A 287,999-nucleotide genomic window follows, 5' to 3' on the forward strand; every position below is an offset into this window, starting at 1 on the left:
AAATACACTTAGAAGTGAGATAACTGGGTCCTTCTTTGTCTCTTGTTATAGCCTTTGTTTTAAAGTCTCTTTTGCCTGGTATAAGTATTACTACCCCAGATTTTTTTTTCCTTTTTTGTTTCCATTTTCATGAAATATCTTTTCCCTATCCTTTTACTTTCAGTATGTGTGTGCTTTTCAATCTGAAGTGATTCTCTTATAGGCAGCATAAGTAAGGGTCTTGTTTTCTTATCCATTCAGCTACCCTATCTTTTGATTAGAGCATTTACTCCATTTACATTGAAAGTAATTGTTTATAGATACGTAGTTATTGCCATTTTAGTATTCATATATTTTTTTTAATTTCCTTAACCTTAAATCCCCCTAAGTTTCCTTGTAATACTGGTTTTGTGGTGGTGAATTCCTTTAGCTTTTTCTTGTCTGGGAAGATCTTTAGCTCTCCTTCTATTCTAAATGATAGCTTGGCTGGATAGAATAATCTTGGTTGTAGGTGCTTGCTTTTCATCACTTTTAATATTTCCTGCCACTCCTTTCTGGCCTGCAAAGTTCCCATTAACAAATCAGCGCATAGTCTTAAGGGAACACATTGTAGGTAACTAACTGATTTTCTCTTGATGCTTTCAAGATTATTTCTTTAACTTTAGGCATTTTAATAATGTATCTTGGTGTGGGCCTCTTGGGTTTATTTTGTTTGGGATTCTCTGCACTTCCTGGGTTTGAATATTCATTTTCTTCACCAGGTTAGGGAAGTTTTCTGTCATTATTTCTTCAAATATTTCTTCAAATATTCCTTGATATCTCTCTCCTCCTTCTGAAACCCCTATGATGTGAATGTTGGTTTGCTTGATGTTGTCCCAGAAGGCCCTTAAACTGTCCTGATTTTTGCTGTTTTGTTCGAATGCTTTCTGCTACTTCATCTTGTGAATCGCTGATTCAATCCTCTGTTTCATCTAATCTACCATTGATTCCCTGTAATGTATTCTTCATTTCCATTATTGTATTCTTTATTTCTGACTGGTTCTTTTTCACATTTTTGATCTCCACTTTTATGTTTCCTATCTCTTTGTTGAGTTCTTTTGAACTCTACATCTGGTAGATTGTGAGTCTCCATTTTGTTTAGTTCTTTTTCTGGAGATTTGTTCTGGTATTTTATTTGGGACATGTTTCTTTGTCTCCCCATTTTGGCTGTTTCCCTGTGTTTCTTTGTATGTATTAGGTAGTGCTGCTGTGTCTCCTGGTCTTAGTAGAGTGGACTTATGTAGTAGGTATCCTGTGGGGTTTAGTGGTGGAGTCTCCCTGATTACCTGAGTCAGGTGCTCCTGGCGTGTCCTTTGTGTGGGTTATGTGTACCCTCCTGTTGTAGTTGAGCCTCAGTTGCTGTTTGCATGTCAGTGGGAGGGATTGACCCTCAGGTTGGTTGCTTCTGAGGACTGGCTGTGACTACAGTGGAGGAGCTGTGGTGCAGGGGCTGACCCTACAGAGCAGGATTCACTTTAGCTGGTCTCTGGTGCCTGCCCAGTCTACTTTTTGGATGTGTCATCTTTGAGGTGGCTGAGTGATGCTCAGGATTGGTCCAAAGCTGGCCATCAAGCTTGCCAGCCTTGGGTCATCCTGGCAGGGAACCCACTGCAGTCCAAGTTCAGCCGCAGCCTGTGCCCTTCCTGGGGCCACCTGGCATAAGTCACAAAGCAATCCAGAGATGGCCACCACCTGTGCTGGGCTTGGAGGTGCAGACTGAGACCAGCTGCCACTAGTGCCAGGCTTAGGGCTGTTCAGCCAGAGGCACAGGACATACTGAAGCCAGATGGTGTTTGTTTGGGTTTTGTGACCATTTAAGAGATTTTGGGAAAGTCCACAGCATGAGCCAAGATGGGCTGTTTTTGTAGAAAAGCTACTGGAAGAGGCTTGGGTGGGCCCAAATGTTGGGTGGGGCAGGATTTCAGGGAATCACCAGGGTGAAGCAAACGGTGTTACCTAGTGTCATGCAGGGTGTCATGCAGGGTCTCTGGTCCCGCTCCCCACATAAGAATGCAGGACATGGTGAGGCCAAAAAGGAACACCCACAGAGCCATAGGAAGGGGAGTCATACCACTATATTCTCGCTGGCAGCTGGGTTGGAGACAGAGGAAGCAGGAGCCACACGATCCACAGTCCACACTCCGTCACTGGCTAGGTTAGTCACAGCAGTTATATCAGTGGCTAATGGCTAACCGGTAACAGCTGATAGCCAAGAGTCACAGTTGATGACCATCTACTACCTGAGCCAGCACCTTTGTATGTGAGGCCGAGAGCCTGGAAACTACTCTCTGGGGCTCTGTCCCCACAGCTAGGTTGATGGAGACTCAAATATGGCACATGCCTGCATCTGTCTGCCAGGAATGGGGGGAGATCAATAAAGAAACAATGGCTTCTGCCAGCTCCTCCACCTGGAGAAAATTTCCTCTCCAGTCCTCACCCTAAGCCAGACAATTCAGTTCCTCTCTGTATGCCCCCGATGACTTTTGATTGCTGCCCCAGAGCTGGAACTCAGAGTGAGCAGAGTGAGTCCATCAGCAAGTAAGCCCATGCATAACCCCTTTAAGTGACACCTGGGTTTGCAGCTGCCATTCATCTCACTCAGCGACAATCTCCACTATTTTTTACAGCCAGAAGTTGTGAGAACTTCTCTTCCTGGTACTGGAACCCTGGGCTAGGGAGCCTGGTGTGGGGCTAGGATCCCTGGCTCTTCCAGGGGGGAGGGGACCTCCACAGTCTAGATGTCCCTCCTGATTTTTAATAGTCACACACAGGTGTGGGGTCAGCTCATTCCACATCTCCACCCCTCCTACCAGACTCAAGGTGGCTTTTTCTGCATATCCACAGATATAGGGCTTCAGTTCAGCTAGACTTCAGATGATTCTCAATGATGGTTTTCCTGTAATTTAGTTGTAGTTTTGATGTGGTCATGAGAGGAGGCCAGCACTGCGTTTACCTACTCCACCATAATGACTGGAATCTTAATTTATCTTTCTGATTGTTAATTATTGGTGTATAAAAATGCAACCAATATCTGAATATTAACTATGTATCCTGCTACTTTACTAAATTCATTTATGTGTTCTAATAATTTTTGGTGGAATCTTTAGGGTTCTCTCTATATAATATGTCATCTGCAATGATGAAGTTTTACTTCTTCCATTTCAATTTGGATACCTTTTATTTCTTTCTCTTGTCTGATTGCTATAGGTAGGACTTCTAATACTGTGTTGAATAAAAGTGGTGAAAGTGGATATCCTTGTCTTGTTCCTGATAATAAGGAAAATGCTTATAGCTTTCACATGAAATATGATGTTAGCTGTGGGTTTGTCCCATATGGCCTTTATTATGTTGGGGTATGTTCCCTCCTTCCCCACATTACTGAAAACTTTTATCATAAATGCATGTTGAATTCTGTCAAATGACTTTTCTGCATCTATTGATTTAATCATATAATTGTATCCTTCTTTTTGTTTTGTTTTTTGTATCCCTCACACACAGTGACAACCCCCATCCCCCATCCACTACCCCTCTGACATTGCACACAGCCATTACATCTACACTATCTCTATTCCTAATGCTGTACTCCGCTTCTTGTAATCATATATATATATATATATATATATATATATATATATATATATATATATATATATATTTGTAGTTGATATTCACTATTGTTCAGCTTCAGCTTCAGGTGTACAGTGCAGTGGTCAGGCATCTACATCATCCCTGAGGTGGTCTCCCTAATGAGACAAATGTCCATCAGATACCCTACATAATCTTTACAACATTATTGATTACATTCCCCAAATTGACTTTTGTATCCCCGTGGCCATCTTGTGGTTACCAACTGTGCTTTCTAATGCCCTCACCTTCCCTCTTATCTGCAACACCCCTCCCATATAGCAACCCTCAGTTTTTCCTCTATGTCTCCAAAACTGTTTCTGATTAGTTCATTCATTTATTCTTTCTTTAGATTCCACATACAAGTTAAATCACATGGTATTTGTTTCTCTGTCGGACTTATTTCACTTAACATAGTATTCTCTAGGTCCATCCATATTGTTGCAAATGGTAAGATTTCATTCTTCTTTATGGCTGCGTAATACTCCATTGTATAAATATACCACAATTTCTTTTTTTTCTTTTTTTTTTTTTTTATTTAATTAGTTTCAGGTGCACAAGACAAAGCAAAACTTAGACATTTATCATTTATATCCCTCACACTGTGTGAACCCCCCTCCCCCCATCCACTATCCCTCTGTACGTTCCCAAAACCTCTCACCTTCCCCTTATCCCCACCCCCCCGCCCCTCTAGCAACCCTCTGTTTTTCCTCCATGTTTCCAAAACTGTTTCTGATTAGTTCATTCACTTATTCTTTTCTTTAGATTCCGCATATAAGTGAGATCATATGGTATTTGTCTTTCTCTTTCTGACTTATTTCACTTAACATAATGTTCTCTAGGTCCATCCATGTTGTTGCAAATGGTAAGATTTCTTTCTTCTTTATGGCTGCGTAATACTCCATTGTATAAATGTACCACAGTTTCTTAATCCAGTCATCTACTGATGGGCATTTCGGTTGTTTCCAGGTCTTGGCTATTGTATATAGTGCTGCAATAAACATAGGAGTGCATAAAGATTTTTGAATTGGAGTTTTGGATTTCTCCGGATAGATACCTAGGAGTGGGATTGCTGGATCATAAGGTAGTTCCATTTTCATGATTTTGAGATATCTCCAAACTGTTTTCCATAGTGGCTGCACCAATCTGCATTCCCACCAACAGTGCACCAGCGTTCCCTTTTCTCCGCATCCACGCCAGCACTTGTTGTTTGTTGATTTATTGATGATAGCCATTTTGACTGGGGTGAGGTGGTAGCTCATTGTGGTTTTTATTTGCATTTCTCTAATGGTTAGTGAGGTTGAACATTTCTTCATATGTCTGTTTGCCATCTGTGTGTCCTTTTAGAAAAATGTCTCTTCATGTCCTCTGCCCATTTTTTAATTGGGTTGTTTGTTTTTTGGAGTTGAGTTGAGTGAGTTTTTTTTATAAATTTGTGATATTAACCCCTTATCAGATATATCATTGGCAAATATCTTTTCCCAATCAGTAGGATCCCTTTTTGTTTTATTGATGGTTTCCTTTGCTGTGAAAAAGCTTTTTAGTTTGATGTAATCCCACATGTTTATTTTCCTCTTACTTCCCTCGCGCGAGGGGATATATCAGTAAAAATCTTACTCCGGGTAATGTCTGTGAAGTTTCTTCCTATATTTTCTTCTAGGAATTTTATGGTTTCAGATCTTACATTTAAATCTTTAAGCCATTTTGAATTTATTTTTGTATGTGGTGTAAGGAGGTGATCCAGCTTCATCTTTTTGCATGAAATATACCACAATTTCTTAATACAGTCAACTACCAATGGGCATTTCGGTGTTTCCATGTCTTGGCTATTGTGTATAGTGCTGCAATAAACATAGGGGTGCGTAAATTTTTTTTGAATTAGAGTTTTGGATTTCTCCAGATAGATACCTAGGAGTGGGATGGCTGGATCATAAGGTACTTCCATTTTCAGATTTTTGAGATACCTCCATACTGTTTTCCATAGTGGCTGCACCAATCTGCAATCCCACCAACAGTGCACAAGGGTTCCCTTTTCTCCACATCCTCACCAGCACTTGTTTGTTGATTTATTGATGATAGCCATTTTGACTGGGGTGAAGTGGTATCTCATTGTGGTTTTTATTTGCATTTCTCTAATGATTAGTGAGGTTGAGCATTTTTTCATATGTCAATTTGCCATCTGTATGTCCTCTTTAGAAAAATGTCTCTTCATGTCCTCTGCCCATTTTTTAATTGGGTTGTTTTGTTTTTTTGGAGTTGAGTTGAGTGAGTTTGTTATAAATTTGGGATATTAACCCCTTATCGGATATATTATTGGCAAATATCTTCTCCCATTCAGTAGGATCCCTGTTTGTTTTATTGATGGTTTCCTTTGCTGTGAAAAAACTTTTTAGTTTCATGTAGTCCCACATGTTTATTTTTTCTCTTACTTCCCATGCCTGAGGGGATATATCAGTAAAAATCTTACTCCAGGCAATGTCATAAAATTTTTTCCTATATTTTATTTTAAGAATTTTATGGTTTCAGATCTTACATTTGAGTCTTTAATCCATTTTGAATTTATTCTTGTATATGGTGTAAGGAGGGGGTCCAGCTTCGTTTTTTTGTTTGTTTGTTTGTTTGTTTTTGCATGTGTCTGTCCAGGTTTCTCAGCACAATTTATTGAATAGACTGTCTTTACCCCACTGTAAATTCTTGCTTCCACTGTCATAGATTAAATGACCATATAGGCATGAATTTATTTCTGGGCTCTCTATTCTGTTCCATTAATCTATGTGTCTGTTTTTATGCCAGGTCCATGCTGTTTTTAATACTGTAACCTTGTAGTATAATTTGATATCAGGTATCGTTGTACCTCCCACTTTGTTCTTATTTCTCAAGATTGCCAAGGCTATCTGGGGTCATTTATGTTTCCATATAAATTTTAGGATTATATGTTCTATTTCTGTGAAAAATGTCCTTCGTAGTTTGAAGGGAATTGCGTTGAATCTGTATATTGCCTTAGGCAGTATGGACATTTTAAATATATTAATTCTTCCTATCCATGAGCATGGTATGTGTTTCCATCTACTTGTCTCCTCTTTAATTTCTCTCTTCAGTGTCTTATAATTTTCTGAGTATGGATCTTTTACTTCTTTGGTTAAATTTATTCCCAGTTATTTTATAGTCTTTGAAACAATTGTAAATGGGATTGATTTCTTAATTTATCCTTCTGATATTTTATTACTGGTATATACAAATGCAACTGATTTCTGAATATTAGTTTTGCATCCTGCTACTTTACTAAATTCATTTATCAGTTCTAATTTTTTTTGGTGGAGTCTTTAGGGTTCTCTCTATATAGTATCATGTCATCTGCATATAATGACAATTTTACTTCCTCCTTACCAATATGGATGCCTTTTACTTCTTTTTCTTGTCTGATTGCTGTGGCTAGAACTTCCAGCACTATGTTGGATAGAAGTGGAGAAAGTGGGGAACCTTGCCTTGTTTCTGATTTTAAGGGGAATGGTTTTAGCTTTTCCCCATTGAGTATGACGTTAGCTGTAGGTATATCATATATGGCCTTTATCATGTTGAGATATGGTCCCTTTATTCCCACTTTCTGAAGAGTATTTATCATAAATTGCTGCTAGATTTTGTCAAATGCTTTTTCTGCATCTATTGATATGATCAGATGATTTTTATTTTTCATTTTATTAATGTGGTGTATCACATTAATTGATTTGCAGATGTTGAACCACCCCTTGCATTCCAGGAATGAATCCCACTTGATCATGGTGTATGATCTTTTTAATGTATTGCTGAATTCTGTTCACTAATATTTTGTTAAGGATTTTTGCATCTGTGTTCATTAGAGATATTGGCCTGTAGTTTTCTTTCTTTTTTTCTTTTTTTTTTTTTCTTCTTTTTGTAGTATCTTTGTCTGATTTTGGGATCAGGGTGATAGTGGCCATGTAAAATGTATTTGGTAGCCATCCTTTCTTCCTGAATTTTTTGGAATAGCTTGAGGCGAATAGGTGATAATTCTTTTTTGAATGTTATGTAAAATTCACCTGTAAAGCCATCTGGTCCAGGGCTTTTGTTTGCTGGCAGTTTATTGATTACTGATTCAATTTCCCTGGTGGTAATCACTCTATTCAGGTTTTCTGTTTCTTCTTGAGTTAGCTTTGGAAGGTTGTATGCTTCTAGAAAATTGTCCATTTCTTCCAGGTTGTCTAATTTGTTGGCATATAGTTGCTCATAGTAATTTCTTAAAATTTTTTGTATTTCTGTGGTGTCTGTTGTCACTTCTCCTCTTTCATTTCTGATTTTATTAATTTGGGTCCTCTCTCTCTCTCTTTTTGATGAGTCTGGCTAAAGGTTTGTTGATTTTGTTTAATTTCTCTAAAAACCAACTCTTGGATTCATTGATCTTTTGTGTTATTTTTCTGGTTTCTATTTCATTTATTTCTGCTCTGATCTTTATTATCTCCTTCCTTGTACTCCCTTTGGGCTTATTTTGCTGTTCTTTTCCTAGATCCCTTAAGTGTGAAGATAAACTGTTGATTAGTGATTTTTCTTGTCTCTTCAGGTAGGCCTGCATTGCTATGAATTTCCCTCTTAGGACCACTTTCACTGCATCCCATAGATTTTGGGTCATTGTGTTTTTATTTTCGTTTGTCTCGAGATATCTTTTGATTTCTTCCTTGATCTCATGGTTGACCCATTCATTATTTAGTAACATGTTATTCAGCCTCCATGAATTTGTGTGTCTTCCATTTTTTTCCCTGTAGTTGATTTCTAATTTCATAGCACTGTGGTCAGAGAAGACAATTGGTATGATTTCAATTTTCTTAAATTTATCAAGACTTGTTTTGTGGCCTAACATGTGGTCTATCTTGGAAAATGTTCCATGTGTGCTTGAGAAGAACGTGTATTCTGCAGCTTCGGGGTAAAATGCTCTGAAAATATCGATTAAATCCAAGTGGTCCAATGTATCATTTAAGGCTGTTGTTTCCATATTGATTTTCTGTCTGGAAAACCTGTCCCTTGTTGTCAGAGGTGTGTTGAAGTCCCCTACTATGATAGTGTTACTGTTGATCTCTGTCTTTATGTCAGTCAATATCTGTTTTATATATTTAGGTGCTCCTATGATGGGTGCATAAATGTTTACTAGGGTTATGTCCTCTTGTTGGGTCGATCCCTTTATTATTGTATAGTGCCCATCGTTGTCTTTTAATATGTTCTTCATTTTAAAGTCTATTTTGTCAGACATAAGTATTGCAGCTCCAGCGTTTTTCTCATTTCCATTTGCATGACATATCTTACTCCAACCTTTTACTTTCAGCCTGTGTGTGTCTTTTGATCTGAGGTGAGTCTCTTGTATACAGCATATACAAGGGTGTTGCTTTCTTATCCACTCACCATCCTATGTCTTTTGATTGAAGCATTTAATCCATTTACATTTATAGTGATTATTAATAGGTACATAGTTAGTGCCATCTTTTTATTTGTAGTTAGGTCGGTTTCATCTTCTGTTTACAGAAGCCCTTCTAATATTTCCTGCAGTGCTGGCTTGGTGGTAATAAATTCCTTTAGCTTATTCTTTTCTGGGAAGCTCTTTATCTCTCCTTCAATTTTAAATGTAGCCTTGCTGGATAAAGCAATCTAGGTTGTAGGCCTTTGTTTTCCATCACTTTGAATACCTCCTGGCCTTCAATGTTTCTGCAGAAAAGTCATTTGATAGTCTTATGGGAGTTCCCTTGTATGTAACTCGCTGTCTTTCTCTTGCTGCTTTTAGGATTCTCTCTTTGACTTTAACCTTTGCCATTTTAACTATAATGTGTCTTGGTGTGAACCTGTTTGGGTATATCCTGGTTGGAACTCTCTGCACTTCCTGGGCTTGTATGTCAGTTTCCTTCACCAGATTAGGGAAGTTTTCGGACATTATTACTTCAAGTATGTTTTTGATCCATTGGTCCCTCTCTTCACCTTCTGGTATTCCTATGATGCGCATGTTGTTGCACTTGATGTTATCCCAGAAGTCTCTTAAACCATTTTCATCGTTTTTTATTCTTTTTTCTTTTTGTTGTTCTGTTTGGGTGATCTCTGCTAAGTTGTCTTCTAAGTCGCTGATATGATCCTCTGCTTCATCTAACCTGATGTTAATTCCTTCAAGTGAGTTCTTTATTTCGGTAATTGTGTTCTTTAGTTCTAACTGCTTGTTCATTATGATTTCTCTGTCCTTTATGTCATCACCAAGCTCCTTAAACATTCTTATCATCAGTGTTCTGAACTCTGTCTTTGATAGGTTGGTTACCTCTATTTCATTTTGTTCCAATTCTGGAGGTTTCTTCTGTTCTTTTATTTGTGACATGTTTCTTTGTTTCCCCATTCTGGCTTACTCTCTGTGTTTGCTTTGATATATTAGGTAGATCCCCTAGGGTTCTTGGTTTTTGCTGGGTTATCTTATGTAGTATGCAACCTTTATATTTGACTTGCACTACTTCGTTATTCTCTTGTGCGTGTGCTCCAAAGGTCACTCTTGTGTTGTGTATATTGTCCTGTTAAAGTTGATCTTTAATTGCTTTTGGCTTGTCAATATGTGGGATTGATTCCTAGGCTGACTAGTTGTGAGACTTGACTCTGCCCACAGTGGTTGTTCTGCTGCATGAGGGTTGACCGCTCAAGTGAGGCTTGGCCCCTATGGGCTCTTGTGCCTGTAGAGAATTCCTTCTGGGTGTGTTACTTGTAGGTCAAACCCGGTAGTACTCTGGTTTAGTCTGGAGTTGGCCTCTGGGTGTGTTGAATCTTGTGCCCCTTAAGCTGGACCCTGGTAGGGCAATTTCAGAACAAAGCAAATCACCAAGAAGAACAACAACAATAACAAAGAAAAAACCAAATACACTTACATGTAAAAACAACTAATAACCCACACTCAGCACAGGTAGTGGGGGTAGTATTGGGAGAGTGCGAAGAGGGGCCCAGGTATGGTGTTTACTTCTTTTGTCCGACCTAGAGCCCAGCTAAAAGTCTCAGCTGAGGTTACTGCATCAAATGCTGGATATGCTGCTCTCTCAGCTGTGGGACACAGGGAAAGAGCCCACCTCCTGGCTCTTGTGGTCTATATTCTGTCCTGGGACCCCCTGTGTCTCTGCAACTGCAGATGCAGCCACCTCTCCACTCCGCTCCCTTCCCTCTTCCCCTGCTCACCCAATTTGCCCACCTTCAAGTAATCCTTGTACGAGTCTCTTAGCTGTTCTGTGTGATGAGCAGAGAGTTCTTTGATGGGTTATAGATGTTCAATTTGTTGTAAGTTCTGGAGGAGAACTCAAGAAGACCACCTCGCTGCCACTATTCCTATGATGTCACTCCCTTATCCTTCATTTGTTAATGTGCTGTATCATATTAATTGATTTCTTGATATTGAACTAAACCTACATCACAGGAATAAATCCCACATGATCATTTTAATGTGTTTGTGAATATTTTGTTAAGGATTTTTCCATGTATATTGTTCAGAAATATTGACTTGTAATATTCATTTTTGTAGTGTCTTTGGTTTTCATATTGGAGTAATGTTAGCCTCATAAAATAAGTTTGAGAACTTTCCCTCCTCTTCAGTTTTTTGTAATAGTTTGAGAAGAGTAGAGATTAACTCTTCTTTGAATGTATGCTAAAATTCACCTTTGAAGCCACCTGATCCTCTACTTTGTTGGGAGTTTTTTGATAACTGTTGAATTTTGTTACTAGTTATAAGTCTGTTCAGATTTTCTGTTTGTTCCTGATACAGTCTTGAAATTTTACGTTTCTATGAATTTATCCATTTCTTCCAGTTTGTTCAATTTGTTGGCATATATTTGTTTGTAGTATTTTCTCACAAGATTTTGTATTTCTGTGGTGTTGGATGTCACTTTTTTTTCATTTCTGATTTTATTTATTGTTGACCTCCTTTTTTTTTCTGGATGAGTCTGGATAAAAGTTTATCAATTTTGTTTATCTTTTCAAAGAACCAGCTCCTGTTTTATTGATCTTTTTAATTGTGTGTGTTTTTTTGTGTGTTTTTTTTTTTGTCTCTGTGTATTTTCACTCTGAAATTTACTTATTTCCTTTTGTTTCTTCTTCTTTGTAACTACTTTACATGTAAGGTGAGATTGTTTACTTGAGATTTTTGTTTGTTTGTTTTTTGAGTTAGGACTATGTTCTATGAATTTCCCTGATTAGAGCTAGTTTAGGTATGTCCCATGGACTTTGGGTCGTGTTCTCATTTTCATTTGTCTCATAGTATCTTTTGATTCCCTCCTTTATCTCATTATTAACTCATTCTTTGTTTAGTAGTATGTTGTTTAGCCTCCACATATTTGTATGTTTTTCAGTTTTCCCATGTAATTGATTCTAGTTTCATACATTTATGATCAGAGCAGATGCTTAATATGGTAAACCTTCTTAAATGTAATGAAACTTGTTTTGTGGCCTAGAATGTTATCTCTTCTGAAAAACATTCCATGTGACCTCAAAAAGAACATATATTATGCTATGTGGGGGTGAAATAATCAGTAAAGATTTATTAAGTCCTTTCTTACGGCATAGTAGTATACCATTGTGTATATATACTACATCTTTTATCCAATCATCTATCAAAGGACACTTTGGTTGTTTCCATGTCTTGGCTACCATAAAAAATGCTGCAATGAACATCAGAGTACATATATATTTACAGGTAAATGTTTTCAGATTTTTTGGTAGATACCCAAGAGAGGGATTGCTGGGTCATATGGTAATACTGTTCTTAATATTTTGAGAAATCTTCACATTGCCTTCCCTAGTGGCTTTAACAATCTACATTCCCACCAACAGTGCATGAAGGTTCCTTTTCCCCCACAGCCTCTCCAACACTTATTATTATTTGTCTTGTTGATGGTAGCCATTCAAATTGGTGTGAGGTGATAGCTCATTGTAGTTTTGATTTTCATTCTATAATAGCTAGTGAAGTTGAACATTTTGTCATATAGCTCTTGGTCATTTGTATGTCTTGTTGGGAGAAGTTTCTGTTCATGTCCTCTGCCCATTTTTTAATAGGATTGTTTGTCTTTTTTGTTGTCAAGTTGTATTTGTGACAACATGGATGGCTCTTGAGATTATTATGCTAAGTAAAATAAGTCAGACAGAAAAAGTCAAGAACCATATGACTTCACTCATATGTATATAAAACTTAAGGCAACAAAGGAACAAGACAAACAAATAAAGAAACAAAATCTACTTCCGGAAAAATGGCGGCATGAGGTGAGCCTCTGTAAAGCTCCCCTGGAATTTACAAACAATTGAACAACAAAAGCTCCACGGGGGACTCCCTGCACAGCGGACAGGCGGGACAAGGAGGCCCACTGCCGACTGGGGTCACCTACAGGTGGGAGGTTCGCGCAGGTGGAGGCAGGAGGAAAGGGAGAAGTGCGCAGAGACGGAGCTCCGCGGGCGCAAGACGCAGACCTCGCTCAGTGCGCCGAGCTCGCTGCTTCCCGGAACTACCGCAGCTGCGGGAGATCGGACTGCTAGGGCTCCATCAGGGCTCCACAGGGCTGAGGGGACAGCATATAACACGGCTGAACCCAACGCTCACGGCAGAGACCTCGGAGAAAAGACTGAGGAAAAAGGCTGAAAATGGTGGTTTAAGCCCGCACTGCCGAGCAGAGAACCGAGCCTTAGGCACTGAGACTAGCCGCCCCCTCCCTCCCCTCCCAGAGCTCGCCCCGCCCCCACCTGCCCGGTGCTAGAAGCGAAACAGTAGCAGTGTCAGATCAAAACAACAGAAAATTTGCTGTTTTGAGATCTGTGGACCGCAAACACAAATTCACAGCCCAACTAGTTCCAGCAAAGGGGAGAGAGCTGTGGAAGCAGGACCAGCTGTGGTGGTGGTCGCCGCCATTGCTCTGGGCCACCTCTCACAACTCACCCCGCCCCTGACCCCACCTATCTGGGCGGATCCCTGCAGGAGTAAACAGAACTGCTGAAATATACGAGCTCTGAATCAGGAGCTGGAAGAGCTTTGGAACATCAAAAGCTCTCCGCATACCTACCGGGACACTGCGCCCTGTGACCTAGACGAACTATTAATAGAAGAGAAGCCCGTCTCCCAGGGAATCCCCCCATTGCGTGAGAAGTTGGAATAGTACAGAGAAAACATAGCACTACTGTGTGGGAGAAGGAAAATAAGTTGCAGTTGGAGAAATAATAAAACATTCTACCAACAAGTACTGGCAAACAAAAGAAAGACCGCTTTCTATCAACCTGTTGCAGAAGTCACTCCTGTAGATGTCTAGGAAGAGAAATAGTAAACCAGTAATGGCCATGAATAACCAAGGCAACAAGATAGCTCAGAAAGAAAGTGAAAAATCTCCAGAGAAGGCACTTAAAGATACAGAAATATGTGACTTAAATGACAGACAATTCAAGATTGCAGTTCTGAAAAAACTCAACGAGATACAAGAAAACACAGATAGGCAGTTAAATGAACTCAGAAACTCAATCAAAGAACAGTATGAGCATTTTACGAAAGAGATTGAAATCTTAAAAAAGAACCAAATAGAATTTCTGGAGATTAAGAACACAATAGAAGAAATTAAGAATGAAATAACCAGCTTACGTAGTAGAGTTGACCAGATGGAGCAAAGAATCAGTGACATCGAAGATAGAAACCTGGAAATGACACAAATAGAAGAAGAAAGAGACTTGAGACTTAAAAGAAATGAAAGAACTCTACAAGAACTTTCTGACTCCATCAGAAAGAGCAATATAAGAATAATGGGCATACCAGAAGGAGAAGAAAGAGAGAAGGGAACAGAGAATATATTCAAACAAATTGTCGATGAGAACTTCCCAAATTTGTGGACAGAACTGGACCCTCGAATCCAAGAAGCAAATAGAACACCTAGTTACCTCAATCCCAACAGACCTTCTCCAAGGCACATTGTATTGAAGCTGTCTAAAATCAACGACAAAGAAAGAATCCTCAAGGCAGCCAGGGAAAAGAAGACGGTAACTTACAAAGGAAAGCCCATTAGATTATCATCAGATTTTTCAGCAGAAACTCTACAAGCCAGGAGGGAGTGGAACCAAATATTCAAACTATTGAAAGAGAGAAACCATGAGCCAAGAATAATATATCCAGCAAAGATATCCTTCAGATATGAAGGAGGAATAAAGACCTTTCCAGACATACAAAAGCTGAGGGAATTTTCTAATACACGACCTGCACTACAAGAAATACTAAAGGAGGCTATTCGACCACCATCAACAGGGTCAATTTGTGGCAACCTAAACTCAAAAAGGGGGAGAGTAAAGGCCTGAACCGGAATATGGGAATGGAGAGAGTAAGCGTGCTGAAGAAAATGGAATACTCTAAATATCAAACTTTCTTTTACATAAACTTAAGGGTAACCACTCAAAATAAATCCAGAATTGAAATATATACTGAAATAAAAGAAGAAACAGAGGGAAACATCATAGAATACCACCACACAGAAATAATAGACAACAACAAAAAGGCAAAGAAACAATGGAGACACAGCCTTACCAGAAAACTAAAGATAGAATGACAGGAAATCCTCACATATCAATAATCACCCTAAATGTAAATGGACTGAACTCACCAATAAAAAGGCACAGAGTAGCAGATTGGATCAAAAAACTAAACCCAACCATATGCTGTCTCCAAGAGACACATCTCAGCTACAAGGACAAGCATAGACTCAAAGTGAAAGGGTGGAAATTGACACTCCAAGCAAATGGTACCCAGAGAAAATCAGGTGTAGCCATAATGATATCAGATGAAACAGACTTCAAGGTGAAAAAGATAACAAGAGACAAAGATGGACATTTCATAATGGTGAAGGGCACTGTACAACAAGAAGACATAACAGTCATCAATATTTATGCCCCCAATCAGGGAGCACCGAAATACACCAAGCAACTACTAACAGAACTAAAGGGAGAAATTGACCAAAACACAATTATACTAGGGGACTTAAATACATCATTGACAGCTATGGATAGATCATCCAAACAGAAAATAAATAACGAAATAGTAGCCCTAAATGACACATTAGATGAAATGGACATAATTGACATTTATAGAGCACTTCATCCTAAAACATCAGACTATACATTCTTTTCTAGTGTACATGGAACATTCTCAAGGATAGACCATATATTGGGACATAAAATCAGTCTCAACAAATTTAAGAAGATTGAAATCATACCATGCATATTCTCTGATCACAAGGCTTTGAAATTGGATATCAACTGTAAAAAGAAAGCGGGAAAAAACACAAATACATGGAGACTAAACAACATACTTTTAAAGAAGGACTGGGTCAAAGAAGAAATTAGAGGAGAGATCAAAAGATACATAGAAACAAATGACAATGAAAATACATCCTACCAAAATTTTGGGATGCAGCGAAAGCAGTTTTAAGAGGGAAATTTATCTCATTACAGGCCTATCTCAAGAAACAAGAAAACTCCCAAATAAATAACCTCATGTTACACCTTAAAGAACTAGAAAAAGAAGAACAAGTAAAACCCAAGGTCAGCAGAAGAAAGGAAATAACAAAAATTAGAGCAGAACTAAATGAAATAGAGAACAAAAAGACAATAGAAAAATTAATATGACAAAGAGCTGGTTCTTTGAAAAGATTAACAAAATTGACAAACGTTTGGCTAGACTTACTAAGATAAAAGAGAGAAGACACTGATTAACAAAATCAGAAACGTAAAAGGGGAAGTTATCACGGACACCACAGAAATACAAAGGATCATCCAAGAATACTATGAAGGACTATATGCCACCAAATTCAACAACCTAGAAGAAATGGACAAGTTCTTAGAAACATATAGCCTTCCAAGGCTGAACCATGAAGAACTGGAAAATCTAAACAGACCGATCACCAGTAACGAAATTGAATCAGTCATCCAAAACCTTCCCAAAAGCAAACGTCCAGGACCACATGGCTTCACTAGTGAATTCTACCAAACCTTCAAAGAGGATCTAATACCAATTCTGCACAAACTCTTCCAAAAAATTGAAGAAGAGACAGTACTCCCTAACTCATTTTATGAGGCCAACATTACCCTGATACCAAAACCTGGTAAGGACAGCACAAAAAAAGAAAACTACAGACCAATATCTCTAATGAATACAGATGCAAAAATCCTAAATAAAATTCTAGCAAATCGAATACAACAATGCATTAAAAAGATTATTCATCACGACCAAGTGGGGTTCATCCCCGGGCACAAAGATGGTTCAACATACGAAAATCCATCAATGTGATACATCACATAAACAAAATAAAGGACAAAAATCATATGATTATATCAATTGATGCAGAAAAAGCATTTAACAAGATACAACATCCATTTATGATTAAAACACTTAATAAAATGGGTATAGAAGGAAAATATCTTAACATAATAAAGGCCATATATGACAAGCCCTCTGCTAATCTCATAATTAATGGAGAAAAACTGAAGCCCTTTGCTCTACGTTCAGGAACACGACAGGGATGTCCCCTATCACCTCTGCTTTTCAACATAGTGTTGGAAGTCCTTGCCAGAGCAATCAGGCAAGAGAAAGAAATAAAAGGCATCCAAATTGGGAATGAAGAAGTTAAATTATCACTCTTTGCAGATGACATGATGCTATATATAGAAAACCCTAAAGACTCCACCAAAAAGCTATTAGAAACAATCAACGAATACAGTAAAGTTGCCGGCTACAAAATCAACGCACAAAAGTCCATTGCCTTCCTATATACTAACAATGAAATCTCAGAAAAGAAATACAAAAACAATTCCTTTTGCAATTGCAGCAAAAAGAATAAAATACCTAGGAATAAACTTAACCAAGGATGTGAAAGACCTATATGCTGAAAACTATAAGACATTTTTGAAAGAAATTGAAGAAGACACAAAGAAATGGAAAGACATTCCGTGCTCATGGATTGGAAGAATCAACATAGTTAAAATGGCCATATTACCCAAAGCAATATACAGATTCAATGCAATCCCCATCAAAATCCCAATGGCATATTTTAAAGAAATAGAACAAAAAATCATCAGATTTGTTTGGAACCAAAAAAGACCCCGAATAGCCAAAGCAATCTTAAGGAAAAAGAACAATAATGGAGGTATCACACTTCCTGACTTTGGCTTGTACTACAGGGCTACAATAATCAAAACGGCATGGTATTGGCAGAAAAACAGACACATAAACCAATGAGATAGAACTGAAAACCCAGAAATAAAACCACATAAATATGGACAGATAATTTTTGACAAAGAAGCTAAAAACATACAATGGACGAAAGACAGCCTCTTCAATAAATGGTGCTGGGAGAATTGGATAGCCACGTGCAAAAGAATGAAACTGGACTGCTATTTGTCACCATGTACCAAAGTTAATTCAAAATGGATCAAAGACTTAAGCATAAGACCTGACACAATAAACTGCATAGAAGAAAACATAGGTACTAAACTTATGGACCTTGGGTTCAAAGAGCATTTTATGAACTTGACTCCAAAGGCAATGGAAGTAAAAGCTAAAATAAACAAATGGGACTATATGAAACTTAAAAGCTTCTGCACAGCAAAAGAAACCATTGACAAAATAAAGAGGCCACCAACTGAATGGGAGAAGATTTTTGCAAACAGTGCCTCCGATAAGGGGCTAGTATCCAGAATATACAAGGAACTCATGCAACTCAACAACAAAAAAACAAACAACCCAATTGAAAAATGGGCAGAGGACTTGAAGAGACATTTCTCCAAAGAGGACATACAAATGGCAAATAGACATATGAAAAAATGCTCAACATCACTAATCATCAGAGAAATGCAAATCAAAACCACAATGAGATATCACCTCACCCCAGTCAGAATGGCTATCATCAACAAGACAAATAATAACAAATGTTGGAGAGGCTGTGGAGAAAAAGGAACCCTCATACACTGTTGGTGGGAAAGCCTACTGGTACAGCCGTTATGGAAGGCAGTGTGGAGGTTTCTCAAAGAATTACGAATAGAATTGCCATATGACCCAGCAATCCCTCTTCTGGGTATCTACCCAAAAAATCTGAAAACATTTAGAGATAAAGACATGTGTGCTCCAATGTTCATTGCAGCTTTGTTTACGGTGGCCAAGACATGGAAACAACCAAAATGTCCTTCGATAGATGAATGGATAAAGAAGTTGTGGTATATATACACAATGGAATACTATTCGGCAGTAAGAAAAGATGATATAGGAACATTTGTGACAACATGGATGGATCTTGAGAGAGTAATGCTGAGCAAAACAAGTCAGACAGAAAAAGCAGAGAACCATGGGATTTCACTGATATGTGGTATATAAACCAAAAACAACAAAAGAACAAGACAAACAAATGAGAAACAGAAACTCATAGACACAGACAATAGTTTAGTGGTTGCCAGAGGGTAAGGGGGGCGGGGGTTGGGGGGTGGGAGATGAGGGTAAGGGGGATCGAATATATGGTGATGGAAGGAGAACTGACTCTGGGTGATGAACACACAATGGGATTTATAGATGATGTAATACAGAATTGTACACCTGAAATCTATGTAATTTTACTAACAATTGTCACCCCAATAAATTTAATAAAAAAATAAATAAAAAAAAGAGGAAAGGAGATTTAACAGACATTTCCTATATCCCTTCTCACAGTTAAATGCCATTTGAAAAGGGAGGTGTTAAGAAGTGGAAAATTTCATTAGTTTTATAAAAGTTTACAGAGGATAATTAACTTTTATTCCATGAAAGAGTCAGAAATGTGAACAATGCAGGGAGAAGTAGGGTAAATCCAAACACACAGGATGGATTTTGGATAAGAAACCATACCTTCCTTAGTGAATTTTGAAAGGAATTTGTAATCTCCTTTTCTTTCTTTAAATAATCTGTATTTATTTTTCTTGTTGGAGAAAATAGTTTTGTGGAGGTGAAACGTGCAGGAGAGTATCTGGGATTCCAGAGCTAAGGGACTGGCAGGAAAAGGAAGATGTGAGAGAAAATGAGAAAAGGGGGAAAGGAAGTAAGAAACAAAGAAGAAGCTTTCCCAGAAGAGATTACTAGGTCAAGATCAAAGGTCATTTAGTTTGGTGGCTAATACTTCAAACTACAAATGATTGTATTAGGTAGAAATTTTAGTCATTTTTCCTTCTCTTTCTCCTTTTCTTTCTTGTCATCACTACCTTCATGTTATGAAAGTAAAAATACCCCAAAAAACTTACATATGAAGAACTTGCATGCAACATAATGTAAATTTCATAGACTTGTTCAATAAATGTTTGCTATTATTACAAACAAAAAGAACAGTGATTGACTGGAGAATTACTGTATTTTGCCACGTATAATGGGCATTTTATGCCCACATTTGTGAGGGAAAAATAAGGATGTTCATTATACGTGGATAGTACTAATTCCATATCTATATAAATGTTTTTAATTCTTTTATTTATGTTTAAGATTTAAAAGTGTAACTCTAGAAATAAATAATGACATCCATATGCAAAATAATACACTGGAATACAATAATAGGTTTTGTTGAACTTATGATGAACTTGCAATGATGAAGAGTTCTTGGTCTTTTATAATGCGTAAATGCCATAAATTTGTTACAGGCACATACAATTTCTTGTACCTTGTATTTGTTCTCGTATTTTGTAATTATTTGTTACATAAAATTTCTTGTACCATAATATGTTAAAAAATAAATGCTAAAATTCCTTTATAATACAAAAAATAAGTACCTAAATGTAGACAAGTAAAATTTTGAATTAAAAAATTAAAATGAAAGATTTTTTTCTCTGAAAGTCTGGGCCAAAAACCTGGGTGCACATTATACACGAGAGCGTGTTATACACGGCAAAATATGGTATTTCAAATTGGAAAGTTCTTGCTGAGATGTGGTGAGATAGATGCCTAAATTCTCCACTTTTTAATAAATTCAACTCTAAATCCGAATTCTATGTGATTTTATTAGCTAAGTAGGGAATGTTAAACTAAAAAATCTTAACTTCCATGGCTAAAAGTCTTTTTGTAAGTAATGGTTTGTTGAGCCAAAAATGCTAGCCAAAAGACCAGTCTTGGGCATGGAGTCTAAACCACCAGCAGCATGGCTGTGTAGGAAAGCCAACCTGTCCATCATCCCAGAGTTTTACAAGCATTTTTTATACATCAAGTAAGGAGAAGGAGGAAGAAGGAGGTAGTCTGAAAGAATTTACATGAGATATTGGTAAAAGGGTGGGGGGAGCTGCAGCAGGGCCAGCTCTAAGCTAGCAGAGTTCACATAATGTCTGCTCCTGTGGGTTAGCTGAGGCAGCAGTCCTGAAAGCCCACGTATAAACACGTGGAGCCTCCTGGAATTAGATGGGGCCTGGCGAAAATAATCTGCAGAAATAGCCACCTGGAAATTAATCCAAAATTCCAACAGGCAAAAAGGGATGTGAGAAATCTTTTGTTAACTGGTCAGCAGGCATTAACAGGCTAGCAGTGCTGTCTCTTTCTCTCATTCTCTGGCTTTTGTAATTCAATTTAGAACATCTCAGAATTTTCTCCTTGTCAGGAAGAAGAATGTGTTTAGTTTTGAAAGCCATAATCCCATCCTTCTCCCATGTGAGTTTTGTCAGAAAAAATTGTGAGTTCAAGATGGGGGTGGGGGGGAATCCCACTGTCTAAGGTAACAGTCCTAGTCAAATACTGCGTGTCTTAAAAAACGTGTTTATTTCTTATAGTTCTGGAAATTGGAAAGTCCTGACTTGGTTCTTGTGAGGAAGAAAGAGGCTGGTTGCAGAAGGCTGTGTTTGTTGTGTCCTCAAATGACAGAAGTAGAATGAGGAGGCAAGCTCTCTCAGTATTCCTATAAGGACACTAATCCCATTCAGGAAGGTTTTATCCTCACAACCTCATCTAATCCTAATTACCTTCCAAAGAACTCATCTCCTAATGACATTACATTAAGGGGTAAGGTTTCAACACATGAATTTGGGAGGGGACACAAACACTCAGTCTATAAGAGCAAATTTCATTGATTTTGAGCTATCTTACAACTCTTTCACATGTAGAAAACTGATAATAGTGCAAATCATTTTCATCCACAGAAGTACAAATGGTGTCCAATGGAATGGAATTGATCATTACTGTGGAAATTGAAAGTTTAAAGAAAATCTGTTTCTAAATTTATTTCAGCATTCCAGATTGTCTATAAATATGTGGTACTTTGAATTTTCTTTTGAACCAATGGCAACACCTCACTGGTTGCTACATTACTTCATGAATTAAATAATCTTTGACACATATTCATTTCTGTTTGTACAAAAGTCATAATTTTACCTTTTTTAAAGTATCTTTTATCAATTTGGTAACAATTGAGGCATATACACCAGTGGCAGAAACAAAATGTCAGCTTTGTGGCTGATAAATGTAAATTGCAGGACATGGTTTGGATCTGAAGTTGGCATGGATGGGCTTTCTCTACACCTTTTCCCCACATCTAGGCCTGGAACCAAGTAAACACACTCACCTGGCAGCTCTGTGAAGGCACAGGTGCTCCCAAAAACCGTCAATGCAAAGGGCTAAGGGAGATCACAGAAGCTGAGCATTAATGCCACCCAAAAGAGAAACATGGGTCAAAGAAGGTAAACTCTTACTGACTTACTCAAATGGCAAAGAAAAGAGTGAATGAGGGCTGGATAATTCCCAATAATTCCAAGAGGCACTTGTGAGTAAAACAGGAAGAGGAAATGTCCTCTTAAAAAGTAGTGTTATAAAAATTTTGTACTCGTATTTCTTTTTTTTTTAACTAAAATTAACCTTTTAAATTCCAACATGACAGTTATATGAAAAATCATTTATGATAGCATCCTTGCTTCCTTTTCTTCTAGAAATTTCTGGGGAAACAGCTGCTATCTCCTCTCCCTCATACTATCTTCCTCTCTTTTTCTAAGTCTCCCAGTTCTCCAGAAGAAACTACAAATACTTCCAGAGTCTTCAGAGACACACTTGTCCGCTACACTGAAAATGATTTTATGAGGGCATGCATGTGTCATATTGCTCTGTACACTTATGTATTTAATAGTATAATAGAAATCTTGTGAGAATTAGTTTCACTTCCCCTCCCTAAGCTTTTATATTTCGTTTCATATTTCACCTACCCACAGTTAATTTAAGGACTGCAGGGAGCTGAGGCTATTTGGTAGTAGTTGAAACCATTTGGTTCCAGCCACCTGAATTCAGAAAGTGGCTTCTCAAATGGAACAATTGGATCTTGTCCATGATGCATGTTTCCTGAAAATTTTATTGTTGAATAAACCAACTTTCTTTTCACCTGTCCAGTCTCTCACATTTTGACTATTAGGATAAAATTAATAATAAAATGAGTACAGTCATGAGTGGTTATAATGATGGAGAAATATATGGTCATGCAGATATGAATCTTCAACAGCTGTCATTAAACACTTAGTCTCAAGATACAAGATTTATATTCTTCTCCTGACATATAAAGAAATCTTGGAATGTGGTGCTCCTGAGGCACAACCAAAGTCATTTAACTGGAATATAAGCAACATAATGGCAGAAACTTATTTTATTATTTTTAAAATTTAGTTTAATTTTGTATTCTATTCTATCCTATCCCATCATATTGTATCCTATCTCCTATTTTTACTGCCACAGCCCCAGGGCTGTATCCCTGGCACATGAACACACCTTAAATATTTACTGGATGAATGATATTAGAAATAACTTAAATGTTCCCACTGCCCCCTCCAAAAAAGTGGACAAATGAAGTAGGATATATCTATCCTGTGGAATGATTTGTGGTATTTCCTTTGCAAGGTTCTGGAAAGAACCTAAGATATATTAAGTGAAAATTTTGTCAGAGAATGGTTGTGTTGGTATGACCGCATTACTGTAAAAAACAAAATATTTCTGAATACATACATGCAAATGCAGACAGAACAGTAAGACACACAATAAAATATTGACGGCTACATTTGGAGGAGGAAGGTATAGCTTTCATATTTTGTAGTCAGTTTTGACTGAGGAGACAAAGCAATAATTATCAGATGCCACCCTGAGTGTGAATATGAATAATTTACAAAGGAAATGTTTGAGAACTAGTTTCATGATTTTTGAAAATACCGTGTTTCCCTGAAAATAAGACCTAGCCGGCCAGTCAGCTCTAATGCATCTTTTGGAGCAAAAATTAATATAAGACCTGGTATTATATATATTATATTATATTATATTATATTATATTATATTATATTATATTATATTATATTATATTATATTATATTATATTATATTATTATATTATATAATATACCTGGTCAGGTCTATAATATACCAAGTTGTGAATATAAAATACAATAGACCCAGCTGTGAATATAACATAACATAATATAATGTAACAAACATAATACAACACAATAGAATATAATACTGGGTCTTGTATTAATTTTTGCTCCAAAAGACGCATTAGAACTGATTGTCGAGCTAGGTCTTAGTTTCGGGGAAACACGGTAGAGAGGAGAGCAGTGGATCAGTGCAGGATATCTTTACAGAAAGGACTGGGATTCGCGAGTAAGCGCAACCGGAAATATTCAGGGGAGAGCCTGGGTCTGAAACAAACTGGGCGGGTCAGGTGGAGAGGCAGAGATAACATGAGACCATCACCCCCTTTCTCCTTCAGCATCACAAGGGGTATCCGGCTCTAATTCTCGCGGTTTCCAGGTTATCTCGCGATGCTTCAGTGAAGTCACCCTCTAGTAATTTGCTTATCAAGCGTCTTTGCTCCAAATCTCGCGGGTTCCAAGATGTCGCGATGCTTCCGCTTTTAATACTTAAGTAACAGTGAGAAGATTTTTAGTCAATTTTTAACTCTATGGGTCAGTAAGTTATAAATGCGTATTGCCCCGTTCAATATACGTATTTATTTTGAAAAATAAAGGGGGAAAATAGTGTGTCAGAAGTGGGATTCGAACCCACGCCTCCATTCGGAGACCAGAATCCCCAGCTGGGGAAGCAGAGCTTGAGTCTGGCGCCTTAGACCACTCGGCCATCCTGACACTCCGTCATGGCGTGCAGATTTTTCACCAAAATACATATCCACCGAGCAGTGCTTCTGTAAGGTATGTTAAGGTGTTGATGTCAGTGTTGTTAGGTAACAGACCTGAATGGAAAAAGGCCACCTGTAGGTTAAAAAGAAGACTGCAGGGAGTAGAAAAATGTTAATACATAAAACGACACAACTGTCTCGTGGGCCTTACAACTGTCATCCCTATCTCGAGAACGGAGTGCAAACACTTCCTGTGCCCAGACAGCCCTTATTTCGGGAAGGAAGGAAGAGCATCAATCTGTCTAGATCGTTTGGTCGGCTTTCCAGCCGCCAGTCCTCATTGAAACCTTGAGCGTTAGCCTCGCCCTACGGTTTCTTTGTATTGAAGGAAAAAAGAAAAAAATTAACAAAACGACCCTGATTCTGTGGCATGGCCCTCTTTTCTCTCCTCTATTTAGGTTCCCTTTGTCCCCAGAACTGCCTTACCACTATTTGAGAAGAGTTTGTTTTGGGCGTGGCAAGTGACATGGAGAAACAGCCTGGGAAAGGCGGCGTGGGACAAGACGTCTCCCGCAGGTGTAGGTGCGACGAGGCCAGTCTCTGCCCCAGGGGCTGACCTGTCCCCAGTCCAGAGAAACTTCCGAGGCGTTAGGCTCGCCCCCTGACCTCCCTGGTCACTCTGACATAGTCCAGATTTAAAGTTTTAATGGCATCCATTGCCAGGTCTGGGATAACAATGGCGGTGTTTAGGGGATATGGCGGGGCGAGAATAACGAGAACGTGCCATATCTCTTTACCCAGCCTTTCCAGCTGTCCTTCAGCTTTGCGCTAAGTAATCTGAGCGCTAGGTCTGGAAGGTGTGAGGTCACATATTTTAATGGAGTCTTGAAACTAAACAATCAGAAATGATTCCTCCAATACTGACAGCCCTTAGGGATCAGGTAAGCAGTGCTAAAATAAACTCTGTAGGCCCAACGCCCGCGCAGGACGGCGCCTGGCATACATGGTAGGGGCTCAATAAATATATTTGACTCACTTGCTTCAACTGCTGTATTTTGGACCCTGAAGTTCAGAGTAGAAACATATAGATTTGAGAATTTTAAGTAGGTTTTGTCCCGATGGATTAGTTTCTGTTGTTTATTAACACACAAAGGTTTTCCTTTCTTTTTTAGTAATGTAAAGGTTAGGTATCTTCTGCTTATCCAAGAAATAATTAATTTACTATGTTTTCTTTCATAAACTATAGTTCTACTGGAAGGAAGTTGTTCCATAAGTGATTCCCAACATGGCAATTGTAACCTCTTCAAATTGTATAATTTTTTTTTTTTCCCTAATAGCAAAGTATTGCACATAACCCAGATTGCAGTGGTATTGAACACTGGATTATTTCTAACTTTTCATTTTCATGAGCAATATTCTAAAGAACATCCTTGTTTAAATATTTTCAAATACCCATAGTTATTTAAATTTTCAGAAGTGGAATTGCTACATCAAAGTTTATCCAGTTTTAAAAGCTTTTCATACATAATGTCCAACTGCTTACCAAAAGAAATGAAGCAATTGAGATATTCCAAACCTGATCAATATAGAATACTATAATAAAGCAACAAAATGGGTGAAAAATGGTAAGGCATTGTTATATGACTTTATTAGTGAGGTTCACATTCATGTTAAAAGGATTTTTGTTTCTTCCGCCATAAATTACTTACCAAATGTTTACTGAGGTGTTCATCTTTCCTTATTGATTTGAAACTCATTATATGAAAGATAAACCTTGTGATAGTTTCTATTTACAAGAACCCAGGTAGAAATTCCTTTTACTAACAAAGATCCCATTAAGTCCCGTAATCATTTAGTCAATTTCCATGTCATAGAAACTATAAGCTATAAAATTAAAAAGGTTCCCATGTCAATCTTTAAAAACCAAAGTGTGGCACACACATTTAGTGTCCTGATAATATTATCACGCTATACATTTACTTATATTCCAGGTCATTTTTTGTTCCATCCTTATTCCTTTCTTCCTTTATGTATGTTAAATTCCTGCTACCTCGATTTAGCTTTATGTTTTAAATGCCTTGAAGTTCTTTCTGGAATAAGATGAGATACGAGGTGTGATCAAACAATACAGTGAATGTTTAAAAAAAAAACTTTTACTACAGTAAGACACATTGCCATTAATCCCCCTCAAAATACTCCCCCTTGCTTCAAACACACTTATCCCATCATTCTTGCCACTTTCTGAAGCAGTTCTGGAAGTCCTCTTTCGTGTCTTTAGCTGCGCTGTCATGGCTGCCTCAATGTCCTGAATCATTTTGACTTTGGGGAAGAGCCATAAGTTGCATGGTGCCAGATCCAGTGAATAAGGTGGTTGAGGACACACCGTAATGTTTCTATTTGATAGAAATTGCCACATACCAGAAGCAATGTGTGACATGGAGCATTGTCATGATGGAGGATGATTTACTGCACACTTTAAAACACACCTTCTCTCAACCATAGCTCACACCTGACTAACTGAACTGAACAAGTTGAAACTTATCACACAGTTACTGAGGTTCCACATGCCAATGTTAAGATCTCTGCCTTTCCATTGGATGGCACTCAGCAGCAGCATTCATCGTATTTTGTGATCACATGGAAAGTCTCTGTGTCACACATCACTTCTGGTATATGGCAATTTCTGTCAAATAAAAACATTACACTGTGTCCTCATCCACCTTATTCACCAGCTCTGGCACCATGAGGCTTCTGGCTCATCCCCAAAATTAAAATGACCATGAAAGGTAAATGTTTTGAATCAATTCAGGACATTAAGGCAGGCAGGACAGCACAACTAAAGACACACAAGAAAGAGGACTTCCAAACTGCTTCAAAAAGTAGCAAGAATGATGGGATAAGTTTGTTTGAAGCAAGGGGGAGTATTTTGAGGGGAATTAATGGCAATGTGTCTTTTACTGTAATAAATTTTTTAATTTAAACATTCACTATATTTTTTTCATCACACCTAATAAATATTTTTACATTTACTAACAATATTTATTGTGCCACAGGACTTACCAGAGGGCATCCTACATTTTTATGGAAATATCTTCCATAAGGGAATTATTTTTAAGTAATAGGGATGGGGGTGAAAATTGAGATGAGGCTATATTCAAATTGGTATTGACCATATATTGAAGTTGTTGAAGTTGGGAGATGGTATGGAGGATTCACTGTATATTTTCTCCATTTTTTGTGTTTGTTTAAAGGTTTTCATAGCAAAGAGTTCAATAAGGCGTGAGGGTGGGGGGAATCACCAAAAGCATGTTAATATTTTGATATATTTTAGTGCTGTTTTTTTATGTGTAGGTTGAAAAATATAAAATCTCTCTAAACTAAAAGAAGTTAATATCTTTTTTCTATTGCATTCTTCTGTGTATCACAAATCCCAGAATGGGTTTGGCAATTATATCCCATACTATTATCCAGATACATTCTGTATGTGCTGTGAATGAGGAATCTTAGAAATAGAGGAGTATACCTCAAAATGTTACCCTCAAATGCCCTGGTTACATTTCAAACTTCAAATGCAAAATTAAGCCAACAAACCAGATCTGAGAAATTTGTAACTAAGCTGAAAATAAAAGGCCTTTCAAAATGAGAGGCAACAAGCATCTTTGATATCAAAGAGAATAGCTACTCTGGAAGGACTGATTCAGTCAGAAACTCAAACAATGTTCCCATTAGGAGACAAAGGCAAAAGGTATTTAACAGAAAGGGAAGGGGAGTAATTACAATAGAAGAAAGGCATGTCCATCTTGCAGAAAAGCTTACATAGTGATGCGAATTCTAAACAATGTTCATTTTCAGTCCAGTAGTCGTAGCTGCTTTCTTTTTAGCTTTGCACAGTCATTTGGGCCTAAAGATTGCTTTAGGCCCAGAGCAAAGGTTATTTTGCTGTTTTAACATTTTGGAGGTTTTAGGCATAAGACATGCAAGGCAGTTCCTCTGGGATGGCAGCTCCAACTCCATTTATTATTTTCTAACACTCTCCAAAAAGAAAAGGGAAATATAACTGGGAATTACTGTCAAATTCAAGTACAGCGGATCCTCAAATAATGTCATTTCATTATGTTTATGAGATGCCATAGGGAACTTAACTCATTTATATCTTAAACCTATGGTTAAAACTGGCTTCATTATATGTCGTTTTTCTTACACTCAACCACATTAAGTGAGGATTTAGTGTATCATTTGCAGTTTGAAATCTAAGCTATTTCATTAACATCCTAGCAAAGCCAATGTCCCAATGACAATCTACACCGGTTTTGTTGGGTTTCTCATTGTTCTTCAGAGACTTCACATAGCAGGAATTTCTGGGTTAAAGGAGAGGCAGGGGATTTTAGTGATATAATACATAAACAAGTACATTTATTGCAGGACTGATACTGACCTCTCAGTCTCAAAAAAAAAGGGTACTGATGAAGAAATGTAGACGTAGGATTTCGGCTTCTTCTCAGACCCGTGGTCCATGTTGTCTCCAGCAGTACACAATGTTCCACTCAACTACAAACCATCTTTTGTTGCTCTCTCTAGTTTTCATGTTATTTTTTTTTCCTCTTAATTGACTTTAACTTTGCCATAAACAAGCCATGTTCTCTCTATTCTCGTCAAGTTCAGCTGGGGCATCAACATTGCTTAACTGTATATTTAGAGAGTCAAAGAACCATTCTTTCATTTGTGAAGAGGCAACCCACCTACCACTGATACACTAAGTACTTTATGAGTTTTGTTTTTTATTTTGCTGGGAGATCAGTGCTTTCCATTTCCTGATCTAAGAATCACTGTTATAGTATATCCCCATTCACACTGGAAGTAGCTTTGTTGGAAGTATTTGGGATCACAGATAACTGAAGGCATTAACAAATGGCTCTCATTTACCATGTAATAGCTATTTTGCTCTTCATTTCAGAATGCCTTTAAGTGGTAGGCAGTTATCACATGTATTGTCTCATCTTCTTAATTGCACAATATGGAGGGCCGGGGCCATGTTGTATTTCCTCTTACTCTCTGAACCTGTCCCTGCTAGGTCTCATCTACTCTTGGGGAAGATGCTCTTCTCTGCCTGCCGGGCCAGTATCAGAAGTTTAAAACAAGAGCAGCTGGAGACACAATATTCCTGGGGCAGCAAAATAACTATAGAGAGAGGAATTTTTGATGTCCTAATGCATAATTAAAAACTTCAGATGTTTTGAGGAAAGAACCCAAAGAGGAGCCTAAAGAATACTACTGGGACCCATGTCTGCCTTAAGGGCCCAAATCCTGATTTAATGAATTCAAATGTTGCTTACCTTTCTGCTAATGAGTAAATTTAGAATCATTTACAGGTTCATATAGATTCATCCAAAATGGCAGGGTTTTAAAATATTAAACATTTATATGCCTATGAATCCATCAAAAGAACCAAAAGATGACCAACACTGTAACCTGCCCTCCCTTTCTCCCCATCAGTAACCACAATCCTTCTGTCCATATAGAAAGGGTCTCGTAAGGTATGTAGTCTGAGACTTTTCACTATTTTTAGGAAGAATCACTGTTATAGTATAGCCCCATTCACACTGGAAGTCGCTTTGTTGACTCCAACAAGGTAGCATATCCCTGCCCCAGCTACTAATAAAAACGCAGGAAGACGCCGTTCCTGACGCACTGGGGACAAAGCACGTGATCCTCTAAGTTAGCCTCGGCAGCTCCATCACTCCCGCCACGGCCAAGTCCATCCAAAGGGCACCTTTTCTTGGACTGTTACAAGTAAGGTGCCCTCTTTGTGGGTCCTAATTCTTCCTCCCTGTCCCAATGGACTAAATTAAGTCAAAGTGCAATGCAATTTTGATTGGTACTCCACCCTATTTTCCAGTTGCAGACCCTTTAGAGTAGAGGGACTCACTGTTAAAGGCATGTATCCCATGTACCAGCACTCCAAGGTTCCCAGTCTCTGCTCTGCCTTCCATGCAGAGAAGCGTACCCATATATCATGTAGGAACCCAATCCTACCAAGACCCAGAAAACAATGTAAACAACATCCATGTTCACTTTATTTTCACCCAGAATAGAACTAAGAACCCGTGTGGGAGCTTGCTCTGTGATCTGCCTCAGCCTTCTGATGCCAGGATGCCTTGTGATACAATGCCACGGGGGTGGAATTGCCCTTTGATGGTACACATTAGAAAGATCACTCTCCAACCCCCTAAGAGGACGGAAGAGACAAGTCAATAGTCGTAACTGCTTTCTTTTTATCTTTGCACAGTCCTTTGGGCCTAAAGATTGCTTTAGGCCCAGTGCAAAGGTTATTTTGCTGTTTTAACATTTTGGAGGTTTTAGGCATAAGACATGCAAGGCAGTTCCTCTGGAATGGCAGCTCCAACTCCATTTATTATTTTCTAACACTCTCCAAAAAGAAAAGGGAAATATAACTGGGAATTACTGTCAAATTCAAGTACAGCGGATCCTCAAATAATGTCATTTCATTATGTTGAATCCCTAGAATACTGCCCCAAAATCCTTCCAGGGATGATATATGACTGACCATTAAAACACAAATGTGACTGGGAGGGGATCTAGGAACAATGGATGGTGTCAGGCAGAAAATTATCCTGGGTGATGTCCATCAGCACCAGGATACACTTTTCATTAGAATGAAGTGAACAGACAAAGCCCTCAGAAAAGATATGGGCAAAGAGAAAATTGATTAGAACATTTTATCATAACAGAGGTGGGGCCATTTCCCACCATTATTGTAAAATAATTGTTAATGAATCAAAACACACATAGGCCTCTTTCATGAAGACTGTGAATCAGGAATAGAGGAACCTCTCCCAGAAAGAAAAACTGAGATAAAGAGGGCCATGCTGACAGGGCTTTGTAGTTCCACTTTAGGTCCTTAGAAAGGAGCACCAGTCCAGAAATGATAGCAAATACTCACGATCGCTGGGGGACTGAATCAGAGGAAGCCAGGCTGAGCCAAGGGATTAAGTATCTGAATGGCCTTCCAAATCCAATTATCCGTATTTTTTATCCCGTCCAGTAATGTACAAAACTAAAAAATGTGATACACTCGAGATGGACACCTGGTTTTTATTTCTGAACAATCTTAATGCTTCTCATACATCTCATAATTTTCACAGGAAGGGAAAGGATGACAGAGAGAACATGGACGTCTCATCTCCCACTGCTGGGGCATGGAGAGTGGTAAGGATATCCAGCTATAATGGACAGGAAGTGGCAAGGCAACAAGATGCCTTATGCCTGGGTTAGGACTATGGCCGGCAGCCATTCTGGCCTGTGTTCACCTCAAGGGGAGGTCTCCATGGAATGACCATGATTCCCAACGTGGCCAGAAAACCCATCAATCCCACTCATGGGGCAGATGATGAGAGGAGCTGCGCTCTTCCCTCCCGAGTAACTCAGACTGAAGTAGGGCCGGACAGGCCCACAGAAGGTAGCATGAGAGAACGTGAAGGTGTGACACCTCTCTGTCACATTGTAGAAGGAGACCTCGCCAGCATCATAGTCCAAGAAAATTCCCACCCGCTGCAGAGGGGTCCGCAGGGGGAGGGCAGTCATTGGGGAGGTAAGAGCCCAGTATTCTTTCCCATACCACAAGGACACTGCCCAGAATCCATTCTGGGGGGCCGAGGTTACTCCTCCTTTTCTGCACACTGAGTCTTCACAGACACCTATGGTCCACTTGGCTTTGTCTCCCACCTCTACCTCCCAATAATGTCTCCCAGCGATGAAGCATGGAGAGCCCAAGACACAGGGAAACAGATTGAACCGCTCAGGGTTGTCGGGCAGGTCCTGCTGGAGGTAACTGTACCGCACTTGCCGCAGGTTATCGGAGAGGATCAGGCTGGGGTAGGCTGTGTCCGGGTCTAGAGTCACATCCACTGCAGAGACAGAGGGAACAGGAGGGTCAGTCAGCTGAGGGCAGGGAGCCCACTCCAGATCACTCAGCTTTTCTCCTACCTGCCTGAGAAGACGATAAAAGCTCCCCACTATAGGCTGCAATCATCTCATGAATATGTCCTGAATTTAACATTCAAAAGAATGACTATTTGGATTAGCTGGTGACCTTTTTAAACTAATATATATAAAAACACTGAGACTTTATCTCCATTCCCTTTCTTTCACATCTTATGCCACAACATCCATTATAAACTGAATTTCCCAAATTGTCTTGGAATTGTGGATAAGGGACTGGGAACCTGAAAAATGTGTCCACCTTTCAATTCACTTTTATAGCCTCCATTCCATGAGATCTTTATTGAGCACATCCAAACCCCATTCATCTTCTTCTAATATCCAATGCATGAACCACTTCTTCCTCAGAAAGTTGTTGTTCACCAGCCCATGCCATTTACACTTTCCCTTTCTTAAATCTAAAGCTGTATCACCCACGCCACATACTCTGGTATTTGATATTACAGCTTCTTGGAATCATATGGATCTTCCCTGCTTAAAAGTGTTCATAAACATTCTCTCGTTTGCTCTTCACATTTTGTTCAGGAGGAAGATTGCCAAACATATATCCCTCCAATCAAATGCTCAGGTGGGTTACATTCATCCCACAAAAAGTTCATGACAGGCAACTGGTAGAAGTGACCAAGAACCTCAGATGGTCAGCTCTTGGTTCAACAGTCACCCATTGCTTTCTCGTGTCATGGGTACACCTCACACCTCCAATCAGACACTCAACTCCAAAGGTTAGACAGTGTCTTGTGTTCTTTTGTTCCCTCTATAGTACCCTACACAGCGTTAGACAGTGTAGGACATAAACAAAGTATTCAATTAATATTTGTTGAAAAAAATTAAATATGGATCATCACCGGTGAGCACCAATAAAAGAAGATTTGCTGTGTGTAGAGTCCCTCCCTTCATGAAAAGGAGCCCACACCACAGAAGATGGCATGTGACTATGAAAAGGACATACCTCAGATGTGAGCACCTCTGGGAACACAGATTTGCCCAGTCTCTCTGAACCTTAGGTGAAGGTGATGGTCAAGGGGAGGGGGAGTTTCGACTCTTGCCCCAGGGCACAGAGATGGGATGACACAAGATTCCTAGTCTCTCACTAGCACCCAGAATGAGTGGAACTCAGTCCGTTGTTGCATGTTGCCCCGAGGCTGGGCAGGCTGGGCAGTGTAAGAGTGTACTAACAGTGCTCTGCTTATTGGGAAATTGCAGTTTCTGCTCTAGAACTCTTCACAGCACCTGAGCTTGACTTCTGATTTCAAAGGTCCATGGCTTCAGCTCTGAAGCATTTTAGGAGGCAGAAATATTGTAAACACACAGAAACAAGCAATGTTTTTTTTTTTTGTTTTTTTTTTAATGGTTATCACTTTTACACATGTAACCTAAAGGATCCAAAATTAGGCAATTTCTAAAATCATTCACAGTAGTAGTTAGGTTCATAAGGATTCTTACTTCCTTTCCTATATGGTTCTTTGCCTATCACCTACCTGAGTATAACTGAGCCTCTCTTAATTCTGAAACAACAAAAGAGAAAAGAAGTTACGAAAGTCATATAAGTATTTTCAGGAAATCCCGACTGAGGGAGCTTTGGTCAGAGTCATGGTAAAGCAGTGGTCTCCATCAGAAACCCCAGGACCCCTGCTGTCAGTCATGCACTGATGTCTTCATACAATACATGACTCCATTATCTAGCCAAGAGATTTAAGGGAAGAGGGACTGGGAACTTTGGGTAGAAGAATAACCACATGCCTGGCACTGGTAGCCTATTGGGTCAAACCGAGCCAAGATCAAGGATTCCACCCTCCAGTGTGCAAGCTGGCTCTGCAAGGGGAAACACGGTTCTAAGTCCACATCACACACAACTGTTGGCTTTCATAAGCCACCTCTGTTCTAGGGGCTGGGTGGCTTGAGTGACACCCACTACCACGCTGGAGCAAACAAGACCATTCACTTAAAAGGCACTTTAAAGATGACAAAGTATTTATGCATATATGTTCACAGTTAGCCTTTTAAATGGCAGGAGAAGAGTAGAAGTAAATGAGAGCCAAATCAAGGAAGGTCATGTCTGAACTAATGGCTTCTGGCATTATCCACTGTACTAAGTGGAATTTCTCCCTATTTGTTTTGCTTATGCACATGTGAGTGTCCCCTGAATCTATGTAGGTAGATACCCACAAAGTATGTATCTGGAAAGATACAATGCAAACAGGGATTCAGGATACAATAACATAGGAAATCATCAAAGATTATGGGGAATTGTAATTTGCAATAAATAAGGGATTACCTACATATAAAGATTTCAGATTCCACCAGACCGCCTAGGAATTTTAGCATTTAGTATGTAGCCAGTTCCTAACTGAATGTATGAGCAGAAAATTTTATATTTGTAGAAGTTTTCCTAAATACCTAGAATACTTTATTTAATAAACGTAAGTATAGGATTTATTATGAGTCAGGCTCTATTCTACAGGCTTTAGAAATTGAACGTAATTTAATGAAATCTTACAACCTTGTGAGGTAAGAACTATTATTTTCCTCATTTTACAGATGAAGAAATTACAGACATACCTCGTTTTATTGCGCTTCACAGATATTGTGGTTTTTTACAAATTGAAGCCAAGACCCTCCACCAGCAAAAAGATTACGACTCGCTGAAGGCTCAGATGATGGTTAGCACTTTTTAGCAAGCAAGTATTTTTAAATTAAGGTATGTACATTGTTTTCTTAGACATAATGCTATTGCATACTTAACAGACTACAATAGAGTGTAAACACAGCTTTTATACGACTGGGAAACTAAAACAATCATGTGACTTGCTTTATTGCAAAATTCACTTTACTGCGGTGGTCTGTACCCGAACCTGCAATAGTCCAAACTATGCCTGTAAGGTGCAGAATCCTTACTAAGGCAAAGCTGGGTCGGGACCCCAGCAGCCTCACTCCTGAATCCCACTCCCAACCACTTCCCTCAAGGCTCTGCCTCAGTCAGTGCTGCTCACATCCTCCTGCACTGGTTTGCACCTGTGCCCATGAGCAGGAGGAACTCGGCAGATTATAGCTACAAACACTGGCTCAAATGAAATACAACTAGGATAGTTTCTGTCTATTCTCTTTTCCAATTAAAAAATCAAAATCAAAACAATCACACTAATTCTGTATCAATTTTGGATTGCCTATTTTTATCCTCATCAATGTAGATTGAGAACTGAGTGCATTTGTTAGAAGACTTCAAAGTGAAACAAGAGGCTATTAACTGAAAAAAATTAACAAAGCAAAAAGGAAGGTGTCAAATACCAGTGAAGGCTGGCCTGAGCATATCCCCCTTTTTCCTTTCCCCACTTTGAATACAGATGTTAGTTTTCCCGAGAAACTTCAACATAAAAAGCCCATTAAGTAGATAAATTTACCTTGGATTTTCTCCATATCTGACTGCATTTTTTCTAAGGGGAGAAAAAAAGATATTCAGTTTGCATCCCACTATGTGGCTGGAAAACGTATCCTGTCTGGTAATACACAGATATTCACAGCATAAATCCATTTCACATCATAGATCCCTCTTCACATTACCTGTAAACTGCTTCAGACTCTCAGTCATGAACAGACATTTTTGGGCAAAAATATGTATTTTCTCTTGCAGATCTGGAGGTGTGATCCAAGGTTCAGGGATCCTAATTCTTTCAGCCCTAAGTTTAAAAGAGAAAAAGAGAGTGAGTCCCTCCCCCAACTTTATGAGCTTCCAGGGGCTAGGACAGGTCCTGAGCCAAACTGGCTACAGAGGTCAAGTCTTTAAAAGCAATAACTAGGCCTCTTCCACATGCTCCTCCTAGACTATGATCCTCTAGACCAGAGAAGGGGAGACGTCTTACTCATTTTTTTCATCCCCCAAAGCACATAGCTCATGGCTTTTCAAATGGCATGTCCTCAAAAAGGTTTACTGAATTAAATTGAATTTAAGGCCAGAAAGCACTAGATTCCATGACAAAGCCCTTGGTATTCATGGTGGGCAATGACCCAGAATCCTCAGGTTCCCGAATATGGCGAGAATGGTACCTTTAGACAGATGGGTACTGTCTGGACAACATCCAACTACCCACACCAGCAAGGAGTTTATGGCAAAGTCTGCTAGTTGCCTATCCACACTGTTCCTTCTCCCATCTTCCAAACTTTACTGAGTTCATGGTTGCCCAGTCTAGATGTGACCCTGGGACAACAGAGTTCTGGCCAATGAGAGGTAAGAAGTATCTTGAGGTAATTTAAGAAGTCTGCTTAAAAAGAAATGTGATGTGACGAACATTCTTCTTGAGGTTGGCATCCTAGCAACTATCGTGGACTCGAAGAATGAGGACTATACCTTGGGGATGGCAGAAGAGGGAATGGAAAGAAACCCAAGAGTCTGATGATCACTGGAGCCACCAGACCAGCCCCGGGCACCATTCTTATATGGTGACAAAACTTTTGTTTAAACCTTAAGCCAATGAAATTTTTGGTTTCCTGTCTCATATGGCCAAACCCAAACTTCAATGTCACAAAGTGCCGGGATCTAAGGGACCTATGTCCCTCCATTAGGTCAGAATTAGATTGGTATCAAAAAGTAATAAGGTAGTATTTTTGCTGGGGTCAACTGGCTGGGACAGTTACAAGTACCAACTCATCTCCATCCAAGTGGCCTTCAAGAAACTCAATTCTATCACCATGCCTCTATCCACATAGCCCTCCGAAGCAACCTACTGTATCCATGAGACCCTCCCCCATCTCCTTAGAGGCTCCCACATAATCAAGCTGCATTTCCTCTGGAGGGTTTTCACCATTGAGGATTTTCATCAGCTTCAAAGGTCAGCTCTCTCAGTCAGTTTCCACACCTGTAGGTACTCCACTAAACATTATGTCCCCAAGGCCTTTCTGACTTGTCGCCATCTGTCTGCCGACACAACTTCGCCAAGAATTGGGCTTCTTGCCCACTTTGAGCTCTCCCTGCTCAGTCATGTCCCAACCCTGGGAGTTCTTTCTTCCTCACTTCCCATCTGATGATACAGTAGAGAAATAAGGACAATAAGAGCCCAAATCCAGGTAGCTATCACTAATTATGTAACTAAGCTGGTCAAAGGCCATATTTTCCCCATTACAGGAAGTAGGCGGAGAAAACGAAAGAAAAAGGATTCTGAAATGCTTAGGAAGCAATAATCAACGGTACTTTGCCCAAGTACCTGTAAGTCCCCTCCCTCCTCATGGAAGTGTCCTCACAAACCACTAGCACCCTCCCAAGTGAGCCCCTACTCCACTCCCTCACCCCCACAATCTGTCAGTAATCGCTGAGTTTTAATGAGAAGATCTGTGGTCCATCTAATTTCTTTGCACACTAGTGACTCTTCAGGGACAGCAGGGTATGGTGTCCATTTGGCAAGCTGTCCATCTCAGGCTCTGGGCTCCTTTCAGGATTTGTAAATATGAGGGAGACAGTCTTGATTTAACCCTGGGGAGAGAGAAAACCGTACCTGCTCAATGTATCCCCAATGTCCTGTAAGAGAAAGGAAAAGGATAACCATGAGAAGTCGTTTATAACTTCAGTTTTCTTTCACAGAAGTTTGTTGAAAACCCAACTACAGGCTGGGGTCCTCCTCCTGCAACACTGGTCAAGGACCTCAAGACTCTAATTTACTAACTCAAGCATCCCACCCATGGACCACAGTTGTCCAACTTGCTTCTTTTGACTTCCTATTATGAAATAATTTCAAATACACAGAAAAGCTCCCAGTGTATTCTTTTTCCCAGATTTACCCAATTATTATAACCATATTTATTCTCAGGACCAATTGCGAGATCACTGTTTACATTATATCCCTTTGCTCCTTTATACTTCTTTATTTCCTAAGTATATTTTCTTATATAACTACAGTATAGTTATCAATGTTCAGGAAACTGAACATTTATACAATATGTTTATCTAATCCATAGTCCATATTCTAATTTAACCTACTGTTTTAATAATGTTCTTTACAGCTATTCCTCTTCCCACTCAATTAATACAGGATTGTTCATTGCCATTTAGTTATCATGACATGTGTCTTTCATCTGGAACAGTTCTTTAGGATGGATTTGTCTTCCATGACACTGGCACTGGTTTAATACAGGATAGTTAATTTATAGAATGTCCCTCCATTTGAGGGTTTCTCAGATACTCCCCTCATGACAAAATTCAGGTTGTTCCATTGTTGACTAGCATATGTTGTGTCCTTCTAAAAATTCACAATATTTGCTTGACCCTTATTGTGGCATTTTTGATCAGTGTATAGCTATTTTTCCTTTTGTAATTAACAAGTAACCTATAAGTGATACTTAAAAATTATGTTAATATTTCAAGTCTTAATAAACTTTCCCTCCTTAGATTTAGCACCCATCAATAATTATTGTCTGAATTATGATTGTTTCCAATTGGTTATTTGCTAGTTTCAAAATTCCTTCTATATTACTTAGTCGACATTCTACTGGAAAGAATTTTCCTTTCTTATTTATTAGTATGGACTCATAGATTCTTACATTATTCAATGGGTTATAATCCATCACTGTTTTTATTTTGGTGCTCAAATTATCTGTGACTTGGTTGGAGAGAGTTTATGTCACTCATTCTTCTATCCCCTCCCATTCCATTCTCCCCATCCTCATATTTTCTGGTGTATCCTTCTAGTGTTTCCTTTGCAAAAACAAGCCAGATACATGTATTTTCTAATTATTTCTTTCTTTCTTGCTCTATGTATTTCGCACTTTGATTTTTTTCATTTAAGACCATAACCTGGAAACCACTTTGTATCAGTTCATAGGTATCTTTCTTATTCTTTTTTAGTTGCATAGTATTTGTGTGTGTGTGTCTGTGTGTGTCTGCACAAATAACTGACTCAACCAATCTAGGTTTGAAAGTTTGGTTCTTTCCAATATTTTGTAATTGCAAACTATTTTATATTATAGTCTCCAAATAAGAGATTCTTTAATTTACAATTATATATTATAGCATCTCCTCTTTCCCAATTCTTGTACTTGTAATTGTTTTATCTAACTAAACTGGTTAAAACCTCCATTACCATATTAAACAGAGGTAGACAACACGTGGGTTCCTGGTCCTATTCCTGACCTCAGTGGGACTACCTCTAATATTTCCCCAGTAAGCAAGGTATAGCTTGCTTTTCCAGTGACTTACACCACAACCTTCTTTGGTAATCAAGACCCTCTTCCCCATGGAGTCCATGATTCCTCTTTTTTTCTCTACTTTCCTCATCATCTGTTTTGATATCATGGTTCATCTGTTCAAAAACATTCTCACAAATACCTTCTACCTTAAAAAAAATGTTTTAAGATCTCCAGGGCTCACTTTGGGAGTATATATTCTCAAATTGGAACTGTGCACAGAAGTTTAGCATCGTCCCTGCACAGAAATGATGCTGAAATTTGTGAAGCATTTCACGTTTTTCATGTTTCAGCAGCACTATTCACAATAGCTACATGGTGGTAACAAACCAAATGTCCATCAGCTCATGAATGCATAAGCAAAATTTGGTATGTGTCCATACATACAAAATTTGGTAGTAATCCAAATGGCTCACTCAGCCACAAAAAGATGAAGTACTTATGAGTGCTACAATATGGATGAACCTTGAAAAAAGTATGCCAACTGAAAGAGAACAGACACAAAAGGCCACAGATTTCAGGATCCCCTTACAGGCACATCCACAGACACACAGCAGGACTAGTGGTTGCCAGTGGGTAAAAATGGATCAGAGATAGGCACAGGTTTCCTTTTGTGGTGATAAAAAGTGCTCTGGAACTAAACAGTTGTGATGACTGTTGTTTAGTTTACTAAATGCTAGTGAGCTATACAATTTGAACTGGTTGAAGCAGTGGATTTATGTTAAGTACATTTTATCACAATAAAACAAACAAACAAACAAACACCCTCAAGTCCATCTTGTAAAGCCGGAATCCTGGGTCAGTCCAAATACCTGCCTCCCTGTGCCTGTATCGAGCAGTCATGGTCTAAGACGGCAAAGCAGACAACAGAGCAGACTGTTCCCAGTATAAACCAAAGTTCAACAACCAAGTACTATGTCTTACAAACCAACTGGCTTTCCTATGCTCTGAAACAATAATTTCAGAACTTTCCAACACTCTTCAAAGCCCTTATCTTCCCTAAGTCCTGCTTAGCAGATGATCTTGCTGTCCAACTTCAAAACTGAATAAAAGTCTCCAGGTTTTATACCACACTTTACAACCTGCCTGCATCTCTCTCCCACTTCCCCCTTTCTTCCCCTACAACAGAGGCTCTTCCAAAACAAACTCCCACACACACGCTCCAGTTCCCATTTCCCCTGCCTTCTCAGGAACCACACACTGGTGATTAGTCCATCAGTTTTACAGCTTCGATGATTTTCCCCCTTGTTCCTTACAACATAGGCTCTCCTCCCTGCATTCTTCCAAAACGTTCCACTAGCTTCTTTAAGCATCCCTTCCCATGAAGCCACACAATCCTATCTCATCTTCAAGTATTTTCTTACATCTCCTTCAGTCTTAACATCATCCCTCTTGCAGTCTCCATTCACCCTACCCAGTCACTGCAACTCTTCCTGACACGGTTCCTGCCCAACTTGCTCCATGGTGGTGGTTTTACATGAGGTCAGCAATGGCCGTGTTTCCAAAGCGAGTGTCTATCAGCACGCATATTATTTGACCTCAACTCTGTTGTCTATTCCCATCTTCCTGAAACATTCTTCCTTCCTGATTACTGTGCCTCTCTGGTCACTTGTTCCCTTTGCAAGCCCCTTCTTCTCCCATTGACAATGAAATGCTGGGGTTCATTAAGGCTCAAAGCTAGGCCCTCTCTTCTCACTATTCTAAAGGAGTTGGTGAACTCTTTTGAAGAGGCCAGACAGTAAACATTTTAGGCTTTGTGAGCCATACAGTCTCTGTCACAACTACTCAGCTCTGCTGTTGTAGTGGAAAAGTAACAACAGACACGACATAATGAATAAACATGGGTAGGTTCCAATAAAATGTGAGGATAATGAACTTTGAATGATTTCACATACATAAAATAACAGGCTTCTGATTTTTTCCAACCACTTAAACACGTAAAAACCCTACTTAGCTCACAGGACATACAAAAACAGGCGATGGGCCATAATTTTTAATGGCATTTATCAACACCTATGATACTTGCTTGTCCGCTTCTTTGTCTGATCTCAACATTAGAATATAAATCTCAGGAGAACTTGTTCACCACTTAACCCCAGTACCTAGAACAGTGCCTGATCCAGAGCAGACAATTCATATGCATTGAATGAACACATGACAGACAGGCATTAGCTCACTTCCTAGGATCTTGCTGGATTTCCTCAACTGCAGCTTTGTCACCTGCACTATAAAGGTTAAATCACAGGACTCCTCGGCCTGACCACTCCTGGTTAAGTGCTCGTCGTTTTGTGGTCGTGGTACTGCACCTGTGTATGCTAAAATTACAGGACATCGGAGAGTGGAGGGTCTTTAAATGGCACGTGGGCCAAACCCCTCATGATATAATGAGCAGATGAGGTCACTGAGGCTCAGGCTGGTCAAGAGCCTTGCCTATGATCAGACCACTTGTCAGTGCAAGGCAAGCCAGGGTTTTAATCTTCCTCCCCGCCCTTTCTGTGAGACAGTGTGACTGACTGGTCCATGTTGTCAACCAGAGCTTCTGTGATTGCACACGTTCTCCTTCCGACACGCCCAACAGAGAGACTGGTGTGAGCCCTTGCTGCTCCCACAGAATTGACAGGTGAGCAGGGGCCTGGATGCTGCCTAGAGAGGAGCTAGCATTTCGGCAGGGGCTCTATGCCTTCCCTACCTGCAGGAGCTCCCTTGTGGGCTGCTGCTGCTTCTCCTCCAGCTGCGCGATCAGGCTGCTGAGGTGCGAGATGTTGCACGAGAACTGGGTGATGGCACCATTGATGCTGTTGTAGATAGCCAAGTCTAGCTCCTCCAGGCGGGCAAGGAGGCGGTACTCATGCTCCTTCAAGGAGTGATACAACTGTTCAAACTCCCAGATGATCTTCTCCCTCTCCATCTGGGTAAGGCTCTGTGCAGGCACAGGGCAGGGCAGTGAAGAGAAGAAAAGTTAGCTTCCAGAGCCCTTCACATTTCTGCCCCCACTACCTACCCCAAGACCTCATCACTTCATCCAGTATATTAAAACAAGCATCTCGTTCACTCACTTGTTTTTTCCATTCTTTACTGACTGGTTGTATAATGGCCGAGGACTGAATTACCCCAGTGATAATCCAGACACAGTCCCTGCCCTCAAGGTACTGAGTCATGTGAGCTGGGTTCATGAGATATATGTAATCACGAATGGATAAGCCAGACAGGGTGACAGCCTATGGTGGGAGAAGTTGGTACAGTCTTCACACAGTCTTGTAGAATGAATGGAGTTCACCATGTGGTCAAAGACCAGGAGAGCTTTTCAGGCAGAAGAAACGACCCAGGCAAAGGAGTGGGGAGAGGAGGCATCGGTTCTGTCTGGCTGGAACAACTGAATGCTGATGGAAGAGGCCAGAAAGGGTAACAGACCAGAACATTCCTTGCCTGGCAGGCTACGGGGGCCAAGGACTTTACTGCAACTGGGAGCCATGAAAGACTGTCAGGGAAGTGACATGGTCAGATATGTGACCTGAGGAGGATGCTTTGGGACACTCAAACACAATTTGTACAACAAACCTTGTATAATAACCTTGATGGCTTCCTTAGGCCCTTCACATGTAATCTGTACCCTCCATCTGGCCTTCAAGGGTGTTCATTAGTGCAGATTTATTTGCCAAAGTTTCTCTGCCCTCCCATCTCTACCCCACCACCCACTGACAGGGCTCTATTAACACTTTGTTCTAAACAAAGGATTAGCAAACTCCCCTTGTTTACTCCCTTGCAGTGAAGTTTTATTGGAACACAGCGACACCTACCATTTACATACTGTCTTTAGCTGCTTTTGAGCTGCAACAGCAGAGTTGAATAGTTATAACAGAGATGACACGGCCCACAAAGCCAAAAAAATTTACTATCTGATGGTGCTTTACAGAAAGCTTGCTGACCTATCTAAACTCAACTCCTGAGAACCTTCCCTTGCTAACCAGCCCTCTAACAACCCTTCTTAAGCACTCACAACACCTTTGCTTACAGATCATTTTTATAGGCTCATACCTCTCCTTAGCTGGGGTAAGTCTTTCAAAGACATAAATGATACAATATCTTACAAACGGAAATCTTACGCTGGAAGAGACCTTGAAGATCAACTAATACAGTGCTTCTCCAAGGGCATGCTATTGGCCCCCAGGTGGGGGGACAATTCTGCTGGCATGGGATTGTTTCTTTTTTTTTTTTAATTGTGTAATATTGGGGAACAGTGTGGCTTTTTTTTGTAGAGGGTACAGCCCAGCTCCAAGTCAAGGCATTGTTTTCAATCTAGTTGTGAAGGGCGCAGCTCACTAGCCCATGTGGGACTCGAACTGGCGACCTTGGTGTTTTGAGCACCACGCCCCAACAGCTGCGCCAACCAGCCACCCACCTGCGGTTCAGCTCCAAGCCATTGTTTTCAATCTACTTGTGGAGGGTGCAGTTCACCCGCCCATATGGGAATTGAACCAGCAACCTTATTGTTAAGAGTTTGTGCTCTAACCAACTGAGCCATCTGGCTGCCAATGGGATTGTTTCTTGATTGCAGGACAAGTAACCTCCCTGCCCTACTCTCCCTAATCACTTGATTCTTCAAGTAACAACCAAAGAAACCCACACACCACTGAAGAGAGGGTAGTACTAGCCTTGCTGAAGAACAAGTCTAATCCAACCTATCCATTTCACAGATGAGGAAACTGAAGGCCTACAGAGGTTATATTCCTAAGTCCAGGTGCCCTGATGATCAGAGAAGGGCTATCTCCCCTCGTTGACAATCCTCCCACAGAGGAGAGGCCATGTGCATGATTTGACTCCACTCAAGCTCACTAGAAGATTCTCCATCCATCAGACCTACTTTCAAGCAAGGAAAGCTGAGGTCTCAGCTTGTGTGGGCAGAACAAGTGGTGGCATTTAAGGGCATCATGGGAATAAGTTCCCTGTCCACAAGTTCTCTGCTATACCCTGGCCAGGCTGACAAAATTTCTTACAAAATAGTGTTATATACTACTGGTCTAACAGTTTGCTTTTCACATGCAAATACTCCTAATGGGTAGAAATTTTTACTATTTTATTTATTGTTCAAAAAAATGCTTAAAAACCTAGATGGTGGATATGTAAGTGTTTACTATAAAAGTCTCTACTTTTTGTTTTGGTTTTCAAAACAAAATCCCCAAATATCCCTGTCATAAATTAGCAGATCAGCCATTCGCTAAGGCTTTAGGAGACTAAAAGAAGGAAACAAAGTGAAAAGCTCAGAATTGAAGTGTCGTCAAGAAAGGGAACACTCCAGGGGCTTATGCAAAGCCACTGTCAGCGTGTGTCTGCAGAAGGGTACCAAAGGAGGCTGGCTGTGCCCAAGAATTTCACCTATGTCAGCTCTGTCAAGGATCACCCGTGATCTAAACAAAGCTAGCAGTTTAAACTTTTGATAGGTCAGCTCTCCAGGATTCCCAACCTTAGCTCTTCCATCTTTTCCCCAAAAAATATGGGAATGCTCGGTTCTCCAGGTTAGTTCCCAACTGCCATATGGACTTCCCCACCTTCACCTAGAAGTCTGGAAGACTTGTCTGGACAACGTTAAGCCTTACAAAAGAAGGAGTAACCAGCAGAAGTGATATTATCTGTGAATCCCAAAGACGCTTACTCACCAAGAGCTCAGCTCGTGCCTGCTCCCCCTGTGCCCGACGCCTCTTCTTTAAGTCTTTCACTCTTTTTAGGTGGTCCAGCTGGTTCTGGATTTGCTCCTAAGAAAAGCAAAAACAGTTGGGAAGTTCAGGATTAGGCAAATCTTAGCATCAGCATGGCTCTTCTGCTATCACACATGCAACTCACATTCCTGAAGCCAAGTCGGGGATTAGAGCCTGTCCTTGGACAATGTTGCCATCATGAGGGCACAGGGGGTCGCCACACCTCTCCTTTGGCAGGTTGTGTGTAAATTAAACTGAGTCAACTACCTGCCCCTGGAAGGATACCTACTGCCTGGCCTAATGGAAAGGTGACAGGACTAGGAGGCTTGGAGTTAAATTGCAGCTCTTCCACAGTAGCACACTGAGGAAATGTCTTCCTTTCCATGTTACTGTTTAGCTGTGCTAGTCTGTTGGTTCAAGAGTTCACAAGGGGCTCCATCCACATTTTAACTTAATCTTCATAATAACTGTGTTACCTCCTATGAGTTTCAAAGTGGTTAAATAACTTAAGCAGTAAAGAGTTGTGTTCTTTTCCATGAGTTTCTGGAACAGAACGGAGCACAGGAAGTGCTGGGGAAATGCTTCTAGAGTAGGTGGTGGGCATCTACCTGCTAGGCGGGTATACAGCCAGTTAATGTGTCTGAGTCTGAGATCAACTAGAAGGCGACAGGAGTACGAGCGTCTCTGAGGCTTGCCGATGTGCACGTGGTTTTACACGCATCTTTTATACGGGGGTGGGGAGGGCTCCGTGGGCTGTCTTTATTTGCCCGTGAGCCGGTAAACAGAGGCAAATAAGGAAAGGAGAGTGGGGGCGGAGGGGGGGCTTCTGGCTTCCTCAATCTACAGGTTTTCCTCCCAAATCTGAATGCCGAGGCTCTGCAGCGGACAGAGAGGAAATGACGGCTGTGAACCACACAACCTGCTCAGCCATTTTCTAGGCGGAAAAAAGGAAGCGTCTTTGGATCTCTCCTCCCTTTGTCCGACACGCGCTCCCGCCCCTTCCCGCGGGGCGCGCCGGGCCCTCACCTTGAAGCCCTCCACCGCCTCCTCCAACGGCAGCACACTGTGGCCGCGGTGCTCACGGGAGCGATCGCACACCACGCAGATGGGCATCTGGTCCTCCTCGCAGTACAGCTTCAAGGGCTCGCGGTGTTTCTCGCACACACCCATCTCGCCTCCGGGCCCCGACGGCCGCTCGGTGCGCAACTGCTTCACCAGCTGGGTCACGTTGGCCAGGTGCCGGTTGGGCCGCATGTGCCGCTGCGGGAAGGTCTCCCGGCACTGCGGGCAGGACACGTTGATCTCCGCCGCGCCCCAGCAGCGGGTGAGGCACGCGCAACAGATGTTGTGGCCGCAGTCGAGCATCATGGGCTCGGCAAAGTACTGCAGGCACACGGGGCAGGTGGTCTCCTGCTGTAAGCACTCGGCCACGCTCGCGGAGGCCATAGCGCGGGCCCGCGGGGGCGCACGGGCATGGGCCCCAGAGCCCAGCTCTGCGCGGCGCCCAACTCTATAGCGCGCCCTCCGCTTCGCTGCCTCTGGGCGGCGTGGGGCAGAGAGCGTGGCGGGTGGAGGGCGGCGCCTCGCGGGCCCAGATCCCAGACGCGCCTGTGCACTGGCCCGCAGAGTGGTGGGGCGTCCCCCAGCGCCGCGGTGCCCGGCACGGGTAGCTCGCCAAGGCTGTGGCTCCGCTGAGCCCAGCCGCTAAGCGATCCGGGCGTCCCCGTGGGACTCGAGCGCCAGAGGCAGGACAACGTGGCCGCGTCGGAGCGGATCCCGGCGGCCGTGCAGACCCCACCCAGCAAGAGCGGAAGAGGCGGCCCCGAGGGCGGGGCTTGCCCGGGCCTCTCGCCACCGACGTGATTTCGTGGCCTCTGGGCCTGGACTCTTTCCTCCGGGAGAGGGCGGAGGAGGCCTGGCCGCCCGCCCTAGGGCGGAACGCGCAGGTGCACTAGCCTCGGTGACCCGTTAACAGGCATTCGGTGTCTGCGGGGCGCGGCGGTGACAGTAGCCCCTGTGTGCAAGCTCCGGGCCCACCGCCGAGTTTCCGCGGCCACGGGCCTGGACCCCTAGTCTTTGGCTAGATTTCCTCTCTGTGCTCAGGACTCAGCTCCGGCGAGAGCAAACTGGCTCTGCGTTGGTGTGGGAAGGACAGGCACCTGGCTTCCCCTGGAGGGACAGGGTTAGCCGACCGAGTCCCAGCCGGTTTGTGAGTCGCTTTATTAAACAACTCCATATACAGGCACTCGCTATTTTGTTTCAAAAAAGAAAGGCTTAATCAGACGGCAACATTCCTGTGGGACAAAGAGTCAAATAAGCCCAGTTCAACTACTTCCTAAGCAGATTGTTGACTATTCTGAGCCTGTTTCCTCTGGTGAAATGGGAATAACTGCACCGCACCAAGGAGGGAGACTTCATTATGTCTTTGCTTGTTTAACCCTAAGGACGTTTACCCGCTGCATAGAGTTGTGGTGACTAGGACTTAAACATGCTTGTTCCTTCCCAAAGTATTGGGAGCTTCGCAATCCTGCGATAACCTGGGCTCTTTTCATTGTCCAGTAGATTTACAAATTTTTTTGGTTTCTCCTTCATCCCTACCTTGGTATTTCTTAGTTTCCTTTGCTGTTTTCTCTGTATTGTCCTTCATCCTCTAGATTTGATTGAATTTGGACAGCCTTGCTTTGCTTTACCTTTCAACTTGCCTCTGTTCCTTTTCATTTCCATTACTACACTTTGACCTAAATTATTTCAAATGTCAGTTTGCAAATGTTTGTTAAGTGAATTAGTAACTGAATGAATGCATAACAACCGCAAGGGAGAGAATCATCCTTAACAGCCCCCTTTCATTTAGTCACTTCTCACACAGAAATCTTCAAAGCTTTTTTGCTTCCAGGACATTGTCCAAACCTTTGAGCGTGGGGTTCAGTCTGAGCACTTCCCGCCTCCAACATCGGCTGCCATTCATAGTCTTCATACAATGCTACCAGCCCAGCTCTGGCTCAGGCTGTGCTCACCATGGTCCTCTCCAGGGCCTACTCATGAGTCCTTCCTTGGAGTTTAACCTAAACAAGTGGGTCTCATTAATCTCTCTCTCTCTCATCAGCCTCCGAGGCTCACATAACACCTCAGATTCTGATACTTGGTTATTTTCCATCTTAAGATTTTCTTTGACTTTGCTTTGGAATTCTTACCTATTGTTAAGGTTAGTTTAGAACAGTAAATAATGTGTGCTCTCACATTGTCTAATGTACTTTACGAATAAGGAAACTGAGGTCAGGTCCTTAAGTGACTCTGAGGACAGAAGCTCCTCTCCAGCCCTTCTATGTTTTCCATTACACCTTGTCCATAGTTTTACTCATATTGGCAGTACTTAAATGCTTGTTGAATTATTAGACTAATAATTAATGATTCTACTGTCACATTTTATGCATACTTCTTTGTAACCGTTATTTATTCATTCATAAAATGACAGGTACAAACACAAATGCCTGCTGGAGACAAGAAGGTAATTTAAATGAGGAGGTCAAATCAATAGGGAAAGATGGGGACTGTGACTAACTGGGGGACAAATGTCCCTCCTGAGAGGCAGCTCATTTCTATTTAGCTAAAGATGACCATTGAGAATATAGGCCCAGCATATTGCCAATTTTCAGATTTTCAAGAGAAGACAAAAATCTTATATGAAAATTTTATATGAAATTTATTAACTAAAAATTATAAAAATCATCTATGCAAGATGAAAATTGGCCTTCTGCCCTCCAGTTTGGGACTTCTGGTACAGCTATTTATTTTAATAAGTGTCTATTAATCTTAACACAACATGAAAGGGAGTATTGGTGACTGTTTTATAGCCAGTCTCCACTCTTTACTTCAAGTTTTGTTCCAGGTAGCAATATGTCCAGCTGAAAGATACTTCCCAGGCCCCTTTGCTGCCAGTATTGTAGTAAATTCAAAAAGGCAATGCTACAATATGAAACCTTGTTTGGCTGGTTATGGATATTCCTAGGAACACCCTTACCTCACCCAGAGCTTCTTTCACATTTTAACAGTCTTGAGATTGTGGGTAGCCAATGATATCTACGTGGTAGTTTTTGGATGGGAATTTTGAGAAAACTTCTTAAAGAAAGTCTACTCAGCTGAGAAGTATGCCCTTTTTAAACTTACCCTTTCCAAGTTCTTCCAGCCTAGAATGTGCACATGATGGCAGGAGTTCAGGCAGCTGTCCTGGACCATGAGGCAATCTTGAAAATGGAAGGCAGCACTAACACGATGTAGTGAAAGGTAAAGAAGCCTGGGTCCTTACTCACTACAGAGTGACTGCATCCAAATTTCATCTATGTGAGTGAGACTAAAGCCACTGTCTTGTTTAAGCCACTTATTTGGATTGTCTGTATATGCAACAGAAACTAAACCTATCTGATAAAATACAATTTTTATTAATAAAATGTTTTATTTTAAAATGAATTCCTACCTACCCCCTCTACACAACCTATCTGCCCTAAGAATACCAGTGATTTCTAAGAGTATGGGCTAAATTCAGAGGACACTATTCAGTCTGCATCTTATTGTTTCTGAGGCATTTGATACTGTTGACCCCTCTCTCCTTGGATTGGTTTTACTTCCTGGCACCAAACTGAGTAGGACCTAATGAGGCCCAAGGTATTTCTGCTTACTCTTACCATCTTTTCTCTTACCTGCCTTTACCACATGTTACTAAAGTTAATCTGGGAAAACAAAAAGAATGGTCAGGAGAAACACAAAGCTACAATAATTAAAGTAACAATAAGCTAGTAGAGCAAAGGGACAGAATAGTAACTAAGAAGGCCTAAATGTGAATAAGAATTTAGTAAAAGATGAAGGAGAATTGCAGGTTGGTGTTACACACTCAGTAAATGATCTGAACAATTGGCTAGCTGGGGGAAAAGATAAAAAGATCTCATCTTCTTATACCAAAATATATTCTAGGTCAATGTAAGATTTGAATTAAAAACAATGAATCCATAAAAGCTCTTTAAAAAGAAAACTGATTGATTAAAAATAACAAATCTTGGGCCGGCCGGGTGGCTCAGGCAGTTGGAGCTCCTTGCTCCTGACTCCGAAGGCTGCCCGTTGAATTCTCACATGGGCCAGTGGGCTCTCAACCACAAGGTTGCCGGTTCGATTCCTCGAATCGTGCAAGGGATGGTGGGCAGCGCCCCCTGCAACTAGCAACAGCGACTGGACCTGGAGCTGGGCTGTGCCCTCCACAACTAAGACTGAAGGGACAGCAACTTGAAGCTGAACTAATATTAAAAGGACAACAACTTGACTTGGAAAAAAAAAAAAAAAGTCCTGGAAGTACACACTGTTCCCCAATAAAGTCCTGTTCTCCTTCCCCAATAAAATCTTTAAAAAAAAAATAAATAAATAATAATAATAATAATAATAATAAGTCTTGTCTGGAAGTTCTTTCCAAACATGATCCCAAACCCAGAAGCTACAAATGGATACATTTGATTATGTACAAGTAAAAATCAAATGACTTCTATACAAAAAAAAGTAGCTCTAAACAGTCAAGTAATAAAGGAAAATTGGGAAAAGTTATTTTTAGCAAATAAGACAGGATGAATTTCCTTGAGAGACAAAATACTTTCACAAAGCTAAGTAAAAAGCAGGCATGAGGAAGCACAAAGGATATGAACAGATGGTACAGGGAAAAAGAACAAGTGGTTAATAAATGTGAAAAGTGGTCCAACTCACTATTAATGAGATAAAATTATGTGGTGTTGCTTTTTAATTAATGAGATTAGTAAAGATCAAAAAGCTCAATAATAGTATTGGTGAGAATGTGAGGAAATGGGCATTCCAGTCCACTATGGGGATGTTAATTGGGAGAACATTATTGAGAGTAATTTGGCTCATGTTTTTAAATGCACAAACTTTTTGAACCATTTGCTCTACTTCTCTCCCATCTGCACAAAAGTGCTTGATTATATAAGGATGTCATTACAGCATTGTTTGAATTTGTGAAATACTGAAACCAACATAAATATGCTTTAGTAGGGGACAAGTTAAGGAAACTACTATGCAGGGTGCTTTTAATAATTATACAAGGACAGCAGGTAGAAATAGGAAATGTTCCAGATAAATTGGGAAAAATCACTCTTTCTTTGAAGACCCCACTCAAAAGGCTCTTCTACTGCACAGCTTCCACGTAAGTATCATTGGCTACTGCAAAAGACATTGGGGAGTGTAGTCTTCCGCTGAGCACGTTGCTAACCAAGATAAAAATCAGGGTTTGTAAGCAAGGAAGGAAGAAGGCGAGAATGACTACTGATAAGTCATTAGCAGTTTGTGTCACAGGCCCTGAATTAGCCCTACTTGTGACCTGAATTTCACAGAGTTTTCTGAAACAACTCCTCTTGGCTTTCATACTTCTCTCCAAAGGCACTCAAAATAGTATGTGAAGCCTGGCTAGGGCCAAACCCTCTTCGGTCCTCATCTTTTCCTAACATCTTCCCTCAGCCAAAAATCAAGTCTCCAAAAAACAGACCTGAGAAGTGGGTACCCCACCCTGAGCCCTCCATTAGCATAAACTGTCAGGTGTGCTGAGGGACCCACCAGGAATAGCAGACATTTCTATAACTGGTGAGATCCCAAGTTTTTAGAGGTTTCCTTCCAGGAAACAAAGGCCAGAACTCTTTAGTTGAAGCTAATTCCTTGCTGTACAAATACCATGAATACAAGATGAGAAAACCTTCACAAACATATTGGAAATCTCTCACACTTAGTCTAGGTAAAAAGCCTACTCTTTGGTCATTAATTTTATCCCAACTTGAAAGAGCATTTCAGGGTAGCTTGTAAAAGGACACAAAGGGAAAGACGACAGTGCCTTCCTTTTCAGCTTCTTGCCTTTGCTCTCTAATTGGTAATGGAGGTGATGGATGGCTGGGGAGGGGGTGCAGAAAGCAACGTGGAGGGGACCACTAGGTCCACAGCGAAAGAAACTTGGAGAGAAGTGATCAAAGGACTCCCACGAACCTGGAGGCTTTTCTGCTTTGGGGTGAGAAGTTAGTGGACTTTTTGTATCTTTTGAAGTTTGTATCATGTGCATGCCTTACTTATGCAAAAACAAATGAATTTTCAAGTATTTAAATAAATTTTCAAGTATTTAAAGCACTCCTGTGCAGGGAAATGGATGTTCTAGTTTAAATTTCAAACTTTAAAAATAGTTTTGCTTGAGTAAAGGAATTAGTTTTGCTTGAGAAATTAGCTTTTTAATTTTGAGAAATATTGATCCACTTACAAATAAGCTCTGAATTTTTTTCTAATAGTAAAAGAAGCATGAGGCATCTCATTTTGACATAGTGGTCTGTCCATCCTAAATCCTCTGAAATTTTCCATTATAAGACAGCATTTATCTTGCTGTTTTCAAATGTATTGACTATTTAAATCTAGATTTTGGTCTAGTTGAGACTGCATGAGAAAAACAAGGAGAACCAAAGTAAAAAAGAAAACAGCAAAGAAAAAAATAATGAAACATGTATTTAAAAATTATGGTACATACTACACTGTTTTGTCATTAAAAAGAATATATGTAATGATGTGAAAAGACATCCCACTTATGTTAAAAACAGATTGCAACACATTATATAGAATTAATTAATCCTTGTAAAGTAATATACTAATGTACATACTCTAAAAAATATCTGGAGGAAATCAACCAAATGAATAAAATGTGTTGCAAGGGCTGGGAGGAGGAGATAGAGTACGAGTGACTTTTACTTTTACTTTCTAGGTTATATATTTCTGCAACATAAATTTTATTTTTACTACAAGTGTGTGTTATTCTATAAACAAAATAAGCACAGATAATTTAAAAGTTACGAAAGACAGGGGTAGTTAGAGTCAGGTAAGAGACTGCAAAGGGTTACAAACAAGAACTCAAGACATACGCTATCCTGAGACGTTTTGTTTTTTCAAAATTGAAAGTGCTTATGTTTTATTTATTGTATGGTTATACTCCTTCAAACACCTCAAATCCTTTGTGGATTTCGGTAAAAGCAATAATAAATAATCTATTGGTAGGATATTGGTAAACCACGAGAGAATCTGACTTGCAATAAGTTTAGCAGTGGATATGTGGAAGAAAATTTAGACAGGAAATACTGATAAATTTGGCCAAATAAATTCATGAGAAAAAGCAATAGTGATAAAATTGGCTATGGAAGACAGACTCTGAGTCCTGAATCCTTGTAAGAGGAAGGGCCATTGAAGCTTTGTGAGCATAGCAGTAACCTATTGATAGTCTGGGTCATAGTAAAGGCAATATAAGTCAGGAGGATTGATTTGGAGGTTATTGCAATAGTGGTACAAGCAAGAGGACATTGGTGTGTGTGGAAAGCGCTAATAGAAACAGAAGAATAGGCAGATAGGCAGGACAAAAATCAAGATAGTCAGTGCCATTCTCCTGAGCTATTTCTAAGTAGAATGAAGCTGAAACAGACAAGGAGAGAAACATCTTAAAGTAGGGAAATCTAGATTTTGGCATGCAATAATGAAGTGAGGTAGAAAAGGAGAAAGAGGAAGAGATAGAGGGAGATGGGGAGAGAGGGAGGAGAGAAGAACATCTGATAAAGGAAAGTGATTTGCCTGCACTTTGGGAAAGAGAAGTTCTTTTGTACAGGTGTGGCTTTGTAATTTTCTGACCATCACCCAGCAAGCCCACCAAAACAGAACCCAGATGGCAGCCTCTCAGAATGCACTGCTATGGATCCAGAGGACTGAACATAAGTAGGAGGAAAAAAAATCAGCATACTTAAGAATAATTGATTTGCACCAATCATTTTCTCATTCTGGAGAAGGAGATATGAGCTCTTTACATAATAGATACCTATTTAGAAGCTATTATATATTGGGTTCTGTCAGTTAAGGCACAAAATCCTTCTAGATTCTGGCTGGAGAAATTGTTAAGTGAATTGTCTCAGGTCACATAGTCAGTGAATGACTGCCAGGACTGGGATCTGGGTAGACTGGCTCCAGGGTCAAAACTAACCAGTACACACATGGCCTCTCTTGATCTAACCCAGGTTTCTGTCAAACACTTTTTTTTACTCAGGTAATACTGTCATTGAAAAATGTGATTATCTTTAGTCATTTAAATATTTCTTTTTGAATTGGTAAGTTGCTTTCCAACATTTAACTGTATTCAGTTTCCTGAGGATCAAATCTTTGGAGACAGTGGAGGAAAAGCTAATCTGACCCCTCCTTTCAAACAGCAAGGGACCCCTAGAAAAGATTCCTGCCCTTATGGAGCTCACTGGAGGCTGGGTGGGGGCAGGAATGGTCACTATCTCCAAGATAGTCACCATTAGTTTCTTCCCTCCTTGTATGCACATGACATTGCATCATGGAGAGGTGCAGTCTACTCCCTTGAATCTGGGCAGCCCTGTCACTGCTCTGACCAATAAAGAATGGCAGTGATTCTACACCAGTAATGGTCCTGGCCTGTGAGCGGGCTGACCTTCTCTGCCTTGGTCTCTTAGTCTGCTTGGGCTACCATAACAAAATACTAGATTGTGTGGCTTAAACAGCAGAAAATTTATTTTCTCAGTTTATTTTCTGGAGGCTGGAAGTCCAAGGTTCAGGTGTCAGCAGTATTGGTTTCTCCTGAGGCCTCTCTTCTTGGATTGCAGAGAGCCACCTTCTCTCTGTGTCCTCACATGGCCTTTCCTCTGTGCACATTCAACCGTGGTATCTCTTCCTCTTCTTATAAGGACACCAATCCTATTGGATTAGGGCCCCACACTTATGACCTCATTTAACCTTAATTATCTCCATAAAGGCCCTGTCTCCAAATGCAGTCACATTGTGGGTTAGAGCTTCAACATGAATTTTGAGGAGACACAATTCAGTCCACAACAGTGTTCCACCACCCTACCATGGGACTCTATAGAGGGGGAGGGGCTCAACTGAGCCCATCTTTACAGCCACTCCCTCACAAGCATCAGATATGTGAATGAGGAATAGCCCAACTGTCAGCCGGATGCATTCTGAGTGGCTGGTCAATGCCACACAGAGCAGAAGAATCACACCAATGACCCATAAGTTTGGGAGCGTTTGTCACCTAGTATGAAATAATTAGAATAAGGAGTGGCATTAAGTTATTAAACAAACAAATATATGGTTACTAATTGGTGTTAGTGCTATGAAGGAAGAGACAGGATCCTATGAAAAAGAGTAACAGAGTGGGAAGGAATGGCATCCTGAACCGCAAGGGAGAAATTATCGAAGGACTGGAGTATGTTGGACCTAAGGGAGATTACAATGCCTTTGTGAACTCAGGAACCATTTCTCTTCCCTTCCTCAGCTGAACTTCAACAAGTAGGTACCTCTGTTTTCCTTGCAGGCAACCCACTTCCTCCAGAATCAGCTTCTTATAAAACTTTCCCTGTCTTCCCAAGAGTACAACAATTTCTTTCTTCTTTTGATATCTTCAGAGCTTACAAATATATAGCATTGAATTGACATTGAATAAGAAATTGTCTTATAATTTTAACATTTTCAAGGTAAAAAATGCATAAAGTGCACAGGTTTTCAGTGTAGAGCTTAATGAATTGTTAATAAAAATGAAGAACGTTTTCAGCATCCCAGAAAGCTCCCTCGTCCTTCTTCCCCATTAATACCCACCCCTCAGAGGTCACTCAGAAAAAAATCGCTATTCCAAATTTCTAGAAACATTGATTAATGTTGCCTGTTCTTGAACTTTATATAAATAGTCATGCAGTAAGCACCTCTTTGTGTCTGACATTTTTTTACTCATTATGTCTGTAAGAATCATTCCTACTTACAGCAGTCATTCAATTTTTTTTCTGCTGTGTAGTGTGATTCACTGTATATCACTATTTAATAATTTTGCCATTGTGGGTATTGAGTTACCTTCAGTTCTTGTCTGTTATGAATAAAGCTGCTCTGAACATTCTTCTCTATGTCCATAAATAGACAAGTGCACTCAGTTCTTAGAGTGGAAGTGATGGATCACAGGATAGTATATGTTTAATTTTTTAGATACTGCCAAACAGTTTTCCTAAGTAATTGCATTCTGTGTCTTTGCTTACTTTTCTAAACGTTTATTCCTAATTCAACACCAGCTTTTCGACACTCTTTTTATGGTCAAACACATGAGGCAAATACGTCAGTTCCATTTTCCTCCTTGGAAACATTCTTCTGTTAGTCTTCCTTCTGCTCCACTCTAGACTGACTGCTTTCTAAGCAGTAGGCATCCTGGAGCTCATTCATCTTCACCGTTTTTCCTGTATTAGGTGCCCTATTACTAGACTTCATGTCTTCCTTTTTCTTTTTAATTCACTGATGAAACAATTCCTCAGAAGCTTTCCAAGAAAGGGGTCATGGGAGGGAAATTTTTTGAGAGATTGTAGGACTAAAAATGTCCACTCACATTTGATTGGTAGTTTGGCTGGGTTCAGAAATCTAGTGTGAAAATAATTGACCTCTATGGAAATTATTTAGAAGGCATCGTTTCACTGTCTTCCAGCTTTCAGTGTTGCTGTGAAGAAAGATTCCATTCTGAATCCTAACCCTGTTTATACAAGCTTTTTGTTTTCTCTGTGGAAGCTTTTAGGATCTTCACTTTATCTCTAAGATTCTGATATTTCATGATGATATGCTTTGATGTGCGTCTCTTGTCACACATACAGGGTATTTGGTGGGCCTTTTTAAATCTGGAGATTTACGGTCTTCAGTTCTGGAAAATAATCTTGTGTTCTAGCTTCATCTGCTTTCCTTCATTTTCTCCTTTTCTCTTCCTGGAAGCCTTGGTAATTTGATGGTATACCTTTCACTATACACCCGTTTATTTTCTTATCGAGTCTCTCCTACTTTCCATGTCGATCCTACACTTTCTAGGAGATTTCTACTTTATTTTGAAATTCTTTCTAAAAAATGTCTGCCATCAAAATATTAATTTTAAGAACTACCCATTTGTTTCCTTTCACGAATGCAACATATTTTCTCACCTCACTGAGGATTTCTTTTTTTTAAATCCAGTTTCTTGCATTGTATTTGTTGCCGCTTAGTTCCTTTTCCCACCTCTTGTCTATATTAGCCCTTTTCTTTATTGTAGAAATATTTTCATAAACATCTGGTGATTCTTGGTTGTCGTTTATATTTAAATTAAGGAACTAAACTCCCGACGTGGAAGCTCTGTGGGGGTGGACCAAGCTTGTAGACTGAAGAGTCTTGCGGACCGCGTGGAGATCCGGCCATTTCTTTGGGAGACCTTCCAACGTCAGTGTCTACGGTTCTTTATCTCTGGGATAAAATTCCACTGATAGACCTTAAATCTCCTGCCGAATGCAGACAGAGCGGCGGTGAACTGGGAGTCTGGCGGGGCCAGGGACTGGGGACCTGGGCTCAGTGCCAACATCCCCTTCACGCCTCTCTGCTTTTCACTCTGGCGCTTCTTTCTTTTTCAACTCCGGAGCGGGCCAGGCCTGCTCCTCACACTAGCATCCACTCTTCACGGTCACGACCTCCAGACCCCATCCACCTGGCACCTCTCCCGCGGATACTAACTCGCCGGTTTTTTCCCTGCGTCTACACTGGCTCGCTCACTCCTCTCCGCGGAGCTCCCACCAATTCGGCTGGTTTGCCGGCGTCTTCTCTGGAACAGAGCCCTCGCTAAGTGTGCTCTGGTCACGGATAATAGGGGTTCTCTCTGGTCCAGTCGGAAGTCGGTTGCGCGTTCTTAGAAGTCTCTGCTCGGGTGCCCCGGGGCGTGCTGGTCGGGAGAGAAGGAAACGCCCAACTGGGGCCCACTGAGGCAGGCCACGCCGCGTGCAAAGTTCCCGACTCCAGTGAGAAAGGAGATTTACACGCCCATTTCTTGGAGAAATTCTAAACTGAAAAACATTAAGTGGCTTACAGTGAGAACACATTTGAAGCAACTGAGGGGGTCAGTGATTGAGCCACTGTCTCGTAGTGTCAGGATGGCCGAGTGGTCTAAGGCGCCAGACTCAAGCTGTGCTTCCCCTGCCGGAGGATTCTGGTCTCCGAATGGAGGCGTGGGTTCGAATCCCACTTCTGACACAAAGGTTTTGCCTCCGTTTTAACCTCGAATCACTTTCTCAGCTGTTTATTTTGTTTTCATTTTTCTCTCTACCTTTTCCTTTTCGATCCTAATGACTGACGGTCAGTGACGTCTGTCCCCTTCCTTGTCAGTTTTGGTTGCTACTTAATCACAGATCACGTTTTGCCCTGTATACTGATTTATTCAATTGAAGGCCCGTTTACTGAAAGCTCATTATCCCGGGGGTGTCCTGGGAGAAAAATTACACTGGTTAAAACAGAAGGACCCGTACACAGACTCGGTGATTTACAGGCTTGTCCCGAGCTTATTGACACAATGGACCGGAATCTCCTGTTTCATCTCGCTGCGAGAGCCCTTCAGAAATCTAAACGCTAGAATTGAAAGCAGCTTGGCTGATACTCTCGCGTGATGGTAAATAAGGTGAGAAAGGAAAACGGAAGGTTCCACCGAGATTTGAACTCGGATCGCTGGATTCAGAGTCCAGAGTGCTAACCATTACACCATGGAACCTCTTTTGGTAAGCTGTTTCCTACTATCGTCCTAATACTGCTTTACGCCTGCTTTTTTTTTTTTTTTCTGAAGGAGACGTTGGTTTAAAAGAAAGTTCTGCCTCTTTTTCTTAATTAATTTAAAAGCATTTTTTTTTTTAAAAGATGGATCTCTGCATTTTTCAGCCTTAGGGCGAAGGAAAAGTCCAACACAAGGATGGGAACTGGGCAGGAGAAGGTTTTCACTGAGTGCTTTCACCGAGCCTCCTTCCACAGTTCTTTCCTTGGATGTCAGGGACAGGGCAGGATCCTGATTCGAGAATACTGTCACCGCTGGTGATTTTGATTTTGCCATTATTTCCAACCCAAGCAAGGGCAAGTTAGATTTTAATCTCACCGTTCAAAAGGGAGATCTTACCAAAATAAAAATATAACATCTTTCTACAGTTTCACTTATTCATTCTAGGACACTTGCAGAATCAACTTTTAAAAAATAAATGAATGTATTAAATGAAGGTCTGTTATATGTTGGGTACTTCTGAGTGGTGAAAATACAATGATGAAGTCAGTAAATGTCACATGCAGGTAGGTGCTCATTAACCTTTTGTTAACCGAAATAATGAATTGAAGGGCTATCAGGCGTTGGTGACCTTTTTGGAGAGGGTGCGCACGGGTGTTATCCCTAACCTTTTGGAAAACAGAAGTGGTAGGAGTTGACGAACCCGACCTGAAGCCTGTGAGAGCTGTCCACGTTGGACATAATAAAGGAATGTAGACTGCGCCAGAGAAACTGCCCTTAGCAGGCGTGCGCTTCAAACCCAAGACTCCGAGAATACCGGAGCCTTAAGCCAGCGCCTTAGACCGTTCGGCCACTCTACCGTCCGCTGGTCGCCCCCTGACTTGCACTTCTCGCGTCGCTCCTTCCCGGTCCTTTCTCTCTTCCGGTTCCAACGCTTCTCGGTGCCTCGCCCACCCACCACGCCTCCAGCGAATGGGGGAGGCCTCGCCCCCCGGGCATGCCGAGAACCCCCTGACCTGCCTGACACCCGCCGATTCGCTTTCTCGCGGCTGCCAGCTTGATTCTACAGACCGAGAGTTCCAGGGGACTTTGTGGATTCTAGATCCGCTTGGACCGCAGAAAGTAACCCTTCGGACTTCAGGACTGAGCAAGTCCGGGCGTTTGGTTTTAGCCCGGGAACTGCTAAGTAAGGAAAGAATCTTGAGGTCCCCTTGCCCCCACCTCCATCCATTTTAGGGGACCGAGCGCCTCAAGAGAACTTCACGAGGGAGCAAAAGAGTGCAGCCCCAGCTATTTGTCTTGGGTGCCGTTCAGAAGGCGGACTGTGCCCGCAGGCCCGGGGCATACCCGAACAGAACTTCCTCAAAGGCCGGGCTCAGTCGCGCTCCAAGCACTTGAAATCTCCGCAGAAAAGTCCGCGGGGGAAACAGGGTTGGGCTGGTAGTCGGCGCTCGTCTTGTTCTGCATGGCTTTGTCGTCTAAACTTTGGCTATTTTAGATGCAAAATAAATCAGTTCCATTTTATTTTGAAATACTATGGTTCAGAATTTAAAACGATTCGCATATAATAATGTTGGTAGAGCATCAGGGAGCAGCGGTTAGCTAGTTGCCTCCTTAGCGCAGTAGGCAGCGCGTCAGTCTCATAATCTGAAGGTCCTGAGTTCGAACCTCAGAGGGGGCAGTGTTTGTTTTTTTTTTTTTTTTCCTTTAACCTAAAAGATCCAGACAATGAAAGGAGTAAACAAATCTTTGTTCTTCCTCTATTTTTTCGGTAGAAAGAGTACACTAAGATTTAAAAAAAAAAAAAAAAACGAGGAAATTGCTTCGATGAGACTGAACGGGTAATTTTCTCTTTAGCCCAACCATGTAATGTTTCGTACAAAATAGTGATTTTCGTTAAGAATTAAATATTCCAAAATTCTTCCTTTTTAAAAATACCAATTATAGATAAAGCTAGGAGATTTTTTCAAATGCCTTTGAGATCTGCTTGGCAATTGTTTTTGTTACAAAAACATCAGCGTCAAGAAATTCACTGGTTGGGAGGGAGGAGGGGATGGAGGCTTGTACTGGGGATGTGGAATGTGTAGTACGATGTGCAATAATTTTCATTAATTACTGATTGTTTATCTTTTGCCATTATTCTGGAATTGCTTACCACCAGATCACTAGTGGCATCCTACATAAAAAAGAGAAAAAGTTTCCCCCTTGTCTCGTTGCATTGGACGTCTTTTCCTACTTCAGTGCTGTTGACTGGATCTCTTAAGTCATGCAAACCAGAAGATGAAGGAAGCAGCAAAAAGAGAAACAAGAAGTGAAGAAACAAGAAGTGATAGAGAGTCAAGATAACCACCTGACTCAAATAAAAATGAACAAGATTGATACTTAATAACCTGCTCTTAACATCTGTGTTTATCAAGTGGGAAGTAGTCAACAGTTATTTGTTGAGCACCTACTGTGTGCCACACACTGTTCAAAGCTGTGTCTCTCCCTATTAATCTGTTCCCTCTCGGCTTCAAATCCATCCTAAATAGACTCTTTAAGCAGCACTTTAGATTACAAGACCTTGTGCCAGAATCACATTATTTGCCTGTTAATCCCATTTAACTAAAAAAATAAAGCCAAAGTGAAGATACTACATCTGCTTTATAAAGGATGTGGTTGGCCATTTATAGAAGCGATCTACTCAAGAGTTGGTTGGTAAATGTGCGGCTGAGGAATCTTTTCTGGATATCCAAACCAAGAAATGTACCAAGGACGAAAATTAAATAGAACTAAAAATTCTCATCTAACCAATGGGATTGAAACCTTGTTTAGGAAAATAGAATGCTATGATTAGACTCCGTGTTTCCATCTCTGCCTGAGGCAATTACATAAGCCAACACAATTTTCAGTGAGCTTGGGTTGGCTTGGCACCAGACCACCATTGCTTGATATCACAGCCATTAATATTTTGTTACTTCTGTTGCTGTTATTACCGTTTCACAGAGCAACCATCTAATGTTATTTGCTTTCCAATGTAGAGTTTATTTTACATGAGAGACAATATGCTGATCAACCACCAATATGGCTATAATATGTTCACTCTGGCTTGGATGCCTCAGACATTTGGTTATTGTGAGTCAGTCCTGCAAGCCTGTATAATTCTGGGTGAACTTAGAAATACTTTCTGATTCTACATAGGAGACGAATAGATTTTTGAATGGTAATAGCTCCAATGAGGATCAAGTATTCCTAAGGGGCTGCCTGAACAGCCAGGCCACCTATGTTTTTGGCCTCTCCCAAATCCTTAACTGTGTCAGACGCAGACTACTGGAACCAGAGGCCGAGGGTCCAAAAGACACTGTTAAGATGTTCCCTATTGTATGTCTCTTTAAGTCTGCACCAGAATGACCTGTTGAAGGAGCTGTCCTAAAATACAGACTCTCCAGACGTCGAGACATTTTGCAGGAGCAGTCCAAATATTGCCCTCTCTTTTTCCAGCACAGACAGAACCAAAGAGGTATGGCCTGCAAAAAGAATGCCGATAGGTGTCTCCTGAGGGAATTACTGCAAAAATTCAAGTTTGAGCTGTTGATTGCCTAGAATAAGATAGTGATAAGGAACATGGAAGGAAAAGAATAACATTTAATATGCTAATTAATTCATTGATTTATCTGTTTTGTTTGTCAGATACTGTGCTAGGCACTGGAAATACAGGAGTGGATAAAACAGACCCAGAGATGACTCTCATGGAATTTACAATTTAAGGGGGTGGGTCGGAAATAGACAATAAAGGTGTTAACACGTTGCATACGGATCACGAGAATCTTCATTTTTTCTGAGCCCTGCGTTAAGGATGGATAACGAGAATTCTCGTTTTTACTGTTGACTCTTTTTACTTTGCATATTTTATTGAATTATTTGTGTTTCGTTAATATCTAACGGGCAAATGTCGTTAATGAATAAAGTCTGCATCATATGTACACTTTTTAGAATTCATATTATTTTTTTTCTAAAAAAATAGTGATTTTGAATTGGATACATTTTTTCACCCATGAGTCATTTCACGTGTTACATTCACAACAGTGGATGTACGAATAAACAGAGTTTTCCAGAACTGTAGTGATTTGTTTATAACATTTGGAAACTTAGTATCCCTTAGGTGATTTTGAATTATGTTATTTTTGGGAAAACACCGAATTATTTTATTTAAAGTGGGAAGAGAACAGAAAAAATATCACACACGATTGTGTAAAGTGTGCGCATCAAAAAAAGTGAGAAGTGAAACTCGGTACATATGCAATTTTTGCCGTGTCCCACTGCACAAAGGAAGCTGCTTTCTGCAGTATCACACCAGGAGGGATTACTAACATCATAGGTGAGTAAATCCTAAAAAATTCCATAGAAAAATAATAAATGACATAGAAGCATTTACGCTTTAAAGAGAAGAGTGCATTTTAAAGTAGTTTCTTTTAAAAACCTGCCGGAACAGAGGGGTATGAGGGATTTAAACCCCGCCGTACGCAACATGTTAAACAAATAAAAGGACAAGTCAACTTCATATAGAAATAAGTGCTATGAAGAAAATAAAACAAGTTGAGGTGATGTGATGGAAGACTGGGGAGTGAGAGATGGAAAGGTGTGTTAGTTTCCTAAGATGACCAATACAAATTATAACAAACTAGGTGGCTTAAAACAACAGAAATTAATTTCCTCACAGTTTTGGAGGCTAGAAGTCCAAAATCAAGGTATTGACAGGGCTCTGCTCCCTCTGAAACCTCTCAGGAAGAATTCTTCCTTGCCTATTCCCAGGTTCTGGTGGTTGCTAGCAATCCTTGGTACTCACTGGCTTGTGACAGCATAACTTCAGTCTCTGCCTCCATCTTCACGTGGCCTTCTCATAAGGACACCAGTCACTGGATTTAGGACTAACCCAAATCTAGTATGATCTCATCTTAATTTAACTAAGCCCATCTGCAAAGACTCTATTTCCAAATAAGGTCACATTCTGAGGTTCCTGGTGGACTCATGTTTTTGCAGAACAGTATTTAGCCAGTACAGATGGGAAACCAATTAGGACCAGATTACGTATGGAGGCCCAGGCAAAGAGGTCGCATGTATATATGATGAGGAAACAACAAGACTTGCTGGGAAGATTGCATAAATCAGGTGTTCATGTATCTGTCCATTTTTTTTCAATAAATAAAGTTGCACCAATAGAAGGATACTGTCCCAAGAAGGAATAGAAATCAGAGGAACTTGGACAAAAGAGCTTGTCCATTGGAAAAAGATGACTATAACAAGTATATTACACATAAAGAACTAAAGAAAAATATCTATATTGTTAACCTAAATATAGGAAGGCCTTTCAAAGTAAGAGGTTACAAGTGTTTATTTGAGATAAACAAGAATAGCTATTTGGGAATCATTAATTCAGGCAGAAACCTAAACAATGTACTGATTAGGAGACAAAGGCCATGGGAACTTATGAGAAAAGGAAGGAGAGCAACATCAATAGAAGAAAGATATTTCTATTGCAGGTAACATAATAACAGTGACATTAATTCTAAACAATGTTTTAAATTTTCAGTCCAGTAGTCACGAGTCCAGGAGTCATAATAACTGCTTTCCTGATACCTTTGTAAGCAATTCTTTGGGGCACAAGGTTGTTCTAGGCGCAGGGCAAAGGTTATTTTTCCCTGTTTTAGCATTTCAAAGGTTTGAGGTATAAGACATGCAAAGCAGTTCCTTGGGGGTGGCAGCTCCCACTCCATTTTAAAGTGCCTCCTTTATTCATTCCTAAGGATATATGTACCCTGATGTTCATTGCAGCATTATTCACAGTGGCCAAGACATGGAAACAACCAAAGTGTCCTTTGATAGATGATTGGATAAAGAAAATGTGGTATATATACACAATGAATATTACTCTGCCATAAGAAAAGATGAAATAGAGCCATTTATAACAACATGGATAGATCCTCAGAGTATCATGCTAAGTGAAACAAGTCAGATGGAAAAGGACAAGAACCATGATTTCACTCATGTGTGGGATATAAAACAGCAACAAGCAAACTCATAGACACAGACAACAGAAGGGTGCTTATCAGAGGGGCAAGGGGAAAGGGGGAGAATGAAGAGGGTAAAGGGGGTCAAATTCATGGTGAGGGAGGGAGACTAGACTTGGGGTGGTGATTATCCAATGCAATATACAGATGATGTATTATAGAATTGTACATTTGAAATTTACGTAGTTATTAACTAGTGTCACCCAAAAAACAATTAAAAATACCAAAAAAAATCTTTATGTTATTGTTTACAATATCTGTACATCTACTAATCAGGAGGAAGAAAGTTTAGCCTTAATCTTTTTGGCAACTTACAAACATCTATTCAGTCCAAAGACCAAGAAGTAGACTTTATGCTGAACGAGGAGCCAAAAGCCTTACTGCCCCCTCTGAGGTTCGAACTCAGGACCTTCAGATTATGAGACTGACGCGCTGCCTACTGCGCTAAGGAGGCAGGTGAGCAAACGCTCCCACCGTACATTTTTAATACTACATTCTGCTTTGCTTAAAGTTTCTATCGGTTATTTTCACCTTAAATTTTGAAAGTGAAATGCTGTCCTGCAACGTCTTAAAAGTACAACAACTTCTCGAACTTCATTCAGATGAAGAAAGTCGCTGTTGATCCTACTGCCTTCGCGACCTTTAATCTGAACTGATGACCACCTTTCAAATCAGAAGAAAAATCTGCTAACCTTCCTACCCCAAACCTGCACGTTTACTCACACCGGCCCCTTTTTGTCTCCATGTGAGAGGAAACCCGCCTCCTTCCTCTCTCACCTTGCCCACTTTCCTTCCATACGTGATCTCTCCCATCAGTATTTAAATGCACTCAAGTGTTCACTCTCTGAAGCAGTTCTCGTGGACTTGGCGCCCGGACCTGTAGCCGTCACCCTGTCTCCTTTGCTCCCTCTCAGATGGATTTCTCCTAAAGCCGTCTGTTCCCATTTAAAGAAAACACCTCCGCAAGTCCCATTACATTTTCAACAGACTGCAGTCTTCCCCGACCTCTAAGGGGGGTCCTGCACACAGCGACTCGTTGGTTTAAAGAACACAATGTTCTTGGTGCAGACTCTCGAGGATCGGCTCGCAGGGGAGAGCGGCAGTCACCGGAACAGGGACGCGGAAAGGCCGCTTCACCTACTGCCTCGGTTCGCCGGGAACGTCCGGGGGTCAGCACTGAAGTCCCACCTCCCGGGAACCCCCCCCTCCAGGTGTGAAAAGAGCTGTTTTTCGGAGGTCCGCGATGGGGGCGGGGGCCTGGGGAAAGCACGGAACACCCTGAGGGCGGCAGGGGGTATGACCCGCCCGCCCCGCGCGGGGCTGAAACCCGACCGGCGTTGCTGTCACAGGCCACGCCTTACCCGTCTTCTGTACTTTCAGTCGCTGTTGTGTCCCTGGCAGCTGACCATGACAACTATTATTTTCGGTTCCCAACAATGGGCCATCCAGTATTACATCACTCTGAGTGATGCAACTTGAATGTGCGAAGAATTTTGTAGTCGTGAGCGTTAACCGCTTTGCTCAGACTGTAGATTAACTATTGGGCTTTATATCGAAATAGCTCTGGTTTAATTTTTACCATTGCGAATATTAGGACCATGTTTTCTGAATTTAGTTAATGAAAATGAGAACAATTACCCCGTGAACGCCAGCTCCACTCAGGCATCACTGAAAAAGTATAAATGACTTTGTTATTTTAATGACAGATGGAAAGACACATATAACAGGATTAGGGAGATAAATAACCAAAACAGAGAGTCCTGCACAATACGTGGAAAAGGATTTGGAATTGGGCATGGAGGTGTGACAGTAGAGAGGGACACTGAATCTCACAAGTCCTAGATGAGACAGGCAAAAAGTTGTGAATCAAAGGTTTCGTCTCCGTAAATGACACCAATGCTCACACTAGAAAATAGTAGCCTACATAATACAAGAAAAGAGCACGCATGCTCTTTGTGATTGTTCTATTCCGTGATTTAGGGGGTACAGCCTGCTGGCAAACAAAAGGGGATATTTCTGGCACCAGGTACTGGCCCCTTGCAGTGTGGAGCTGATTCTGTCAGTTGACCTTGCTCTCTACAATACATCAACTTCAAGTGATGCGTCAAATGACTGCAACCAAAATGCTTCCCCCAGCTCTTCCTTACTTTAATTTGAAACATGGCATTGAAAATCCTCTTCTCAATTTGTATAAAGAGTTAATGAAACCGCCAGATACATAAAACAAACTATTGTGGATATTTTATTCAAATACAAACTGGACCTTGTTCTTCTGCATATTTGGCAGACAGTGCAAATGTAAATTTTGGCAAATTCCATTTCTTACCAAAGAAAATTAAAAGATCTTATCTGCAAAATTTCCTGCAGACTGTATACACAGCACTGCTAAACAACATTGTGGTTTGCACAATTGTGATATGGAGGCTTTCATGCTTTATTCAGGTTTATGATCACTTTTTAGTTTCTTCAAAATGGGCAGAAGCACTTACTGAGATTTTTCGACTTTATGGAAATGAGAGGAGACAGCACCTTAGGCATGTGCCTACACCATGGCTATCATTGTGCTGGCCACAGGAAAAAAAAAAAGTTAAAATATTGTCCTACTGTAAAACCTTTATTTTCAAAGTGTGGAATTAGAAGACTGTTCCTAATTTGGAAATACTTTAAGAATGTGAATGGAGAAAAGAACTGCAGTAAAATGGAAATGTATCTGCTCTTTCTCCAATATTTTTTGATGTCATGTTATGTAGATTGTGACAAAAACTCATACACTGGAAAAAAGATTCATGGGGGGAAGGGGTAGGGGAGGAATAAGACTGCTTCTGAATGAAACAATAATTTAAAAAAAAAAGATTACGAGAAAAGGGCAGCCAAGTAGTCAAGTTAAACAGGATCCTCTCAGTTTCTTTACTAAGAAATTTGGAATCAAAGTTTTATTTCAAGAGTTCAATTTACTGCTGTGCTTTTTATCTAGATGAGGAGAACTAGAGAAGAAGCAGATTTGGAGGGTGAAGAGGAAATCAGGAAATCTTCGAACATGTTAGTTTGAGATGCCTTTTAGACATTCAGTGGAGATATCAGTTGTATAACTGGGTATGCTCAATGGAGAGGTGGAGTTGGAAGTATCAGTTTGGGAATCATCGGGGGAATAGATAGATGATCAGGGGAGCCCATGTAGGGAGAGAGTATACACAGAGAATGTATGAGGACTCAGGTATGGACCCAACAGAACTCCAACATTCAGAGATTGGGAAGAAGAAGAGATAAAGAAGGAACTACATTTAAGTAGAAACAAAACCAAGAGTGTGATGTTCCAGGAGGCAAGTGAAGAATGTGTCTCCATAAAGAGGGAATGTCAACTGGGCCAATGCTACTGAAAAACTGAGCAAATTGAAGAGTGGGAATTCACCAACTGGGAATTGACCACCGGCTTTCACAAGATGGCAGCTGCTAGGGTTTGACAAGGACATTTCAGCAGAGTGGATGGATAAAAGTTTGGTTTAGAGGGGGTTAAATAGAGGAACACAGTTAGGAGTATTCTCTATCCATTTAGCTATTCAGATTCAGGTTTGGAGAAAGTGGTGGTGTGTTTGATTTGACCAAAGGTTGGGAGTGGGGCAAAGGAGATGAAGGTTATGCAAGCTAGTAATGCTGGAAATCAATCATGAAATCTAAGTTGTAAAAATAGGGAAGTAAAGATGTGAGGAGGAAAGGGATGCATTAAGTAACTTGCCAGTGGGCAAGAGAAAATGAGCTAAAAAGACGAGACGTGGTGGTCAGTATGAGATACGACTGAAATTTACATCTAGGGTTAGTACCTGCAATTTAGGTTAATCGCAAGGTCAAAGGTAGCATGTTTTTCTTTCTTATTTTTTAAAGTTTATTGGGGTGACAATTGTTAGTAAAGTTGCATAGATTTCAGGTGTACAATTTTGTATTACATCATCTATAACTCAAATTATGTGTTCACCGCCCAGAGTCAGTTCTCCTTCCATCACCATATATTTGATCCCCCTTACCCTCAACTACCACCCCTCTCCCCCCTTACGCTCTGGTAACGACTAAACTATTGTCTCTGTCTATGAGTTTTTGTTTCTCATATGTTTGTCTTGTTCTTTTTGGTTTATATACCACATATCAGTGAAATCATATGGTTCTCTGCTTTTTCTGTCTGATGTATTTTGCTTAGCATTATAATCTCAAGATCCATGCATATTTTCACAAATGGTCCTATTTCACCTTTTCTTACCACCGAATAGTATTCCATTGTGTATATATACCAAAACTTCTTTATCCATTCATTTATCGAAGGACATTTTGGTTGTTTCCATGTCTTGGCCACTGTAAACAAAGCTGCAATGAACATTGGAGCACACGTGTCTTTAGGTATAAATGTTTTCAGAGTTTTTGGGTACATACCCAGGAGAGGGATTGCTGGGTCATATGGTAATTCTATTCATAAATTTTGAGGAATCTCCACACTGCCTTCCATAGCGGCTGCACCAATATGCATTCCCACCAACATTGTATGAGGCTTCCTTTTTCCCTCCGCAGCCTCTCCAACACTTGTTACAATTTGTCTTGTTGATGATAGCCCTTCCAACTGGGGTGAGGTGATATCTCACTGTGGTTTTTATTTGCATTTCTCTGATGATTAGTGATGTTGAGCATTTTTTCATATGTCTATTTGCCATTTGTATGTCCTCTTTGGAGAAATATCTCTTCAGGTCCTCTGCCTATTTTTCAATTGGGTTGTTTGTTTTTTTGTTGTTGAGTTGCATGAGTTCCTTGTATATTTTGGATATTAGCCCCTTATCGGAGGCACTGTTTGCAAAAATCTCCTCCCATTCAGTTGGTTGCCTCTTTATTTTGTTGATTGTTTCTTTTGCTGTGCAGAAGCTTTTAAGTTTCATATAGTCCCATTCATTTATTTTAGCTTTTACTTCCCTTGTCTTTGGAGTCAAATTCATAAAATGCTCCTTGAACCCACGGTCCATAAGTTTAGTACCTATGTTTTCTTCGATGCAGTTTATTGTATCAGGCCTTATGCTTAAGTCTTTGATCCATTTTGAATTAATTTTGGTACATGGTGACAGATAGAAGTCCAGTTTCATTCTTTTGCACATGGCTTTACAATTTTCCCAGCACCATGTATTGAAGAGGCTGTCTTTTCTCCATTGTATGTTTTTTGCTTCTTTATCAAAAATTATCTGTCCATATTTATGTGGTTTTATTTCTGAATTCTCAATTCTATTTCATTGGTCTACGTGTCTGTGTTTCTGCCAATACCATGCTGTTTCGATTATTGTTGTCCTGTAGTACAAGCTAAAGTCAGGGAGTGTGGTACCTCCAGCATTGTTCTTCTTTCTTAAGAGTACTTTGGCTATTTGGGGTCTTTTGTGGTTCCAAACAAATCTGATGATTTTTTGTTCTATTTCTTTAAAAAATGTCATTGGGATTTTGATGGGGATTGCATTAAATCTGTATATTGCTTTGGGTAATATGGCCATTTTAACTATGTTGATTCTTCCAATCCATGAGCACGGAATGTCTTTCCATTTCTTGGTGTCTTCTTCAATTTCTTTCAAAAATGTCTTATAGTTTTCAGCATATAGGTCTTTCACATCCTTGGTTAAGTTTATTCCTAGTTATTTTATTCTTTTTGCTGCAATTGCAAAAGGGATTGTGCTTTTTTTTATTTCTTTTCCCGAGATTTCATTGTTAATATATAGGAATGCAATGGACTTTTGTACATTGATTTGGTAGCCAGCAACTTTACTGTATTCGCTGATTGTTTCTAATAGCTTTTTGGTGGAGTCCTTGGTAGCATGTTTTTCAAACTGTAGGTTGTGATGCCTTTTGTGGGTCATAAAATCAGTTCAGTGCATCATGACTAGAAATTTTATTTTAATGAAAAGAATAGAATGCAAAATGTCAGAGTGCATTGCAAGTATGTAAGGGTTTTGATGTAAACTATATCGTTCTTTTTTTTTAATTTTATTAAATTTATTGGGGTGACAATTGTTAGTAAAATTACATAGATGTCAGGTGTACAATTCTGTATTACATCATCTATAAATCCCATTGTGTGTTCATCACCCAGAGTCAGTTCTCCTTCCATCACCATATATTCCATCCCCCTTACCCTCATCTCCCACCCCCCTCCCCTCACCCCCCTTACCCTCTGGCAACCACCAAACCATTGTCTGTGTCTATCAGTTTCTGTTTCTCATTTGTTTGTCTTGTTCTTTTGTTGCTTTTGGTTTATATACCACATATCAGTGAAATCACATGGTTCTCTGCTTTTTCTGTCTGACTTATTTCACTCAGCATTACACTCTCAAGATCCATCCATGTTGTCACAAATGTTCCTATATCATCTTTTCTTACTGCCGAATAGTATTCCATTGTGTATATATACCACAACTTCTTCATCCATTCATCTATCGAAGGACATTTTGGTTGTTTCCATGTCTTGGCCACTGTAAACAAAGCTGCAATGAACATTGGAGCACACGTGTCTTTATCTCTAAATGTTTTCAGATTTTTTGAGTAGATACCCAGGAGCGGGATTGCTGGGTCATATGGCAATTCTATTCATAATTTTTTGAAGAACCTCTACACCGCCTTCCATAACGGCTGCACCAGTCTGCATTCCCACCAACAGTGTATGAGGGTTCCTTTTTCTCCACAGCCTCTCCAACATTTGTTACTATTTGTCTTGTTGATGATCGCCATTCTGACTGGGGTGAGGTGATATCTCATTGTGGTTTTGATTTGCATTTCTCTAATGATTAGTGATGTTGAGCATTTTTTCATATGTCTATTTGCCATTTGTATGTCCTCTTTGGAGAAATGTCTCTTCAAGTCCTCTGCCCATTTTTCAATTGGGTTGTTTGTTTTTTTGTTGTTGAGTTGCATGAGTTCCTTGTATATTCTGGATACTAGCCCCTTATCGGAGGCACTGTTTGCAAAAATCTTCTCCCATTCAGTTGGTTGCCTCTTTATTTTGTCAATGGTTTCTTTTGCTGTGCAGAAGCTTTTAAGTTTCATATAGTCCCATTCGTTTATTTTAGCTTTTACTTCCATTGCCTTTGGAGTCAAATTCATAAAATGCTCTTTGAACCCAAGGTCCATAAGTTTAGTACCTATGTTTTCTTCTATGCAGTTTATTGTGTCAGGTCTTATGCTTAAGTCTTTGATCCATTTTGAATTAACTTTGGTACATGGTGACAAATAGCAGTCCAGTTTCATTCTTTTGCACGTGGCTATCCAATTCTCCCAGCACCATTTATTGAAGAGGCTGTCTTTGCTCCATTGTATTAAACTATATAGTTCTTATCATGAATCCCACTAGAAAAAGTTTTTAAAATAGTGTAGGAGTAAAGAAAAACATCTTCAAAAATGAAAAGTCTAGGGCTTGGAGGAGGTGTGGTGGGATGGGAGTCAAGGGCAGAGGGAATCCACAGCTCCCTTGCATACCTGAAACCCATTTGCTAGACAAGGTTTGAGAAGCTTTGCCGTGTATCCTATGCAGAGAAAGGAAAAGAAAACACCATAGGATTTCTCCTTATGACTTTAGGAGGGTGAAAAGTCCTAGAAGTTGGCTTCCGACAGAACAATGTGGGCAAATTTACTGAAACTGTGATTTTTTAATTAGTTTCAGGTGTGCAAAGCAACATAATAGACGTTTAAACCCCTCATAAAGTGATAACCCACCCCCCAAGCTATTACCCCTCTGACATCTTATATAGCTGTTACAATACCATCGACTATCTTCCTTATGTTGTCCTCCACATCCTGTGACTATATATATGAAACTGTGATTGTTAAGCATAAAGAAACCACAGTTCTCAAGTTAAGCAAAGCATACATATTTATTTCCCAATTTGACAAGAAGACTGTCCTAGATTTGATCCTGAAATATTGTTTCTGTTACTATCCTACCATTCTTTTTTTAATCCTCCTTTCTTTCCTCATTCTCCTACCCGCTTCCTCCTCAGTTTCTGACATCCCCAAATTCTGAATCAATTCTCATCAAGTATGTTAATAATTCCCATCACAACATCCTCATCATCTCTTTAGCCTTCCTTTCATTCAGCTTCAAATCCAGCTTTGCTGACTTCAAAACATTTTAGCATGTGCACAGACAACTGTGTTAAGGGTCCAGATTCAAGAACTGTCATAGTCTTTAGGGTTTTCTATATATAGCATCATGTAATCTGCAGAGAGTGACAATTTAACTTCTTCATTCCCAATTTGTATGCCTTTTATTTCTTTCTCTTGCCTGATTGCTCTGGCAACGACTTCCAACACTATGTTGAAAAGCAGAGGTGATAGGGGACGGCCCTGTCGTGTTCCTGAACGTAGAGAGCAAAGGGCTTCAGTTTTGACCATTAATTATGAGATTAGCTGAGGGCTTGTCATATAAGGCCTTTATTATGTTAAGGTATTTTCCTTCTATACCTATTTTATTAAGTGTTTTAATCATAAATGGATGTTGTATCTTGTCAAATGCTTTTTCTGCTTCAATTGATATAATCATATGATTTTTGTCCTTTATTTTGTTTATGTGATGTATCACCTTGATGGATTTCAGGATGTTGAACCATCCTTGTGCCCATGGGATGAACCCCACTTGGTCGTGATGAATAATCTTTTTAATGCATTGTTGTATTCGATTTGCTAGAATTTTATTTAGGATTTTTGCATCTGTATTCATCAGAGATATTGGTCTGTAGTTTTCTTTTTTGTGTGCTGTCCTTATCAGGTTTCGGTATCAGAGTAATGTTGGCGTCATAAAATGAGTTAGGGAGTACTGTCTCTTCTTCAATTTTTTGGAAGAGTTTGAGCAGGATTGGTATTAGATCCTCTTTGAAGGTTTGGTAGAGTTCACTAGTGAAGCCATCTGGTCCCGGACTTTTGCTTTTGGGAAGGTTTTCGATGACTGATTCAATTACGTTACTGGTGATCGGTCTGTTTAGATTTTCCAGTTCTTGATGGTTCAGCCTTGGAAGGCTATATGTTTCTAAGAACTTGTCCATTTCTTCTAGGTTGTTGAATTTGGTGGCATATAGTCCTTCATAGCATTCTTGGATGATCCTTTGTATTTCTGTGGTGTCCGTGATAACTTCCCCTTTTTTATCTGATTTTGTTAATTAGTGTCTTCTCTCTTTTTATCTTAGTGAGTCTAGCCAAGGGTTTTCAACTTTGTTAATCTTTTCAAAGAACCAGCTCTTTGTCACATTAATTTTTTCTATTGTCTTTTTGTTCTCTATTTCATTTAGTTCTGCTCTGATTTTTGTTATTTCCTTTTTTCTGATGACCTTGGGTTTTACTTGTTCTTCTTTTTCTAGTTCTTTAAGGTGTGACATGAGGTTATTTATTTGGGAGTTTTCTTGTTTCTTGAGATAGGCCTGTAATGAGATAAATTTCGCTCTTAAAACTGTTTTCGCTGCATCCCAGAAATTTTGGTAGGATGTATTTTCATTTTCATTTGTTTCTATGTATCTTTTGATCTCTCCTCTAACTTCTTCTTTGACCCAGTCGTTCTTTAAAAGCATGTTGTTTAATCTCCATGTATTTATGTTTTTTCCTGCTTTCTTTTTGCAGTCGATATCCAATTTCAAAGCCTTGTGATCAGAGAATATGCATGGTATGATTTCAATCTTCTTAAATTTGCTGAGGCTGATTTTATGTCCCAGTATATTGTCTATCCTTGAGAATGTTCCATGTACACTAGAAAAGAATGTATAGTCTGATGTTTTAGGATGAAGTGCTCTATATATGTCAATTATGTCCATTTCATATAATGTGTCATTTAGCGCTGCTATTTTGTTATTTATTTTCTGTTTAGATGATCTATCCATAGCTGTTAATGATGTATTTAAGTCCCCTAGTATAATTGTGTTTTGGTCAATTTCTCCCTTTAGTTCTGTTAGTAGTTGCTTGGTATATTTCGGTGCTCCCTGATTGGGGGCGTAAATATTGATGACTGTTATGTCTTGTTGTATAGTCCCTTTTACCATTATGAAATGTCCATCTTTGTCTCTTGTTATCTTTTTCACCCTGAAGTCTGTTTCATCTGAATCATTATGGCTATACCTGATTTTCTCTGGGTACCGTTTGCTTGGAGTGTCAATTTCCACCTTTCACTTTGAGTCTATGCTTGTCCTTGTAGCTGAGATGTGTCTCTTGGAGACAACATATGGTTGGGTTTAGTTTTTTGATCCAATCTGCTACTCTGTGCCTTTTTATTGGTGAGTCCAGTCCATTTACATTTATGGTGATTATTGATATGTGAGGATTTCCTGTCATTCTATCTTTAGTTTTCTGGTAAGGCTGTGTCTCCATTGTTTCTTTGCCTTTTTGTTGTTGTCTATTATTTCCATGTGGTGGTATTCTATGATATTTCCCTCTGTTCCTTCTTTATTACAGTATATATTTCAGCTCTGGATTTTTTTTTTTTGATTGGTTACCCTTAAGTTTATGTAAAAGAAAATTTGATATTTAGAGTATTCCATTTTCTTCAGCACGCTTACTTTCTCCATTCCCGTATTCCAGTTCAGGCCTTTACTCTCCCCCCTTTTATGTTTTGGTTGCCACAAATTGTCCCACTGTTGGTGGTGGTAGAATAACCTCCTTTAGTATTTCTTGTAGTGTAGGTCGTGTATTAGAAAATTCCCTCAGCTTCTGTATGTCTGGAAAGGTCTTTATTCCTCCTTCATATCTAAAGGATATCTTTGCTGGATATATTATTCTTGGCTCATAATTTCTCTCTTTCAATAGTTTGAATATTTGGTTCCACTCCCTCCTGGCTTGTAGAGTTTCTGCTGAAAAATCTGATGATAATCTAATGGGCTATCCTTTGTAAGTTACCGTCATCTTTTCCTTGGCTGCCTTGAGGGTTCTTTCTTTGTCGTTGATTTTAGACATCTTCAATACAATGTGCCTTGGAGAAGGTCTGTTGGAATTGAGGTAACTAGGTGTTCTATTTGCTTCTTGGATTCGAGGGTCCAGTTCTGTCCACAAATTTGGGAAGTTCTCATCGACAATTTGTTTGAATATATTCTCTGTTCCCTTCTCTCTTTCTTCTCCTTCTGGTATGCCCATTATTCTTATATTGCTCTTTCTGATGGAGTCAGAAAGTTCTTATAGAGTTCTTTCATTTCTCTGAAGTCTCAAGTCTCTTTCTTCTTCCATCTGTGTCATTTCCAGGTTTCTATCTTTGATGTCACTGATTCTTTCCTCAATCTGGTCAAATCTACTACCTAACCTGGTTATTTCATTCTTAATTTCTTCTATTGAGTTCTTAATCTCCAGAAATTCTATTTGGTTCTTTTTTTAAAATTTCAATCTCTTTTGTAAAATGCTCATGCTGTTCTTTGATTGTGTTTCTGAGTTCATTTAACTGCCTATCTGTGTTTTCTTGCACCTTGTTGAGTTTTTTCAGAACTGCAATCTTTAATTCTGTCATTTAAGTCACATATTTCCGTATCTTTAAATTCCTTTTCTGAAGACTTTTCACTTTCTTTCTGAGCTGTCTTGTTTCCTTGGTTATTCATGGCAATTACTGACTTATTATTTCTCTTCCTAGACATCTACAGGAGTGGGTTCTGCAACAGGTTGATAGGAAAAGGTCTTTCTTTTGTTTGTCAGTACTTGTTGGTATAATGTTTTATTTTTTTCTCTGACTATAGACTTTTTTTTCTCTCTCCCACGGTAGTGCTATGTTTTCTCTGCACTATTCCAGCTTCTCACATGATGGGGGATTCCCTGTGAGACAGGTTTCTCCTCTGTTAATAGTTCGCCTAGGTCACAGGGTGCAGTGTTCCAGTGGGTATGCAGAGAACTTTTGAAGTTCCAAAGCTCTTCCTGCACCAGATTCAGAACCCCTATGTTTCAGCAGTTCTGTTTACTCCTGTAGGGATCTGCCCAGATAGGTGGGGCCAGGGGCAGGGTGAGTTGTGAGAAGTGGCCCAGAGCAATGGCATCGACCACCACCACAGCCGGTCCTGCTTCCACAGCTCCCTCCCTTTGCCGGAACTAGTTGGGCTGCGAATCTGTGTCTGCAGTCCACAGTTCTCAGAACAGCAAATATTCTATTCTTTTGATCTGACACTGCTACTGTTCCGCTTTTAGCACTGGTCAGGGGGGGCAGGGCGAGCTCTGGGAGGGTAGGGAGGGGGCGGCTAGTCTCAGTGCCTAAGGCTTCCGTTCTGTGCTCGGCAGTGATGGTTTAAAGCTTCTTCAGTGAAGGCTTTCAGCCTTCTTCCCTCAGTCTTTTCTCCGAGGTCTCTGCCGTGATCGTTGGGTTCAGCCATGTTATATGCTGTCCCCTTCAGCCCTGTGGGCCATAAGCGGAGCCCTAGCAGTCCGAGTTCTTCCCTCTCCCACAGCTGTGGTAGCTCTGGGATGTAGCGAGCTAGGATCACTGAGCTATGTCGGTGTCCTGCACCCGCAGGGCTCCGTCTCCGCACTTCTCCCTTTCCCTCCTCCTCCACTCACGCGATTCGTCCACCTGTAGGTGAATTCAGTAGTGGGCCTCTTTGTGCTGCCTGTTTGCTATGCAGGGAGTCCTTTGTGGAGTTATTGTTGTTCAATTAGTTGTAAATTCCAGGGGAGCTTTACAGAGGCTCACCTCACACCGCCATTTTGATAACGTATATTCAATCTGGTGTCATCACTTCTAGCTTTGCTCTCCTCCCATGTTACTGTACACAAGCTGTCACACACAGGTGCAAAAGACATGTGTGGAGAAGGTTGAAGTCTGACCTGAGCTCTGAGAGCCAAGCCATGAGTCCTTCAGGAGAGGTGACATTTTCCTTTTTGTGTACTTCATCAGCCCTGAGGATTGCCTTGGTATAATTCATCCACGAAAGTGGGTCATTATTACATATTTTTCACAAAGGCATTCTGTGTGATAACCTTGGCCCTACTTCTGCAGTACTAGAAGGACAAGCTTGCAAAAATACCCATTACACTAACTTCTGTGTTTAGAAGGACACTTCTCTGTCTTCCTATAGCCCTTGAGATAAAGTTCAAAGTTCTTCACATTGTCAAGATAAAGCCCACAATATGTTCTCATTATCTACTAATATGTAACAAGGACTTTCAAAACATAGTGGCTTGTGGTACACAGAATGATGGCCCTTCTACTAAACCCTGGAACCTGAGAATGTTACCTTACATGGTAAAAAGGACTTTGCAGATATGATTAAGGTTAAGGAGTTTGAGATGAGCAGATGACCCTAATCACAAGAGTCTTTAAAAGTGGCAAAGGGAACCAGAAGAGTAGGTCACAGATGTGATTTGAGAAGGACTCGACCCACCATTGATGGCTTTGAAGAGCCAAGGAATGCAGCAGCCTTTAGAAGCTGGGAATGGCCACTAGCTTGTAGCCAGTAAGAAAACTGAGACCTCAGTTCTGCAACTGCAAAGAACCAAACTGTCAACAATCTGAGTGTGGAGGAAACATATTCTGCCCTAGAGCCTTCAGAGAGGAATGCAGCCTGCTAACACCTTGATCTCAGTGTGACAGACCATACCTGACTTCTGACTTACAGAATTCTAAGATACCAATAGTTTACCAATACCAATGGTTTAAAGCCAATAGTTTGTGGTAATGTGTTATGATAGCAATACTATCTGAAAATAAGACCTCGCTGGATTATCAGCTGTAATGCGTCTTTTGGAGCAAAAATTAACATTGTAAAATAAGACTGGGTCTTATATAATATAAAATAAGACCGGGTCTTATATTAATTTTTGCTCCAAAAGACGCATTACAGCTGATTATCCGGCTAGGTCTAATTTTCAGGGAAAGAGGGTAGAAGAACGTTTGATTGTCTTGCTTGATTCTGTGATTGACTGGGCTCCCCTGGGCAATCTACTCCATGTGATGTCGGCAAGAGCTCCAGTCCTCGGAGGGTTTGATTGGGCTGAGATGTCCACGGTGGCTCACTCACAGGACTGACCATGGCAGCTGGTGTTTGTGATCTGCTGGGGGCTCTGAGGCTGTTGCCCAGAGTCCTCACCATGGCCTTTCCATGTGGACACAGTACAGTGACTGGGTTCTGAGAGAGAGCTTTCCAAGACTGAGCATTCCAAGATACCAAGTTAGAAGCTGCAAGTGTTCTTATGACTCTGGCCTGGAACTGTCCCAGTGTCAGATCAATTACATTTTATTAGGTCAGGGAAGATTCACTATGGCAATGTGCTACACAAGGGTGTGATTACTGACAGACATGCTACACTGGGATCAGTTTTTGGAGACTAACTACCACACAAAGTAACTCTTCTTTCCTTTGCAGCCTCATCTTCACCTTATTCCTCTTGGCCCAGGCACCTTTGGTTCTCTCTGCTCAGGTCTAATTGATAGGGTAGGTAGATAGATAGGAATGAGCAGGAGGAGAAATTTAGCCCCAGTTTGAAAGCCCCTCACTGCAGTTCCTACTTGGAGTCAAGACCCCTGGCAGCTGCCCAGCAGGATACCAGGCTTACACATACCCCAAAGGGGTGTGTTTGCACATGCCCCTAAATCAAAGAAATGCATTGCTAAATGCCAGAGAAGGGAGGACTAGTCACCTCCGGGGGAGGAGAGATAAGAGAAGGGAGGGGGAGGCAATTCTACCCCTAGAAATAAAAGCCCTCATGCAATGTAAGGCAAGGCTGCTTCCCTCTCTTGGGTCAGCCTGCTCCATGTCGTGGGGTGTACTCTCTTTTACTAATAAACTTCTGCTGTTCATGCTGCACAAAATTCTGTCTCTTGATTGAAGTCTTTCCTTCAAGAAGAGGAAGAGCCAAGGTACAGCATCATTTCCCGGTAACATAATGGAAATAGGAACTAGTGATTTTCCCAGAGAAAGCATCAGCTTCCACAAATTAACAGCTCAGTCCCACAAGCCTGCCCTTCTTCAGATGCCAATCAAAGTCCAGGTTCCCACCTGGGTTTCTGATGGACCAGCCCATCCCTTGGTTTTAGCCATACAAAAAAATTAAGTATGCATAAGCATAAGACCTAAAAAAGAAGATAGGAAATGTTCATAATCAGTTATGTGCCTGGAACTATTGATAGCTTTTGTTTGTTTATTTTTATGTTAATATTCTAATATCAGAATGCTGGCCGTGACTGCTAAAATTAATGAAAAAGTGTAGAACCATTAGGTTCCAAAGTGTCAACACCCTTGTCACTTGCAGCATGAGCCGCCGATCAGCAGCATTGGCTTAACATGGGAGTTTCCTAGAAATGCAGAATCTCAGACCACATCCCAGACACAGAGTATTGGAGCCTACATTTTAGCAAGATCCGCGCGTGGTTTCCTAAGGCATTGAACTTTGCAAAGCACTCTCAACAGTCTTTTACGTATTAAGTTTAAGGTTATTTGTTTAATCGACTTTTTTTTTTTTATTAAATTTATTGGGGTGACAACTGTTAGTAAAATTTAACAGATTTCAGGTGTACAATTCTGTATTACATCATCTATAAATCCCATTGTGTGTTCATCACCCAGAGTCAGTTCTTCTTCCATCACCATATATTCGGTCCCCCTTACCCTCATCTCCCACCCCCCACCCCCCGCCCCCGTTACCCTCTGGCAACCACTAAACTATTGTCTGTGTCTATGAGTTTCTGTTTCTCATTTGTTTGTCTTGTTCTTTTGTTGTTTTTGGTTTATATACCACATATCAGTGAAATCACATGGTTCTCTGCTTTTTCTGTCTGACTTGTTTTGCTCAGCATTACTCTCTCAAGATCCATCCATGTTGTCACAAATGTTCCTATATCATCGTTTCTTACTGCCGAATAGTATTCCATTGTGTATATATACCACAATTTCTTTATCCATTCATCTATCGAAGGACATTTTGGTTGTTTCCATGTCTTGGCCACTGTAAACAAAGCTGCAATGAACATTGGAGCACACGTGTCTTTATCTCTAAATATTTTCAGATTTTTTGGGTACATACCCAGAAGAGGGATTGCTGGGTCATATGGCAATTCTATTCGTAATTCTTTGAGAAACCTCCACACTGCCTTCCATAACGGCTGCACCAGTCTGCATTCCCACCAACAGTGTATGAGGGTTCCTTTATCTCCACAGCCTCTCCAACATTTGTTATTATTTGTCTTGTTGATGATAGCCATTCTGACTGGGGTGAGGTGATATCTCATTGTGGTTTTGATTTGCATTTCTCTGATGATTAGTGATGTTGAGCATTTTTTCATATGTCTATTTGCCATTTGTATGTCCTCTTTGGAGAAATGTCTCTTCAAGTCCTCTGCCCATTTTCAATTGGGTTGTTTGTTTTTTGTTGTTGAGTTGCATGAGTTCCTTGTATATTCTGGATACTAGCCCCTTATCGGAGGCACTGTTTGCAAAAATCTTCTCCCATTCAGTTGGTGGCCTCTTTATTTTGTCAATGGTTTCTTTTGCTGTGCAGAAGCTTTTAAGGTTCATATAGTCCCATTCGTTTATTTAAGCTTTTACTTCCATTGCCTTTTGAGTCAAATTCATAAAATGCTCTTTGAACCCAAGGTCCATAAGTTTAGTACCTATGTTTTCTTCTATGAAGTTTATTGTGTCAGGTCTTATGCTTAAGTCTTTGATCCATTTTGAATTAACTTTGGTACATGGTGACAAATAGCAGTCCAGTTTCATTCTTTTGCACGTGGCTATCCAATTCTCCCAGCACCATTTATTGAAGAGGCTGTCGTTGCTCCATTGTATGTTTTCAGCTTCTTTGTCAAAAATTATCTGTCCATATTTATGTGGTTTTATTTCTGGGTTCTCAATTCTATTCCATTGGTCTATGTGTCTGTTTTTCTGCCAATACCATGCTGTTTTGATTATTGTAGCCCTGTAGTACAAGCCAAAGTCAGGAAGTGTGATACCTCCATTATTGTTCTTTTTCCTTAAGATTGCTTTGGCTATTCAGGGTCTTTTGTGGTTCCAAACAAATCTGATGATTTTTTGTTCTATTTCTTTAAAATATGCCATTGGGATTTTGATGGGGATTGCATTGAATCTGTATATTGCTTTGGGTAATATGGCCATTTTAACTATGTTGATTCTTCCAATCCATGAGCACGGAATGTCTTTCCATTTCTTTGTGTCTTCTTCAATTTCTTTCAAAAATGTCTTATAGTTTTCAGCATATAGGTCTTTCACATCCTTGGTTAAGTTTATTCCTAGGTATTTTATTCTTTTTGCTGCAATTGCAAAAGGAATTGTTTTTTGTATTTCTTTTTCTGAGATTTCATTGTTAGTATATAGGAAGGCAATGGACTTTTGTGCGTTGATTTTGTAGCCGGGAACTTTACTGTATTCGTTGATTGTTTCTAATAGCTTTTTGGTGGAGTCTTTAGGGTTTTCTATATATAGCATCATGTCATCTGCAAAGAGTGATAATTTAACTTCTTCATTCCCAATTTGGATGCCTTTTATTTCTTTCTCTTGCCTGATTGCTCTGGCAAGGACTTCCAACACTATGTTGAAAAGCAGAGGTGATAGGGGACAGCCCTGTCGTGTTCCTGAACGTAGAGCAAAGGACTTCAGGTTTCACCATTAATTATGAGATTAGCAGAGGGCTTGTCATATATGGCCTTTATTATGTTAAGGTATTTTCCTTCTATACCCATTTTATTAAGTGTTTTAATCATAAATGGATGTTGTATCTTGTCAAATGCTTTTTCTGCATCAATTGATATAATCATATGATTTTTGTCCTTTATTTTGTTTATGTGATGTATCACATTGATGGATTTGCATATGTTGAACCATCCTTGTGCCCCGGGGATGAACCCCACTTGGTCGTGATGAATAATCTTTTTAATGCATTGTTGTATTCGATTTGCTAGAATTTTATTTAGGATTTTTGCATCGGTATTCATTAGAGATATTGGTCTGTAGTTTTCTTTTTTTGTGCTGTCCTTACCAGGTTTTGGTATCAGGGTAATGTTGGCCTCATAAAATGAGTTAGGGAGTACTGTCTCTTCTTCAATTTTTTGGAAGAGTTTGTGCAGAATTGGTATTAGATCCTCTTTGAAGGTTTGGTAGAATTCACTAGTGAAGCCATCTGGTCCCGGACTTTTGCTTTTGGGAAGGTTTTGGATGACTGATTCAATTTCGTTACTGGTGATCGGTCTGTTTAGATTTTCCAGTTCTTCATGGTTCAGCCTTGGAAGGCTATATGTTTCTAAGAACTTGTCCATTTCTTCTAGGTTGTTGAATTTGGTGGCATATAGTCCTTCATAGTATTCTTGGATGATCCTTTGTATTTCTGTGGTGTCCGTGATAACTTCCCCTTTTACGTTTCTGATTTTGTTAATCAGTGTCTTCTCTCTTTTATCTTAGTAAGTCTAGCCAAGGGTTTGTCAATTTTGTTAATCTTTTCAAAGAACCAGCTCTTTGTCACATTAATTTTTTCTATTGTCTTTTTGTTCTCTATTTCATTTAGTTCTGCTCTAATTTTTGTTATTTCCTTTCTTCTGCTGACCTTGGGTTTTACTTGTTCTTCTTTTTCTAGTTCTTTAAGGTGTAACATGAGGTTATTTATTTGGGAGTTTTCTTGTTTCTTGAGATAGGCCTGTAATGAGATAAATTTCCCTCTTAAAACTGCTTTCGCTGCATCCCAAAATTTTGGTAGGATGTATTTTCATTGTCATTTGTTTCTATGTATCTTTTGATCTCTCCTCTAATTTCTTCTTTGACCCAGTCCTTCTTTAAAAGTATGTTGTTTAGTCTCCATGTATCTGTGTTTTTTGCCGCTTTCTTTTTACAGTTGATATCCAATTTCAAAGCCTTGTGATCAGAGAATATGCACGGTATGATTTCAATCTTCTTAAATTTGTTGAGACTGATTTTATGTCCCAATATATGGTCTATCCTTGAGAATGTTCCATGTACACTAGAAAAGAATGTATAGTCTGATGTTTTAGGATGAAGTGCTCTATAAATGTCAATTATGTCCATTTCATCTAATGTGTCATTTAGGGCTACTATTTCGTTATTTATTTTCTGTTTGGATGATCTATCCATAGCTGTCAATGATGTATTTAAGTCCCCTAGTATAATTGTGTTTTGGTCAATTTCTCCCTTTAGTTCTGTTAGTAGTTGCTTGGTGTATTTCGGTGCTCCCTGATTGGGGGCATAAATATTGATGACTGTTATGTCTTCTTGTTGTACAGTCCCCTTCACCATTATGAAATGTCCATCTTTGTCTCTTGTTATCTTTTTCACCTTGAAGTCTGTTTCATCTGATATCATTATGGCTACACCTGATTTTCTCTGGGTACCATTTGCTTGGAGTGTCAATTTCCACCCTTTCACTTTGAGTCTATGCTTGTCCTTGTAGCTGAGATGTGTCTCTTGGAGACAGCATATGGTTGGGTTTAGTTTTTTGATCCAATCTGCTACTCTGTGCCTTTTTATTGGTGAGTTCAGTCCATTTACATTTAGGGTGATTATTGATATGTGAGGATTTCCTGTCATTCTATCCTTAGTTTTCTGGTAAGGTTGTGTCTCCATTGTTTCTTTGCCTTTCTGTTGTTGTCTATTATTTCTGTGTGGTGGTATTCTATGATGTTTCCCTCTGTTTCTTCTTTTATTTCAGTATATATTTCAATTCTGGATTTATTTTGAGTGGTTACCCTTAAGTTTATGTAAAAGAAAGTTTGATATTTAGAGTATTCCATTTTCTTCAGCACGCTTACTTTCTCCATTCCCATATTCCGGTTCAGGCCTTTACTCTCCCCTTTTGAGTTGTGCTTGCCACAAATTGTCCCTGTTGATGGTGGTCGAATAGCCTCCTTTAGTATTTCTTGTAGTGCAGGTCGTATTAGAAAATTCCCTCAGCTTCTGTATGTCTGGAAAGGTCTTTATTCCTCCTTCATATCTAAAGGATATCTTTGCTGGATATATTATTCTTGGCTCATGGTTTCTCTCTTTCAATAGTTTGAATATTTGGTTCCACTCCCTCCTGGCTTGTAGAGTTTCTGCTGAAAAATCTGATGATAATCTAATGGGCTTTCCTTTGTAAGTTACCGTCTTCTTTTCCCTGGCTGCCTTGAGGATTCTTTCTTTGTCGTTGATTTTAGACAGCTTCAATACAATGTGCCTTGGAGAAGGTCTGTTGGGATTGAGGTAACTAGGTGTTCTATTTGCTTCTTGGATTCGAGGGTCCAGTTCTGTCCACAAATTTGGGAAGTTCTCATCGACAATTTGTTTGAATATATTCTCTGTTCCCTTCTCTTTCTTCTCCTTCTGGTATGCCCATTATTCTTATATTGCTCTTTCTGATGGAGTCAGAAAGTTCTTGTAGAGTTCTTTCATTTCTTTTAAGTCTCAAGTCTCTTTCTTCTTCAATTTGTGTCATTTCCAGGTTTCTATCTTCGATGTCACTGATTCTTTGCTCCATCTGGTCAACTCTACTACCTAAGCTGGTTATTTCATTCTTAATTTCTTCTATTGAGTTCTTAATCTCCAGAAATTCTATTTGGTTCTTTTTTAAAATTTCAATCTCTTTCGTAAAATGCTCATGCTGTTCTTTGATTGAGTTTCTGAGTTCCTTTAACTGCCTATCTGTGTTTTCTTGTATCTCGTTGAGTTTTTTCAGAACTGCAATCTTGAATTCTCTGTCATTTAAGTCACATATTTCTGTATCTTTAAGTGCCTTCTCTGGAGATTTTTCACTTTCTTTCTGAGCTATCTTGTTGCCTTGGTTATTCATGGCGATTACTGGTTTACTATTTCTCTTCCTAGACATCTACAGGAGTGACTTCTGCAACAGGTTGATAGAAAGCGGTCTTTCTTTTGTTTGCCAGTACTTGTTGGTAGAATGTTTTATTATTTCTCCAACTGCAACTTATTTTTCTTCTCCCACACAGTAGTGCTATGTTTTCTCTGCACTATTCCAACTTCTCACACAATGGGGGGATTCCCTGGGAGATGGGCTTCTCCTCTGTTAATAGTTCGTCTAGGTCACAGGGCGCAGTGTCCCGGTGGGTATGCGGAGAGCTTTTGATGTTCCAAAGCTCTTCCAGCTCCTGATTCAGAGCCCGTATGTTTCAGCAGTTCTGTTTACTCCTGCAGGGATCCGCCCAGATAGGTGGGGTCAGGGGCGGGGTGAGTTGTGGGAGGTGGCCCAGAGCAATGGTGGCAACCACCACCACAGCCGGTCCTGCTTCCACGGCTCCCTCCCCTTTGCCGGAACTAGTTGGGCTGTAAATTTGTGTTTGCGGTCCGCAGTTCTCAAAAAAGCAAATTTTCTGTTGTTTTGATCTGACACTGCTACTGTTTCGCTTCTAGCACCGGGCTGTGGGGGCGGGGCGAGCTCTGGGAGGGCAGGGACGGGGCGGCTAGTCTCAGTGCCTAAGGCTCCGTTCTCTGCTCGGCAGTGCGGGCTTAAACCACCGTTTTCGGCCTTTTTCCCTCAGTCTTTACTCCGAGGTCTCTGCCGTGAGCGTTGGGTTCATCCGTGGTATATGCTGTCCCCTCAGCCCTGTGGAGCCCTGGCAGAGCCCTAGCAGTCCGAGTTCTTCCCTCACTCGCAGCTGCGGTAGTTCCGGGAAGCAGCGAGCTCGGCGCACTGAGCTAGGTCTGTGTCCTGCACCCGCGCGGCTCTGTCTCCGCGCGCTTCTCCCTTTCCTCCTCCCTCCACTCGCACGAATCTCCCACCTGTAGGTGATTTCAGTCGGTAGTGGGCCTCTTCGTGTTGCCTGTCTGCTGTGCAGGGAGTCCTTTGTGGAGTTTTTGTTGTTCGATTCTTTGTAAATTCCAGGGGAGCTTTACAGAGGCTCACCTCACGCCGCCATTTTTCCGGAAGTCTCTTAATCGACTTTTTGCAAAGATCCGGAAGACAACATGATAAAGGTTACTTATTCACTTATCTTCCAGTGCTTTCTGCGTCTCTTTAGTTCGTTCCTACCAGCCACTTCAGAAATCTGCAGTGGGCAGTGGGCTGGGGAGACCGGTATCGCAGCCCCGGCAGTGCTGCGTACCGCAGTTTCCAGGCCCCCTGGCAGCGCCACCAAGCCTCGCACCCGCTCGGTGGCACGCCCTTGTAACCCCAGCTCCGGGTGAGCCTGGGGCCGGCGATTCTTGGTTGTGCCGGGATTCGGAATACAGCTTTGGGTAGAGCGGGCACCCATAGCACCAGCGTGGGGCTTCCGCGGGAGCCAGTGGTATCAGGTGATGTAAGGAGGGGCAGACCTGGCCCAGGACGGACACTGAGCCGGTCAGACTTCCCAGGATGGCCTGCAGTGGGACGGGGCCTGCGAGCGACACCTGCGGTTAACTCGGGCATCCTCCAAGATTGCGTCTTTTTAACTTCCCCTTTCAGGATTTTCTGTTTTAAAAGTGTTATTCCCCAGGACTATTTTGGCGCACAGCAGACCACCTGACTTCACCAGTGGGGCAGTGTGCATACTGCTGTTAAAAGGTTGTGGGGACAGAGCCCCAGAGAGCACGTGGAAAGGTGCTGGCTCGGCTAGTAGATGGCCCTGAGTTGTGGCTAGTTGGCTGTCAGCTGTAGATGGTTAGCCAGTTGGCCACTGATATAATTGCAGCAGCTGTGCTAGTTGGTGAGTCGAGTAGAGTTGGTCGGTGGGCAGAAAAGCGGACAGCAGGTTGCTCATCCTGTGAATCCAGCCTCCAGTGAGACTACAGTGGTATGATTCCCCTACCATTGTTTCCCTGGGTGTTCCTTTTTGGCCTCACCATATCCTGTGTTCTTGTGTGGGGAGCGGGAGCAGAGACTTGGCATGACAACCCGCACAACAAAGATAAACTGATGCATAGTAAAAAATTAAGAGTTTATTGGAGCAAAACTGGATTTCAATCAGGCAGCATCTAATCTAGTACATTGAAAGAAGCTCCCGAGGAGGAGATGTAAAAAATGAAACGTTTAGAGGCAGAAGGGAGCGGGATAAAGGAATTTATTGCAGGCAAAAAATGTGGTGGTTATTGTGAGGCACTTTCCTGTAGGGGATGGCAGGGGTCTTTGAGGCAATTCTTGGTTGGTTGGTTTAAGATTCCATTTCTGGGAGACCCAAAACTGTAATTAAGTCTTGGTATGCTGACATGGGGCTTAGCATAACCTACTCCATTTTGGGCCCATTGTCTTTCTTTCCTTAAAAACAAACAAACAAAAAAACACTACCATATGATTGATCTTTAGGTTTTGCACGCAGGGGTAAGAAACTCTTCTTAGTGGCCTATTATCCTGGGGATTTCTCAACCCTGTGCTGGGCTTTTCCCCCAAACAGTAAGACTGAATTGTATTTTGTAAATACAGCTGCATAAGAATTGCATTGCGTGACAACTATATAATTCAAGACACATTTGCAACAGGTCAGAACTTCAAATTTTTTCACATACTTGTCACACAAAGACCTGTACACAATGTTCTTACTGGATTGGACAAAAGACCTAAAACGATGTTTGACAAAAGAAGATACACAGATAGCAAATAAGCACATGGAAAGGTTTTCAACATCATAAGCCACTAGGGAAATGCAAATTATAACCACAATGAGATGTCACTATATACCAATTAGAATCACTAAAGTTAAACTAGTGACAACATCAAATGCTGATGAGACTGTATATTTTGCCAGTGGGAATATAAAATGGTATAGCCACTCTGGAAAACAGTTTGGCAGTTTCCTTAAAAACTAAAGATGCAAATACCATACTGCCCAGCAGTTGCATTCCTGGGTATTTATCCCAGAGAAATGAAGATTGATGTTTACACAAAAACCTTGTAAAAAAATAATATATATGAACACCAATGACGTTTTTCACAGAACTAGAACAAATAATCCTAAAATTTATATGGAACCATAAAAGACCCCGAATAGTTACAGTAATCCTGAGAAATAAGAACAAAGTAGGAGGTATAATGCTACCCAACATCAAATCATACTACAAGGTTATAGTAGTCACCCCAATAAATTTAATAAAATAAAATTAAAAAAAAAATTCAGGAAAAAACAACAACAACAACAACAAAAAAAAACACAGCATGGTACTGGCATAAAAACAGACACATAAATCAATGGAACAGAATAAAGAGCCCAGAAATAAATTCATACCTATATGGACATTCAATCTATGACAAAAGAAACAAGAATAAAGACAGTCTATTTAATAAATGGTGCTGGGAAAACTGGACAGATATGTGCAAAAACATGAAACTGGACCACCTTCTTACACCATACACAAGAATAAACTCAAAATGGATTAAAGACTGAAATGTAAGACCTGAAACCATAAAATTCCTAGAAAAAAGAATAGGAAGAAAACTCTTAGACATTACCCTTAGTAATATTTTTACTGATATATCCACTTGGGCAAGGGAAGCAAAAGAAAAAATAAACATATGGGACTACATCAAACTAAAAAGTTTTTTTACAGCAAAGGAAACTATCAACAAAACAAAAAGACATCCTAGTGAATGGGAGAAGATATTTGCCAATGATACATCTGATAAGGGGTTAATATCCAAAATTTATAAAAAAACGTATACAACTCAACATCAAAAAATCAAAAAACCCAATTAAAAAATGGGCATTTTTTAGAACAGACATTTCTCCAAAGAGGACATACATATGACCAATAGACATATGAAAAGATGCTCAATATCACTAATCATCAGATAAATGCAAATAACAGCCACAATAAGATAGCACCTAATTCCTGTCAGAATGACTATCATCAATAAATCAACAAACAAGTGCTGGCAGGATTTGAGGGAAGGGAACCCTCAAGCACTTTTGGTGGGATTGCTGATTAGTGCAGCCACTATGGAAAACAGTATGGAGATTCCTCAAAAAATAAAAAATAGAACTACCTATGACCCAGCAATTCCACTTCTGGGTATTCATCCAAAGAAATCCAAAACACTAATTTGAAAATATATATGCATCCTTATGTTTATTGCAGCACTATCTATGCACAATAGCCAAGATATGGAAATAACTGAAATGCCCATCAATAGATGACTGGATAAAGAAATTGTGGTACATTTATAAATGGAGTATTACTCTTCTATAAAAAAGAATGAAATCTTACCATTTGCAACAACATGGATGGATCTAGAGAATATTATGCTAAGTGAAATAAGACTGAGAAAAACAAATACCATATGATCTCACTTATATGTGGAATCTAAAGAACAGAATAAATGAGCAAACAAAACAGAAATAAACTAATAGATACAGAGAAAAAACTGATGGTTGCTAGATAGGAAGGAGGTTGGGGGATAGGGGAAAAGGTGTGTTGGGATGGTTTTTTCCTACAGCCCCTTATCGGAGCTGCCTCCCTCCATCCCCTTATCGGAGATGTCTCCCTCCATCCCCTTATCGGAGATGCCTCCCATGGGCACTATGGTTAGAGACCTCCCTGTCAAAACAATGTTGAGCGATCACAGCTGCTAGGGACGGACCTCCCCAGCACCTCGGCCAGATTTCCCCCTAACCCGGAGGCCTAACCCTATAAAACAAAGCGCCTGACCCAAGTTAGTGCTCTGTTCTTTGGGAACAATCCCACTGAGCCCGCTGGCGTAATACAGCTGTGTTCTCCCTGATCTCTGCGTGCCGCTTGAGTCTCTTAGTCCTCGTCATTCTTCCCCAACAGGTGAAGGGATTAGAAAGTATAAAATTGGTAGTCACAAAAGAGTCACGGGAATGTGAAATATAGTACGGAGAATATAAACAATAATGTTAGGATTATGTAGGGTGCTAGATGGGTACTGGACTTGGCAGGGGGATCACTTCATAGAGTATGTAGATGCCTGACCACTGTGTTGTACACCTGAAGCTGAAGTAGAATAGTATTGAATGTCAGCTATAATTGTTTATGTGTGTGCGTGTATAATATATATATGTAATATTCACGATACCTTATATATATTTGTGGGATGAAAAGTACAGCATAGGGAATATAGTCAATGGTACTGTAACAGCTTTATACTATGTCAGAGGTGTAATAGACTTGGCAGGGGGTTATAAATTTGTGAAGGGTGTAAATCATTATGTTGTTTTGTAAACTTGAAACTAATATAAAAAAATAAAAGTAAAAAACAGTAATAATAATATAAATGGAGTCACTTTAAAATGGAGCTGACGTACCGCCTTGCAGGTCTTATGCCTCAAACTTTTGGGATGTTAAAAGGGAAAAATAACCTTTGGACTGTGCCTAAAGCAACATTGTGTCCCAAAGAATTATTTGCAAGGATAACAAGAAAGCAGATATTATGGCTAAGGGGACTGATGCTAGTAGATTAAAAATTAAAAAAAAACACACACAACAACTTTGTTTAGAATTAGCATCACTATGTTATCTTATCTGAACCAATAGAAATGCCTTTCTTCTATTGATATAACTATTCCCCTCCCTTTTCTCAACTATCCCTTGCCTTTGTCTCTTAATTGAAATGCTATTTGGGCTTCAGCTTAATCTGAGCTTCCTGAATAGCTATTTAAAAAAAAAAAATCTCGACACAGGTAGACTTCCGGAAAAATGGCGGCATGAGGTGAGCCTCTGTAAAGCTCCCCTGGAATTTACAACGAATCGAACAACAAAAACTCCACAAAGGACTCCCTGCACAGCACACAGGCAACAAGAAGAGGCCCACTACCAACTGAAATCACCTACAGGTGGGAGATTCGCGCGAGTGGAGGGAGGAGGAAAGGGAGAAGCGCGCGGAGACGGAGCCGCGCGGGCGCAGGATGCAGACCTAGCTCAGTGCGCCGAGCTCGCTGCTTCCCGGAACTACCGCAGCTGCGGGAGAGGGAAGAACTCGGACTGCTAGGGCTCCGCCAGGGCTCCACAGGGCTGAGGGGACAGCATATAACACGGCTGAACCCAACGCTCACGGCAGAGACCTCGGAGAAAAGACTGAGGGAAAAAGGCTGAAAATGGTGGTTTAAGCCCGCACTGCCGAGCAGAGAACGGAGCCTTAGGCACTGAGACTAGCCGCCCCCTCCCTCCCCTCCCAGAGCTCGCCCCGCCCCCACCTGCCCGGTGCTAAAAGCGAAACAGTAGCAGTGTCAGATCAAAACAACAGAAAATTTGCTGTTTTGAGAACTGTGGACTGCAAACACAATTTCACAGCCCAACTAGTTCCAGCAAAGGGGAGAGAGCTGTGGAAGCAGGATCGGCTGTGGTGGTGGTCGACGCCATTGCTCTGGGCCACCTCTCACAGCTCACCCCGCCTCTGACCCCACCTATCTGGGCGGATCCCTGCAGGAGTAAACAGAACTGCTGAAACCTACGGGCTCTGAATCAGGAGCTGGAAGAGCTTTGGAACATCAAAAGCTCTCCGCATACCCACCGGGACACTGCGCCCTGTGACCCAGACGAACTATTAACAGAGGAGAAGCCCGTCTCCCAGGGAATCCCCCCATTGTGTGAGAAGTTGGAATAGTGCAGAGAAAACATAGCACTACTGTCAGGGAGAAGGAAAATAAGTTGCAGTTGGAGAAATAATAAAACATTCTACCAACAAGTACTGGCAAACAAAAGAAAGACCGCTTTCTATCAACCTGTTGCAGAAGTCACTCCTGTAGATGTCTAGGAAGAGAAATAGTAAACCAGTAATCGCCATGAATAACCAAGGCAACAAGATAACTCAGAAAGAAAGTGAAAAATCTCCAGAGAAGGCACTTAAAGATACAGAAATATGTGACTTAAATGACAGAGAATTCAAGATTGCAGTTCTGAGAAAACTCAACGAGATACAAGAAAACACAGATAGGCAGTTAAAGGAACTCAGAAACTCAATCAAAGAACAGCATGAGCATTTTACGAAAGAGATTGAAATCTTAAAAAGAACCAAATAGAATTTCTGGAGATTAAGAACTCAATAGAAGAAATTAAGAATGAAATAACCAGCTTAGGTAGTAGAGTTGACCAGATGGAGGAAAGAGTCAGTGACATCGAAGATAGAAACCTGGAAATGACACAGAGAAGAAGAAAGAGACTTGAGACTTAAAAGAAATGAAAGAACTCTACAAGAACTTTCTGACTCCATCAGAAAGAGCAATATAAGAATAATGGGCATACCAGAAGGAGAAGAAAGAGAGAAGGGAACAGAGAATATATTCAAACAAATTGTCGATGAGAACTTCCCAAATTTGTGGACAGAACTGGACCCTCGAATCCAAGAAGCAAATAGAACACCTAGTTACCTCAATCCCAACAGGCCTTCTCCAAGGCACATTGTATTGAAGCTGTCTAAAATCAACGACAAAGAAAGAATCCTCAAGGCAGCCAGGGAAAAGAAACTTACAAAAGAAAGCCCATTAGATTATCATCAGATTTTTCAGCAGAAACTCTACAAGCCAGGAGGGAGTGGAACCAAATATTCAAACTATTGAAAGAGAGAAATCATGAGCCAAGAATAATATATCCAGCAAAGATATCCTTTAGATATGAAGGAGGAATAAAGACCTTTCCAGACATACAGAAGCTGAGGGAATTTTCTAATACACGACCTGCACTACAAGAAATACTAAAGGAGGCTATTCGACCACCATCAACAGGGACAATTTGTGGCAACCACAACTCAAAAAGGGGAGAGTAAAGGCCTGAACCGGAATATGGAAATGGAGAAAGTAAGCGTGCTGAAGATAATGGAATACTCTAAATATCAAACTTTCTTTTACATAAACTTAAGGGTAACCACTCAAAAAAAATCCAGAACTGAAATATATACTGAAATAAGAGAAGAAACAGAGGGAAACATCATAGAATACCACCACACAGAAATAATAGACAACAACAAAAAGGCAAAGAAACAATGGAGACACAGCCTTACCAGAAAACTAAAGATAGAATGACAGGAAATCCTCACATATCAATAATCACCCTAAATGTAAATGGACTGAACTCACCAATAAAAAGGCACAGAGTAGCAGATTGGATCAAAAAACTAAACCCAACCATATGCTGTCTCCAAGAGACACATCTCAGCTACAAGGACAAGCATAGACTCAAAGTGAAAGGGTGGAAATTGACACTCCAAGCAAATGGTACCCAGAGAAAATCAGGTGTAGCCATAATGATATCAGATGAAACAGACTTCAAGGTGAAAAAGATAACAAGAGATAAAGATGGACATTTCATAATGGTGAAGGGGACTGTACAACAAGAAGACATAACAGTCATCAATATTTATGCCCCCAATCAGGGAGCACCAAAATACACCAAGCAACTACTAACAGAACGAAAGGGAGAAATTGACCAAAACACAATTATACTAGGGGACTTAAATACATCATTGACAGCTATGGATAGATCATCCAAACAGAAAATAAATAACGAAATAGTAGCCCTAAATGACACATTAGATGAAATGGACATAATTGACATTTACAGAGCACTTCATCCTAAAACATCAGACTATACATTCTTTTCTAGTGTACACGGAACATTCTCAAGGATAGACCATATATTGGGACATAAAATCAGTCTCAACAAATTTAAGAAGATTGAAATCATACCATGCATATTCTCTGATCACAAGGCTTTGAAATTGGATATCAACTGTAAAAAGAAAGCGGCAAAAAACACAAATACATGGAGATTAAACAACATACTTTTAAAGAAGGACTGGGTCAAAGAAGAAATTAGAGGAGAGATCAAAAGATACATAGAAACAAATGACAATGAAAATACATCCTACCAAAATTTCTGGGATGCAGCGAAAGCAGTTTTAAGAGGGAAATTTATCTCATTACAGGCCTATCTCAAGAAACAAGAAAACTCCCAAATAAATAACCTCATGTTACACCTTAAAGAACTAGAAAAAGAAGAACAAGTAAAACCCAAGGTCAGCAGAAGAAAGGAAATAATAAAAATTAAAGCAGAAATAAAAAAAAAATCTCCAATAGATGTTTGTTGCCTCTTACTTTGAAAGGTCTTTTATTTTTAGGTTAACAACTTGGACACAAATTTTATAGCAGCTTTATTCTTATTAGTCAAAAACTGGAAACAATCCCAATGTTGTTCATCAAACATTGAATATGTCCAAACAAACTGTGGTATATCATATGACAGAACACTACTCAACAATAAAAAGGAATAAACTATTAATTCACTCAACAAGCTGGATGAATCTCCAGAGAATTCTTGTGAGTGCAAAAATCCAGTCCCAACAGGTTACACGCTATGTCGTTCCATTTATATAACATTCTTGATATTACAAAGCTATAGAAATGGAAAGCAGATTAGTGTTTTCCAGATTTGGGGGGAAAACAAGAGAGAAGTAGGTGTGGCTATAAGAAGGCAACAACAGGGATCCTAGTGGTGATAGAATTTTGTATAACTTGACATTAATGTCAATGTCCTGGTAGTGATATTGCTCTTTAGTTTTGCAAGATGTTACCATTGGGGGCAACTAGGTAAAGGGTACACAGGATCTCTCTGTATTATTTCTTATAACTGCATGTGAATCTACAATTACTAAAATTTTTAAATTTAATTTAAAAAAAGGAGGGCAACACACTGATCAGTAGCTATTTCTAAAGAGTTCTTAGAAGAGGGAGAGAGGGGAGAATGAAATGGAGCAGCCAGAGAGTACAGAGAAGAATGGGGGAGAGTTGAGTCCTAAGGTCCAAAGAAAGATTCCTTCATGAAGGAAGGGTTGTCAATAGCTTGCATCCTGCACAAAATTAACTTTAGTGCCAAAAAAGAACCAAGACATTTGAAAGTTGGGAAATTGATGATAATGGTCTCCTGAGATTGGAAGGCAGATCTCAGCTGATGAGCAGCTGATGAGACAAGGAGGAGGAGACAAATACCCCTCTTGCAATAAGTTGGGTGGTGGATGGAAACAGAGTCTGGGGAAGAAGAATGAGGACAAGGCAGGAGGGTGTGTGTTCTGTTGTCTAAAAATGGAGATCTAGGCATTCTGTAGTTTGCAGAGAGGCAGGTAAGGAACAGAGAGATCAAAGACACAATGGAATGGGGAGAGGGGTCAAAAGGTCAGATGAAGTATTAATTAGCCTTGGAAATGACGGAAAACTTTTCCTCCGAGTAGGAAAGAAGAGGTTGGGATATGCGAAGAGCTAGCAACTTAGCTTTCTGTTGCAGTAATTTCCTTCAGTTCCCTTGCCTTGACTCTCAGTCCAGAGTTCCGCAGAAGTCCACTTACTCAATGGATACTTACTCAAGGGGCATGGAATTGAGAATAAAATGTAATTGGTATCCCTCATACTAAACTTTTCTTTTCTATATCTATCTGGAGGGCTGGTCTCCTTTGCATTATAAACTGGAAGAGAATAAGATTAGGGGTAAGGGGGATCATGAAGTAGAAATGAACAGGAGAAAGGAATCCTTTGGAGCCCTTGACTTTGTCTTATGGTTATTGGAAAAAATCCATGGGAATGAAGAAGGGGTAGGTTTGGAGAAAGAGGAACATGATGTAAGTGGAACAGAGTCTGAGCCAAGAAAGAAGATACTAAATATTTTCTGTCCACAAATTTGGGAAGTTCTCATCGACAATTTGTTTGAATATATTCTCCGTTCCCTTCTCTCTTTCTTCTTCTTCTGGTATGCCCATTATTCTTATATTGCTCTTTCTGATGGAGTCAGAAAGTTCTTGTAGAGTTCTTTCATTTCTTTTAAGTCTCAAGTCTCTTTCTTCTTCTATCTGTGTCATTTCCAGGTTTCTATCTTCGATGTCACTGATTCTTTCCTCCATCTGGTCAACTCTACTACGTAAGCTGGTTATTTCATTCTTAATTTCTTCTATTGAGTTCTTAATCTCCAGAAATTCTATTTGGTTCTTTTTTAAGATTTCAATCTCTTTTGTAAAATGCTCATGCTGTTCTTTGATTGAGTTTCTGAGTTCCTTTAACTGCCTATCTGTGTTTTCTTGTATCTCGTTGAGTTTTTTCAGAACTGCAATCTTGAATTCTCTCTCACTTAAGTCAGATATTTCTGTATCTTTAAGTGCCTTCTCTGGAGATTTTTCACTTTCTTTCTGAGCTATCTTGTTGCCTTGGTTATTCATGGCGATTACTGGTTTACTATTTCTCTTCTTAGACATCTACAGGAGTGACTTCTGCAACAGGTTGATAGGAAGAGGTCTTTCTTTTGTTTGCCAGTACTTGTTGGTAGAATGTCTTATTATTTCTCCAACTGCAATTTATTTTTCTTCTCCCACACGGTAGTGCTATTTTCTCTGCACTATTCCAGCTTCTCACACAATGGAGGGATTCCCTGGGAGACGGGCTTCTCCTCTGTTAATAGTTCATCTAGGTCACAGGGCGCAGTGTCCCGGTGGGTATGCGGAGAGCTTTTGATGTTCCAAAGCTCTTCCAGCTCCTGATTCAGAGCCCGTAGGTTTCAGCAGTTCTGTTTACTCCTGCAGGGATCCGCCCAGATAGGTGGGGTCAGGGGCGGGGTAAGTTGTGAGAGGTGGCCCAGAGCAATGGCGGCGACCACCACCACAGCCGGTCCTGCTTCCACAGCTCTCTCCCCTTTGCCGGAACTAGTTGGGCTGTGAATTGGTGTCTGTGGGCCACAGTTCTCAAATATAGCAAATTTTCTGTTGTTTTGATCCGACACTGCTACTGTTTTGCTTCTAGCACCGGGCAGGTGGGGGCGGGGCGAGCTCTGAGAGGGGAGGGAGGGGGCGGCTAGTCTCAGTGCCTAAGGCTCCATTCTCTGCTCGGCAGTGCGGGCTTAAACCACCGTTTTCAGCCTTTTTCCCTCAGTCTTTTCTCCGAGGTCTCTGCCGTGAGCGTTGCGTTCAGCCGTGGTATATGCTGTCCCCTCAGCCCTGTGGGCCATAAGCAGAGCCCTAGCAGTCCGAGTTCTTCCCTCTCCCGCAGCTGCGGTAGTTCCAGGAAGCAGCGAGCTCGGCGCACTGAGGTAGGTCTGCGTCCTGCGCCCGTGCGGCTCCGTCTCCGCGTACTTTTCCCTTTCCTCCTCCCTCCACTCGCGCGAATCTCCCACCTGTAGGTGATTTCAGTAGGTAGTGGGCCTCTTCGTCTTGCCTGTCTGCTGTGCAGGGAGTCCTTTGTGGAGTTTTTGTTGTTTGATTCTTTGTAAATTCCAGGGGAGCTTTACAGAGGCTCACCTCACGCCGCCATTTCTCTGGAAGCAGAAGATACTAAATATTTTAAAGAAGGTGAAATGGCTTTACTTAACTCGTTTAGCTCCGCTTCCTTTATGTAGTGAGATATCAAATTGCACTCCTCGGCCTCTACCCAAACAGTCGTTTTATTGCACAATGATCTTGTGTCTTTATGAGTTTGAGAAAAACGTTGCCCCTTTACTTTCACTCAGTGGCTATTTTCGTATTTGTGGGGGGTGGGTTCAGTTCAGCATCTCTGGTCGCTGTCTGAGTATTGCTTTTCTAGTGACGCTGGGGTGGGGCCCGAGTCTTGGGGGGGTCTGTCTGTCGGTCTGGCGCTCTCCCAGCTGAGCTACGTCGGTTCCCCCACCCTCAGTGCTTTTGGATAAAGTCTAATGGCTTTATCATTTACGACTTTTACTCACTAGATATTAAATATTTATTTAATAAACACCATGACAAGCTCTTTGAGAAAACCAAAGATAAATTTAAAAAAAAAAAAGGTTTCCGTCTTGGAATGACTTACGAATTTACCAATTTATGAGGAGGAAGACAAGAAGACAATTACAAATTAATGTCATTGGAACTGCCATGACGATTTAGTTAAATCTATAGTTTATTCTTGGTTGAATCAGCACGTCCAGAGCAGAGAAAGAGGCTGCACCCAGCTACCTGCCTCCAGATTTCTCCTTCTTTGACTTTGCCTCACCTTGCTGTTCTCCAGATTTTATGGGTTGGTGCAGAACAGGTGGTCCAAACAAAAATGAACACGATTTTGCACCAACTGGTTGGGGAGCCAGGAAAGGAGAGTCACATTTGTAGCAGAAACACACTCTGTGCTTCCCTGGTCGTCTAGTGGGTAGGATTCGGCGCTCTCACCGCTGCCGCCCAAGTTCGATTCCCGGTCAGGGAAACGGTGGGTTGCAGACCACATTTAAACTTTGCCTACAAGTTAACTTTTAATTTTCGTATGAGGCGTTTTCTGCTTACAAACTCCGCGACAAATTTGGTGTTCGGGTGCAGCATGATAAGCGATATGTAAAATGTCTCTGGGTTCTTAAGATGAGGACTATTTAAAGGCCATAGTATATAATACCAAAGGAAACTGCTGCCACAAAACTGAGAAGCAGGCAAACGACGTACTCAGTGTCTCTGAATGCACACCTGAGAAATTTACTTAGAGCTGCTTGGGAAAAGGCTGACTTTGTGAATCTCCTGTCTTTTAACGAGGTTTGGCGCCCCTGTGCTAATTGGCTTCTGTCTGACAGTATTGGGACACACTTCTTTGTTACTTGGTTCGTCTAAAGAGCAGCTACAGATGTATTGCTTATTATTTCCTTCTCATTTCTTATGAAAGTGCGATGCACATATGACCTCTCCTCAAGCTCCCAAACAAAGATCGCATTGACTCTGATGTTACTTTACTAACAGATGGGAATATGATGCTTTTATGAGCATGTTAAATGAAGTGGAACTCTTTTTCTAATTAATTGCACATTCCCTGCTCTCCCCCACCCCTCACATATAAATTTATAAGTTCCCAAACCTCTTTGAGCTGGGCACTCCTTTGTCATCTTGCCAATACTGTCCTTGAGTTAATAAACTTTGCCACATATGTAAGATCAATGTGACTAAGAAATTTTGTTTTGACATAAGCATAAAAGTAATATAGTTTGTCAAATCCCTGTATGTACTGAAGCTATTCTGTGTCTTTCAGTCCAGCATTTCACAGGAAACCAACCCTCTAAGCCTGATGGCAATCACTTCTGAACACTATCCTCTTCTCACGATGTCATATTTTGTCTCCTCTATATGTAGCAAGAACCCTTTGCTTCATTTCTTTTTATGTCTCAGTTTTTAGGGAGTAGTCTTGGTCAGAACCCTGAATATGTTCAGTGGGTTTTGTTTGTTTTTTTAAAATTTCCACATAAAACTAATTGGGCTAGAGACAAGAGATTCTTCTTTGAAAGCTATGCAGCCTTTTTCCTTTTTCTGTTATAAGCTATTACTCATTCCCCTTCTGTTCACTTACCAGACTGCTACCTGATTATTTGATGACTCAAAGAGAAAATGGCAAAAATATAACAAACCAAATCCACGTCAAGACAAGAGAAAGAACAGAGAAGGTTGATGGGTGCTAAAAAAAGAGAAAGACAACAGTTGGCGTCAATAAATCAATTGTGAATATTGTAGATTTGCACTACACTAGTGGCACTTTATGGAAGATGGAAAATGAGCAAGACACCATCATATTTCTTAACATCCCTAAACTCCAGTTTCTCATCTGTAAATCGGAATAAACACATTTATTGCATAGAGTTGCTATGAGGAGTAAATGAACAGAATCCTGATGCCCACTTTTTGATATAGTCACTTTCTCACAAATTACTTCATTTTTTTCTGTTATACTTGCCCCCCTACCACTTAGTTTACCATGCAGGAGTCTAAAGACTAGAGAGAGAAAATTGGTCCCTGGGTCGACGGCTTTGATAGGTAAGATTGGAGCTGATGAAGCTTTGAACCAATTAGCACCTAGCAGAAGGGCACTCTTGCTCTGTGTCTCTGGAGGGTTAAAATTGTCACAAGTGGTCAGTCTCCATCAAGTGCTGGCCATTTTGCCCTCAGAGATCCAGAACTGGTGGGAGTACGGAGATCTGATAGTAGAGAACTTCTGTTGTTGGGAGGGACTGAGAGAGAGAGAAAACCAGGCAGAGCTTATACTCACGTAGTAGGTGAGAAAAGAAGCTCCCAGCTTAGGATATGTGGAGGAACAGGGGAAAGTGAGGCTTTGGCCAGGAAAAAGAGTCGGGGGAGACTATGTTGTTTCTGCTCTCGAGAATCCTTTTCTTAGTCATTTTCCTAAGGTAATCTCCCCAAGAAATAACATCTGGTAATTGGTAAAGTATTGCAACTAAGGATGATGAGATAATACTGAATCAATTTTTGACTTTTTTTAGGAGGAAGAGGAGGAGGCCATGTGAAGACAAAGTAGAGAGAGATTTGTAGATGCTGACCTTGAAGACTGAGATTTGGCCACAAGCCAAGGCATACCAGCAGCCACTGGAAGCTGAGAGTCAAGGAACTGAATTTCCTCTAGAGTCTCCAGACCTCCACCCTGATTTTGGTAGATGATACTGATTAGACTTCTGGACTTCAGAATTGTGAGAGAATAAATTTTTGTTGTTTTAAGCTTATAGTACTTTGTTACAGTAGCCACAGGAAACCAAAACCCAGGCACTATGCAATAAATTTCATATGAGCAATTCCAGTACTACATTTGTAAGAGAGCCTAGTTTTCATTGGAATAGTCAACAAAAATATTTATCAGCATTGAATATCTTGGAGATGAATGGCAAAACAAATAGAAACTCCAGCATTAGCTAACTTGCTTTATTATTTCTGACAGAATCTGCACAATGTGTTTTCATTGAACGACACTCTTGTCTGAGTGAAAACTTTTGGGTCAGAGAGACCCATGCGCTCCTGTCTGCACTAAGAGAAACATATGCAGCGAGTGCCTTCGTCAGTGCATTGCATTAGATCATAACAGCAAGGATGCTGTTAAAGGATTTGAATGTTGGAGTTTCAAAAGGAACAAACCAAAGCCCTTGGTCCTGGGGGCATTTCTGCAAGGACTGAATCCCAGAATGTTTACCTCCCTAACAGCAAGTGTTACCGGGAAATAATGTGGTACCTCGATTCTTCCCTTCTTGAAGGAAAGAATTCAGTCAATAGACAGTTTCTGTGCAGTATAAAACAGCCAGAAATGTATTAGTAAAAGAGAGTACACTCCAAGACATGGAGCAGGCTGACCCAAGAGAGGGAAGAAGCCTTGCCTTACATTGTGAGAAGGCTTTTATTCCTAGGGGTGGAATTGCTTCCCCCTCTCCCTTCTTTTATCTCTCTTTCTCCCCCTGAGGTGCCTAGTCCACTCTTCATTGGCATTTAGCAATGCATTTCTTTGATTTAGAGGCATGTGCCAACACACCCCTTTGATTTAGGGGCATGTGTAAGCACATCCCTTTGGGGTGTGTGAAAACCTGGAATCCTGTTGGGCTAGTAAGGTACTGGTGGTCCTGACAAGCAGGGTGTCTTCTCTGGCTTTTAACAATGCATTTCTTTGATTTAGAAGTATGTATACACCAGGAATTCTGCTGGGCACCTGCCAGGGGTCTTGATCCAAGTAGGAGCTGCAGCGAGGGGCTTTTTAACCAGGGCTAAATTTCTCCTTCTGCTCATTTCTATCTATCTACCTACCAAATCATATCTATTTTAGTTCCTTTTCCACTATTGCCTGTGTTTGTTCAACCTAGTATAAAAGCATTTCAGTTGTGCTACTTCTTTGGGTCTTCATTTCCTTTTGAGAGCTCACATGTCATGTAACACGATATGGGAGAGCTCCCTCACTACAAAAGTTTAAGCTTCCCTCACTATAGAAATTTTAAATCTCCTTTTCCCTAGTTTCTTAGCCCTGGGTTTGATTACTGTGGGGACAGAACCAGGAGTGCAGTTTCCAGGCTCTCAGCCTCATGTGGAAAGGAGCTGGCTCAGGTAGTAAATGGCCATCAACTGTGATTGGATGGCCATCGGCTGTGGCTAGTTGGCCGTCAGCTGTAACCAGTGAGCCACTGGCCACTAATATAACTGCTTGTAGGCACGCTAGCAGAAAATGGGGGCTAGCAAGAAGAGGGTGGCTGAGCTAGCAAGACTGGATTGCAGTTAGCACGGCGGATTGCAACTAGCAATTGAGGTTGGTTGGCAGAGAGAAGTGGATGGCAGGTTGTGAATAGTGTGGCTCCTGCTTCCTGTGTCTCCAACTGTTGTGCAGAGAGGCCTGCGGGGCCTCTAGTCCCACTCCCCACATAAGAATGCAAGATTTGGCTAGGCCAAAAAGGAACACCCATGGAACCATAGATAAGGGAGTCATACCACTATAGTCTCACTGGAGGATGGATCCACATGACCTGCAACTGCTGTCCGCTTATCTGCCTGCCAACCAACCGACCAACCAATGCAGCTGTGGCAGTTATATCAGTGGCTAATTGGCTAACTGGTTACAGCTGATGGTCAATAAGCTACAACTGATGGCCATCCACCACCTGAGCCAGCACCCTTCCACGTGAGGCCGAGAGCCTGGAAACTGCTCTCTGGGGCTCTGTCCCCAAACTCCATCCCTACAGGATCTCGCCTCACAATCTGCATGACCGGCATCTTCCATGAGGGTCCCTGTGCCATATTAGCCTACAGGCACCTACGGATGGAAAGAAACAGTAGTCTTAGGAACCAACAATGGCAAATCTCTTCCATCTGGGAGGATACATGCTAGCTTTTTGTCCTGGGAAAGGAAGATCACTGTCACTGGCACATTTCCCGGTTTGTGGTACCAGACCTTTATGGCAGTGCTTGGGGTCCCTTGCATAGTTTCAACATGTAACAGAACAGGGGACCCCATAATAGGCCATAGTGAGAGCACATAGGTTCCCTGCAAAATCAGCCTGGTATCGGGACCTCTGTATACTACAGTCACTTGTGGTGGCCACTCAGCCACCACCCCTGGCGTCACTTGCAAATCATGAGTCAAACCGGCCCCCCATGGGGCTATCAGGCCCAACCATCGACAGTGGGGGCTTTTGACCTGCCAGGGCCAAGTCCATTGCTGCCGTTCCCCTGCTTTCAAGCATGTGGGTGCTGGTAGCAAAATGTTCCCATTTCTGCCGTAGCCTGGCTTTAACAGAGTCTCACTGGTGGTAACTTGTAATTGAATGGGAGCGGCCTTTCGATGTAGCAGAGCTTCTACTGGCGCGGGCCCTCCCTTCTGTGGTCTCTCATTCAGGACTCTCAGGACGTCCCATAGTCGTGAGGCCCAGTCACGCATCGTGGGAGGGTGTTTTGACACCCAGAGGCCTTGCTTCAAAAGGCCATTATAGCGTTCAATCATGCCAGCTGCTGTGGGTTATACGGAGCATGAAACAACCACTGCATGTCCATCCTGGCAGCCCAACGCTGCACTTCTTGCCCTGTAAAATGGGTACCCCTGTCACTTTCAATGACTTGGGGGCGCCCATAGAGGGCGCACAGCCGTGTAAGAGAGACCACTGTATGCCGCTGATCCGCAGCCGGACAGGGCCAAGCAAACATCAACCCTGTAACAGTGTCCACTGCTGTGAACGCATACATCACATTGTGGGCCTTAGGCAGAGGTCCAATGTAATCGACTTGCCAGCGAGTGAGGGGCACCCTCCCTCGCGTAATCTGCTGTGTCTCCCAGGGGAGCCTCCGCCTTTGGGGGCTGTCCTGGGCACAGACGGCACAGTCATAGCAGGTATCTGCTATCTCCTGCCATTTCAAAGGCAGGCCCCAGCGTCTGCTCACCTGCCACATGGTTCAGCTTCTGGTGTGCTGCAATTTCCTATGCAGACAATGGGCCACATCAGTGGCAGGGGCCCGTTCTAACCATCGTACCCGTGCTAGGGCATCTGCTTCATCATTACCTGGGGACACTAAGGGGGAGTGACCTGTGACATGCATTAGGGTCACCTCCTTTCTCTGCCCTAGGTCCCAGAGGTCCTGCCACATGGCTTCACCCCACAGTGGACGGTGTCCTACCAACCAGTTTTGGTGTTTCCACGTAGGGAGCCACAACGTTAGGTCCCAGAACACCACCCAATTGTCAGTACAAATAACTAGGGGCCCGGGCTCGTGGCTGATTGCCATCCACACGGCCCGTAGCTCAGCCCACTGGCTACTCTGGCCCATCCCAGTATCAAACCAAATGGTGTCTGTTTTGGGCTGCACACCAATAGCCGTCCAAATGGCTGCAGCTCTTCATCTAGAACCATCGGTAAACCAGGCATCCTGAGGTACTGGGGGCTGTCCTTCCGTGTAGGGCGAGGGCTCCAAGTCCTCCCCTCTAGGCAGAGTGCTTGGCTCAGCCTGGGCTACAAGCTCCACACGCCCCAGGACCTGTTGTAGCTCTGTACTCAAAGGGCTTGAACTAAGGGTGTTACATTGCTCCAAGTAGGCACCCCACTTGGCGAGGGTGGTGGTCTGTGCCACCCCCGTTTTGGGTCCCTGGGTCCATGTACGGACCCACCCCTGGACAGGATAGGTTTTTCAAACCAACACCTGTGCCATTCCTGTGATGGCTTCTGTGGCCACTAGGGCTGCGTACACAGCAGCCAGCTGTTTCTCTATTAGAGAGTAGCAGATTTCCGCTTCTTTCCACAGCTGGGATCAAAATCCCACTGGCAACTGGGGACGCTCCTGCTGTTGCCAGCGGCCCCAACCGTACCCCTCTTGGGTTACGTGAACATCAAGTTCAAATGGGTGGCCGGGGTCCACTACTTGCAGAGCTTGTGCCTGCTGCACTGCCCGTTTTGTGGCAACAAAGCCTTGCTCTATAGCCTCTGTCCAATCCCGTGAGGCCCCCTTTTTTATCATGTAATACAAGGGCCTTGCCATTTGTGCTAAATGGGGTACAAACGCCCGCCAATATCCTAGCAGACCCAAATATGTCTGCAGCTGGGAGACATTGGTCGGCCAGAGAAAGTCTTGTATTTTGTCAATGACTGCCTCAGGTATAACCTTTGTCTTACCCGATCACAAAACACCCACAAACTTGGCGGATAAGCCAGGGCCTTGGATCTTTTCCTCATTCACCACCCAGCCACATGACTTCAGGTGGCGGAGAAGAGAGGGAGCTGCTTGCTCTAAATCAGAAAGAGAATCAGATGTTAGTAATACATCATCAACATAATGAAACAAGGCCACAGAGGACGGGTGACCCCACTGTGCCAAATCCTGGGCCACGAGCCCGTGGCAGATAGTGGGGCTGTGCAAGTATCCTTGCGGAAGGACTTGAAAGTCCGCTGCCGCTCATCCCACGTAAAAGCAAACTGCTCTTGACACTCGGGTGCAATGTCAATGGAGAAAAAAGCACTGGCCAAGTCCACTACATAGTGATATGTCCCCAGGCAGACAGTCAGACGATCCATTAAATCATGAATTGAAGGCACTGCAGCGTGCAAGGGTGGCGTCACCTTATTTAACTCCCTATAGTCCACAGTCATTCGCCAGGTCCCATCTGGCTTCTTGACAGGCCATACTGGGGAGTTAAAGGGACTGTGTGTTGGCCTCACAATATGTGCCTTCTCCAATTCCAATATTGTACGACCAACCTCCTCCTGCCCTCCTGGCAGGCGGTACTGTCGCACTGTAACCACGCGCCAGGGCTGTGGCAACACTTGAGGAGGGTGGTGAGCATGCCCGCGTGTCACCGCTTTCACCACCCGGATCCGGAGACGGAACTCTCCTACCGACGTCTGTAAGCTGAGGCCATGTAGCACGTCCGCCCCTAGAATATACTCCGGGACGGGGGAGACATAAACCTAGGTATGAGGAGGAAGCCTTCCTATACCCAGTGGTAAGGAAACAGCTTTTACACTCACAGTTTCCCCCCCCCCCCCCCCGCCCCGTAGCCATCAATGCAGATTGCTGGTCCAGGGAACAGTTCTGGGTTTCCGTAAACAAGACTGCAGTCTGTGCCAGTGTCAACGAGGGCCAAAACCCTCTGCACATTAGAAAGGGACCAATGTATGGACAGTTCCACGTGGGGCCTCCAGTCCCCGCTTGTCCCCTCTGACCGGGTACCTTGGCCCCACCCCTAATCAAGCTGCAAGGGGTCAGCCTCAAGCGGCCACATGAAGTCCTGGAGGGACACGGGTCGCGCTTTCCCAGACTCCTCCTTTATGCTTCTCCGGAATTGTTGTTCTGGACGCAACTGTTTCCAAAGTTCCAACAGTTCCAACTGTTTCCAAAGTTCCAACAAGGGTTGTCGGTCTATTTTCTTCCGATCGACCCCTGCTGCCACGAGATCACGCCACATCTGTGTGCGTGTTGCTCTCTGAGGCCCGCGAACTCGCCCCTTTACTTTTGATTTGGGCTTCCAGGTCTCAACTGCGTGGACCTCCTGTCTTAACTTCCTTCGCCTCAAGCTTTCAACATCCCCTAGGGTGGCCATGGCAGTTGTAACTTCATGGATCCGTCGCCCTACATACGGTGTAAGAATAGCAACCAAGGATCCAAAAGCACTCGCAGGTGCAGTATCCAAAACCAGATCTCTCATGCTGGCAGTAAAAAGCTCGTCATCTGGGCCCTGCATGTTGAGGTTAAAAATAGCATGTCTCATACCCATTTCACGGATTATTTGCGTAAGTTCTGTATATGACTGCCATTGACTCACAGTGTCTGGCAGCTCGCCAGCCTGTTCCCATACTGTGCGCACCGCAGCTGTGAGCCATGCCATTAGAGAATGGTTGCCCTGGTTGTTGGCCAACCTATGGCAGTTCTGTAACCTTTGTCGCAGGGATGGATGCACTGTCACGAAGGCTAGCTTTTCCATCTCGCCTGGGGAGCAGAGAATGCTGTCTGCTCCCTCATTCTCTGTCTGCTCCCTCATTCCATAAACGTAATAGCCAAGCTGAGACTGGCTCTCCACTGTCTGTACTGCCTCCCTAGCTCCTGCAACTCAGTGGGAGTGTATGGGGTGTAGGTAGTGAACTCAGTCACAGCTGGGTTGCCGGCAGCAACGCCCCCAGGGCCCAAAGGTTGCTCACGTTTTACCCTTTGCTTCAAGATTGGCCGGGCTTGGGGGTTGGGAGCTACATTGTCTCCACTTGCTTCCTCTGCCTCTGCCTCAGAGTCTCCACCTTGGGGCCCCTGTTCTAACAGGCGGACCTGGGCTTCCAGCGCTTCCAACCGAGACACCTGGTCCGGCACCCGGGCCATTTCATTAAGTGCACTTCCCGTGTTGAGACTCAAGGCTGTGAGGAACATCCAGCCCACGCGGCCGGCTATAGCCTTCTCCTCCTCCGGCAACCGCTCAGCCAGAGCCTGCAGGGCCCTCTCCACACTGGCCAGAGAGACATCCCTGTCCTCCCACCCCTCCTTGGGGGTCCAACTTCTGAGAACAGTGGTCACCGGGCACCACACACTGTGTGGGGGGCCACACGTCCTCCTGCCCAGAGTCAGACGCCGTTCCTACCTGGCCAGAATTCTGCTCGCCATGCCAGGTGTCTGAGTGGGTGGTGGCCTTGGCGTAAGATGTCTACAACTCTGTCCCCACAGTGGGGTCCTCTGTTCTATTACATGTTGAAACTATGCAAGGGACCCCAAGCAATGCCATAAAGGTCTGGTACCACAAACCGGGAAAGGTGCCAGTGGCAGCGACCCTCCTTTCCCAGGACAAAAAGCTAGCATGTATCCTCCCAGATGGAAGGCATTTGCCATTGTTGGTTCCTAAGACTACTGTTTCTTTTCATCCGTAGGTGCCTGTAGGCTAATATGACACAGGGACCCTTGCAGAAGATGCTTGTCAGGTAAATTGTGAGGTGAGACCCTGTAGGGGTGGAGTGTGGGGACAGAGTCCTAGAGAGCAGTTTCCAGGCACTCTGCCTCACATGGAAAGGTGCTGGCTTGGGTTGTAGATGGCCATCAGTTGTAGCTTATTGACCATCAGCTGTAACCAGTTAGCCAATTAGCCACTGATATAACTGCCTCGGCTGCGTTGGTTGGAGAGTCGATCGGTTGGCAGGCAGAGAAGCGGACGGTAGGTTGCAGGTTGCGTGGCTCCAGCCTCCAGTGAGACTATAGTGGTATGACTCCCCTATCTATGGCTCCGTGGGTGTTCCTTTTTGGCCTAGCCACATCCTGCGTTCTATGTGGGGAGCGGGACCAGAGACCCTGCAGGCCGCCTCGTGTGACAAATGGCGCCGCGAGCAGGGTCTCTCGCATGACAATACCCCAGCAAGATTGCCAGTCCTAATCAAAGAAGCCAACACAGTCTTCCAGGTGGATCTCAAGACCCCTTCCTCTCATCTAGATCAGATAGGGTGAGAGTTCCGTGAATCCACCAATAGGTAGGGAGAGCTCTACACCCCTGCCCAGCAGGAAGCAGATACAGAAAAACAGACCTTCTGTCCCTCAACTTCCCATAGAGATTTTATGGGCATCACATCTCTCAAGGGGAAAACTAGGCAGGCAGTTAGTGATAGGCATCCAGTCTCTGCATTCCTGCATAACCCATAGTATTCAATTGCCTAAAAGACCTCCCCTCTTTGTCCAAAACTTCCCCCTTTTCATTGTAATTATCTACCCCTATGAGGAACAAATGGGTACAAAGTACCCAGCTAGATCAAAGGCCACTCACACCTGTGCAGTCTGAAAAGATGAGGTAATAGCCCCTTGTCAATCACAGGTGTCAATCAAGTGGTCCCACACCTGCAAAGGAACAGTCCATTCGAAAGAAAAAAGGATAAAAACTCCAAGTCCTTGCCAGTCAGAGCCTTTTGAGTCTCTTCTTTTTCTTGGCCCACTCCAAACTTGTTGGAGTGTACTTTATCTCCTAATAGTGTCACCTTGGGCTCTTGAGCCATTTTCTAGTGCTCTGGTCCACTTCTATTTCTTTGAAGTGTACTATCTCTTCTAATAAACTGTTCTTTCACCACTTCATTTCTGTGTCTCGTTCAATTCTTGGCTTGAGATGTCAAGAACCTGGACATCGTGCCAAGGAGGACTCACTCTCTGGTAACACTTATAGTAAATAACTTTCTTTGCTTTTCTCCTGTTCATCTGTCTTGTCAGGCCCTGCTGAAAACCCTGAGGGCAGAAGTAAAATTTTGCCTCCCTAACATCTCTGGCCCAGTAGTCTTTCGTCTTCCACTAGCAACCTTGTCGTGCGGGAGACCCTGCTGGCTGCGCCATTTGTCATGCAGGAGACCCTGCTCGCCGCGCCATCTTTCAGGCGGGGCGGCCTGCGGGGTCTCTGCTCCTGCTCCCCACACAAGAACGCAGGATATGGTGAGGCCAAAAAGGAACACCCACGGAGCCATAGGTAGGGGAGTCATACCACTATGGTCTCACTGGAGGCTGGGCCCACTGGACGCGCGACCTGCTGTCTGCCTTTCTGCCAACCAACCAACCGACGACTCTCCACTCTCTCAACTATGTTCCTCTCCTCTCTTCTGCTCTCCTCGGCTCTGCTCGGCTCTGCTCAGCTCCTCGGCAAACCTCGGCTCTCCTCGGCAGTCCTCCGTAGCCGCAGCAGTTATACCAGCAGCCAATCGGCTAACCGGCCACAGCCGACGGCCAATCAGCCACAGCCGACGGCCGTCCACCACCCGAGCCAGCACCCTTCCACGTGAGGCCGAGAGCCTGTAAACCACTCTCTGGGGCTCTGTCCCCACAAACCTGAAATTGTGGCAGGCTAATTTGTTATTTTACAGCTATTAAATTGTTCACAGTTCTTGATAGTTACACGTCATCAGGCATAGAAAAGGAGACAGAAACTACTATTTTCACTTTTATACTTTGGTGTTTAAGTTGTGAACACTTAGGTGTTTAAGTTGCAAAATTAAGAATTACAATGTTGCAAAAAAAACAGAAACAAACATTGGATACTATGAGAGCATAAAATAAGCTTCCGCTAAAATAACATATTCCCACTGCTATTTCCTTACCTGTCCTTTTCTATTTTAGACACTTGTCTTTTCTATTTTAGAATTTGAGAATTGAGCTCTGGTACTTATTATCCCATAACTAATTCCCATTGTGGGGACACAGTCCCCAGACAGCAGTTTCCAGGCTCTCGGTCTCATGTGGAAAGGTGGGGGAGTAGTAGACGGCCATCAGCTGTAACTAGTTGGCCATCAGCTGTAACCAGTTAGCCATTAGCCACTGATATAACTGCCGTGGCTACGTTAGCAAGTGCGGGTTGCTGTTAGCAAGGGGTTGGTTGGTTGGCCGAGAAGCTAATTGCAGCTAGTAAGTGGGGGGTTGTTTCGCAGAGAAGTGGACGGCGGATTGCGGGTCATGTGGCTCCTGTCTCTTGTGTCTGCTGTGACTGCGTTGGTTGGTTGGTTGGTTGGTTGGCAGGGAGAAAAGTGGACAGCGGATTGTGCATCCCATGGATTGTACTTCCTGTGTGTGTCTCGCACGGCTGCCAGCAGGACTGGGGTGCAGGAAGACCCCTTGTTGGGGTACTGGCATATGTTTGCTCCCTGTGTCTCCAACCCAGCCGCCAGCGAGAATACAGTGGTATGACTCCCCTATCTATGGCTCCGTGGGTGTTCCTTTTTGGCCTCACCATGTCCTCCGTGTGTGGGGAGTGGGAGCTGAGACCCTGCATGACACGCATCTTCTATCTTCTCAGCACAATACATCTTTTCATACTGAGACATGTCGTCTCAATATATTTTCTTTTTGTGTGAAATTTGATCATATTGGATTTATTAGTGGCCTTATTTTTTCATTTGATTAGTTTTATGTCATAATTACATATTATTCCCTAATTCTCCAACATTACTGTGAAACTCTTAAATATTTCTTTCTAACTAGTCAAATGCGTTGATTATCATTTTTCCCTGGAGGCTTTCCTCCCAGAGATTTCCATCATGTTGCAGTCTGGACTGTTTGCTGCATTTAGAATCAGGGTTTACTTTTGCCTCCTTCCTCTGCTGTAAATAAAGTCTGTTTCTTGGAGTCCATACCTTTTTTTCTTCTCTTGACTTTACTCATTTGTTTGGGTGGAGCTTATGATAAAATATACATGGGAGGTAAATTTTTTGAGAACTTCCATGTCTTTAAAATATTTTTATTTACCTTAGACTTGATTATTTGATTAGATATAGAAATCTAAGTTACAAATAATTTTTCCTTTGGATTTTAAAGGCACTGATCCATTGTCTACCATCTCCAAGTGCTATTTTTAACTATTCCAATTCTACTCTATTTGGAATCCCTGAATTGCTTCTATAGATACTTTTTGCTCCTTTTATTATGTTATATTTTATACATTCAAAAGGATATTCATCAAGTATAAAAGTATAGAAGCATAAAATTTAAATGAACACTTTTGTACATATCCTTCAAGATCTAGAATTACACTGTTCAGTATAGTAGCTACTAGCCACAAGTGGCTGTTTAGCACTTCAAATGTGGCTTGAATGACTGAGGAACTGAATTTTTAATTCTAATTAGCTTAAATTTAAATTTAAAAGGATTCTCTGTTGTGTTATTGGAAAACTTTTAAGCATGTTGGGGACAACTTGGCTTTGTGAATCTATTTTTTCAACTGTAAGTTTTATGAAATCCAAATAGAGATCTAAATACAGTATTTCTACTGAAAATTTAGTAACAACTGAGATGTGCTATATAAGTAAAATACAGACTGGATTTAAAGACAGTACAAAAAACTTCATTAATACAGTTTTCTTATATGTTGAAATGATATTTTGAATATACTAGGTGATATATAAAATATATTATTAAAATTAATTTGATTATTTTTTATATTTTTAATGAGAAATTTTAAAGTTATATATGTGGTTAGCATTATATTTCTATTAAACAGGTCTGGGCTAGTGTTGTCATACAACAGCCTAACCGATTGTCCCCCCGTGTCTTTCCTTAAGGAAAGAAGAGTCTGTGAGACTGTGCCTTTTTGGGACTTTGTTTTATCATGATGTTTTACATCTCATGTCTATCTAATCTCCAAAAGAGGGTTTGCAGCCTATGATGAGTAAGAGTCCCCACGGGGGGAAAACTCAAGCCAGGCTGGAGACCCCCAATGAGCTGCCTTAGAAAGATCTGGGAAGGGGCCTTGCCTCCCCTTCCCCCTGCCTGGGAAAAACCACTGCTGACTCTGGCTTTCCCCTCTCACCTGATTATGAGAGAAGTCAAGAGAGCGATAAAGATCAGCTCTCTCTGTTCAGCTCTGTGGAACAGTTTCGACATGTGATACATGTCCCTTAGGGAGTCGCATACCTCACCTCAGTCATCATAGGACTTTCTGCTTCGGCTGTTTGGGGACCAACATAATTGGTTTCTGTTGTCTCTATGACGTGATAAATGAGTCTCACAGACCATGTCAGAAACAACGCTACTTCCTTGTATGCTTATCAATAAAAGCTACCAGTCAGTCCGATTAGGGGCTCCAGTCTTTCATGACTGTGAGACCCCCTGGCCTTCTGAGATTTAACTGCATTAAATCTCTGTTTCTTTCTTTCTTAAAAACTTAACCCAAAGCCACCCCTTCTCGCACCCTCACTGCCCGTGTTGTGCTGGACACGACAGGCTAGAACATTAATAAAGACTTAGTAAAAAATTCATCAACTTCTGCATTTCTCTCCTGTCCCATCACTCTGACTACCTCCCATTATGCTAAACTCTGTGTGTATCATTCCTTTACTTGAACAAATAATTTACACTTATGAATATATCACTAATTCATATATTATTTTGCTTCCTTGTTTTGAACTTTAAAAAATGGTACCAAATTGTATGTTGTCTTCTGGGACTTGCTTTTTCCACTAAACATGACATTTCTACTCTGCCCGTATTATTGTTTATAGCTATATTCCTGTTTATTGTTGAGAGTATTCCATTATCTAAATATGGAGAAACTTGTTTTTCTATTTACTGTTGGTGACTATTTGGGTTGTTTTTGGGCTTTTGCTGTTATGAACAATTTATGCTATGAAAATCATTGTACATGAATGTTGGTGCTTATGTGCAAAAAATCCTCAGTGTACATACATACCTTAGAATGGAACCTTGTAATAAATTATTAGGTTATAAGTAAATTTCAACTTTATGAGATAATATCTGTTTGTTTTTCTCTCCTCGCCTCTGGTTCAAGCCGTTGTTTCTGAGTCTAGTTGTGTAGGACACAGCTCCCTGGCCTATGTTGGTATTATGAGCCTTGTGCTCCCTCCAGCTGAGAGGCTGCCAGCCACTCATGTCAGCACACAGTAGACCAAGCCAACCTCCGGCTGCTCACAGCAGCCCAGGTCCAGGGAGAGTTGTTGTTCATGAGCTTGGCTGTAGGGGGGGTGGGGGTCCAGCTCACTGGCTCATGTGGGAATTGAACTGACGACCCTGGCACTAGGAGCACGATGTTCCAACCACCTGAGCCACCAGACGGCCCCTGTTTGTTTTTCAAAGTGGTTGTATCAGTTTACACTACAACTAGTAAATATCATCCTTTCCAAAAACCTATTGATGTCAGTTTTCTGATCTTTATCTATCTAGTGTGTATCTCACAGTATATCACTGTATTCTAAATTCCTTGATTACTGAGATCGAACACCCTTTCTGTGTTTGGTCATCATTCTTTTTCAATTTTCTGTGAACTAATTCTTCATGCTTTTTACCTATTTTTGAGTTGTCTTTTTCTTTTTGATAAAGGAGTTTTTATATTAGGTTAAACCATATTAAATTACCACCATTCAACCGCTAAATATGGCAGTTTATATGATCCAACTTAAAATATTTTAGATAATATTTGTCAAGTATGTGTATTACAGATATCTTTCTTCAATTCATGAAAAAATTGTTTTCACTTTTGTTATGGTGATCTTGATGAAAGAAATTCTTCATTTTAATCCAGTTGAATTTATCAGAAATTTTTATTTAAAATCAACCTTTTTTGGTGTCTTGTTTGAGAAGTCTTTTCTTGACCTGAGGGCATACAAATATTATCCAAACTTACTTGTAATAGAATAAAATTTTGCCTTCATGAGTCTTGGCTATTCTTGGCCAAGAATTATATTACACTTCAATATACACTTTACTTTTATTTATTTATTTATTTATTTATTTAAAGGAGGGCGCAGCTCACAGGCCCATGTGGGGATCGAACACGTAAACTTGGTGTTATTAGCATCATGCTCTAACCAACTGAGCTAACCGGCCACCCCCCTCAATATACATTTTAGAATCAATTTGTCAAATCCACAAAAGTGCATTCTGGAGATTTTTACTTGAATCTAATGATCAATTTTTTGGGGGAAGTGTCATCTGTATAACACTGAGTCTTACTTTTTTATTGATTTGTATTAAATTTATTGGGGTGACATTGGTTAGTAAAATTGTATAGGTTTCAAGTGTACAATTTGATAATATATCATTGTATTGTGTGTTCACCACCCAGTGTCACTTCTCCTTCCATCACTATATATTTGACCCTCCTTACCCTCCAAGTCTTTCAATCCATAAACAAGAATAGTCTTGGCCAGGAAAACCCAAGTCAGTCTTGAAGAAGAATAACAAAGGAATAGGACTTACTCTGACAGATGTCAAGGTATTTTAAAGCTATAGTAATTAAGCAGTTTGGCATTGGTATAAGACTAGACAATAGAGCAATGGAACAGACTTCTAGTCTCCAGCAGCACCAGTGTGTCTTCAACATAACTATTGTCTTCCTAGTGCCATGGTCCTGACACCTACTATAAAATTCCCAGCGATGGAGAAATAGAAAAATGGCGTGAGGTGAGCCTCTGTAAAGCTCCCCTGGAATTTACAAAGAATTGAACAACAAAAACTCCACAAAGGACTCCCTGCACAGCACACAGGCAAGACAAAGAGGCCCACTACTGACTGAAATAACCTACAGGTGGGAGATTCGTGCGAGTGGAGGGAGGAGGAAAGGGAGAAATGTGCGGAGACAGAGCGGCGCGTGCGCAGGACGCAGACCTAGCTCAGTGCGCCGAGCTCGCTGCTTCCCGGAACTACCGCAGCTGCGAGTGAGGGAAGAACTCGGACTGCTAGGGCTCTGCCAGGGCTCCACAGGGCTGAGGGGACAGCATATAACACGGCTGAATGCAACGCTCACGGCAGAGACCTCGGAGAAAAGACTGAGGGAAAAAGGCTGAAAATGGTGGTTTAAGCCCGCACTGCCGAGCAGGAACGGAGCCTTAGGCACTGAGACTAGCCGCCCCCTCCCTCCCCTCCCAGAGCTCGCCCCGCCCCCACCTGCCCGGTGCTAGAAGCGAAACAGTAGCAGTGTCAGATCAAAACAACAGAAAATTTGCTGTTTTGAGAACTGTGGGCCGCAAACACAAATTCACAGCCCAACTAGTTCCAGCAAAGGGGAGAGAGCTGTGGAAACAGGACCGACTGTGGTGGTGGTCGCCGCCATTGCTCTGGGCCACCTCTCACAACTCACCCCGCCCCTGACCCCACCTATCTGGGCGGATACCTGCAGGAGTAAACAGAACTGCTGAAACATACGGGTTCTGAATCAGGAGCTGGAAGAGCTTTGGAACATCAAAAGCTCTCCGCATACCCACCGGGACACTGCGCCCTGTGACCTAGACAAACTATTAACAGAGAAGAAGCCCGTCTCCCAGGGAATCCCCCCATTGTGTGAGAAGTTGGAATAGTGCAGAGAAAACATAGCACTACCGTGTGGGAGAAGAAAAATAAGTTGCAGTTGGAGAAATAATAAAACATTCTACCAACAAGTACTGGCAAACAAAAGACAGACCGCTTTCTATCAACCTGTTGCAGAAGTCACTCCTGTAGATGTCTAAGAAGAGAAATAGTAAACCAGTAATCGCCATGAATAACCAAGGCAACAAGATAGCTCAGAAAGAAAGTGAAAAATCTCCAGAGAAGGCACTTAAAGATACAGAAATATGTGACTTAAATGACAGAGAATTCAAGATTGCAGTTCTGAAAAAACTCAACGAGATACAAGAAAACACAGATAGGCAGTTAAAGGAACACAGAAACTCAATCAAAGAACAGCATGAGCATTTTACGAAAGAGATTGAAATCTTAAAAAAGAACCAAATAGAATTTCTGGAGATTAAGAACTCAATAGAAGAAATTAAGAATGAAATAACCAGCTTAGGTAGTAGAGTTGACCAGATGGAGCAAAGAATCAGTGACATCGAAGATAGAAACCTGGAAATGACATAAATAGAAGAAGAAAGAGACTTGAGACTTAAAAGAAATGAAAGAACTCTACAAGAACTTTCTGACTCCATCAGAAAGAGCAATATAAGAATAATGGGCATACCAGAAGGAGAAGAAAGAGAAGGGAACAGAGAATATATTCAAACAAATTGTCGATGAGAACTTCCCAAATTTGTGGACAGAACTGGACCCTCGAATCCAAGAAGCAAATAGAACACCTAGTTACCTCAATCCCAACAGGCCTTCTCCAAGGCACATTGTATTGAAGCTGTCTAAAATCAACGACAAAGAAAGAATCCTCAAGGCAGCCAGGGAAAAGAAGACGGTAACTTACAAAAGAAAGCCCATTAGATTATCATCAGATTTTTCAGCAGAAACTCTACAAGCCAGGAGGGAGTGGAAACAAATATTCAAACTATTGAAAGAGAGAAACCATGAGCCAAGAATAATATATCCAGCAAAGATATCCTTTAGATATGAAGGAGGAATAAAGACCTTTCCAGACATACAGAAGCTGAGGGAATTTTCTAATACACGACCTGCACTATAAGAAATACAAAAGGAGGCTATTCGACCACCATCAACAGAGACAATTTGTGGCAAGCACAACTCAAAAAGGGGGAGAGTAAAGGCCTGAACCGGAATATGGGAATGGAGAAAGTAAGCGTGCTGAAGAAAATGGAATACTCTAAATATCAAACTTTCTTCTACATAAACTTAAGGGTAACCACTCAAACTAAATCCAGAATTGAAATATATACTGAAATAAAAGAAGAAACAGAGGGAAACATCATAGAATACCACCACACAGAAATAATAGACAACAACAAAAAGGCAAAGAAACAATGGAGACACAGCCTTACCAGAAAACTAAAGATAGAATGACAGGAAATCCTCACATATCAATAATCACCCTAAATGTAAATGGACTGAACTCACCAATAAAAAGGCACAGAGTAGCAGATTGGATCAAAAAACTAAACCCAACCATATGCTGTCTCCAAGAGACACATCTCAGCTACAAGGACAAGCATAGACTCAAAGTGAAAGGGTGGAAATTGACACTCCAAGCAAATGGTACCCAGAGAAAATCAGGTGTAGCCATAATGATATCAGATGAAACAGACTTCAAGGTGAAAAAGATAACAAGAGACAAAGATGGACATTTCATAATGGTGAAGGGACTGTACAACAAGAAGACATAACAGTCATCAATATTTATGCCCCCAATCAGGGAGCACCGAAATACACCAAGCAACTACTAACAGAACTAAAGGGAGAAATTGACCAAAACACAATTATACTAGGGGACTTAAATACATCATTGACAGCTATGGATAGATCATCCAAACAGAAAATAAATAACGAAATAGTAGCCCTAAATGACACATTAGATGAAATGGACATAATTGACATTTATAGAGCACTTCATCCTAAAACATCAGACTATACATTCTTTTCTAGTGTACATGGAACATTCTCAAGGATAGACCATATATTGGGACATAAAATCAGTCTCAACAAATTTAAGAAGATTGAAATCATACCATGCATATTCTCTGATCACAAGGCTTTGAAATTGGATATCAACTGTAAAAAGAAAGCGGAAAAACACAAACACATGGAGATTAAACAACATACTTTTAAAGAAGGACTGGGTCAAAGAAGACATTAGAGGGATCAAAAGATACATAGAAACAAATGACAATGAAAATACATCCTACCAAAATTTTTGGGATGCAGCGAAAGCAGTTTTAAGAGGGAAATTTATCTCATTACAGTCCTATTTCAAGAAACAAGAAAAATCCCAAACAAATAACCTCATGTTACACCTTAAAGAACTAGAAAAAGAAGAACAAGTAAAACCCAAGGTCAGCAGAAGAAAGGAAATAATAAAATTAGAGCAGAACTAAATGAAATAGAGAACAAAAAGACAATAGAAAAATTAATATGACAAAGAGCTGGTTCTTTGAAAAGATTAACAAAATTGACAAACCCTTGGCTAGACTTACTAAGATAAAAAGAGAGAAGACACTGATTAACAAAATCAGAAACGTAAAAGGGGAAGTTATCACGGACACCACAGAAATACAAAGGATCATCCAAGAATACTATGAAGGACTATATGCAACCAAATTCAACAACCTAGAAGAAATGGACAAGTTCTTAGAAACATATAGCCTTCCAAGGCTGAACCATGAAGAACTGGAAAATCTAAACAGACCGATCACCAGTAACGAAATTGAATCAGTCATCCAAAACCTTCCCAAAAGCAAAAGTCCGGGACCAGATGGCTTCACTAGTGAATTCTACCAAACCTTCAAAGAGGATCTAATACCAATTCTGCACAAACTCTTCCAAAAAACTGAAGAAGAGACAGTACTCCCTAACTCATTCTATGAGGCCAACATTACCCTGATACCAAAACCTGGTAAGGACAGCACAAAAAAAGAAAACTACAGACCAATATCTCTGATGAATACCATACCGATGCAAAAATCCTAAACAAAATTCTAGCAAATCGAATACAACAATGCATTAAAAAGATTATTCATCATGACCAAGTGGGGTTCATCCCCGGGACACAAGGATGGTTCAACATACACAAATCCATCAATGTGATACATCACATAAACAAAATAAAGGACAAAAATCATATGATTATATCAATTGATGCAGAAAAAGCATTTGACAAGATACAACATCCATTTATGATTAAAACACTTAATAAAATGCGTATAGAAGGAAAATACCTTAACATAATAAAGGCCATATATGACAAGCCCTCTGCTAATCTCATATTTAATGGAGAAAAACTGAAGCCCTTTGCTCTACATTCAGGAACACGACAGGGCTGTCCCCTATCACCTCTGCTTTTCAACATCGTGTTGGAAGTCCTTGCCAGAGCAATCAGGCAAGAGAAAGAAATAAAAGGCATCCAAATTGGGAATGAAGAAGTTAAATTATCACTCTTTGCAGATGACATGATGCTATATATAGAAAACCCTAAAGACTCCACCAAAAAGCTATGAGAATCAATCAACGAATACAGTAAAGTTGCCGGCTACAAAATCAACGCACAAAAGTCCATTGCCTTCCTATATACTAACAATGAAATCTCAGAAAAAGAAATACAAAAAACAATTCCTTTTGCAATTGCAGCAAAAAGAATAAAATACCTAGGAATAAACTTAACCAAGGATGTGAAAGACCCATATGCTGAAAACTATAAGATATTTTTGAAAGAAATTGAAGAAGACACAAAGAAATGGAAAGACATTCCGTGCTCATGGATTGGAAGAACCAATATAGTTAAAATGGCCATATTACCCAAAGCAATATACAGATTCAATGCAATCCCCATCAAAATCCCAATGGCATATTTTAAAGAAATAGAACAAAAAATCATCAGATTTGTTTGGAACCACAAAAGACCCCGAATAGTCAAAGCAATCTTAAGAAAAAAGAACTATAATGGAGGTATCACACTTCCTGACTTTGGCTTGTACCACAGGGCTACAATAATCAAAACAGCATGGTATTGGCAGAAAAACAGACACATAGACCAATGGAATAGAATTGAGAACCCAGAAATAAAACCACATAAATATGGACAGATAATTTTTGACAAAGAAGCTAAAAACATACAATGGAGCAAAGACAGCCTCTTCAATAAATGGTGCTGGGAGAATTGGATAGCCACGTGCAAAAGAATGAAACTGGACTGCTATTTGTCACCATGTACCAAAGTTAATTCAAAATGGATCAAAGACTTAAGCATAAGACCTGACACAATCAACTGCATAGAAGAAAACATAGGGACTAAACTTATGGACCTTGGGTTCAAGGGCATTTTATGAACTTGACTCCAAAGGCAATGGAAGTAAAAGCTAAAATAAACAAATGGGACTATATGAAACTTAAAAGCTTCTGCACAGCAAAAGACACCATTGACAAAATAAAGAGGCCACCAACTGAATGGGAGAAGATTTTTGCAAACAGTGCCTCCGATAAGGGTCTAGTATCCAGAATATACAAGGAACTCATGCAACTCAACAACAAAAAAACAAACAACCCAATTGAAAAATGGGCAGAGGACTTGAAGAGACATTTCTCCAAAGAGGACATACAAATGGCAAATAGACATATGAAAAAATGCTCAACATCACTAATCATCAGAGAAATGCAAATCAAAACTACAATGAGATATCACCTCACCCGAGTCAGAATGGCTATCATCAACAAGACAAATCATAACAAATGTTGGAGAGGCTGTGGAGAAAAAGGAACCCTCATACACTGTTGGTGGGAATGCAGACTGGTGCAGCCGTTATGGAAGGCGGTGTGGAGGTTCCTCAAAAAATTACGAATAGAATTGAAATGAATAGAATGAATGGAAATTGAAATATGACCCAGCAATCCCTCTCCTGGGTATCTACCCAAAAAATCTGAAAACATTTATACATAAAGACACGTGTGCTCCAATGTTCACTGCGGCTTTGTTTACGGTCGCCAAGACAAGGAAACAACCAAAATGTCCTTCGATGGATGAATGGATAACGAAGTTGTGGTATATATACACAATGGATTGCTATTTGGTGGTAAGAAAAGATGATATAGGAACATTTGTGACAACATGGATGGATCTTGAGAGTATAATGCTAAGTGAAGTAAGTCAGACACAGAAAGCAAAGAACCATATGAAATTTCTGATATGTGGTATATAAACCAAAAACAACAAAAGAACATGACAAACAAATGAGAAACAAAAACTCATAGACACAGACAATAGTTTAATGGTTACCAGATGGTAAGAGGGGTTGGGGGTGGGAGATGAGGGTAAGTGGAATCAAATATATGGTGATGGAAGGAGAACTGACTCTGGGTGGTGAACCCAAAATGGGATTTATAGATGATGTAATACAGAATTGTACACCTGAAATCTATGTAATTTTACTAACAATTGTCACCCCAATAAATTTTAAAAAAAAGAACCAAATAATATTTCTGGACATTACGAACTCAATAAAAGAAAGGATGAATGAAATAGCCAGCTTAGGTAGTAGAGTTGACCAGGTGGAGGAAAGAATCAGTGACATCGAAGATAGAAACGTGGAAATGATATGGATAGAAGAAGAAAGAAACTTGAGACTTAAAAGAAATGAAAGAACTCTACAAGAACTTTCTGACTCCATCAGAAAGAGCAATATAAGAATAATGGGCATAGTAGAAGGAGAAGACAGCGAGAAATGACAGAGAGTATATTCAAACGAATAGTCGATGAGAACTTCCCAAACTTGAGGAAAGAACTGGATCCTCGAGTCCAAGAATCAACTAGAACACCTAATTACCTCAATCCCAACAAGCCTTCTCCAAGGCACATTGTATTGAAGCTGTCTAAAATCAACGAGAAAGAAAGAATTCTCAAGGAAGCCAGGGATATGAAGATGGCAACCTACAAAGGAAAGCCAATTAGAATGTTATCAGATTTTTCAGCAGAAACTCTACAAGCCAGGAGGGAGTGGAACGAAATATTCAAACTATTGAAAGAGAGAAATTATGAGCCAAGGATACTATATCCAGCAACGATATCCCTTAGATATGAGGGAGGAATAAAGACCTTTGTAGACATACAGAAGCTAAAGGAATTTCTAACACACGACCTGCACCACAAGAAATTCTAAAGGAGGCTATTCAACAACCATCAACATGGACAATTTGTGGCAACCAAAACATAAAAGCGGGGAGAGTTAAGGCCTGAACCTGAATATGGGATAGAGTAAGCATGCTGAAGAAAATGGAATACTCTAAATATCAAATTTTCTTTTACATAAACTTAAGGATATGCACTCAAACAAAATCCAGAACTGAAATGTATACTGTAATAAATGAAGAAACAGAGGGAAAAATCATAGAATACCACCACACAGAAATAATAGACAACAACAAAAAGGCGAAGAGAAACAATGGAGACACAGCCTTACCAGAAAACTAAAGATACAATGATAGGAAATCCTTACATATCAATAATAACTCAAAATGTAAATGGACTGAACTCACCAATAGAAAGGCACAGAGTAGCACATTGGATCAAAAAACTAAACCCAACCATATGCTGTCTCCAAGAGACACATCTCAGCTACAAGGACAATCATAGACTCAAAGTGAAAGGGTTGAAATTGACACTCCAAACAAATGTTATCCAGAGAGAATAATGTGTAGCCATACTGATATCAGATGAAACAGACTTCAGGATAAAAAAGGTAACGAGAGACAAAGATGAACATTTCGTCATGGTAAAGTGGACAATACAACAAGAAGACAACAGGCATCAATATTTATGCCCCCAATCAGGGAGCACCGAAATATACCAAGCAACTACTAACAGAACTAAAGGGAGAAAGTAACCAAAACATAATTATACTAGGGGACCTAAGTACATCATTGACAGCTATGGATAGATCATCCAACCAGAAAATAAATAAATAAATAGCAGCCCTAGATGACACATTAGATGAAATGGACATAATTGACATTTATAGAGCACCTCACCGGAAAACATCGGACTATACATGTTTTTCTAGTGTACATGGAACATTCTCAAGGATAGACCTTATATTGGTACATAACTACCCTCAGCATATTTAAGAAGACTTAAATCATATCAGGCATATTCTCTAATCAGAAGTCTTTGAAATTGGATGTGAACTGCAAAAAGAGAGCAGGAAAAACCACAAATACATGAAAAATCCCTAATAAATAACCTCACGTTACACCTTAAAGAACGAGAAAAAGAAGAACAAATGAAACCCAAGGTCAGCAGAAGAAAGGCAATAATAAAAATCAGAGCAGAAATAAATGAAATAGAGAACAAAAAGACAACAGAAAAATTAATGTGGCAAAGAGCTGATTCTTTGAAAAGATTAACAAAATTGACAAACCCTTGGCTAGACTCACTAAGATAAAAAGGGAGAAGACACTAATTAACAAAATCAGAAATGAAAAAGGAGAAGTTATCACGGATGACACAGAAATACAAAGGATCATCCAAGAATGCTATGAAGGACTATATGCCACCAAATTCAATACCCTAGAAGAAATGGACAAGTTCTTAGAAACATATAGCCTTCCTAGGCTGAACCATGAAGAACTGGAAAATAAATAGACCAATCTGCAGTAAGAAAATTGAATCAGTCACCCAAAACCCTCCCAAAAGCAAAAGTCCGGGACCAGATGGCTTCACTAGTGAATTCTACCATACATTCAAAGAGGGTCTAATACCTGTCCTTCTCAGTGTCTTCCAAAAATTGAAGAAGAGACAGTACTCCCTAACTCATTTTATGAGGCCAACATTACGCTGATACCAAAACCTGGTAAGGATAACACAAAAAAAGAAAACAACAGACCAATATCTCTGATGAATACAGATGCAAAAATCCTAAACAAAATTCTAGCAAATCGAATGAAACAATCCATTAAAAAGATTATACATCACGACCAAGTGGGGTTCATCCCCAGGGCACAAGGATGGTTCAACATATGCACATCCATCCATGTGATACATCCCATAAACAAAATAAAGGACAAAAATCATATGATTTTATCAATTGATGCAGAAAAGGCATTTGACAAGATACAACATCCATTTATGACTAAAACATTTAATAAAATAGGTATAGAAGGAAAATACCATAACATAATAAAGGCCATATATGACAAACCCTCAACTAATCTCATAATTAATGGTGAAAAACTGAAGCCATTTGCTCTACGTTCAGGAACACAACAGGCTGTCCCCATCACCTCTGCTTTTCAACAATGTTGGAAGTCCTTGCCAGAACAATCAGGCAAGAGAAAGAAATAAAAGGCATCCAAACTGCCTTTTATTGAATAAAGAAGTTAAATTATCACTCTTTGCAGATGACATGATGCTATATGTAGAAAAATCTAAACAGTCCACCAAAAAGCTATCAGAAAAAATCAACGAATACAGTAAAGTTGCCGGCTACAACATCAAAGTACAAAAGTGCATTGCATTCCTATATACTAACAATAAAATATCAGAAAAAGAAATTAAAAAAACAATTCCTTTTGCAATTGCAACAAAAAGAATTAAATACCCAGGAATAAACATAACGTAGGATGTGAAAGACCTATATTCCGAGAACTATAAGAGATTTTTAACGAAATTGAAGAAGACACAAAGAAATGGAAAGACATTCTGTGCTCATGGATTGGAAGAATCAACATAGCTAAAATGGCTATACTACCCAAAGCAATATAAAGATTTAATGTAATCCCCATCAAAATCCCAATGGCATTTTTTAAAGAAATAGAAAAAAAATCATCAGATATTTTTGGAACCACAAAAGGCCCCAAATAGCCAAAGCAATGCTAAGAAAAAAGAACAAAGCTGGAGGTATCACACTCCCTGACTTTAGCTTGTACTACAGGGCTACAATAATCAAAACAGCATGGTATTGGCACAAAAACAGACACATAGAGCAATGGAATAGAATTGAGAACCCAGAAATAAAACTACATAAATATGGACAGATAATTTTTGGCAAAGAAGCAAAAAACATTCAGTGGAGAAAGGACAGCCTCTTCAATGAATGGTGCTGGGAGAGTTGGAAAGCCACATGCAAAAGGATGAAACTGGCCTGCTGTCTGTCACCATGTACCAAAATTAATTCAAAATGATCAAAGACTTAAGCATAAGACCTAAAGCAATAAACTGCATAGAAGGTTACATAAGTACTAAACTTATGGACTTTGGGTTCAAGGGCATTTTATGAACTTGACTCCAAAGGCAAGGGAAGTATAAGCTAAAATAAATGAATGGGACTGTAACAAACTTAAAAGCTTCTGCACATCAAAAGAAACCATCGACAAAATAAAGAGACAACCAACTGAATGGGGGAAGGTTTTTGTTAACAGTGCCTCTGATAAGGGGCTCATATCCAAAAAATATAAGGAGTCATACAACTCAAGAACAAAAAAACAAACAATCCAATTGAAATATGTGCAGAGGATCTGAAGAGACATTTCTCCAAAGAGCATACACAAATGGCAAACAGACATATGAAAAAATGTTCAACATCACTAATCATCAGAGAAATAGAAATAAAAACCACATGAGATACCACCTCACCCAGGTTAGAATGGTATCATCCAGACAAATAGTAACAAGTGTTGGAGAGGCTGTGGAGAAAAAGGAACCCACAAGTTCCTGCAATCTGGGAATGCAGATTGGTGCAGCCGCTATGGAAGGCAGTGTGGAGGTTCCTTAAAAAATTACAAATAGAATTTCCATAGGACTCAGCAATCCCTCTCCTGGGTATCTACCAAAAAAATCTGAAAACATTTATCCATAAAGACATGTGTGCTCCAATGTTCATTGCAGCTTTGTTTACGGTGGCCAAGACATGGAAACAATCAAAATGTCCTTCGATAGATGAATGGATGAAGAAGTTGTGGTATATATACACAATGGAATACTATTCGGCGGTAAGAAAAGATGATATAGGAACATTTGTGACAACATGGATGGATGTTGAGATTACAATGCTAAGCTAAATAAGTCAGACAGGAAAAGCAGAGAACCATGTGATTTCACTGATATGTGGTATATAAACCAAAAACAACAAAAGAACAAGACAAACAAATGAGAAACAGAAACTCATAGACACAGACAATAGTTCCATGGTTACCAGAGGGTAAGGGGGGTGGGTGGTGGGACATGAGGGTAAGGAGGATCAAATATATGGTGATGGAAGGAGAACTGACTCTGGGTGGTGAACACACAATGTGATTTATAGATGATGTAATACAGAATTGTATACCTGAAATTTATGTAACTTTACTAACAATTGTCACCCCAATAAACTTTAATTAAAAAATAAAATTGAATGGAAGAAGTAAAACTTTGATTATTGAGGGTGACGTCACAGGAATGGCGGCAGCGGGGTGCACTTTTTGAGTTCTCCGTCAGATCTTATCAGAAACGGGACGTTTATAACCCATCAAAGAACTCTCCGCTCATTACGTAGAACAGCTAAGAGACTCGTATAAGGATTACTTGCAGGTGGGGAAAATTAGGTGAGCAAGGGAAGAAGGAAAGGAGCGGAGTGGAGACGCGGCCGCACCTGTGGCTGTGGAGACGCCACCCGCATCAGCGGCAGTGGAAATCCGGGCCGACATCTGCAGCTGCAGAGATGCAGGGGATCCCAGGATGGAAGAGAGAACACAAAAGCCAGGAGGTGGGCTCTTTACCCTGCGTCCCACAGCGGATCTCTCCCGCCAAGGGGGCAGCATATCTAGCATTTGAGGCAATAACCTCAGCTGATACCTCCAGTTAAGCCCCAGGCAGGACAAAGGACACAAACTCCATACCTGGGCCCCACAGCTCTACCCCCCCCCCCGCTCTTCCTATCCTACCCCCACCCTTCCACAGACTTGAACTGGCCCCTGAAACTGAGTAGTGTCAGATTACAGAGGAGCCTTGGGAAGACTGGTGGGCGGCTCTGGCCCAGGGAGGAGGCTGGGAGGAGTGTGGTTTTTGCTGGGCTAGGAGAGAGGGGACTCCTCTGCCCCCAGCCACCACCTTTTCTGGCCTGCCTAGGGCGGGGCAATTACATCAGCGGAGGCACTCCCAGGGATCAGCAGTAAGCGGCAGAAGCAGCTCCCAGCTTTTAGCAGCTCAGAAATCTCCTGCCCGCAACACACACACACAAGGAAGAAGTGCCCTAAGACTCAGGAGAACTGGACACAGGGCTGGTGGTGCTACTCTCAGTGTGCATATGTGCAGGCAAGGGCAGAAACTGCACTGGCTTGTAAAAACTACCGTCCAGACCCCTCAGCCCCATGCATTTAAATCTGCAGTCCCAACGTCACTCTGGGCACCAGGTGACCGGCTCTGCCTGCACAATACGCAGGGGACTCTTTGGTATAGCAGAGGACAACCTGGAGATTACTTGGTGGGCTTAAGCCAAGACTGGCGCTGCTTTTTGTTTTGTTTTGTCTTTATATCTTTGATATCTTTGCCTGTGTTGAGTGGGGGTTGTCGGTTGTTTTTACATGTGAATGTGTTTGATTTTTTCTTTGTTGTTGTTGTTGTGCTTGGTGATTTGCTTTGTTCTGAAATTGCCCTACCAGGGCCCAGCTCAAGAGGCACAAGATTCAACGTACCCAGAGGCCAACTCCAGACAAAACCAGAGTACTACCGGGTTTCACCTACAAGTGACACACCCAGAGGGGATTCTTTACAGGCACAAGAGCCCATAGAGGCCAAACCACATTTAAGCAGTCAACCCTCACACAGCAGAACACCCTGCGGTGAGCAGAGCCAAGTCTCACAACTAGTCAGCCAAGGAGTTAACCACACCTACTCACAAGCAAAAAGCGATTAAAGATCTTCTTTAACAGAACAATATACACAACACAAGAGTCACCTTTGGAGCATACGCAGAGGAGAAGAACGAAGTAGTGCATGTCAAATATAAAGGACACCTACTACATAAGATAACCCAGCAAGAACTAAGAACTCTAGGGGATCTACCTAATACATCGAAGCAAACACAGAGAGTCAGCCAGAATAGGGAAACAAAGAAACATGTCCCAAATAAAAGAACAGAAGAAACCTCCAGAAATGGAACCAAATGAAACAGAGGTAACCAACCTATCATAGACAGAGTTCAGAACACTGATGATAAGAATGTTTAAGGAGCTTAGAGACGACATCAAGAAGGATGTAGAAATCATAATGAACAACCAGTTAGAAATAAAGAACACAATTACTGAAATAACCAGGGACAGGTCTTCCAGACAGAAAATCAATATGGAAACAACAGCCTTAAATGATACATTGGACCACTTGGATGTAATCGATATTTTCAGAGCATTTCACCCCAATGCTGCAGAATACACGTTCTTCTCAAGCGCACATGGAACATTTTCCAAGATAGACCATATGTTAGGCCACAAAACAAGTCTTGATAAATTTAAGAAAATTCAAATCATACCAATTGTCTTCTCTGACCACAGTGCTATGATATTAGAAATGAACTACAGGAAAAAAACTGGAATACACACAAATTCATGGAGGCTGAATAACATGTCACTAAATAATGAATGGGTCAAGCAAGAGATCAAGGAAGAAATCAAAAGATATCTCGAGACAAACGAAAATGAAAACACGACGACCCAAAAATCTATGGGATGCCACGAAAGCAGTCCTAAGAGGGAAATTCATAGCATTGCAGGCCTACCTAAAGAAACAAGAAACATCACTAATCAACAGTTTATCTTCACACTTAAGGGATCTGGAAAAAGAACAACAACATAAGCCCAAAGTGAGTACAAGGAAGGAGATAATAAAGATCAGAGCAGAAATAAATGAAACAGAAACCAGAAAAACAATACAAAAATCAATGAATCCAAGAGTTGGTTCTTAGAGAAGATAAACAAAATTGACAAACCTTTAGCCAGACTCATTAAAAGAGAGAGAGAGGACCCAAATTAATAAAATCAGAAATGAAAGAGGAGAAGTGACAACAGACACTGCAGAGATACAAAAAATTTTCCGAAATTACTATGAGCAACTGTATGCCAACAAATTTGACAATCTGGAAGAAATGGACAATTTTCTAGAGGCGTACAACCTTCCAAGGCTAACTCAAGAAGAAACAGAAAACCTGAATAGACTGATTACCACCAGGGAAATTGAATCAGTAATCAACAATCTCCCAACAGACAAAAGCCCTGGACCAGATGGCTTTACAGGTGAATTTTACAAAATGTTCAAAAAAGAATTATCACCTATTCTCCTCAAGCTCTTCCAAAAAATTCAGAGGGAGGGAAGACTCGCAAACACTTTTTACGAAGCCACTATCACCCTGATCCCAAAATCAGACAAAGACACCACAAAAAAAGAAAACTACAGGCCGATATCGCTAATGAACATAGATGCAAAAATCCTCAACAAAATATTAGTGAACAGAATTCAGCAATACATTAAAAAGATCATACACCATGATCAAGTGGGATTCATCCCTGGTATGCAAGGGTGGTTCAACATCCGCAAATCAATTAATGTGATACACCACATTAATAAAATGAAAAATAAAAATCACATGATCATATCAATAGACGCAGAAAAAGCATTTGATAAAATCCAGCAGCCATTTATGATAAAAACTCTTCAGAAAGTGGGAATAGAGAGATCATATCTCAACATAATAAAGGCCATATATGATAAACCGACAGCTAACATCATACTCAATGGGGAAAAGCTAAAACGATTCCCCTTAAGATCAGGAACAAGGCAAGGTTGCCCACTTTCTCCACTTCTATTCAACATAGTGCTGGAAGTTCTAGCCACAGCAATCAGACAAGAAAAAGAAATAAAAAGCATCCAAATCGGTAAGGAGGAAGTCAAATTGTCATTATATGCAGATGATATGATACTATATATAGAGAACCCTAAAGACTCCACCAAGAAACTATTAGAGCTGATAGATGAATTTAGTAAAGTAGCAATGTACAAAATTAATATTCAGAAATCAGTTGCATTTGTATATACCAATAATAAAACATCAGAAGGAGAAATTAAAAAAGCAATCTGTTTACAATTGCTCCAAAGACTATAAAATACCTGGGAATGAATTTAACCAAAGAAGTAAAAGATCTGTACGCAGAAAATTATAAGACACTGAAGAAAGAAATGAAAGAAGATACAAATAGACGGAAACACATACCATGTTCATGGATAGGAAGAATTAATGTAGTTAAAATGTCCATACTGCCTAAGGCAATATACATATTCAACGCAATTCCTATCAAACTACCAATGACATTTTTCACAGAAATAGAACATTTAATCCTAAAATTTATATGGGACCATAAAAGACCTTGGATATCCTCAGCCGGGGATATCTTGAGAAATAAGAACAAAGTGGGAGGTATAACAATACCTGACATCAAATTATACTACAAGGCTACAGTAATCAAAACAGCATGGCACTGGCATAAAAACAGACACATAGATCAATGGAACAGAATAGACAGTCCAGAAATAAATCCATGCCTATATGGCCATTTAACCTACGACAATGGAGGCAAGAATATACGGTGGGGTAAAGACAGTCTATTCAATAAATGGTGCTGGGAAACCTGGACATACACATGCAAAAAAATGAAGCTGGACCACCTCCTTACACCATCTACAAAAATAAATTCAAAATGGCTTAAAGACTTAAATGTAAGATCTGAAACCATAAAATTCCTAGAAGAAAATATAGGAAGAAACTTCACAGACATTACCTGGAGTAAGATTTTTACTGATATATCCTTGCATGAGGGAAGTAAGAGAAAAAATAAACATGTGGGATTACATCAAACTAAAAAGATTTTTCACAGCAAAGGAAACCATCAATAAAACAAAAAGGGATCCTACTGAATGGGAAAAGATATTTGCCAATGATATATCTGATAAGGGGTTAATATCACAAATTTATAAAAAACTCACTCAACTCAACTCCAAAAAAAACAAACAACCCAATTAAAAAATGGGCAGAGGACATGAAGAGACATTTTTCTAAAAAGGACATACAGATGGCAAACAGACATATGAAGAAATGCTCAACCTCACTAACCATCAGAGAAATGCAAATAAAAACCACAATGAGATACCACCTCACCCCAGTCAAGATGGCTAGCATCAATAAATCAACAAACAACAAGTGCTGGTGAGGATGTAGAGAAAAGGGAACGCTTGTGCACTATTGGTGGGATTGCAGATTGGTGCAGCCGCTATGGAAAACAGTATGGAGGTATCTCAAAAATCTGAAAATGGAAGTACCTTATGATCCAGCAATCCCACTCCTAGGTATCTATCCGGAGAAATCCAAAACTCTAATTCAAAAATCTTTATGCACGCCTATGTTTATTCCAGCACTATACACAATAGCCAAGACATGGAAACAACCGAAATTCCCATTGGTAGATGACTGGATTAAGAAACTGTGGTACATTTTTTACAATGGAGTATTACACAGCCATAAAGAAGAAAGAAATCTTACCATTTGCAACAACATGGATGGACCCAGAGAACATTATGTTAAGTGAAATAAGTCAGACAGAGAAAGACAAATACCATATGATCTCACTTATATGTGGAATCTAAAGAAAAGAATAAGTGAATGAACTAATCAGAAACAGTTTTGGAGACAAAGAGGAAAAACTGAGGGTTGCTAGAGGGGCTGTGGGGTGGGGATAAGGGGCAAGGTGAGGGGTTTAGAAAATAGTCGGTAACCACAAGATGGCCACGGGGTTTTGAAAATTAATTTGGGGAAAAAAAAATAATTTGGGGAATGTAATCAATAATGTAAAGATTTTGTAGGATATCTGATGGGCATGTGTCCCATTTGGGAGACCACCTCAGGGATGATGTAGATGCCTGATCTCTGCACGGTACACCTGAAGCTGAACAATAATGAATGCCAATTATAATTTTATATATATATATATATATATATATATATATATATATATATATATGTATATATGTATATGTATGTATATATATGTATGTATATGGTTAGAGGAAGCAGAGTACAGCATTAGGAATAGAGACAGTGGAAATGTAATGGCTCTGTGCGATGTCAGAGGGATAGTGGATGGGGGGACGGGGGTTCACACAGCGTGAGGGATATGAATGATAAACATCTAAGTATTGCTTTGTCTTGTGCACCTGAAACTAATAAAATTATTTAAAAAAACAACTTTGATTATTTGCAGGTGGCATGATACTATAGAGAGAGAACCCTAAGATTCAACCAAAAGTCTATTTCAACTGATAAATGTTTTTGGTAAAGTAGTAGGATACAAAATTAATATTCAGAAATTGGTTGCATTTTATACACCAACAATGAACTATCAGAAAGAAATTAAGAAAACAATCCTATTTACAATTGCATCAAAAAATACCTGGGAATATATTTAACTAAGGACATAAAAGATCTGTACTTGGAAAATGATAAGACATTGAAGAATGAAATTGAAAAAAATATATAAGTGGAAGCATGTACTGTGCTCATAAATAGGAAGAATTAACATCATTAAAATGTCCATATTATCCAGACCAATCTACATATTCAATGCAATCCCTATCAAACTACCAAAGGCATTACTAGAACTAGAACGAATAATCCTAAAATTCCTATGGAACCACAAAAGACCCCAATAGCCACAGCAATCTTGAGAAAGAAGTACAAAGCTGCAGGTATCATGCTACCTGATATCAAACTATACTACAAGACTACAGTTATCAAAACAGCATGATACTGGTATAAAAAACAGACATATAGATCAATGGAACAGAATAAACAGCCCAGAAATAAACCCTTGCCTATATGGTTAATTAACCTATGAAAAAGGAGGCAAAAATGTACAATGGGGCAAATACCATAAATGGTGTTGGCAAAACTGGACAGATAACGAGGTCTGTAATTAAGTTCGCGAACTAGTTGCAACAATGTTGCTAATGTTTTTCTAAATCAGAGAGATTACTCATTATGAATTGGTACCACTTGAACAAATAGTTAACTAAGTTTACTATTTGGAAGTGCTGAAAGGGCTGTGTGAAACAGTTAGATGACCTGAATTTTTCGCCAATAATTCATGGCTCTTGCATCAGGACAATGCACCAGCTCACATGGCACTGTCTGTGAGGGAGTATTTAGCCAGTAAACAAATGACTGTATTGGAACACCCTCCCTACTCTCCTGATCTGGCCCCCAAGGACTTCTTTCTTTATCTGACGATAAAGGAAATATTGAGAGGAAAACATTTTGATGACATTCAGGACACCAAGGGTAATACGACAACAGCTGTGATGGCCATTCCAGAGAAAGAGTTCCAAAATTGCTTTGAAGGGTGGACTAGGCACTGGCATTGGTGCATAGCTTCCCAAGGGGAGTACTTCGAAGGTGACCATAGTGATATTCAGCAATTAAGTATGTAGCGCTTTTTCTAGGATGAGTTTACAAACTTAATTGTCAGAACTCACACGTGCAAAAAAGGAAACTAGGCCACTTTCTTACTTCATTACAAGAATAAACTCAAAATGGATTAAAGACTTAAATACAAGACCTGAAACCAGAAAGTTCCTAGAAGGATAAAGTCTCAGACATTACCCTTAGTAATTTTTTTATTGATATGTCTCCTCAGGCAATGGAAACAAAAGAAAACGTAAACAAATGGGACTCCATCAAACTAAAAAGTTTTTGCACAGCAAAAGAAACCATCAACAAATCAAAAAGACATTCTACTGAATGGGAGATATTCACCAATGATAAGTGTTTAATATCTAAAGTTCATAAAGAACTCACACAACTTAACACTAAAAAAACTCACAATCCAATTCAGAAGTGGATAGAGACTAGAACAGACATTTATCCAAAAAGGACATACAGATGGCCAATAGACATATGAAATTTGCAACAACATGTATGAATCTTTTAATTATTATGCTAATTAATTAAATAAGTCAGACAGGAAAAGTCGAGAACTGTATGACTTCACTGATAATGTGGGATATAAAACTGAAAGCAACAAAGGAACAAGACAAACAAATAAAGAGACATATGAAGAAATGCTCAGTGTCATTAATCATCAGAGAAACGCAAATTAAAACCACAATGAGATATCACCTCACACTTGTCAGAACGGCTATCATCAATAAATTTACAAACAAATGTTGCCAAGGATGTGGAGAAAAGGGAGACCTCATACACTGTTGGTGGGATTGCAAATTGGTGCAGCTGCTATAGAAAAACAGTATGGAGGTTCCTCAAAAAATTAAGAACAGGACAGAGGGGTGGGTCAGTTGGTTAGAGCGTGAGCTCTGGGCAACGGGGCTGCTGGTTCGATTCCCACATCAGCTAGGGAGCTGCGTCTTCCGCAAGTAGAATGAAGTCAATTAGCTGCCGTTCAGCTCCCAGGTGGCCAGATGGCTCAGTTGGTTGGAGCGCGTCCTCTCAACCACAAGGTAGCCGGTTTGACTCCCACAAGGGATGGTGGGCTGCGCCCCCTGCAACTAACAACGGCGACTGGACCTGGAGCTGATCTGTGCCCTCCACAACTAAGATTGAAAGGACAACAACTTGACTTGGAAAAGTCCCGGAAGTATACACTGTTCCCCTTCCCCAATAATAAAAAAAAATCTTAAAAAAAACATTAAGACTAGAACTATTTTATGACCCAGCAATTCCACTTCCGGGTGTTGATCCAAAGAAATCCAAAACACTAATTTGAAAAGATATATGTACCCCTATGTTCATTGTAGCATTATTCACAATAGCCAAGATGGGGAAGCAACCTGTGTCCATCAACAGACGACTGGATAAAGAAGATGTGGTACATACACAAGTACACAGTGGAATATTACTTGGCCATAAGAAAGGAAATCTTACCATTTGTGACTACATGGATAGACCTGGAAGGTATTACATAAGTGAAACAAGTCAGACAGACAAATACCACATGATCTCACTTATATATGCAATCTAAAGAACAAAACAAACAAACGAAATAGAAGCAGACTCATAGATTCAGGGAACAAGGTGATGGTTTCCAGATGGGATAGGTGTTGGGGGGTGGGGTGAAACAGGTGAAGGGATTAAGAACTACAAATTTGAGTTACAAAATAGTTATGGGGATGTAAAGTAAAGCACAGGGAATATAGTCAATAATACGGTAATAACTATGTATAGTGCCAGGTGGGTACTAGACTAGTCAGGGGGATCACTTCTTAAATTATATAAATGTCTAATCATTATGCTCTACGCCTGAAATTGATACAAAATAATATTGAATGTCAACTGTGATTTAAAAAGGGTGAAAAAACGGTGAAGGGGAATAAGTGGTCCAAATTTCCAGGTATAAAACAAATAAGTCACGGGGATATAATGTACAGCATGGGGAATATTGTCAATAAAATTGTGATAGAGTAGTATGGTGTCAGATAGGTTGCTGGACTTATCATGGTGATCACCTCTTTAGGCATATAAATGTTGAATCACTATGGTGTACACCTGAAACTAATGTAATATTGTATATTATCTATGTTTTAATAAAAATCTTTTTACAGAATGTACTCCACACAAAAACAAGCAAGTTAAAATAAGTGTATGAAAGAGTTTTTACAGAGATAGAATTGACCAGCTATATATGAGAGTCATGATGAAAAGAAAATTTAGAGAAATAGTTCGTAAGTAAAGGAGTGTACAACAGTGCTGTTTTATAATGAGAAAAATATGTCTGTGTAAACACATTAGTGTAAATCTTTTGACTGTTTTCTGAAGATGTATCTCTTATTCTGAGACTGTATTGCTTCCTACTTTTCTCATGAACTTTCTTGTTAACACATATTGAGTCAATGTTATAATTTCACGTGTTTGAGTGTGTTTTTTTGATGCTATTACTCAGTAAAATAAGAAACCTTCAGTCCTATATTGGTTTCCAAATTGATTTTGCCGAGTAACCTAGAAGTCTGAGGACCACTGATTTATGAGACTTGAATCTGGGAATCAGAAATGTTAATTACTGGAAGTGGATTTGGGAGAGCATGATTGGTTTAAAAGCAATAAATTTGAGGTGTAGGTCTAATATATATCCGAGTGGAGATGTCCAGTGAATTTGAAGTGTGGGTTCAACACACAAGTGAAGGTGATCAGCAGACAGCTGGATCATTGAATAGAATACTACCCTTTTGGAGACATAGATTAAGGAATTACGCAGGAGTAGGGACTGGATCCTTGAGGGTGCCATGAAAAGAACAGTAGAATGAGAAAGTAAAAACACAGGGTGATGAAGTTTTGCAACAGAAAGAGCGCAAGGAGCCAAAGCAGGAGTCCCTCCTGGGTAGTTGTCTTCGACTGCTCCCTGTGTATTTCTAAGGCCTCGGAGACTCTCCAAAGCACAGCGCTGCAAAGCCTGGCGCCGGACCACTGCCGACTTGTCTCCTGTGGCTTCCCAGGTTTCTGTTAAAATAGTACCCCTTTTTCTCTTTTCTTCCTAGCCTAGTCCCTTTTGACTTATGACTGATTTGGACAGTTTTCTTAATTTTAGATCTGTCATCTCCCCAAAATACTGCTTCCTAAATCATACCTTTGTCTCTATGCAAAACCTGTAGTTTGCTTACATCTATTCTCAGAGCCCTAAATTTCTGGGACACCACACTCTGGCCCAGACCCCAACATCTCAAGATCCACTCCTCAGAGATGCTGGAGTGAGGTGGGAGTAGGTAGGTGAATTGAACATAAAAAATATGATGGAAGCAGTACCAAGTCCAGACCCTACCTAGTAGATAAGTAGTCCTGCATGAATTACAGAAACAGGACGACAATCAGAATAGACTAAGTGATCATGGCAAAGGGAAGAAAAACAGTCAAGGAAGCATTAAAGACAAAGTGAATTTTGTTAGCATGTGAAAAACACACACAAAAGAAACAAAAAGAAGAGATATAGGATGGCTATTGGGAAAAAGAATAAGAATTTTATTAACAAAAGCAAACTTTTCCAGAAACATTTTATGTAAATAGGTCACTAGCTACATTTAATTAAGTTACAGAGAAAGAAGAAAATGAAGCATTTCATCAAAAAATAAGACAACTGAGATCTAGTATTAGTAATTATGTTTTTTCCCAACACCACACAGCTATCGTACCAGAGTATGTTCAACTTTATATTATATCATTTTTACATTCTACATTTGTATCATGAAACTTAATAGTGAAAAAAATAATTACAATTGAAATTTATAAAATATTTGTTTCTCTTCAATTTGATGACTAGTAGATAGGAAGTCATCTGATCCAAATGGATGGACAACATAGTTTCTAGACTGTGTGAGAAAATTACGAATATAGATTCCATCTCCTAACTTGAATGCAGCAGGACTAATAAATTCATGGCATTCCACAACCAATTTTCAATCGACTAAACAGTTCTGCTATCCAGTCCATATTTAAAACACTGTATCTAAGTAAAGATGTATGTGACTTATTTCAAACATAGTTATTATATACCTTATAGAAATGTTCATATGAATGAGTAGCAAAAATAAAGAAGTACTTATTCCCTGGAGAAATCAATTGAAATTGATTGCAAATGCCTACCTGTATATATTATATTTGTAAGTGAACCAAGAAGCTTGCTTTCCATCGTTCACCAATTCCACTGTCATGTCAGCCATACCAACAATATCCCCACCTGCAGACACCCGTAGCTCACTGGTTTGCATAGTTTCTGGTATGCATAGTTTCTGGGAAACCACATCTGTTAAATTTTATAGGGCTCAAGGCTTCTTTTACTGAAAAAAAAAAGTGAAAGACAACAGGCAATGAATAACCTGTGCATCACATAACAACAACTCGAAAAGAAAAAATATTTAATTATTGTTTTAGGGATTCAAACAACTGTTTTTAATGAACTATATAAATGGAAAGTTAATGAAGTATCTGAGTTAACACGTCCAAAGTTTTAATTAACTCAAAACACACTTCACATATACGAATTAGAGACCACAGATTTGGGCAGGTTTCAGATATGGTATTTAAGAAGAACGAATCCATGGAAAAGAAAAGCACATCCCTTTAAATATTTCAATGAGTATAAAATCCATTTAAATCCCTTTAAGTGGGTTTAAAATGTATTTTCTAAAACTTGCAATTTAATGGAGCAAGGAAGAGAGTTATATTTAGCGATCAATTTCTGTTTTGTTTATGTTATAGAAGTCAACGAATGCAAATATTACCACTAGTCCCTTAACATTGCTTTAAATATACTTAAATAGATGCTAAATATGTTATGTTCCAATGAATCTAAATATGTGGAACAAAGAAGAGGTTGAGTTCCTTTAAGAAAAATATCTAAAGTAAACGTTGACTTGACACATGATCCTGATATTTGGAAGAGATAAAAGAATGTAAATTAGAGACAGAATTGCTCAAGAAAAGAACTGAAGAAAGGTAGACAATACCATATATCATGGAACAAATTGAGCCTCTGTTTAGGATAAAATGTTCCCTCTAGGTATTCAACATCTCAGGACAGATTAAGGGAGCTATTCCTTACTCCAATTCAAAAGAGAACATAAAAACTAAACTAAAAGAGAAAAGATTGGAAGATTCTGGAAGTTAGTTGTTGAATACATTAATGTCAAATATAAAATAAAATAACCAAATGTAAAAAAATGTCATTCTGACACCTAAAACCAGTTTGTTCTGAGCAGTAATAGAAATAAAAATACAACTTGGTTCATACTTATAGCTTTCTACTTAAAGAACATAAGAATTTTAGAAAACAATTAAGGGACTATGGTTGATTGTGTTTTCCCCACAAGACTGTAGGTTCTGTGAGAATAGGAATATGCCCACGTTACTCACCTCTGTACCACAGAGTAGTTGGAACTTAGGAGACTCTCAATTTAATGGATGGATGAATGAGTAGATTATCAATGCAACCATACTCAGGTTTTTATTTTAAAATCTGCTACTGTTTGTAGCTCTGACGTGATTTCACTTTTCATTGAAAGGGTCCATCAGCTTCAAGTCAAGTCGTTTTTCAGTGTTCTTTCCTCTACCCAGACAACTCTTATTTAAAGGTTGGTTCACATGTGCTGGTCTGTGTTGATCATGACCATCACACTAGATTATAAACAGGAGGGGCACGGATATTGGAAGCAGCCTGGAAGAGAGACTCACCATAGATGAGCTCTCAGTAGACAGCAGTGTAATAGGTTGTATCAATAGAAGTAGAACACCTGAAATAAAGAAGGTGATAGTTCCTATCTTCCAAAGTATCGGTGACACCAAGCCTGGAATATTGCACTTGTTTATAGGCACTACACAGTTCAGAGAAGGAAGACCGAGGCTCAGAGTAAAATCTGTCTTCAAATGCCTGAAGGGCGATCATGTGGGAGGAAGATTAGATTTCTACTTTGGCCCTTGGAATACAACCAGGACCAGGGAAGCAGTTGAAAGAGCACTGAGGTGGAGATCAGACAGGCCTGAGTACAAGTCCCACAGGGCTGCTCACTAGCTATGGCCTTGGGACAATGTAGCCATTCTGAGCCCAAGTTCGTACACCTATAAGATGGAGATTCTACTACCTTCCTCACAGAATCTGTTACATACAGCCACTGAAGTATACGAATATCTGGCTGTCTCCCTAAACTAAGGATCTAGATTTGTAAACGAGATTACAGTCGACAGCTGAGTATTGTGCGGACTTCCATCCCTTCCCCCACACACTCCACGTGCCCGGGTTTTCCTTTGCTTGTAAGGAGTAATGTCACCCTTTTATATTTCGTCCTTCCAAACATTCTGGGAGGTTTCCTCCTTTAGGCCAAACACAGCACAGAGGAGCGCTTCCTCCTGCTGGGCTTCTCTGACTGGCCCTCCCTGCAGCCGGTCCTCTTTGTCCTTGTCCTGTGCTATCTGCCGACTCTGACTGACAGCTGGGCCCTGGGGCTGCCGGCGGGGCGCCACCTGCGCCCGCACAGGCCGCCGCACCACTTCCGCTGCCACCTGGCCCTGGCCGAGGCGGCTTCACCTTGAAAGCGGCGCGCCGCTGCTGGCCACCCTGCGCGGCCCCGGCCCTGCGGTGCGAGGCCCAGCGGGGCGCGTCGCTGGCGCCGGGCTCGGCGCCGTGCGTCCTGCGGGAGCCGGCGCTGGGTGGCGCCACAGCCGAGTGCCGCCCGCAGCGCGACCCGGCCGCGCCTCGACGCAGCTCTGGGGCGCGCTGGCCCGCGCCTCCCGGCTCCGCGGCCTCACCGACTCTGCGGCGCAAACGGCACGTCTGGCGGCGCTGGCGCTGGCGCTGGGCTCGCCCGCCAGGGGCATCACTTCGTCGGCGAGCGGGCCTGTGGCGGCGGCGGCTGCCGAGACGCGAGCGGGCGCTGCATGGTCGCCACCGCGTGCTCATCCGCTTGGTGGGGTCCGCGGTCGTCCTGGCCTCCTATGGTGCGGTGGCCCGCGCCGTATGGGGCATGCGGTCCAGCGGGGACCAGAGGAAAGCGGTGGACACGCGTGGGTCCCCCCTGACAGCCGGCTGCCTGTTCTTGTGTCTCCACGGTGTCTGCCACCAGCAGTCTCCCAAATTGACAAGGAAATCTTGGACTCTACCTTACAGGAGACCCCATCCAGGAAAAGGAGCCACGGTCTCTGATATCGGGAAATCGTCCCAACCTAATGGCCACCTAGTCAGATGACTGACTTGGGCCCACCGCAGAGCACTTGACCCATGAGTTTAAGCAGGAACGCCCATCCGTGTGCTTTGTGCTGGGTGGGGTTCAGCTGGGAAATTCTTCTTCAAGGAGGTGGTTCTTGGGCAAGTTTTAAAGATAAGAAGGGACTAGACTAGTGAAGAAGAAGGTGGACATCTGTCAGCTTGTGAGAAAAACGTGTATGTGACCAGTAAGGGGACATGAGAGAGGGACAGTAAGACACAGAAGTAATTGAAGGGAGTAAGATGGAGAAAGCGACTCGAGTTCCCAAGAAAGAACCCGGTGCTAAAGGAAGCAGAAAGGAAAAAGCTCTATCAGCCAGAATCTGGGCAGAGTGTTGGGGTCAATCCAGACATCAAGCCCCACCTCCCTCACCCAAACAGATGCCCCCAACCAGCAGAAGACCTGCCAGGCCCTAAGGCAGGCAGGACAGACACTGGTCCACAATCCCCCACCTTTCAGAAAGTCCTTTCTCTTCTGAAGCAGTCTGCCCCCAAGAATCCCCCACTACAGACACAAAATCTCTAGATTCCCAAGGAAAATATATTTCCATGCCCACCATAATCCCCATAAATAATAACACTTTTCACTGGGTATGGGACAAGAAAGAGGGGGCACGGTGCCAGGTTTCATTTCATACCAACCAGCTTTAAATAAGGCGAGGGAAAGTAGTTTAATTGAATTTCTAAATTCTTTATTGACTAGATTGTAATCATGTAATTAATTCACTTCATAGTAAACCGTTCCCTTGTTCTCTATAAGGAGAAATTCAATTTGGTTCAACAATTACCATGTGATATGATAGATGAAGCACTGGTTTACACATAGATGGAAACACAGAAATTAGTAGAACATGGATCCCAGCCTAAAACTTCCTATGTTGTCGGATAAGCAAGGAAATAGGAGTTTTTCTATATGTCAGAGGGAAGCAAGGAAGGACTGAATTGCAAGCTGGCTTTGAATGCTCTCTCTAAACTGTTCCCCAATAAAGTCATGTTCCCCCTCCAAAATAAAGTCCTGTTTCCCCTCCCCAATAAAATGTATAAAAACTAAAAACTAAAATAAAAATTAAAAAATATATAAAAATTAAAAATAAAAATAAAAAACAAAATAAAATTAAAAAAAAGAAGAGTAAACGGTCCCTTCTGGTGTTATAATCTGCCATGATCTTCCCATCTTCCAGTCTTTTCCCATTGCAAGTCACAATCTGTTTCTCAGGGGTTACAACAGTTTCGGTCTCAATCATGTTTTTCACCTTGAGCACTGAACTGGACCTTCGCACCGGGAGCTGGTGCCTCTGCCCCTCATCACCTGACTCCTCCAGACACAGGGGCAGCTCCTCATCACTGGGACTCACCACCTTCACGGGGAGGTAGATAGTGGCACCCTTGTCAATGCAGTAAAATGGTAGCTTTCTCTGGGGCTTTAAGGTCTCCGAGTCTAGCAGGAGGTCCTGGTCCTGCACAGGAATCTTGGTCGGAGACTTCACATGTTCATTGATCTTCCTTGCTCTGTCATCCAAGTTGGCAGTGAAGGTCCTTGGTTCCCCTTCATGAGAATGGACATTCATCTGGACAATGAGGGCCAAGAGACAGTCACCAGGAATGCCTGCCCCTTTGCATAACCCCTGTTCCCCTCCTTAGTTTCTCCTGCCCTTCACTGCCTGTCTGGTCCTCTGGCTGATTTATAACCAGCTGTGTCCCTCCCTCTCTTGGAGCTTCTCTTTTTGAATTTCCAGGTTATAACACAAACAAGAAAGGCAGTCTTATTCCTTATAACCATACCTCTCATTCTTCCCAAAAACGTCATTAATAATTTCCCACCATATTTACCTGCCTCCTACCCAGATAAACTTTGTCAAATGTCAAAAAATAAATACAACTACAGAGTATCCAAAGGTGTAAGCCAGATTCTAAAAATAACTCCCAAAGAGAATTTCCAAGATTTGGCACCTAAGGGGAAACTCTAGGACTGCCCTCGTTAGAAGCAAACATGGTCTCTGTACTGTTTGTTTCTCTTTTAATATCTCACTGCTTTATAATAATAACTTATTAGGTTGGTGCAAAAGTAATTGTGGTTTAAATTTTTAAAATATTTGCAAAAACCGCAATTACTTTTGCACCAACCTAATACACAGTACAGTGACACTGTTCAATGTTACTTGTTCTTCTGTATTTCCCGTTTTTATATCTATCTATTGTAGAATATGATTTCATCCTTAATTAAAACAGGGCCTCACTCACAGAAGGTAAGGACTCTATCTAAATCTTACTTCAGTAATCTAAAAATGGGGAAGCTAACCCCTATGTTGTCACTTGAAAGCCTGGCAGGACCTCCCTCATGCTCCATTCAAACTTATCTTCCCAATTTACATGTCACAGACATTTCTTCACTGGACTGTCACTCCTGTACTAAGCATTGCCTTCATTCCAGGTTCTCTTCATAGTGTTTATATTCTTATATAAGGTAATGTGTCAGGTCATGAACAACTCAGGATAAATGAGTTGTGTGAACGTCCCTGTTGGGAGGAGAAGGAGGTTCAAGTTTAAGCCACGAGCCCCTAAACAGGATAAGGAAAAAGGCTTACGCCAATATTTCCATCGTTCCAAGTGTTGCCAGCCCCACTGAGCACAAAGCATACTCCCACTTCCTACCGTTGATCCCTCACGACACCCGGTCCAAAATCTGACCCAAAAGAGAACTCAGGAGCCAAATGCCCAGCTTCTCTTCACAGAAACTTCCCTCACATTCTGTAGATATCAATGCCTATCTCATCCCCTCAAGAAGCCTTCCCAGCCACCATGTCTCCCTGGGCATGTCCCTCATCCATTCCTGACATCCCCATCCCTTCGAGGTGCTTTCCCTTTCTCTACCCCTATTGTCAAATCCCAACTTACACTTTGGGAAGAACCCATCTCTGCACTGAAGCAAGCAGCAGGAACCAGAGACCAAGAAAACAGAGGCTGAGGAGAAAAACTGCGCCCACGTATATACAAGAGGCTGAGGTGGAAATCCCCTGCCTGTGTCTAGCTTTCCGGTGCTCTTTGTTCTTGCATGGTCTCGTGGATTTTCTTTCACTTTCACTGGAGTGAGTCAAAAAACAAAAATATTTTCTATCAAGTGCTTCTCCTGTCACCCAATCCATTTGCCCTCCTTCGTCCAAATATGGGATGGTCCTTCTCTGTTGAGAATTTTTCCCTGATCAACAACCTGCCACTTCCTGTCCTGGCTTATGACTGACCGGCCTGCAGCCTTGGGCCTCAATGGCTTAAAGACCTTTGATGCTTGGTGGTCTTCTCCTGCTGCTTTTAAGAGCTCTCATCAGTCAGGTTTCTTCCTGAGAGCAGGGCCGCCCAGGAGAGGACAGTCAGAGCTGGTGGGGAGTGAGCAGCCTGGTCACACTATCCTGGCAGGATGCGTGAAGCATGACTTGAGAGAACATAGGATAAATAACCCTGGATCGGTCCCACTGATGGGAGCCACTTCCTACATTACCTTGGGCAAGTCTGTCCACCATTTTAGATATTGGTTTTCTGGTTTACCAAATGAGATGAGTGGAAAGAATTCCTAAGTGTCTTCCAGCCTCACAAAACGTTGTTATAAAACCTCCTTTACAAAGACCTTTAGATTCCCGGGTCTTGAGCTCTCTATCACTCTTCCTATCCTGTCCTTGGAACTGCAAACTGAATCCACCACGACTGGAGAACATTCCAAAGCCAACAATCAAAGGCTGACTCCCACCATCCACACGCTAAAACAATCACACACGCACCCTCACACCACAGGGCCTCTGTTTGCCCCCCTTCACTCCCGGATCCTCCTCACTACTATGATCTCAGACATACCTACAGGCTCTGCTCACTCCCCGCTCCTGAGATCTGGACGGGGACGAGCAGGGCATGAGCTGGGCACCTTCAGGGAATTCACTCAGTCACTCTTGATCCTCCTACCATTCCAGACGAATCACTTCCCTATCCCCACTCTCAGGACATTGCCAAAACACCCATTAAAAAAAGCATTTATTGAAAGTTCTCCAGAGTTTTCAAAGTAAAAAGCCCGTAAAAATGCCAAGTTATCACCTTCGTTTGCTGTGTTTTCACTGATGCCTTTACTGTGCCTTCATTCACGGATGGATCACAAATGATCCCCTATTATTCCAGTGGTTCCCATCTGGCAGAACTTGGATCACAGAAGTGCCTACATAGAGTAATGGGATCCAAGAGCATATTCCAATATTTCAAAAAGCTTAACATGAACAATGTTCTTCTATGTGAAGCTCATTATATAAATTGGAAAAGCTGATTTTTATTTGAACGCATTTTGTGGGGTTAGGCATGCTTCTTTAAACACATAGGATGAGTACGAAAGGGGAAGAGTGCTGTTGGAATAGGCAGGAAATCTTTGTTCCTTATTCTCCTTTCAGATACCTCTCCAGGTTCCTACTGTCCCGTGTTTAGAAACCAAGACTGGGACCTTTGGTGGCAGCACAGCAGAAAGGGGCTGGTCTGCACCCACTGTCCAATAGGATTTGGGTATTCTGAGACATCACCAGTGACTAGGCAGAAAATGTCAGATCAGGTTGAGGATGATAAACAGGAAGCCCTGCAGCAGGAAAGGGATGGGGGATGGGCCTGGGAAAAGAGAAAGTAAAAGCTGTATGTGCCTGACTGAAGTAAACTGCTTTCACATTTCAAATTTTATCTGCACCCGTTACCCTCTCAGATCGTCCCGTCATTTCTGGGAAAGAAGGAGAGTAGATGTCTAAAGCTGTTTAGAATTAAATGACTCTCTTCTCGTACCTTTCCTTGTTTTCCATTCTTGCCTCAGTAGCCTACACCATCTTGGGGCCAGTTCATTCTCAGGGGAAGCAGAGACCCTTAGCCAGAAGCTCCAGGAAGGAAAGCCCAGGAACGACAATTCCCAGTAATAGCATATGTCTGCTGATGCCCCCAGATCAATACCTTACAACCCAGATCTGAGCTGCAGAGCTGGTCATCTAGCTGCTTCCATGCACGGTTCCCTGAACTCCCTGCATACCCTTGAACATGCCAAGCTCTCTGCCACCAGGTCACTGAGCACGCCTTTCCCTCCAACTCTGCCCCAACTCCATGAAGTTTATAAGAATATGCAACGTAAGTAGCAGCTCTTCTGTCCTTTCATACTCTCTCTGGAAGCCTCTCGGAGCACTTTTCTCCAGCAATGGGAATATCTGCTTACTTGTCCTTTACCCCCATTAAAGAGTAGGAATCTTGAGGGTCAGGACTGTGTCTCCATTAACTTGTATCTTCAGCCTTTCTTGGACAAGCTGTCTGGCACTGTAAATAGTAAATATTTACTAAATGGATGAATGAATAAGTAAGTGAATAAAAATGGAAACTATTTAGTGAGTATTTACTATATTTCAGGAATTGCACAACACATTATTAAACGGAAACTCATTAGCTGTTCTAGCATTCTAATGAGGTAAATGTCAATATCCTTATTGATAAGAAAGATCACAGTCATTTTAGTAGTAGCTGCTAAGCGAACTAGTTGGGGGAAGGAATACAGAGAGCTAAAGGAAAGCAGAGGATACGAGGGGCCTTAGGATGAGTGAGAGCAAAGAGAGTTTCAGGGCCTATATGTACGCAGGTGTATCCCTGGGTGGCACACCCAGACTGGACCAGCGTGTATTTCCCTACTTGGCAGAGGTGAGCAAAGAGCCTGTGATTGCAGGGCCAGAGCCTGGAGGGAGGTCACAGCCTGCTGCAAACGTAGATGAGAACTGCTCCCCCAGGACTGTGAGTGTTCAAAGTGCGACTGCCATGCAACTCCACGTGCAAATAGAGGCACCGCCCACTGGAGCTGGGGATTTCCAGCATAGAGTTACCCCAAGGGCAAGCCTGTGATCCCTCCAGGAAAAAAATAATTCAGGGGATTCCCTGCCCAGAGAGGACCTGGTTTCTGAGAAACAGTGTCCTTTCAAGTAACAAAATAAAAAATCTGGTCTCTGATCTTCCCCCTCCCCTCTCTCCTCCTTTCCTATGTGAAATTGCCTCCCAGCCCAAAGCCAGGGTGAGGACTGTCCGAGACATCTGGTGCCCTTCACTGACCACAGGTAGGATTTCTTCTTCGGACCTGACCTCTTCCTTGCTTCTTACCACATTATCAATCTTTTTGCCCCTCTGGGCCATGATATGGAAATTGTTTCAGAGGCAGAACAGAAAGATCTCTTTTCATTTGCCTTTTTATCAAATTCAGGAAGCCTGCCGAGATCAAATATCACATTATGGAGATATTGCCAGGTTATTAAACCAATGTCTCAGATATCTACAAACCTCCCAACTCGGCCCCAGTGATAGGGCGCTATTGGGCTAGTCACTGCCCCCCAGTTGAGTCCTCCCTGGAGCAGAGGCGCCTTTCGCATGTCTCTAATAATGCCAATGAAAGAGTTTGTAAAACTACTATGAGATCTAGAATATTGCTTCAGGAATGCCAGCCAAACCCAATCAAAATGTTACTGTGAATTCTCATTTATTGAAGGTTAGAAAGGAAAACAAACAAACAAACAAACAAACAAACAAAAAAACCTTGTCCACTCTCAAAGGACAATCTAAAAATACCTATCCAAATTGAAAATGGACACGCCAAACTAAAGCAACTCAAATACCTTTTAGCAATAGGTAAACACATAACTGAAGTGTACAGTATCATTAGCAGTAAAAATAGATGGATTATACCTACAAGCAACAATGTGGATCAATATACTAGCAACCTATTGAATTATTGAATGAAAAAAAAGAAGACCTAGAAGACTACATGAAGTATGACACGCTTTGTAAGTCTTAAAAACAAGCAAAACTACAGAGGGAAAGAGATACGCTACTTTCAAATTCAGAGTATGTTCACTTTTTAAAATAAATGAAACCTAGTCTAAATGCAGATATGAGTTACTTGAAGATTTTCAACAGGGAAAGAGGCATTTAGGAACCCTCTGACATCTCATCTTGTCATTTTCAGAGTCTGAAGTTTAACTATGAGAACTTAATGTTTGGTGAAAGCAATTTATTGAATGGTACTAATGTATGTTACTTATTGTTTAATTTAGAGATGTAACATATTCACTCTATTAAAGGTAATGTTATGGTCTACAACATAAATGTTCTAAACAGAAAGAAATACAAGCAAAACTGAACAATATAGTGTTTAGGACCATTACGTATTTATGCAATAAAGCCGTTATAAAAATGTAAAAAACATGAGTGTTCATTTTGACACAATTATGCTTTAGAGCTTATGTAAGTTACATATATTCATTTGCAAAATCAAAGTTTATGACAAAAATATAATTTAAAAAATTTTAATCTACATACCCGAAAACCAAACAATTCCACATTAAGAATATTTTTTTAATAAAAAAATTTTTTGTGCAACTAATCATTGAAATCCTTAAGAGGAACTGGATGCTGCAACAGCTGCCCTTTTGGGTTTAGGTATTGTTCTTTCATGGAATCCGTGCCTGAATCTGCTGTATACAATTTTCAGGTGTCTCATTCGACCAGTCCCTGTGGTATTTCATCTTTTAGCCTTGGCATTCCAGTTATACTCTCTCTTCCGCTTGGCAGCGTAGCCACATTTGCCCCAGGTAGACTTCTGAAGGTGGTACGCCTTACAGCCACAGCGGTGGCATAATGTGTGCATCAGATTGCAATGATGAACTTCATCACCACACTTCTGTGGCCGAGACCAAAGAGCCACATTAGGAATTAATATACCCATATATGTATGAAATAAGCTATGTACAAGATAATTCAGGTGGCATTATTTATAACAAAAAATGAAACAACATTTATCAATAAGCAACTAAATAAATGAAGGTGTAGATAGTGAAATTAACTGAAAAAAAATCAAGTTTCAAAGTATAGTATAATTTTCTAGTGTTTAGAAAATAAAAAAAATATATACAAACACTGAAATATGCATACGCTATCTCTGGGAGGAAATGTTGCTCCTGGGGAAGGACACTGAATGCCTGAGTAACAAGAATGGGAAAGAGCCTTTCTTTTCATTATATGCCTTGTCTTATTTTTGTTATTTATTTTTTTTAGTTTTTCATCCTGTTATGTTTTACTTATTTAATAGTTGGTCAGATAGATAGATAGAGTGTGGAAAGGTGTATGTATCTTTTTTATGCTGTTATTGGCTCAGGACAGAACTGGCTATAAAATACCCACCAATGAGATCTAGTTGCCAAGTGTGAATCATTTGTGTCAAGGGAACTGAAATGGAGCCAGGAGACGGGAAGAAGTCTGTCTTATGCACATCCTCCTCATGAACTTTTGAACTTTTTTTTTTTTTTTTTTTTTTTTTTTTTTTTTTTTTAATTAGTTTCAGGTGCACAAGACAAAGCAAAACTTAGACATTTATCATTTATATCCCTCACACTGTGTGAACCCCCCTCCCCCCATCCACTATCCCTCTGTACGTTCCCAAAACCTCTCACCTTCCCCTTATCCCCACCCCCCCGCCCCTCTAGCAACCCTCTGTTTTTCCTCCATGTTTCCAAAACTGTTTCTGATTAGTTCATTCACTTATTCTTTTCTTTAGATTCCGCATATAAGTGAGATCATATGGTATTTGTCTTTCTCTTTCTGACTTATTTCACTTAACATAATGTTCTCTAGGTCCATCCATGTTGTTGCAAATGGTAAGATTTCTTTCTTCTTTATGGCTGCGTAATACTCCATTGTATAAATGTACCTTTTAAGCTAACCACAAAACCACTTCCTGGACTTCTTCCCTAGCATGGAAACCAGACCATTTGCAAAGAGCCTTTTCACACTTGCATACTGTACTAACCAAACCCTGTTAACCCATCCAGATCCCTTCATTTGCATAGAAAACCTGCGTGAAAACCACACTTGCAGTTTTTCACTTTATAAACCCTGACTTTTTTTGTTCTCTTTAAAGTGCAATTTGGGTTGCTACCTGAATCTTCACCTTTCAGATTGCAGTCCTTTTGCTCACATGCTGTTTTTATTATTATTATTATTATTATTATTATTATTATTATTATTATAGCTTAAACGTTTTTGGGTGTTGGTGGCAGGCGGGTGTCACAGTCAAATGACAATGAAGAGCCAGTAGTTATAATATGTTAACTATTGTGTCCCTGTGCCTTCCCTACTCCTGAAAATGGACCATCCACTAATATTTTACATACCACAAAACTTGGAAAGATTGATAATCTATACTATAATATTATCGGAAAGCAATGGAATCTAAAATGAGCTAAAATCAGATGCCAAACCTAACCACAACAAAAATAAATGTAACTCAGGGACAATCACTGAGCCTAGTTCTGGGTCTGATAGCAGACCCAGATCATCTAAGCCAAATCGTCTAAGCCAAAACAATAAATGGAATAGTTAATGCACTCATAGCTGTAGGATGGTGTGTGGGCCAGTGGCCCAAGTCCACTTTGCAAAAGTCAGGCCAAGATCTGCTTCCTACTTCTCATGCAAGTTATTTAACTGCCCTGAAGTTTAGTACTTCTTCTGAAAGTTGGAAATATCTTTAGGATTAGGCTGTACTACCATTAGCAGACACCTAAAAATATGTGGCTTTAAAAAGATAAAAGTATACTTTACTCCACATCAAAATCAAGAGGTAGAAGATTCAGGTATAGTACGTAGTTCTGCTACATAAAAAACTCAGGGCCAGGCTCCTTTGAACTCTGCTAGCCTTAGGATCCAGCCCACATTTTTATGGTCCAGAATGGTAGCTAGTGCTCCAACCATTACACAGTTCCAGGAATCAGGATGGCAGAAGTGATGAAAGAAGATGGTCAAAGAGAGGGCTTCAACTCCATTTTAATAAAGGCTCCAGGAAACAGCCAGACAAGATTTCTCTTACATCTCACCTCCTAGCATCTCACGGATACATCAAGCTGCAAGGGAGGTAGTAAATACATTCTTCACTCTGAGTAGGCATAACCTACCTGAAATAGTATGGATGAGGGGCAAACTACTAGTAGGGAATAATGAGCAGTTTATCATACAATAGGAGAAACATCACATGACTGTTGTAATGATTAAATGAGATTTCTTATGTGGTTAGGCATTTCTAGTCTACAGAGTTAAGACCAGAAAGTGGATGTAAAATTTAGGCAGCTTTTAACACAGAATAACATCACAAAATGTAACATGTGAAAAAATGTAATGGGAAAAGAAATGGCCTGAGATGATTCAAAGATTGGGAGTTATAAAAGAATTTTGGTGCACCAAATGAAGATTAAACAATGTCCCAAGTGCTCTTCCAACTTTAGGATTCTACAATTCACTGTTCTACACTGTTGTCCAAAGCAGAGGGAAAAAAAATAAAAGAACCTGAGAATTTACAACAAAAAGAATAGCTTACATTAGACTAACTTTCCTGAAAATAACAATGATAAAAATGAAATATACATTTCTATAAAAATGAAATATATATTTTAAAATATCAACTGTTTGACATCAGTAGGGAGTGTGCAAAAAAACAAGGAGCAACTAGAGGGGATGTGATCCTTGATTAAAGGAAACATCCTAACAAGACAAACAACAGAGACACAGACAACAGTTTAGTGGTTACCAGAGGGTAAAGGGGGAGGGGGCTGGTAGAAGAGGGTAAAAGGGGTCAAATATGTGATGGGAGGAGAATTGACTGGATGGTGAGCACACAATGTGATATATACATGATGTATTAGAGAAATGTACACTTTAAACCTATGTAATCTTACTAATCATTGTCACCCCAATAAGTTTAATTTAAAAATGCAAAAAAAGGAAAAAAGAACCATCCTAGGTAAGATCTCCATTCATACAGCTTTTCTCTGAGGGGCACTCTTCAGTCTATGCATGGTAGATAAAGCTCAAGCAGAAAGCTGCTCTCTTATTAGTCTCTGGGGATAGAGCTAAAGGCTGCTAGAGCATCTGAAAATTAAGGGGAAGAAATCCCAGAAATAAGGGAGCTACAAAAGGACAAACCTGAAAACTAGATGAGAATTCCTCCAAATCTTTGACTGACCACTAACCTACAGATGTACAAGGCAAGTTCTTAAAGAGTCCAGGAAGAAAACAACATCCGGAAGAGCCAAACAGAAATTTCAACCACTTTCCACCACAAAGGACACAGACAAGTAAGGGCAGCTCGAAAAATACTTTGGGCTTTCTATTGAAACCCTAAAGAGTTTAGAAATAAAAATTACAACCTAGGTCTAAGGGGTTCACCCTAGAACTAGGGAAAATCTGAAATGACTTATTCTAACAAAACCTAAAACCAGTCTTCTAGAAGGTCAAAGTGATCAGTTAGTAATATATATGCTTGTTAAATAATATTCACTACTCTTTAGAGGAAGATAATGGAATGTGAAGTCTTTATAATATATTCACACCATCAGGTATAAAATAAAAGAGTTACCAATCATGTGAGTGAACAGAAGTATTAGACAGTTAAGAAAAATCCTCAATAAAAAGCCCAAATATTACCCAAATGTTAGAATTATCAGATGAAGATTTAAAAAAAAATGATGTTACTTTATATAATGGGGTAATATTCATATAATGGATAAATAAATGTTGAGTATCAAGAGAGATGTACAAACTTGAGGGGGGAAAAAGCGAAACAGATATCCTAAACCTGAAAAATACCATATTTGACACCAAAATTTTATTGGGTAGGATTAACAGCATATTGCACAAAACAGAATAAATGTAAAGTACTTTTATATAGATTAATGAAGATCATCTATAAACTAGACCAGAGAAATATTGCAAAAGAATAAAGAGACCCAATGACTCACAATGTAATTATATTCAGTGGTCCAATATATGAGTCATTGGGGTCTCAAAAGAGGAAAGAGATAAAGTGAAATATCTTGGAGCCCAGGTTTTAAAAATAAGAGTTTGGTTTATTTTAACTGAGTAAACACAATAGAAGCTGCAAATGGTAGAAGATACAGAGTCCATAGATTAAGTCCAAGCAAATTAATAAAAGTGAGTAGGGAGGGTGTTCCAATACAGTTATTTGTTTACTGGCTAAAATCTACCTCACAGACAGTGCTGTGTGAGCTGGTGCATTGTTGTGATGCAGGAGCCATGACTTATTGGCAAAAAGTTCAGGTCGTCTAACTGTTTCACACAGCCCTTTCAGCACTTCCAAATAGTAAAGTTGGTTAACTGTCCAGTTGGTACAAATTCATAATGAATAATCTCTTTGATATCAAAAGAGGTTAGCAACATTGTTGTAACAAATTTGCAAACTTAATTGTCAGACCTTGTATTCTTATTAAACTGATGGAAACCATAGACAAAGGAAAAATTTAGACAGCAGCAATAAAAAATGTAAAATCAAATGCATATATAGTGGAATAGCATAATGATTAACAACGAACTTCACAATGAAATGACATTCAAAGTACTGAAAGAAAAAAGTTTGTCAACCAAATATTCTATATCTAATAAAACTTCATCAAAAGTGAAATTGAAGGGGCGGCCATATGCCTCAGTTGGTTAGAGTGCAACCTCTGAAGAACAGGGTTGCTGGTTTGATTCCCACATGGTCCAGTGAGCTGCACTCTCCACAACTAGATTGAAGACAACGAGCTGCTGCTGAGCTTCCAGATAGGACTGCCAGATGGCTCAGTTGCACGAGCTCTCAACAAGAAGGTTGCCAGTTCAATTTCCACAAGGGATGGTGGGCTGCATTCCCTGCAAATAAAGATTGAAAACAGCAACTGGACTTGGAGCTGAGCTGCTCCCTCCACAGCTAGATTGAAGGACAATGACGTGGAGCTGATGGGCCCTGGAGAAACACACTGCTCCCCAATATTCTCCAATAAAAATTTTTTAAAAAGTGAAATTGAAATACTTTATTAAGATTGCATCATAGAAATGGTGGAGTGAGGCAAGACTCTCGAAATTTCCCCTGGAATTTACAACAAATTGAACAGCTATAATTCCACAAAAGACTGTAGGTGCAGCAGACAAGCAAGACTAAGAGACGCACAATTGAAATCATCTAAAGTGGGTAAATTGAGTGAGTAGGAGAGGAGGGAAGGAGAAAGTGCGGACAGGCAGGAGATGCAGGCTGCATGCGGGCTACAGGCCCCAGACCAAAGCTTCCAGTTCCCTGCATTCCAGAGCTACCCTAGTCTTGGGAGAAGGAAGAATTCAGACTACTAGTGCTCTCCTTATGGCCAACAGCCTGCCTGAGGAATCAGCATATAAACGGCTGAACCCCATCATCACAGCAGAGACCTCAGAGCAAAGACTGAGGGAAGAAGGGTGAAAGGATGGAAGGCTTAGGCATGGAGCCTAGCCGACACCTTCCTACATCCCAGAGCTCGCCCCACCCCCACCTTCCCAGTAATAGAAGCAGAAACGTAGCAGTGTCAGATGTAAATAACAGAATATTTGCAGTTCTGAGAACTCAGGCCCAAAGCGACAGACTCTTACACCACAGACTCAATAGCCCAACTACTTCCAGCGAGGGGAGAGAGCCTAGGGTGGAGGACTGGCTGTGGTGATGGTTGCCACCATTGCTCTGGGTCACCTCTCACAACACACAGCACCACTGTCCCACCTCTGCAGGAGTAAACAGAGCTGCTGAAACATACAGACCCGGAAACTGGAAGTTTTGGAACTTCAGAAACTCTCCACATCTCCCCATGGAGGCGGTGGCCTGTGACCCAGTTGAACTGTTCACAGAGGAGAAGCCTGGCTTCCAGGGAATCCCCCCATTGTGTGAGAAGCTGAAACAGAGCAGGAAAATATGACACTACAGTGTGAGAGAGAAAAAGAGGTTGCAGTCAGAGAGAAAATAAAACATTCTACCAACACCGACTGGAAAAGAAAAGAAAGACCTCTTTCTATTAACCTGTTGCAGAACCCACTCCTGCAGATTCTTAGGAAGAGAATAATAATTCATTAATTGACATGAATAACCAAGGTAACAAGATAGCTCAGAAAGAAAATGAAAAGTCTCCAGAAAAATGAACCTAATGGCATGGAAATATGTGACTTAAATGACAGAGAATTTAAGATTGCCGTTCTGAAAAAGCTCAATAAGATGCAAGAAAACACAGACAGGCAGTTTAACGAACTCAGAAACACAATCACAGAACAAAAGGAACATTTTACTAAAGAGATTGAAATTTTAAAAAAGAACCAAATAGAATCTCTGGAGATGAAGAACTCAGTAAAAGAAATGAAGAATAAAATAGCCAGCTTAGGTAGTAGAGTTGACCAGATGGAGGAAAGAATCAATGACATCGAAGATAGAAATCTGGAAATGACATGGATGGAAGAAGAAAGACACTTGCGACTTAAATGAAAGAACTCTACAAGAACTTTCTGACTCCATCAGAAAGAGAAATATAAGAATAATGGACATACCAGAAGGAGAAGAAAGAGAGAAGGGAACAGAGAATATATTCAAACAAATTGTCGATGAGAACTTCCCAAACTTGTGGACAGAACTGGATCCTTGAATCCAAGAAGTAAATAGAACACCTAATTGCCTCAATCCCAATAGGCCTTCTCCAAGGCACATAGTATGGAACTGTCAAAAATTAACAACAAAGGAGAATCCTCATTGCAGCCAGGGAAAAGACAGTAATCTACAAAGGAAAGCCCATTAGATTATCATCAGATTTATCAGGAGAAACTCTACAAGCCAGGAGTGAATGGAATCAAATACTCAAACTATTGAAAGAGAGAAATTATGAACCAAGAATAATATATCCAGCAAAGATATCCTTTAGTTATGAAGGAGGAATAAAGACCTTTCCAGACATACAGAAGCTGAGGGAATTTTCTAAAACATGACCTGTACTACAAGAAATATTGAAGAACGCTATTCAACCAGTATAAATAGGGATAATTTGCAACAACCAAAACATAAAGGGGGAGAGTAAAGGCCTGAACAGGAAGAAGGGAATGGAGAAAGGAAGCATGCGGAAGAAAATAGAAAACTCTAAATATGAAACTATCTTTTACATAAACTTATGATAACCACTCAAAAAAAAATCCAAAACTGAAATATATAATATAATAAAAGAAGAAACAGAGAGGAAAATCATAGAATACCACCACACTGAAATAAAAGACAGCAACAAAAAGGCACAGAAACAATTGAGACACAGTCTTACAAGAAACCAAAGATAGAATGATAGGAAATCCACATATATAATAATCACCCAAGTGTAAATGGACTGAACTCACCAATAAAAAGGTACAGAGTACCAGATAGAATCAAAAAACTAAACTTAACCATATGCTGTGTCCAAGACACATCTCAGCCACAAGGACAAACATAGACTCAAAGTGAAAGGGTGGAAATTGGCTCTCCAAGCAAATGGTATCCAGAGAAAAGCAGTTGTGGCCGTACTGATATCAGATGGAAACCAGACTTCAGGATAAAAAAGGTAACAAGAGACAAAGATGGACATTTCATAATGATAAAGGGGACTCTACAATAAGAAGACATAACACTCATCAACATTTATATCCCCAGTCAGTGAGCACCGAAATATACCAAGCAACTACTAATAGAACTAAAGGGAGAAATTGACCAAAATACAACTATAGTAGGGGACCTAAAAACATCATTGACAGCTAGGGCTAGATAATCCAAACAGAAAATAAATAACGAAATAGCAGCCCTAAATGACACATTAGATGAAATGGACATAATTGACATTTATAGAGCACTTCATCCTAGAACATCAGACTATACATTCTTTTCTAGTATACATGCGACATTCTCAAGGATAGACCATATATTGGGAAGTAAAACTAGCATCAGTAAATTTAAAAAGATTGGAATCATACCAAACATATTGTCTGAACACAAGGCTTTGAAATTGGATATCAACTGCAAAAAGAAAGCAGGAAAAACCACAAATGTGTGAAGATTAAATAACATACTTTTAAAGAATGACTGGGTCAAAGAAGAAAATAAGAGGTGAGATCAAAAGATCCATAGAAACAAATAGGAATAAAGATACATCTTACCAAAATTTTTGGGATGCAGCAAAAGCAGTGTTAAGAGGGAAATTTATATCATTACAGGCCTATCTCCAGAAATAAGAAAAATCCCAGATACATAAGCTCACGGTACACCTTACAAACTAGAAAAAGAAGAACAAATGAAGTCTAAAGTCAGCAGAAGGAAGGAAATAATAAAAATCAGAGCAGAACTAAATGAAATAGAGAACAAAAAGACAATAGAAAAAATTTATGTGACAAAGAGCTGGTTGTTTGAAAAGATTAATAAAATTCACAAACCCTTGGCTAGACTCACTAAGATAAAAAGAGAAAAGACACAAATAAACAAAATCAGAAATGAAAGAGCAGAAGTTACCTCAGATGCCACAAAAATACAAAGGATCATCAAGCATAATAGGAAGGACTATACACCACCAAATTCAATAACCTAGAAGAAATGCACAAGTTCCTACAGATAGCTTTCCTAGGCCTAATCACGAAGAACTGGAAAATCTTTATAGACTGGTCAACAGTAAAGAAATTGAATCAGTCATCCCAAACCTCCCCAAAAGCAAAAGTCCGGGACCAGATGGCTTCACTAGTAAATTCTACCAAACATTCAAAGAGGATCTAATACCTGTCCTACTCAAAGTCTTCCAAAAAATTGAATACTCTTTAACTCATTTTATGAGGCCAACGTTACCCTGATACCAAAACCTGGCAGGAACAACACAAAAAAAGAAAATTGCAGACCAATATCTCTGATGAATAAGGATGCAAAAATCCTAAACAAAATTCTAGTAAAGCAAAAGCAACAATGCATTAAAAAGGTTATACCTCACGACTTAGTGGGGTTCATCCCCAGGGGCACAAGGATGGTTCAACATACGCAAAGCCATCAATGTGATACATCACATAAACAAAATAAAGGACAAAAATCACATGATTATATCAATAGATGCAGAAAAGGCATTTGACAAGATACAACAAACATTTATAATTAAAATACTTAATAAAATAGGTGTAGAAGGAAAATAGCTTAACATAAGAAAGACCATATATGACAAACCCTCAACTAATATCATGATTAATGGTGTAAAATTGAAGCCCTTTGCTCTACGTTCAAGAACATAACAGTGTCGGGCCGCCCCGGTGGCTCAGGCAGTTGGAGCTCCGGGCTCCTTACGCTGAAGGCTGCCCCTTCAATTCCCACATGGGCCAGTGGGTTCTCAACCACAAAGTTGCCAGTTTAACTCCCGCAAGGGATGGTGGGCTGCACCCCCTGTAACTAACAACGGCAACTGGACCTGGAGCTGAGCTGAGCCCTCCACAACTAAGATTGAAGGGACAACAACTTGACTTGGAAAAAGTCCTGGAAGTACACACTGTTCCCCCAATAAAGTCCTGTTCCCCTTCCCCAATAAAATCTTTTTTTAAAAAAAAAGAGAGAACATGACAGGACTGTCTCCTATCACCTCTGCTTTTCACCATAGTATTGGAATTCCTAGGCAGAGCAATCATGCAAGAGAAAGGAATAAATGGCATCTAAGTTGGGAATGAAGAAGATAAATTGTCACTTTTTGCAGATGACATGATGGTATATATAGGAAACCCTAAAGACTCCACCAAAATGCTATTAAAAACAATAAACAAATACAGTAAACTCACCAGCTACAAAATCAATGCACTAAAGTCCATTACGTTCCTGTATACTAACAATGAAATCTCAGAAAAAGAAATTAAAAAAAACAATTCATTTTGCAATTGCAACAAAAAGAGTAAAACACAGATCATGCAGAACAGCTAAGAGACTCGCACAAGGATTACTTGCAGGTGGGGAAAATTGGGCGAGCAGGGGAAGAAGGAAGGGAGCAGAGTGGAGACGCGGCTGCACCTGTGGCGGTGGGGACGTGGACCGCATCAGCGGGGGTGGAATCACGGTCCACACCTGTGGCTGTGGAAATCCTGCCCGCACCTTCGGCTGTGGAAATCCGGCCCGCATCTTCGGCTGTGGAAATCCGGCCCACACCTTTGGCTGTGGAAGTCCGGCTCACATCCGCATCTGCAGAGATGCAGGGGATCCCAGGATGGAAGAGAGAACACAAAAGCCAGGAGGTGGGCTCTTTACCCTGCGTCCCACAGCGGATCTCTCCCGCCAAGGGGGCAGCATATCTAGCATTTGAGGCAATAACCTCAGCTGATACCTCCAGTTAAGCCCTAGGCCGGACAAAGGACACAAACTCCATACCTGGGCCCATCCCCCTGCACTTCCTGTCCTACCCCTGCCCTTCCAGAGACTTGAACTGGCCCCTGAACTGAGGAGTAATGTCAGATTACAGAGGAGCCTTGGCGCTCGGGCTCTGGGAAGTCTGGCGGGTGGCTCTGGCCCAGGGAAGAGGCTGAGAGGAGTGTGGTTTTTGCTGGGCTAGGAGAGAGGTGACTCCTCCGTCCCCAGCCCCCACCCTTTCTGGCCTGCCTAGGGCGGGGCAATTACATCAGCGGAGGCACTCCCAGGAATCAGCAGTAAGTGGCAGACGCAGCTCCCAGCTTTCAGCAGCTGAGAAATCTCCTGCCCGCCACACACACACACACACACACACACACACACACACACACACAAGGAAGAAGTGCCCTAAGACTCAGGAGAGCTGGACACAGGGCTGGTGGTGCTACTCTCAGTGTGCATATGTGTAGGCAAGGGCAGAAACTGCACTGGCTTTGTAAAACCTACTGTCCAGACCCCTCAGCCCCACGCATCTAAAGCTGCAGCCCCAGCATTACTCTGGGCACCAGGTGACCGGCTCTACCTGCACAATACGCAGGGGACTCTGTGCTACAGCAGAGAACAACCTGGAGATTACTTGGTGGGCTTAAGCCACAACTGGCGCTGTTTTTTTTGTTCTGTTTTGATTTATCTTTATATTTTTGACATCTTTGCCTGTGTCGCGTGGGGGTTGTTGATTGTTTTTTTACATGTGAATGTATTTGACCTTTTCCTTGTTGTTGTTGTTGTGCTTGGTGATTTGCTTTGTTCTGTAATTGCCCTATCAGTGCCCAGCTTAAGAGGCACAAGATTCAACATACCCAGTGGCCAACTCCAGACCAAGCCAGAGTACTACCGGGTTTGACCTACAAGTGACACACCCAGAGGGGATTCTTTACAGGCACATAGAGGCCAAAGGGCAAACCACATCTAAGCGGTCAACCCTCACGCAGCAGAATACCCTGCGTGGGCAGAGCCAAGTCTCACAACTAATCAGCCTAGGAGTTAACCCCACCTACTCACAAGCGAAAAGCAATTAAGGATCTTCTTTAACAGGACAATATACACAACACAAGAGTCACTTTTAGAGCACACGCAGGGGAGAAGAACAAAGTAGTGCAAATCAAATACAAAGGACATTTATTATATACTAATCCAGCAAGAACTAAGAAATCCAGGGCATCTACCTAATACATCGAAGCAAACACAGATAGTCAGCCAGAATGGGGAAACAAAGAAATATGTCCCAAATAAAAGAACAGAAGAAACCTCCAGAAATAGAACCAAATGAAACAGAGGTAACCAACCTATCAAAGATAGAGTTCAGAACACTGATGATAAGAATGTTTAAGGAGCTTAGAGACGACATCAAGAAGAATGTAGAAATCATAACGAACAACCAGTTAGAACTAAAGAACACAATTACCGAAATAAAGAACTCACTTGAAGGAATTAACAGCAGGTTAGATGAAGCAGAGGATCGAATCAGCGACTTAGAAGACAAGTTAGCAGAGTTCACACAAATAGAACAACAGAAAGAAAAAAGAATAAAAAACAATGAAGATGGTTTAAGAGACCTGTGGGATAACATCAAGCACAACAACATGCGCATCATAGGAATACCAGAAGGTGAAGAGAGGAAGCAAGGGACTGAGAACATATTTGAAGTAATAATGTCCAAAAACTTCCCTAACCTGATTAAGGAAACCGACATACAAGCCCAGGAAGTGCAGAGAGTTCCAACCAGGATAAACCCAAACAGGTCCACACCAAGACACATTATAGTTAAAATGGCAAAGGTTAAAGACAAAGAGAGAATCCTAAAAGCAGCAAAAGACAGAAGGTTACATACAACGGAACTCCCATAAGACTATCAAATGACTTTTCTGCAGAAACATTGCAGGCCAGGAGGGAGTGGCAGGAGATACTCAAAGTGATGGAAAACAAAGGCCTACAACCTAGGTTGCTTTATCCAGCAAGGCTATCATTTAAAGTTGATGGAGAGATAAAGAGCTTCCCAGAAAAGAATAAGCTAAAGGAATTTATTACCACCAAGCCAGCATTGCAAGAAATACTAAAAGGACTTCTGTAAATAGAAGAAAGATGAAAACAATCTAACTACAAATTTAAAAATGGCAATAACTATGTACCTATCAATAATCACTTTAAATGTAAATGGATTAAATGCTCCAATCAAGAGACATAGGGTGGCTGAGTGGATAAGAAAGCAAGACCCTTGTATATGCTGTATACAAGAGACTCACCTCAGATCAAAAGACACACACAGGCTGAAAGTGAAGGGTTGGAGTAAGATATTTCATGCAAATGGAAATGAGAAAAAAGCTGGAGTTGCAATACTTATATCTGACAAAATAGACTTTAAAATGAAGAACATATTAAAAGACAAAGATGGGCACTATATAATAATAAAGGGATCGATCCGACAAGAGGACATAACCCTAGTAAACATTTATGCACCCAACATAGGAGCACCTAAATATATAAAACAGATATTGACTGACATAAAGACAGAGATCAACAGTAACACTATCATAGTAGGGGACTTCAACACACCTCTGACTACAAGGGACAGATCTTCCAGGCAGAAAATCAATATGGAAACAACAGCCTTAAATGATACATTGGACCACTTGGATTTAATCGATATATTCAGAGCATTTCACCCCAATGCTGCAGAAAACACGTTCTTCTCAAGCGGACATGGAACATTCTCCAAGATAGACCATATGTTAGGCCAGAAAACAAGTCGTGATAAATTTAAGAAAATTGAAATCATACCAATTATCTTCTCTGACCACAGTGCTATGAAATTAGAAATGAACTACAGGAAAAAAACTGGAATACACACAAATTCATGGAGGCTGAATAACATGTTACTAAATAATAATTGGGTCAAGCAGGAGATCAAGGAAAAAATCAAAAGATATCTCAAAACAAACGAAAATGAAAATACGACAACCCAAAATCTATGGGATGCCACGAAAGCAGTCCTAAGAGGGAAATTCATAGCATTGCAGGCCCACCTAAAGAAACAAGAAACATCACTAATCAACAGTTTATCTTCACATTTAAGGGATCTGGAAAAAGAACAACAACATAAGCCCAAAGGGAATACAAGGAAGGAGATAATAAAGATCAGAGCGGAAATAAATGAAATGGAAACCAAAAAAACAATACAAAAGATCAATGAATCCAGGAGTTGGTTCTTAGAGAAGATAAACAAAATTGACAAACCTTTAGCCAGACTCATTAAAAAAAAAAGAGAGAGAGGACCCAAATTAATAAAATCAGAAATGAAAGAGGAGAAGTGACAACAGACACCGCAGAAATACAAAAAATTTTCCGAAATTACTATGAGCAACTGTATGCCAACAAATTTGACAATCTGGAAGAAATGGACAATTTTCTAGAGGCATACAACCTTCCAAGGCTAACTCAAGAAGAAACAGAAAACCTGAATAGACTGATTACCACCAGGGAAATTGAATCAGTAATCAACAATCTCCCAACAAACAAAAGCCCTGGACCAGATGGCTTTACAGGTGAATTTTACAAAATGTTCAAAAAAGAATTATCACCTATTCTCCTCAAGCTCTTCCAAAAAATCCAGAGGGAGGGAAGACTACCAAACACTTTTTATGAAGCCACTATCACCCTGATCCTAAAATCAGACAAAGACACCACAAAAAAAGAAAACTACAAGCCGATATCGCTAATGAACATAGATGCAAAAATCCTCAACAAAATATTAGTGAACAGAATTCAGCAATACATTAAAAAGATCATACACCATGATCAAGTGGGATTCATCCCTGGTATGCAGGGATTCAACATCCGCAAATCAATTAATGTGATACACCACATTAATAAAATGAAAAATAAAAATCACATGATCATATCAATAGACGCAGAAAAAACGTTTGATAAAATCCAGCAGCCATTTATGATAAAAACCCTTAAGAAAGTGGGAATAGAGGGATCATATCTCAATATAATAAAGGCCATATATGATAAACCGACAGCTAACATCATACTCAATGGGGAAAAGCTAAAACGATTCCCCTTAAGATCAGGAACAAGGCAAGGTTGCCCACTTTCTCCACTTCTATTCAACATAGTGCTGGAAATTCTAGCCACAGCAATCAGACAAGAAAAAGAAATAAAAGGCATCCAAATCGGTAAGGAGGAAGTCAAATTGTCATTATATGCAGATGATATGATACTATATATAGAGAACCCTAAAGACTCCACCAAGAAACTATTAGAGCTGATAGATGAATTTGGTAAAGTAGCAGGATACAAAATTAATATTCAGAAATCAGTTGCATTTGTATATACCAATAATAAAACATCAGAAGGAGAAATTTAAAAAGCAATCCCATTTACAATTGCTCCAAAGATTATAAAATACCTGGGAATAAATTTAACCAAAGAAGTAAAAGATCTGTACTCAGAACATTATAAGACACTGAAGAAAGAAATGAAAGAAGATACAAATAGATGGAAACACATACCATGTTCATGGATAGGAAGAATTAATATAGTTAAAATGTCCATACTGCCTAAGGCAATATACATATTCAAAACAAGTCCTATCAAATTACCAATGACATTTTTCACATAAATAGAACATATAATCCTAAAATTTATATGGGACCATAAAAGACCCTGGATATCCTCAGCAATCTTGAGAAATGAGAACAAAGTGGGAGGTATAACAATACCTGACATCAAATTATACTACAAGGCTACAGTAATCAAAACAGCATGGTACTGGCATAAAAACAGACACAGACACATAGATCAATGGAACAGAATAAAGAGTCCAGAAATAAATCCATGCCTGTATGGCCATTTAATCTACGACAATGGAGGCAAGAATATATGGTGGGGTAAAGACAGTCTATTCAATAAATGGTGCTGGGAAACCTGGACAGACACATGCAAAAACATGAAGCTGGACCACCTCCTTACACCATATACAAAAATAAATTCAAAATGACTTAAAGACTTAAATGTAAGATCTGAAACCATAAAATTCCTAGAAGAAAATACAGGAAGAAACTTCACAGACATTACCCGGAGTAAGATTTTTACTGATATATCCCCTCGTGCGAGGGAAGTAAAAGAAAAAATAAACATGTGGGGATTACATCAAACTAAAAAGCTTTTTCACAGCAAAGGAAACCATCAATAAAACAAAAGGGATCCTACTGAATGGGAAAAGATATTTGCCAACGATATATCTGATAAGGGGTTAATATCACAAATTTATAAAAAACTCACTCAACTCAACTCCAAAAAAACAAACAACCCAATTAAAAAATGGGCAGAGGACATGAAGAGACATTTTTCTAAAAAGGACATACAGATGGCAAACAGACATATGAAGAAATGCTCAACCTCACTAACCATCAGAGAAATGCAAATAAAAACCACAATGAGATACCACCTCACCCCAGTCAAAATGGCTATCATCAATAAATCAACAAACAACAAGTGCTGGCGTGGATGTGGAGAAAAGGGAACGCTGGTGCACTGTTCGTGGGAATGCAGATTGGTGCAGCCACTATGGAAAACAGTTTGGAGGTATCTCAAAAATCTGAAAATGGAAGTACCTTATGATCCAGCCATCCCACTCCTAGGTATCTATCCGGAGAAATCCAAAACTCCAATTCAAAAATCTTTATGCACGCCTATGTTTATTGCAGCACTATACACAATAGCCAAGACATGGAAACAACTGAAATGCCCATTGGTAGATGACTGGATTAAGAAACTGTGGTACATTTATGCAATGGAGTATTACGCAGCCATAAAGAAGAAAGAAATCTTACCATTTGCAACAACATGGATGGACCTAGAGAACATTATGTTAAGTGAAATAAGTCAGACAGAGAAAGACAAATACCATATGATCTCACTTATATGCAGAATCTAAAGAAAAGAATAAGTGAATGAACTAATCTAATCAGAAACAGTTTTGGAGACATAGAGGAAAAACTGAGCATTGCTAGAGAGGCGGGGGGGTGGGGATAAGGGGGAAGGTGAGAGGTTTATAAAATAGTCGGTAACCACAAGATGGCCACGGGGTTTTGAAAATTAATTTGGGAAATGTAATCAATAATGTAAAGAGTTTGTAGGGTATCCGATGGACATGTGTCCCATTTGGGAGACCATCTCAGGGATGATGTAGATGCCTGATCTCTGCACGGTACACCTGAAGCTGAACAATAATGAATGCCAAATATAATTATATATATATATATATATATATATATATATATATATATGTGTGTGTGTGTGTGTGTGTGTGTGTGTGTGTGTGTGTGTGTGTGTAAGTATGTGTATGTATTTGTATGTATATGGTTACAGGAAGCGGAGTACAGCATTAGGATTAGAGACAGTGGAAATGTAATGGCTGTGTGAGATGTCAGAAGGATAGTGGATGGGGGAGGGGGGTTCACACAGTGTGAGGGATATGAATGATAAACGTCTAAGTTTTGCTTTGTCTTGTGCACCTGTAACTAATAAAATTATATTTTTTTAAAAAAAGAGTAAAATACATAGGAATAAACCTAACCAAGGATGTGAAAGACCTATATGCTAAAAACTATTAATATTAGACATTTAAAAAAGAAATTGAAGAAGACACAAATAAATGGAAAAACATTCCATGTTCATGGATTGGTAAATCAACATAGTTGAAATGGTCATATTAAGCAAAGCAATATACAGATTGAATGCAATCCCCAGTAAAATCCAATGGCATTTTTTAAATAAATAGAACAAATAATCATCAGATTTGTATGGAACCATAAAAGACCCTGAATAGCCAAAGCAATCCTAAAAAAAAGAACAATACTGGAGGTATCACACTCCCTGACTCCAGCTTGTACTACAGGGCAACAATAATCAAAACCGTATGGTATTGGCAGAAAAATAGACACACAAAACAATGGAATAGAATGGAGAACCCCAAAATAAACCAACATAAATATGGACAGATAATTTTTTTAAAGATTTTTATTAAAATACAGCTAACATACAACATTATATCACTTACAGGTGTATACCACAGATACTCAACACTTCTATATCTAAGAAGTGATCACCATAAGTCCAGCAACCATCTGACACCGTCCTATGTTATCACAATATTATTGACTATATTCCCAATGCTGTATATGACAGCCCCATGATTTATTTGTTTTATACCTGGAAATTTACACCTCTTATTCCCATTCACCTTTTCCCTCGACAGATAATTTTTGACAAAGAAGCAAAAACATACAATGCAGAAAAGACAGCCTCTTTAATAAATGGTGCTGGCAGAATTGGAAAGTCACATGCAAAAGAATGAAACTAGACTGCCATATGTCACCACGTACCAAAATTAACTCAAAATGGATCAAAGACCTAAACAGAAGACTTGAAACAATAAACTGCATAGAAGAAAACATAGGTACTAAACTTATGGACCTTGGGTTCAAAGAGCATTTTATGAATTTGACTCCAAAGGCAAAGGAAGTAAAAGCTGAAATAAATGAATGGGACTATATGAAACTTAAAAGCTTCTGCACAGCAAAAGAAACCATTGACAAAATAAAGAGGCAACCAACCGAATAGGAGAAGATATTTGCAAACAACGCCTCCAATAAGTGACTAATATCCAAAATATATAAGGAACTTATACTACTGAACAACAACAACAAAAATCCTATTAAAAATTGGGCAGAAGATCTGAATAGACACTTTTCCAAAGAGGACATACAAATGGCCAATAGACATGTGAAAAAATTCTCAACATCACTAATCATCAGAGAAATGCAAATGAAAAGCACAATGAGATATCACCTCACCCCAGTCAGAATGGCGATCATCAACAAGACAAATAGTAACAAGTGTTGGAGAGGCTGTGGAGAAAAAGGAACCCTCATACACTGTTGGTGGGAATGCAGACTGGTGCAGCTGCTATGGAAGGCAGTGTGGAGGTTCCTCAAAAAATTAAGAAAAGAATTACCGTATTACCCAGCAATCCCTCTCCTGAGTATCTATCCAAAAAAATCTGAAAATATTTATCCATAAAGTTATATGTGCTCCAGTGTTCATTGCAGCTTTATTTACAGTCGCCAAGACATGGAAACAACCAAAATGTCCTTCGATAGATAGTTGGATAAAGAACACATGGTATGTATACACAATGGAATACTATTCTGCCATAGGAAAATATGAAATAATGCCATTTGCGACAACATAAATGGATATTGAAATTATTATGCTAAGCTAAATAAATCAGACAGAGAAATTCGTCAACCCCATATGATTTCACTGATATGTGGGATATAAAACTGAAAACAACAAAGGAACAAGACAAACAAATGAAGAAACAAAAACTCATAGACATAGGCAATAGTTTAGTGGTTACCAGAGGGTGAGAGGCCGGGGGTGGTAGATGAGGGTAAAAGGGATCAAATATATGGTGATGGAAGGAGAACGGACTCTGGGTGGTAAACACACAGTGTGATATGTAGATGATGTAATACAGAATTGTACACCTGAAACCCATGTAACTTTACTAACAATTGTCACCCCAATAAACTTTAATTTAAAAATAGAAAATAAATACTTTATAAAATAAAGACAGAAAATCTATTATTACTAGACATGCCTTACAAGAAATATTAAAGTACTGCATGATGAGAAAGAATGACACCCTATGTCAATTCAATTTTACAGGAATAATGAAGAGCCCTAGAAATAGTTAATATGTAAGTAAATATTATTGGTGGTATAAGTATGGGTTTCCTCATGTTTTCTTTTAAGTTCAGTAAAACAACAGGATTGTATAAAGCAATAATTATAACACTGTGTTGTTGGGTTTCTAACACGTATATGTAAGTATATATAACATAAATAACACAAGGTTACAAGTTGAGAAATGGAACTATACATCAGCAAAGATGATACATGTTACTAGAATTGTCAGTATCATCTTTAAGTAGACTGTGATACATTAAGATGTATGTTATAATCCCTAGATCAACCACTCAGAAAATAACTCAAAAATATAATTTAAAAAATCAACAAAGTATTTCAGTGGTATAGTAGAAAACATCTTTTTACTGCAAAAATAGGAAGAACATAGAACTGAAAAAGGCACAAGACAGAATAAAATAGCAATATGTCAGATGTAAATGTATTAAAAAATTACATTTAATGTGGGTTACTAAGCACTCCAATCCAAAGGTTTTGGTACTCAGATTGAATAAAAATGCAACATCCAACAAAATGCAGTATACGTGAGAAACACTTTAGATTCAAAGATACAAATAGATTGAAAATAAATGAAGAAAAATATTTCATAAAAATCGTAACCAAAAGAGAGCTGGCGAATTAATAATAATATCAAATGGGGCCGGCCCAGTGACTCAGGTGGTTAGAGCTCCATGCTCCTAACGCCGAAGGCTGCCAGTTCGAGTCCCACATGGGCCAGTGGGCTCTCAACCACAAGGTTGCCAGTTCAATTCCTCGAGTCCCGCAAGGGATGGTGCGTTGTGCCCCCTGCAACTAGAAAAAACAGCAATTGGACCTGGAGCTGAGCTGCACTCTCCACAACTAAGATTGAAAAGGACAACAACTTGACTTGGAAAAAGGCCTGGAAGTACACACTGTTCCCCAATAAAGTCCTGTTCCCCTTCCCCAATAAAATCTTTAAAAAAATAATAATAATAATAATATCAAATAAAATAGACTTTAGACAGAATTTACTAACAAAGTAGACTACTTCATAATGACAAAGGGCTTAATATACAAAGAAGCTAAAATTTCTAATGTATATACACATAACAACAGAACCAAAAATGAATGAAGCAAAAACTAGTTAAATTGAGAAATACACAATTCAAAAATGTAGTTGGAAAATTTAATCTCTTATTCACAATAATTTTTAGAACTAGACAAAAAAATCTAAGAATATAGAAAACTTGAACATCAGTACCAAATCTTGATCTCACCAACTGTTATAGAACATTCCACCCCAGAACAGCAGAATACAAAATTCTCAAGTGCATCTGATATATTCATCAGTATAGCTAGGTAAGAAAACACATTTCAATAAATTTAGAAAACTTGAAATCATTCAAAGCATGTTCTGTGTCCAAAATAGAATTAAATTACAAATCAATAATGTAAAGAAATATGAGAGATTCACTAATATTTAGAAAATGTGCAATACAGTTTTAAATAGCCTGAAGGCCAAAGAAGAAAACCACAAAGAAGCAGCACATAATTCAAGTTGAATGCAAATGAAAACAAAACATATCATAGTTTATGAGCTCCACAAGAGTGGCTTGCCTCAGCTTATGCTGCAGACTAAAAGGACTGCAAACCTCAAATGAGTGGTGGCTGCTGTAGGCTTACACTGAAGATTTTCTCAAAGATCTGCAAATCCTACAAAAGCAGTGGCCAGCCTCAGCATGCATTGTAACTCCTGCCAATACCAGCTCAAGGGGCAACTGGTCTCAAATCACACTGTAACTTCCATCAGGAGACCCTAAACCTGGCATAAATGGCAGCAAAACTAGGCTTGTCATGTAGTTCCAACTAAATGTCCACAAGAGACTGCTGGTCTCAACTAGAGTCATTAGGACCACCAAAGGGTCCTAAGCTTGGTACAAATGTCAGCTGGACTCAGTATAGAGTGTAGCCTCTCCTGAGTGCCTCCAAACCCAGTACGAGTGGCAACCAACTTTGGATCTCTTTGCAGCTCCTACCAAGCAGCCCCAAGTCCTACACAAGCAGTGGCTTATCTTAACCTGCACTGAAACCCCTCCCAAGAGGCTCCAGGGTAAACACAACCTGGTGGCCAGTTTCAGACCACAACTAAGCCCCACCCAATCAGCTCCACCATTGACGCATGCAAAGAGCAGCTCTGGTTATAACTAAAGACCCACTAAAGCAACTCCCACTCCATGCGGTGAGCCCCTGCAAAACAGCTCATGCACTACAGTTGCAGCAGGTCTTCGCAATTAGTCAGCCTGAGAGTTAACCCCACCCACAGATTTACTGAGGCCACCCACAGGCCTCAGTAAAAATTGAGGCCCAACTACAACAGAAGGGCAAACATGACCCACACGGGGGAGATCCCTGGAGAACCAAGATCAGATGACCAGGGAGACATGCCGCTAACCCCACAGGACACCTTCTACATACGTCCATTCTGTGCAAGACTGGGAGACATTCAAGATATACTTAAGACATAGAAACAAACACAGGCAGTCAGCCAAAATAAGGAGCAAAAGAAACATGTTGAAAGCAAAGAACAGGACAAAACTCCAGAAAAAGAGCTAAACAAAATGGAGACAAGGAAACTGACAGATACAGGGTTCAAAAACTGGTTATAAGGATGCTAAATTAACTTTGGAGAAGAATGTATAAACTCAATGAGAACTTCAACAAAGAGATCGAAAACATAAAGAAAAGTAAATGGAAAACATAAAAAGAAACCAGTCAGAAATGAAGATTACATTAGAGGGAATTAACAACAGATTAGATGAAGCAGAAGATAAAATCAGTAATCTGGATAACAAGATAGTAGAAAAAACCTAATCTGGACAGCAAAAAGAAAAAAAATCAAAAATATTTGTTTGTCTTGTTCTTTTGTTGTTTTTGGTTTATATACCACATATCAGTGAAATCACATGGTTCTCTGCTTTTTCTGTCTGACTTATTTCGCTCAGCATTACACTCTCAAGATCCATCCATGTTGTCACAAATGTTCCTATATCATCTTTTCTTACCGCCGAATAGTATTCCATTGTGTATATATACCACAACTTCTTTATCCATTCATCTATCGAAGGACATTTTGGTTGTTTCCATGTCTTGGCCACCGTAAACAAAGCTGCAATGAACATTGGAGCACACGTGTCTTTATTTCTAAATGTTTTCAGATTTGAGAATACTTTAAGGGAACTCTGGGACAATATCAAGTATACCAACATTCACTTCATAGGGGCCACAGGAAAAGAAGAGAGAGAAAAAGGGATTGAAAATCTACTTGAAGAAATAATGACTAAAAACTTTCCTAACCAGGTAAAAGCAATAGACGTACAAAATCAGGAAGCAGAGGGTGACGTCACAAAAATGACAGTGTGATGAGTGCTTCTTGAAATCTCCCGTTGAAACTGCAACAAATTGAATAGCTATAATTGAAGAAAAAACTAACCTAAACAACACAGAGGTATGTCTGAGGAATCTGTGCATTGAATAATCTGAAGGTGGGCAAATCAGATGAGCAGGGAGAAGGAAAGGGGTAAGTACAGAGATGGAGGCTGCAGGCCATAGGATGAAGTCTGGAGCTCACTGCAGTCTTGGGAGAGGGAAGAATTCCCTCCTTGTGGGAGAGGTGCACTCCCTGTGGCCCACGGTCCTGCCTGAGGGATCAGCATACAGTATGGCTGAACCCAGCATTTGGGGTAGAGACCTCAGAGCAGAGACTGAATACAGAAAGGTGAGCACTGTGGTCTGAGTCCTCACTGCCAGGCAGAAAACAGAAAACAATGACAGAGCCTAGTGAACTCCTCTCCACCCTCCCAGAGCTCATCTCCCACACACTTCCAGTGTAAGAAGTGGACTCCAGAAGAATCAGTAGCCATGTTCGATTAAAGAACAGAATATCTACAGCCCGGAGAACTGGAGAGACAGTCCTGCAGATGCAGATGCACAGTGCAGCTAAGTCAGGCAATAGGGGCGAGATTTCTGTGAACTGGTTGGTGCCGTTGCTCAGAGCCTCAAACATATCAGCCACCTGTCAGCTTACCCTGCCCATACCTTTTTGGGTGGATTCATGAAGGCCAACCAGAGCCACTGAGACACACAGGCTCTGCACTGGGCTGCAGGGGATTCAGAAGTTCAGAACTCTATCACCTGCTGTGACAGGCGACCTGCTCACAGAGGACAAACCCAACTTCCAGAACATCTCCCATCACATAAGAAGCAGGAACAGCAAAAGAGAAAATTAAACACTACAGTGGGAGAGAAAATAAAAGGCTGCAGAGGGAGAGAAAATAAAATATTCCAGCAATACCTACTGGAAAGCAAAGGGGAGACCTCATCATATCAACCTGCTGCAGAACCCACTACTGTAGATGCCCAGGAAGAAAACAAATTCATTAATTGCCACGAATACCCAAAGTAACAAGTTAGCTCAGAAAGAAAATGAAAACTCTCCAGAAAATGAACTAAAAGATGAAAATATTAGGTTGGTGCAAAAGTAATTGCAGTTTAAAAGGTTAAAAATAATTGCAAAAACCGCAATTACTTTTGCACCAACCTAATATGTGACTTAAATGACAGAGAATTCAAGATTGCAGTTCTCAAAAAACTCAATGACTTGCAAGAAAACACAGATAGGCAGTTTAATGAACTCAGATATAAAATCGATGAACGAAATGAAAGAGTTTTTGTTTATTTGTTTGTTTTGTTGTTTTGTTGCTTTCAGTTTTATATGCCACATTTCATAGAAATTATACGATTTGCAACTTTTTCTGTCTGACTTATTTCACTTATTGTACACCTGAAACCTATGTAACTTCACTAACATTTTCACTCCAATAAACTTTAATTTAAAAAAAATAATGACAAAGAAAGAATTCTCAAGGTAGCAGGGGACAAAAAGTAGTAGCCTATAAGGGAATATCCATTAGACTATCACCAGACTTTTCAGCAGAGACTCTGCAAGACAGGAGAGAGTGGAATCAAATATTCAAACTATTGAAAGAGAGAACTTATCAGCCAAGAATAATATATCCAGCAAAAATTCCTTTAGATATGATGCAGGGATAAAGATCTTTCCAAACATATAGAAGCCAAGAGAATTTTTTAACACATGACCAACATTACAGGAAATACTGAAGGAGGATATTTGACCTGAAACAAAACTTCAAAAGTATACAAAACATGAGCAGTATTATGAACAGACAGACAGAAGCAGGAACTGGCAATCCCTACACAAAATAGGGCATGATACAGTAAACATAACATAAAGGGTAAAGAAGATTAAAACCTTTAAAAAAAATGAAAAAGAGAAGAAAAGGACAATGTGCTACTGCAACTCAGAAATCAACTCACAGCATAAGTAGGGATAACTTGTGACAACAAAAACAAAAGGGGAGAGAGTAAAGTTGTGAACCTGCAAAGGGGGATGGAGATAAGAAGCATGCTGAAGAAAAGACAACTTTCTATGTAAAACTTTCATTTACATAAACTTAATGGGATCCAATCAAAAAAAAAAAAATCCAGAACTGAGATATATAGCATAAAAAAAGAAGAAACAAAGGGAAAAATTCATAGAATACCACCACACTAAAATAGCAGACAGCCACAAAAATGGAAAGAAACAGTAGAAACACCAAGAAACTAGGGAAAAAGAAGACAGAATGATAAGAAATTCTCATGTATCAATAATCACCCTACATGTAAATAGATTGCACTCACCAATAAAAAGACACAGAGTAGTAGATTAAATTAAAAAACAAGAAAACACAACAGTCATCAATATTTATGCCCCCAATCAGGGAGCATCGAAATACACAAAGCAACTACTAACAGAACTAAAAGGAGAAATTGACCAAACACAATTATACTAGGGGACCTAAATGCATCATTGACAGCTATGGATAGATCATCCAAACAGAAAATAAATAAGGAAATAGCAGCCCTGAATGAAACACTAGACCAAAGGGACGTGATTGACATTTATAGAGCACTTCTATAGAACACCAGACTATACATTCTTTTCTATTGTACGTGAAACATTTTCAAAGATAGACCGCATGTTGAGACATAAAACTAGCCTCAGCAAATTTAAGAAGAGTGAAATCATACCAAGCATATTCTCTGATCACAAGGCTTTGAAATTGGATATCAACTGCAAAAAGAAAGCAGGAAAATCCTCAAACGTGTGGAGATTAAACAACATACTTTTAAAGTCAAAGAAGAAATAAGGGGAGAAATCAAAAGATACATAGAAACAAATGAGAATGAAAATAGATCCTATCAAAATTATTGGGATACAGCAAAAGCAATAATAAGAGGGAAATTTATATCATTACAGGCCTATCTTAACAAACAAGAGAAATCCCAGATAAACTGAAAATTAAGCCTTAAAGAACCAGAAAAAGAAGAACAAATGAACCCCAAATTCAGCAGAAGGAAGGAAATAATAAAAATCAGAGCAGAGCTAAATGAAATAGAGAGCAAAAAGACAATAGAAAAAATTCACATGACAAGGAGCTGGTTCTTTGAAAACATTTATAAAATTGACAAATCCTTGACTAGACTCACTAAGATAAAAAGAAAAGACACAAATAAAATCAGAAATGAAAGAGGAAAAGGTATCCCTGATGCCACAGAAATACAAAGGATCATCCAAGAATACTATGAAGGACTATATGCCACCAAATTCAATAACCTAGAAGAAATGGACAAGTTCTTAGAAACATATAGCCTTCCAAGGCTGAACCATGAAGAACTGGAAAATCTAAACAGACCGATCACCAGTAGCGTAATTGAATCAGTCATCCAAAACCATCCCAAAAGCAAAAGTCCGGAACCAGATGGCTTCACTAGTGAATTCTACCAAACATTCAAAGAGGATCTAACACCTGTCCTCAAACTCTTCCAAAAAAATTGAAGAAGAGGTAGTACTTCCTAACTGAGCCTCCCGGATGGCTCAGTTGTTGCTTGGAGTGCAGGCTCTCAACCACAAGTTTGCCAGTTCAATTCCTCGACTCCCACAAGGGACGGTGGGCAGCGCCCCCTGCAACTAAAATTGAACATGGCACCTTGAGCTGAGCTGCCACTGAGCTCCCGGATGGCTCAGTTGGTTGGAGCACATCCTCTCAACCACAAGGTTGCAGGTTTGACTCCCGCAAGGGATGGTGGTCTGTGCCCCCTGCAACTAGCAACGGCAACCGGACCTGGAGCTGAGCTGCGCCCTCCACAACTAAGACTGAAAGTTCAACAACTTGAAGTTGAACAGCACCCTCCACCACTAAGATGGAAAGGACAACAACTTGACTTGGAAAAAAGTCCTGGAAGTACACACTGTTCCCCTTCCCCAATAAAAAAATCTTTAAAAAAAAAAAAAATGAAGAAGAGGTAGTATTTCCTAACTCATTTTATTCTTGCATGATCCTTTGTATTTCTGTGGTAACCATGGTAATTTCTCCCCCTTTATTTCGATTTTATTTGTGTCTTTTGTCTTTTTATAATAGTCTAGACAAGGGTTTGTCAGTTTTATGAACCATTTACAAGAACAAGCTCGTTGTTGTGTAAATTTTTTCTATTGTCTTTTTGTCCTCTATTTCATTTAGATTTTTATTATTTCCTTCCTTCTGCTGAATTTGGGGTTCATTTGTTCTTCTTTTTCTGGTTCTTTAAGGCTTAATTTTCAGTTTATCTGGGATTTCTCTTGTTTGTTGAGATAGGCCTGTAATGATATAAATGTTTCTCTTATTATTGCTTTTGCTGTATCCCAATAATTTTGATAGGATCTATTTTCATTCTCATTTGTTTCTATGTATCTTTTGATTTCTCCCTTTATTTCTTCTTTGACTCAGTCATTCTTTAAAAGTATGTTGTTTAATCTCCACACGTTTGTGGTTTTTCCTGCTTTCTTTTTGCAGTTGATATCCAATTTCAAAGCCTTTTATCAGAGAATATGCTTGGTATGATTTCACTCTTCTTAAATTTGCTGAGGCTAGTTTTATGTCTTAACATATGGTCTATCTTTGAAAATGTTTCACATACACTAGAAAAGAACGTATAGTCTGGTGTTCTATAGAAGTGCTCTATATATGTCAATCATGTCCCTTTGGTCTAGTGTTTCATTCAGGGCTGCTATTTCCTTATTTATTTTCTGTTTGGATGATCTATCTATAGCTGTCAATGATGTAGTTAGGTCCCCTACTATAATTGTATTTTGGTCAATTTCTCCCTTTAGTTCTGTTAGTAGTTGCTTGGTATAGTTTGGTGCTCCCTGATTGGGGTCATAAATATTGATGAGTGTTATATCTTCTTGTTGTATTGTCCCCCTTATCATTATGAAATATCCATCGTTGTCGCTTGTCACCTTTTTTATTCTGAAATCTGTTTCATCTGATATAAGTATGTTTCACCTGCTTTTCTTTGAATATCATTTCTTTGGAGTGTCAGTTTCCACCCTTTCACTTTGAGTCTATATTTGTCCTTGTAGCTGAGATTCATCTCTGGGCGATGGCATATAGTTGGGTTTTGTTTTTTTATTCAATTTGTTACTCTGTGCCTCTTTCTTGGTGAGTTCAGTACATTTACAGTTAGTGTGGTTATTGATGTATGAGGATTTCCTGTACCCATTTTGTCTTTTGTTTTCTGGTATCTTGTTTTCTCCATTGTTTCTTTCCCTTATTGTTGCTGTCTGCTATTTTAGTCTCATGGTTTTCTATAATTTTTCTCTCTGTTTCTTCCTTTTTTATGTTATATATCTCAGTTCTTGATTTTTTTTGAGTGGTTACCATTTAGTTTATGTAAAAGAAAGTTTCATATAGAAAGTAGTCCTTTTTCTTCAGCATGAATGCTTCTTTATTTCCATTCCCCTTTGCAGATTCAGACCTTTATTCTCTCCCCTTTTATGTTTTTGTTGTCACAAGTTATCCCTACTTATATCATGAGTTGATTTCTGAGTTGCAGTAGCACTTTGCCTTTTTCCTCTTTTTTCCCATTTTTTAATGTTTTTTTCATCCTTATCCTTTGTTATGTTTAAGTGTATAGTGTCCTATTTTGTATAGGGGTTGCCATTTCCTGCTTCTGTCTGTCTGTTCATAATATTGCTCATGGTTTTGTAATCTTTTGATTTTTTAGCCTCCTTCAGTATTTCTGTAATGCAAATCATGTGTCAGAAAATTCCCTCAGCTTTTGTATGTTTGGAAAAGTCTTTATTCCTCCTTCATATCTAACGAATATCTTTGCTGGATATATTATTCTTGGCTGATAAGTTCTCTCTTTCAATAGTTTGAATATTTGATTCTACTTTCTCTGACTTGTAGAGTTTCTGCTGAAAAATCTGATGATAGTTTAATGGGCTTTCCCTTATAAGCTACTGCTCCCCCCATCCACCCCCTTGCTGCCTTGAGAATTCTTTCTTTGTCATTTATTTTTGATAGCCTCAATACAATGTGCCTTGGAGAAGACCTGTTGGGGTTGAGGTAATTAGGTGTTCTGTTTGTTTCTTGGATTTGAGGATCCAGTGCTTTTCACAGATTTAGAAGTTCTCATCAACTATTTGTTTGAATATACTGTCTGTCCCCTTTTCCCTTATTTCTCCTTCTGGTATGCTCATTATTCTTATGTTGCTCTTTCTGATGGCGTCAGAAGTACTTGTATAATTCCTTCATTTCTATTAATTCTCAAGTCTCTGTCTTCTTCCATTTGTGTCATTTACAGATTCCTATCTTCAATATCAGTAATGCTTTCCTCCATCTGGTCAGCTGTATTATCCAAGCTGGCTATTTTTTTTTCATATCTTTTATTGAGTTCTTCATCTGCAGAATTTCTAATAGATTGTTTGTTTTGTTTTGTTCTGTTTTTTATTTCAATCTCTGGTAAAATGTTAATTTTGTTCTTTGTGTTTCTGAGTTCACTAAATTGCCTGTGTTTTCTTACACTTCATTGAGTTTTTTCAGAACTGCAATCTTGAGTTCTCTGTCATTTAAATCACATATTTCCGTGTCTTTTAGTTTATTTTCTGGAGAGTTTTCATCTTTTTGGGCTGCCTTGTTACCTTGGTTTTTCATGGCAATTAATGAATTATTATTTTTTCCTGGGTACCTATAGTAGTGGGTTCTGCAGTAGGTTGATATGAAGAGGTCCTCCTTTTGGTCTCCAGTAGGTGTTGCTGGAACGTTTTATTATCTCTCCCACTGAAGCCTTTTATTTTCTCTCATTCTGTAGTGTTCTATTTTCTCTTTCACTGTTCTGACTTCTTATTCGATGGAGGGTGTTCTGGAAGGTGGGCTTCTTCTCTGTGAGCAGGTCACCTTAGTCTCAGTGGGTGATAGAGTTTTGAGTTTCTAAATCCCCAGTGCTGCCCCTGCAGCCTGATGAAGAACCTGCATATTTCAGTGACTGCTTGCCACCTCAGTGTCTGCCCAGAATGGTTAAGATGGGGTGGGTTGTGAGTGGTGGAGGCAGGTTTATGACTCTGAGCTGTGGTGACTACCAGCCCACAGCTCTCTTGCCCCTACAGTTCCTTCCTTTTCACTGGAATTAGTTGCACTGAGTCTGTGGGTGCCAGACCATTATTCCAGTTTTCAGGGTTGTAGATATTCTGTTCTTTAATCTGACTTGGTTACAGTTTCTTCTGGAGCCAGCTTCTGACATTGGGAGGGTCAGAGTGGAGTGAGCTCTGGGAGGGTGGAGGGGAGGCAGCCAGGCTCTGTGTCCTTGTTTTGTGTTTTCTGCCTGGCAGTGAGGCCTTAAACCATGTTCTCACACTTCTGTTTAGGTCTTTTCTCTGAGGTCTGTGCTGCAAGTGCTGGGTCAGGTGTGTTAAATGCTGATCTCTCGGGCAGGACTGTGGGTCACAGGGGGTACACCTGCAGCCTGAATTCTTCCCTCTTCCGAGTCTACAGTGAACTCCGGACTGCAGTGAGCTCTGGGCTGCATGCCATGGGCCCCATCTCTGCATTTCCTCCTTTCCTTCTCCCATTTGCTCCAATTCACCTACCTTCAGATGTTTCGATGAGTGGATCTCTCAGACCTGCTTGCATGCTGTGTAGGGAATCATTTTTTGAATTATAGCTGTTCCAGTTGTAACTTCAAGGTGAGAGATCAAGGAGTACCCCTCATGCTGCTATTTTCTGGTGTCAAGATCTATTTGGTCAAACTTGTATTTTCAAACTAAGAACTGTAATGCCTTACTGTTTAATATTGTTTGAAAATATGCAGGATACATGGATCACATTCACTGTACTCATGATCTCATGATTTTACCTGGTATATATTCTCATCTGATATGAATTTGCATCAGGGTTTGAGTGAAGATAGAATGAGACAATCATGCAAATGGTTCTGAGATGTGAGTGTAAAGAAAAAATTAGTTTCCCAATCAGCCTTAAAGCAGGATATAACTCTTGGTCTTATTTTTGTGTATGTTGTGAAAAATAACAAAAACAGAGCACTTCATAATAGAGTTAGTGTCACCATCCCAGAGAAATTGCCTTGCATGTCTTATTTCTCAAACCTCTGGAATGTTTGAACTGGAAAAAATAACCTTTGCACTAGGACAAAGCAACACTGCATTCCAAATAACTGTTTGCAAAACTAACACAAAAGCAGACATCCTGACTACCAGACTAAAAGATTAAAAACAGTCTTCAATTTGTGATTTAGTTAGAATTTTGAATATGGAAGCCATCATAACAATGATCTAGTATACGAGAATAACTAACTGAATGAAATAAGTCAATAAGAGAATGAATGCTTGTATGAATAGAGTTGATATTAACATAAATCCAGTTCTCATTCATTCTGGGGTTAGTGGCTCTTAGAGAAAAAGTAAACAACCTCAAGTTTTCCTATCGTGTCTTCCTTTTTTAATGACTCTTCCTACTTTACAGTTGAGTGGTGTTTTGTTGGCAGTTTCCTATCTCTTTTTCCCTGAGGAGGCTTTAAACTTTGAAGAAAGTTCATCTCATTGTTGTTTGTTAAGTAGCCTGCCCCCAGAGACCTCTCACAGGAGATAAGATGTGTAATCATTAAAACCAGGAGGCAAAATTGAGATAGAAGCACCAATGACTGCTTGAGAAAGCTTGCACCTCTAGAGGCAACCTTGAAAGTGTTTAGTATGTATGCCCTTATCAATTATCTTGTTCTTCAGAGAAAATAGTTTTAAGGCACTTAAGCAGTTATGTACTTAGTGATTTTGTGAACACACTTATAACATTTTAATAATACAATTATCTGTAAGTTTTCTAATGAGCCCCCAAGTGACCTTGGTAGAACAAGACCTTGCTTGACAGCAACCAATATCCAAGGAGACCGTATCTAATTGCTTAGAAACAGCAAAATGATGGCTTTAAGTAGCTTCTGATTGCTCTGTGCAAAAAGAATGGACTGTTTCCTAGTACAGGTCTTGGTGATCATGTCTTTAGTACAGAATCATGACTGCCATAATCTGGAGTCTCATAGAGAAAATAAGTTATTCTAAACTACTCTTTGTATTAGCAGAAAGAATTCAAACTCTAAAATATCAAATTCTGTTTTGTGTTTAAATGAGATGGAATTATCTAATGAAATACTCCAAATAGACTGATTTGATTTCTCATTCTTTTTCATTTTTCCATGAAAAAAATAAACCATACTATTAAGCTTTAATGAAATATATACATCGGTTAATAATAGCACTTTTAGATTCAGACTGAGTTTGAACAGTGGCCCACCAATAATTCATATATGACCTTAAGAAAGCCAGTTAACAATTCTGTGGTTGAATTGTTTATCTGTAAAAAAGACAGTAATAGTACTTACCTCATATAGCTGTTGTGAATATCAAATAGGTTAATATATGCTAATCACGTTAAATAGTGTTGCACATAATAAGCGTGCAAGGAATGTTAACTCTCACCATTCCACCACCAAATAGCAATGTGTTGTTTCTATACTTATTTATTTCAAAAGTTACTTTTGCATTTATGTTTTTTTTAATTATTTTACAGAAAATTAAGGAAACCGTAATGGTCTTGACTAAGATTGTCCTGGTATTTAACAGTCATGTCCAACTTCAAACTCAAGTCTTTTTATTGTGAGTCTGGTAGTGTTTGCAGCACTTCACAGCTATTTCTACACCCGTGTACAATTGCTGTTATAGTCAATCTTTTCCAATACAGGCAGGGTTGAAAACAAGATGGAAAACTGTGTTCAACAAAAACCTTCAAGGCCAAAAGCTGTGCTGAAAGAACGGGTTTATTGAACCACTTACTAGCCAGTAAAAGTACAAGGTCCTGAGGCATGTAATCTGAACTACCAGTAGCAGGGCTGGGTGGAGAAGAAAAACTTGTGCACCATTCTCAGGTTGATGGGGCTTTTTTATATAATGAGTTTGGGGAATAAATATGTAAGTTGTGTTGAAATAATTTATGTTGGATATAGATAAAGGAGGGTGGGGGGCAGGAAAAGGTGAAACAGAAAATTCTGGGATAGGTAATAGCTGTCTGGAAGTTAATTCAAAATTTCAACATATATTCAGGAATGTGAGCAGTCTTTTGTTGGCTTTGGCCTGCAGTTGTTAACTGATTAACTTCCCTTGTCTCTTCCTCCAACCTTCCAGCCTACTGTAATTTAATCTAGGATATCTCAGAATTTTTCTCTTGTCAACTTCGTCTGAAAGAAATAAGCACTAACTATTTTGTTTCACTTAATGTTAATCAAATTTCAAACACAGGTTCTAGTTAGCAATATGATGGCATTAACAAACTCACTCTATCTCTCTCGCTAAATTCAGCTATAAAACCTAAACAGAATGAAAGGAGAAGCTATTTTGAGCACGATGAAAAGTAAATAGAGAGGGTGCCAAAAGAGTGTATACACATTTTAAGAAAGGAAAAAAACTGTATTAAAATTGTAATGTAATGAATGACGCCAGCATTCATTTGATTAACGCCATCTTTTGAGCAAATGTCATACTACACATTGCTACCATAATTCAATTCAACTTCAAAACAACAAAAGAACAAGACAAACAAATGAGAAACAGAAACTCATAGACACAGACAATAGTTTAGTGGTTGCCAGAGGGTAAGGGGGGCGGGGGGCGGGGGGTGGGAGATGAGGGTAAGGGGGATTGAATATATGGTGATGGAAGGAGAACTGACTCTGGGTGATGAACACACAATGGGATTTATAGATGATGTAATACAGAATTGTACACCTGAAATCTATGTAATTTTACTAACAATTGTCACCCCAATAAATTTAATAAAAATAAATAAATAAATAAATAAATAAATAAAATAAAAAATAAAAAAAATGAAAAGAAAAAAAAAGTAATACGTAGATAACCTCTCTTAAAATGTGTACATTTTTTTTGGCACACCCAGTATTAGCACGTAGACTGAGGAAGAAAACTAGAGTTCAAAGAACCCCCAACTTGGCAATGTTTATCATACATTCTCTCCAGAATACCTCAGCTTGAGCTAAACACATCCAAAAACACAGAAGTAACCCAGTTAACACCATACCATAGTCCGAGAGAGCTCTATAAGAAGCCCTCTACATCTGGTTCAAGGAACAAGAAAGGAATTCCTAATATTCAGGATGAAGAATATCAAACTCTGTACTAGTCCAGATTCTCCAGAAAACAGAATCAATGGGATGTATATATAAAGAGATATTTATTTAAGTAATTGGCTTATTTGATTATGGGGGCTGGTAAATCCAAAATCTGAAGGGTTGGCTGAAGGGTGGAGACCCAGGGAAAGCTAATGCTGCAGTTCAAATATAAAGACTGTCAGGCTAAAGACCCATATAAGAGCTTAAGTTACAGATTATGTTATTTTTCTTTGTCTCCTTTTTCATATCCAGACTATTCTGTGGCAACAGTAACAGTGGCTGAGTTGGGGAAAGAACCTGTAAGTGCTAAACTTCTGATGCAGTGCAAAACCTCTCCATTTTGTGGAGTTGCAGTTCAATGAGAATGGAACCAGCTCCATTTTTTTTCTCTCTGTCTCTGACTGCTGCTTCTCCTCAGACTGAGTGCAATTTAGAAAGCACAACGTGATATAGAGATGATGTATTATAGAATTGTACACCTGAAACCTAAGTAACTTTACTAACAATTGTCACCCCAATAAACGTTAAGTAAAAAAAAGAAAGAAAGAAAGAAAGAAAGTACATGGCAGAGGAAGGTAACTAGAGCTTCAAGTTTCTAGCCAGAGAACCAAAAAAGGATCCCCACAGAAACAGATATTATCAGGGACATAAAAGAGAGATAGCAAATTTCAAATGTATGGATCTGATAGCATAGAAAAAACTTTGAGAATTGAACTTTCAGGTCCCATACTGACCACTAAATGAGACAGCCAATGGGACAGATCTGAAAAACATTGCAAAAGCTTTGTAAATTAAACTAACATTACAACCACAGCCCACAAGAAGCAGGTTAAATCTGAGGCTTGAACTTAACCAGATTAATTGCCTGCTAAAACAAAAGTATCAACATGCTCCATAGGATTTAAACAAGAACCAGTCTCAAAATGTAACACTCAAAACAATGAAGATATAATCCAAAATTACTCAGCATACAATAAACAACAAAATTTTTCAACTTACATTGGAAAATATAATCAATAGATGCCAACACTGAGAGGACACAGATGTTGAATTATCTAACAAAGAATTTAAAACAGATGTAAAAATACTTGAACAAGCAATTGAAAACACTCATAAAATACATGGAATAATAAAAAGTCTTAGCAAAGAAATAGAAAATAAAAATAAAAAACAAATGGAAATTTTTGAACTACAACTCTCAAAATATGTAACTATTGGATGGGCTCAATAGCAGAATGGAGATGACAAAGCAAAGACAGTCAACTTGAATTTAGGTCAGCAAAAATTATCCAATCTAAGCAATAGAGAAAAAAGTATATTGGAAAAACTGAACAGTTTTGGGAATCTGTGAGACCATAACAAAAGGCTCACATTGCTGTCATCAGAGTCCTGCTGGTAAAGGAGGAAGTGTGTGATATTGAAAACATTTTTGGAAGAAATAACAATGAGAAACTTCTCACATTTCATAAAAGATGTAAGTCTACTGATACAAGAAGCTTAGAGAATACCAAATAAGGTCAACTCCCCCCATCCAAAATCTATAATCAGACAATTCAAATAATGAAAATTAAAGAGAAAATATTGAAAACAGCAAGGTAAAAATAACTTATTAATTAACGAGTAGTGATTTGAATACCTACACGTTACTCATTGGAAACCATGAAAACAAAATTTTTACAGTGCTGGAAAAAAAAAATCAACGTACAATTTTATGTCCAGTGAAAATATCCTTCAGGAATGATATGAGCTGTAAGTATTCTCATATATGGGAAGATTAAGAGAAGTTGTGTCCAGAAAAACATTACTAAGATAATTGCTAAAAAGAAGTTCCCCAGACAAAAGGGAAATGATACAGAGAGAACCTTGTAAAATCAGAAATGAAGAAAGGTTAACAGAAATGGTAACTATCTGTATAACGATACCGTGTTTCCCAGAAATAAGACCTAGCCAGACAATCAGCTCTAATGTGTCTTTTGGATCAAAAATTAATATGAGACTCGGTCTTATTTTACTTATTTTACTATAAGACCGGGTCTCATAATAAATTTTACTATTTACTTATAGTAAAATAAGACCGGGTCTTATATAACATATATTTTTTTGTGTCTATTTCATTTATTTCTGCTCTGATCTTTATTATTTCCTTCCTTGTACTCCTTTTGAGCTTATTTTGTTGTTCTTTTCCAGTTCCCTTAAGTGTAAAGATAGACTGTTGATCTGAGGATTTTTTTTTTGTTTCTTTAGGTAGGCCTGCATTGCTATGAATTTCCCTCTTAGGACTGCTTTCACTGTGTTCCATAGAGTTGTTGTGCTTTCGTTTTTATTTGTCTCAAGTTATCTTTTGATTTCTTCCTTAATTTCATTTTTGACCCATTCATCATTTAGTAGCATGTTATTTAGTCACTATATGTTTGTGTGTTTCTATTTTTTTTTCTTCTAATTTATTTCTAGTTTCATACCACTGTGGTCAAAGAAGATGCTTGACATGATTTCAATCTTTTAAAATTTATTTAGACTTGTTTTGTGGACTAACATGTGGTCTATCTTGGAAAATGTTCCATGTGACTTGAAGAGAATGTATGTTCTGTTGTTTTGGGATAAAATACTCTTAAAATATCAATTAAATTAATCTGGTCTAATATGTCATTTAAGTCCTCATTTTTTCTACTGATTTTCTGTCTGGAAGATCTCTCCATTGGTGTCAGTGTGGTGTTGAAGTCCCCTACTATGATTGTGTTACTGTTCATCTCTCTTTTTATATCAGTCAATAATTGCTTTATATGTTTAGGTGCTACTATGTTAAGTGCATAAATGTTTACTAATGTGATGTCCTCTTATTGGATTGATCCCTTTATTATTATGTAATGTCCTTCTTTGCCTCTTATTATAGTTTTTGTTTTAAAGTCTATTTTGTCTGATATAATAATTGCTACTCCAACTTTTTTCTCATTTCCATTTGCGCAAAATATCTTTTTCCATCCCTATCCTGTCAGGTTCTGTGTATCTTTCGACCTGAGTTGGGTCTCTTGTAGTCAGTATATGTATGGGTCTTGTTTTCTTATCCCTGTCTTTTGATTGGAGCAATTAATCCATTTATATTTAAAGTGATTATTGATAGGTACATAATTATTGTCATTTTATTATTCATATTTTTTTATCTTTGTTGGTTAGTTTGTTTGTTTTCTTCTTTCTTCTGCTCAAAGAAGTCCTTTTAACATTTCTTGTAATACTGGCTTGGTGATAATGAATTCATTTAGTTTTTTTTCTTATCTGGGAAACTATCTCTCTAATTTTAAATGATAGCCTTGCTGGGTAAAATAGTCTTGGTTGTTGGTCTTTGTTTTTCATCTCTGAATATTTCCTGCCACTCCCTTCTGGCTGGCAAAGTTTCTGTTGAGAAATCAGCTGATAGAATTCTGGGAGCTCTCTTGTGAGTAACTAATTGTCTTTCTCTTGCTGCTTTTAGGGGTCTTTCTTTGTCTTTAACCTTTGGCATTTTAAATATGAATTGTCTTGGTGTGGGCTTGTTTGGGCTCATTTTGTTTGTAACTCTCAGTGCTTCCTGGGCTTGTATATCTATTTCCTTCACCAGATTAGGGAAGTTTTCAGTCATTATTTCTTCAAATTGGTTCTCGATCCCTTGCTCCCTCTCTTCTCCTTCTCATACTCCTATGATGCGAATGTTGTTTCTCTTGATGTTGTCCCACAGGTCCCTTAAAATATCTTCATTGTTTTTTTTATTATTTTTCCTTTTCCTTGTCCAATTGTGTGTAGTCTGCTCTCTTGTCTTCTAAATTGACGATTTGATCCTCTGCTTCATCTAATCTTCTGCTGGGCTGGTTGACCTGGTTGAGAGAGCCCTCGGTGATGCAGCACTAGTGAGGTGGGGTAGAGTTCAAGTGAGTTACGAGATGTGACCAGTGGTTTTCACAAAGTTAATACAGATTCAGATCTTACACCAGTGCTGGCCTGTGACCACATCGCACAGCGCAGTAAGAACACTGCAGCCAGCCACCACTTCAGGCTTGCTAATTCCTGAGTGCTGCCCCCTAGTGGCTGTGGCGCAGTTTTTTGGTCACTGTCCATCACCTAAATCTTCCTGGGCCATTTCAGGTTGTCCCCTGCTGTAAAAAAATCTCTGTGGTTTGTGGGGCAGGGCTGGCCACCCAGGCACTCAGAGTGCCCTGGCAATGCAGCTCTAGGTGGGCAGAGCAGTGTTCTAGGAAGCTAAGGGGTGTGGTCAGTGGTTTCTACAAAATGAATGCAGCCTTGGCTCTTGCACTAGTACTGGGCCCAGGACCACTCCACAAAAAAAGCCCCTAGAACACTATAGTCTGCCACCACCAGTCTCAGGCCCATCACCGCCCATGTATGCTGTGGGCATCTATTTCCAGCTGCCTTCTGCCCCACTGGGAAAGACAGGCAGAGTCCTTGATGATTTTCACTGCCAGATGCTGTGGGAACGTTTCTTCCCAGCATAGGACCCCTGGGCTTAGGAGCCCGGCGTGGGAGTGGAGGTCCCCTCCCTCTTCAAGGGGGACCTCTGCCACTGAGGTGTGCTTCCTAGCATTCAACCTCTCTCTGTGGGTTTGGGGTCAGCCCATTTTGCATCTCTGCCCCTCCTACCAGTCTTGACATGGCCTCTTCTTTGTATCCTTAATTATAGGGGTTCTGTTCAGCTAGTGTTCAGATGATTTTTGAGGTTGATTGTTCTATAATTTATTTGTAATTTTGACATGATCCTGAGGTGCAGTAGGCATAGCATTTACATAATTCACCATCTTGGATCTCTTATTTTTCTGTTTTCTTAAGGTTGAAGCTTAAAATGTTAATTTGAGAAATTTCTTATTTTCTTTAAAAAAAATCTTTATAGTTTAATCCCCTCCTGCAAGAAAGAGGTTTTAAGCAATGGGTCACAGAGACAACTGTGATTTCCTGATATTCAGGAAATAAATTATTATTAACAATTTACAGTATTAACATAAATTTAATGTTAATAACAATAAACATTTGTGGAATGATATTGTGTTGAGCACTTAGTGCACCATATCTCATTTAGTTCTAATAATAAACTTTAAGATGACCAAAATAAACAAAATCAGAAATGAAAGAGGAGAAATGACAACTGACGCCACAGAAACCCCCCAAAATTTAAGAAAATACTATGAGTAACTATATGCCAACAAATTAGACAATGTGGAAAAAATTTATAAATTCCTAGAAACATACAACCTTCCAAGGCTGAATCAAGAAGAAAGAGAAAATCTGAACAGATCGATTACTATCAATGAAATTTATTCAGTAATGAACAAGCACACAACAAACAAAAGTTCTGGACCACATGGCTTCACAGGTGAATTTTACCAAACATTCAAAAATTAATTAACACCTATTCTTCTCATGCAAATGAGGACTCCAAATCCTGGCAGTTTGATGGGTCCAAAAATCACTGTCCTGATTGGTCAGAATGGAGCTGCTCTGATTGGTCAGTGAAGATGCTGATGAGGATAAAGCTACATAGCTCTGATTGGATGGGGAAAGTCTCAGTCCTATTGGTTGAAATAGGATTCCAGGAACTCCTTTATAAGGGTTGGCTCAGATGGCGGGAACATAGTACAGGCAGACAGTTAGTGTAGGCTTCTCCCTGAAGCATGGCTTGCAGTGAGAGATCCCTGTGTAGAAATGGCTGCTAGGATCTGTTTTAATTTGAGCCTAGTTAGCCACTGGGAGCTCTTCTTAGTAGGCATCTTATTGCTCAGGGTCCACAATCATGTCACTTCTTATTCCCCTGCTTAAAGCCAGGAATGTCTATTTTATACACAGAAAAACATAATTTCTTACAATGGCCCCTAAATGCCCACATAACTCTCCTCTCCTGACCCCATCTCCTACAACTTCCCTCTTGACTCACTCTTCTCAGCACTGCTGGCCTTGTCTTGTTATTAAAATGCACCAGGTATCCTGCTGTAGGGCCTTTACTGTTCTCTGACTGGAATGGTTTATCCCAGATATCTCCTTGGCAAACTTCTTCCCATCCTTCAAGCATGTAAATATCTTTGCAGGGAGAGCGCTTCTGAGCACTTTGTTTAATTCTACCATTTATCCATCTCACCCACCTGCTACTCCTTACCACACTCTGCTTCTTTCATCCATAGAACTTGTCATCTTCTGATATACTATATGGCTAAATTTATTAGGCTTGTTATTATATCTGTCCTCCTCCACTAGAATTATAACTTATGAGAGACAGGGATCTTTTTTCATTCACTGATGCATCCCAAGTACATGGAGCAATATCTGCCACTCCTAAACACTGTATGAGTATTTTGAGAAACGTTAAGTGAATTTGGAAATATTCAAGAAACTGACAGATAAAAATCTAAGTGAACTGAAAATGCTTACTTTGTGGGAATAGGAAAAGGAGAGGGAGTAGGATACTAGCTGCTGCTATTTTTTCTTTTTTTTAATCTATGTATAACTAGTTGACTTTAAACATATTACTTTGAGAAATAAATTTCAACTTAAAAATCAAGTTTAAAAATAAAGAAATGAATATTAAGGAAAATTTGGTTAAGGTGAATGTCGATTTGCCAAAATTCAGACTTTAAGCACACTTTTTCATAGTTGTAATGCACTCTGCATACACTCTACAGGAAACTTCCCATGAAGGACACCATGGTATTATTGTTGATGTTCCATCTTCATTATTGTTAAAAATACAAAAAAAAAGTGAAAAATATAAGACAAGAAATACACACAACAAGGATATTCACAGGGCAAACAGATTTCTCTATCATTCCTACTCCATCTCTTCACTCTCTACTTTTCTTGAGATATTCTGTACAAATAGCATTTTTGGGTATTTGCACGTGTATTTTTATATGTATATCTATGTATATATGCATCTTGATATGAGAATAGGTAGATAACATCTTGTGGTAGCTTATAAATACTTCCCTGTAACTTTTTTCACCTTAAGTATATATTTTGGAGACCATTCCAATTCTGTAGATACAGACTTGCCTCATTATTTGTAATGAGTGCATAAAATTATATTGTAAAAATGTATTTAACAACTTCAAGACTGATGGTCATTTTTGATGTTTGTAGCCCTTTGCTAATGCAAACAATGTTTCAGTAAACGTCTTTGTACCTCCATCCCTCCATGCATATGTGGAAATATCTGTCAGGTGAATGTCTAGAAGTAGAATTACTATGTCAATAGACATGCTAGTATTTGCATATGATATATAATTCTAAAATGCTTTATTAAAAGGCTAAATCATGAGCTCCTTATATATTTTGGATATTAGGCCCTTATTGGAGGCGCTGTTTACAAAAATCTTCTCCCATTTGGTTGGTTGTCTCTTTATTTTGTCAATGACTTCTTTTGCTGTGCAGAAGCTTTTTAGTTTAATATAATCCCATTCCTTTATTTTAGCTTTTACTTCCCTTGCTTTTGAGGTCAAATTCATAACATCCTCTTTGAACCCAAGGTCCATAAGTTTAGTATATTTTCTTCTATGCAGTTTATTGATTCAGATCTTATGTTCAGGTCTTTGATCCAGTTTGAGTTAATTTTGGTACATGGTGACAGATAGCAGTCTAGTTTCACTCTTTTGCACGTGGCTTTCCAATTCTCCCAGCACCATTTATTGAAGAGGATGTCTTTTCTCCATTATATGTTTTTGGCTCCTTTGTAAAAAATTATCTGTGAGTTTATTCCTGGGTTGTTAACTCTATTCCATTGGTCTGTGTGTCTCTTTTTCTGCCAATACTGTTTTGATTATTGTTGCCCTGTAGTACAAACTGAGTTCAGGGAGTGTGATACCTCCAGTATTATTCTTTTTTCTTAGGATTGATTTGGCTATTTGTGGTCTTTTGTGCTTCCATGCAAATCTGATAATTCTTTGTTCTACTTCTTTAAAATATGTCATTGGGATTTTGATGGGGATTGCATTAAATCTGTATATTAATTTGGGTAATATGGCCATTTTAACTATGTTGATTCTTCCAATCCATAAACATGGAATGCCTTTCCATTTCTTTGTGTCTTATGCAACTCAATAAAACAAACAAACAAAAAAACAAAAAATCTAATTAAAAAATGGGCAGAGGACCTGAATAGACATTTATCCAAAGAGGACATTCAAATGGCCAATAGACATATAAAAAGATGGTTAACATCACTAATCATCAGAGAAATGTGTGGGGAGCCATGGTTTCTTGCAGCCCTGAACCTTGCAGACTGGCTCGGTTTCTGCCCCCATAACATTGTCTCTGCCTTATCTGGGAAGCGCCTAACGGCTGCTGAGGAATGTGGTGAAAACGGCCAGTTCCCAGACACAGAAGACTAAGGGCTTTCTGGACAATTGGTAGGTTCTGTCTCCTTGAGATATTTACTTTTGTGAGTTTCAGTGACCTTGTATCTTCTATGTCAAAGTAAGGTTGAGGCTGGAAAGATTTACTTTCACTGAGATAATGCATATCTTCTTCGTTTAACTGCACGTACTCAAACTGTATATATTGGTTAGAGATAATAAACTCAGGGCTTCAGCATGACTGAAGACCGGCCGCATTAGCATTTGTGTGTGTCTTTTATTTCATTCCCACTCCCCCATTCAGGTACTGATCGACTCGTGGCGGCTGGCCCGTCACAGAAATACACATAAAAACCACAATGAGATAATCACCTTGCACAAGTCAGAATGGCTATCATCAAAAAGACAAATAATAACAAATGTTGGAGAGGCTGTGGAGAAAAAGGAAACCTCATACACTGTTAGTGGGAATGCAGACTGGTGCAGCCGCTGTGGAAGGCAGTGTGGAGGTTCCTGAAAAATTAATAATAGAATTACCATATGACCCAACAATCCCTCTCCTGGGTATCTACCCAAAAAATCTGAAAACATTTAGAGATAAAGACACGTGTGCTCCAATGTTCATTGCAGCTTTGTTTACGGTGGCCAAGACATGGAAATAACCAAAGTGTCCTTTGATAGATGACTGGATATAGAAGACATGGTATACATACACAATGGAATGCTGTTCTGCCATAAGGAAAGATGAAATAGTGCCATTGCGACAACATGGATGGCTCTTGAGATTATTACGCTAAGCTAAATAAGTCAGACAGAAAAAGTCGAGAACCCTATGATTTCACTGATATGGGGGATATAAAACTGAAAGCAACAAAGGAACAAGACAAACAAATAAAGAAAAAAACTCGTAGACACAGACAATAGTTTAGGGGTTACCAGAGGATAAGGAGGGAGGAGAGTCGTAGATAAGAGTAAACAGTATCAAATAGATGGTGATGGAAGGAGAACTGACTCTGGGTAGTGAACACAGAATGTAATATGTAGGTGATGTATTACAGAATTGTACATCTGAAACCTATGTGACTTTACTAACCATTGTCACCCCAATAAATTTTAATTAAAAAAAAAAAAAAGAAGACTTCCGGAAAAATGGCGGCGTGAGGTGAGCCTCTGTAAAGCTCCCCTGGAATTTACAAAGAATCGAACAACAAAAACTCCACAAAGGACTCCCTGCACAGCAGACAGGCAAGACGAAGAGGCCCACTACCGACTGAAATCACCTAAAGGTGGGAGATTCGCGCGAGTGGAGGGAGGAGGAAAGGGAGAAGTGCGCGGAGACAGAGTTGCGCGGGCGCAGGACGCAGACCTCCCTCAGTGCCCCGAGCTCGCTGCTTCCCGGAACTACCGCAGCTGCGGGAGAGGGAAGAACTCGGACTGCTAGGGCTCCGCCAGGGCTCCACAGGGCTGAGGGGACAGCATATACCACGGCTGAACCCAACGCTCACGGCAGAGACCTCGGAGAAAAGACTGAGGGAAAAAGGCTGAAAACAGTGGTTTAAGCCCGCACTGCCGAGCAGAGAACGGAGCCTTAGGCACTGAGACTAGCCGCCCCCTCCCTCCCCTCCCAGAGGTCGCCCCGCCCCCACCTGCCCGGTGCTAGAAGCGAAACAGTAGCAGTGTCAGATCAAAACAACAGAAAATTTGCTGTTTTGAGAACTGTGGACTGCAGACACAAATTCACAGCCCAACTAGTTCCGGCAAAGGGGAGAGAGCTGCGGAAGCAGGACCGGCTGTGGTCGTGGTCGCTGCCATTGCTCTGGGCCACTTCTCACAGCTCACCCCGCCCCTGGCCTCACCTATCTGGGCGGATCCCTGCAGGAGTAAACAGAACTGCTGAAATATATGGGCTCTGAATCAGGAGCTGGAAGAGCTTTGGAACATCAAAAGCTCTCCGCATACCCACCGGGACACTGCGCCCTGTGACCTAGACGAACTATTAACAGAGGAGAAGCCCGTCTCCCAGGGAATCCCCCCATTGTGTGAGAAGTTGGAATAGTGCAGAGAAAACATAGCACTACCGTGTGGGAGAAGAAAAATAAGTTGCAGTTGGAGAAATAATAAAACATTCTACCAACAAGTACTGGCAAACAAAAGAAAGACCGCTTTCTATCAACCTGTTGCAGAAGTCACTCCTGTAGATGTCTAGGAAGAGAAATAGTAAACCAGTAATCGCCATGAATAACCAAGGCAACAAGATAGCTCAGAAAGAAAGTGAAAAATCTCCAGAGAAGGCACTTAAAGATACAGAAATATGTGACTTAAATGACAGAGAATTCAAGATTGCAGTTCTGAAAAACTCAACGAGATACAAGAAAACACAGATAGGCAGTTAAATGAACTCAGAAACTCAATCAAAGAACAGCATGAGCATTTTACGAAAGAGATTGAAATCTTAAAAAGAACCAAATAGAATTTCTGGAGATTAAGAACTCAATAGAAGAAATTAAGAATGAAATAACCAGCTTAGGTAGTAGAGTTGACCAGATGGAGGAAAGAATCAGTGACATCGAAGATAGAAACCTGGAAATGACACAAACAGAAGAAGAAAGAGACTTGAGACTTAAAAGAAATGAAAGAACTCTACAAGAACTTTCTGACTCCATCAGAAAGAGCAATATAAGAATAATGGGCATACCAGAAGGAGAAGAAAGAGAGAAGGGAACAGAGAATATATTCAAACAAATTGTCGATGAGAACTTCCCAAATTTGTGGACAGAACTGGACCCTCGAATCCAAGAAGCAAATAGAACACCTAGTTACCTCAATCCCAACAGACCTTCTCCAAGGCACATTGTATTGAAGCTGTCTAAAATCAACGACAAAGAAAGAATCCTCAAGGCAGCCAGGGAAAAGAAGACGGTAACTTACAAAGGAAAGCCCATTAGATTATCATCAGATTTTTCATCAGAAACTCTACAAGCCAGGAGGGAGTGGAACCAAATATTCAAACTATTGAAAGAGAGAAACCATGAGCCAAGAATAATATATCCAGCAAAGATATCCTTTGGATATGAAGGAGGAATAAAGACCTTTCCAGACATACAGAAGCTGAGGGAATTTCCTAATACACGACCTGCTCTACAAGAAATACTAAAGGAGGCTATTCGACCACCATCAACAGGGACAATTTGTGGCAACCACAACTCAAAAAGGGGGAGAGTAAAGGCCTGAACGGAATAGGGGAATGGAGAAAGTAAGCGTGCTGAAGAAAATGGAATACTCTAAATATCAAACTTTCTTTTACATAAACTTAAGGGTAACCACTCAAAATAAATCCAGAATTGAAATATATACTGAAATAAAAGAAGAAACAAAAGGAAACATCACAGAATACCACCACACAGAAATAATAGACAACAACAAAAAGGCAAAGAAACAATGGAGACACAGCCTTACCAGAAAACTAAAGATAGAATGACAGGAAATCCTCACATATCAATAATCACCCTAAATGTAAATGGACTGAACTCACCAATAAAAAGGCACAGAGTAGCAGATTGGATCAAGAAACTAAACCCAACCATATGCTGTCTCCAAGAGACACATCTCAGCTACAAGGACAAGCATAGACTCAAAGTGAAAGGGTGGAAATTGACACTCCAAGCAAATGGTACCCAGAGAAAATCAGGTGTAGCCATAATGATATCAGATGAAACAGACTTCAAGGTGAAAAAGATAACAAGAGACAAGGATGGACATTTCATAATGGTGAAGGGGACTGTACAACAAGAAGACATAACAGTCATCAATATTTATGCCCCCAATCAGGGAGCACCGAAATACACCAAGCAACTACTAACAGAACTAAAGGGAGAAATTGACCAAAACACAATTATACTAGGGGACTTAAATACATCATTGACAGCTATGGATAGATCATCCAAACAGAAAATAAATAACGAAATAGTAGCCCTAAATGACACATTAGATGAAATGGACATAATTGACATTTATAGAGCACTTCATCCTAAAACATCAGACTATACATTCTTTTCTAGTGTACATGGAACATTCTCAAGGATAGACCATATATTGGGACATAAAATCAGTCTCAACAAATTTAAGAAGATTGAAATCATACCATGCATATTCTCTGATCACAAGGCTTTGAAATTGGATATCAACTGTAAAAAGAAAGCGGGGAAAAACACAAATACATGGAGATTAAACAACATACTTTTAAAGAAGGACTGGGTCCAAGAAGAAATTAGAGGAGAGATCAAAAGATACGTAGAAACAAATGACAATGAAAATACATCCTACCAAAATTTTTGGGATGCAGCGAAAGCAGTTTTAAGAGGGAAATTTACTCATTACAGGCCTATCTCAAGAAACAAGAAAACTCCCAAATAAATTGCCTCATGTTACACATTAAAGAACTAGAAAAAGAAGAACAAGTAAAACCCAAGGTCAGCAGAAGAAAGGAAATAACAAAAATCAGAGCAGAACTAAATGAAATAGAGAACAAAAAGACAATAGAAAAAATTAATGTCACAAAGAGCTGGTTCTTTGAAAAGATTAACAAAATTGACAAACCCTTGGCTAGACCCACTAAGATAAAAAGAGAGAAGACACTAATTAACAAAATCAGAAACGAAAAAGGGGTAGTTATCACGGACACCACAGAAATACAAAGGATCATGAAGAATACTATCACAAATGTTCCTATATCATCTTTTCTTACTGCCGAATAGTATTCCATTGTGTATATATACCACAACTTCTTTATCCATTCATTGGGGATTTATAGATGATGTAATACAGAATTGTACACCTGAAATCTATGTAATTTTACTAACAAATGTCTCCCCAATAAATTTAATAATAAAAATAAAATTTAAAAAAAAAGAATACTATCAAGGACTATATACCACCAAATTCAACAACCTAGAAGAAATGGACAAGTTCTTAGAAACATATAGCCTTCCTAGGCTGAACCTTGAAGAACTGGAAAATCTAAACAGACCGATCACCAGTAACGAAATTGAATCAGTTATCCAAAACCTTCCGAAAAGCAAAAGCCCAGGACCAGATGGCTTCACTAGTGAATTCTACCAAACCTTCAAAGAGGATCTAATACCAATTCTGCACAAACTCTTCCAAAAAATTGAAGAAGAGACAGTACTCCCTAACTCATTTTATGAGGCCAACATTACCCTGATACCAAAACCTGGTAAGGACAGCACAAAAAAAGAAAACTACAGACCAATATCTCTGATGAATACCGATGCAAAAATCCTAAATAAAATTCTAGCAAATCGAATACAACAATGCATTAAAAAGATTATTCATCACGACCAAGTGGGGTTCATCCCCGGGACACAAGGATGGTTCAACATCCACAAATCCATCAATGTGATACATCACATAAACAAAATAAAGGACAAAAATCATATGATTATATCAATTGATGCAGAAAAAGCATTTGACAAGATACAACACCCATTTATGATTAAAACACTTAATAAAATAGGTATAGAAGGAAAATACCTTAACATAATACAGGCCATATATGATAAGCCCTCTGCTAATCTCATAATTAATGGTGAAAAACTGAAGCCCTTTGCTCTACGTTCAGGAACACGACAGGCTGTACCTTCACCTCTGCTTTTCAACATAGTGTTGGAAGTCCTTGCCAGAGCAATCAGGCAACAGAGAGAAATAAAAGGCAACCAAATTGGGAATGAAGAAGTTAAATTATCACTCTTTGCAGATGACATGATGCTATATATAGAAAACCTTAAAGACTCCACCGAAAAGCTATGAGAAACAATCAACGAATACAGTAAAGTTGCTGGCTACAAAATCAATGTACAAAAGTCCATTGCATTCCTAGATACTAACAATGAAATCTCAGAAAAAGAAATACAAAAAACAATTCCTTTTGCAATTGCAGCAAAAAGAATAAAATACCTAGGAATAAATTAACCAAGGATGTGAAAGACCTATATGCTGAAAACTATAAGACATTTTTGAAAGAAATTGAAGAAGACACAAAGAAATGGAAAGACATTCCGTGCTCATGGATTGGAAGAATCAACATAGTTAAAATGGCCATATTACCCAAAGCAATATACAGATTCAATGCAATCCCCATCAAAATCCCAATGGCATATTTTAAAGAAATAGAACAAAAAATCATCAGATTTGTTTGGAACCACAAAAGACCCCGAATAGCCAAAGCAATCTTAAGAAAAACGAACAATAATGGAGGTATCACACTTCCTGACTTTGGCTTGTACTACAGGGCTACAATAATCAAAACAGCATGGTATTGGCAGAAAAACAGACACATAGACCAATGGAATAGAATTGAGAACCCAGAAATAAAACCACATAAATATGGACAGATAATTTTTGACAAAGAAGCTAAAACATACAATGGAGCAAAGACAGCCTCTTCAATAAATGGTGCTGGGAGAATTGGATAGCCACATGCAAAAGAATGAAACTGGACTGCTATTTGTCACCATGTACCAAAGTTAATTCAAAATGGATCAAAGACTTAAGCATAAGACCTGACACAATAAACTGCATAGAAGAAAACATAGGTACTAAACTTATGGACCTTGGGTTCAAAGAGCATTTTATGAACTTGACTCCAAAGGCAATGGAAGTAAAAGCTAAAATAAACGAATGGGACTATATGAAACTTAAAAGCTTCTGCACAGCAAAAGAAACCATCGACAAAATAAAGAGGCCACCAACTGAATGGGAGGAGATTTTTGCAAACAGTGCCTCCGATAAGGGGCTAATATCCAGAATATACAAGGAACTCATGCAACTCAACAAGAAAAAAACAAACAACCCAATTGAAAAATGGGCAGAGTTTCTTAATCCAGTCATCTACTGATGGGCATTTCGGTTGTTTCCAGGTCTTGGCTATTGTATATAGTGCTGCAATAAACATAGGAGTGCATAAAGATTTTTGAATTGGAGTTTTGGATTTCTCCGGATAGATACCTAGGAGTGGGATTGCTGGATCATAAGGTAGTTCCATTTTCAGATTTTTGAGATATCTCCAAACTGTTTTCCATAGTGGCTGCACCAATCTGCATTCCCACCAACAGTGCACCAGCGTTCCCTTTTCTCCGCATCCACGCCAGCACTTGTTGTTTGTTGATTTATTGATGATAGCCATCCTGACTGGGGTGAGGTGGTATCTCATTGTGGTTTTTATTTGCATTTCTCTAATGGTTAGTGAGGTTGAACATTTCAGAAACCGTGGTACATTTATACAATGGAGTATTACGCAGCCATAAAGAAGAAAGAAATCTTACCATTTGCAACAACATGGATGGACCTAGAGAACATTATGTTAAGTGAAATAAGTCAGAAAGAGAAAGACAAATACCATATGATCTCACTTATATGCGGAATCTAAAGAAAAAAAATAAGTGAATGAACTAATCAGAAACAGTTTTGGAAACATGGAGGAAAAACAGAGGGTTGCTAGAGGGGCGGGGGGGTGGGGATAAGGGGAAGGTGAGAGGTTTTGGGAACGTACAGAGGGATAGTGGATGGGGGGAGGGGGGTTCACACAGTGTGAGGGATATAAATGATAAACGTCTAAGTTTTGCTTTGTCTTGTGCACCTGAAACTAATTAAAAAAATAAATAAATAAATAAAAATTTAAAAAAAAAAAAAAAGAAAAATGGGCAGAGGACTTGAAGAGACATTTCTCCAAAGAGGACATACAAATGGCAAATAGACATACGAAAAAATGCTCAACATCACTAATCATCAAAGAAATGCAAATCAAAACCACAATGACATATCACCTCACCCCAGTCAGAATGGCTATCATGAACAAGACAAATAGTAACAACTGTTGGAGAGGCTGTGGAGAAAAAGGAACCCTCATACACTGTTGGTGGGAATGCAGACTGGTGCAGCCATTATGGAAGGCAGTGTGGAGGTTCCTCAAAGAATTACGAATAGAATTGCCATATGACCCAGCAATCCCTCTCCTGGGTATCTACCCAAAAAATCTGAAAACATTTATACATAAAGACACGTGTGCTCCGATGTTCATTGCAGCTTTATTTACGGTGGCCAAGACATGGAAACAACCAAAATGTCCTTCGATAGATGAATGGATATAGAAGTTGTGGTATATATACACAATGGAATACTATTCGGCGGTAAGAAAAGATGATATAGGAACATTTGTGACAACATGGATGGATCTTGAGAGCGTAATGCTGAGCGAAATAAGTCAGACAGAAAAAGCAGAGAACCATGTGATTTCACTGATATGTGGTATATAAACCAAAAACAACAAAAGAACAAGACAAACAAATGAGAAACAGAAACTCATAGACACAGACAAGAGTTTAGTGGTTACCAGAGGGTAAGGGGGGTGGGGGTGGGGGGTGGGAGATGAAGGTAAGGGGGATCAAATATATGGTGATGGAAGGAGAACTGACTCTGGGTGGTGAACACACAATGGGATTTATAGATGATGCAATACAGAATTGTACACCTGAAATCTATGTAATTTTGCTAACAATTGTCACCCCAATAAACTTAATAAAATAAAATAAAAAAATTAATGACAAAGAAGAATTCTAATGGCAGCCAGGGAGAAGAAGACAGTAACCTACAAAGGAAAGCCCATAGGTTATCATTGGATGTTTCAGCAGAAACTCTACAAGCCAGGAGGGAGTGGAATGAAATAGTCAAACTATTAAAAGAGAGAAATTGTGAGCCAAGAATAATACATCTAGCAAAGATATCCTTTACATATGAAGAAGGAATAAAGACCTTTGCAGACATACAGAATCTGAGGGAATTTTCTAACAAATGAGCTGCACTATAAGAAATACTGAAGGAGGCTATTTGACCTGAACCAAAAATGCAAGACAAAGCATAACTATGAATAGTATAACAAGCATACAGACAGAAGCAGGAAATGGCAACCCCTACACCAAATAGGACACTATACACTTAAACATAACATACAGGGTAAAGAAGGGGGGGGCAAGCACTTAACAATAGAGGGTAAAGATAACTTGCTACTGCACCACACAAATCAACTCACAGCATAAATAGGAATAATTTGTGACAACAAAAACACAAAAGGAGAGAGAGTAAAGGTCTGAAACAGCAAACAGGAATGAAGAAAGGAAGCATGCTGAAGAAAATGGAATACTTTAAATATGAAAATTTAATTTATATAAACTTCATGGTAACCACTCAAGAAAAAATAATCCAGAACTGAGCTATATAACATAAAAAAAGAAGAAACAGAGGGAAAAATCATAGAATATCACCACACAGAAATAATAGACAGCAACAAAAAGGCAAAGGAACAATAGAGACATCGTCCTATCATGAAACAAAAGATAGAATGATAGGAAATTTTCATATATCAATAACCACCCTAAATGTAAATGGACTGAACTCACCAGTAAAAGGCACAGAGTAGCAGATTGGATTAAAACACTACACCCCCGCCCCCAGAGTCAGTTCTCCTTCCATCACCATATACTTGATTCCCTTTACCCTCATCTACCACCTCTCTCCCCTCTTACACTCTGGTAACCACTAAACTATTGTCCATGTCTATGAGTTTTTGTTTCTCATTTACTAACAATTGTCACCCCATAAACTTTCATTTAAAAAAAACAAAACACAAAACACTACACCCAACCATATTCTGCCTCTAAGAGACATATCTCAGCTACAAGGACAAATATAGACTCAAAGTGAAAGGATGGGAATCGACACTCCAAGCAAATGTTGTCCACAGAAAATCAGATGTAGCTATACTGATATCAGATGAAATAGACTTCAGGATAAAAAAGGTAACAAGAAACAAAGATGGCTATTTCATAATGATTAAGGGAACTGTACAGCAAGACGACACAACAATCATTAGTATTTATGCCTCCAATCAGGAAGCACCAAAATATACAAAGAAACTACTAACAGAATTAAAGGGAGAAATTGACCAAAACATAATTATAATATGGGACCTAAATACATCATTGACAGCTATGGATCCAAATAGAAAATAGAAAATAAAAAAATATCAGCCCGTTTCCATGACATCATAAAAATGGCAGCGTGAGGTGAGCCTCGTGAAATCTCCCCTAGAATTTACAACAAATTGAAGAAGTATAATTCTACAAAGGACTCTCTGTGAAGCAGACATGCAAGACTAAGAGGTGCACTACTGAAATCATCTAAAGGTGGGCAAATTACACAAGCGGAGGAGGAGGGAAGGGAGAAGTGGGGAGACAGAGCCACGTGGGCGCAGGACGCAGACCTAGCTCACTGCTCCAAGCTCACTGCATCCTGGAACTACTGCAGCTGTGGGAGAGGGAAGAACTCGGACTACTGAGGGGACTGCATATTACTCAGCTGAACCCATTGCTCACGGCAGAGACCTTGGAGCAAAGACTGAGGGAAGAAGGCTGAAAATGGTGGTTTATGCCCTCACTGCTGAGCAGAGAATGGAAGCCTTAGGCACGGAGCCTAGCTGCTCCCTCACTACCCTCCCAGAGTTCAACTGACACCACCTGCCCAATACTAGAAGTGGAACAGTAGCATGTCAGATGAAAAGAACAGAGTATTTGCAGTTCTGAGAACTGTGGTCCGCAGACATGAACTCGCAGCCCAACTAGTTCTGGAAAGGGGGAGGGAGCCGTGGAAGCAGGACTGGCTGTGGTGGCAGTCACCACCATTGCTCTGGGCCACATCTCACAACCCACAACATCTCCACGCCCACCTATCTGGGCGGATCCCAGAAGGAGTAAACAGAGCTGCTAAAATACAAGGGTTCTGAATGTGGTGCAGGAAGAGCTTTGGAACTTCAGAAGCTCACATCCCCCCACGGAGAAGGTTCTGTATGATCCAAGCAAACTATTCAAAGAGGAAAAGACCACCTTCCAGGGAATTCCCCAATTGTGTGAGAAGACAGAATAGTGCAGAGAAAACATAACACTACAGTGTGAGAGAGAATAAAAGTCTGCAGTCAGAGAGAAAATGAAACATACTACCAACACATACTAGAAAACAAAAGAAAGACCTCATTCTATCAACCTGTTGCAGAACGCTCTCCCGTAGATGTCTAGGAAGAGAAATAATAAGTCATTAATTGCCATGAATAACCAAGGCAACAAGACAGCTCAGAAAGAAAGTGAAAAGTCTCCAGAAAAGGAACTTAAAGATATGGAAATATGTGACTTAAATCACAGAGAATTCAAGATTGCAGTTCTGAAAAAACTCAATGGGATGCAAGAAAACACAGACAGGCACTTTAACGAACTCAGAAACACAATCAAAGAACAAAATGAGCATTTTACCAAAAAGAGTGAAAAATTTTTAAAAAGAACCAAGCAGAATTTCTAGAGATTAACAATTCACTAAAAGAATTGAAGAATTAAATAGCCAGTTTAGGTAGTAGAGTTGACCAGATGGAAAAAACAATCAGTGATAATGAAGATAGAAATCTGGTAATGACATGGATGGAAGAAGAAAGAGACTTAAGACTTAAAAGAAATGAAAGGACTTTACAAGACCTTTCTGACTCCATCAGAAAGGGCAATGTAAGAATAATGAGCATACCAGAAGGAGAAAAAAGAGAAAAGGGAACAGAGAGTATATTCAAACCCATAATTGATGAGAACTTTCCAAACTTGTGGAAAGAACTAGATCCTCAAATCCGAGAAGCAAATAGAACACTTTAATTACCTCAACCCAAACAGGCCTTCTCCAAGGCACATTGTATTGAAGCTGTCAAAAATTAATGACAAAGAAAGAATCCTCAAGGCAGCCAGTGAAAGAAGATGCTAACCCACAAAGGAAAGCCCATTAGATTATCATCAGATGTTTCAGCAGAAACTCTACAAGCCAAGAGTGAGTGGAATCAAATACTCAAACTATTGAAAGAGAGAAATTATGAGCCAAGAATAATATATCCAGCAAAGAAATTGTTTAGATATGAAGGAGGAATAAAGACATTTCCAGACATACAGAAGCTGAGGGAATTTTCTAACAAACAACATGCACTACAAGAAATACTGAACCAGCTTATTCGAACAGCATAAATAGGGATAATTTGTGACAACCAAAACATAAAAGGGGGGAGAGTAAAGGCCTGACCAGAATATGGGAATGTAGAAAGGAAACATACTGAAAAAAGTGGAATACTCTAAATATCAAACTAACTTTCTTTTACATGGTAAACACTCAAAAACAATCCAGAACTGAAATATATTACATAATAAAAGAAGAAACAGAGGCAAATGTCATAGAATACCACCACGCAGAAAAAATAAAGAACAACAAAAAGGCAAAGAAACAATGGAGACACAGTCTTACCAGAAACAAAAGATAGAATGAGGGCCAGCCCAGTGGCTCAGGCAGTTAGAGCTCCATGCTCCTAACTCCAAAGGCTGCCGGTTCGATTCCCACATGGGCCAGTGGGCTCTCAACCACAAGGTTGCCAGTTCAATTCCTCGAGTCCCACAAGGGATGGTGGGCAGCGCCCCCTACAACTAAAATTGAACATGGCACCTTGAGCTGAGCTGCCACTGAGCTCCTGGATGACTCAGTTGGTTGGAGCGCGCCCTCTCAACCACAAGGTTGCCAGTTCGACTCCCGCAAGGGATGGTGGGCTGTGCCCCCTGCAACTAGAAAATGGCAACTGGACCTGGAGCTGAACTGTGCCCTCCACAACTAAGACTGAGAGGACAACAACTTGAAACTGAATGGCACCCCCCAACTAAGATAGAAAGGACAACATCTTGACTTGGAAAAAAGGCCTGGAAGTACACACTGTTCCTTCCCCAATAAAGTCCTGTTCCCCTTCCCCAATAAAAAAATCTTAAAAAAAAAAAAAAAAAAAAAAAGATAGAATGATAGGAAATCCTCACATATGAATAATCACCCTAAATGTAAATGGACAGAACTCACTACTAAAAAGGCACGGAGTAGCAGATTGGATAAAAAAACTAAACCCAACATATGCTGCCTCCTCCAAGAGACACGTCTCAGCTACAAGGACAAACATAGACTCAAAGGGAAAGGTGGAATTTGACACGCCAATCAAATGGTATCCAGAGAAAATAAGGTGTAGGCATACTGATATCAGTTGAAGGATAAAAAAAGGTAACAGGAGACAAAGATGGACATTTCATAATGATAAAGGGGACCATACAACAAGAAGACATAACAGTCATCAATATTTATGCTGTTATTTATGCTCCCATTCATGGAGTACCAAAATATACCAAGCAACTACTAATAGAAATAAAGGGAGAAATTGACCAAAACATAATTACAGTAGAACCTTAAACACATCATTGACGGCTATGGATAGATCATCCCAACAGAAAATAAATAAAGAAATAGCAGCCCTAAATGACACATTAGATGAAATGGACATAATTGACATATATAGAGCACTTCATCTGAGAATATCAGACTATACATTTTTTTCTAGTGTACATGGAACATTCTCAAGGATAGACCATATATTGGGACATAGAACTACCTTCAGCAAATTCAAGAAGATTGAAATCATACCATGCATATTCTCTGATCACAAGTCTTTGAAATTGGGTATCAACTGCAAAAAGAAAGCAGGAAAAACCACAAATATGTGGAGATTAAACAACATACTTTTAAAGAACGACTGGGTCAAAGAAGACATAAGAGGAGAGATCAAGATACATGTAAACAAATGAGAATGAATATACATCCTGCCAAAATCTTGGAGATACAGCGAAAGCAGTTTTAAGAGGGATATTTATATCATTACAGGCCTATCTCAAGAAACAAGAAAAATCCCAAATAAATAACCTCACGTTACACGTTAAAGAACTAGAGAAAGGAGAACAAATGAAACCAAAGGTCAGCAGAGGAGAGGAAATAAAAATAAAAAAATCAGAGCAGATCTAAATGAAATAGACAACAAGAAAACAAGAGAAAAAAATTAATGTGACAAAGAGCTGGTTCGTTGAAAAGATTAATAAAATTGACAAAACCGTGGCTAGACTAAGTAAGATAAAAAGAGAAAAGAAACTAATAAAATCAGAAATGAAAAAGGGGAAGTTATCACGGTCACCACAGAAATACAAAGGATCATCCAAGAATACTGCGAAGGACTATATGCCACCAAATTCAATAACCTAGAAGAAATGGACATGTTCTAGAAACATAGCATTCCTAGGCTGAACCATGAAGAACTGGAAAATATAAACAGGCCAATCACCAGTAAGGAAATTGAATCAGTCATCCAAAAACTTCCCAAAAGCAAAAGTCTGGTACCAGGTGGCTTCACTGGTGAATTCTACTAAACCTTCAAAGAGGATCTAATACCAGTCCTGCTCAAACTGTTCCAAAAAATTGAAGAGACAGTACTCCCTAACTCATTTTATGAGGCCAACATTACCCTGATACCAAAACCTGGTAAGGATAACACAAAAAAAGAAAATTACAGACCAATATCTGCTGAACACAGATGCAAAAATCCTAAACAAAATTCTAGCAAATCGAATGCAACAATGCATTAAAAAGATTATTCATCACAACCAATTGGGGTTTCATCCCATGGGCAGAAGGATGGTTCAACATCCACAAATCCATCAATGTGATACACCACATAACGAAAATAAAGGACAAAAATGATATGATTATATGAATAGATGCAGAAAAAGCTTTCGACAAGATACAACATCCATTTATGATTAAAACACTTAATAAAATAGGTATAGAAGGAAAATACCTTAACATAATAAAGGCCATGTATGAGAAATCCTCAGCTAATATCATGAAAAACTGAAGCCCTTTGCTCTATTTTCAGTAACATGACAGGTCTGTCCCCTATCACCTCTGCTTTTCAACATAGTGTTGGAAGTCTCACCAGAGCAATCAGGCAAGACAAAGAAACAAAAGGCATCCAAATTGGGAATGAAGAAGATACTCTTTGCAGATGACCTGATGCTATATATAGAAAACACTAAAGACTCCACCAAAAAGCTATTAGAAACAATAAATGAATACAGGAAAGTTGCTGACTGCAAAATCAACGTACAAAAGTCCATTGCATTCCAATATACTAACAATGAAATCTCAGAGAAAGAAATTTTAAAAAAATTCCTTTTACCATTGCAACAAAAAGAATAAAATATCTAGGAATTGACTGGCCTGGTGGCTCAGGTGGTTAGAGCACCATGCTCTTAATGCCGCCAATGTCGCTGGTTTGATTCCCAAATGGGCCAGTGAACTGTGCCCTCTACAGCTAAGATTGTGAACAACAGCTCTCCTTGGAGCTGGGCTGCCATGAGCAGCTGGAGTTGGGTGTGAGCTCCCACAGGCTGCTATGTGTTGCCATGGGCTACCATGTGCTGCCCGGAGTGGCTGGCAGCCATTGTGAGCAGCCAGCATCTGTCAAGAGCTGCCATAAGCAGCTGTTGGGGCGGACCAACAACTGGCCACCAACTGCCTCAGCCAGGGAGAGCGCAAGGCTCATAATACCAGCATGGGACACAGAGTGGTGTCCTATACAACTAGATTGAGAAACAACGGCTTAAACTGGAGTGGGAGGGGCGGGGGAGGTGGAAGAAGGGGAAAAAAACACACAAAAAAAAACACCTAAGAAGAAACTTAACCAAGGATGTGAAAGACCTATATACTGAAAACTATAAGACGTTTTTTAAAAAAATTGAAGAAGACACAAAGAAATGGAAAGACATTCCATGCTCAAGGACTGGAAGAATCAACATACTTAAAATGGGCATACTACCCAAAGCAATATACAGCTGTAATGCAATCCCAATGGCATCAAAATCCCAATGGCATTTTTCAAAGAAATAGAACAAAAAATCATGAGATTTGTATGGAACCACAGAAGACCCTGAATAGCCAAAGCAATCTAAGAAAAAAGAACAATGCTGGAAGTATCACACTCCCTGACTTTAGCTTGTACTATAGGGCAACAGTAATCAAAACAGTATGGTATTGGTAGAAAAACAGACACACAGACCAATGGAATAGAATTGAGAACCCAGAAAAAAAATCACATAGATATGGACAGATGATTTTTGACAAAGAAGCAAAAAACATACAATGGAGAAAAGACAGCCTCTTCAATAAATGGTGCTGGAAGAATTGGAAAGCCACGTGAAAAAGAATGAAACTAGACTGCTATCTGTCACCGTGTACCAAAATTAATTCAAAATGGATCAAAGACCTAAGCATAAGACCTGAAACAATAAATTACATAGAGGAAACCATAGGTACTAAACTTATGGACCTTGGGTTCGAAGAGCATTTTATGAATTTGACCTCAAAGGCAAGGGAAGTAAAAGCTAAAATAAATGAATGGGACTATATCAAACTTAAAAGCTTCTGCACAGCAAAAGAAACCGTCAACAAAATAAAGAGCAACCAACTGAAGATTTCTGCAAACACTGCCTCCGATAAGAGGCTAATATCCAAAATATACAAGGAACTCATATGACTCAACAACAAAAAAACAAACCACCCAATTGAAAAATGGGCAGAGGACCTGGAGAGACATCTCCCCAAAGAGGACATACAAATGACAAATAGACATATGAAAAAATGCTCAACATCACTAATCATCAGAGAAATGCAAATCAAAACCACAATGAGATATCACCTCACCCCAGTCAGAATGGCTATCATCAATAAGGCAAATAGTAACAAGTGTTGGAGAGGCTGTGGAGAAAAAGAAACCCTCATACACTGTCAGTGGGAATGCAGATTGGTGCAGCCGTTATAGACGGCAATGTGAAGGTTCCTCAAAAAATTAAGAATAGAATTACCATATGACCCAGCAATCCTTCTCCTGGGTATCTACCCCAAAAATATGAAAACATTTATCTATAGAGACGTGTGTGCTCCAATGTTTATTGTAGCTTTATTTATGGTTGCCAAGACATGGAAACAACCAAAATGTCCTTCGATAGATGAATGGATAAAGAAGTTGTGGTATATATACACAATGGAATACTATTTGGCGGTAAGAAAAGATGAAATAGTACCATTTGTGACAACATGGATGGATCTTGAGTTATAATGCTAAGCAAAATACGTCGTGAAGAAAAAGTAGAGAGCCATATGATTTCACTGATATGTGGTGTATAAAGGTGAAAACAACAAAAGAATAAGACAAACAAATGAAGAAACAAAAACTCATAGACATAGACAATAGTTTAGAAGTTAACAGAGGGTAAGAGGGGCGGGTCTCTAGAAGAGGGTAAATGGGGTCTAATATATGGTAATGGAAAGAGAACTGACTCTGGGTGGTGAACACACAATGTGAGATACAGATAATGTATTACAGAACTGTACCCCTGAAACCTATGTAACTTTACTAACAATTATCACTCCAATAAACTTTAAAAAAAATCAGCCCTAAATGACACATTAGATGAAATGGACATAATTGACATTAACAGAGCCCTTCATCCTAGAATACTAGACTATGCTTTCTTTTCTAGTGTACATGGAACGTTTTTAACTATAGACCATATGTTGGGACACAAAACTAGCCTCAGAAAATTTAAAAGATTGAAATCGTGCCAAGGATATTCTCTAATCACAAGGCTTTGAAATTGGATATCAAAAGGAGAAAGAAAACACAAATATGTGTCAATTGAGCAACATGCTTATAAAGAATGACTGGATCAATGAAGAAATAAGAGGAGAGATCAAAGATACATCGAAGCAAATGAAAATGAAAATACATCCTATCGAAAATATTGGGATGCCTCGAAAGCCGCAATAAGAGGGAAATTCATATCATTACAAGCCTATCTCAAGAAACAAGAAAAATCCCAAATAAATAACCTCATGTTAAACCTTAAAGAACTAGAAAAAGAAAAACAAGTGAAACCCGAAGTCAGCAGAAGAAAAGAAATAATAAAAATCAGAGCAGAACCAAATGAAATAGAGAACTAAAAGACAATAGAAAAAGTTCATGCAACAAAGAGGTGGTTCTTTGAAAAGATTAATAAAATTGATAAACCTTTGGGTAAATTCACTAAGATAAAAAGAGAAAAGACATTAATAAACAAAAGACACTAATAAACAAAATGAAAGAGGAGAAGTTACCACGGATGACACAGAAATACAAAGGATCATCCAAGAATACTATGAAGGACTATATGCCACCAAATTCAACAACTTAGATGAAATGGACAAGTTCTTAGAAGCATATATCCGTCCTAGGCTGAATCACAAACAATTGGAAAATTGGTAGACCGATAAACAGTGAGGAATTTGAGTCAGTCATCCAAAACCTTCTCAAAAGCAAAAGTCCAGGACCCAATGGTTTCACTTATGAATTCTACCAAACACTCGAAGAGGATCTAGCACCTGTCCTCAAACTCTTCCAAAAAATTGAAAAAGAAGCAATACTTCCTAACTCATTTTATGAAGCCAACATTACTCTGATACCAAAACCTGGTAAGGACAACACAAAAAAAGAAAACTACAGACCAATATCTCTGATGAATACAGATGCAAAAATCCTAAACAAAATCATAACAAATCTAATGCAACGATGCATAAAAAGATTATACATCACGACCAAGTGGGGTTCATCCCAGGAGCACAAGGATGGTTCAACATATGCAAATCCGTCAATGTGATATATCATATAATCAAAATAAAGGACAAAAATCATATGATTATATCAATTGATACAGAAAAAGCATTCGACAAGATACAACATCCATTTATGATTAAAACATTTAATAAAATGGGTATAGAAGGAAAATACCTTAACATAATAAAGGAGATATATGACAAGCCCTCAGCTAATCTCATAATTAATGGTGAAAAACTGAAGCCCTTTGCTCTACGTTCAGGAACACAACAGGTTTGTCCCCTAAAACCTCTGCTTTTCAACATAGTATTGGAAGTCCTAGCCAGAGCAATCAGGCAAGAGAAAGAAATAAAAGGCATATGAATGGGAATAAAAAAGTTAAATTGTTACTTTTAGCACATGACATGATTTTTTATTTAGAAAACCCTAAGGACTCCACAAAAAGGATATAAGAAACAATAAACAAATACAGTAAAGGTGCTGACTACAAAATCAATGTACAGCAATCCATTGCATTCTTATATACTAACAATGAAATTTCAGAAAAATAAATGAAAAAATAATTCCATTTGCAATTGTAGCAAAACGAATAAAATACATAGGAATAAACTTAACCAAGGATGTGAAGGACCTGTACACTGAAAACTGTAAGATATTTTTAAAAGAAATTGAAGAAAACACGTGGAAATAGAAAGACAGTTCGTGTTCATAGATTGGAAGAATCAACATACTTAAAATGGCCATGTTACCCAAAGCAATATACAGATTTAATGCAAACCCTATCAAAAGTCCCAATGGCAAGTTTTAAAGAAATTGAATAAAAAATCATCTGATTTGTGTGGAATCACGAAAGACCCTGAATAGCCAAAGCAATCCTAAGAAAAAAAGAATGAGGCTGGAGGTATCACACTCCCTGACTTTGGCTTGTACTACAGGGCAACAATAATCAAAACAGCATGGTATTGGCAGAAAAACAGACATACAGACCAATGCAATAGAATTGAGAACCCAGAAATAAACCAATATAAATATGGACAGATAATTTTTGACAATGGAGCCAAAAACATAGAATGGAGAAAAGAAAGCCTCTTCAATAAATGGTGCTGGGAGAATTGGAAAGCCATGTTTTAAAAAATGAAACTAGACAGTTATCTGTCACTGTGTACCAAAATTAATGCAATATGGATCAAAGACCTACAAATAAGATCTGAAATAATAAACTGCATAGAAGAAAGCATAAGAAAGGTACTAAACTTATGGACCTTGGGTTCAGAGAGTATTTTATGAATTTGACTTCAAAGGCAATGGAGATAACATAGATGAATGGGACTGTATCAAGCTAAAAAGATTCTGCACAGCAAAGAAATCATCAACAAAACGAAGAAGAAACCAATGGAATGGGAGAAGATATTTGCAAACAATGCTTCCGATTAAGAGCTAATATCCAAAATATATAAGAAAATCATACACGTCAACAACAAAAAGACAAACAAGGGGGGAGGGCGATAGTCGATGAGAGTAAAAGGGATCAAATATATGGTGATGTAAAGAAAACTGACTCTGGGTGGTAAAAACACAATGTGATATATAAATGATATTTTAGAGAATTGTACACCTGAAAGCTATGTAACTTTGCTAACAATTGTCACCCCAATAAGCTTTAATTAAAAAAATTAAGACAAACAATACAATTAAAAAATGGGCAGAGGACATGAACAGGCACTTCTCCCAAGAGGACATATAAACAGCCAACAGATATATGAAAAAATGCTCAACTTCACTAGTTATTAGGGAAATGCAAATGAAAACCACAATGAGATATCACCTCATCCCAGTCAGAATGGCTATAATCAACAAGATAAATAATAACAAATGTTGGAGAGGCTGTGGAGAAAAAGGAAGCCTCATACACTGTTGGTGGGAATGCAGACTGGTGCAGGCGCTACGGAAGGCAGTGTGGAGGTTCCTCAAAAAATAAAGAATGGATTTCCAATTCAAAAATCTTTATGCACTCCTATGTTTATTGCAGCACTATATACAATAGCCAAGACCTGGAAACAACCGAAATGCCCATCAGTAGATGACTGGATTAAGAAACTGTGGTACACAGATGGCAAACAGACATATGAAGAAATGTTCAACCTCACTAACCATTAGAGAAATGCAAATAAAAACCACAATGAGATACCACCTCACCCCAGTCAGGATGGCTATCATCAATAAATCAACAAACAACAAGTGCTGGCGTGGATGCGGAGAAAAGGGAACGCTGGTGCACTGTTGGTGGGAATGCAGATTGGTGCAGCCACTATGGAAAACAGTTTGGAGATATCTCAAAAATCTGAAAATGGAACTACCTTATGATCCAGCAATCCCACTCCTAGGTATCTATCCGGAGAAATCCAAAACTCCAATTCAAAAATCTTTATGCACTCCTATGTTTATTGCAGCACTATATACAATAGCCAAGACCTGCAAACAACCGAAATGCCCATCAGTAGATGACTGGATTAAGAAACTGTGGTACATTTATACAATGGAGTATTACGCAGCCATAAAGAAGAAAGAAATCTTACCATTTGCAACAACATGGATGGACCTAGAGAATATTATGTTAAGTGAAATAAGTCAGAAAGAGAAAGACAAATACCATATGATCTCACTTATATGTGGAATCTAAAGAAAAGAATAAGTGAATGAACTAATCAGAAACAGTTTTGGAAAAATGGAGGAAAAACTGAGGGTTGCTAGATGGGCAGGGGGGTGGGGATAAGGGGAAGGTGAGAGGTTTTGGGAACGTACAGAGGGATAGTGGATGGGGGGAGGGGGGTTCACACAGTGTGAGGGATATAAATGATAAATGTCTAAGTTTTGCTTTGTCTTGTGCACCTGAAACTAATTAATAAAAAAAAAAAAAAAAAAAGAATGGAATTACCATATGACACAGCAATCCCTCAGTGGGGTATATACCCCCAAAATCTGAAAAAATTTATCCGTAAAGATATATGTGTTCTGATGTTCATTGCAGCATTATTTACAGTGGCCAAGACATGGAAACAACCAAAGTGTCCTTTGATAAACAACTGGATAAAGAAGATGTGGTATATATACACAATGGAATACTACTCTGCCACAAGAAAAGATGAAATACTGCCATTTCTGACAACATGGGTAGACCTTAAGATTATTATGCTAAGTGAAATAAGTCAGAGAGAAAAACTCAAGGACCATATGATTTCACTCATATGTGGGATATAAAACTGAAAGCAATAAAGGAACAAGACAAAGAAAGAAAGAAACAAAAACTCACACACTAGACAACAGTTAAACGGTTACCAGAAGGTAAGAGGGGAGGGGATGGTGAAGAGAGTAAAGGGGGTCAAATATATGGTGATGGAAGGAAAACTGACTCTGGGTGGTGAACACACAATGTGATCTATAGATGATGTATTATAGAAATGTACACTTGAAACCTATGCAATTTTATTAACCACATCACCCCAATAAATTTAATTCAAAAAAAGGAAAAAAAGAAAAAATAAAAGCTTGGACTCAGTGACCTGTAAGTATTACTTTAACTCTAAGATTTTTTGATTATGTAATTATGTATAAGTCTATATAAACAATTACCAAATATTCCCTTTTTGATATGAGACCCGTACAAGCACACGTGATTTTATTTGTAACCAGTTAAACCAATGTTATTAATAGAGGAAAAAAATCTTACTGAAGAAACTTAAGTCTGAACTTATACTATAGAAAACAAATTATACACAATATATTTTTCCTGCCCTGGAATGCATGGATTCATTTAAACAAACATAATTAACGACTTTCCACTGAGGCTATTCCTTGAGGAAAAGCTCCGTAAAGTCTCATGCTTTGAACTCAAAGTGTTTACCTGAAACACCAAACATACTGTCCCCTAGTGCCTGGAAAGCTGTGGCTTCATTTCAGGTATCTTGGGATTCGTGGGAAGTTAAAATGTACCTGGATCAATGTTCCTTGTTCAGTCTTGTATGAAAATTTCAAAGACTGATCTAGAATAAATATGCTCAATCTAAGGATTAAATGAGATTTGTTTCTACTGACTAGTTCAACTCTGGTGAGTGAAACTTCTCCATATATTATGAAATGTACAGTTGTGTTCCTGATGACAACAATCCATAATTTCTATGTTTCCTCTCACATCTTATTCATTCATTTTTGAACCATTTTTATCATGCTTCTGTACCTATGAGTCCTCCTAACGGCTCTAACAAATCCGCAAATGTTCTTACAATGTTAAATTCAATGTGTTCTTATTGTTATTTTAAATTTCTTTTCTTAAATATATGACACTATTGCACAGATTTTTCTTCTAACCCATCTCTCTTCCTTTGGCTCTATGATGCACCTCACTGCTGATTTTCACTATTCCTCTGTGAATAGTCTTTCTCAGACTTTTGACTGGGTCTTCTTCTGTACATTTAATGGTATCTAAAAGTCTGTCCTCAGACCTCTTTTTAGTCCTTCCTTTTACTCAATAATGTTCTTGTAAGTTCCATTTAAAGGAGGCAGGTTAACTGCTTCTCTACATGATTTGCACACTCTTCCTGAACTGGTTGTGTTTCAAGCACTACCATAGGTCTTCTTAGTTTAATATTCTCATCCTCCCAATTTCATGATTGGCACACAGCCACCTCAGACTGGGTCTTTCCCATCAGAACTCATCTCTTCTCCCAACCATCTCCCTATCACTGTTATCTGTTTCAAAGAATAGGACTTCTCTTTCATCTGAACATCCATCGACTACGGGTATCAAGATTTTGTTTGCTCATTATCTCTTATAATTATTACCTTTTGTTGTTGCACTTATAGATTAGTTCAAACCTTCATCATCTCTGGCAATATTTTATTCTTCAATTTTATGTCCTTCCAATCCAACTTCTAAGCTGTTGACAGATGATTCTGAAAAGTTAGTTTCAGTGAGTTCTCAAAATAAATTATACCAAAGAAAGTGAGAAAGTTTACTCACTCAAGTGATTTTCAACCTTTATCCATTGCGTAGAGATTTATAAATGGAATAAACCACAATATCTGATGGAATAACTTGATAAGTTTTTGTCTATAAAGAAGTGAAATCAATCATGTATATATTCAATTAAACTAATATTTTTTAGTACTTATATGTAGATACCATTGTCAAAGGTAAAGAAGTGGACAGAAATGGTGAAGGAATTGGCTTGTGGTCAAGAAACTCAGTGAAAATGGATTGATATTTCAAAAAATCTACAGATATTTTTTTAAAAAGAAGTAAAAATCAGTTAGGAGAGTGATACTGATACACAGAGTAATCTTATGATTCTGTACTATTAGGTTGGTGCAAAGGTAATTGTGGTTTAAAAAGTTAAAAATAATTGCAAAAACCGCAACTACTTTTGCACCAACCTAATAGCACATTTAACATAAAAAGTAATACCTCCCTAGCAATAATGTTACATCGGTATTAAGGTTGTATTTCTTCAGTTGGTTGGTCGCTTACTCATATTTTAAGAAATAGTCACCCCAATAAATTTTAAAAAGAAAAGAAAAGAAAAAGAAAAAAAGAAAAAAAGAAAGAAATAGTCACTCACTAGCTAATATATTTCAAGTCCTAGAGAAAAATAATAAAGAATTGTTTATTCTCATTGGGAAAGTCACAATGAGACATAATATTTTATACTCCATTACCTAGCATCTTGACTATCATATAGTAAGAATTAAATACTTTTTGGAAAGTCTCCTTATTTGTTCAAATAAATTTGATCAAAAATGTAAAAATACCAGTCATCCAAGGTTTTAAAAATTAAAAGGACAAGGTATCATCAATTAGTTGCAAGATCTATTAAGTCCTAAAGCTTAGGATTTAATGCTTGGTAAGTAGTATCAGCATCTGCATGTTACAATTTTGATAGTTATTTTTACTATTCAAGTCTGCTCTGGGAAGTTCATTTTAACAATTTCATATTTTAAAAATATTAAGAGCCTTTCAGAGACAAGGAATATGGCTCTCCTTTAAGTTAATATCTCCCCTAAGTATGCTTTTGTTCTGTTCCTAGATCCAAGGTAGTATAAACAACTTCATTTTAGATGGTTTACAAAGGAAGTTATGATGCATCATTGTAATACTAAGGTACCATATATAAGATGTAATGATACTAGTGTCCAGTATTATTTTCACTGACTTTGTTGAGGGCAAAGACTTCCATCACCTCCATCAATTTTGGGGAGGGGATGATAGATGAGGGTAAACAGGATCACATTTATGGTGACGGAAGGAGAACTGACTCTGGATGGTTAACACACAATGTGATATATAGATGATGTATTACAGAATTGTACACTTGAAACTATGTAACTTTACTAACAATTGTCATCCCAATAAACTTTAATTTTAAAAAAAGTTTCTGTATGTTGCTGTACATGACATACGTGATAAATGGGGCTGACAAGCCTCTGTGTTATCTACTTTCTTTATTCTATATTATTTTGCTCTGGAATATTTCATGCAGGCTTCCAAGCCAGCATGAAAGAATGAATCACCACACCACCAGGAAGAAATTAAAGGGAGCAGCCAGGAGAAATGTATCATGGGCCAGACACTATACAAACCACTGGGAAAATACTATATTCCTTTGGGGGACCCCAGTGTTTCCTTGTAGACCTGGTGTTTTCATGGTTTACTTTACAACTCCACCGAAGTGACCTTGTCCTATTATTTCAGGCATGTCTGTTTTTCTCTATAAGGGTGTCATCCGTTAGAGCTTTGGGACTGCCTCTTGATTTCTTCACCGATGCTGTAGAATTTTGTTCAGTGCTATGAAGAAAGGAGATGCTAAAGAAAATTTGAGAAATTGGATTATAAAGTGAATGTCTCAAATGATGCACAAACTCTTGCCCTAGAGTAGGATAGTGCTGAATTTTTTCTTTCATTTTTGACATTTAAATAAAATATGTAAGGTCAAAAAAATTCTTATCTTTGATGATCCAAACTGCTCCAGGAAATTCTAATGACTTTTCAACTTATGTGAAGCTGTTGGTCACATTTAGGAGTTGTATATCTGAATAATGATTTAAGATATTTCTGCATCAAATGTTACCTAATCACTATGGGGATGAATTAATCTTGATTTCAGTAGCTCTATGCTGAGTACATTGAGTACATAACTCATAAAGCCATTGAGTTAATTGATATATAGATATATTAAATATCATACATTTTTTCCTACTGTTTTTGGCTTCCTAAACAGAATCATACTTGCTATCTTCAGAGTAACTATGGCCAACTTGACCTCAATGAGTGGATTTATCCTCATGGGGTTTTCTGATGACCGTAAGTTTCAGGTTTTACATGGACTGCTGTTTTTGGTGACGTACCTGCTGGCCTTGACAGGCAACCTCCTCATTTTCACCATAACTACATTGGACCATTGCCTCCATTCCCCCATGTATTACTTCTTGAAGCATCTCTCTCTTCTGGACCTCTGTTTCATCTCTGTCACAGTCCCCCAGTCCATTGTAAACTCACTTATGGACAATGGTTACATTTCTCTTGGACAGTGCATTCTTCAGGTTTTCTTTTTCATAGCTCTGGCCTCATCAGAAGTGGCCATCCTCACAGTGATGTCTTATGACCGGTATGTAGCCATCTGTCAACCACTGCAATATGAGACCATTATGGATCCCTGTACTTGTAGGCATGCAGTGATAGCTGTGTGGATTGCTGGAGGCCTCTCTGGACTTATGCACACAGCTGTTAACTTCTCCATACCTCTCTGTGGGGAGAGAGTCATTCACCACTTCTTCTGTGATGTGCCTCAGATGCTGAAACTAGCCTGTTCTTATGAATTCATTAATGAGATTGCAGTGGCTACATTCACCACCTCAACAGCATTTATCTGTTTGATCTCCATTGTGCTTTCCTACATTCACATCTTCTCTACAGTGCTGAGAATCCCATCAGCTGAGGGCAGGATCAAGGTCTTTTCTACCTGTCTGCCACACCTATTTGTAGTCACCTTCTTCTTGTCAGCTGCAAGCTTTGAGTTTCTAAGGCTCCCTTCAGATTCACAATCAGGTATGGACCTCATGTTCTCCATATTCTATACTGTGCTACCTCCAACACTCAACCCAGTTATCTATAGTTTACGGAATGAAGCCATGAAGGCATCTCTGAGGAAGGTGCTGTCAAAACAAGAATTTGCTCAGAGAAAGATGTATTTAAAAGCCATTTTTAAACTCTAGAAAACCATACAAATAAAAGATATTGTTATTCTGTTTTAGGTCATAAGAAGGGTGAATTTGATCTCTTCCCAGAATTCCCTTCCAAATTTTCTGTTCTTTATATTCTTCACAAAGTATAATTCTTCAAAATGAAAGATGTTATGAATCTAAGGATATTCAATCACTCCAATTCAAGTGTTATTTTAAGGCAGTTTTTAGTAATTTTTTCTGAAAAGAAAGAAAAGTTAGATTGGGGCCTAGCTAGAATAATTTAACATTGGCTTTTAACAACTAGGTTTCAGACAGTTGTCAGGTACGCTGACTGTTTATGAGAGAGTACATCAAATATGTATGTATGTGATTTCCAGTGAACTTCCAATTTCTTATATATATTGCATATCCATATTAACTTTCCTTTCCTATTAAGTATTATAATAGCTTTTACCACCATTTAATCATTCCCTAATAAGTATTAGGTGCATTATATACATTTTTCTTTTATTTTTAATTTTCTTAGTTTTTAGTTTATCTGGGAATGTCTTTATTTCACCCCCATTTTTAAAAGATAGTTTTTCTGAACATGGGCTTTTTAAAATATTTAGTTAAACTACATTTTTCTTTTTCTTTTTTCCTAAGGTACATGTGTGTATAAGATTGATTTTCTAAATTAAATCTTTATTGAATTCAGTCTTTTTATTTTATTTCATTTCACTTTATCTTATTTGGGGAAGAGGAACAGGACTTTATTGGGGAACAGTGTGTACTTCCAGGACTTTTTCCAAGTCAAGTTGTTGTCCTTTCAATCTTAGTTGTGGAGGGCGCAGCTCAGCTCCAGGTCCAGTCGCCGTTATTAGTTGCAGCCCACCATCCCTTGCTGGAGTCGAACGGGCAACCTTGTGGTTGAGAGCCTGCGCTCCAACCAACTGAGCCATCTGGCCCTGGCCCGTGTGGGAATCGAACCGGCAACATTCAGCGTTAGGAGCACGGAGCTCCAACTGCCTGAGCCACCAGGCTGGCCCCATACATTTTTCTTTTAACAGTATCAAACAACTGTTCTAGCTATGCCACATTGTCCCCATTCTATCAATTAGGACAATATATTTAAGAAAGATTAATTTTTTTGAAGTTTGTCAAATAAAAAGTAGTAAAGCTGTAATTCAATCTACTATTTGCCTGACTCAAAGCATGTTTATTTGCCTTTACTCATTGAAAATGTTTTATTTCCCAATGTGAGTGTGTGTTTATATGTATCATCTATAAAAATAAGCATAATACTACTATAATTCATTAATGAGATCGTCATTAGCCATCTGATTTTCCATTATTAGAGATACTTGTATTAATTCATTTCCTTTTCTGATCTGTAGAAATTTGACATGTTTTTTTTAACAGAGGTAGGCAGGAGATGTTTCCTGGGTCCTTTACAGAGAAAAAAATGAGTAGAACAGAAAGAATTCAAACCTATGAGTACACAAATCACAGAACTTGCAGATCTGGAGGTCTAACTCATTTGAGGATAATGTCACTTTCTTCAAGAAAGACTCATAATTCACAAGAGGACAAAATCAGACCAGTTCCCTCAATTTTGAAGTAAATGAAAGTACGCATTCTAATAACAGTGGAAATGAGCAATTTCTGAGTAATGGGGAGGTAGTTTTTATATCACTATTTTGGATTAATGGCTTTATCTATAATATCTAGACATACATATACATGAAAGTTTTTGTTTGTTTGTTTGTTTGTTTGTTTTTAAAGGTTATGTATTTATTCTCTTCCAGTACAAAGTTGGAATTGATAACACAAACTATGTTAGTGCTATATTTTGCAGTCCTGAAGCTTAGTCAACAATTGTTCACCTTTCTCTATATGTGTTTTTTTAAATATGTATTATTTTAAAAGGTTGCATATTATTTGTAAAAAAATTCCAAAATGGAGATAAAGAAAAATTATAAATAAACCATAAATCTATCAGAATTGATATTGTACTATTTATGAATGTACTTCAGGACATTTTTCTATTTATGCATATACATGTGTAGATATTATATGGCATTGCAATATCACTGTACATAATGATCAATAAACTCTCTTCTTATAAAATAATGTCATAAGTATACTTGTAGATCAATATGGAAAACCAGTTTAATGGCTGTATGCTATATTTAACCCATTCCCTATTTAAATGTTTCTGTTTTTATTGTCATTATTCTAAACAATTCTTTGATGAACATCTTAACCCATGTACATATTGGTGCATATATATGATTAACTCCTTAGGCTACATGCCTCATAGTAGAATTACCTCTTTTTCATTCTCCTGTCTCCTACATGTGTTCAATATATCATTAAATCTCCTTGGGAGTCTGTTAGTTTTCTGCTTTATCTCCCATAAAACAAAGAAACTTCCATAGAATGTATTAATAGTACAATTTTTTAATTAAAATTTATTGGGGTGACATTGATTAGTAAAATTACATAGGTTCCAAGTGTACAATTCTGTAAAACATCATCTATATATCACATTGTATGCTCACCACCCAGAGTCACTTCTCCTTCCATCACCATATATTTGACCCCATTTTACCCTCATCTACCACCACCCTCCTTCCCTTACCCTCTGGTAACCACTAAACTATCGTCTGTCTATGATAATTTGTTCCTTTCTTTTTCTGTCTTGTTGCTTTGTTGCTTTCAGTTTTATATCTTACATATCAGTGAAATCATATGGTTCTCAACTTTTTCTGTGTGAGTTATTTCACTCAGCATAATAATCTCAAGATCCATCTATTTAGTCGCAAATGTTCCTATATCATCTTTTCTTACCGCCGAATAGTATTCCATTGTGTATATATACCACATCTTCTTTATCCAATCATCTATCGAAGGACGCTTTGGTTGTTTCCATGTCTTGGCCACCATAAATAAAGCTTCAATGAACATCAAAGCAATAAACTGCATAGAAGAAAACATAGGTACTAAATTCATAGACCTTGGGTTCAAATATGACTTTATGAATTTGACTCCAAAGCCAAGGGAAGTAAAAGTTAAAATAAATTAATGGGACTATATCAAACTTAAAAGATTCTGCAGAGCAGAAGAAACCATTGACAAAATAAAGAGGCAACCAACTGAGTGGGTGAAGATTTTTGCAAACAACATCTCCAATAGGGAGCTAATATCCAAAATACATAAGGAACTCATACAACTCAACAACAACAACAAAAAAAAAACAATCGAATTTAAAAATGGGCAGAGGACCTGAATAGACATTTCTCCAAAGAAGACATACAAATGGCTAATAGACATACGAAAAAATGTTCAACATCACTAATCATCAGAGAAATGCAAATAAAAACCACAATGAGATATCACCTCACACCAGTTAGAATAGCTATCACCGACAAGACAAATAGTAACAAGTGTTGGAGAGGCTGTGGAGAAAAAGGAACCCTCATACACTGTTGGTGGGAATGCAGATTGGTACAGCGGTTATGGAATACTACAATTTAATTACGTGAAGTCTTTTGCTCTCACAGATAGAATTTTAAAATCCTCAAGGGAAAAAGAAAAAATGATATAAAGAAAAATAATTATCATTGTGGAATTTGTTATTAATTGAGTGAGATAGTTCTTAGCTAGATTAAAGAAGGAAAGTATTTCTGGAATCTCACCGATACCCTCAGATAAATAGAATGCACTACTTGTAAAGAATATATCCTAAAAGAAACTACAAGCCAATATCTCTGATGAATATAGATGCAAAATTAAAAAAAAATACTAGTAAATCAAACACAAGAATACATTAAAAAGATTTTACATCATGACGAAGTGGGATTCACTCCAGGGACACAAAAATGGTTCAATGTATGCAAATTGATCAATGATGGCACATAAACAAAACAAAGATTAAAATCATGTGATCATTTCAATAGATGCCCAAAAAGCATTTAACAAGATACAACATCCATTTATGATTAAAACACTTAATAAAATGAGTATAGAAGGAAAGTACTTCAACATAATAGAGGTCGCATATGATAAGACCCTCAGCTAATATCATCCTTAATGGTAAAAAACTGAAAGCTTTTTCTCTAAGATCAGGAACAAGACAGGATTTCCCCCCTCTCACCACTGTTATTCAACATAGTCCTGGTAGTCCTAGCCAGAGCATTCGGGCAAGAAAAAGAAATAAAAGGCATCCAAATTGGGAATGAAGATGTTAAACTGTCACTTTTTGTAGATGACATGATTCTTTTTATTTTAAAATTCATATTTATTGGGGTGACAATGGTTAGTAAAATTACATAGGTATATGGGATCAAATATATGGTGATGGACATGATTCTTTATAGAGAAAACCCTAAAAACTCCACCAAAAAACTATTAGAAACAATAAATGAGTACAGTAAAGTTGCCGGTTACAAAATCAATTTACAAAAATCCATTATGGGGCGGCCGTTTGACTCAGTGGTTAAAGCACTGGGGCTCATAACACCAAGATTGCTGGTTCGATTCCCACATGGGCCAGTGAGCTGTGCCTTGCACAACTAGATTGAAAACAATGACTTGACATGGAGCTGATGGGTCCTGGAAAAACACACTGTTCCCCAATAATCCCCAATAGAATATCCATTGCATTCCTGTATGCTAACAATGAAATCTCAGGGGAAAAGAATTCCTTTTGCAATTGCAACAAAAAGAATAAAATACCTAGGAATAACCTTAACAAAGATGGTGACCAATCTATATACTAAAAACTATGACATTTTTAAATTTTTTATTTAATTTTTTATTAAAATTTATTGGGGTGACAATGGTTAATAAAATTACGTAGGTTTCAAGTGTACAATTCCATAACACATCATCTATATATCACATTGTGTGTTCATCACCCAGAGTCAGTTCTCCTTCTGTCGCCCCATTTAACCTCATCTATTACCCCCTACCCCCTTACCCTCTGTTAACAACTAAACTATTGTCTGTGTCTATGAGTTTTTGCTCTTCTACTATCCCCTCTTCCCCTTTACCCTCTGGTAACCACTAAACTATTGCCTGTGTCTGTGAGTTTTTGTATAATAAATTCAAGATCCATCCAAAAAAATCGAAGAAGAGGGAAGGGTGGAGGGGGTTGGTAGAAGAGGGTAAACGGGGTGAAATATATGGTGATGGAAGGAGAAATGATTCTGGGTGGTGAACACACAATGTGATATATAGATGATATTTTATAAAAATGTACACGTGAAAACCTATCTAATTTTACTAATGTCACCCCAATAAATTTAATAAAATAAATTTTTAAAAAAAAGAAACAACAAAAAAAAATAAAAAATATGTGTTAATCTCCACATACTGGTCGTTTTTCCTGGTTTCTTTTTGCACTTGATATCTAATTTCAAAGACTTGTGATCAGAGAATATGTTTGGTATGATTTCAATCTTCTTAAATTTGCAGAGACTAGTTTTATGTCCCAATGTATTACCCATCCTTGAGAATGTTCCATGTACACCAGAAAATATAGTCTGATGTTCTAGGATGAAGTGCTCTATAAATGTCAATTATGTCTATTTCATCTAATGTGTCATTTAGGGCTGCTATTTCTTTATTTATTTTCTGTTCGGATGATTTATCCACAGCTGCCAATGATGTATTTAGGTCCCCTACTCTAATTGTGTTTTGGTTCATTTCTCCCATTAGTTCTTTAGTATTTGCTTGGTATATTTGCTTGGTATATTATTGGAGGTATAAATATTGATGACTGTCATGTCTTCTTGTTGTATAGTCCCCTTTATCATTATGAAATGTCCATCTTTGTCTCTTGTTATCTTTATAATCCTGAAGTCTGTTTTATCTGATATCAGTATAGCTACACATGATTTTCTCTGAATACCATTTGTTTGGAATGTCAATTTCCACCCTTTCACTTTGAGTCTATATTTGTCCTTGTAGCTGAGATATGTCTCTTGGAGGCAGCATATGGTTGCGTTTAGTTTTCTGTCCATCTTCTACTCTGTGCCTTTTTATTGGTGAGTTCAGTCCATTTACAATTAAGGTGATTATTGATACATGAAGATTTCCTATCATTCTGTTTTTGGTTTTCTTGTAGGACAGTGTCTCCATTGTTTCTTTGCCTTTTTTTGTTATCTATTATTTCATTGTGTTGGTCTTCTATAATTTTTCCCTCTGTTTCTTCTGTTTTAAGTTATGTATTTCAGTTCTGGATTTTTTGTTTTGAGTGATTACCATTAAGTTTTTGTTTTTCAATTAAAGGTTAGCATGCTGAAGAAAATGGAATACTCTAAATATGAAATTTTTTACATAAACTTAATAGTCTACACAATGTGATGTGATATATGGACCATCAAGTTTATGTAAAAGAAAGTTTTATGTTTAGAGTATTCCATTTTCTTCAGCATGCTTCCTTTCTCCATTCCCCTTTGCCAGTTCAGACCTTTACTTTCTCCTCTTTTATGTGTTTGTTGTCACAAATTATTCCTATTTATGCTGTAAGTCGATTTCTGTGCTGCAGTAGCAAGTTGTCTAGTCCCTCTTTTTTTTTTAAGTCTTCTTTTTCTTCTTTACCCTGTATGTTTTTAAGTGTATAGTGTCCTATTTGGTGTAGGTGTTGCCATTTCTTGCTTCTGTCTGTTCAGAACACTACTCATGGTTTTGTATTCTTTTGCTTTTTTGTTTCAGGTTGAATAGCTTCCTTCAGTATTTTTTTAGTGCAGGTTGTGTTTTAGACAATTCCCTCAGCTTCTGTATATCTGGAAAGTTCTTTATTCCCCTTTCATATCTACAGGATATCTTTGCTGGATATATAGTATTCTAGGCTCATAATTTCTCTCTTTTAATAGTTTGAATATTCGATTCCACTCCTTCCTGGCTTATAGGGTTTTTACTGATGCTCATTTAATGGGCTTTCCTTTGTAGGTTACCGTCTTCTTTTCCCTGGCTGCCTTGAGGATTCTTTCTTTGTTGTTAATTTTTGAGAGCTTCAATACAATGTGCCTTGGAGAAGGCGTGTTGGAGTTGAGGTAATTAGGTCTTCTATTTGCTTCTTGGATTCATGGATCCAGTTCTTTCCCCAAATTTGGAAAGTTCTCATCAAATTTTGTTTGAATATACTCTCTGTTCCCTTCTCCATCTCTTCTCCTTGTATACCCTTTATTCTTATGTTGCTCTTTCTGATGGCGTCAGAAATTTCTTGTAGAGTTCTTTCATTTCTTTTAACTCTCATGTCTCTCTTCTTCCATCTGTGTCATTTCCAGATTTTTTTCTTCGCTATCACTGATTCTTTCCTCCATCTGGTCAGCTCTATTACCTAAGATGGCTATTTCATTCTTCATTTCTTTTATTGAGTTTTTAATCTCCAGAAATTCTACTTGGTATTTTTTTAATATTTCAATCTCTTTGGTAAAATGTTCATTTTGTTCTTTGATTATGTTTCTGAGTTCATTAAATTGCCTGTCTGTTTTTTCTTGCATCTCATTGAGATTTCTGAGAACTGCGATCTTGAATTGTCTGTCTTTTAAGTCACATATTTCCATATCTTTAAGTTCACTTCCTCGAGAGTTTTCATTTTCTTTCTGAACTACTTTGTTATCTTGGTTATTCAAAGCAATTAATGAATTATTATTTCTCTATCTAGGCTTCTATGGAAGTTGGTTCTACAGCAGGTTGATAGGATGAGGTCTTTTTTTTTTTTTTTTTTTTTTTTTTTTTTGATTTCCAGTAGGTGTTGGTGGAATGTTTTATTTTCTCTCTCAATGCCATTTTCTTCAGCATTTTATTCTCTCTCACGTTATAGTGTTATATTTTCTATGCACTGTTCCAGCTTCTCACACAATGGGGGGGTACTCTTGAAGGTGGGCTTCTCCCCTGGGTGCAGGTTGCCTTTGTCACAGGGCACCACCTCTCTGAGGGGATGTGGAGAACTTCTAAAGTTCCAATGCTCTTCCTGCACCAGTTTCAGAGCCTGTGTGTTTCAGCAGCTGTTTATCCCTGCAACGGTCCACCCAAATAGGTGGGGGCAGGGGCCGGGTGGGTTGTGAAAGGTGGCTCTGAGCAAAGGCGAGACTACCAGTATAGCCAATCCTACACCCAAGGTTCCTTCCGCTTCAACAAAACTAGTTGGGTGCAGAGTCTGTGGCTGCAGAGCCACAGTTCTCAGAACTGGAACTATTCTGTTCTTTTGATCTGACATTACTACTGCTCTGCTTCTAGCACTGGGAATGTGAGTTGGGGTGAGATCTGGGAGGGTGGGGTGGCATCAGCCAGGCTCTGTGCCCATGTCATCTGTCCTCTGCTTGGCAGTGAAGGCTTAAGCCACCATTTCCACCCTTCTTTTCTCAGTCTTTGCTCCAAGATCTCTGCTGTGAGCATTGGTTCAGCCAGGATTGTGGGCCATAAGGGGTATGCTAGCAGTCTGAATTCTTCCTTCTCCCATGACTGCTGTAGCTCCAGAATGCAGGGAGCTCAGAGCTCCAAGCTCCAGTCTGTGTTCTGTGGCTGCGCATAACCTGCGTCTCCACACTTCCCCTTTCTCTCCTCCCCCACTCGCCCAATTTGCCCACCTTTAGATGATTTCAGTTGTGCGTCTCTTAGTCTTGTGTGTCTGCTGCACAGGGAGTCCTTTGTGGAATTATAGCTGTTCAAATTGTTGTAAATTCTAGGGGAGATTTCAAGAGACTCATCTCACTGCCATTTCTGTGACATAATCTCTCCATTCTTCATTTCTTTTATTGAGTTCTTCATGTCCTGAATTTCAATTTGGTTCCTTTTTTAAAATTTCATTTCGTTCTTTGTGCTTCTGAGTTCATTAAATTCTTTGTGTAATATGTTCATTTAGTTCTTTGTGCTTCTGAATTCATTAAACTGTCTGTCTGTGTTTTCTTGCATCTCCTTGAGTTTTTTTCAGAACCTCAATCTTGAATCCTCTGTCATTTAAGTCATATATTTCCATACCTTTAAGTTCATTTTCTGGAGAGTTTTCATTCTCTTTCTGAGCTGCCTTGTTACTTTAGTTTTTCAGGGCAATCAATGAATTATTATTTCTCTTCTTGGGCATCTACAGGAGTGGGTTCTGCATCAGGTTCATATGAAGAGGTCTTTCTTTTGTTTTCCAGTAGATGTTGCTGGAATGTTTTATTTTATCTTCCCCTGCAGCCTTTTATTTTCTCTCATGCTGTAACATTATATTTTCTCTTGCACTGCTCTGGCTTCTCACACAAAGTGGGGTTCCCTGGAAAGTGGGCTTCTTTTCTGTGAGCAGGTCACCCAGGTCTCAGGGCACCACCTCTTTGGGAGGATGTGAAGGGCAATAGAGTTCTGAGCTTCTGAAATTCCAATGCTGCCCCTGCAGCCTGATGCAGAACCTGTGTGGTTGCCCTCACAAGGATCTGCCCAGAAAGATGGGGGTGGGGTGGGCTATGAGAGGCAACTGGTGCGTCTGTGACTCTGATCTATGGTGACTACCAGCCCCACAGTTGTTTTGCCCCTACAGTTCCTTCCCTTTTTCTGGAATTAGTTGTGTTGTGAGTCTGTGGCTGTGGGACTGTCACTGCAGTTCTCAGGGCTGTAGGTATTCTGTTCTTTAATCTGATATGGCTACTGTTTCTTTTGGAGCTGGCTTCTAATACTGGGAGGGTGTGGGTGGCGTGAGCTCTGGGAGGGTAGGGGGTGGCATGCAGGCTCCATGTCTTTGTTTGCTGTTTTCTGCCTGTCAGTGAGGGCTTAAACCACTGTTCTCACCCTTCTGAGCTTGGTGTTTGCTCCAAGGTCTCTGGCACGAATGCTTGGCTCAACTGTATTATATGCTGATCCCTCAGGCAGGACTGTGGGCCACAGGGGGGTGCACCAGTCTGTGTCCTGCAGCCCCACGGCCCAGCACTTCACCCTTCACTCCTTCTCCTCTCATCCAATTTGCCCAGCTTCAAGTGATTCGATGTGCAGGTCTCTCAGACGTTCCTGTGTGATGTACAGGGAATCCTTGGTTGAATTATAGCTGTTCAATTTGTTGTAACTTCCAGGGGAGATTTCAAAAAGCATTCCTCACGTTGCCATTTCTGTGACATCACTTTTCTAAAATGAAATTGCATTCTCAAAGACTCATAAAAGCTCTTCCCTTTGGATCACAAATAATTTTTTACTTCAGGATTTCTTAAAGGTTTAGCACCTGCATCATTTATCATTTGAAGCTGTCATGCAGGGCGGCCTGCGGGGCCTTTAGTCCTGCTCCCCACATAAGAATGCAGGATGTGGCTAGGCCAAAAAGAACACCCACAGATCCATAGATAGGGGAGTCATACCACTATATTCTCTCTGGTGGCTGGGCAAGACACACGCAGTAGTAGCCACACAATCTGCAGTCTGCCATTCACTTCTCTGCCTGCCAACCAACCAACCAATCAACGCAGCCCCGCTGTTACATCAGTAGCTAATTGGCCAACCGATTACAGCTGATGGCCAACCAATCAAAGCTGATGGCCATTCACTACCCGAGCCAGTACCTCCCCAAGGGAGGCCGAGAGCCTGGAAACTGCTCTCTGGGATTCTGTCCCCACAGCAGCTGAAGGGAGAGTTCTAGGAGCAAGTCAGGTGCTAGCCCAGCCCTCCTAAGTCAGGAATTCTGTGGGTAAAACCCAACGTAAAGTCTGAAACTACAGCCCTAGACTTTAGCTCAAGGGATATTTGCCATAATACAATATTTCAGGATCAGGATATGCCCTCCAGAGTACTAGAGAAGATGCAGTTACCTATCTCAGCCACACGGTGGCATAGCAATCCTGATATCCGGATTTTGGCTGTGAAAAGCAGCTCCTTGTAAGAGCCTTGCTAAGGAAAAAGACCTCTGCCCTGAAATTGGCATTCTCCAGAAAAGTTCAGAATTAGAAAGACAAGGCAGAGTTCGGGGAAAATGGCGGCGTGAGGTGAGCCTCTGTAAAGCTCCCCTGGAATTTACAAAGAATCGAACAACAAAAACTCCACAAAGGACTCCCTGCACAGCAGACAAGCAAGACGAAGAGGCCCTCTACCGACTGAACTCACCTACAGGTTGGAGATTCGCGCGAGGGGAGGGAGGAGGAGGAAAGGGAGAAGTGCGCGGAGACGGAGCCGCGCGGGTGCAGGACGCAGACCTAGCTCAGTGCTCCGAGCTCGCTGCTTCCCGAAACTACCGCAGCTGAGAGTGAGGGAAGAACTAGGACTGCTAGGGCTCCATTTATGGACCACAGGGCTGAGGGGACAGCATATAACACGGCTGAACCCAACGCTCACAGCAGAGACCTCGGAGAAAAGACTGAGGGAAAAAGTCTGAAAACGGTGGTTTAAGCCCGCACTGCCGAGCAGAGAACGGAGCCTTAGGCACTGAGACTAGCCGCCCCCTCCCACCCCTCCCAGAGCTCGCCCCGCCCCCACCTGCCCGGTGCTAGAAGCGAAACAGTAGCAGTGTCAGATCAAAACAACAGAAAATCTGCTGTTTTGAGAACTGTGGGCCGCAGACACAAATTCACAGCCCAACTAGTTCTGGCAAAGGGGAGGGAGCTGTGGAAGCAGGACCGGCTGTGGTGGTGGTCACCGCCATTGCTCTGGGCCACCTCTTACAACTTATCGCGCCCCTGACCCCACCTATCTGGGCGGATCCCTGCAGGAGTAAACAGAACTGCTGAAACATACAGGCTCTGAATCAGGAGCTGGAAGAGCTTTGGAACATCAAAAGCTCTCCGCATACCCACCGGGACACTGCGCCCTGTGACCTAGACGAACTATTAACAGAGGAGAAGCCCGTCTCCCAGGGAATCCCCCCATTGTGTGAGAAGCAGGAACAGTGCAGAGAAAACAGCACTACCGTGTGGGAGAAGAAAAATAAATTGCAGTTGGAGAAATAATAAAACATTCTACCAACAAGTACTGGAAAACAAAAGAAAGACCTCTTCCTATCAACCTGTTGCAGAAGTCACTCCTGTAGATGTCTAGGAAGAGAAATAATAAACCAGTAATCGCCATGAATAACCAAGGCAACAAGATAGCTCAGAAAGAAAGTGAAAAATCTCCAGAGAAGGCACTTAAAGATACAGAAATATGTGACTTAAATGACAGAGAATTCAAGATTGCAGTTCTGAAAAAACTCAACGAGATACAAGAAAACACAGATAGGCAGTTAAATGAACTCAGAAACTCAATCAAAGAACAGCATGAGCATTTTACGAAAGAGATTGAAATTTTAAAAAGAACCAAATAGAATTTCTGGAGATTAAGAACTCAATAGAAGAAATTAAGAATGAAATAACCAGCTTAGGTAGTAGAGTTGACCAGATGGAGGAAAGAATCAGTGACATCGAAGATAGAAACCTGGAAATGACACAGATAGAAGAAGAAAGAGACTTGAGACTTAAAAGAAATGAAAGAACTCTACAAGAACTTTCTGACTCCATCAGAAAGAGCAATATAAGAATAATGGGCATACCAGAAGGAGAAGAAAGAGAGAAGGAACAGAGAATATATTCAAACAAATTGTCGATGAGAACTTCCCAAATTTGTGGACAGAACTGGACCCTCGAATCCAAGAAGCAAATAGAACACCTAGTTACCTCAATCCCAACAGGCCTTCTCCAAGGCACATTGTATTGAAGCTGTCTAAAATCAACGACAAAGAAAGAATCCTCAAGGCAGCCAGGAAAAAGAAGACGGTAACTTACAAAGGAAAGCCCATTAGATTATCATCAGATTTTTCAGCAGAAACTCTACAAGCCAGGAGAGAGTGGAACCAAATATTCAAACTATTGAAAGAGAGAAATCATGAGCCAAGAATAATATATCCAGCAAAGATATCCTTTAGATATGAAGGAGGAATAAAGACCTTTCCAGACATACAGAAGCTGAGGGAATTTTCTAATACACGACCTGCACTACAAGAAATACTAAAGGAGGCTATTCAACCACCATCACCAGGGACAATTTGTGGCAACCAAAACTCAAAAAGGGGGAGAGTAAAGGCCTGAACCGGAATAGGGGAATGGAGAAAGTAAGCGTGCTGAAGAAAATGGAATACTCTAATTATCAAACTTTCTTTTACATAAACTTAAGGGTAACCACTCAAGATAAATCCAGAATTGAAATATATACTGAAATAAAAGAAGAAACAGAGGGAAACATCATAGAATACCACCACACAGAAATACTAGACAACAACAAAAAGGCAAAGAAACAATAGAGACACAGCCTTACCAGAAAACTAAAGATACAATGACAGGAAATCCTCACATATCAATAATCTCCCCAAATGTAAATGGACTGAACTCACCAATAAAAAGGCACAGAGTAGCAGATTGGATCAAAAAACTAAACCCAACAATATGCTGTCTCCAAGAGACACATCTCAGCTACAAGGACAAGCATAGACTCAAAGTGAAAGGGTGGAAATTGACACTCCAAGCAAATGGTACCCAGAGAAAATCAGGTGTAGCCATAATGATATCAGATGAAACAGACTTCAAGGTGAAAAAGATAACAAGAGACAAAGATGGACATTTCATAATGGTGAAGGGGACTGTACAACAAGAAGACATAACAGTCATCAATATTTATGCCCCCAATCAGGGAGCACCGAAATACACCAAGCAACTACTAACAGAACTAAAGGGAGAAATTGACCAAAACACAATTATACTAGGGGACTTAAATACATCATTGACAGCTATGGATAGATCATCCAAACAGAAAATAAATAACGAAATAGCAACCCTAAATGACACATTAGATGAAATGGACATAATTGACATTTATAGAGCACTTCATCCTAAAACATCAGACTATACATTCTTTTCTAGTGTACATGGAACATTCTCAAGGATAGACCATATATTGGGACATAAAATCAGTCTCAACAAATTTAAGAAGATTGAAATCATACCATGCATATTCTCTGATCACAAGGCTTTGAAATTGGATATCAACTGTAAAAAGAAAGTGGGAAAAACACAAATACATGGAGATTAAACAACATACTTTTAAAGAAGGACTGGGTCAAAGAAGAAATTAGAGGAGAGATCAAAAGATACATAGAAACAAATGACAATGAAAATACATCCTACCAAAATTTTTGGGATGCAGCGAAAGCAGTTTTAAGAGGGAAATTTATCTCATTACAGGCCTATCTCAAGAAACAAGAAAACTCCCAAATAAATAACCTCATGTTACACCTTAAAGAACTAGAAAAAGAAGAACAAGTAAAACCCAAGGTCAGCAGAAGAAAGGAAATAACAAAAATTAGAGCAGAACTAAATGAAATAGAGAACAAAAAGACAATAGAAAAAATTAATGTGACAAAGAGCTGGTTCTTTGAAAAGATTAACAAAATTGACCAACCCTTGGCTAGACTTACTAAGATTGAAAGAGAGAAGACACTGATTAACAAAATCAGAAACGTAAAAGGGGAAGTTATCACGGACACCACAGAAATACAAAGGATCATCTAAGAATACTATGAAGGACTATATGCCACCAAATTCAACAACCTAGAAGAAATGGACAAGTTCTTAGAAACATATAGCCTTCCAAGGCTGAACCATGAAGAACTGGAAAATCTAAACAGACCGATCACCAGTAACGAAATTGAATCAGTCATCCAAAACCTTCCCAAAAGCAAAAGTCCGGGACCAGATGGCTTCACTAGTGAATTCTACCAAACCTTCAAAGAGGATCTAATACCAATTCTGCACAAACTCTTCCAAAAATTGAAGAAGAGACAGTACTCCCTAACTCATTTTATGAGGCCAACATTACCCTGATACCAAAACCTGGTAAGGACAGCACAAAAAAAGAAAACTACAGACCAATATCTCTGATGAATACCGATGCAAAAATCCTAAATAGAATTCTAGCAAATCGAATACAACAATGTATTAAAAAGATTATTCATCACGACCAAGTGGGGTTCATCCCCGGGGCACAAGGATGGTTCAACATCCGCAAATCCATCATTGTGATACATCACACAAACAAAATAAAGGACAAAAATCATATGATTATATCAATTGATGCAGAAAAGCATTTGACAAGACACAACATCTATTTATGATTAAAACACTTAATAAAATAGGTATAGAAGGAAAATACCTTAGCATAATAAAGGCCATATATGACAAGCCCTCTGCTAATCTCATAATTAATGGAGAAAAACTGAAGCCCTTTGCTCTACGTTCAGGAACATGACAGGGATGTCCCCTATCACCTCTGCTTTTCAACATAGTGTTGGAAGTCCTTGCCAGAGCAATCAGGCAAGAGAAAGAAATAAAAGGCATCCAAATTGGGAATGAAGAAGTTAAATTATCACTCTTTGCAGATGACATGATGCTATATATAGAAAACCCTAAAGACTCCACCAAAAAGCTATTAGAAACAATCAACGAATACAGTAAATTTGCCGGCTACAAAATCAATGTACAAAAGTCCATTGCATTCCTATATACTAACAATGAAATCTCAGAAAAAGAAATACAAAAACAATTCCTTTTGCAATTGCAGCAAAAAGAATAAAATACCTAGGAATAAACATAACCAAGGATGTGAAAGACCTATATGCTGAAAACTATAAGACATTTTTGAAAGAAATTGAAGAAGACACCAAGAAATGGAAAGACATTCCGTGCTCATGGATTGGAAGAATCAACATAGTTAAAATGACCATATTACCCAAAGCAATATACAGATCAATGCAATCCCCATCAAAATCCCAATGGCATATTTTAAAGAAATAGAACAAAAAATCATCAGATTTGTTTGGAACCACAAAAGACCCCGAATAGCCAAAGCAATCTTAAGAAAAAAGAACAATAATGGAGATATCACACTTCTGACTTTGGCTTGTACTACAGGGCTACAATAATCAAAACAGCATGGTATTGGCAGAAAAACAGACACATAGACCAATGGAATAGAATTGAGAACCCAGAAATAAAACCACATAAATATGGACAGATAATTTTTGACAAAGAAGCTAAAAACAAACAATGGAGCAAAGACAGCCTCTTCAATAAATGGTGCTGGGAGAATTGGATAGCCACGTGCAAAAGAATGAAACTGGACTGCTATTTGTCACCATGTACCAAAGTTAATTCAAAATGGATCAAAGACTTAAGCATAAGACCTGACACAATAAACTGCATAGAAGAAAACATAGGTACTAAACTTATGGACCTTGGGTTCAAAGAGCATTTTATGAACTTGACTCCAAAGGCAATGGAAGTAAAAGCTAAAATAAACGAATGGGACTATATGAAACTTAAAAGCTTCTGCACAGCAAAAGAAACCATTGACAAAATAAAGAGGCCACCAACTGAATGGGAGAAGATTTTTGCAAACAGTGCCTCCGATAAGGGGCTAGTATCCAGAATATACAAGGAACTCATGCAACTCAACAACAAAAAAACAAACAACCCCATTGAAAAATGGGCAGAGGACTTGAAGAGACATTTCTCCAAAGAGGATATACAAATGGCAAATAGACATATGAAAAAATGTTCAACATCACGAATCATCAGAGAAATGCAAATAGCAACCACAATGAGATATCACCTCACCCCAGTCAGAATGGCTATCATCAACAAGACAAATAGTAACAAGTGTTGGAGAGGCTGTGGAGAAAAAGGAACCCTCATACACTGTTGGTGGGAATGCAGACTGGTGCAGCCGTTATGGAAGGCAGTGTGGAGGTTCCTCAAAGAATTACGAATAGAATTGCCATATGACCCAGCAATCCCTCTCCTGGGTATCTACCCAAAAAATCTGAAAACATTTAGAGATAAAGACACGTGTGCTCCAATGTTCATTGCAGCTTTGTTTACTGTGGCCAAGACATGGAAACAACCAAAATGTCCTTCGATAGATGAATGGATAAAGAAGTTGTGGTATATATACACAATGGAATACTATTCGGCAGTAAGAAAAGATGATATAGGAACATTTGCGACAACATGGATGGATCTTGAGAGAGTAATGCTGAGCGAAACAAGTCAGACAGAAAAAGCAGAGAACCATGTGATTTCACTGATATGTGGTATATAAACCAAAAACAACAAAAGAACAAGACAAACAAATGAGAAACAGAAACTCATAGACACAGATAATAGTTTAGTGGTTGCCAGAGGGTAAGGTGGTCGGGGAGTGGGGGGTGGGAGATGAGGGTAAGGGGGACCGAATATATGGTGATGGAAGGAGAACTGACTCTGGGTGATGAACACACAATGGGATCTATAGATGATGTAATACAGAATTGTAAACCTGATATTCATGTAACTTTACTAACAATTTTCACCCCAAAAAACTTTAATTAAAAAAAGAAAGAATCCTTTGTATGTAAAATTGTTCTAGACCAGTAACTTAGAAATTAAATCATAATCCAATAATATTATTTAATAATTTTATCCAAATTAATGGAAAAAAAGACATTTATATTGATACAGAATTAGTACTACCCATGGATAATGCGCATCCTTATTTTTCCCTCACAAATTTGGGCAAAAAAGTGCTCATTTTGCATGGAAAAATATGGTATGCATCTTTATGTTCACTGCAGCATTATTCATGGAGGCCAAGACATGGAAACAACCAAACTGTCCTGTGATAGATGATTGCATAAAGAAGATGTGGTATATATATACAATGGAATATTAATGGGCTATAAGAAAAGATGAAATACTGCCTTGGCGATGACATGGGTGGATCTTGAGATTATCATGCTAAGTGAAATAAGTCAGACAGAGAAAACTATATGACTTCACTCATATGTGGGATATAAAACTGAAATCAACAAATGAAAAAGACAATCAAACAAATAAAAACTCATAGACACAGACAATAGTTTAATGGTTACCAGAGGGGAAGGGGGCATAAGGGTGGTAGGTAAGGGTATGAACCAGTACTGAGCATGTAACCACTCTACAAAATGCCCTGAGACAGTGGCCAGCTGTCATTTCCCTTGGTCTGCAGAACCCCAGGAGCCACCTCAAAAAGGCTGTAGTGTGAGCTGAAGCTGACCACCAACCACCAAAAGCTTTCCAGGCCACCTTATGTCACTTGCTGCAGCACAAGCCTCCAGCAGCTTGTGGGGCATGCCAGCCACCTAGGAGCTGAGAATGCCCCCATCAAAGCCACATGAGTTGGGCTGTGTGGGGTCCCAGGAAGTCACCAGAGTGGGACACACAGAGTTCAATAGACCAATGCAGTCTCAGATTTGTCTGTGTGAAGGAGGGTTCAACACAGGAAAGATGACACCAGACTGTTGGCTACACTTTAGTGGGCTCCACAAAGGGATAATGGCAGCTGTCCCTCTAGCCCTTGCCTTGAAGCCACACAACACAGTCCTTCCCTGTATGTCTCTGGTGCCTCTCCAGTTACCACCCCTCCACCAGAGCCCAGGGTGAGTGCCTGCAAGTGAGTCTGTTTGTGGGCCCTTTAAGAGGACATCTGGGTTTCCAGCCACCTCCCTCCCACTGGGACCAGCAGAATCCACTAATTTTCACAGCCAGATGTTGTGGGAATTCCTCTTCCTGGCACTGGACGTTTGGCTAGGGAGCCTAGAGTGGGCTGGGGCACCTTACTCCTCAGGGGGGACCTCTACCTCTGAGTATCCCTCCCAATGATCAGCGACTACCCATGAGTGTGGGGTCAGCACATTTTGTGTCTCCGCACCCCCACCAGTCTCGACGTGACCCCTTCTTTGTATCCTTTGTTATAGGGGCTCTGTTCAGCTAATCTTTACATGGTTCTCAAGGCTGATTGTTCAATAATTTAGCTGTAATTTCAATGTGGTCATGGGAGGTGGTATACACAGAGTTTACCTATTTTGCCATATTTTCCCTAAGACCAGGGATTTATGATTTTTACTTTTTCATTTTTTAATATTTTTATTAAAATATACCTAACATAGAATATTATATTATTTTCAGATGTACATCATAGTTAGTCATCATTTATATACCTAAAAAAAGTAATCATCATGATAAGTCCAGCAACCATCTGACACTGTATTATGACTATTTTCCCTATACTGTACATTACATCCCATGACTTACTTGTTTTATACCTGGAAATTGGAAACTCCCATCCTGCTTCACCTTCTCCCCTTTTTTAAATTTTTCAATTACAATTGACATTTAATATTATTTTATATTAATTTCAGGTGTACAGCGTAGTGGTTAGACATTTATATTATTTAAGAAATGAACCCCTAACTAGTCTAGTACCCACCTGGTACTGTATATAGTATATCATATTATTGACTATATTGCCTATGCTTTACTTTACATCCCCATGGCTGTTTTGTGCTTCTTAATCCCTTCACTACCTTTTTCACCCTGCCTCCGAACACCCTTCCCATCTATCACCCTGATAAATATAGTGTCTTTGCCTAACCTACTGCCTAAAACCTCTGATGGCTTCCTAATTATCTGAAAACATAATTCAAATTCCTTACCCTGCTTCACAATACCCCTAATAGCCTAGCCTCTGTGGACCTCTTTGACCTTGACTATGATCGTTTCTTCTTATTCATCATGGTGCAGTCACAGTGACAGCATTTCAGTTCCACAAGGTGCTTGAATTCTCAGTTTAACTGGTGATGGCCTGTCAAATCCTGTTAAATAGGCTTTCTAATCATTTGCATGGGGTATAGCTAAGACACAGACCCAAAAATAATTTTGGAAATAATTTATTTAATAAAAGTAATAAAGTTGTGAAAAAAATGAAATATTTGGGGATTTTAAAAAACACCTATTTGTTTGTTTATTTATTTATTTATTTAGTAAATATTGTGGGCATATCTACTATGTGCCAGGCATCATTTTAGGCATTTGAGTCATGTCAAGAACTCAGTGGTGTCATGTGATACCATGCATGGTTATTAAAATATTACTGACTTTATTTCTTATGCTATACCCTACATCTACATGACTACTGTATAACAACCAATTTGTACTTCTTAATCCCTTCCCCTTTTTAACCCACACCTCCCCTCTGGAAAACATCAAAATGTTCTCTGTATCTATTAATTTGTTTGTTTTGTTTATTTTGATCTTTAGAGTCCACATATGAGTGAAATCACATTGCATCTGTCTTTCTCTGTCTGACATACTCCAATCAGCCCAATACCCTCCAGGTCCATCCATGCCATCACAGATGGCAAAAACCCATTCCCTTCCATGCCCAAGCAATATTCCACTGTATATATGTGCCAACTACTCTTCATCCATTCATGCATTGATGGACAACCAGGATGCCTCCACATCTTGGCCATTGTAAACAATGCTGCAATGAACATATAGATGCACATATCCACTCAAAGTAGCATTTGAGTTTCTTCAGATAAATATCAGAAGTGGGATTACTGGGTCCTCCTTTGTCTCTTATTATAGCCTTTGTTTTAAAATCTACTTTGTCTAAGTATTGCTACCACAGTTATTTTGTTTGTTTCCATTTTCATGAAATGTCTTTTTCCATCCCTTTACTTTCGGTCTGTGTGTGTCTTTCAATCTGAAGTGAGTCTCCTATAAGCAGCATAAGTAAAGGTCTTATTTTCTTATTGATTCAGCCACCCTATCTTTTGATTGGAGCATTTAATACATTTACATTTAAAGTATTCATTGATAGATATGTAGTTATTGCCATTTTCTTATTCATATTTTTTATCTTTTTTTTTTTTCTTTTTTTTTGAAATCTGAAAGTCTCTGTAACCTTCCTTGTAATAATGGTTTGGTGGTGATGTACTCCTTTAGCTTTTTCTTGTCTAGAAAGCTCTTTATCTGTCTTTCTATTCTAAATGAGATTATCTGTCCTTCAATTCTAAATGAGAGCTTTGCCCACTAGAGTAATTCTGGTTGTAGGTCCTTGCTTCGACTCACTCTGAATATTTTGTGCCCTTCTGGTCTGCAAAGTTTCTGTTGAGAAATCAGATGACAGTCTTATGGGAGCTCCTTTGTAGATAACTAACTGCTTTCCTCTTGCTGCTTTTAAGATTCTTTCTTGTCTTTAACCTTTGGCATTTTAATTATGATGTGGGCTTCTTTGGGTTCATCTTGTTTGGGACTCTGAGCTTCCTAGGCTACCATGCCTATATCCTTCACCAGATTAGGAAAGTTTTCTGTCATTTCTTCTTAATTTCTTGCTTTCTCTTTTCTCCTCCTGGTACCACGGTGATGTGAATGTTGGTAGGCTTCATGTTGTCCCAGAGGTCTCAAACTATCCTCATTTTTGTGGATTCTTTTTTCATTTTGCTGTTCTGATTGGGTGTTTTCTCCTATCTTCTAGAGCACCGATTCAATCCTCTGTTTCATGTAATTTACTGTTGATTCACTCTAATGTATTCTTCATTTCCGTAATTGTAGTCTTCATTTCTGACTGGTTCTTTTTTATGTTTTCTATCTCCACTTTTATGTTTCCTATCTCTTTGTTGAAGTTCTCCCTGAGATCACAGAGCATCCTTATAACCAGGGTTTTGAACCTGCATCTGCAAGACTGCTTGTCTCCATTTTGTTCATTTGTTTTTGTTTTGTTTTGTTTTGTCTTGTTTTTCTGCAGCTTTATTCTGTTCTTTTACTCGGGACATGTTTCCTTATCTCCCTATTTTGGCTGCTTCCCTGTGTTTGTTTCTATGTATTAGGTATGGCTGCTAGGTCTCCCACTGTTAGTAGAGTGTCCTTATGTAGTAGGTGTGCTTTGGGGCCAAGTGGTACAGTCTCCATGGTCACCTGAGCCTGGTATTGCAGGTGTGTCCATTATGTAGGTTTTGTGCACCATCCTGTTGTAGTTGAGACTTGGTTGTCGTTTGCATGTTAATGGGAGGGATTGACTCTGAGGCTGATTGGTTGTGAGGACTGGCTGTAACTACAGTGGAGGAGTTGTTGTGCAGGGGCTGACGCTATGGAACAGGATTTGCTTTAGCAGGGCTGTGGTGGCTGCCCAGTCTGCCCTTTGGGTGTGTCATCCTTGGAGGTGCCAGGTGATGCCCTGGCTCAATCTGAAGCTGGCCACCAGGCGTGCCAGGTTTAGTGGTAGACCTGCTTGGAGGGGCGCTACACAGGCCAAGTTCAGCTACATCCTGTCCCCTGCACAGGGCCACCTGCATGGGCCAAAAACCAATACGTAGATGGCCACCTCCTGACCTGGGCTTGGAGGTGCCTTAAGTGTCCAAGTCATGAACTGAGGCCAGCTGCCACTAGTGCTGGGATTGGGGCTGCTCAGCATGATGTACAGGACACATCAAAGCCAGATGCTGCATTTTTATGTTTTGTGAACTTCAGGATTTTATTAAAGTCTACAGCAGGGGTGTCCAAACTACGACCCACGATCCATTTTTAATTGGCCTGCAGCAAATTCCAAAAATATACCAGAATATGGCCCGCACATGAAACCTGGCGGTATTGCATTTCTTGGTTTTAACTCTAGGTGGAGCTACTGAGTTGATCAAGGCAGTTACTCTACAAAACAAAATTAAGGAAAGAAAATTTTGGCACAGCGCACTGAAAATGACAACACCAAAGAAAAGCAAGATAGCGAGTGAGTGTAGAAAATTTCAGACACGGTGGGAAAGTGAATACTTCTTTATGGAAGTCAAGGGTAAGTGTGTGTGTTTGATTTGTAATGAGAGTGTCGCAGTGATGAAGGAGTACAACGTAAGATGATACTACGAAGCCAAACATCAGACCTACATGTCCTACACTGGTGTGGAACGAGAACAGAAGGTTAAGCAGATGACAACTATCTTGCTAGCTCAACAACAGTATTTTTCCTGTGCCAAAAAAAAATCAACAAAATGTCACAATAGCCAGCTATGAGGTGGCTCAACTCATTGTCCAGTATGGGAAGGCTTTTTCAGATGGTGAATTTATAAAACAGTGCCTCACTAAAGTTGCAGCAATAATGTGCCCAGAAAAAGGTCAAGAATTCAACAGCATTAGCCTATCAAGAAACACAGTTGTGCAGCTAATCGAACCAACATAAAACATCAACTGTCAGACAAAATGTGTGCTTTTGATTTCTACTCCATTGCATGTGATGAGAGCACAGATGCCACAGATACCACACAGTTATTAATTTTTTTGTGGGGAGTTGACAATAACTTTTGCGTTACGGAGAAGCTGCTTGATCTCAGCAGTCTAAATACCACAACAACGGGTAAAGACATTTTTGAAGCTGTGTCAAATGCAATTGACGAGATAGGACTTAAGTGGGACAAATTGTGTGGAGTTACAACAGATGGAGCTCCAGCTATGACAGGCGAGCGCAAAGGAATGGCCTCTATGGTGTGCGCCAAGGTGCAGGAGAGCGGAGGTGAGGCAGTTAAAATGCATTGTATCATCCACCAAGAAGCACTCTGTGTAAGACAGTACAGCTCAGCGATGTGATGCACACTGTTATGAAAACGGTAAACATAATTTGAGTACGAGCACTCTACCACAGAGAATTTCAAACTTTCTTACCTGACATTGATGCTGAATATGGGGACCTGCTCTACCATTCAGAAGTGCACTGGCTAAGTCGCGGCTCTGTGCTTTGGCAGTTTTATTCTCTGAGATCAGAGATTGACCAGTTTTTGAAAGAAAAGGACCAACCTCTTCATGAACTGAGTGAACCTCTATGGTTGGCAGACCTGGCGTTTTCAGTTGATTTAACTGAACACCTCAACACACTCAACAAAAACCTACAAGGCAAAGACCAACTCGTACCACAACTTCACACACACATGAAAGCATTCTGTGTGAAGCCCCAACTGTTTGAACCACAGTTGTGCACCTTCAATGCCGCGCACTTCCCCACACTGTCCGAAATCAGATCTGCATTTCCAAAGGCCGGTCTCTCTGATAAAAAGGGGAAATAGGTATCTGTGATCACATCTCTCATGACAGAATTTTCTCAGCGCTTCCAAGATTTTTCTACCATTGAGAACGATATCAAGCTGTTCATGACTCCCTTCATGATAAATGCAGAAGAAGTGGAAGAGAGTCTATAATCAGAACTTATAGAAATGTAGTGTCATGATTCTCTGAAGAATCAACATCAGCTTCTCTCCTTACCTGACTTTTCCCGGAGCTTGGAAGAAGCCAAGTTTTCTCTGATGAGACGCCACGCAAAAAGAATGATGAGTCTGTTGGGCTCAACATACATATGTGAAAAAACATTTTCTCTGATGAGGCCGAACAAAAGCAGATTGAGAAACAAAATGACCAATGACCATCTCTGTGACGTCCTTCGCATCTCAACCACAAAACTGACTCCGGACCTGCCAGCAATCCTGCAGGCCAAAGCGCAACTTCATTTTTCCCACTGAGCTCAACTGTGTTCCCCTGAGTTCAAAATATATTACACGTTCCATGTGTTATTAAGCCCTATTACTTAATAAATGTAATCATTTTACGTTGATAGCATTTTTAAAACAAATATTAGTTGATATGTTTACAAACCAAACTTATTTGCATAACAAGCTTGAAATATAGTATATAATTTATTTTATATCCCCCACCCCTCCAGGTCTGTCAAGAAGGACCACCATCCAGAAGCAATCAGAGGCAGCTGTTTTGAGAATGAACTACCAAACTATTTTGTTCTTAAAAAAAAAAAAAAAATCCCATTCATGAAAAGCAGTGCTGTAGGCTGATTGATTTAGTTTACTTAAATATACCAGGTGAGGCAATACATACTTCACCTCGAGTGAGTGGCCCGGCTGTTTGTGTATTTTACTGCATATGGCCCTTGGTGAAAAAAGTTTGGACACCCCTGGTCTACAGCATGAGCCAAGACAGACTGTATGGAAAAGCCACTGAAAGCGGCTTGGGTGGGTCTGCAAGTTGGATGGTGCTGTATCTCAGAAAATCATCAGGGTCGGGTGAACAAATGGTGTTAACCAGGTTGGTGGAGACTCAGATATGGTGGCCACCCCTGTTTGCATGCCGAAAGGGCGGGTGCTCAACAGAGAAACAATGGATTCTGGGCAGCTGGGTGGCTCAGTTGGTTAGAGCACGAGCTCTTAACAATAAGGTTGCCGGTTTGATTCCCACATGGGCCAGTGAACTGCACCCTCCAAGATTAGATTGAAGACAACGAGCTGCCACTGAGCTGCTGGAGGGGCAGCCAGATGGCTCAGTTGGTTGGGGTGTGAGCTCTTAACAACAAGGTTGCTGGTTCAATTCCTGCATGGGATGGTAGGCTGCACCCCCTGCAACTAAGATTGAAAACCGCGACTGGACTTGGAGCTGAGCTGCGCCCTCCACAACTAGATTGAAGGACAACGACTTGGAACTGATGAGCCCTGCAAAAACATACTGTTCCCCAATATTCCCCAATAAAAAAAGAAAAAGAAAGAAAGAAACAATGGATTCTACCAGCACATCTGTCTAGGAGAAAGCTGCTCCACCAGCCCTTGGCCTGAGGCCAGACAACTCAGTTCCTCTCTGTATGTCCCCAGCACCTTCTGAGCTGCTCCTCCAGCACTGGAGTTCAGGCCAAGTGAATCTGTCAGCAAGTAAGTACGTGCGTGGTTCCTTTCAAAGGGATGCCTGGGACTGCAGCTGTCCTCAATCTCACTCAGCCACAATCTCTGCTGGTTTTCACAGCCAGAAGTTATGGGGATGTCTCTCCCCGACATTGGAAACCTGAGCTGGGAGACTGGTATGGGGCTACGACCCCTCGCTCCTCTCAAGGCGGGTGGGGGGGGAACCTCCACAGCTGAGATTTCCCTCCTGATTTTTAACAGTCACACAGGTGTGGAACCAGCTCATTCCAAATCTCTGTCCCTCCTATCAGTCTCAAGGTGGCTTCATCTGTATGACCTTAGAAGTAAACCTCGGTTTAGCTGGACTTTAGGCCATTCTTGATGATGGTTGTTCTCTAGTTTGACTGCAATTTTGATGTGGTCATGATGAGGTGGATTAGGTAGCCAAGGGAAACAACCCCCTTAAGTATACAATGTGAGTCACTTCTTTAGTTTGTATCAGTTTCTCAAGAAACAATATCCTGCACCTGCAGCCTGTATAAAGCATTGGACTTTGCTGCTCCACCAGAATGCGCTTGGCAGGAAAAGGAAGCCTTCTGAGGATCACATAACTATTAGGTGATAGACTCTGGATTCTAACTGAGGCAATTTCGCAGTAGCTCTTCACTTCCTGCACCAGGCTACATGGCTTCACCTTAATGCTAACGGTTGTACCTAGAGGAGGGTAGGTCGGGATTATGATTTCTAAATTAAGAACAGAAAATATGTTTAAAGTAAGTTATCTATATCATGATATCTGTCAGGAAACATGCAGTAGACAGATTTGTATGTGACCTTTATCCATCACATCTATCATTATGATTTCTGTACAATTAGGAAATTTGATCCAGCATCACTCTCAAGGGCTAAAAGGCTCTGTGTCCCCTTCATACTTGTTTCAAAAACATTATTGAAATTAGAGCCAGGAAGGCAGGACAGGAATCTTAGCGGTCATTGCATTCAAACTCCTTCTTTTAAACAAGAAAAAAGTGAGGTGAATGGAAATGAAGTGAATTCCCCATATCAAATAACTCACCAACAGCAGTCATGCTAGGTGGAACCCAGTCCTCCTCACTTCCAGTTTCGTGTTCTTTCCTCGACCCAGACAACTCTTATTTAAAGGTTGGTTCACATGTGCTGGTCTGTGTTGATCATGACCATCACACTAGATTATAAACAGGAGGGGCACAGATATTGGAAGCAGCCTGGAAGAGAGACTCACCATAGATGAGCGCTCAGTAGTCAGCAGTATAATGGATTGTATCAATAGAAGTAGAACACCTGAAATAAAGAAGGTGATAGTTCCTATCTTCCAAAGTATTGGTGACACCAAGCCTGGAATATTGCACTTGTTTATAGGCACTACACAGTTCAGAGAAGGAAGACCGAGGCTCAGAGTAAAATCTGTCTTCAAATGCCTGAAGGGCGATCATGTGGGAGGAAGATTAGATTTCTACTTTGGCCCTTGGAATACAACCAGGACCAGGGAAGCAGTTGAAAGAGCACTGAGGTGGAGATCAGACAGGCCTGAGTACAAGTCCCACAGGGCTGCTCACTAGCTATGGCCTTGGGACAATGTAGCCATTCTGAGCCCAAGTTCGTACACCTATAAGATGGAGATTCTACTACCTTCCTCACAGAATCTGTTACATACAGCCACTGAAGTATACGAATATCTGGCTGTCTCCCTAAACTAAGGATCTAGATTTGTAAACGAGATTACAGTCGACAGCTGAGTATTGTGCGGACTTCCATCCCTTCCCCCACACACTCCACGTGCCCGGGTTTTCCTTTGCTTGTAAGGAGTAATGTCACCCTTTTATATTTCGTCCTTCCAAACATTCTGGGAGGTTTCCTCCTTTAGGCCAAACAGCACAGAGGAGCGCTTCCTCCTGCTGGGCTTCTCTGACTGGCCCTCCCTGCAGCCGGTCCTCTTTGTCCTTGTCCTGTGCTATCTGCCGACTCTGACTGACAGCTGGGCCCTGGGGCTGCCGGCGGGGCGCCACCTGCGCCCGCACAGGCCGCCGCACCACTTCCGCTGCCACCTGGCCCTGGCCGAGGCGGCTTCACCTTGAAAGCGGCGCGCCGCTGCTGGCCACCCTGCGCGGCCCCGGCCCTGCGGTGCGAGGCCCAGCGGGGCGCGTCGCTGGCGCCGGGCTCGGCGCCGTGCGTCCTGCGGGAGCCGGCGCTGGGTGGCGCCACAGCCGAGTGCCGCCCGCAGCGCGACCCGGCCGCGCCTCGACGCAGCTCTGGGGCGCGCTGGCCCGCGCCTCCCGGCTCCGCGGCCTCACCGACTCTGCGGCGCAAACGGCACGTCTGGCGGCGCTGGCGCTGGCGCTGGGCTCGCCCGCCAGGGGCATCACTTCGTCGGCGAGCGGGCCTGTGGCGGCGGCGGCTGCCGAGACGCGAGCGAGCGCTGCATGATCGCCACGGCGTGCTCATCCGCTTGGTGCGGTCCGCGGTCGTCCTGGCCTCCTATGGTGCGGTGGCCCGCGCCGTATGGGGCATGCGGTCCAGCGGGGACCAGAGGAAATCGGTGGACACGCGTGGGTCCCCCCTGACAGCCGGCTGCCTGTTCTTGTGTCTCCACGGTGTCTGCCACCAGCAGTCTCCCAAATTGACAAGGAAATCTTAGACTCTACCTTACAGGAGACCCCATCCAGGAAAAGGAGCCACGGTCTCTGATATCGGGAAATCGTCCCAACCTAATGGCCACCTAGTCAGATGACTGACTTGGGCCCACCGCAGAGCACTTGACCCATGAGTTTAAGCAGGAACGCCCATCCGTGTGCTTTGTGCTGGGTGGGGTTCAGCTGGGAAACTCTTCTTCAAGGAGGTGGTTCTTGGGCAAGTTTTAAAGATAAGAAGGGACTAGACTAGTGAAGAAGAAGGTGGACATCTGTCAGCTTGTGAGAAAAACGTGTATGTGACCAGTAAGGGGACATGAGAGAGGGACAGTAAGACACAGAAGTAATTGAAGGGAGTAAGATGGAGAAAGCGACTCGAGTTCCCAAGAAAGAACCCGGTGCTAAAGGAAGCAGAAAGGAAAAAGCTCTATCAGCCAGAATCTGGGCAGAGTGTTGGGGTCAATCCAGACACCAAGCCCCACCTCCCTCACCCAAACAGATGCCCCCAACCAGCAGAAGACCTGCCAGGCCCTAAGGCAGGCAGGACAGACACTGGTCCACAATCCCCCACCTTTCAGAAAGTCCTTTCTCTTCTGAAGCAGTCTGCCCCCAAGAATCCCCCACTACAGACACAAAATCTCTAGATTCCCAAGGAAAATATATTTCCATGCCCACCATAATCCCCAGAAATAAGAACAATTTTCACTGGGTATGGGACAAGTAAGAGGGGGCACGGTGCCAGGTTTCATTTCATACCAACCAGCTTTAAATAAGGCGAGGGAAAGTAGTTTAATTGAATTTCTAAATTCTTTATTGACTAGAGTGTAATCATGTAATTAATTCACTTCATAGTAAACCGTTTCATTGTTCTCTATAAGGAGAAATTCAATTTGGTTCAACAATTACCATGTGATATGATAGATGAAGCACTGGTTTAAACATAGATGGAAACACAGAAATTAGTAGAACTTGGATCCCAGCCTAAAACTTCCTATGTTGTCCGATAAGAAAGGAAATAGGGGTTTTTCTGTATGTCAGAGGGAACCAAGGAAGGACTGAATTGCAAGCTGGCTTTGAATGCTATCTCTAATGTGCCTTAAATTTTTATTTTCTGTTTTCAGTAATATACACAATCCTGCCACTTAATCAATTATGTTAGAATAAAGAATCATAGAGTTAAAAAGTATTCTGCAGTCTGACTCCCCACTCTAAATCTACTCTTTCTATTTACCTCTTTCTCACTAATATTGAGGAATCATCAAAGGTTGTGGTTGGTGAGTAAAAGCGAAAAGGAAATAAGCTCCTTTGCTCCAGAGATCACCCCATCCCTAGGTTGGTCACCCTCCAATGCAGTGGTATGTCAAGAAGAGTAAATGGCCCCTTCTGATGTTATAATCTCCCATGATCTTCCCATCTTCCAGTCTCTTTCCATTGCAAGTCACAATCTGTTTCTCAGGGGTTACAGCAGTTTTGGTCTCAATCATCTTTTTCACCTCGGGCACTGAACTGGACCTTCGCACCTGGAGGAGGTGCCTCTGCCCCTCATCACCTGACTCCACCAGAAACAGGGGCAGCTCCTCATCACTGGGCCTCACCACCTTCAGGGTGAGGTGGATGGTGGTCTCCTTGTCAATGCCATAAGATGATAGCTTTCTCTGGGGGTTCAGGGTCTTCGAGCCCAGCAGAAGGACCTGGTCCTGCACAGGAACCTTGGTCTGAGACCGCACGTGTTCACTGATCTTCCTTACTCTGTCATGCGAGTTGGCAGTGAAGGTCATTGGTCCCCATTCCTGAGAATGGACATTCACCTGGACAATGAGGGCCAAGAGACAGTCATCAGGAATGTCTGCCCAATTGCATACCCCTCGTTCCCCCTCCTTAGTTTCTCCTGCCCTTCACTGCCTGTCTGGTCCTCTGGCTGATTTATAACCAGCTGTGTCCCTCCCTCTCTTGGAGCTTCTCTTTTTGAATTTCCAGGTTATAACACAAACAAGAAAGGCAGTCTTATTCCTTATAACCATACCTCTCATTCTTCCCAAAAACGTCATTAATAATTTCCCACCATATTTACCTGCCTCCTACCCAGATAAACTTTGTCAAATGTCAAAAAATAAATACAATTACAGAGTATCCAAAGGTGTACACCAGATTCTAAAACTAACTCCCAAAGAGAATTTCCAAGATTTGGCACCTAAGGGGAAACTCACGGGACTGCCCTCCATGACCATGTTACAAGCAAACATGTTCTCTGTACTGTTTGTTTCTCTTTTAATATCTCACTGCTTTATAATAATAACTTATTAGGTTAGTGCAAAAGTAATAGTGGTTTAAATTTTTTAAAAAATTTGCAAAAACCGCAATTACTTTTGCACCAACCTAATACATAGTACAGCGACACTGTTCAATGTTACTTGTTCTTCTGTATTTCCCCTGTTTTTGTATCTATCTATTGTAGAATATGATTTCGTATTTCATTTAATTAAAACAGGCCTCACTCACAGAAGGTAAGGACTCTATCTAAATCTTACTTCAGTAATCTGAAAATGGGGAAGCTAACCCCTATGTTGTCGCTTGAAAGCCTGGCAGGACCTCCCTCATGCTCCATTCAAACATCTTCCCAATTTACATGTCACAGACATTTCTTCACTGGACTGTCACTCCTGTGCTAAACATTGCCTTCATTCCAGGTTCTCTTCATAGTGTTTATATTCTTATATAAGGTAATGTGTCAGGTCATGAACAACTCAGGATAAATGAGTTGTGTGAACGTCCCTGCTGGGAGGAGAAGGAAGTTCAAGTTTAAGCCACGAGCCCCTAAACAGGATAAGGAAAAAGGCTTATGCCAACATTTCCATCGTTCCAAGTCTTGCCAGCCCCGCTGAGCACAAAGCATACTCCCACTTCTTACCATTGATCCCTCACGACACCCGGTCCAAGATCTGACCCAAAAGAGAACTCAGGAGCCAAATGCCCAGCTTCTCTTCACAGAACCTTCCCTCACATTCTGTAGATACCAATGCCTATCTCATCCCCTCAAGAAGCCTTCCCAGCCACCATGTCTCCCTGGGCATGTCCCTCATCCATTCCTGATATCCCAATCCCTTCGAGGTGCTTTCCCTCTCCCTACCCCTATTGTCAAATCCCAACTTACACAGAGGGAAGAAGCCATCTCTGCACTGACGGGAGCAGCAGGAACCAGAGCCCAAGAAAACAGAGGCTGAGGAGAAGACTGCGCCGCTTATATACAAGAGGCTGAGCTGGAAATCCCCTGCCTGTGTCTAGTTTTCTGGTGCTCTTTGTTCTTGCATGGTCTCGTGGATTTTCTTTCACTTTCGCTGGAGTGAGTCAAAAAACAAAAATACTTTCTGATCAAGTGCTTCTCCTGTCAGCCAATCCATTTGCCCTCCTTCGTCCAAATATGGGATGGTCCTTCTCTGTTGAGAATTTTTCCCTGATCAACAACCCGCCACTTCCTGTCCTGGCTTATGACTGACCAGCATGCAGCCTTGGGCCTCAATGGCTTAAAGACCTTTGATGCTTGGTGGTCTTCTCCTGCTGCTTTTAAGAGCCCTCATCAGTCAGGTTTCTTCCTGAGAGCAGGGCCGCCCAGGAGAGGACATTCAGAGCTGGTGGGGAGTGAGCAGCCTGGTCACACTATCCTGGCAGGATGCGTGAAGCATGACTTGAGAAGACATAGGATAAATAACCCTGGATCGGTCCCACTGATGGGAGCCACTTCCTACATTACCTTGGGCAAGTCTGTCCACCATTTTAGATATTGGCTTTCTGGTTTACCAAATGAGATGAGTGGAAAGAATTCCTAAGTGTCTTCCAGCCTCACAAAACGTTGTTATAAAACCTCCTTTACAAAGACCTTTAGATTCCCGGGTCTTGAGCTCTCTATCACTCTACCTATCCTGTCCTGGGAACTGCAAACTGAATCCACCACGACTGGAGAACATTCCAAAGCCAACAATCAAAGGCTGACTCCACCGTCCAACACTAAAACGATCACACACTCACCCTCACGCCACAGGGCCTCTGTTTGCCCCCCTTCACTCCCGGATCCTCCTCACTACTATGATCTCAGAGATACCTACAGGCTCTGCTCACTCCCCGCTCCTGAGATCTGGACGGGGACGAGCAGGGCATGAGCTGGGCACCTTCAGGGAATTCACTCAGTCACTCTTGATCCTCCTACCATTCCAGACGAATCACTTCCCTATCCCCACTCTCAGGACATTGCCAAAACACCCATTAAAAAAAGCATTTATTGAAAGTTCTCCAGAGTTTTCAAAGTAAAAAGCCCGTAAAAATGCCAAGTTATCACCTTCGTTTGCTGTGTTTTCACTGATGCCTTTACTGTGCCTTCATTCACGGATGGATCACAAATGATCCCATATTATTCCAGTGGTTCCCATCTAGCAGAACTTGGATCACAGAAGTGCCTACATAGAGTAATGGGATCCAAGAGCATATTCCAATATTTCAAAAAGCTTAACATGAACAATGTTCTTCTATGTGAAGCTCTTATTAGATAATCAGGTAATAAACTTGGAAAAGCTGACTTTTATTTGAACGCATTTTGTGGGGTTAGGCATGCTTCTTTAAACACATAGGACGAGTACGAAGGGTGAAGAGTGCTGTTGGAATAGGCAGGAAATCTTTGTTCCTTATTCTCCTTTCAGATACCTCTCCAGGTTCCTATTGTCCCGTGTTTAGAAACCAAGATTGGGACCTTTGGCTGCAGCACAGCAGAAAAGGGCTGGTCTGCACCCACTGTCCAATAGGATTTGGGTATTCTGAGACATCACCAGTGACTAGGCAGAAAATGTCAGATCAGGTTGAGGATGATAAACAGGAAGCCCTGCAGCAGGAAAGGGATGGGGGATGGGCCTGGGAAAAGAGAAAGTAAAAGCTGTATGTGCCTGACTGAAGTAAACTGCTTTCACATTTCAAATTTTATCTGCACCCGTTACCCTCTCAGATCGTCCCGTCATTTCTGGGAAAGAAGGAGAGTAGATGTCTAAAGCTGTTTAGAATTAAATGACTCTCTTCTCGTACCTTTCCTTGTTTTCCATTCTTGCCTCAGTAGCCTACACCATCTTGGGGCCAGTTCATTCTCAGGGGAAGCAGAGACCCTTAGCCAGAAGCTCCAGGAAGGAGAGCCCAGGAACGACAATTCCCAGTAATAGCATATGTCTGCTGATGCTCCCAGATCAATACCTTACAGCCCAGATCTGAGCTGCAGAGCTGTTCATCTAGCTGCTTCCATGCACGGTTCCCTGAACTCTCTGCCTACCCTTGAACATGCCAAGCTCTCTGCCACCAGGTCACTGAGCACGCCTTTCCCTCCAACTCTGCCCCAACTCCATGAAGTTTATAAGAATATGCAACGTAAGTAGCAGCTCTTCTGTCCTTTCATACTCTCTCTGGAAGCCTCTCGGAGCACTTTTCTCCAGCAATGGGATTATCTCCTTACTTGTCCTTTACCCCCATTAAAGAGTAGGAATCTTGAGGGTCAGGACTGTGTCTCCATTAACTTGTATCTTCAGCCTTTCTTGGACAAGCTGTCTGGCACTGTAAATAGTAAATATTTACTAAATGGATGAATGAATAAGTAAGTGAATAAAAATGGAAACTATTTAGTGAGTATTTACTATATTTCAGGAATTGCACAACACATTATTAAACGGAAACTCATTAGCTGTTCTAGCATTCTAATGAGGTAAATGTCAATATCCTTATTGATAAGAAAGATCACAGTCATTTTAGTAGTAGCTGCTAAGCGAACTAGTTGGGGGAAGGAATACAGAGAGCAAAAGGAAAGCAGAGGGTACGAGGGGCCTTAGGATGAGTGAGAGCAAAGAGAGTTTCAGGGCCTATATGTATGCAGGTGTATCCCTGGGTGGCACACCCAGACTGGACCAGCGTGTATTTCCCTACTTGGCAGAGGTGAGCAAAGAGCCTGTGATTGCAGGGCCAGAGCCTGGAGGGAGGTCACAGCCTGCTGCAAACGTAGATGAGAACTGCTCCCCCAGGACTGTGAGTGTTCAAAGTGCGACTGCCATGCAACTCCACGTGCAAATAGAGGCACCGCCCACTGGAGCTGGGGATTTCCAGCATAGAGTTACCCCAAGGGCAAGCCTGTGATCCCTCCAGGAAAAAAATAATTCAGGGGATTCCCTGCCCAGAGAGGACCTGGTTTCTGAGAAACAGTGTCCTTTCAAGTAACAAAATAAAAAATCTGGTCTCTGATCTTCCCCCTCCCCTCTCTCCTCCTTTCCTATGTGAAATTGCCTCCCAGCCCAAAGCCAGGGTGAGGACTGTCCGAGACATCTGGTGCCCTTCACTGACCACAGGTAGGATTTCTTCTTCGGACCTGACCTCTTCCTTGCTTCTTACCACATTATCAATCTTTTTGCCCCTCTGGGCCATGATATGGAAATTGTTTCAGAGGCAGAACAGAAAGATCTCTTTTCATTTGCCTTTTTATCAAATTCAGGAAGCCTGCCGAGATCAAATATCACATTATGGAGATATTGCCAGGTTATTAAACCAATGTCTCAGATATCTACAAACCTCCCAACTCGGCCCCAGTGATAGGGCGCTATTGGGCTAGTCACTGCCCCCCAGTTGAGTCCTCCCTGGAGCAGAGGCGCCTTTCGCATGTCTCTAATAATGCCAATGAAAGAGTTTGTAAAACTACTATGAGATCTAGAATATTGCTTCAGGAATGCCAGCCAAACCCAATCAAAATGTTACTGTGAATTCTCATTTATTGAAGGTTAGAAAGGAAAACAAACAAACAAACAAACAAACAAACAAAAAAACCTTGTCCACTCTCAAAGGACAATCTAAAAATACCTATCCAAATTGAAAATGGACACGCCAAACTAAAGCAACTCAAATACCTTTTAGCAATAGGTAAACACATAACTGAAGTGTACAGTATCATTAGCAGTAAAAATAGATGGATTATACCTACAAGCAACAATGTGGATCAATATACTAGCAACCTATTGAATTATTGAATGAAAAAAAAGAAGACCTAGAAGACTACATGAAGTATGACACGCTTTGTAAGTCTTAAAAACAAGCAAAACTACAGAGGGAAAGAGATACGCTACTTTCAAATTCAGAGTATGTTCACTTTTTAAAATAAATGAAACCTAGTCTAAATGCAGATATGAGTTACTTGAAGATTTTCAACAGGGAAAGAGGCATTTAGGAACCCTCTGACATCTCATCTTGTCATTTTCAGAGTCTGAAGTTTAACTATGAGAACTTAATGTTTGGTGAAAGCAATTTATTGAATGGTACTAATGTATGTTACTTATTGTTTAATTTAGAGATGTAACATATTCACTCTATTAAAGGTAATGTTATGGTCTACAACATAAATGTTCTAAACAGAAAGAAATACAAGCAAAACTGAACAATATAGTGTTTAGGACCATTACGTATTTATGCAATAAAGCCGTTATAAAAATGTAAAAAACATGAGTGTTCATTTTGACACAATTATGCTTTAGAGCTTATGTAAGTTACATATATTCATTTGCAAAATCAAAGTTTATGACAAAAATATAATTTAAAAATTTTAATCTACATACCCGAAAACCAAACAATTCCACATTAAGAATATTTTTTTAATAAAAAAATTTTTTGTGCAACTAATCATTGAAATCCTTAAGAGGAACTGGATGCTGCAACAGCTGCCCTTTTGGGTTTAGGTATTGTTCTTTCATGGAATCCGTGCCTGAATCTGCTGTATACAATTTTCAGGTGTCTCATTCGACCAGTCCCTGTGGTATTTCATCTTTTAGCCTTGGCATTCCAGTTATACTCTCTCTTCCGCTTGGCAGCGTAGCCACATTTGCCCCAGGTAGACTTCTGAAGGTGGTACGCCTTACAGCCACAGCGGTGGCATAATGTGTGCATCAGATTGCAATGATGAACTTCATCACCACACTTCTGTGGCCGAGACCAAAGAGCCACATTAGGAATTAATATACCCATATATGTATGAAATAAGCTATGTACAAGATAATTCAGGTGGCATTATTTATAACAAAAAATGAAACAACATTTATCAATAAGCAACTAAATAAATGAAGGTGTAGATAGTGAAATTAACTGAAAAAAAATCAAGTTTCAAAGTATAGTATAATTTTCTAGTGTTTAGAAAATAAAAAAAATATATACAAACACTGAAATATGCATACGCTATCTCTGGGAGGAAATGTTGCTCCTGGGGAAGGACACTGAATGCCTGAGTAACAAGAATGGGAAAGAGCCTTTCTTTTCATTATATGCCTTGTCTTATTTTTGTTATTTATTTTTTTTAGTTTTTCATCCTGTTATGTTTTACTTATTTAATAGTTGGTCAGATAGATAGATAGAGTGTGGAAAGGTGTATGTATCTTTTTTATGCTGTTATTGGCTCAGGACAGAACTGGCTATAAAATACCCACCAATGAGATCTAGTTGCCAAGTGTGAATCATTTGTGTCAAGCGAACTGAAATGGAGCCAGGAGACGGGAAGAAGTCTGTCTTATGCACATCCTCCTCATGAACTTTTGAACTTTTAAGCTAACCACAAAACCACTTCCTGGACTTCTTCCCTAGCATGGAAACCAGACCATTTGCAAACAGCCTTTTCACACTTGCATACTGTACTAACCAAACCCTGTTAACCCATCCAGATCCCTTCATTTGCATGGAAAACCTGTGTGAAAACCACACTTGCAGTTTTTCACTTTATAAACCCTGACTTTTTTTGTTCTCTTTAAAGTGCAATTTGGGAGGGAGGAGTTCCAGAAAAATGGCGGAGTGAGGTGAGCCTCTATAAAGCTCCCCTGGAATTTACAAAGAATCGAACAACAAAAACTCCACAAAGGACTCCCTGCACAGCAGACAGGCAAGACGAAGAGGCCCACTACCTACTGAAATCACCTACAGGTGGGAGATTCGCACGATCGGGGGGAAGGGGGGGGAGGAAAGGGAGAAGTGCGCGGAGATGGACCAACTCGGGCGCAGGACTCAGACCCAGCTCAGTGCGCCGAGCTCGCTGCTTCCCGGAACTACCCCAGCTGCGGGAGAGGGAAGAACTCAGACTACTAGGGCTCCGCCAGGGCTCCACAGGGCTGAGGGGACAGCATATAACACGGCTGAACCCAACGCTCACGGCAGAGACCTCGGAGAAAAGACTGAGGGAAGAAGGCTGAAAACGGTGGTTTAAGCCCTCACTGCCGAGCAGAGAACGGAGCCTTAGGCACTGAGACTAGCCGCCCCCTCCCTCCCCTCCCAGAGCTCGCCCCGCCCCCACCTGCCCGGTGTTAGAAGCGAAACAATAGCAGTGTCAGATCAAAACAACAGAAAATTTGCTATATTTGAGAACTTTGGCCCACAAACACAAATTAGCAGCCCAACTAGTTCCGGCAAAGGGGAGAGAGCTGTGGAAGCAGAACAGGCTGTGGTGGTGGTCGCCGCCACTGCTCTGGGCCACCTCTCACAGCTCACCCCGCCCCTAGCCCCACCTATCTGGGCGGATCCCTGCAGGAGTAAACAGAACTGCTGAAACATACGGGCTCTGAATCAGGAGCTGGAAGAGCTTTGGAACATCAAAAGCTCTCCGCATACCCACCGGGACACTGCGCCCTGTGACCTAGACGAACTATTAACAGAGGAGAAGCCCGTCTCCCAGGGAATCCCCCCAGTGTGTGAGAAGCTGGAATAGTGCAGAGAAAACATAGCACTACCTTGTGAGAGAGGAAAAAAAAAGCCTGCAGTCGGAGAAAAAGTAAAACATTCGACCAGCAAGTACTGGAAAACAAAAGAAAGACCTCTTCCTATCAACTTGTTGCAGAAGTCACTCCTGTAGATGTCTAGGAAGAGAAATAGTAAACCAGTAATCGCCATGAATAACCAAGGCAACAAGATAGCTCAGAAAGAAAGTGAAAAATCTCCAGAGAAGGCACTTAAAGATACAGAAATATGTGACTTAAATGACAGAGAATTCAAGATTGCAGTTCTGGAAAAACTCAACGAGATACAAGAAAACACAGATAGGCAGTTAAAGGAACTCAGAAACTCAATCAAAGAACAGCATGAGCATTTTACGAAAGAGATTGAAATTTTAAAAAAGAACCAAATAGAATTTCTGGAGATTAAGAACTCAATAGAAGAAATTAAGAATGAAATAACCAGCTTAGGTAGTAGAGTTGACCAGATGGAGGAAAGAATCAGTGACATCGAAGATAGAAACCTGGAAATGACACAGATAGAAGAAGAAAGAGACTTGAGACTTAAAAGAAATGAAAGAACTCTACGAGAACTTTCTGACTCCATCAGAAAGAGCAATATAAGAATAATGGGCATACCAGAAGGAGAAGAAAGAGAGAAGGGAACAGAGAATATATTCGAACAAATTGTCGATGAGAACTTCCCAAATTTGTGGACAGAACTGGACCCTCGAATCCAAGAAGCAAATAGAACACCCAGTTACCTCAATCCCAACAGGCCTTCTCCAAGGCACATTGTATTGAAGCTGTCTAAAATCAACGACAAAGAAAGAATCCTCAAGGCAGCCAGGGAAATAAAGACGGTAACTTACAAAGGAAAGCCCATTAGATTATCATCAGATTTTTTTTCAGCAGAAACTCTACAAGCCAGGAGGGAGTGGAACCAAATATTCAAACGATTGAAAGAGAGAAATCATGAGCTGAGAACAATATATCCAGCAAAGATATCCTTTAGATAAGAAGGAGGAATAAAGACCTTTCCAGACATACAGAAGCTGAGGGAATTTTCTAATACACGACCTGCACTACAAGAAATACTAAAGGAGGCTATTCGACCACCATCAACAGGGACAATTTGTGGCAACCAAAACTCAAAAAGGGGAGAGTAAAGGCCTGAACCGAATATGGGAATGGAGAAAGTAAGCGTGCTGAAGAAAATGGAATACTCTAAATATCAAACTTTCTTTTACATAAACTTAAGGGTAACCACTCAAAATAAATCCAGAACTGAAATATATACTGAAATAAAAGAAGAAACAGAGGGAAACATCATAGAATACCACCACACAGAAATAATAGACAACAACAAAAAGGCAAAGAAACAATGGAGACACAGCCTTACCAGAAAACTAAAGATAGAATGACAGGAAATCCTCACATATCAATAATCACCCTAAATGTAAATGGACTGAACTCACCAATAAAAAGGCACAGAGTAGCAGATTGGATCCAAAAACTAAACCCAACCATATGCTGTCTCCAAGAGACACATCTCAGCTACAAGGACAAGCATAGACTCAAAGTGAAAGGGTGGAAATTGACACTCCAAGCAAATGGTACCCAGAGAAAATCAGGTGTAGCCATAATGATATCAGATGAAACAGACTTCAAGGTGAAAAAGATAACAAGAGACAAAGATGGACATTTCATAATGGTGAAGGGGACTGTACAACAAGAAGACATAACAGTCATCAATATTTATGCCCCCAATCAGGGAGCACCGAAATACACCAAGCAACTACTAACAGAACTAAAGGGAGAAATTGACCAAAACACAATTATACTAGGGGACTTAAATACATCATTGACAGCTATGGGTAGATCATCCAAACAGAAAATAAATAACGAAATAGTAGCCCTAAATGACACATTAGATGAAATGGACATAATTGACATTTATAGAGCACTTCATCCTAAAACATCAGACTATACATTTTTTTCTAGTGTACATGGAACATTCTCAAGGATAGACCATATATTGGGACATAAAATCAGTCTCAACAAATTTAAGAAGATTGAAATCATACCATGCATATTCTCTGATCACAAGGCTTTGAAATTGGATATCAACTGTAAAAAGAAAGCGGAAAAACACAAATACATGGAGATTAAACAACATACTTTTAAAGAAGGACTGGGTCAAAGAAGAAATTAGAGGAGAGATCAAAAGATACATAGAAACAAATGACAATGAAAATACATCCTACCAAAATTTTTGGGATGCAGCGAAAGCAGTTTTAAGAGGGAAATTTATCTCATTACAGGCCTATCTCAAGAAACAAGAAAACTCCCAAATAAATAACCTCATGTTACACCTTAAAGAACTAGAAAAAGAAGAACAAGTAAAACCCAAGGTCAGCAGAAGAAAGGAAATAACAAAAATTAGAGCAGAACTAAATGAAATAGAGAACAAAAAGACAATAGAAAAATTAATGTGACAAAGAGCTGGTTCTTTGAAAAGATTAACAAAATTGACAAACCCTTGGCTAGACTTACTAAGATAAAAGAGAGAAGACACTGATTAACAAAATCAGAAACGTAAAAGGGAAGTTATCACGGACACCACAGAAATACAAAGGATCATCCAAGAATACTATGAAGGACTATATGCCACCAAATTCAACAACCTAGAAGAAATGGACAAGTTCTTAGAAACATATAGCCTTCCAAGGCTGAACCATGAAGAACTGGAAAATCTAAACAGACCGATCACCAGTAACTAAATTGAATCAGTCATCCAAAACCTTCCCAAAAGCAAAAGTCCGGGACCAGATGGCTTCACTAGTGAATTCTACCAAACCTTCAAAGAGGATCTAATACCAATTCTGCACAAACTCTTCCAAAAATTGAAGAAGAGACAGTACTCCCTAACTCATTTTATGAGGCCAACATTACCCTGATACCAAAACCTGGTAAGGACAGCACAAAAAAGAAAACTACAGACCAATATCTCTGATGAATACCGATGCAAAAATCCTAAATAAAATTCTAGCAAATCGAATACAACAATGCATTAAAAAGATTATTCATCACGACCAAGTGGGGTTCATCCTCGGGCACAAGGATGGTTCAACATAACAATCCATCAATGTGATACATCACATAAACAAAATAAAGGACAAAAATCATATGATTATATCAATTGATGCAGAAAAGCATTTGACAAGATACAACATCCATTTATGATTAAAACACTTAATAAAATGGGTATAGAAGGAAAATACCTTAACATAATAAAGGCCATATATGACAAGCCCTCTGCTAATCTCATAATTAATGGAGAAAACTGAAGCCCTTTGCTCTACGTTCAGGAACACGACAGGGATGTCCCCTATCACCTCTGCTTTTCAACATAGTGTTAAAGTCCTTGCCAGAGCAATCAGGCAAGAGAAAGAAATAAAAGGCATCCAAATTGGGAATGAAGAAGTTAAATTATCACTCTTTGCAGATGACATGATGCTATATATAGAAAACCCTAAAGACTCCACCAAAAAGCTATTAGAAACAATCAACGAATACAGTAAAGTTGCTGGCTACAAAATCAACGCACAAAAGTCCATTGCCTTCCTATATACTAACAATGAAATCTCAGAAAAGAAATACAAAAACAATTCCTTTTGCAATTGCAGCAAAAAGAATAAAATACCTAGGAATAAACTTAACCAAGGATGTGAAAGACCTATATGCTGAAAACTATAAGACATTTTTGAAAGAAATTGAAGAAGACACAAAGAAATGGAAAGACATTCCGTGCTCATGGATTGGAAGAATCAACATAGTTAAAATGGCCATATTACCCAAAGCAATATACAGATTCAATGCAATCCCCATCAAAATCCCAATGGCATATTTTAAAGAAATAGAACAAAAAATCATCAGATTTGTTTGGAACCACAAAAGACCCCGAATAGCCAAAGCAATTTTAAGAAAAAGAACAATAATGGAGGTATCACACTTCCTGACTTTGGCTTGTACTACAGGGCTACAATAATCAAAACAGCATGGTATTGGCAGAAAAACAGACACATAGACCAATGGAATAGAATTGAGAACCCAGAAATAAAACCACATAAATATGGACAGATAATTTTTGACAAAGAAGCTAAAACATACAATGGAGCAAAGACAGCCTCTTCAATAAATGGTGCTGGGAGAATTGGATAGCCACGTGCAAAAGAATGAAACTGGACTGCTATTTGTCACCATGTACCAAAGTTAATTCAAAATGGATCAAAGACTTAAGCATAAGACCTGACACAATAAACTGCATAGAAGAAAACATAGGTACTAAACTTATGGACCTTGGGTTCAAAGAGCATTTTATGAACTTGACTCCAAAGGCAATGGAAGTAAAAGCTAAAATAAACGAATGGGACTATATGAAACTTAAAAGCTTCTGCACAGCAAAAGAAACCATTGACAAAATAAAGAGGCCACCAACTGAATGGGAGAAGATTTTTGCAAACAGTGCCTCCGATAAGGGGCTAGTATCCAGAATATACAAGGAACTCATGCAACTCAACAACAAAAAACCATACAACCCAATTGAAAAATGGGCAGAGGACTTGAAGAGACATTTCTCCAAAGAGGACATACAAATGGCAAATAGACATATGGAAAAATGCTCAACATCACTAATCATCAGAGAAATGCAAATCAAAACCACAATGAGATATCACCTCACCCCAGTCAGAATGGCTATCATCAACAAGACAAATAGTAACAAATGTTGGAGACTGTGCCGAGAAAAAGGAACCCTCATACACTGTTGGTGGGAATGCAGACTGGTGCAGCCGTTATGGAAGGCAGTGTGGAGGTTCCTCAAAAAATTACGAATAGAATTGCCATATGACCCAGCAATCCCTCTCCTGGGTATCTACCCAAAAATTCTGAAAACATTTAGAGATAAAGACACGTGTGCTCCAATGTTCATTGCAGCTTTGTTTACAGTGGCCAAGACATGGAAACAACCAAAATGTCCTTCGATAGATGAATGGATAAAGAAGTTGTGGTATATATACACAATGGAATACTATTCGGCGGTAAGAAAAGATGATATAGGAACATTTGTGACAACATGGATGGATCTTGAGAGAGTAATGCTGAGCGAAATAAGTCAGACAGAAAAAGCAGAGAACCATGTGATTTCACTGATATGTGGTATATAAACCAAAAACAACAAAAGAACAAGACAAACAAATGAGAAACAGAAACTCATAGACACAGACAAGAGTTTAGTGGTTGCCAGAGGGTAAGGGGGGTGCGGGGTGGGGGGTGGGAGATGAGGGTAAGGGGGATCGAATATATGGTGATGGAAGGAGAACTGACTCTGGGTGATGAACACACAATGGGATTTATAGATGATGTAATACAGAATTGTACACCTGAAATCTATGTAATTTTACTAACAATTGTCACCTCAATAAATTTAATAAAATAAAAAATAAATAAACAAATAAAAAAATAATTCATTCTTATCTTATTCAGCTGATCACATATAAAAGTTCTCTCTCAAGATTCCTTTTCAGAAACCTACAACTTTCCCTGTCCAAGTTAGTGTCTTGTTCTCTTACCCATTCAGAAATAACCAACTATTTTAGCATGAGAAAATGTGCAAATTTAACATGCATGTACATGTGGGGGTGCTATGAGACCTGAGGACACATGAGCTATTAAGGCTTATATGCTATCTTGAGCTAACGAAAATAGGGAGATTGTGTTTTGAGACTTCAAAGGGCAGAAACGCAATTCACACAGAGATAGAAAAGCAAATATTTGGTAAACAAATGTTAGCTTGGCCATCTTTACCAATGGAACACAGAGAACTTAGAATAATGGACTTGTTAGACTCTTCCCTCTCACAAACTGGTTTATATTATACCATAGTTACCTATGATATCACCCTTACTGTAACAGGTACTCTATCTGCATTCTTTTCAGGTAGTTAGAGGGAAGATCAAAAGTTTTTCTTGAGTCTTCTATTTCTTAAAATAACCAACTTAAAATAAGCAATATTCCAAAAGGCATATTTTGGAGTGGCAAACTTTTCTTCCCCTCTATAATGAGTGAATCCGTGTTTTACATCAGTCTCCTTTACATTCAACCTGAAGTCTGAGGCGCCCCTGTGAAGCTCCATCTATTTTCCAGTACACTCACGGTTTCCTCTCTCCCACTAACCACATTTGACGGGGAGGAGCAGGGGGAGAGAAGGAGCTGCTGCGTGGTGATGTCCCTGAGAAAGAGAGGCTTGGTGAGAGAAAGGGGAAGAGAAACATCCACCTGCTATGACCTGACAATTATCCAGGATGAGTTTTCATAAGACAGGTTAGAACACACTTGTCTGACAGCTCTCATCCCTCCAGGTCCAGACAAGAACAGACCATGGTCAACCAAAGCTCCCCAGGGGTTTCTTCCTGGGTTTCTCTGCATATCCAGGGCTTGAAAGAATCCTTTTCATGGTTGTCTTGATTTCTTACCCACCGACTCTGGTGGGAAACACACTCATCATCCTGCTGTCTGTGCTAAACCCCAGGCTTCAGTCTCAAATGTATTTTTCCTCTCCAATCTCTCCTTCTTGAACCTCCGCTTCACCACAAGTTGTGTCCCCCAGATGCTGGCCAACCTCTGGGGCCCAAAAAAGACCATCAGCTTCCTGGGCTGCTCTGTTCAGCTCTTCATCTTCCTTTTCCTGGGGACCACAGAGTGCATCCCCCTGAAAGTGATGGCCTTTGACTGCTATATGGCTGTCTGCTAGCCCCTCAACTATGCCACTTTCATCCTCACATGTGCTGGCAGCCTGCCGGTCTAGGTCACTGGGCTAATGGGAGTCAGTGATCCAGACATCACCCACTCTCTCCCTGCCTCTCTGCCCCCACCAGCAGATGATTTTGTGTGTGAGGTCCCACCTCTAATTTGACTCTCCTATGGGGACAACATTTACAATGAGATGCAAATGGCTGTTGCCATTGTTTCATCTTGGTTGTGCCCCTCAGCCTCATCCTTGTTTCCTATGGTGCTATTGCCCATGCAGGGATGAGGACTAACTCTGCAAAAGGGTGGAGGAAGGGCTTCTGGGACCTGCTCCTCTCACCTCACTGTAGTCACCCTCTTCTACAGCTCGGCCATTGCTGTCTGCCTCCAGCCCCAAATCCCTATGCCCACAAAAGGGACAAGTTCTTTGGTCTCTTGTATGCAGTAGGCATTCTTTTACTTAACCCTCTCATCTACACCCTGAGGTAGAGAGGGCATTTAGGAGGTTGCTGAGGAGGGACAGGGACTCCAGGGACGCCTGAGGGAGAGCTACTTAACGTGCTTTCAGATTGAGAGGAAGCTCTTCAAGATTCGTCAGGGAGTTTGTATTCCCCACACCTCTGACTTCCTCACCGTGTGACAGCAATGAATGATAGCCACATGTTGTGCATGTGTGTGCTTGTGAGTATGCATGTGTATGTGTAAGAGACAGACCACAAAGGTGGTAAGAGGAAAAACATATCTGTATGAAACATTATATGAATAAAATTGAATATTTTCTCTTTTCTCTATTTTATTTTTAATGGTCTTCACCTTTGATGATGTGCCTAATATTATCATTTCTATTTCTATCTCATCTCCCTTGCCATATCATCACTATTTCTTTGCCTCCGTTTCTAATTCCTACTATATCTTCTTTGCTTTTCCTTCAAGTTTTTCTACTCCTTATGTGTCTGTTTTGCATTCTTATTCTGTTTTGTGCCCCCAAATGACAGCAAGGAGGGACCAGCTGAAACCCAGGTAAGTTCAGAAAGTCACCCGAGAACATACAGTGTTAGAATTAAAATCCAGGCCCGATTAACTTCCAGTCAAGCAACCTCTCAAATATACACTGTGGCTTTCACGCTGTAATAAATTTTCCCAATATCCTTAGGCTTGAAGCCAGATAAAAGCCTTAGGGAGAAAGTTCAACTATTTCAGTCCTAGTATTTCTCCTCTTACAGCTGCTGCAAATCACAGGCAAACCCCTCAGAGAGGCCAAAAGATCTTAATGTTTAGGCTGGCAGGACAATGGTGCCATGGTGCCATTTACTGGCAAAGTGTGGTATTGCATATGGCATCCCTGACTCCTGCCCAGTCTTGTACTCTGCTCAGAAAGGTAATAATTATTTTATTGTTATTATTAAGTATTTATATAGTGATTACAATATTCCAGGTACAGTTTAAAGTAGTTTGCACACATTGACTCATTTAATCCCTATAACAACACTATGAAACATATAGTATTATCCCTTTCCAGATACAGAAACTAAGTAAGACAGAGTTTAAATACTAGCTTTGAAATGTCAAAGATTTGGACCCAGGAAGACTGACTCAAGTCACCATGCTGTTAAGCCTACTTTTTGGTACAAATGGTGCCTCCTCAGCCCAAGTAAGAAATCTCCACCTCTCGATAAACTTCGAGGAAATCATCCCGATCTATAAATCTCACAGCTGAAGGTTTGCGTCCCTCAAATAAGAGTTTATTAAATGACTAAAAACATCCCACGGATGCAAGAAACAACAGCCCACTTGGAAGAAGTTTGTTACAGCTCATGTTGTGTCTTCCTGGCTTGATTCCCCCACTGGATTTTGTACTCCCAGAAGGTAAGAACAAGAATATTGCTGAGAATTGGCACCCAATTAATGCTATAAATTAATGAGTGAATGAATGAATCTTCCCAAAGAATGTGTAAAGGGCTCTGGAGGTGCTAGTCCCATAGTAGCTGTTTCCCAGGTTTCCATAGCAATGGCAACAATACCAAATTTTCTTTGAGTAAATGCTGATAAAATAAGGAAAAGGAACATCCTAGCTTTATTCTAGTCCCAACACAAAATGGCTGTGATTCAACATTTACCCTGGCATCAGCACAGAACATCAGCTTAACTCTATTTTAATTCTAATCTTCATTTTATCCATCCATGTACTAATCTTATTACCTCATTGGCCTTATTATTAGAATGTGTCCTCTTCTTAATGTAGATCCCCCATTTTATGTTTAACAATCCTAATCTCAGCCATATAAATTATATTAACCTTAATTCCACTTTTCAAGTCACTTATGTAATACCTTTTTCTCATGAAAACTTCTATCCTCTTTTTCTTACTAACCTGAAAAACTCTATTCTCTTTGCCTGTTTATCAGCTCCCTAAACCCAGAGGCCTTAATGTTCAGGTTCAGTAAATTCCTTTCTAGACAGACTCCAGGGGAAAAGCAACCGACAATTCACTGAATCAATCTAGTCGAATCTGTTGTAATGAAACCTGATTTGTTGAATAAATGACTTAACATCAGCTTTGGAACTAACATGTTATTCCAAATTAATTCTATGTGGACAGTTATCTATTGGATACTCTAGGAAATAAGTCAACATAAGGTTACTCAATCACAATTCTCAATGTGTCCAAAGAGAAGAGATGGTCAGAGACATATGTCCAGCATAAGTAACAGTTACACAATTGAGTTGGGAGCAAATAATAGGCCACAGGAATACAGAATAAAAGAATAAAGTGTACGAGCACTTGGGTGGTGCGGAAATCAGAGAATTCTACCTAGAGGATTGAACCATAACAGAGGGAACAAAATTAATATGAAATATTTGCCAATTTACTGTGGAAAGAGCTAAAACAAAGATGGTGCAGTATGTTAAAGCTGTGCTTAACTCCTGTCACAACCACATCAAAATTGCAACTAAGCTACAGAACAACCATCATTGAGAATCACCTGAAATCTTGCTGAACTGAGGCCCACAACTAAGGACATACAGAAGAGGCCACATCGAGACTGGTAGGAAGGTCAGAGACACAGAATGGGCTAGTCCTACACCCGCATGTGACCATTAAAAATTGGGAGGGATATCTCGGCTGTGGAGGTCCCCCCCCCAGAGGAGCAAGGGCCCCATCCCCTCACCAGCCCAAGATTTCAATGCCAAGGAGAGAAGTCTCCATTCCTTCTGGTTATGGAAATTAGTGGAGATTGTGGCTGAGTGACACGGAGGGTAGCTGCACTCCCAGGTGCTCCTATTAAAGGGACCATGCCAGAATTACTTACTGACAGAATCACTGGCCCTAAGCTCCAGAGCTGGGGCAACAGCTGGAGAGGCAGCAGGGGGAGAATTGCATTGTCTGGCTTCAGGAAGAGGGCTGGAGGGGACGCTTTCTCCCAGACAGAGGAGCTGGTGGAAGCCATTGTTTCTTTGTTGAGCCCTCCCTCTTCCCAGTGGGCAGACACAGACGGCCACCATATCTGAGTTTCCATCAAGCTGGCTAAGGCTGTTCATTTGCCACATCCTGCTGATTCTGAGACCCCGCCCCACCCAACTTTCGGACACACCCAAGCCACTTCTAGTGCCTTTTCCATACAAACCGCCTGCCTTGGCTCATGCTGCAGACTTTCCTAGGGACTCTCAAAGGTTTGCAGAACCCAAACAACCAGCATCTGGCTTCAGCATGTCCCATACCTTTGCTGAGCAGTCCTAAGCTCCACACTAGTGGCAGCCAGCCGTGGTTTGTGGCTTGGCCTCCTGAGGCACTTCCAAACACAGCACAGGTGGTGGCCATCTGCACATTGCTTTGTGGCTCCTGCCAGGTGGCCCCAGGTGGGGCACAGACTGTAGCTGAACTTGACCTATAGAGGGTCCCCTCCCAGGTGGTGCTAGGATGGGAACACCTAGCAGCCATCTTCCAAACAAGCTGGCACAGTACCCAGCCACCTCCCAGGATTATACACCCAAGGGGCAGATTGGACAGGCACCAGAGCCCTGCTCAGGCAGACCCTGCTCTGTAGGGTCAGCTCTTGCATTGCAACTCCTCCACTGTAGTCATGGCCTGTCCTCACATCCAATAGAGCATGAGGCTGCAAACAGCAACAAAGATTCCACTACAAGAAAAGGGCACAGAAAACCCACACAAAAAACACACCTGGAGTGCGTGGCTCAGGTGACAAGGAAGACTGCACCACTGAGCCCCACAGCACACCTACTACATAAGGTCACTCTTCTAAGACTGGGAGAAATAGCAGCTCTACCTAATACATAGAAACAAACACAGAGAGACAGCCAAAATGAGAAGACAAAGAAACATGTCCCAAATAAAAGAACAGAATAAAGCTCCAGAGAAAGAACTAAACAAAATGGAGACAAGCAACCTACCAGATGCAGAGTTCCAAACACTGATTATAAGGAAGCTCAATGATCTCAAGGAGAACTTCAACAGAGAGATAACAAACATGAAAATGGAGATAGAAAACATAAAAGAGAACCAGTCAGAAATAAAGAATATAATAACAGAAACAAAGAATACATTAGATTAGATGAAACAGAGGATCGAATCAGCAATTTAGAAGATAAGGTAGTGGAAAACACCCAGTCAGAACACCAAAAAGGGAAAAATAATTTAAAAAATAAGGAGAGTTTCAGTGAACTCTGGGACAAAATCAAGCATACCAACATTTGCATTATAGGGGTACCAGAAAAAAAGAGAGAGGAAGGGATTGAGAATTTATTTGAAGAACTAATGACTGAAAACTTCCCCAACCTTGTGAAGGAAATAGATATACAAACCCAGGAAGCACAGAGAGTTTGAAACAAGATGAACCCAAAGAGGCCAACACCAAGACGCATCATAATTAAAATGCCAAAGGTTAAAGATAAAGAGAGAATCTTAAAAGCCACAAGAGAATACCAGTTAGTTACCTTCAACAGGGCTCCCATAGGACTATCAGCTTATTTCTCAACAGAAACTTTGCAGGCCAGAAGGGATTGGCAGGAAATACTCAAAGTGATGAAAAGAAAGTACCTAAAACCAAAATTATTCTACCCAGCAAAGCTATTATTTAGAATTGAAGGACAGATAAGGAGCTTCCCAGACAAGAAAAAGCTAAAGATGTTCATCACCACCAGTATTACAAGGAATCTTAAAGGGATTTCTTTAAGACCAAAAAAAAAAAAAAAAAAAAAAACCCTAAAAATATGAATAATAAAATGGCAATAACTATATACCTATCTTAAATGCTCCAATCAAAAGATAGGGGTCTGAATGGGTAAGAAAACAAAATCTATACATATTCTGCCTACAAGAGACTCACTTCAGATTGAAAGACACACAGAAACTGAAAGTAAAGGGACAGAAAAAGACATTTCATCACAATGGAAACAAACAAAAAAGCTGGGGTAGTAATAATTACACCAGACAAAATAAACTTTAAATCAAAGACTATAACAAGGGACAAAGAAGGACCTAGTAATCCACTTCTGGCTATTTATCCAAAGAAACCCAAAATGCTATTTTGAAGGGAAGTGCCCATTCATATGTTCATTGCACCTTTACTTACAATAGACAAGATATGAAAGCAACATGGCTGTCCCTGGATAGATGAATGGACAAAGAAGAGGTATTACATACAATGTCTGACAATTAAGTTAGCAAAGTCATCCTAGAAAAAGTGCTACATACCTCATTGCTGAATATCACTATGGTCACCTTCAAAGTACTCCCCTTGGGAAGCTATGCACCGATGTCAGTGCCTAATCCACACTTCAAAACAATTTTGGAATTCTTTTTCTGGAATGGCCATCAAAGCTGTCATTGTATGACCCTTGATGTCTTGAATGTCATCAAAATGTCTTCCTTTCAATATTTCCTTTCTCTTCAGGTAAAGAAAGAAGTCATTGGGGGCCAGATCAGCTGTGTAGGGAGGATGTTCCAATACAGTTATTTATTTACTGGCTAAAAACTCCCTCACAGACAGTGCCGTGTGAGCTGGGGCATTGTCGTGATGCAAGAGCCATGAATTGTTGGCGAAAAGTTCAGGTCGTTTTTGTCTAACTTTTTCACACAGCCTTTTCAGCACTTCCAAACAGTAAACTTGGTTAACTGTTTGTCCAGTTGGTACAAATTCATAATGAATAATCCCTCTGAAATAAAAAAAGGTTAGCAACATTGTTGCAACAAGTTTGCAAACTTAATTGTCATAAAAATTCCATTGTAATGCAATATTCCATTGTATACAATGGAATATTACTCAGCCGTAAAAAAAGAATGAAACCTTGCCATCTGCGACAATATGGATGAACCTAGAGGGTATTGTGCTGAGTGTAGTAAGTCCTACAGAGAAAGACAAATGTCATATGATTTCACTTATAAGTGGAATCTAAACAACAAAATAAACAAATAAACGAAACAGAAATAAAGTCAGAGATTCAGAAAACATTTTGATGGTTGCCAGATGGGAGGGAGGTTGGGGGTGGCTAAAAAAGGGGAAGAGATTAAGAAGTACAAATTGGTTGTTACACAGGAGTCGTGGGGATGTAGGGTACAGCATAAAGAATATAGACAATAATATCATAGTAACTATGTATGGTGTCAGATGGATACTAGATATCAGGGTGATAGATGGGAGGAGGGTTGGGGGTAGGGTGAAAAAGGGAAAGGGATTAAGAAGTAAAAATTGGTAGTTATAAAATAGTCATGGGGATGTAGAGTACAGCATATGGAATATAATCAATAATATGGTAATAACTATGTATAGTGCCAGGTGAGTACTGCTGAATAATATGATGTATACCTGAAACTAATATAATATTGTATGTTAGTTATATTTTAATAAAAATCTTTAAAAATGAGGAAGAGTTAAAGCGTAAGAATAGGAAGATGTGGGGGGAGGAGTTATACAAGTGAAGCCGGAGAATTAATATCTTCAGAAAAATATATTTAATACAAAATAGGTTTGTGAACTAGTTTGGACTAACAGCCACAAGAAGGAAGTCACAGAGCACCCTGTTAACTAACCATCATAGAAATGACTTAGCCTAGGGCCTGTTAGACTGGGAGGTCGGAAGGAGAGACATAACCAACACAGCAGATATAATAATAGCATACAATGAGGAAGAGTCACAAGATGCATAGTTTCCACCCCTGCCACCAGGACAACCCACTGACACACATTCTTCAGATGTTTTTCAGCCCACAAAGTGAACCACCTTTCTGTGTCCCCAAAACCAGATAAGGTGGCTCCAGAAGGGAAGCAGAAGACTGTAAGATGAAAATTAACTGCTTACTTAACCAAGGACCAATCAGCGGAACCCACCATCTCAAACTCCTTACTCACGATTACTCATGATTTTCGCTCTATAAAACATCTTGTCTGTAAGCCATCTAGGAGTTCCGGCTTTTGAGCATTAGCTTTCCTGATCTCCTGGGTGGTGCCATTTATAATATTGTAATAGGGTGGAATGCTTCTGCTTCCCTCCCTGACTCTACCTTAATCCCAGCCTGCATTCCTATAGATATGCTACATAACTGGAGGAGTTCGCTGAGACTTGAGTAACTTCTGGTCTGACCAACTGGGAACAAAGAGATCTGGAGATTTCCCCTACTCTTTCTTGGATCCCACCTCTTGCCCCACCCTCTCTCCCTTCCCTGAATATATAGGGCACAGGAATTTGGGACGTTAAGATGAATTTGAGAAAGCTAGAAACCTCCCACCTTCTTATCACGGAGCCATTTTGATAAAACCTGTTCTTATTCCAAACTCTGATCTATTGAATATTAAATATTTGATGTTCCGACCACACAGGCCTTGTGACTGCAACAAAAATATAGCCAATCTCTTTCCACTGCAAAGCCTGGTGTCAGGTCTAATTGACTCACTGTGCACATGGGTGGGTACAGGCTCTCTTTTGACTTGCTCGGTTTCATCAGGAGGAAGGTATATTTTAGAAATATACAGAAGATGCTAAATTGAACACAACTAGAAAAAAACGATCCTTTACAGATGCTTTAAGCTACAAGATTTAGGTCCCATGAGGGACGGCACTTACCTGTCCATCTACGACAACACTAGAGTTGGAAACATTTAAGGGGCATTATTCTAGAACCTCAGAGTTTTAGTTGCCTGTTCAAGTGTAGTCACCAGTTTATTTCCGAAGGGCTCACTGAATGATGAATAGGCAGTGATGTGTGGGGCCCAGTTCCTGCTGCATTTGTCCAGCCCCCAATGAACCCAGGCTTCCTGGTTTCTGCTATGCAATCACTCAATCCTGAAGGGTACCAGAATATATCACCCCAAAATAGGCTGCTTTGGCATAGGGATTATTTCGAGCTAAAGTCTATTGAGAACCAGCAGATGCAAGAAGAACTTTAAATACAAGGTACAAGTTTTCCTTATTTATTTATTTATTTATTTATTTATTTATTTATTTATTTATTTAAATTTATTAGAGTGAAAATTGTTAGTAAAATTACATAGATTTCAGGTGTACAATTCTGTATTACATCATCTATAAATCCCATTGTGTGTTCACCACCCAGAGTCAGTTCTCCTTCCATCACCATATATTTGATCCCCCTTACCCTCATTTCCCATCCCCCACACCCTTACCTTCTGGTAACCATTAAACTATTGTCTGTCTATGAGTTTTTGTTTCTCATTTGTTTGTCTTGTTCTTTTGTTGTTTTTGGTTTATATACCACATATCAGTGAAATCACATGGTTCTCTGCTTTTTCTGTCTGACTTATTTCGCTCAGCCTTACACTCTCAAGATCCATCCATATTGTCACAAATGTTCCTATATCATCTTTTCTTACCGCCGAATAGTATTCCATTGTGTATATATACCACAACTTCTTCATCCATTCATCTATCGAAGGACATTTTGATTGTTTCCATGTCTTGGCCACCGTAAACAAAGCTGCAGTGAACATTGGAGCACATGTGTCTTTATGTATAAATGTTTTCAGATTTTTTGGGTAGATACCCAGGAGAGGGATTGCTGGGTCATATGGTAATTCTATTCGTAATTTTTTGAGAAACCTCCACACCGCCTTCCATAACAGCTGCACCAGTCTGCATTCCCACCAACAGTGTATGAGGGTTCCTTTTTCTCCACAGCCTCTCCAACATTTGTTACTATTTGTGTTGTTGATGATAGTCAGTCTGACTGGGGTGAGGTGATATCTCATTGTGGTTTTGATTTGCATTTCTCTGATGATTAGTGATGTTGAGCATTTTTTCATATGTCTATTTGCCATTTGTATGTCCTCTTTGGAGAAATGTCTCTTCAAGTCCTCTGCCCATTTTTCAATTGGGTTGTTTGTTTTTTTGTTGTTGAGTTGCATGAGTTCCTTGTATATTCTGGATATTAGCCCCTTATCGGAGGCACTGTTTGCAAAAATCTTCTCCCATTCAGTTGGTGGCCTCTTTATTTTGTCGATGGTTTCTTTTGCTGTGCAGAAGCTTTTAAGTTTCATATAGTCCCATTCGTTTATTTTAGCTTTTACTTCCATTGCCTTTGGAGTCAAATTCATAAAATGCTCTTTGAACCCAAGGTCCATAAGTTTAGTACCTATGTTTTCTTCTATGCAGTTTATTGTGTCAGGTCTTATGCTTAAGTCTTTGATCCATTTTGAATTAACTTTGGTACATGGTGACAAATAGCAGTCCAGTTTCATTCTTTTGCACGTGGCTATCCAATTCTCCCAGCACCATTTATTGAAGAGGCTGTCTTTCCTCCATTGTATGTTTTTAGCTTCTTTGTCAAAAATTATCTGTCCATATTTATGTGGTTTTATTTCTGGGTTCTCAATTCTATTCCATTGGTCTATGTGTCTGTTTTTCTGCCAATACCATGCTGTTTTGATTATTGTAGCCCTGTAGTACAAGCCAAAGTCAGAAGTGTGATACCTCCATTATTGTTTTTTTTTTTTTTAAGATTGCTTTGGCTATTCAGGGTCTTTTGTGGTTCCAAACAAATCTGATGATTTTTTGTGTTTTTTTCTTTAAAAAAATGCCATTGGGATTTTGATGGGGATTGCATTGAATCTGAATATTGCTTTGGGTAATATGGCCATTTTAACTATGTTGATTCTTCTAATCCATGAGCATGAAATGTCTTTCCATTTCTTTGAGTCTTCTTCAATTTCTTTCAAAAATGTCTTATAGTTTTCAGCATATAGGTCTTTCACATCCTTGGTTAAGTTTATTCCTAGGTATTTTATTCTTTTTGCTGCAATTGCAAAAGGAATTGTTTTTTGTATTTCTTTTTCTGAGATTTCATTGTTAGTATATAGGAAAGCAATGGACTTTTGTACGTTGATTTTGTAGCCTGTAACTTTACTGTATTCGTTGATTGTTCCTAATAGCTTTTTGGTGGAGTCTTTAGGGTTTTCTATATATAGCATCATGTCATCTACAAAGAGTGATAATTTAACTTCTTCATTCCCAATTTGGATGCCTTTTATTTCTTTCTCTTGCCTGATTGCTCTGGCAAAGACTTCCAACACTCTGTTGAAAAGCAGAGGTGATAGGGGACAGCCCTGTCGTGTTCCTGAATGTAGAGCAAAGGGCTTCAGTTTTTCACCATTAATTATGAGATTAGCAGAGGGCTTGTCATATATGGCCTTTATTATGTTAAGGTATTTTCCTTCTATACCTATTTTATTAAGTGTTTTAATCATAAATGGATGTTGTATCTTGTCAAATGCTTTTCTGCATCAATTGGTATAATCATATGATTTTTCTCCTTTATTTTGTTTATGTGATGTATCACATTGATGGATTTGCGATGTTCAACCATCCTTGTGCCCCGGGGATGAACCCCACTGGGTCATGATGAATAACCTTTCTTTTTTTTTTTTTTTTTTTAATTTATTGGGGTGACAATTGTTAATAAAATTACATAGATTTCAGGAGTACAATTCTGTATTACATCATCTATAAATCCCATTGTGTGTTCACCACCCAGAGTCAGTTCTGCTTCCATCACCATATGTTTGATCCCCCTTACCCTCATCACGCATTGTTGCATTCGATTTGCTAGAATTTTATTTAGGATTTTTGCATCTGCATTCATCAGAGGTATTGGTCTGTAGTTCTCTTTTTATGTGTTGTCCTTACCAAGTTTTGGTGTCAGGATAATGTTGGCCTCATAAAATGAGTTAGGGAGTACTGTCTCTTTTTCAATTTTTTGGAAGAGTTTGGGCAGGATTAGTATTAGATCCTCTTTGAAGGTTTCAGAGAATTCACTAGTGAAGCCATCTGGTCCCAGACTTTTGCTTTTGGGAAGGTTTTGGATGACTGATTCAATTTCGTTACTGGTGATCGGTCTGTTTAGATTTTCCAGTTCTTCATGGTTCAGCCTTGGAAGGCTATATGTTTCTAAGAACTTGTCCATTTCTTCTAGGTTGTTGAATTTGGTGGCATATAGTCCTTCATAGTATTCTTGGATGATCCTTTGTATTTCTGTGGTGTCCGTGATAACTTCCCCTTTTATGTTTCTGATTTTGTTAATCAGTGTCTTCTCTCTTTTTATCTTAGTGAGTCTAGCCAAGGGTTTGTCAATTTTGTTAATCTTTTCAAAGAACCAGCTCTTTGTCACATTAATTTTTTCTATTGTCTTTTTGTTCTCTATTTCATTTAGTTCTGCTCTAATTTTTGTTATTTCCTTTCTTCTGCTGACCTTGGGTTTTACTTGTTCTTCTTTTTCTAGTTCTTTAAGGTGTAACATGAGGTTATTTATTTGGAGTTTTCTTGTTTCTTGAGATAGGCCTGTAATGAGATAAATTTCCCTCTTAAAACTGCTTTCGCTGCATCCCAAAAATTTTGGTAGGATGTATTTTCATTGTCATTTGTTTCTATGTATCTTTTGATCTCTCCTCTAATTTCTTCTTTGACCCAGTTGTTCTTTAAAAGTATGTTGTTTAATCTCCATGTATTTGTGTTTTTTCCTGCTTTCTTTTTGCAGTTGATATCCAATTTCAAAGCCTTGTGATCAGAGAATATGCTTGGTATGATTTCAATCTTCTTAAATTTGCTGAGGCTGATTTTATGTCCCAATATATGGTCTATCCTTGAGAATGTTCCATGTACACTAGAAAAGAATGTATAGTCTGATGTTTTAGGATGAAGTGCTCTATAAATGTCAATTATGTCCATTTCATCTAATGTGTCATTTAGGGCTGCTATTTTGTTATTTATTTTCTGTTTGGATGATCTATCCATAGCTGTCAATGATGTATTTAAGTCCCCTAGTATAATTGTGTTTTGGTCAATTTCTCCCTTTAGTTCTGTTAGTAGTTGCTTGGTATATTTTGGTGCCCCCTGATTGGGGGCATAAATATTGATGACTGTTATGTCTTCTTGTTTTATAGCCCCTTTACCATTATGAAATGTCCATCTTTGTCTCTTGTTATCTTTTTCACCCTGAAGTCTGTTTCATCTGATATCATTATGGCTACACCTGATTTTCTCCGGATACCATTTGCTTGGAGTGTCAATTTCCACCCTTTCACTTTGAGTCTATGCTTGTCCTTGTAGCTGAGAGGTGTCTCATGGAGACAGCATATGGTTGGGTTTAGTTTTTTTATCCAATCTGCCACTCTGTGCCTTTTTATTTGTGAGTTCAGCCCATTTACATTTAGGGTGATTTTCGATATGTGAGGATTTCCTGTCATTCTATCTTTAGTTTTCGGGTAAGGCTGTGTCTCCATTGTTTCTTTGCCTTTTTGTTGTCTGTTATTTCTGTGTGGTGGTATTCTATGATATTTCCCTCTGTTTCTTCTTCTATTACAGTATATATTTCAGTTCTGGATTTTTTTTGAGTGGTTTCCCTTAAGTTTATGTAAAAGAAAGTTTCATATTTAGAGTATTCCATTTTCTTCAGCACGCTTACTTTCTCCATTCCCATATTCCGGTTCAGGCCTTTACTGTCCCCCTTTTTATGTTTTGGTTGCCACAAATTGTCCCTGTTGATGGTGGTCGAATAGCCTCCTTTAGTATTTCTTGTAGTGCAGGTCGTGTATTAGAAAATTCCCTCAGCTTCTCTATGTCTGGAAAGGTCTTTATTCCCCCTTCATGTCTAAAGGATATATTATTCTTGGCTCATAATTTCTCTCTTTCAATAGTTTGAATATTTGGTTCCACTCCCTCCTGGCTTGTAGAGTTTCTGCTAAAAATCTGATGATAATCTAATGGGCTTTCCTTTGTAGGTTACCATCTTCTTTTTCCTGGCTGCCTTGAGGATTCTTTCTTTGTCGTTGATTTTAGACAGCTTCAATACAATGTGCCTTGGAGAAGGTCTGTTAGGATTGAGATAATTAGGTGTTCTATTTGCTTCTTGGAAACGAAGACCCAGTTCTATCCACTAGTTTCGGAAGTTCTCATCAACGATTTGTTTGAATATATTCTCTGTTCCCTTCTCTCTTTCTTCTCCTTCTGATATGCCCATTATTCTTATATTGCTCTTTCTGATGGAGTCAGAAAGTTCTTGTAGAGTTCTTTCATTTCTTTTAAGTCTCAAGTCTCTTTCTTTTCCATCTGTGTCATTTCCAGGTTTCTATCTTCGATGTCACTGATTCTTTCCTCCATGTGGTCAGCTCTACTACCAAAGCTGGTTATTTCATTCTTAATTTCTTCTATTGAGTTTTTAATCTCCAGAAATTCTATTTGGTTCTTTTTTAAAATTTCAATCTCTTTCATAAAATGCTCGTGTTGTTCTTTGATTGTGTTTTTAGGTTCATTAAACTGCCTTTCTGTGTTTTCTTGCATCTCATTGAGTTTTTTCAGAATGGCAATCTTCAATTCTCTGTCATTTAAGTCACATATTTCCATATCTTTAGGTCCCTTTTCTGGAGACTTTCACTTTCTTTCTGAGCTGTCTTGTTGCCTTGGTTATTCATGGCAATTACTGATTTATTTTTTATCTTCCTAGGCATCCACAGGAGTGGCTTCTGCAACAGGTTGATAGGAAGAGGTCTTTCTTTTGTTTTCCAGTACTTGCTGGTAGAATGTTTTATTTTCTCTCTGACTGCAGCCTTTTTTTCTCTCACACACGGTAGTACTATGTTTTCTCTGCACTATTCCAGCTTCTCACACAATGGGGGGATTCCCTGGGAGACGGGCTTTTCCTCTGTTAATGGTTTGCTTGAGTCACAGGGCGTAGTGTCCTTGTGGGTATGCAGAAAGCTTTTGAAGTTCCAAAGCTCTTCCTGCACCAGATTCACAACCCGTATGTTTCAGCAGTTCTGTTTACTCCTGCAGGGATCCGCCCAGATAGGTGGGGTCAGGGGTGGGGTGAGTTGTGAGAGGTGGCCCAGAGCAATGGAGGCGACCACCACCACAGCTGGTCCTGCTTCTACAGGTCTCTCCCCTTTGCCAGAACTAGTTGTGCTGTGAATCTGTGTCTGCAGTCCACAGTTCTCAGAACAGCAAATATTCTGTTCTTTTGATCTGACACTGCTACTGTTCCACTTCTAGCACCGGGCAGGTGGGGGCAGGGCGAGCTCTGGGAAGGCAGAGAGGGGGCAGCTAGTCTCAGTCCCTAAGGCTTCCATTCTCTTCTCGGCAGTGAGGGCTTAAACCACAGTTTTCATCCTTCTTCCCTCAGTCTTTTCTCCGAGGTCTCTGCCATGAGCGTTGGGTTCAGCCATGTTATATGCTTCCCCCTCAGCCCTGTGGGCCATAAGCGGAGCCCTAGCAGGCCGAGTTCTTCCCTCTCCGCAGCTGCGGTTGTTCCGGGAAGCAGCGAGCTCGGAGCACTGAGCTAGGTCTGCATCCTGCGCCCGCGCGGATCCGTCTCCGCACTTCTCCCTTCCCTCCTCCCCTGCTCGCGTGATTCGCCCACCTTTAGGTGAATTCAGTAGTGGGACTCTTTGTCTTTCCTGTCTGCTGTGCAGGGAGTCCTTTGTGGAGTTATTGTTGTTCGATTAGTTGTAAATTCCAGGGGAGCTTTACAAAGGCTCACCTCATGCTGCCATTTTAATTTTTTTTTAGGTATTATTTTTAAAGGTTGTTTTTTTTTTCTTTTTTTATTGGTGAAGGGGAACAGGACTTTATTGGGGAACAGTGTGTACTTTCAGGACTTTTTTCCAAGTCAAGTTGTTCTCCTTTCAATCTTAGTTATGGAGGGTGCCCTTCAGCTTCAAGTTGTTGTCCTTTCAGTCTTAGTTGTGGAGGCCACAGCTCAGCTCCAGGTCCAGTTGCTGTTGCTAGTAGCAGGGGGCGCAGCCCACCATCCCTTGCGGTAGTTGAACTGGCAACTTTGTGGTTGAGAGGACGCACTCCAACCATCTGAGCCATCCGGGAGCTCAGCGGCAGCTCATCTCAACGTGCCGTGTTCAATCTTAGTTGCAGGGGGCGCTGCCCACCATCCCTTGGGGGACTCGAGGAATTGAACTGGCAACCTTGTGGTTGGGAGCCCACTGGCCCACATGGGAATCGAACCGGCAGCCTTTGGAGTTAGGAGCATGGAGCTCTAACCACCTGAGCCACCAGGCCGGTCCCAAATTTTCTTTTATAAAGGATATTTACATTTATAAAGGCATCTCCCTCTCCTGTAGCAGGAAGGACTCTTAACTTTTGTCAGTAGAGAAGGCATTGACTTAAATCTGCATCACAATCCTTTCTAAACAACCCTGTTTACTACTTTTTCTAACCACCTTCACATTATTTGTCTTTGCCATCCAGAAGCCCAAACCCCTTTGTTTAGCCTAAGATGGAATATAGGCCCCAGTTCTAACCACAATTTTGGGTTACTCATCACTGGACGCCCAATATATACATGTCTGACACACCTGTGAATGAACTTCTCTTTGTTCCTCTTGCTAATTTGTCTTTTGCCAGTCTGGTTTATAGGGCCCCAGCTAGAGAAGCCAAGATGGGTCAGAGGGAGAATTTTTTTCCTCCCCACTCCCCCTCTGTACACACCTGGAGAAGGTACTCTGTGTGTTGCATCAGTGTTATTTCAGCATGTCTGTTTCCCTCACTCGACCGTGTCATGGTCCCTGGCACAGCTCCTGTCCTGCGTTGGCCTGTGTTCCACCACTTGGGTAGGTGATGCTGGGCTCCTATTCCATGAGATAGTCTCCAGTGTTTCCTTTCTTGCTCTAGTGGGCTATGTAAGCGGATGCCATAGTGGCAAAGTAGTTTGAATATCACCCGTTTGAGACATCACCTGACAAGAAGCTCATCCTCTGAGTCTCCTTCGGTTAATGGACCATGAAGTGCAAAGTAACAGAATTTCCTTCTTCAAAAGCCTAAGTAAATAAACAAAAAGGTGCCTGTTCAGAATATCCTGTCGATGAAAAACATCCAGCCTAAGAAAAAGCTCATACGAGTTTATTTGAGGAAAACTGACGACAATTGCCTGTAAGGAAAGTCTCAACAGACTGAGAAAATGCTCCGCGAAATGGCGGTTTGCAGCTTATTTTATACATAGAATCAAAGGAGGAGGGTTACATGAAGTCCATTGATGGTAGATTAAGGGGGTGGGAGAAAGCAAAACTGGGATGTCTCTGGGATTGGATAAAAGTAAATTGGAGAGACAGGTACTTCTTTCACATAGGTGGGTACAGGATAGTTAATAGTTCTCATAGAGATGTTAATCAAGGGACAAGAATAATAATGAGGGATTCTGTACTTTCCTGCTGTGGTCCAGAAAAAAGGCATTACTGACATTCTAAGGATGTCATCTTAGGTGCAAAAAGACAATAGACAGGCCCACTTAAAGGCACAAATTAACTATGAAGGAAGCTAAAGATGTGACTTCCCGCCATGGCTCACTCAGTTATGAAATTTTTATGCTCACTCCATCTTATGTGGTTATTTTCAGTCTCCTGAGCTTGTCAGGTTTAATATGTGGCCCCTATTCCGTCCACACTTCCCCCTTTTGGTCATAAATCAATCTGAATGATGTACTGATGAGCAACCTTTGGGTTGGATACTGTGGTCCCACGGTGCCAAGAAGGCTCATTCCTAGGAAGTCTTAGTGTCAGCGTTTGTCCTGCTGAGTGTTGGACCATTGGGGGTGGGGCAAGACCCTAACCTTAGATGGCAGTCACAGCCAAATTATTTATTTATAGTTAAAAGAAAATGTGAGCAAATGGGAGGCAGTTAGATTCTATATGTCTAAATTAAATATATCCTGGATCATTTCTAATCTTTGAGCTATCATGATCTGAGTTTGTTTTCTCTGACTTACATTGTTTTGTTTGTTTTTTTTGTTTGTTTGTTTGTTTTTTTTTTTTTTTTTGCATCTAGTATAACATGTACAAACTAGGACCAAGAGCAATAGCATCAAATCTGTAACACCAATTAGGAGCAGAAAATGTCTAATATTAGAGACCTGAGTCTGAGGGGAGCAAACATCCTAGTCAACCAAAGAACCCATTACATGCATTATCATAAATTTTATTAAGCTAATGTTTTCTTCCCTCATCTACTGCTAGTTGTACCTTATGATAAGTTTGGCTAAATAAACGAAGACTATTATTTCATGATCTAGAAGTTCTAATTTTTCTTTTGGCCAATTAGTTTCCATAGAAATGACTTCATGGGTAGGATTAAGTTCAATTTCCAAATACATTGGATTTTCAGTATCAATATTATCATGGGTTTTATTAATCTCAGGCAAAGTTAATTTGCCTATGATTTTAGTTTTACACCATATTCACATAGCATTCACTGTAAACCTGGTGTCATTACAATAGAAATTAGTATGACAAGAAGAATTTTCTAACCCTTCCCAATAAAAAAAGTCCCCTTCCCATAGACCATATATTGTTATTTGTTGGGGTGGATACAATAGGTCAGGATTGGGTGAATTCAGAATTCCATATAGATTGGGGACATAACCATTCACCTTTTTGATTTAATATGGCCTATCTAGTTTACATTGGAAGCACTCAAGTGTCATTTATTAATCTCATTTCTGCTAGTGGTACAACTGGGAACTGTAATTAAGGTTTAATAGGGACCAGGGCTGTAAGAACATAATGGTGTAAATTACAATTACTACCTAAAAATTTCTAGAGGCCAGGACAGTAAGAGTTCCATAAATAAGTTTGCTGTGCTTCAGCAGCCATTATTGAGGGCCATTTTTAATAATATACATCCACTCCAGCTTCTATCTGAATTAATATAGTTAGTAGTCTATGTTGAGTTAGGGGGTAAGCATAATTGGGTTCTAATATGTTTATATATAAAATTTCTTTCTCAATATTTCTTTTCCAATAACCTTCTACAACTTCACTCATCCTTCTCAGTTTGTCCCCTGTTCCTCATTCAGAGATAATCAACTTACTAGGACAAACTACTTTCTTTTAACCTCTCTCAAAAATACACACACTTCCTTTTATAATAACTTTCCTTCTAAATTTCAAAACCATAAATGTAATATTGATAATGAAGTTATCCTGTATACATTTAGCAATTATTAACAGTTGGGCTATATCAATAGAGAGATTGAGAGAAGCCTAAAGAACAAGTGTAATTATCATTATTACTGATATTATTATCAGACAGGTAAAGACAATCAAACAAATGGTTATTTTAAGTTCAGTATCAATTATGTAGATATACAGGCCATCTCGACATCTTGGGTTAGCTGTCTACCCCTGATGCCAACAGCTTCTCATGCTTGAAGAGTCTTTGATATCCGCTGATAGGTCCCTTCTGACAAGGTTGGAGTCTTTAATTGATGTCTTGTCCAATGGACAAGATTTCCTGGTTGTGAGTCATGCATGGTCTTTGAAGCGTTAGTCTCCCAGGAGCACACTGAAGTGAATCAGCTACTAATTTATTAATTTCTTTAAGATAAGATTAAGTCCTTGATAATAGTGTAGAATAGCTCCTTCTAGTAAGGTTGGTTCATATGTCCCTTCACATAATGAGAACAATGACCCATGAGGCGAAAAGCTGTGTTTACCAAAAGGAACACCGCAGATTGAGAAGCACGATAAGGAGAGCTTTTGGCCAAGGGAAAATAAAAGCTTCTGAAAACTTACCTAGTAGAGTTTTAATTTACCATTTTTACACTCTACCAATCCAGAGGACTGTGGTGATAAGCACAATGAAAATGCTGTAAAATAAGCCAAATATTACAAACAGTCTATATCATTGGCTCAGTGAAATGAGTCCCTCAGTTACTACGTAGAACATCTGCTATACACTTTATGTGCTACAGTAGGAGGTTTCCAATAATATTCTTTACTCCATGAAACCATCTTTCCAAGACCCCAATACATTAGCGTATGTACATGCTAAGCTATATCTGTTTGGGTTGAAGTTCCCGCTTTTGTTGCCATATTTTCTTTCCTTCTGCAGCTGCCCATTGGAACTGTAAATGTCCTTTATTGATTTAATAGGGAGAAGAAACATTCTGAAATCTGGATAATTTGGCTGTTTATTGCTACTGGTCTAACTGCAGTATCAGCTAAATTATTTTATTTTCCTTCTATGATGGCAGCCTTAGAATGTCCTGGAATTTTGATAATTGCCAATTGTTTTGCTTGCTGTATGATATCTAACTTAAATTCTGTAACCTGTTTTCCATTCTTATGGGCTGCCCTAAGGAAGTTAAGCCTCACTGCTTCTACAAGTTGTGAGCTACACCAAAACTATAGCAACTATCAGTGTAAATGTTACATAACTATTTTATCTTTGGCTCATTTACAAGCTCCTGTAGATCAATTAATTCAGCTTGTTGGGCAGATCTTATTCTCAGGTAAATAAGAAACTTATATTTATGTTTACCATGAAAGTTACTGCATATAGCATGAGAATAAATCACCCACATATTGGAGGAGAGTAGAATTTCTAGAAAATTCAACATCATTCAAATCATCTTTTAGTACCTGAGAGAAATAGATGGGATTCTCTGTATACCTCTGGGGCATTACTGTCCAGGTAAACTCTGATCTTCCCAGGTGGAAAAACAAAGAGGTATTTCTTGTCTTTTATTTTACAGGAATGCTGAAAAAGGCACTACATAAATCTATCACTGAAAAATATTGGCAATACACACAGGAATAGCTGACAATAGGGTATGTGGATTTGGAAGCACAGGATACCAATTTATGGCTCTGAAATCTCCAACCTTTCCCATTGGGTTTCTTTACTGGAAGGACAGAATTACAGGTGCTCATACATGGAATTATAAGCCCCCCTTTTAAAGGTAATCTTGTACAATTAGTTAATTCCAGCTGGTGTAACAGTGGGCTATAACCATTCCAATACCCATTAGGCTAAGTTTCCTTACACTGGCATATACTCTGACACCGAGGAGGGCATGTGAACTCCAGCAGTTCTAAAATACAGAAGTTTACATAACTAATAACAAAATTTAGCTCTTAGATTTAGTTCTCTTGAGTAACTAAAGACCTAACTAAGACAATATAAAACAGAAAAATATTTTGATGACACATAATTTTTGCTTTTCAGGCAGAAAACTTTTTCATAATATCAGTAGCAGACCAACAGTCTTGTAACAAACTTTGTCTTACTTAGCAGAGAGAGAAACCTTAATTTTGCACCAGCTTACTTTTGATATATAAATTTACTTAATTAATCGCGTTTAATTTAACCATACATAAAATTCTTCCAGGATTTTCCTTTACAATCCATCTATAACTTTCCCAACTCCCCTTAGTTTTTGTCTCTTTTAAAATGATTATTTTCTGGGGTGGCCGGATGGCTCAGTTGGTTAGAGCACGAGCTCTGAACAACACGGTTGCCAGTTCGATTCCCACATGGGCCAGGGGGCTGCGCCCTCCACAACTAGATTGAAGACAATGAGCTGCCACTGAAATTTCGGAGGGGTGGCCTGTTAGCTCAGTTGGTTAGAGCGTGAGCTCTCAGCAACAAGGTTGCCAGTTCCTGCATGGGATGGTGGGCTGCGCCCCCTGCAACTAAAGATTGAAAATGACTGGACTTGGAGCTGAGCTGCGCCCCCCACAACTAGATTGAAGGACAATGACTTGGAGCTGACGGGCCCTGGAGAAACACACTGTTCTCCAATATTCCCCAATAAAATTTATTTTTAAAAAATGAAATAAAATCATTATTTTCCCAATCTGATTAATTTAGTTCTAAATACATTTCACCCTTCTGGGAGGATATGTGAGCATCATTGGTTAGAAAGTCTCACACGATCAGGTGAATTGGGGCAGATTTGAGTAGCAAAAATAGATTTTGCCCCTTAACATTTCCTGGCTGGAGAGGAATAGGTTCTGATTTAAATGGACATTGTTTGATTACATGTCCTTACTATTTATACAGAAGCTTTACAAGGTAGAGAGGGCAACTTAGCCAGGTGGTGTTAACAGATAAAGTAGCCCCAGTGTTAGTAAGAAGGGGAAATGCCCTCATAGTCCTTGGAGCAGCCCTATGCTTGCTTCTATTTCCTTTGTTTTTCTAACTCCTGTTTTAGTTTTCTACAAGGTGACTTGTCTTTTTACAATGACAGCAGATTCCTCTACAGGAGTTTCCCTAGCAAACCTTTAATAATTCTGTTGCTTTGCTTTCAGAAACCAGTAGATGCATTAATTGGAATAAATCAGAAAAGTCAGGATTATAGTTCTAACAGTTAATTCAAATTCCTTTGCAAACTAGTCAGGGTCCTACAGAGGGTTGGGGGAATCTTTAGTAGATTCCTTATTTCTGCCTGTGTACAACCGCGGATTACCCTCCGCCCAAGACCAGTTCGTCTCCAAGGGGATCTGCGACAGGGATACAGGAGAGAGGAATAGGAAAAGGAGAGTGTGGGGACAGAGCCCCAGAGAGCAGTTTCCAGGCTCTCGGCCTCACGTGGAAAGGTGCTGGCTCAGGTAGTAGATGGCCGTCAGCTGTTACCATTGAGCTGTTGGCCACTAGTATAACTGCCTCGGCTGCGCTGGGGAGTTGGGTCGAGGGGAGTCTAGGGGAGTTGAGGAGAGTCCGTCGGTTGGCAGAAAAGCGGACAGCAGGTCGCACGTGGTGTGAATCCAGCCTCCAGTGAGACTATAGTGGTATGACTCCCCTACCTATGGCTCCGTGGGTGTTCCTTTTTGGCCTAGCCACATCCTGCGTTCTTATGTGAGGAGCGGGAGCAGAGACCCCACAGGCCGCCCCGCATGACAGAGAGCAAGTCTGGACAAAGTAAAGCGCACAGTGAGACAGCCGAAGAGGCAAAAGTGGGGTGTTGACATTGAGCAGTTTCAGAAACATTCTTTAGTTCAGAGACAGTCTCTAAAATGTTCTCACTAACTTCCTGGAGAGAAGGACGTTTCTCTGCGCCATTTCAGAGGCTTCTATTTGTCAATTGAGGTAAGTGTTCCATTTAGCTTGATTTTTAAGCTGGCTTTTTCTAATTGTGCACACAAAATATTAATTTATATGTCAAAAGAGCTCCATTTTGGCCATCTGTGGGGACAGAGCCAGGAGTGCAGTTTCTAGGCTCTGGCCCTCACTTGGAAAGGTGCTCACTCAGGTAATAAATGGTCATTAACTGTGATTGGATGGCCATCAGCTGTGATTAGTTGGCCTTTAGCCACTGGCCACTAATGTAACTGCTGTGGCTATGCTAGCAGCAAATGGGGGCTAGCAAGATGGTGGCTGAGCTAGCAAGAGCGGATTGCAGCTAGCAAGTGAGGTTGGTTGGCAGAGAGAAGTAGACGGCAGGTTGCAGATAGTGTGCCTCCTGCTTCCTGTGTCTCCAGCTCAGCCACCAGTGAGAATATAGTGATATGACTCCCCTATCTATGGCTCCATGGGTGTTCTTTTTGGCCTCACCATATCCTCCGTGTGTGGGGAGCAGGAGCTGAGACCCTGCATGACACCCTGCATGACACCACCTTAAGTTGATATCACTTCTACATAAATCTTGCCATATCTGTAAGTACTTGCAAGACTCCTAGGAACTGTACATCTGCAGGAGAATTAATGGGCTGGAGCCTGGGAGCTTGTAGGACTTTGAGGCACAACTTCCCATGTTAACTTTTAGTTTCCTTTTGAGATCTGCAGAGTCTGAACAAATTTCTAGTGATATTATGTAGTGAGTTGAAGTCTGATGGGTTCAGCTCCAAGGGGCTGTCATCTCCCGAATCACTTCAACCCTCTTACGCACCTCAGTTTCTCTCACCAGCTGTCTAGTACAACCGTGAGGACTCGGAGCGCTAGGTAACCAGCCTTTATGTGCACGTCCCTGGACAAGTCAAATATTTAAGTACAGTTGTGTTGGAATTCCCTATGGGGCAACGGCACGTTTTGAGGAATACCCGCAAACACCTCCACGTAGATTCTTAGTCACCTAAGGATACCCAAAATTCTTGCGGGAGTGAGTAAATACCCCTTATCTTTGGAGCTGAACAAGTTCAAGCTCTCATTTATCCAGCAAAAGGCTTTGTTCAGACTTGCAGTAAACAATTCCAATTGAAAAGCCAAAATTAAAAACCAGTCACCCATTTTTTTCTCCTGTCCCTGAGTCATCTTAACTCTTGTCCTTAACCTGGGTTATCTCAACCCTTAACCTTTAAGGCCACCTCAAGGATTTAAAAACAAACAAACAAACAGCTCAAATAAAGTCAGGGCCTCCTACCTTAAAACAGGGAGGTCTGGAATTCCAAGAAAAACTCACCCAAGTTCACCCAATGGGAAGCAGGGAGCTGGTGGGGCACAATGGGCTCCTGCTGGTACCTAGCACTGAATCCAGGTCTGCAGGGTGTCCCTGGGTGGGTTTCTTTGGAATCCTGCAGACTACAGCCTAGTAATGTCAATGAAAAACATCCAGCCTAAGAGAAAGCTCATACGAGTTTATTTGAGCCAAACTGACAATTGCCGGGGAGCAAAATCTCAATGGATTGAGAAAAAGATCTGTGAAATAGAGGTTTGCAGCTTATTTTATACATAGAATCAAAGGAGGAGGGGTACATGAAGTACATTTGTGGTAGATTAAGGGGGTGAGAGAAAGTAAAGCGGGGATGTCTCTGGGCTTGGATAAAAGTAAATTGGAGAGACAGGTACTTCTTTCACATAGGTGGGTACAGGTCAGTTAATAGTTCTCATAGAGATGTTAATCAAGGGACAAGAATAATAATGAGGGATTCTGTACTTTTCTGCTCTGGTCTGGAAAAAGGGATTACTGACATTCCAAGGATGTCATCTTAGGTGCAAAAAGCCAATAGACAAACCCACTTAAAGGCACAGAGTAACTTTATGAAGGAAGCTAAAGATGTGACTTCCCGCCATGGCCCATTTTGTTATGAAATTTTTTATGCTTACGCCATCTTATGTGGTTATTTTCAGTCTCCTGAGCTTGTCAGGTTTAATATGTGGCCCCTTTTCCAACCACACACAGGCCTAAAACTACAAAGGACTGTGGGAGAGCCACAGTTACAGAAAGGGCTGGGTATGGGACTACAGCAGGCCCTGAAGTGTCCAGAAAGGACCAAAAACCTGGAAAGAGGCTGAAAGCCAGTGAACAGACAGACGGGTGATCAGTATGGGATGCAGACAAGTGGGGTAGTAGAGTGAGCACTTGTTCTGGAGTAGGCAGACCAGACGTGTGGATCGTTTTCCAAAAAAAGGCTGCAACCATATATTTATCCCATCCCAAGTGTTCTTATAATGTGACTGATGCTTAGCCCATCAAGTGGTGGCTCTGTGTTTCCTCCCCCTGAATCTGGACCCAGCCTTTTGACTGCCCAGACCAATGGGATATGATAGAAGTGATGCTATGTGACTTCCAAGGCTGTCAGGAAAAAGATATAGCTTCAACCTAGCTGGCTCTCCTCTCATCTCTCTCAGAACACTAGCCTTTGGAACCCAGTCACCATGTCATGCAGAATCCCAGGCCACACTGAAGGCCAACACAGGGGCCCCAGCTGACAGCCAATACCCACCTTCCAACCCTTCAGATGACTCCAGGCCCCAGCCTTAAAGTTTCCAGATGTCTCCCCATTGTCCCTGGAGTTCCTGACCCACAGAAAATGTGACAGGTGATCATTGTTTAAGC

General features: G+C 40.1%; 5 protein-coding genes and 6 non-coding genes across 13 annotated transcripts; 5 read left to right on the plus strand and 6 right to left on the minus strand.

Annotated features, from left to right (window-relative positions):
• Positions 1-4,425: 4,425 nt before the first annotated feature.
• Positions 4,426-144,463, minus strand: LOC109439184 (uncharacterized). Of its 2 annotated transcripts, none has more exons than XM_074332588.1 (4): positions 144,302-144,463; positions 139,564-142,974; positions 138,295-138,488; positions 4,426-4,882 (listed from the first exon to the last, which is right to left on the minus strand). In XM_074332588.1, the coding sequence occupies exon 2, from the start codon at positions 141,101-141,103 to the stop codon at positions 140,471-140,473; it is 633 nt and encodes a 210-aa protein (XP_074188689.1). In that variant the 5' UTR covers positions 141,104-142,974; positions 144,302-144,463; the 3' UTR covers positions 4,426-4,882; positions 138,295-138,488; positions 139,564-140,470. The 2 variants fall into 2 exon arrangements, 1 of the variants encoding a protein (XP_074188689.1); XR_012496487.1 differs by having other exon boundaries at positions 4,601-4,882; positions 141,304-142,974; positions 144,302-144,460.
• TRNAL-CAA (transfer RNA leucine (anticodon CAA)) lies at positions 24,658-24,762 on the minus strand. The gene is made up of 2 exons: positions 24,725-24,762; positions 24,658-24,703 (listed from the first exon to the last, which is right to left on the minus strand). It is a non-coding gene; the product is annotated as a tRNA-Leu (tRNA).
• On the minus strand, positions 31,846-47,461 carry TRIM27 (tripartite motif containing 27). 2 transcript variants are annotated; one of them, XM_019719147.2, is made up of 8 exons: positions 46,658-47,461; positions 45,593-45,688; positions 42,628-42,858; positions 38,255-38,277; positions 36,330-36,445; positions 36,170-36,202; positions 34,250-34,276; positions 31,846-32,677 (listed from the first exon to the last, which is right to left on the minus strand). In XM_019719147.2, exons 1-8 carry the CDS (start codon positions 47,075-47,077, stop codon positions 32,082-32,084), a joined length of 1,542 nt encoding a protein of 513 aa, XP_019574706.1. In that variant the 5' UTR covers positions 47,078-47,461; the 3' UTR covers positions 31,846-32,081. The 2 variants fall into 2 exon arrangements, with proteins under 2 accessions (XP_019574706.1, XP_019574707.1); XM_019719148.2 differs by lacking the exon at positions 34,250-34,276.
• On the plus strand, positions 40,119-40,221 carry LOC141571952 (U6 spliceosomal RNA). The gene has a single exon (XR_012496989.1). It is a non-coding gene; the product is annotated as a U6 spliceosomal RNA (small nuclear RNA).
• TRNAL-CAA (transfer RNA leucine (anticodon CAA)) lies at positions 58,612-58,717 on the plus strand. The gene is made up of 2 exons: positions 58,612-58,649; positions 58,672-58,717. It is a non-coding gene; the product is annotated as a tRNA-Leu (tRNA).
• TRNAQ-CUG (transfer RNA glutamine (anticodon CUG)) lies at positions 59,157-59,228 on the minus strand. Its single transcript has one exon. It is a non-coding gene; the product is annotated as a tRNA-Gln (tRNA).
• On the plus strand, positions 60,834-60,906 carry TRNAM-CAU (transfer RNA methionine (anticodon CAU)). Its single transcript has one exon. It is a non-coding gene; the product is annotated as a tRNA-Met (tRNA).
• On the minus strand, positions 65,654-65,726 carry TRNAM-CAU (transfer RNA methionine (anticodon CAU)). The gene has a single exon. It is a non-coding gene; the product is annotated as a tRNA-Met (tRNA).
• A 72,868-nt stretch (positions 144,464-217,331) lies between the features above and the next one.
• On the plus strand, positions 217,332-218,297 carry LOC109439188 (olfactory receptor 14J1). Its single transcript, XM_019719431.2, has one exon. The coding sequence runs from the start codon at positions 217,332-217,334 to the stop codon at positions 218,295-218,297; it is 966 nt and encodes a 321-aa protein (XP_019574990.1).
• A 28,913-nt stretch (positions 218,298-247,210) lies between these two features.
• On the minus strand, positions 247,211-249,736 carry UBD (ubiquitin D). Its single transcript, XM_074332589.1, has 2 exons — positions 249,574-249,736; positions 247,211-248,230 (listed from the first exon to the last, which is right to left on the minus strand). Exons 1-2 carry the CDS (start codon positions 249,589-249,591, stop codon positions 247,760-247,762), a joined length of 489 nt encoding a protein of 162 aa, XP_074188690.1. The 5' UTR covers positions 249,592-249,736; the 3' UTR covers positions 247,211-247,759.
• Positions 249,737-262,609: 12,873 nt separating this feature from the next.
• OR2H2 (olfactory receptor family 2 subfamily H member 2) lies at positions 262,610-263,520 on the plus strand. The gene is given in 10 exon segments (XM_019719429.1): positions 262,610-262,628; positions 262,631-262,777; positions 262,780-262,998; positions 263,001-263,048; positions 263,051-263,104; positions 263,107-263,196; positions 263,199-263,299; positions 263,301-263,370; positions 263,373-263,462; positions 263,465-263,520. Coding segments are annotated over 10 exon segments (894 nt in total).
• The last annotated feature ends 24,479 nt before the right edge of the window (positions 263,521-287,999 follow it).

This window comes from Rhinolophus sinicus, linkage group LG05 (genome assembly GCF_036562045.2).
Source record: "Rhinolophus sinicus isolate RSC01 linkage group LG05, ASM3656204v1, whole genome shotgun sequence".
In the NCBI taxonomy this organism is placed as follows: Eukaryota; Metazoa; Chordata; class Mammalia; order Chiroptera; family Rhinolophidae; genus Rhinolophus; species Rhinolophus sinicus.

What these genes read in the sequence shown, in the direction of transcription:
- TRIM27 (XM_019719147.2), bottom strand. Translation starts at nt 47,077, where the DNA reads ATGGCCTCCGCGAGCGTGGCCGAGTGCTTACAGCAGGAGACCACCTGC. An exon ending in ATTGGGGATACATTGAGCAG is followed by an intron (nt 36,446 to 38,254) that starts GTACGGTTTTCT and finishes TTTTAAACTTAG; the next exon opens with GGCTGAAAGAATTAGGATCC. An exon ending in GAGTCTGAAGCAGTTTACAG is followed by an intron (nt 36,203 to 36,329) that starts GTAATGTGAAGA and finishes TTCTCCCCTTAG; the next exon opens with AAAAAATGCAGTCAGATATG.
- LOC109439184 (XM_074332588.1), bottom strand. Translation starts at nt 141,103, where the DNA reads ATGAGCACGCGGTGGCGACCATGCAGCGCCCGCTCGCGTCTCGGCAGC.
- LOC109439188 (XM_019719431.2), top strand. Translation starts at nt 217,332, where the DNA reads ATGGCCAACTTGACCTCAATGAGTGGATTTATCCTCATGGGGTTTTCT.